General features: G+C 44.6%; 3 protein-coding genes across 3 annotated transcripts; all 3 read left to right on the plus strand.

Moving 5' to 3' along the window:
• Nucleotides 1–30,473: 30,473 nt before the first annotated feature.
• LOC120840204 lies at nucleotides 30,474–146,876 on the plus strand. The gene is made up of 13 exons (XM_040210611.1): nucleotides 30,474–30,534; nucleotides 47,275–47,345; nucleotides 54,506–54,586; nucleotides 64,424–64,496; nucleotides 66,520–66,575; nucleotides 73,595–73,681; nucleotides 88,316–88,394; nucleotides 91,162–91,211; nucleotides 92,455–92,532; nucleotides 94,065–94,164; nucleotides 123,967–124,037; nucleotides 143,761–143,838; nucleotides 146,772–146,876. Exons 1-13 carry the CDS (start codon nucleotides 30,474–30,476, stop codon nucleotides 146,874–146,876), a joined length of 990 nt encoding a protein of 329 aa, XP_040066545.1.
• A 6,726-nt stretch (nucleotides 146,877–153,602) lies between these two features.
• LOC115314350 lies at nucleotides 153,603–242,817 on the plus strand. Its single transcript, XM_029973397.3, has 13 exons — nucleotides 153,603–153,663; nucleotides 170,691–170,761; nucleotides 186,824–186,904; nucleotides 190,336–190,408; nucleotides 192,611–192,666; nucleotides 195,424–195,510; nucleotides 209,747–209,825; nucleotides 219,002–219,051; nucleotides 220,918–220,995; nucleotides 223,522–223,621; nucleotides 233,929–233,999; nucleotides 238,978–239,055; nucleotides 242,713–242,817. The coding sequence occupies exons 1-13, from the start codon at nucleotides 153,603–153,605 to the stop codon at nucleotides 242,815–242,817; spliced, it is 990 nt and encodes a 329-aa protein (XP_029829257.2).
• Nucleotides 242,818–275,669: 32,852 nt separating this feature from the next.
• Nucleotides 275,670–276,543, plus strand: LOC8035807 (glutathione S-transferase Mu 1). The gene has a single exon (XM_040210612.3). It carries the CDS (start codon nucleotides 275,684–275,686, stop codon nucleotides 276,386–276,388), a length of 705 nt encoding a protein of 234 aa, XP_040066546.1. The 5' UTR covers nucleotides 275,670–275,683; the 3' UTR covers nucleotides 276,389–276,543.
• Nucleotides 276,544–288,358: the final 11,815 nt, after the last annotated feature.

The raw sequence follows: 288,358 nt of genomic DNA on the forward strand, positions 1-288,358 counted from the left end.
CAGAGGGGTCAAGTCAAAGGAAGGTCGAGAGTTTCAAAATGTCTAAACTGATGCAGCCGTTCAAAGTAGGCGAGGACATTGGCCTCTTTTTGGTGAATATTGAGCGTACCTGCGAAAAACTGGGTTTCAGACGCGAAACTTGGTCACAGAGACTGCTGACGCTCCTCCCGTGTGAAGCCGCGGACGTTGTCGCGCGTCTGAGCAAGGAGGACGCTGAAGTGTATGAGAAGGCGAAGGCGAGTCTGCTCCGAAAGTACCGCCTGACCACAGAGGCCTTTCGTCAGCGATTCCGTAGCACGCGTAAGAAGCCCGAACAAGGATACCCGGAGCTCGCGTACGACCTGCGGGCAAACTTAATCGAGTGGCTAAAAAGCGCCGACGTGTACGGAGAGCACGATAAGGTAGTGGAATGCGTGGCCCTTGAGCAGTTCTACCGTTGCCTCCCTGACGCGGTGAGGTTCTGGCTTCAAGACAAGCCTGACGTGAACACCGTCGAGAGAGCGGGGGAGCTGGCCGAGGAATACGCTTCACGTAGAAAAGCTGGAGAGGAGCGTCCGCTCGAGAGGGAAGCCAGAGGGGAACCTAAGAAGCCCGACGGAACCGGCAAATGGCCTGCGGCAAAGGCCGGTAAACGTAATGGGGAAGGTAGGCAACCTGAACAAAAGCTTCCGAGCGAAGACGTCTCAAAAGAGTCGAGATCCAGTGAGAAGGGGAAACCCGAAAGAGAGAAGTCGTTTGAAAAGCGCAAACCGCCGGTGTGCTATAACTGCCAGGAGAGCGGGCACATCGCGGCGGGATGTCGGAAGCCAAAAGTGGTGTTTCACTACGTCGATGACGAGGAGAACCGGAGGCTTCTAGAGCCTTATGTACACGACTTAAGAGTCAATGGTAGCCCGTGCCGAGTTCTTCGCGACTGCGCAGCAACCATCGATGTCATGCACCCGTCTCTGGTTAGGCCAGATGACTACACGGGGGAATGTGAATGGATTAAGCAGGCAGTCGAAGATCAAAAGGTCTGCCTCCCTATTGCTCGCGTTAGTGTAGAAGGTCCCTTTGGGAAGCTGGAGACCGAGGCCGCGGTTTCCCGCAATCTGCCGCTCAGCTGCCCCTGTTTGTTTTCAAACAAATCCGATCAGATGCTGCGAAAAAGGGGCCTAGTGTTTAGCGAAAGGAAGGTGCAGGCGCTAACGAGAGCCAGGGCGCGCCAAATAGCCGCGGAAATGGTGTGTCGGAGTGAGGATGAAGTTCCACCGAGCTGTCAGTCAACTTCGGACGGGCCCTCTTCCTCCGACAATGCGGAGACCACTTCTACGGACAAAATGGGGTCAACGCGACACGGGAGCGCCGCCGGGGAAACCGGGAAACTCGCGAGAAGCGATACCGCGGCGGAGATAGAAGAGGGAAAGATTGTGCCTGGCTGCGAAACGGGGGACGAGGGGGGACTCGTACTCTCCCCTTCGTCGCGTAGCTTTCATGCCTTGCTACAGGTTGACCGAGAGCTTCTCATTGAGCAACAACAGAGTGATCCGAGCCTTACAGTACTGCATGATACCGCCAAAGATGGCATAAGCAGACGGAACGTCTCGTATCAGATCAAGGCAGGGGTACTCTACCGCCATTACAAAGATCGTAAGGGCAGGGTTCTCGACCAACTGGTCGTGCCCCAGAAGTACCGCTCGGACCTCTTAGAGTTGTCTCATGGGAGCTCTTGGTCAGGTCACCTCGGCATTAAGAAAACGAAGGACCGGCTGTTACAAGAGTACTACTGGCCAGGCTGCTTCCGCGACGCGGAAAACTTTGTACGGTCGTGCGACGCGTGTCAGCGTGTGGAGAAGCCGCACGAGAAGAACAAAGCACCGCTGAGACTAGTGCCGCTGATCACAGAGCCTTTTCGCCGCCTGGTCATAGATACGGTAGGTCCACTGCCAGTGAGCAAGTCAGGGTACAAGTATGTATTGACGCTACTTTGTCCCGCGACGAAGTTCCCAGAGGCATGTCCTCTGAAAGAGTTGAGTTCAGCCGAGATCGTGGACGCGCTGCTGTCTGTGTTTGCGAGGATTGGATTTCCCGCTGAAATCCAATCAGACCAGGGTAGTGTTTTCACTAGCGCCCTCACGAACACATTTTTGGAGAAATGTGGCATTCGTGTTGTGCATAGCTCCGTGTACCACCCTCAATCAAACGCCGTAGAGAAATGGCATTCAGTTTTCAAACGAGTTCTGCGCGCGCTGTGCTTCGAGCAGAAAGTAGATTGGGAGGCGTGTCTTCCGGCAACCATGTTCGCATTGCGCACAGTGCCACATGAAGCCACGGGTTTCAGCCCGGCCGAGCTTGTGTATGGGCGTTCGCTGCGCTCGCCACTACGCATGTTGCGTGAGTCGTGGGAAGGCCAAGGGGAAGACCCGACTGTGGTGGAGTACGTGTTGAAGCTCTTAGATCGCATGCATAAGACACAGGAAGTAGTTGAGGCGAACACGCAGCGGGCGCAGGCGAAGGCGAAACTCTACTATGACAGGGGAGCCAGGGAGCGTAAGTTTGAAGTGGGAGACCAAGTGATGCTGCTGAGGGTTTCCCAGAAAAACAAGTTAGAGGTGCAGTGGGAAGGTCCAGCCAAAGTGCTGCAAAAGCTCTCTGAGACGAACTACGCTGTGGAGTCGGGGGGAAACGAAAGAAAGTACGGATATATCACTGTAACCTGTTGAAACCTTATGTGGGGAGGAAAGAGATAGTTAGCCTTGCTTGGAACACCCCAGAGGAAGTCCCCACGGAGATTCCTACTCGGGAGGGGAAGAGGGGAGAGTATGATGTAGACACCGTCATAGCCAAGGCAGTAAAGACCGACGTTCTTACTGAAGATCAGCTGAGCGATCTGCGCAAAGTGATCAGTAAGTTTGAGGGGTTGTTTTCCGATCGACCTGGCCGTACTAATCTCGTGTGCCACGATATTGAGCTCACCGAGAGTACTCCAGTGCGATCGAAGGCGTACAGGGTCTCTCCAAGACGGAGAGACATACTAGCTGAAGAGATCGAACGCATGCTCCGGCTCGGGGTTATCGAGGCCGCCGAGAGCGACTACACCTCTCCACTCATACTGGTGGAGGTGCCGGGCAAAGACCCCCGCCCTTGCATAGACTATCGTAGACTCAACACGATCACCCGAGATCAAACGTACCCTATCCCTAACATAGAGGAGAGGGTAGAACGAGTCAGTGCCGCTAGGTACATTTCCACGCTGGATTTGATTCGTGGATATTGGCAAGTGCCCCTGACAGAGCGGGCAAGCAGGTATGCGGCGTTCATTTCCCCACTTGGAACGTTCCGCCCATTGATGCTCAGCTTCGGGCTCAAGAACGCCCCGTTTTGCTTTTCAAAGCTCATGGACAGCGTTCTTCGGGGAACTAACACGTTCGCACTGCCATATCTGGACGATATCGCGATATTTTCAGCAACGTGGCAAGAACACGTTTCGCACCTGCGGGAAGTGTTTCGCAGGCTACGCGAAGCAGGCCTTACAGTAAAGGCAGAAAAATGCCAACTGGGGCAAGCGGAGGTGACCTACCTGGGGCATGTAATCGGACAGGGCTGTCGGCGACCCTCAGAGATTAAAGTAGCAGCCGTTGGGAGCTTCCCTAGACCCGAAACAAAGACGCAGATTCGTTCGTTTCTGGGCTTGACTGGCTATTACCAGCGATATGTCGCGAACTATTCTCAGGTAGCCAGTCCCCTCACTGATGCTCTCAGGAAGAACGAGCCCAACAAAGTCGGGTCGGACGAGAAGAAGGAGCAGGCTTTCCAGAGCCTAAAGAAGGCGCTCACCGAGCGGCCGGTGCTAAGAGCACCTGATTATGATCAGCCATTCTTTGTGCAGTGCGATGCAAGTGACCGGGGCATGGGGGTTGTTCTGTGCCAAAAAGAAGGGGACGAAGAGCATCCCATTCTCTACGCGAGCCGCAAGCTGACAACACGGGAGGAAGCGTATAGCGCCTCCGAAAAGGAGTGTGCTTGTCTAGTCTGGGCCGCACAAAAGTTGTCTTGTTACCTGGCGGGAGCTCCATTCACCTTTGAGACGGACCACTGTCCCCTGACCTGGCTGCAGCAAATGTCGCCAAAAAACGGACGGCTGCTAAGGTGGAGCTTAGCACTTCAGGAGTTTAACTTCCGAGTAACATACAAGCGGGGGTAGCTGAACTCGAATGCAGACACTCTCAGTCGCATGTATTGAAAGGGGGTTGTACAGACGCTATAAAGCCTTGAGAGATTTCTAGCCATTCTAGTGTTTTAGTGCTTTCTCGATGTCTTGTTTGGTGGGTCAGCCGCGCTCGGACGGCAGAATTTGATGACAGTGAGATTAATTAGGGTGATCTTTACTTGGCGAATTTCCGGGCGGGGTGAATGCTTGCTGATTTCTGTTGTGTGATGTTTTGTGATTCCATGATTCATGCGCTGCTTGCATGTTTGAGAGGTGAAAAAGTAGCAGCGCCGATTCTGGGGCCTGGAAGACAGCAGCGAGCCATCGGCTTTCAGCAGAGCGGTTGCAGACCCCTCAACCTCAAGACCGTTTACCCGTCGGCGGAGGAGCTGTTGTATCCCTGCGGGCGTCCGGCTTCATCACCAAGTATCGGCGATCGGCGAGATGGACCGGTCACACCTGGCGCCCTCGTTTTCCCGAGGCATGAAAGAAAGGAACTGCCTCGGCTGCCCCGACAGAACTGGCAGCGCCGGGAAGTCTACTCATCTGGCGTAGTTTTGAACGTCCCGGACAAAGGACGCTCCTACAGCCTCGAGCTACCTGGGGGTAGCACGACAACGAGAAAGAAAACGGTCTGGTGCAAGAGCGCGCGCAAGAGCGTGGTGTTTTTTTATCTTTTGCTGGAACTCGCAACCTCGATGAACGCTGCTGACGATCAGCCGCCTAACCTGTACATAGGATGTAATTAAATCTGTACATACTGTACAGTTCGTTACCGCTGATCGGCTCCCAGTCTCCTGCCCCACTCCCGCTCCCGTGCCTGGCATGAGTCGACACACCACCAACCAGGGTCAAACGCTCGGTCCCAACATCGGGGTCCCCACACACTGTGCACTTCGGGCTGTCAACTCTGCCGGCTCGTCCGTCGGTAACTTCAGCGCACTGCTGCGCTCCTCACGCGCTCAAGGTCCTTCTAAAAATTACTGATATATGGGTTTTGGACGACACTCAGCAAGGTTCTAATTGGAACCACATGTCTGTTTTCACTACTTAAAAAGTTAATGAGTGAATTTTAATTAATTAGCCGACTTATTGCAAAGATTAGCCAGCCACATAATGTCCCCCTGGGCGTTTAGCTCACTTGCACAACCGCATAAGTGTAGCTTTCATGTTTTTTTTTGTTTTTTTTTAACAAATCTGTAAGAATAAAACAAGAACACCCGGTATATATACACATTGTAGCGTCCGGTGCTACCGCTCACCCGAGAGAAAAACCAACGAGGCAAATTTCAGAACACACACTTTTGCTTTGCTGCCGGCGAACGAGGGGGGATCGGTGGCCAAGTGGGCTCGCGCTGCAGAACCCAGCATACTGGATTCAATCCCCGCCCCTGCCCGTCTCGATCTGGATTAGCATCGTACCGGCGTGCGGTCGTGTATCACTACTGCGTGATGCATGTTAAAAACCCCAGACTGGCGGTTGTACTGCACTGGCTAAATTGCTCATCTACAGCTGGGAGACCCATCGTTCTTGGAGGCAGAGCAAGTTCTAGGCTGTATGAACATACACACAAGCCAATTTTTTGCCGGCGAACGACTGACTGCCCGAGCGTGGCTCGCGCGCACGTTGCGCGCCAAACACCGGGCGCAATGTTTTTTTTTTTTTTTTTTTTTTGTCAGCGACGGGTTTTAAAGCCCACAACACCCCCCCCCCCCCTTTCCTTTCCCCTCTTCTCTGTCCTCTGGCTCTGTGGCTGTCCTTTTGTTCGGCCTTTTTTTTTTTTTTTTTTTAGTGATGGGGGAGACGATAGGACGTTGACCCGGAGCCGAAAGGCGACGGCCATGGCGTTTCCAGGATGGTGGTGGTGGGGGAGTCGGGGATCGTCCCCGGTTGTAGTATCGAGCATCTTGGGGAGGGTAGATTGATTGATTGAAAAACGCATTTATTTAACGACCAAAGAGCGTAGAAAAAAGTGACCTACGAGTTGTCTTCTGCAAGGGTTTCTTCAACGAGAAAGCGTTGGTCGCGGCAACATACACTTTGAATTTGCGAGCACACTATCCGCGTCTATCTAACAGATTCACGCGCAAATACAGTGGGGAAAGTATTAGTTTTTGCCCAAGTCTATTGCAACGCTCATCTTCTTAAATCTCCGTCTCGGTCACCAACATCAGTAAGAGCCTTCGCAGAATTATGCTTGTTTTAGGTATTACCCGGATCGGCATCACTCTACACCTGCGGGAAAAGTTCCGCATCCGATTCATTATACCGTGTGAGGTTCATGACATAAACAGGTCCAGCGAGTCGTCCAGTCTCACAGTGGATTAGCGTGTATGTGAGGCGTGAGGCCCTGTCGCGCACTCGATACGGACCATCCTACCTGTTCGCCAGGGAAGCTGTGAAAACTCTGGAGGCGGCACTAAGTGTGTGTGTTCATCGGAGTACACGGTCTCCAACTTCAAATTACACGTACCGGTGGCCACGATTGACTTCTCAGCCTGCTGTAGCCGTGCGACGTCAAGCTCTCCCGGCCATCACGAACGATGTCCCTGAGTCTGCATCGCAGACTTCCTGCATACTGACCGTACACTCTCAGAAAAAAGGTGTATTATTACACCCCTTGTCCCATATAATACACCCCAAAACTTCAATTCGACGTACAGCGCCCCATAATCGAACAGGCGGCCCCAAAGTTTACGAGAGGCTTGATATCCGTGTGGTACAGCTTATTAAAATAGCTGATCTACGTATTACTGACTACAAAAAAGATTATCGAAGATTTCTTGGCCGTACTCCAAAAACTCCGTGTTTTCTTTCTTTGGTCTTTGATACGTACTTTAGCAATTTAATAAGTTATATCGCACCGTTATCAAGCCCCTGGTAAACTTTGGGGCCGTCTGTTCGACTATAGGGCGCTGTACATCGAAATGAAGTTTTGGGGTGTATTATATGGGACAAAAGGGTGTAAGGTGATACCCGAGCAGCGCCAATACCGGCGCTGCTCGTTCTAGAGCGAGCAGCGCTAGGATTGTTAATCGTGCAAGTGTTTTCAAGCAGGAAAGTCAGCTTCTTTTTGAAATTAAAGCAAGCTGGCGTAAAACCAGTAAACCGGTTAACGGTTGTGAGTATTACGAACGCGACTTCTGGGAGCTATGCGTCCCAGTCGTGGTGACGTTCGGTGTGAGCTATAAAAATCGATTTCAGGTTTCGGTTCACCCGCTCTGTAATGTTAACTTGTGGGTGATATGTAGACGTAGATATGCAGGTGGGGCCGGAATCTTGAGCGGCTCAGTTGCAGTACCCGAGCAACTCTGTCCGACTCCGACGTCGTTGGGCATGGCCTGTCAAGAGCTCCTGCATCACCCGTACATACTCGACGAGGGTCTCGTCCCGGTGCTGGGTCCGGCGCTCCAGTTCTCGCTGGACTCAAGGCGTGGAAGTAATTAATCTTGAAACTCCCGGCGAAAGTCTTCCCAGGTGAGGAAAGAGGCCACGATGCGCCACCAACATGTGGCGCTCGCCTGGAACACCACGGGCAGAACCCGCGCAAGGATGTATTTTCTTGAGGCTCCCGTGGCGAGCTTATAAGCCGCCAGCCCGGCCAGGAAGTCGGCCCCGGACTTCTGGTCGCCGTAACCCGTGTACAACAGGACCGGCACCTGGGTCGTGACCCTTGCTTTTGGGGTCCGTGGTCAGCCACGACCAGGTGTTGCGCGACCATGTCGCAGAGCTTGGCCGCCCGAGCCATCACGACCATGGACGTCGGGTCAGGCGCTTCTCCCGTCCCGCCCTTTTCTGCGGCTGGTCTATGGCGGGTCTGCATCGCACAAGTCACCGTACAAAAACGGCAAAATAAAAAAAAGAACAAAACAGAACGAAAAAAAAAAACAGAGGAAGAACACGTAATACAATATGGACAATATACACGTCGGCCAAGCTGCGATGGCAAAGATGGCATCCGGTGGTTGAAGCTATAGTCGAACGACCACGTAGGTTTGTCGGGGCACGACCGGACCCTATTGAAAATTCTCATTTGTATGAGAAATTTCTGTGTCCAATAAACACATATGAATCATACAAGGTATATAAGAACATATAAGAACCGTATAAGAACCATGTAAGAGCTATATAAGAACTATATAAGATATATGAGAACATACAAACACCATATAAGAAACTAGTGGGAAGTTTCTTATATGTTTCTTATGGGGTTCTTATATATCTTATATAATTCTTATATGGTTCTTATATGCTCTTATATATTCTTATATATCTTGTATGATTCATATGTGTTTATTGGACACAAGAAAATTCTCATACAAATGATTTTTTTTACTAGGGGACTGAAAGCGCGCGCTCTCTTTCTCTTCTTATGGCCTTTGCAATCGCCCGGGAGTCAATGGCATTTTTTCTCCGTATGTAGTTCACTTGCTTGCCGCCAGGGGCGCAACCATCTCACCCCACTTCACCACACTCGAAGAGCCCCTTCGAGCTGCTTTGCGCTGGTGTTCGAGCTTCGTGGGTTTTTGTTTTGGCAACGGTTTATTGAACTTCGCTCCGATTTAAGTCACTCCACCGGCAGGCAGTGTCGTCAGCATACTGCGTTCCCCTGTGACATGGACGGGATTTCTGTACGTGTCTGACCCCTCGCACGCCGTTGTTCGGAAAGCACGGTCATGGTCAAAGAAAAGGCCCCTTCTAAGCAAATAAAGATGTCAGACACTGATTCTAAGCAGTTGGCAGTGACTGTGCCCGACTCGGTTACCACTGACCTGAATATCGGAAAGCGCCTTGCGCGCTACCTCCATCCATGGCATACTCTGGTCTGGTGTACGGCGGTTGCTATCTGGTGAAACTCATTAGTGAGTTTCGGTGCGACGCCTGTGTTATGCTGTTGACTACGAGTAAGAAAGGTGGTCCTCTGTTCGTCTCATTGCAAGGCCAGGATAAAAGCGGACTTCATTATCCAAATCCTAGGTTCCTCTTACTTCTGGACAATATTGTTGCCTTTTTTTTAAAGGCTGTTAAGGACCTTCCGCGTAGAAATGTGCACGAAGTTTTGCAACTACTCATTGCACCCTATCTTAAAGGCACACCAATCCTACGTTGCCCAGAGGGAATTGACAACAGTCACTCAAAGCGCTTGGCTGGTTTAATTTGCAACAAGTTTCTCAGAATACTATCCCGCACGACCATCTCTTTTCGGGGGTTAGAAAATGCATAGAACGGAACGGTGAGGTGTCTTTTGCCAATTCGAGTGGCATCAGTGCGGAGAGTTTTTTGGAACTGTTGTCGTTTTATCTCTCGCACACGTTTGTTTCCTTTCAAGGTGATATGTACGTCCAAAAGAAGGGCATCTGTATCGGGTCGTGTGTCGCGCCGGTGCTATCCGATATTTTTTTAAGCAAATGTGACAACACCATAGCCGAGAATCTGGGGCACGACAACAGCATAAAGATTTATAGGTACGTTGATGATTACCTTGTGTTCAGCGAATTTGCAGAGCGATCGCTGGATGGCGTTGTAACCCAGATGCTCGATGTGTTTTCCTCGTGTTCTGGAGGTCTGCGGTTTACGCACGAGAAGCCGGTAGAAGGGACACTACAGTTCCTTGACCTAAAACTACGCTTTCTGGAGAGCCACATATGTTGGGCGTACGAGCCAAGATCTAAGAAACGCATCCTGCCGTACGAGTCTGCCCTTTCAAAATTAGTAAAAAGGGGCATTGCTAGCACGTGTTTGGAGATGGCCCTAAAACGATCTTGTGAACATTCTGTGCAAGACAGCTTTAATCTACAGATTTCACGCCTGCAGAAGGCAGGTTTCCCACAAGGATGCCTGACTGAGGTTGCGGAAGGATTGTTAAAAAAATTCAAAGGGACAACTAATTGGGCAAAAGAGAAGCCAAAAACGAGACTGGTAATTATGGTAATAAAACCCGAGACTCAGGAAAACAGAAGGGGACAAACACAACGCAACGTTGCGTTGTGTTCGTCCCCTTCTGTGTTCCTGAGTTTCGGCTTTTATTACCATGAATCATCACCAGCTCGCTTGTTTTTTAAGTACTATTTCAGTTATACCGGTAATTATTCCGTACTTGCATTCCATGTTCCATAATTTAAAGAAAGTTGCACAGCGGTTTAGAGTGCCCGTAGTATTTTCAGCTCCGGAAAAGATGGCACGCTTGTGCCGTAGAATCAATAATCCCCAGACAGACATGGAGCAGTGCGGCACAAAACACAAAACCAAATATGCTGAGTGTGCCGTTGGAGTGGTTTACGAAATTCCGCTGACTTGCGGCTCCGTGTACATCGGCCAGACTGGTAGATGTGTCAATGATCGTGCACGGGAACATGCGGCAGCTATGAGAGCAAGCCCAACTGGTAATCTAGCTATTCATTGTAGTCGCTGCCCGTGCTCACCAGTTTTGCATGATGTGAAGGTTCTGGCGAAATATAAAGATAAAATATGCCGAGAAGTGCACGAGGCGTTTGAGATTAGAGCAAAGGGAGATGAATGCGTCAGCGAGCCTTCCCTTGCCCTCTCAGGGAAAGAGTTTGATTTTATCAAGAGGTCTTTTGGATTGATGGGATGAATAGGCGTTTTTAAAGGCCTATATATTATGTGTTTTTTCCTAAATAAACTTTAGTTGCGAGTGCGCCTCGTCCTGTTTAATCTCCTCTTTGTCTTGTCGTTTTTTGGCGCTGTATATAGACCAGTGTCTGCTCTGTTCCATGGGCGCCGCCATTTTCGTTTATGCTGACGTCATGACACAGAAGGGGGGCTGCGTTTTTTGAAAGGCTCAGTTTTTTTAGAAACCTTTGCCCATATCGTATACTTCGTTTCAGCCTAGGCCCGAGCGCGGCCGATGTTATGAGCCGAAGGGCCAATCAAACAGCGAAAAAGGCTCAACGTCATGGTGTGCCCTCTGCAGTTGATAGGAATAGTCGGTATTCGCTGTCCCTCTTTGCGTGCTCCTCTGCCGGCTAGTCCTATCAAGCCCAGGGGGCACGCCATGACGTTGCGCTTTTTGCGCTGTTTGATTGGCCCTTCGGCTCATAACATCGTCCGCGCTCGGACATAAGGTGAAACGAAGTATGGTGCAAGAAGGTAAGAAATGCACAGTCACGAAGCTCCAAGAACCGCACCGACGCCAAGAGCGTTGTAAAAAGCAAAAATATTGTTTTATGAGCAACCCCCCCTCTTTACAAGAGCCTGCGTTTGAGATTATTATTTCCCATTTTTATTGCTGGGGGCTAGGATATCGGACACTGGTCTATACTGATCATGAACCAACTAGCCCAAATTTCTACTTTGCCACACCTTTACTTCGCTGCCGGCGAGCGACTGATTGTTGGCGAGCCCGAGCCCGAGTGTGGCTGCTGCGCGTCAGGCACCGGGCGAAAGTTTCTTTTTTCTTTTTTTCCTTTTTTCTGACCGTGCCGGGCCGCAAATCCCATAATATATATATTGCGCAAACTGAAAATTAAGTCAAACGTAATTAATACTCAACACCATCTTATTTCCTGGCCACTTCCTATACTAATATCAAATTAGTAAACGTATACTCAAAACAATACTTTATTTCAACGATATACATTGAAATATTTTGTTCTAAGTTTTGTTCTAAGAGAAGAAAGGTTATTTCCATTGCACCGACAAATAAATTAGAACAGTTTTCTTGTTATTTTGTGTTGAGGGGTGCGCTTCAAATTCAATATCTTTACTATGAGTAGTAGTAGTAGTAGTTTATTGCAAAATGAAAAGGGGGTAGAAGCAAGGCGAAAGGTTAGACTCCCAGTGGAGGGGCCAGCTTTCTCGCCTATTGCTATGGGGGTAGGCGGAACCAAGAGTGGCTGTAGGAGGAGTGGCACAAAAACACTATGATACATTATAATACACTATGAAACACTATTTACCCAATGTGATACAATATTATACAAATTGCGTGGTTAATTTTGGTGTTGGTCTTTTCCTCGCGTATTACAGGCTGCTATAGCTTGCGGATTTTAAATTGTCAAGCAGTGCTCTTAAAGCTTTTGTTCTCGAATGCCGCGAACCTGCCGGGAACAGGAGTGACTTGGTGTTGCCAGCTGTAATATTAAGCAGTTTGAGGGTGGTCACAAGTGTTTCTCGGTGGTTGCTCACCGCTCTGCAATGCCAGAGAATGTGTTCGATGTCCTCCGTGGCACCACAGGCACTGCAGGCGGGGGTATCAGGCGTTTTATGTGATGCAGTCCAGTGGCAGTTCGGGCGCAGCCTACCCTTATCCGATGAAGTAAAGCTTGTTCGAGCCTGCTGAAGCTCTTCTTGAGGATTGTGTACGGTGGTGTTCCAGCCGCTGTTTCAGGGTCAGGGTGAAGTTTCTTAATGGCTTTTTTGAATAAGGCTGTTTGACGAATTATATGGATGTACGGAGATTTTTGGTGTCACATCCTCATGAGCAGCACGTGCGAGAGCATCCGCAGTCTCATTTCCTTGAATGGCAACGTGGGAAGTGATCCACTGAAACTGGATGAATCCACCTTCCACAGCTGCCTTCTGCACAAGGTGGGCTATAGTGCGAGCTAGCGGAGATGCTCTTTCCAGGTTCGTGAGTTGCCTCAGAGCTGCTTGGGAGTCGGAGAAGATGACAAAGTGGTGTAGCTCCGCGTGCTTCAGAGTTTCTTGTACGGCAAGCCAGATGGCAGCAAGCTCGGCACATGCGGTGTTCAGGTAGATGTCTAAGCGATCTTTTGTGTGAACTCTGAGTTGGGGAATGCAGTAGGCAGCTGTTTCGGAATTTCCACGTATGATACCATCTGTATATATATATGTGTTTTTCCTGCGTAGTTTGTGGTTATCTACTTTTCAGTAATAGACCGTGCTACGCAATTTGCGACCCCACCTCGCCGAGGCAGGTCAGGAATACTTGCCAAGAATTTGCAGATTCTCTTCGTCACAGCGAGGCGAAAGTGTCTCTGGAACGTTAGAAGGATAGCCGATTGTTGAACGAAATGCTTCACCCATTCTTACTAAAAAAGAATTATGCCTTGTTATGATGCCTTCGATGAGTTGGGTTGTATTATGTGCACTATGGAGCCTAGCGAAATGTCAAAGCACTCGTTCTTGTGCTTGATTCCGTAGTGGGGAGTCGCGGGCTTCTACGAGTGTGGGCACATTCTGTGATGAGCAGGGCAGTGCGAGACAGAACCTTAGCGCCGTTCGGTGGAAAGTTTCAAGAGTGTTCTATTGTGGTCTTGCTATGTCGAGTATGGGAAGTGCGTAGAGCACTCTGCTTACAGTAAGACCCCGATGGGGCGTCAACAGTAATGACTGGAATAGAACCCAGTTTTGACTCGCGATGCCGGGAAGAGCACCAACAAAAACACGCTTTGGTAGTTTTTTTATTTTTTTGTTTTGTTTTAAAAAGTATAAAGAAATAAAATATCAAACTTTGAGTTAACGTCTGCAGTTATTTCTAACGGGGGTCAATATTGCAGTGATTAGTAAGACAACGAAGCAGAAGCAGCTGCCCTGAGTTTGCGGCAAGGATTGCAAGAGTTTTATGTCATTGCAGAAAAGCAACATACACACTATATTTAAACTATATGTAATCGTGTAGCAGGCAGATATTGAATTTTTTTTTGCGATTGCTATTCATGAGAGGTGTAGTGAATATGCTCTTTTATGTACGAAGAAATATCTTAAGAATATTTTAAGTTTATAAGTAGCGTTTTAATATAGAGGGTGTCTTTTTAGACTTAACAGATTAGTTTAAAAAAGCTGCGAAAGCTACACTAATGTGGTCTATGAATGTGAGTTACACTGGAAAAGAACTTAATAAAAGGAGCTAATTTTCAAGATAAGTTTAATACTTTATTGTAATATCTTAATTTTAATTTTAATTTGCGAAAATAAACCTATGGTTCAAATTAGAAACTTGCTGAGTGTCACTGAGAACCACAATATCAGTAATTAAAAAAAAAAAAAAAAAACTCTTAGTTCGTGGAAAGGCTGCAGTGCATTAAAATTACCACTCGTGCTGTCGGTGAAAAAACGCATTTCACCTTATTGTATTTTTACGTTGTGTACCATAGATGTTTGATATAATAATACGATTTAAGTCTCATTCTCGGCAGCTATGGGTTGCTCATCTATACTAGTTTCTTAGAGTGGTTGTATAGTTGACGAGATAATCTGGATATTTTTAGGCTTGGATTTTGTCACTGTGGGGTTTTCGAGCATTGATGCGACCACGTTGTTGTGACAAGCAGTTTAGACCTACCCAAGAAAATCGAGACTCACATGGAGACTTGTTAGCGCCGAGCTGAAGTGTTTTAATGAAGAATATTTCTATAAGCAGAGTGTGAAATACCGATTTGAAGTTAGTTACCTGATAATTTTATACCGTGTACTGAGTCAAAATGTTGCGTACTGTAAATAAATAGTAACATATGCATATGTGAAGCACAAGTAGAATCGGTTAAAATCCTTGAACCTCTTCTAGGCGTGAGTATACGGAGCATCGATCCATGCCCCACTTCGCAGAAAGGTCATGTAATAAAAGCAGACAAAACATGCTGATAGTATTTTTGGGAGCTAAAAGCAGTATATCGTGTGTCAAATTAAAGCTAAGAAAAATCGTTCGCGTTGCGTTCAGCTAAAGGTCAGGAACTAAGTGGAATTTCGCACCACCTCTTTCTACTCTTGCAGAGCGAACGCTGTAGACGAGATACCATAAGGTAGTAGCACAAAAGCACTCAGAAGAAAGCAGAGGCAATGAAAACTTATTATTAGAAAATACTCGTCACTCACACACTCCACTCCCGAAGAAATTTAAACTTATCGTGATCGTTCTGATAAACCGAGGGAGCACATAGATATGTGGTGTGCGCAACGCATCCGAGACCGGCACAAGTTACCCGTAACCATGCATAACAAATCAACGAACGCACATTGCACGCTGGACACATTGGTTGCACCCCATGTTTATCAAAATATTCAAAACAAATTAAACGTTTTTTTACGTCACATTTCATTTAAAATTACAGAATATAACAATTGTCTTAATCGCCGATGATTAGGGTATTGAACCGAAATTTTCGGCGGTTTGGCTTAGGTTCGGGTTGATTATCGGCGGTGTAATTTCGATTCTGTCATTGGAGGTCAAAATAATTATTCTTTTCACCAATAAAAAAGACAAAGAAGACTGGTTCGGACCGTTTCCTGGCATTCCTGCGGCCTTGTCCTGATTGTACTGGAATGAAACTGGTCTTATCTCTTGTCTTCTTTTGATTTCACCAGCGGTTTGAGAACTCTACTCGCATCTGTAAGTAGGGTTCTGCTCAATTTCTGGCCCTTTTTCACCTTTTATGAGCCTTTTGTTGAACCTCTCGCGCTAAGCCCAGAGCAGTAAGGAATAGGGCACGGTGACGGTAGCGACGCCGGTCCATCGCACCCACGACGCAGTTTTAACTGCCGGACATGACGACGCCTCTGATTGCGCCACCACGGCTGCAGTCGCTGCAGGCTTCTCAAGATCATGGCACTGTCACTTCTTAGGAAACGTCCCCCCCCCCCCCCCCCCCCCCCCTTCGCAAGAGATGGACGAGGACGCGGAGGACTTCGGCCCGTCCAATAATGCCAAACATTTTCGTTCGTCCGACGATAGTCTTAAAGACGGAGACGCGAGTTTCCACGTTTCATGGGCTTCGCGCGAGCCAGACGCAGATGACTTAGAGGGACTTCGGGAAAAGGCTACAACGAGAACCCAGCGGCGTGCGCAGCTTAAGGCATCAGGCCAACCCCTACACTTTAAGAAAAAATGGACGAAAAGGTAGCAACGATGCGTCTTCCTCCCTTCTACTGACGCGACCCCAAGCGGACACGAGAGACAGGGAGGAACGAAACGTTTTTCTCCTTCTCCAGGCAGACGCGAGGAAGCATTCGCCCTCCCGACTCATCTTTCGGTTTCGTTTTTAGAGCACGTCGCGCACGTTGTTTTATAAATAGCTGTCGAGTTGATTGAGCTTCAGCCGCAGCGAAGGCCGCCTGTAATTCTGTCCTCTGGTCTAAACGTGCAGAACATTTCGGTTGCATTGACGTTTTTATCAGTGATTTTATCAAACGAGCAAAAGAAACCGCTAGAAACACCGAAGTTCCGGAGTAGTGCCAGGAGCGCTACGTACACCGGTAAGATGGACGCTTCCGGATTGCGCAGGGCGGATTGTGGGACCCACGCGGAACTACAGTAGCGGAACCACGCGGAACTGCGTTGACGTTTTCGACGTTATGGAAATCGCAGGAACTGCGTCCAAGACAGGCAGGGTTTGCTGCCGGCTGCCTGGGTGCCTCTTGTGCTGAGTTCGGTTCTGTTTTCCGATGCCGGGAGGGCCAACCGGCTTTCAACGTGGTTCTGTATTTCTGCGTGTCAGCAACATAGCAGCAACATAGCAGCAACATAGCAGCAACATCGTGATGGCAGTGTTCTGGCTTGTGAACAGAAGACTGGAATTATCGCCGATGTGGCCGTGTGTTCCCGTATCAGTGGTGTAACAACAAGATGAGATGACGTAAACTCTCGGGCATTGATGCCGCCGGTCGGGCCGTGATCGGAGGGGAGCGGGGTGTCGCAGGTTGACATTCTGTTTTAGTTTAAGACCACTTGAGGGTTTAGATGCAATCGATGAACGGGCGGATAGTCATGTTGGAACGCTGGTCTGAACAGTAAGCTCCTATCGTACAGTAACCAATGTGACTGTCGGTTTTCTCCCCCTCGAGAGCGATTGCGCTCTGGTGAAAGGACTGATCAGTACGAAATAATGACGGAAAGTACGTATATTTACAGTGTGGAATTTTTGCATTAAAAAGAATAGGTAAAATTGAAAAATAAGCTGCCCTTTATTTTGCTGTTTAAGCTGTTTAAATATACGACGGTTCCTAGAGAAACTGCCCTCCAAGTGGCGCGCTGGGATGAGCGCTAGAAGTTTTCGAGCTCGGCACGGCGTAGCTCCTTACACTTCACACATGCCGCAAGTCGCGGCTTTGACTGCATTCAAGTTGGTCGAAAAGAAATTTCTCAGCCCGTGAAGCATCACTTCCAGCTGAGTGAATATCCGCTCTACAGAGGTTTATTCAAGACGGCAATTCCAGCCGTGCGCGAACAGCAGAAATAGAAAAACAAACACTACAATAGAAATACAGGCTACGACGTGCCGTGCGGAGAAACAAACTCATGGCTTCGAACCCCATTGGAGCGGTTTGATTTATTGGCTTTCAAGTAATTTCGGCATGATGGAGCGTTCACTTTTAGAGCGCAGCTCTTAGGGGCCCGTTCCCGGCTTGAGCGGCGTCGGCGTAACCAAGGTCACCCCAAGGTCACGCCAAGGTCACGTGACCCCCAGAGGTCACGTGACCCCTCCCCCAGGGTCACGTGACCCCCAAGGTCACGTGACACCCAAAGTCACGTGACCCCCGAGGTCACGTGACCCCCCCCCCCGAAGTCACGTGACACCCCCCGAAATCACGTGACACCCCCAGGGTCACGTGACCCCCGCCGAGGTCACGTGACCTCCCCGATGACATCGTCACTGATGACGTCACCGGCACCCGCATCGTCATCGTCATCATCACTGATGACGTCATCAGTGACGTCACTGATGACGGCACCGGCATCCGCATCGTCATCGTCATCATCACGGATGACGTCATCAGTGACGTCACTGATGACGTCACCGACATCCGCATCGTCATCGTCATCATTGCTGATGACGCCATCGGAGTCCGCATCGTCATCGTCACTGATGACATCATCGGCATCGTCTCGTGACCCCCGAAGGTCACGTGACCCCCCAGGTCACTTCACCCTCCCCCAGTACCCTACCCTCCTCCTCCTCCTCAAGAGCTGCGCTCTAATTCGGTGTTACAGAGAGTTGTAAACGGCTTCCACTTTTTTTAAACCAAATTCAATATATAAAACGAAACGAAATTCGCATGTTTTTTTTAATAAGAAATTCATCTCCTGAACCATTCAAAATACTCTCAGGGGTATGCCATTGCTGGAAAAAGATTAACATGCTGGGAATATTTTTTATTGCTTACGCAGTCATCAAGAAATTCCATACGTTCAAAACAACCAGTATAAAAGACGGAAACACAGAGCTCGGGTGTTGTGTTCGGGTTAGTGTGCGGTTGTATTGATGTTAGTATGTGCCATGTATGTGTATGCGCTCAATGTATGCTTGTAGTATGCGTAATGTGTCTACATGCATTTCTCTATAGTAGAGGTTCCCGAAGATCCCGAAGCGCAATGCTGGCCTAAGAAAATTATTATTATTTTTTTTTGTGTGTGTGGAACATGAATTGGGTGGTACCAAGCGCCAACTTGCAATTACTCTGCTTGACCCAGCCATCTGGTGACAAGCGATTTAACCTTCTTTCACGCTACGCGAAAAACAGCGGCCTAGAGTTTGTTCTTTTGAGAGCGGCTTTTGGTTTCGCGGATTGGTTTGCCATTCCTCCGCGATGAGCGGTTGACGAAGGGATTGGGACTCGAGGAACAGCAAAGGTAAAACGTAAAGAACGCGAAGTAACTGGGTATCGGTTGTCTCCGTTTAATATCGCAATGCTGACGACGAGAAGACTGAGCAACTGCATTTGAAACGCAAGTTTCTGTACCTGCGGGGGGAATCTGGCTTCGGAAATAAACACAGTTCGAGGAAAGCTCGTGTTACGCTTTTATTCACTGCTCCTCTCGTCCCGTACAAGAGACGTAGCATCCTCGTTAAGCCTTATTGAACTCGATTTGCTCGATTCGGGGCCGCCAAAATGAGATGCAGGCGACGGAGGAACTATTTGCTCCCCCGCTTCTGGGACAAAAGTTTCTCCCTTTCTAAAGGAACATAGGTTACAAAACTGTCCCTCCCCTTAGGGAGGACTATCGATATCCTTTTCTCTAAGAGTGTAGTGCGTTTGCGCAAAAAGACAGGACAGGCATGTAGATATGCCAAACGCATGGCTCGCTCAAGATTGCTTGACAACTGCGCGACGTTTGACGAACGAACTGGCACCCGCAAGCTATGGCGCGCCCACAGAGCCTTGACTGGCAAGACCAAGGCGCCCAACACTCTTCGCAACATTCAGCTAGCCACCGACCGAACTTCGGAGAAGTTCAAGAAGCAGCCGCCAAGGCTTTTTCCCCACAACCTGCTAACTATCCGGACCTGTGCCTCTACGAACTGCAACTGCTGAGCAATAAAGGACATGACGCCCCGTTCACGATTCAAGAATGACACTGACTTTAGACTCTTTCGACGAGCGCAGCGCCCCGGACAAGGATGGCATCACGTTTCGCATGCTGCGCCACCTGGACGAGCCGTAGAAACGAAAGCTCTTGAAAGAACTTGCGAGGTTTGGGCATCAGGAGTACTACCGGCCGATTGCAAACATTCAGGGGTGTACCCTATCCCGAAGCCGGGAAAGAGGCCGGATCAAATCCAGAACCTCTGACCAATCTCACTTACGTCTACGCTATGCAAGCTACTCGAGCGGATGGTCCTTACGCGAATTATTTATGTCTTGGAAAAAGCCAGGGACGACCCTCACTACGACGCTGCGCAGACTGGTTTTCATCCCGGACTGTGCACCCACCGCAACCTACACCTCCTTCGAATCTTCGTGGGTAACAGGCGCCGAGGAACCAACAAGGTACCTGGACTCCTTGTGGCAGTGGATATCCGGAAAGCTTTTGACACCGTTGAGCATTCGGCGGTGATCGAGGCGTTGGAAGGGAGCGGCATGAACACCCGCATAATGAATTCTGTGAAAAGTTTCATGAACTCGTGCCTTTGAGATCAGCTCCGGCGCCCAGCAACCCCGCATGTTCCAGAAGTTCCGTGTAGCACCTCAAGGACTCATCTTTTTGCCGACCCTTTTTAACTTGGTCATGAGAAAAATAACAAGATTGTTGCGCCGTCCCACACCTTCAGCACACAACTTATGCGGACGACATCACCCTTTGGGTGGAGGCCTGTAACGCAAAGTTGGACACTAAAGAAGCGGTCGTCACCATGCAGGCGGCCCTAGATGCCTTTGACCAGTGCCTGCAAACTACGGTTATGCAACCTTCCTTAGAGACGACAGCCTTCGTCATCGTCAGCGGTCTTGAGAACAACAGAGCTAAAATGCACCTGACCCTGGCCGGGCAGTCTATTCAGCGTCCCCCCCCCCTCCCCCCCTCCCCCTCTCCCGAACGTTGGATTCGCATATTAGGAGTCCCACTGCACGAACAAGGAGGCGCGCAAGAATGGATCACACAACTCAAACCCAAGTGGCGACAACAGATTGAACACATTAAGAGAATCGGCAACTACCTCGGTGGCGCGGGCGCGCACCATCCGCTTGCTCACTCAGGCAGTCCTGACCTCGAAAGCCTGCTATGGAGCCTCATGTTTCATCCTGACCAAAGCGCAGCACAGGCAGCTGGAAATATTGCGTCGTGAATGTCTGCGTGCAGTCACGGGTCTCCCAAGATTCACTAGGACGGAGGAGATGTATCAGTACTCGAACCTTCCGACTCTACAAGCCATCATTGAGACCCGCGTTGCCGGCAATCAGCGGCGCCGGACATCCACTAGAGCCGGTCAACGTCTCCTGGAATTAAAGGGTTGGCGGCCTCCGAAGAGCATACCACCATGGGAGGACTTTATGGTCAGAAACCCCAAGCCGCTCACTCGCAAACAACACTGCGAAGAACGTTCGGAAGAAAGAGCTGCACTCGCTGCGCGGGCAGACCTCGAGGAGCACACAGTCTTCACAGACGCCGCGTGGTGGCAAGAGGCGAGGTGGGCCACACTCGCCTACGCTACCAGCCAGGACCGATATGCTGAGACTCTTCAATATGACAGCGAACCTAGCACGAACCGCCCCGAACTCGATGCAGTACACCTGGCAGGATATCGAATAAGAGAGACACTCGACCAAGTGGACGTACCTACCCGTGCAACCATCTTCACAGATTGCAGAGAAGCCTTTGCCCGTCTACGGAAAACTCCTCGCGAAGAGACGCTTTGCCAGCGATTCAAGAGTCTGTTCTCGCATTTGAAAAACACCAGAGGTATTGAGGTGAGAGTGGAGTGGGTCCCGAGACACGCGGGCGGCATCGGTAACGAGGCCGCCCGCGGACAAGTGAGGCCGCCCATGGACAAGTGAGCACAGGGAAGACCGCTCCAACGCAGGGATCTTCGTCCCCTTCGTGCCGCCCGACCCAGACAGCCTAGAGAAGAATTCTGCGGCCCGACAAGAGGATCAGCGTCGGCTGCGAGACCAAACACCGTACAACCCGGCACCGTTACTTAAGGGTTTACCCAGAGGGGCACAAGTGTGAATACACAATACCCGCACCGGAGCTGAGCTCATCGAGGACATACTCGCTCGGTGGCGTAGCTACAGACCACAGAGGGGCCGCCCGCCTGACAAAGCGCCATCGGAAGGGTCCGAGCCCGCTGCTCTTGTCGTCTGCACTACGTGCACCGCCGGCGTAAGCCCGACGATCCGACACCTCCTTTGGAATTGTGCCGGCTTGCGAGACCAAAGAGCCGAACACTTGGGGCCTCACATCCACACTTTAAAGGCCTGGATCACACCGGTTAACCAGGCACGGGCCTGCGAGACGTCACTCTCCCTATGGGAGTTCGCGCGCTCATCAGGAGTGCACCGCCGAATGTAAATTTTTCCTACCTATGTTCCCCTTCCCCCAATGAGGCCATGGCACCACCCTTTTGAAAATAAAGTGAATCATCATCATCTTTTCACCAATAAATTTGAGATAAACGTTTAGCAAGCCGATCTCACCAGCCAGTTTGGTTACGTTACCTCCGCCGCAATGCATCGAGGGAATTGGGGTCTTTCAGTACGTGCGACAACGTGGATGGAGATTTGAAAGTGCGGAACACGAGACGGTATGAGCCGTCTCGTTCATTGCCGCCTGCCTCCTGTGAACTAAAGTGTAGCGGGTTCACGCATGCGCCGAACGTTCGTTTTGAACGGTCAATTTCGCACTTTAAGGTTATAGGTACTCCACCCGGAATAAAACGAGTGGCTAGTATATTGGTTTTATATTTGCACTATTCATTTCTTCATGTAGAAACAACAAAATGTTTTTTTACCATTACATTATGGCAATGAGAAAAAGTATTTATTAAACAAGAGGCCTCGCTTATTTTATATTTTTATTGTGTTTCACTGAATCAAATTGTTTCGTTTATATTACGTTATTTGCTCACTCAACTCTTTCATTTGAGTCAAAGTGTTGACATAAAGTAGGTTTTTGGAAGATGAGTTGCACTATTCTTTTTATTGAAACTAACAATCTAACAGAAGCGCGCAAATTGCCCCGTAGTCATAAATTTAACTGAAACGCTGTTTATTACCAATACGTTGTAAGGTACATTAGGGCGTTATTTCAGCGACGTATGACGCACAATAAAGGTAATAGAAATAAAGTGAGTACGAAAGTAAACTAATACTCGTTTTTCGAGTGTCCCTGCATAGGGCCGTTTGAAGCACTTCTAATGATACTTTCTTTTATGTTAAACAAGTATTGAATGCAGTCTTTTTTACTCTTCAAGGGTGATCGTGTTCTTCACTGGTATCATTTTTTGACTAAGCGTGTCCCACATTTTCTGACCCTCCTTCTGCGGTGGATTGCTTCTTACAGATTACATAAGGATCTTTAAAATTCAATCACAAACTACAAAGAGGGGCCTCGAAAGATAGCTGTAATTCATATCTTAGCGATATAAGTATTGTTTTCAATAAATTTATTTGTGATTAAATATAATATACAAGCATTAAATCAAAACAAAATGCTGAATTACGAAATTTAGAGATTGTGGCCATGCCCAACTACAATTGTGTCGGTTTTTAATATTAACTTTTTTTTCAATAAATATGGCACCCCACAACTCCAGGAGTCTATATTTAGTAAGAGCAAAGCACACGTGGTAATTGTCCGTGTACGTCGCTAAAACAACCTGCGCTAAAGCAGTTGTGTGTAGTTGGTAACCGCTTTGCATCTTATGGAACGAGACGGTGCACGCTTGTTTTTTAACGTTTATTATGTCACGCTCGCACTAGGTTCGTCAAGACGTTTGAAATATCGAAATATTCGAGGTACCTATAAATATTCCACGCCAGACTACGAGTGCAAGTACCATTTACGCTAAAAGGCATTTTCCACAACGTAGTTCGTACAACTGCCTCGGCTCTTCGTATTTGTTTCGTTTCTGCTGTGCGTGAGCTGAAGATGACCCCTTGAAAATGTATTTATTTAAGAAAGCTTACTGGCATATTGGTCTGCGATATGCTTGGGGATGGGGACGATGCAGAACATCAGCATGGGCGCAATCTGTTGGGAAAACCAGAGATACAAGGTGGATGACAGCTGGAAATTGAACTCTTGAAATTCACACTTTCTTTAAGGCGCGGTGCAGCAGACATTCACTGCAAGAACAAATAGACTTTCAGCGACTACGCCTGTCTTCTGGAACGTCAATAAATGTTATAACTAGTATTAAGAAGTACATTTCATTACACAGATTCTGATGTTAAATCAACGTCGTTTTGTTTGCCTGCCCCCCCCCCCCCCCCCCCCCCCAATGCATGCATAATCACCATAAATGGCTGCGACTGAAGTCTGATTCACGTAGAGCGAATTGTCTTTCGATACCGCTTTCGATGCGAGATGGGCATTGCAGCTTCCACTGCGCTTTTGCTGCCACACAAGCGACTTTCAATCGTGAAATCCTAAGTGAAATCGCGGAATGTGAATGAAGTGTTATAACACGCGTATGCGATGCGAAAGTTGGCATTTCTTATTACCCGCAGCACAGCAGGCCTTCTCTAAGCAATCCGCCTTTCTGCCGCTCCGCGTGTACTCCTGAACCCCCATAGAAATTATACTTCTTGTGAATAACTAAGTTCCATTACACTCATTTTGGTTTCACGGCAACTTTGTTTTTCCACCAACTTATGCGTAGCCATTATATATTCGCGCAACATATAACACATGAATGACAGTTGAAAGCAAAACGTGCGACCAACAGAAATTGGAGGGTTACGAATCTCAAAGAATTTTGGCATATATATATATATATATATATATATATATATATATATATAGGGCTTGAATGTACACTGGTTATGGACATTGCGGCCGGTTCTTATAGTTTAAGAATGAAACAGGGTATTTGGAATGTTCACTTAATAGTTGATCTAATAGATGAAGCATATTGGGAGGTAATGTGTCCAGGTGTGTCACCGCCGCCATGTGTCGCAGCTTCGGCCCATGATTTCGCATTGCTGGGGGCGTTTTGGGACGACGGTCTCGGCATTTAGACTTAAATAACAGCGTCCTTGTTTGCGTGCGGACTTCCTAACTGAAAAAGGTTGCAGCAGCTTCATGTGGCAACCTTTGGAGGGTCAATTTCCTCAGCACGAATGTGTTCTTATAAAGTTCAATGTAAAGTTCAAATACAGCGTCGTCAATTTGTGTTGAAATATCAATTTCTTGTTATTGCGATTTCAGAGTCGCGAGTGTTTCAAAACACCAGATTATCAGGATATAAACCGTATCATTCTCACAAAGGATATAAGCTCAGCAGAGGTTTACTCGGCGTACGGAAGGATCTCACATTTGTTCAACATAACATCCCGTCACACCGTACAAATGAGTATATTGCAGCAACTATTAGAAAAGTAGAAGTTTCTCTCACGGTTATGGCTGGCTACATGTCCCCTCGAGCACCTTTCGACGTTCAAAGGCTCGATACCACTCTACAGCAAACCCTATCCCCTCATATTGTTGAGACTATTGTTTTGTCCTAACATTTCGTTTTTATCCTGTTTAAAATTTTACTACTAATTGACTCATTGAAATGTGCGCAACTAAGTAGGCGTTAGGCTGTTGGTGGGTCACTCAATATAATATAAATAAATAAATAAATAAATATTCTGACGGGTGATTTCAACAGTCACCACGCATTATGGGGAAGTAAAAATAATAATACTCGATGACACGCGTTATTTCACTTCACGCTAAAACATGATCTTGTAATACCCAATGACGGAAGTCCGATGTATTTTAGAGGCGCATCTATGAGTAGTCCTTTAGATGTTTCGTTCGCATCTTCAACCCTCTCTGGTGAAACAACGTGGTTTGTTGACATTGAAACACACGGTAGCGATCATGTTTCTACATACTCCATGCAATGCAAGGGTTGCACTGCACGGAGCGGCGTACAACAATCTGTTTTACTGACTGGGATCTCCGAAAAACTAAAATGGAATCCGCATGTCTCGCGGTAACCGAGCCAAAAGGTTTTGCTGAGGCTATGACCACTTCAACTTCTCATGCGACTGAAAATGTCAACATGACAAAACCTCCGACTGCAATCGATGGTGAATATAAGCAACTTCGTGCCATTCGTTGACGAGCAGAACGCCGGGCAAGAAAGACTAAAAATGTTGAGGACGTTCGGGCTTCTAGGCGAGCGCAAAAACGTGTTCAACGCCACTTAGACAAACGTTAAAAAAGACGCTGAATGTCACTTAGTTCCAACCTTCACCTGAGAAAATCACTCAATCGAATATGTCAGGTAATGCAAAGCCTACGTGCAAGGCCACAGCAAGTTCAACCGTTCTGCGCAATCAGTCTGAGTCGCCAAGTATCAGAAACAGTCGTAGCCGAAATGTTCTATATCAAGGTCCATTCCAGCTCTTCAATACCCCATGACAAAGTCAGTGCCCAGGAGGGACATGTATCCGTAGATGTATGCAAGGCTATTGATGCATATTTTACCTTAAAGGAACTTGATATGGCGCTCGAGACGTCTAAAGTCAGGTCATTCCCAGGCGCAGATGGTGTACGGTATTCAGCCTTAATTACGCGACTTAGGGAGGGGGCGAGGACCGCACTGCTACAAATATTTAACTTCTCTTGGGAAAAGGGTTCTGTATTAAAGGAATGGATAATTGCGCGTGTGTTACCAACCTTGAAACCTGAAAATCTCTTTTAGACACTAATTCCTTCACTCCGATAGCATCAACAAGTTGAATAGGCAACATAATGGAGCGAACGCTGCTTACCCGTATGGAGTGGAATCTAGAAAATAGTGATCTATATCCTTCGTCCATGAATGGATCTCGACGGGAAAGAAGCAGCATTGACAACGTTATTGACTTAGTAACTAGCATTGAACAAATTAATGTAGTAAATAAAGAAAAAAAAACAGCTGTATTTGTAAACATAAAGTCGGCATTCGACTGTGTAGAACACAACGCTATTCTTCAAAATAGGAAGGCCATTGGTTTTGGAGGACGTGTATACAAATGGATAAACAATTACCTAAAAGAAAGAGAAGTCTACATATCGACACAGGACGGCACCGGTCTTCACCCTATTACAAAAAGAGCATACACCTTACTTCTTCGACCCCAGCTGGAGTACGCCTCACCGGTTTGGAATCCCCATCAGTTTTTTTATAGAAGGGATTTTAGAGGCAGTTGAGGAAAACCTAGCGGTACGGTTTATTCACAGAAATTATAATTTCACGGCTAGCGTCAGTGCTCTTAAAACTCAACTTGGCCTCCCCTCTCTTAAAACACGTAGGACGATATCCGTCTTAACCATTCTAGATACAATTTACTACCATCATCGTTAGCAGAGATCTTTATACTACATACCTGCACCTCACACCTCCCCTCGCTTAGATAAATTCTGCAAGCTTCTTTTATCCATTCCTAGGAAAATACACTTAAATTTTTTCCTTTCCAGCTTTCTAGAAATAATTGGAATAAATTACCAGACTCAATAGTAACAATATCGGATATCTCAAAGTTTAGAGAATCAGAAATATATATATATATATATATATATATATATATATATATATATATATATATATATATATATCTTTCTTCGATTGTTTAGCACGGGATACCGCAAAATCTAAATACCTCATGAGAAAAGGACGAGGAGGATGAGGAAAGGAGGGGAGGAGGAGGAGGGGAGGAGCACTGGAAGAGAATAGGAGGAAAGGCGCGGATGAGGAGGAGGGGCATAAACTCCTCCCCGTTCCCTCCTCCCCCTTTAATTCAGTTCTAATTCGGCGTTACAGGGAGTTGTAAACATATTTAATTTTTTTTTATTTGTATCTCAGCTTCTGAACGAAAACGCCGAAGCAAAAAAGCTGCATGCTTATAGATCAACATGTCAAATATAGTCTGGGTCACGGGGAGAGAATTGCAAGTGAGATAGTCCAAGCACAGGGGCAAAGTAAAGACAGAAGCACAGACATATACCATGTATTTATTTACACATACTTACATTGCTCGCTTTTGACCCTTGCTGGATTCAAATAGTATTTTAATGGACTCCACTGGTCGTAGCTGCGGATTTGTTTATAATATCCCTCAAGTAATCCACAACAAACGTGAAGGTATCTAGCCCGTTATGAACCTCTTCTCGATCATTTACGTTTGACATCCTCTAAAAATGAAATTTTGGCTAAATCCTATTGGTTTAAAGCTGCTTGCTGCTTGCTCGGCCGACTCAACGGGGACGCTCGGCAGCATCTCCGGCACCAGGGATGGCCCAACAATGTTCACAGGATACAAGAAGCTTTTCTGATGCAATCTTTCACCCTCCACAGGTTCCACATTTTCTGCTACTAGTGCAGAATCTTCCACTGGACAACCGTTCGAATGTTCGCTGTTACTCCGTTTTTTTTGTTTTTTTTTTTTTGTTAGTAGAGAGCGCAGCTGTAGGGAGTTTGGAGGCGAGGAAGCTTTGGGGGACCTGAAGCAGCGTCTCTCTTTCCTGGAAAGGACAATTCAAACTAAACGGTCTATTATCTGAATACATAAGGCTGGAATAATGATTAAAAATTGAATATAAAAAAAAGTGCGAACATTTGAAGTTATGGTACTATAATTCTGTGCATATTTTGGACAGTTCAATGCATGCCATGCAGGCAACTGGGAGCGATTCGGCCGTCTTTCCTGCTATCGTACAAACAGAGTTTCAGTAATTGTGTGTGTTCTAAAAATAAAGCACGCCTGTATGCGTGTACGAACTATATCATTTCATTAATTTGTGAAGAAGCTACATTTATGTCGAACGACTTGGTATCACAACCATTTCAAAGGCCTTCAGACACAGGGCAATCAAAACATCTGCTAGCCAGCGCATGCAGAGTGCACGCGCAGTCGGGATCGCAAGCGCCGATCACCCAAAGGCCTTTGATATTAATGTTATTTGAAATGCGTTAAGCGGGGTGTAATATTCTCCTAACTCATTTACATGCAAAGAACAAAATTTCAGCGTCTGAAACACTTACGCCGCCGCTTCACCGACCCCTCGCACGATCACTTAGGTCGTGCAAACGGAATGGGGGGACGGCAGGGGGAGGGGGGTGGTTCATCGGCGGAATTGCGTCCGCCGATGGCATTCGGTACTTTTAACCTAATTTTAAAAGTAAAAGTGACAAACACGTTTACAAACGGTACGGAAGCACGTCGGTATCACTCTTACCCGGCGTCCTGTATACCGGGCCAACGGAAGTCCCACTCCCGAGGTTCTTGCGGCACACAACGACCGACGTTGACGGTGCCTTTCCCACCCTTAAGTTAGATTGTCCATGCTTTCTTTAACCTTGACGCATTCGAGTGGTGAAAGCTGATACCGACTTATTTTGGGGATTTGCATTATGGTTCTCAACAGTAGGTCAACATGATCGCAAACCAGGAAACGGCGGCAAAGAAGGGAGCGGGACGCGAGATCGCGAAGCGGAGTCCTTTCCCTGACGTCATGAAACATCTCACACAACCAGGGCGCGGCGACCGCAGCGACACTTGAGTTCGCTGTCGGCGCGATGTGGAGGTTTTAGTAGATTGGGGGGGGGGGGGGGGGGGTTCCGATACCTCCGACACCCCCGATAACGATACGATGTAGGCCAACGCCTCCTAGGTACGAAAGCCGAATAACTGAATGAGAAGACGTCATAAGCGAAGGCCAACGCTGGGCACAGATTGGACACGATGCTAGCGTAAACGTCCTGCTCAAACTTGGCTTCTGGGCGCTGTCGTGTACGCGCAGATGCGGCGGCGGAGTATCCGGTATCGTTATCGGAGCCATCGGAACGATCTACCAAAACTCTCTAATCTCCGCGGCTCTTTGTGTTTGATTTGTGAGTTTTGCTTGGCATGGAAAACAGGGTAATTCTATTTAATAATTCGCTTTCAGTTCTACAGACAAGAATCCCTCTTGTAAATTTGTGGAGAACATGCTGTGTGTAGTGATAATGGTTTTGTAAACTTCTGAAAGCGATCGAAACAATTAATTCTTTTTACATACATAGTTACCTACATGCGCAGCATTTATTTACTCAAGAAAACCATTTAAGGCCTAAATGAAAGTAAACAGGTTCGTACCGGTAACAGTTTCGCCATACCAGGATGAACCTGATACTAAACAGACTGTTACTACCTACATCTTCGTAGTGTTTTCACTTCTATGCCGCTAAATCAACAACGCTTCATGAGATGAGAAAAAGTAACTAAGTCTAATATACAGATAAAAAACGCTTAAACCACACGCCATCTGTAGAGCTATATAAATTTTCCTGTGAAGAACAGCAGCTCGAAATATGTAGAGATTGAGAAAATCGATACCCCTGAAACTGCTAAAATATTAAAGATCATCTAGGTTATAATTTAATTCTGCTATTTTTAGTTAACCCCGACTTAAACAGGGTTCAAAGCAAAACAAAAATCATAACAGGGATTAAAAAAAAATATAGCTACCCGCTTCAAATTACCTAGGGTACGGTGTCTACTAAATAATTTCCATACAACCACAAAAAAAATATACAGTGGTACTCGCCAAAGACAACAAAAGGTCATCTGGCTTTTATATAGAAACATACGAGGAATCGCTTGAGCAAAACAATATATTGTGACGCAAGTGATTTAAAATTTTTGGCTTCCCAGTTTTTTGTTTGTTTGTTTGTTTTTGTTTTTAGAGTTAACAAAGGAAAGTTTGTCGACTGAAAGTTCATCCGATATCCGGGTAAACAAAAAAGCAAAACAATAAAATGAAACACAATGAAAGTGTTTTTTCTTTAGCTTTTTTTATACACCGTCAAAACCTACCTCACACTTCAGAGCCATATGTTGCATAGGCTTTCAAGAAAGACTTCACGTGTCCTTGCTAACTTCTGAAAACAGAACCTATCCTGCTGAAATATGCGTCTGGCGCTACTCCTCGTCGTCCAACTGTGCACCATCGTACATGGAAGCACAACTCGTGAGTGTTCATTCGTTCGAGACATACAATTTTTATTATCATTATCTTGTTGAAAATATTTCAATATGGTTTCTTTTTGAATGTCTGTCGTCCTATGTTCAAAACCTAAAAAATCATGCACAACCGGGACCCACCAAGTGTGCAGTACTCTTAATAAAACAAGTAAAATACCTGATGGGCATTATTTATAGCACGGGTATTCAATTCTAGTTCCAGCCCCTCCGGAAACGGCATGCCGAATATCTTTTTTTTACAGAAGTAAACGAGAGTGCACAGAGCGGCCGCACCGACTGGTACTGAGCCTGGTAGAGCCCACTAGAGGTAACGCGGTAGGCGGCAGTAACGCGATGGAAGAGAAAAATGAAAGCGTAATTTTCAATATTCAAATTGTAATATTAACGTCACCACAATATAAACATCACTGAGCAGCTTTCAGGCATTCTGCTCCGAATGTAAGCTGGCGACATTTGTAGTGTCAAGTGAAAGTAACGAACCTCGCAGACACACGGGGATTGATCATGAAGTATAGCGCTTCCTTAGTCTTCTAGGTTTTCTTAATGAAGACCCCAACAAAATGACTAGCATATGGACGTTTTACACAAGTTTCAGATCGCAGCCCCCATCGCCGACCTTCTCTGGTCTTACCGAGATACCGAGTTACCGAAACGGCGTTGACGAGCCTCGAGAAAGGCCAATGCCTTCTGGAAAACAGAGTAGAAACCAAAATGGGAACAATCTGGCCTTCTATGGTGATGACTAAGTAAAGAGAACAAGGGAAAAAACAACAACTGAAGGTCGGTTATGGCAGCGCCGATGCACAACTGCTGCAAAGTGTCGTGGCTTGAACGTTGCGTCAGAGTCACCATGCTGGTGGTCATTCCTGCTTGTTCTTGGTGAGAATAACAAAATCGGTAATGCGAAATGTGTGCTGCACAAGCTACACACTCGACAGCAAGGCAATTACCGCTCAGGAGGCGTGAGTTCAAGTTATATAGTATATGCATTTCAAAAGGTGTCAGGAATCGAAGAGCTCGCTATGAAATGACGCGTAGAAAATCGGAACATGAACGTAACGAGTTAACGGACGAAAGTTGGCCAGGGACTACGGCCGCAACTGTGTGAAGGCGCGCATACAGGATAACCAACAGCGGATCTACCGCGCAAGACGTCGACAGTCCACGGCGGAACGGAGTCTACGACAGACGCTAGCATACAATGACCTACGGAATGTGTTCTTGGCAAGGAAGGAGGCCGAGGAGATGGAAAGGAACAGATGCACTGAGGCGCATAACAACAAGCTCACCCGGCTACTGCCTCCGAGATCGCCATCCAGGACTGAGAAATGTACGGTCTTCAACATGTCATCCAAGCCCCTTCTGCCCCGACACGTGAGTCTGCTATCCAAAGGGCTGGACTTTGCCCTTGCTCCACGGTACGTTCCAAAACGTGACTTCATAATCGAAATTGAAGAGAAACTCAGACATGTGCACGATGTCACAGGGGTAAATCTCGCGAGAAGTCGCGTTGTCAGTGTTTTGAACAATGCGAAACCGGCCGGGTCGAATTTAGGTCAACAAGAACGCGTTGCTCTTAATGAGTTGAAGTCAGACAGCTCCATCATGATTTTAAAGGCCGACAAAGGAAAAGGAACCGTTGTGCTTGATAGGGATGACTACATGAAGAAAATGTATGAAGTTATAAACGACAGTCACTATTTCGTGAGGCTATCAAAAGATCCCGCTGCTAAGTCCGAAAGAGACTTAGTTGACCACCTTCGAGAACTGAAAAAGAAAGGACGCATCAGTGACGACCTATACCGTCGTCTCTTCTCCTCTGACGCCGCGACACCCAAGATGTATGGACTCCCCAAAATTCACAAACCGGGTTGCCCCCTACGCCCGATTGTATCTTTTATTGGTTCATCTACTTACAGCCTTTCCAAATATCTGGTTGAGATTCTGAGCCCTCTTACGGGAAACAATGAGTTTAGCGTCCGGAATTCCCATGAGTTTGTCGAACTTATACGCGCTCAGACCCTGCTACCGCACGAGGCTATGGTATCCTTTGATGTGATTTCTTTATTTACGAATGTCCCCAACACCCTGGCGGTTGAGGTTGCCCGTGACCGGTTGTTGGCAGACCAGTCGTTGTCCACTCGTACAACCCTCCTTGTTGATGACGTTATACTTCTTTTGCGTTTTTGTCTCAACCAGTGCAATTTTAGTTTTAATGGGGACATATATCATCAGGTCAGCGGATGCCCTATGGGGAGTCCAGTTTCAGTAACCGTCTCGAATCTCGTCATGGAATATGTTGAGGAAAAGGTAATGTCTGGCATTGATTTCCCCGTTAAGTTCTACCGTCGTTATGTCGATGACACGTTTGTAATAGTTAACAAAGAGAACGTAACCGATTTTTACCGCAATTTGAATAGTGTCCACCCCTCAATTCAGTTCACCTGCGAACATGAAACCGACAGTACCTTACCGTTTTTAGATGTACGTGTCCATAGAACTAGTGAACCTTTCTTTAAGATGGAGACATCCGTATATCGTAAACCATGTGACACACAAAACTTTCTTGACTACCACTCTCATCACCCTACTCAACACAAAAGCTCAGTTGTAAGATCGTTACTTCATCGTTCAGAAACAGTCCCATCTAACTCAACACTTAGCAATCAAGAACTCAGCCATGTGCGGGAGGCTTTGAAGAAACGTAACTACCCCGAGCGATTTATCAATCGCGTTAAGAAACAAATGTCCCGTCGGCGCCCGGATCGAGCCGAACGAACACGTGACGTCGTGTGCATCCCGTACGTTAAGGGGATTTCGGAGGCATTGGGACGCGCCCTTAGGCCGTTAGGGGTACGAACTGTATACAAACCCTACAGAACAATTGCCAATGTTATCTCCAAGCCAAAAGACCCGACCCCGCCAGAGGCAGAAAGGGGCGTGATCTACCAGGTGCAGTGCAAGGAATGTGACGCTTCCTACATTGGAGAAACGGGACGAAAAAGAAAAACAAGACTAAAAGAACACGCACGGGATGCCGCCAATTCCACGAACGCCACCCGCTTCAAGTCCGAACTCGTCGACCACACATGGACGTCAGGACATCAATTTGACTTTGACAAGGCATCGACCTTGGCGAGGGATCAAAGGTGGGGACCGAGGAAGCTGCTGGAATCTTGGTTTATCCAGAAGGACAAACGCGGAAGTGATTCATCGCTGGTAAACAGGAACCGTGGCCCCCTGCCGGAGGTGTACGCAAACTTTATGCCTAAATAGCCGAACTTTTGTGTGCGACTCTCACTCGCTCTGTGCTCTACTGAAGATGCCTCCCGCATGGGAGGCGAAACGTTTAATTAAATTGTTATTTTTGTTATGTCAAGCCGTTTTCGTTATTACACTTATCGAGTTAAAACTTCCGCGGAAAGTTGGTTTTACTGGTGGATTTCACCAGATCAATGTACACGTTACCCTGAAAAGTAACTAAATACTGTTACTCGTTACTCGCCCAAAAAATAACTAAATAAGTTACTTTTAGAGCGCAGCTCTTAGGCGCCCTTTTCCGGCTTGAGCGGCGCCCCGTCGCCATCACCGTCGGCGTAACCGCGCGTTGCATTATGGGACGTTTTCCATAATGACGTCACACAGGACGTCGCACGTGACGTCACGTGTGACGTCACAAAGGTCCCTAGGGTCACGAGTGGCGTCATGAGTGACGTCACGAAGGTCACTCGTAACGGTCATGACCTTTCGAGGCCTCGAGTTACGTCACTAGGCCACATGTGACGTCATTAGGAAGAAGAGAGGGGGAGGGATGAAGGGGGAGGGGTGAAGGAGGAGAGAGAGGAGGAGAGGAGGGAAAGGGAAGAGGATGGGCATACCCTCCTAACCGTACCATTCCCTCCGTACCCCCAAAAAAAAAATAACTGAATGCGTTACTTCTACCACTACTCAAAAGGAACGCGTCACTCTAGTGTAAAAGTAACTATTTATTTTTCTCGTTTTTTCGACGACCAAACACACAGCAGTTTTTGTTTTATGGTTTATTGTTTTCGTTTCAGTAATCGTTGCACTTAAGAAGTAGCTACTTCTCCACTTTTCATGACTTGTTTCCCCGCTTCCTTGAGAATACATCTCTGGCGACGATGAAGAGTCGTTCTACTGACGCGCTCGAAGCAACGGCAGTGATGAGCCTCAGGAGCTGGTGAATCTGGGATTCCCCTCTCTCGTTTGTTCTCTCTGCTTCTAAAGTTCCAAGTTGACAAAGGGGTCTGTGCCTTTCCGTGTTGGCAACCTCCGGGTTTACATTAAATCTGTACACGATTCCAGAAGGTTCAACCAACGAACCTTATTGTGTTCGCCAAGCGAAGAACATTCTGAGTTGTAGAGATAGACTGACGTGTTAAGCGATAAACGTTGCTATACCGTCATGCTCCATAGTTGTTTTTCAGGTTGTCCATTTGCCTTTGTCGCAATGGACGCATACTCAGGTAAAAATTTAAACGAGCCTGTTTACGCTGTGTTGTACTCGTTACTCCTCAAAAGTAACGTTATACCGTTACTCCTTACTTGAATCTAAAAGTGACAAAGTACGTTACTTGTTCCCTTTCTAATAAGTAACTAAATGAGTTACTCGTTACCGAGAAAATGAACTAGAAAGAAGTAACTCCTTACAAGTAACGCGTTATGTACATACCTTGATTTCACATTGTGAAATTTCTAGATGTAGATTTTGATACGGTGAATTATTAGGGTAACGACAAGGACGCTTTTAATGGCGACATCTAACCCATGCGACCCCGGGAGTCGTGCTCGTGAAACCATCACCCAATTAGCGAAGTAATGAGTTGATGAAGGGGTCTGGTTTCGATCGCGTATACCTGATGTGCGCTGCGTTTCAATATTACATGGTTATTGTTCTAACTTTTACAGAAAGGTCTGCGGCTTGAAACTTCACTAGGTGAAACCCACCGCTAAAGTACAGTCTTCATAAAATTTTCAGGGCGTAAATTTCCATCTCTAATTCTGCCGGTAAATTCTAGAGGAAGCTCCTCGGTACCGGACACTACGAATTTCATTTGAAAAAGAAAACGTTTTAGGTATACTATTAATTTTACAATAAAATTTAATCTTAGCCGCAATTTAGTTGCGACAAAATAAGGGTAAATGAATTTAACCAAGGATTGCATTTCCTACCGCGAAAGGCGGTCTAGATCACCTGCGACACGGGGCATTGAGGCTATAAGTTGTCACGAGACCCTCGGAAGCCTCAAACCGCGCTCCCAGCCAAAAACATCCGAAGCACGGATGGAGCATATCTTTGGCAACACATCTGACGGATGGCCGTAGCGAAGCGTTAGTGACAAAGCGGAAATACACTGCTATGTTTCTTGGGGTGTTTTAGAGCGTTGTACGAGCAGCTTGTCCCAAATAGCGCCCAGGTTCTTTAAATCGACCGCAAAATTCGGTTTTTTAACCTAACGCGATACAATTTTGTGCAGCCTTGCCCACAGATGGTCCATTTTTCGTAAAATTTGCAAAGAGCGAACTTACCTGTGGAAAAGGTAAAAAACAAAACAAAAAGGCTTAACTCCTATAAAAATGCAGCGAAGCTACTGGTCTTCAAGCCATGGGGCGCCGTTTGGAAGGAGAGACAAGAGATGGCGCAAGCGGTCGCGACGTCAACTGCCGCCCACGAAGGAGCATACAGCTCCGAGAGCCGGCGTCATTAGCAGACAATCTTTTCGACTTCGAACACGACGTATTTGCACCTTTTCGCCTGGTCTTTTTTTTCTTTTTCATATTTTGCGAGCTTTTTTTTAGGGTAATTAAAAGAAGCTTGCAAAGCGTATCATCTGGCAAACACCTTAATTGAACGTTTTAAGACCCGTGCTAAGAAAATACAATCCGGAGGGCAAGTTTTGGCACAGGGGTTCCGGTGACATGAGAACGACGCTAATTTCTGATTGGCTTTGATTGTAGGACAGTGGGTAGACATCGAAGCAAACTGCCTTGAGGTCTACAGACTATCCTTCATTCAGAACCAATCAGAGCTCGCCGTTCGGACGTCACCATAACCCTTGCAAAAGAAGCAGATGACCTTGCGCTCCGGATTGGTTTCACTGCCGCACAGTGCTTCGTTTTTGTTTTGTCTTTTATGTTTGGTGCAAGTCATCTGAAAGGAAGACGTAAACCCGTCAAAAAATGCGACGATATGAAAAGCCGTATGAAGGCCAGCCATGAAAGGCTCATGGATTCTGATCAGTACTCGTGTGACGTCAACTTAGAAATTAAGGGTGTCGGGAAACCCGACCGTGGCGCACTTCCAGATTTTATGGAGAGGACTGGGGGGGGGGGGGGGGAGGTTAGATGAACCAATCGCTCGAGCTGGTACTGCTGCTTCTCATTGCGAGCCAACCTGGTATGCAGAAAAAGCTATGTTGTGCAGTTTGTGAGCCGCGGGAAGCCTGACGCTCTTTTTCATCAGGCAAAAAAGAAGCAGTGAAGAAGCGTCTCTAAAATTTCAACTTTGGTCTTGTCATGTATGCGCCCATTTTTCGTTAATGAACATCTCTGCCCCATTCTGAAGCGTGTTCTTGGTGAAACAATTGAAAAAAAAGCTTGTCTGTAACTAGATATGTTTGGGCGCGAAACGGCAGGATTTTCGATCGTCACGCCGAGAATGCGCCGCTTGTTCCTTTTAGCAATGAGACAGACGTTGAAATGATTCCCTTATATTTGTAGTTTTACTGCTCCCCCTTTTTTCAATGAAACTCATAGTACTTGTTTTGTGCAAAAGCTCAGTCATTGTTTGTCTTCAAAAGATTGTTCTCAGTTCGGCAGCAAATAAACGTGACTCCATAATATAACTTCTTGATCAGTGTAAAGTTTACTTTGACCTTATAATGCTTACGGAAACGCGGTGACAGCAGAAGGTTGATATGCTTATTATTCAGGATTACAAACATTTCTATTTCTTTTTAAACCGCGTCGTGGTGTCGCTATACACGTGTAAAGTTCTATAAAATGTGAGTTGATAGAGATCTGTTCTCAAGTTACAATTGATTATGAAATATTAAGTCTAAAATATGGAAACACTATTGTTATCTTTTTGTAATGACCACCTTAAAAATTTTCAAAATGTTTTTTTTTCTTGAAGGGTTCTTGGATTACGTTTCAGTAAATAGCAATTGCTTGTTGCTGGGGATGATTTTAATATAAATATATAGAGATTCCCATTGAAAGAAGAACGATGACTTCTACGGTACACTTTAACGGGTTTCAAAACGTTATCACATCCGCTATTAGAGTCACATTATCCATATAAAATGCAATTGATATTTTGATTACCAATACATCTACCGAAGTCAAACTCAAGGGAACCAGAAGCTGCGATATCAGGAATCTTATTTTTGTTTTCCTTATATAATTACGAACCGCAAAAAGAAAGTTCGAATTCTATACCGCCTTTTTTTAGAAAATGACAGATGCTTGCCTACTAGCAATTAGGGACGCGGTCTTAAACTGTGATCGAACCCCTATTTACTCAATATATGCGGATGAATCTTGTAACGAATATTTACACATTTTCAAAGCACTTTATTACTCACATTATCCGTTCAAAACAGTAACTGTAAACAGCAAAATAAGAAAATTATAGAAAAACACACGTATATATTGCGTTTGAAACGTAAAGAAATCAAGACAAGATATTACGTTTTAAGAAACTTAGAAAAGGATTAACGTCCAAACTAAGAAAATTATAATCGTTGTACTATAAGCAAACATTTTATGACGGCACAAAAACTGGGCCCTGAGGTTGTTTGGAAAGTTAGAAATTAAGTTCTTAGTCGCAATGAGCTGTATTCTTGTAACAGAAGAATTAGCCATGGAATGCCGCAATATGTCGGGAGCGTGACTGGTGGAATGTTTTAACGCCCACTTTACAACTACAGAGACTACTGCCTACGACGACTGAGCCAGTTGTTATGTCAGGCATGTCGATGACACGTTTTTTTGAAGCCCAGTGTGAAGAAAGAAGCCCTTAACATAGTGCTCAAGAACATTAAGAGTAGTGATATTGACAAGCTAGAAATCAAGCCAGTTAAATTTGCAGTGGATATTATTGCACCATACTCCTGCCGCAAGCATAAAGTTGGCTGAAGTTGGAGTCATATAAAAAGATGGTGATAAAAACATGGTAAAAAGCTATACACCTATAATCGTACTACGTGTTTTTTTTAAGCACTCGAGAAAAATGTTTTTACACGTATCAATTGCTCTTTAAAAAAAACATTCTGTGTTAACCAACAATCAGTTCGGTTTCCGAAATGGTAAATCAACTGAAGCTGCGCTGTTATTTCGAAAGAAAATTATATTACAGAACATAGAAACGAGGCTTATACGGTAGGTGTGTTCATCAATTTTAGCACAGCATTTTATGTTCTAAATCACCCAATTTTGCTTGCGAAATTCAGTCGTTATGGCATCGCGGTGTGCAATTGCTTTTCTGAAATCGTATTTACAACATCGGAACGGGTGTGTTGTTCGTGATCGACATCGCTCTTCTCTGGTGAATATGGAGCAATATACTGAAGGGAGTATATTAGGACCTCTTTTGTTTAATGTGTGCATCAATGCACTCATTGTGCATTGATGCACACATTCATATTATAATGGAGTGCAACCTGCACTCCATTATAATGTGAACATTTATAATGGAGTGCAGGTTATTATCTGTGCAGAAAATATAGGCCTGTTTCTCTCTGCTGATGATGCTATTATAGTAATATGCAAAGCAAATTATGTTCAACAAAAGTTTTCTATATGGTCTGACGTAATTCCGCTCAACGTAAACGCAGCGAAATCCAACGTTGCTTTATTGAGGGCTGCTATTGAACCAATCACGGTGAATCATAAAGCGAACTTGGCACTTCGGATATTGAATTAGTGAGGAAACATAAACCTTTAGGTGTATTGTTTTCGGAGCACTTGACGTTGAAATTCCATGTCAACTATCGAGATGGTAAACTTTTTAGAGTTGTCGGTACTGTCGTCGCTTGTTGCCGGAGTGTTTTACCCCCGACTTTGAGCTATTACTACTGAAAAAAAAAAAAAAGAAAAAACGAATGTCACGCTTTTTTGCGGATAATTTGTATACAGAGCACAAAGAACCTTGGTTTACAAAACTTCAAATATTTCCTGTTGTTACTTCCTGTAAATACTTCATGTGCAATCAAGATACATTGAAATACGAAAAACCGAGCACGTGGCTTTCTGTACACGCTTCGCAGCCTGGCGACGGGCAAGGGAAGGTTGCGCATACACAATAAGGCCTGAGGTACAACAATTCGCGTTCTACTAAGATATGCCTTGACAATTGCTCGGTGTGGCAGCGCTTCGGCTGGGCGTGCGAGCGCTTTGTTACGGCGCGCCGCAGCTGCACGACGCAGCCGGAAGACGGGATAACGGCGGCGCAAACGGGCTCCTAGCACTGCGTCGCGCCAAGTCAAGCTCTAGCACACCGAACGATAGCCCAAGACCACAGCAAGGCATGGACACGAACCCTCGCACTTGTGGCCTTAATGCGCGTGCGCAACCTTCCCTAGCCCGTCGTCAGGCTGCGCAGTATGTATAGAAAGCCACGCGCTCTGTTGTTAATAGTTCAATGTATCACGACTGTGCGAATACCGTTTGTTTTATGCGATTTGTTCCTCATCTGAGGCACTTGTAGATATTTTGTACATTCTTTCAACTCATAATGAACGAAAGTAATGTGAACACACGTCGTACGGAGACATATATGCTACCTCAATCTCGCACAAACAATAATTTCAGTCACTACATTTATTGCACCATCCTCATTAAACGAGTGTATCACAAGCAACATAAAGATTTGCAGGTTAAATAAGAGAGACCTCCGCTTGTACTGTGTGAAGTTTCGTATGGAAGGAATTCGAATAACGTGTTTTCGGTTGAGATTATTTATAGATCACGCGTTTTCTGTTGAGATTATTTATAAATCACGTGTTTTCTGTTGAGATTATTTATAAATGCTAACTTGTGCTTTTGAGGGTGTCAAAGCTGCTGCTAATGAAAATGTAAATAGATCCTAGACGCAGTCGAGCTGTTTTTAATAGCTCATTTTCTGGTAATCCCTCCAGTTTCCTGAAAAATGAAGCTTTGATTTGATCTATATGTATACATGTATACATTTTGCCTTGTTTACATGACAAAAGAATTCAGCTTAATTGGCGGACTACCGTGCCTCTTGTGTAACAGAACAATACGCCTTTTTTAAGCTGTATTTGATAAGTTAACATAGAAACTTTTGATTCGCTAATTGTGAACTTTCTCGTTCTTTTTGTGTAACTTGAAAAACACGGGCCACTTTACCTGATCATGTGACGTGTACTGCACTCAGGAGCACTATGCCTGCCTTTACCCTCCGCCTGTTCTTAGATTCGAAATGGAATTACTGCCTGAATTTTAGAAACTAGCTAAATATGACTTCAGCTTCAAAAACCGGGAAAGTAATCTGTGCATCTCAAAACATTCCACCCAGTAATCCTGAAAAGAGGCAACACATTTGAGAAGATAATGCACGTTCGTCGAAACGGGGTATTGAGACGATTGTAATATTTCAAGAAATAGCAAACTATCGTCTAATAAAATGGAGAGCGGAATGTATTTGCAGAGTATTAATGATAAGGTTTGTGAGAATCGACCTTACTGTACTCCACAATGTCCGTCGCATTTTCGATGCCGTTAGACACGCTCATATTCTCGAGAGACTCATCTCTCTTATGGTACAAAAACAAGTTCTACTTTATGATTAAAAAAAAATCTGAGCTACTTAATATCTCTAGCAACCGCGAGCACTGATAACGACATGCACCATTAGAGGCGTATATCACAATGTTGTCTTATCGAGCCCACATTACTTAACGGTAATCACCGAATTGCCATGTCCCCTCCGAGCACCCGTACCCATATCCGCATATGGAGATGATAGTATGTGTATCCGGTTCAAAGCATGTCACTTGGAAGCACCAGATGCAAGAGACTTGAAATAAACCTTCCAATTTTTAAGAGAAAAGAGGTATGAAGCATTCTCTAGGAAAGTCAGCATGTAAATATCTCTGAAAAACACCCCATTTTCAATTACCTATCAACGAACAAACACACAGCTTTCGTGGAATACTATGATCTCTATCACTGACGTTGTATTAACACAATGATATATTCGAGGGTAAAATAAATAAAGAACGTTGGGAACGTTTTACGTTGCTTAGACGTGGCCAAATAGGGTATTAATTCGAATTGAATAATTTTATTTCACATGTCACTAGCCGATAAGCACTTGCATATTGTCACGGGTGGTGACCAAAAACAATAAATAAACAAGAAGAAATAAACGTTTAATGTGGCGAACTTGTGCCAAAAATAAAAAGGGTACAAAAGGTAATAACAGAGCGTCGCGGGCGTCGAAGTCGGCGTGACAGCAGAGTTGAACGCTGGGGCGAGACTGAATGCAGATCGCCACGCGGAGCCCCTTATGTACACGTGTGGGCTTCTGGAATAATCAGCGTAGAAGGTTCGGCGTGTAGAACATTCCGACCCAGAACAAGCAACACGGTTCTCGAATTTACCAGACCATTACTTTACAGAGTCAACAAAAAATGTGCCTCCGCAGCCAGGAATTGAACCCTGGCTTTCAGCGTGGAAAGCAAGCGCGATAACCGTTAGGCCACGCGCGCGCTGCCTACTTGGCCAGCTGCGCGCGCGGCAATATTTCATACCGATTTTGCATGAGCTTTCAAAATCTTCTTAATTCCGCCTTGTTTATATGGTAGCTAAAAGTATGAAAATATTCCAAAGCAAGATTAAATGTTTCATTTTGCTTTAGTTAATTAACTACACTCTCAATGTTACCCGAATAAAAATATGTAATAATGTTTGTCCTATACATATAAAAGTGCTTATTTTATTTTGACATATTATCATAGCGAAAATTTCAAATTTTTTGAATAAATGAGTGATATTTTTTTTGTTTTTATAAAGGCATCAACAAACTATTTGGATCGGACACATTCGGAACCCATTATCCTTGTTTCCGTTACTGGATACAAAAACTCCCAGTTTTTTGCCACGTACTGCGAACGTACTCTGCCGACAGCTGAGATGCTGCAGAATGCTGTATATAGTCATACTGTCGTGTTTAACTTTAGCTTACTTACGTCCTGCTAAATATAGGGGACGGTTTTCATGTGAAACTAAAAGCTCGCGTGACGCCATAACGGCACATACCATTAAATTACTGCTATATACCAACTCAACTCTCCTAGTTCAGGCCGCGGTGGTGGCATTTCAGGCGCCCTTGCGATCTGGGGTGCGGGGGAAGGCGCCACGCTGTCGGGACATTCCTGCGTTGTTTTCGAGAACAACAGACTGAAACCTGCCTTCTCCTCAAAACTCCACTACTGGGGCCGTACTAAAAAAGCCAGAAAATGTATCAAAAGCAGTTTTCACCTGTTTTTTCTGCCTGCCCGGTTAGCCCGAAAACACAGAAATGCCATGAAAAGGGAAATCTAGACGCCGCCGGGCCACAATTGCTTGTGCGGGAAACGACTTCTGTTAAATTCACGGAGACATGTGGTCATCCGATTATTTCGTTCTGTTCCAACATAACATGAAAAACCCTACAAGTAGTCCGGACTACCCTGGTCCAGTGCGCCTTTACACTCAAACGGCCGTCTGACATTTGAAGCTGTCGTCTGCTCGTACAAACTCGTCTGCTTGTTCAAATTGTCGCCGTGCCCCTTCCAAATGACACGGCCCGTAGGTCACACGGTAACGTGCTTAACTTCTTATAGCGAAGAAGCTAGTGCAGGCCTTAAAATACTTTTTAATATGAAGGATGTTTGGTGTAAGTAGGCTTGCTGTAATTGGTAGATAATGGGGTTGTTCATCATTGTTATCGGTGGCCATCACCGACTTGTTACGTCTGATTCACACGGTCCGATTCTGCTTGCGATTTCAAGTATTGAAGTCAAGCATGGCAGCAACTGTCCACGCTTTTTTTTTGTCAGCTTGAGCGACGTTGCGATTAAAAATAGCGAGCAGAGTTTTATTATGTGGATCAGGCTTTAACGTCCATCTACGGCGTCTTCGCGGAATAAATCGTCACACGTGAGATTATTAGAGAGTTTAGTCGTTTTCCAAGGCCCGCTACCGCTGCTCGCGTGCGCTGCAGAGCATGCATTGAAGGGGCAAAGCGTGTCCTGAAAACGCGATCTACTAAAACTCCCTAAAATTCACGCAAAGTTTTACGTTGTAACGAACCTTGCCAATAGTGGCTTTTAGTAGACCGTACTCGAGAGCTACGCTTTGATAGCAGGAGCTCGTGCACGCCGTCACTTAGAAGCATAGATTGAGCACGCGCCTACTGGACCCGCTCTCTGCGTCGTACAATCTACTAAGACTCTCTAATATTTCCCAGGCCACTAATGTAGTCAGACATAGCTAGGAAGATGTAGAATCAACAATTTCAACGTGAGAAAGAACCCGGAGACTCGCTCCAATAACATCGCACTTTCAACGTTCGTTGTCAGGGGACGGCGCGCTTCTTGACAACACCCCAACGCGCACGCGGAGCGCCGATAACATGCCGCTAGGGGCGATCCAGCTTCTTTGGTAACATAAGTTGATGTATATATATTCCAGAAAAATTCCCAGGAAATATGACAGACCGCAACGTACGTAAAATAAATACGTGTAAGCGTCCGCTGCGAAACTTCATGAAAACGGTTATTGTCGTAAAATCAATGTTTAAGTGATACCAAAAAAAAAAGTTTGGATCATCTTTTCTTGCAAGACATTTAAGATTTATACCCCAGGACTAAGAATATAAAAATACATTTCAGTGTACACCGATTATTCAACTACCTTTAATGAATCAACATGGGCTTTCCTGATATGCAGCCTAGATAATGAATAATTGTTGCAACGCTCTCACACCACGTATTCTATTAAACCCGGATTCCAAATTAGCGACAGGCCTGAATACAACTCGCGCATTTGCGAGAAATGTATGGGTCATCTGTACAGATTCGAGGGTAGTATCACAATATATGAAACGTATGAATACGCCCAAAGCAAATGCTTCATTGATGTAGATGTGTACAGATGTACAGGGCTAGCACGTTTGGCGCGCCCTGAACAATTTGAATTCTAAACGCTCATACCTGAAATTGGGCACACAAATGTAGTTTTACAACACGTTTTATGACTAATTTTCTTAAGATCTCAAGTAAGAAGTGGTAAAATATTAAAAATTGAGCAGAACCAACGGTCGTGCATTCCCAATGTTTTATACCGCATGTTCTTCGTCTGTACACTGGTTCTTGGGCTTGTTCCTAGGTGGTCATTGTTCATATATGCCGTTAGAAGTATTAGTTATCGCGGTTATCTTGCTCATCACCAGCCTCTACTTTATTGTTCTAGAGTTTCTGTGTAGAGCAAGCCACCCCGGAGCAGGCTCATAAACCAATTCGCAGACAAAAACCAGGCTTGTAAAAGAAATATAAAAAAAAAACACGCAACCTCCGATTTTTCTTTATTTTTAATGTTTCACTACCTCAGAATTCAGCTGTAAAAAAAGAAATAGACATGAAACTTCTGAGAAAGTACGTTCGCATGCCCAATTTCGGGTATGTACGTTTGGAATTTGAATATTTTTAAGGCGTGCAAAATGTGTTAGTCCTTTCGGCCCCAACCTGTACTATACGGACAGAGAGCTTGTTGGGAAAACAAATTATGAGCATGTGATTATCTTTTAATTAAACCATATTAACCTATTGCTCAAAGAAATTTCCCTATTTATTCTTTAAAAAATCAAATATTAAAGTTTTTGTTCATTTTAAGCAATAACCTGATGCGACCCTAGTGCCGAGGAAAGCTTTTGTACCCGTCAAGTCAACTTGTATGTATGCTATACGCCTTAAAAAAGTAGGCTGAGCTGATTCGGAACAAGAGGCGAGTTCTTACAGAAACCACTGCCGGAAGCCGTCGAGAACGCTGTTTGTGTACTGGCGAACTTTAAAGTTTTAATTTGCGATTCCACCGATGTCTACCGACAATTACTGCAGCATTCCTGCTCTGTCTCACAGACCTGTTTTCGCTAACTACACATTTCATGCGATGGACGAGTATGACCTGGCTAATGTGTTCTCGAGGTCTTTAGCTCAAAGTTACAAAAGAGAAGCCCGGAATGTGTGTTTTGATGCAACTTTACTGAGAGAGATTCTATGATATTTTTTGCATGAATAAATATTTCTCCCCAGTGCACGTTGACTGCAACAAGTAGCAAATTATGTGTTTTAAAGTGTATAAAAAAAAAGACAGAAGTGCAGCTGAGAATAGATGTAGTTACTTGACAAGGAAGCGCTGGGCGAATCTCAGTACCGCAGCCAAACTTTAGCGAAAACGCTTCCGTCATCACATTTTCCGAGGCTCTGTTTATCTTTCGTTCAATTATTAAGTAAATACAGTGCACCCACCATCCTCCAGATAATATAGGATGCAACCATCAAACTAGCTTTATTCTTTGACCGTGCTTCCCCCAAACCTTATTATTTTTCCATTCGTGGAAGGAGTAACCTGGTGGGACCTATCGCTGGTTCCAGTGGAAATGTATACCAAAGCGTTTTCCAAGTAGGTATTGAGAACTGCATTAGCTGACATTGTCTCAAACAGCACACACAAATGATCGTCACCGCAACGCGTCTCTGCTCCGGGACTGAAAATCGTTGGCGAGTTACAATCGCTCAGATCAGGGAGAGAATAGGCGCAGTACAAAGCGAACTGAGCATTTCATAGTGTTAATCTATGTCGGCGTCTGCTCCACCTACTCAGCCCAGATTGATGAGACGGTCCACCTGAAACCATGGGAAGCGGTTGCAATTTAATGGCGGAAGCCTCCGGCGGAGATTAGTCTCAAGGGCTCATGCGTGGCGAGGAGGAACGACCGCGTGACCCCAATGGACCTGTTGGAAACTCTCTGTAATACAGGCTTTCTAGCTCCACCGAGGGTCGCTAGTGCCCGTAGCCCGTAGCTCCGAACTAGCCCCGACCTCACCAAACAATACTGTGCCGCATATTTCATTAGATATCTCTGTATAGAAGACCATGCTTTGGGTGGTGTTGACATTGCCTGCAGCTGCTTATTCGAAGTTTTATTAAATGAAATGTTCACTTATTACAATTTTAAACTGCGGAAATCTTAATTTGTTTTCAAGTTAAAAGGCTTGTAAAAATAAACAAACTAAGGAGACAATAAAGGGTCAAAAAGTTCCAAATAAAAGAGAACATCGTTTAATGAAGCGTCGAAGTGCCAAGAAGTTCCAGTTTTTTGTCGGGATTTATTTTGTCCATAAAAATATTTTATCCGGAAAGGGAAGAAGGAGGCCACGAGAGTAATGTTTTAACAAACATTCATGATATCTGTTGCGATCCAAGTTGTCTGTTTAACGCAATCAATAATTTAATGAAAAATAAGTTTTTACGAACAAATTACATTCCCCTGAAGCGTTCATGAAAATAAAAAAAAAGATTAAAAAAGTGGGCCGGAACCAATTCATAGCAATCTTGCAAAATTTCGCTTCAAAGCTAAGATAAACTTTCACATTGTGTGAATCTTGTTAATTTCTATGGTTAATATTGGTTACAGGCGATGATTTCAAAACAACAGTGCCAATAAATGCAACTTGCAATACCTCTATGCTAAAGGTCACAAAAGATGTGAGTAGTCCTTCCTTGTCTTTACAGACTAAGATTGTATCATCCACAGAGCGTACATTGGTCGCAGAGAAATGCAAGGTGTTAAGTAAGCATAAAATCACGCGCATTTATAACATAAATTTTGAGTTGTGTCTTTTCATGGCTTTTAGTACTCTTTTTGGGAGCTTTTTCTTTATTGCCTACAAGTACATTCTTTGTAAACTTTTATGAAATGTTGTTCACAGGCGTCTCAGGAATTGAACCGATTAGACCATCCCGATCACTGGTTTCGGCGGACTTAAGCTTTGACCAGCTCTCTGCGTGTACTGTTAGTTGCGAATTCGCTTAACTGGGTAGACGACCGCCGTTGCTGGTCGGTTAAGGCATCACCCCGGACAGGCGAAGGTTGCGGGTTCAATCCCCGCTTTTGGCGCAATTTTCGGCAGCTCGCTTTCGCTTTTCCTAACTTTAATGCAATAAATATGATAATCAGTTTCTCCCCTCTTTGTTCACAATATTATTACGGCTGCAGCTTGTCAATCTTCATTCATTGTCATTAAATATACGGTGCAGCCTATCCCTACGGGGAGGAGTGATTCCCTAGATATCTTAGAAGATGGCCCTTTCAGGCATTTGCAACCAACCTCTGCTGCGCTGTCTTCGCGCAACGCAGCAGAGGCTGGTTTTACTATTTCTTGACGGGGTGTGTTATCGTCACTGCCGAAAAGCGCTCCAACTACAAACAGAAACTTAACAACTCGTCGAACTTGTACGGTTTTTAAAAAGCTATAAAATACGGTACGTGCCTTCTATCGTTCTGTTTTTTGTTGATTTATTCTTTTTCGATGATGCTGAGCAAGGTTTTTATTGAAACCAATTCCTTAAATTAATTATGAGAAAATAATTAACAACTCAATTATCCCGATCTTTAATAATTTTCCTAAATAGGCCCCACACCTTGGACCGAAACGACAAGAGCCTTTCTTGGTGCGATGCGTAACTTTCGCAATACCGAATTTGTCCACCTTTTGTGAAACACCCTGTATACATACACATATATACAGGCTGTTCTTTTTTAACTTACAGATTTGTTTTAAAAAAGTCGAGAAAGTTCCACTAGAGTGGTTTGTGCAGGAGAGTTATGCGGCCAGTGGGACGCAGTATAGGGTGCTAATCGTAACAACCAGTCGGCTAATTAATCAAAATTCGTTCATTAACTTTTCAATGAATGCAAATAGACATATGGTTTCAATTAGACACTTGCTCAGCGTTATCAAAAACAACTAAATCAACTCTTTTCAGAAGGATATAACGCAGGAGCAGTATATTACGGCGTTCCATAAAAACGCTTAATTTGGACCCGTTTCTAGGTTTTGGTTTCTTATAGGAGCGCCTCTCTGCGCCCGCGGTTCCTCTTCTTCTTCCTCCCCTCTTCCTCTTCCTCTCCCTCCTCCCTCTCCCTCATATTTCATCCCTTCCTCGCACTCCTCATCCCCCCTCCTCACCCTCCCTCCCTCATGACGCTCCGGACGTCACTATTGAAGGCCTCGTGAAGGTCGTCACCTTCACGTGACCTTCACTGTGAAGGTCGTGACCTATGTTGCGACCTCCACAAGTTACCTTGTGGAGTTCGCAAGTGTCACAGTGAAGGTCACATAGGTCACGACCTTCACTGTGAAGGTCGTGACCTATGTTGCGACCTTCACAAGTTACCTTGTGGAGGTCGCAAAACGTCCCATAATGCAACGCGCGGTTACGAGGGACATCACTTGTGGCCGTAGTGACCATCGTGACGTCACTCGTGACCCATGCGACGCTGCACGTGACATGTGACATCGTTATGGGAAACGTTTCTAAATGCAACGCGCGGTTACGCCGACGGCGACGGCGACGACGCTCAAGCCGAAAACGGGCACCTAATAGCTGTGCTGTAGAAAGGACACTAAGTGGCGGTGTAGTACGAGGAAGGTTGGGTCTTTCACTGACATTAAAAAGGCGCTCCTTGAACCACCTACCCTAGACCATTTTTTTTTTGGAAACCGATCCACCGCTTATCCAAACGCACGCAAGTGGTGAGAGACTCTGTGCTGTTCTTCTCAAAAGGATCATTCTGGGGTGGAACGTCCCGTCACCTACGCCAGCCATAAGCTTTGTCAACCTGAAAGACCATATCACTTCTCAGAACTTGAATGTCTCGTTGTTGTTTGGGCACTTGAGAAGTTCCATCTGTACATATACAGAAATTGTTTTACAGTGGTAACGGACAATGCGGCTCTGTATTGGATTAAATCCAAAAGCGACCACACACCAAAACTAACACAATGGTTCATGAAACTGCAGAAATACAATTTCTTCATTTTCTATGGAAGCGGAAAGCAGCATCAAGATGATGATTTTCTTTCTAGAAACACAACGAAGGACGCCCCGCCTCTCTAGTTCTTGCACTGCTGGACCTGCAAACAGCCCAATCAGATGATATCGAAACATTTTAGTTACGTACTCACATAAAAAGCCAATGGGTCGCCATCACTTCCTAAAAGGCTCATGCGCCGCTTACGAGCGCACAACAAGATGATATATGGCTTGCTTTGCCATCTCTACCATCTCTTCCGGTTGCCCCTGAGTAGGAACAACATGGGATTCTGGAAATGTGTCATGAAGCGCCCTCTGCAGGTCGTCTGGGTCAGCACAGGACGTTAGTCCAGGTTCCAGAAAGATTATGGCGGCCACGACTCAGAGGTGATGTTCGAAACTACTTAGCGTCATGCACCATGTGCCAACTTAGGAGAACTCCATGAAATCCAGTGAAGCCAGAACTTCAACAAATACCTTTATCCCGCTCCGCATTTGAACTGGCAGTAGTCCACTTTGGTCCATTTCCATTATCACAGGACGGTAACTATTATATCATCGTAGCGACGGGCAACCTTACGAAATGGGTAGAAGTGGGCGACGTTCTGGACACCTCATCAACACACCTAGTTGCCTTTTTGAACCGCCACCTTGTGCTGCCACATGGACGTCCACTCCTAGTAATCTCAGGCAGACGAACTTACTTCCCATTAGGATTTTAATGCGAAAGCATTAACTGGTCACATGGATCGAGCCGACGTCATCAGCTTTGAAGCCGTGCCAAACGGCACCTTCCCCTGTGCCAATGGAGCGAAGACTTTCGTCTGTAGCAGAAATCTGGTGGATACGCTCCCGTTGGTTGGCGCGCGTCATCAAAGAACGACACTCTCATCGGCTCTCGCGCGACGTTGTTAAAAAAAAAAAAGCCATCGGAGAAGTTACTTTTTTTTTATGGCGGCGCAGCGCACCCAGCGGCCCGGCCGCTGGTAAGATGTGCGGCGGTGCTGGCCTGGCCGCACAGCCCACTCGGGCAGACTCCGGAGAGGCTGCACGGCCGAGCGCAGCCCGGCGAAGCCACTTCACGAGAGCGCGCTCGGCCGTCGGCCGCTACCTCGGCAGTGGCGAAGCGTGGCCGTCCACGCCACTACGCTGCACACGACTAAGGGGGCGGAAGAACAACATCCATGCTTTCCCATTCATAACTCATAAGAACTGCTCAGGTGACCTCAGACTTCTTTGAGGGCGCTCTACGTGAGTGCGGATTCAACACGTCGCAGATTCATCATACCATCAGCAGACGAAACGGTCTCGTTGAGAGGACCAACCGCACCCTGGGGATATTCTGGCTGTGTTTGTGAGCACGTCACATAAAGACTGGGATCGGTACGTTGGAGCGACGGCCTTCGCATTGAACAGTGCCTTCATGAAACAACGGGTGAATCTCCTTTTGGTGAGCTTTAAGGACAACTTCCAACGCTGCCGGAAGAGTCAGCAATAGACGCGGCGTGGATTCGCCTAGGCCAACAGTATAGCAACAGTCTCTCGAAGGGGTTATGCGAGGCACGGGAAAGAGCTCGGCTCATTATTCTACACAAGTAGTCGAAGCTCGCATAGCGCTTCAATTCATCAGTTCAGCTCCGCTGATTGAACCAGTCGACCTGGTACTTCTCAGGAGATACTCCAAATGTTCCACAGCGGTCATAAAACCTTCTTTCAAGGTACTCCGGGCCTTTTAAAATAAGTAGGCAGCTTGGCCCTGTTACACAACGCCTCGAAGAACACTTTAGACTTCTACCACGAGGAAGACACCCAACGTTCTCACAGTTCATCGCAGTCAGGTAAAATTTCCGCGACGCGTCATGAGTACCTAGACTTTGTCCTGGACGTACACTCTACCGGAGGGGAGGGGGGGCGAGTGTAACGGGCAGTAAGAAAGAAGACGACTTGACAGAAATAAGAGAGTAAAAAGACGAGAAGGGACTGAGAAATGCTTGAACAAGGACTAAAATAGGACGACTTTTTTCGTCATCAGATTATATTTTGACTTTATCATCAAACGGCTGCTCTGTCTGCGCACCTTACTTTTGCCTATATATATATAATCACATCTCATTGAAAACCCTTTCAATTCGTAAAACAAAAGGGAAAAGACAAAGCAAATTTTGTTTGTGTGCAACATTAAAACTACAAATTATTGGCTGGCATATTTTCATGGGCTGTATAATCACGCTGGATCTGTTTCCTGCGTCATAGGCGAGCAAGGCTTTTAGGCACGCACAGCGGAGTCTAAAAAGTAGATGTGTCTATCTAAAATGGGCGCCATGCTGGCGGTGCAAAAAACGTAGATAAGAGACGGAATACCGACGGCGGGCGCGTCTTCGCACCGCTGGCACTTGACTGCTGCACGAGTTGTACCTTTACCGCACAGCCGCACTTCCCACACGCCCCAAATCTTTCAAAAGTTACTTATTGAATGTTCTTCCATGACGTTCAGACAGTTTTTACGTTAAACCATATTTTTGTTAACAATAATTAAGAAAGTCATGTAGCACTCTTTCTGTTAATTAACCGACATATTGTGACTTTTATCCACGTATATTATGTCTTCCAGGTTGTATAACTCACCCGGCCCGACAACGTCATGTAACCGACAACATTATGTAACATAACAACATTATGTAACTTAAAAAAAAAATATTCCGTGAAGCACAAAAATACTTTGTATGAAATATAGTGACGCGATATGTGTTAATAAACACCTTACTTTACAAAGATAATGTATTAGATAAGAAAAATACTCGAGGTACACCTAAGCACTTCTTACGAGTTGTGAATGCGAAGGCATGCTTTTCGTCGTCCCGCTCCCATAGTTCGTCTACGTTGTACTTGCGTGGACGGGCAGGTGCCAAAGTGGTGTACGCCAACGATGTGGATGCTGGAGGCGGCGGCATGTTCGTCGGCGACGAGACGAGCAGAAGCTCATCTCGTCACCGTAATTGCATTCGCCGTAATTGCGCGGATATGAGTGGGCCAGGAAAGGTCCGCAGCAAAACAAACTCCGAGGTATTTGTAGTGGGGTGATTGTGTCAAGAGTCCATTGTTCAATGAGTGTGGGAATGAGGATACGATCCGTTTACGAGTGAAAGGGACTGTTTTACGTTTGGAGACGTTGAGGACCATGAGCCACTCTCTACACCAAACGTCAATAGTATGCAGGTCCTGTTGCAGAACAAGGTGGTCGTCGTGTGGCTTGATTTGTCTGTATATTACGCAATCGTCTGCAAATAAATTAATCTGTGATTTGACACGGTTAGGAAGATCATTGATATATATCAAGAAGAGAAGTGGTCCCAGTACGCTGCCCTGTGGAACACCCGACCCCACATCAATTACAGATGATCTAGAATTACCGTTAACAGTAACAAAACCCGCGAATCCGGGAGAGGACCTGAGAATCAAGATTTAAGGACACAAGTTTTGTCAAAAGGCGACCGTGCGGGACCCGATCAAAAGCTTTCGAAACGTTCAAGAAGACAGCATCAGCTTGGGTGTGGTTGTTCATATGGGAGTGAATGTCGTGAGTGAATTCGAGTAGTTGCATATCCGTTTCATTTTAAGTGCGCAACACTGTCTAAGCTACTGGCACGAGCGCGAGGCTTCATCTATGGTGTTGTTTGCGTGAGAACGCGTGCAAATGATCAACGAGATCAAGCCCCCATGCTCGCGCCATTAGCTTCGACAGCGTTGCACACTAAGTATGAAACAGAGTATAGGGGATGCTTTGTCCAAATTGTTAGCTACACGGTAACCTGTTTGACCAGCAGAGGGCATATGAAATGGATCATTATCTTATCAGTCTCGATTGAGTGTTGGGCGCATGTTGGACTCGTCTGCCGGGTCCCGGGTTGAATTTGTGCTTCATTAATTGAACACGTGTCCAAACTTCAGCCGAATGGCGCGCCAAAAACGAGGAAGCAATTTATCAAAAAATGGTTCTCCTACTGTTGTCTCTTTCTTCGACTTGAAAGTTTCTCAATTTTCCGCAACAGTCTCAGACGTTAGATTATGATTATTCATCATCGCCTCGGCTGCACATTCACTGTTATTTTGTTAAGCGCTATATGTTTATCGTTCCCACCGCTGAAGTGAAACACTAGCTAAGTCGTGACTGTTTGCTCTTGTGCTCACAAATATGATTGCAACATTACCCCTACAGAGAGTTATGTCCCACTCTGCATAATCGCAGCATCTCCCGTCGCATTTCGGCACTTTTTTACGATAATAAAATCCTCTCCCCACGGCACCAACATTTTTAGGAAGCTTTAGTTCTGAAAGCATCCGGCCCTGTCGTCATTCGTTGCATGTCTTCTAAGTTCACTCCTCGACACGTTTTACCCTATTTTGAGGCCTGCTAAGTTCACGCAACGCGATGTAGCTTTATTATAGAACTTCACAGTGGGTGTCCCATAAATATTTTAATGTCTCAGAGTAACTGTTTTCCAACTTCTAATAGGGCAACAAATACTCACAGAAACTTGTACTCGCATTGCCAATGGCAGGGCATATCAATACAACGGTCATCTGACGTTAAGTGACGTTGTGGGACGTACACGACGTAACGCAACATTACGCAACGCTACGGGACACTGAATGAACGTAATTGAACGTAAAGAAACGTACTATGAGATCACTTAACGTGTCATGGCATCCACTAACGGAACGTTATATGGCACCATTACTAGGCACTGGGATTTCACGTGACGGTAAAATTGTTTAGTCACACGCTCCAGAATGATTGTATTTTTTTTATTATTGCATTTTTTTTTCAGTTTTCAGTGCTCGAATATTGTTTGGTGAAATGTGAGGGGTTTTCCAATTTGAAAGATGCTCCTGACCAAAGACTATGCAACGTGAGTATTTCTTTTTTACATATATCTGGTTTCTATAATCCAGTAGAAACATTAAGATATTTTACTTTTTATATAACTAAACCTGAAAGTGTAGTAAACAAGCACAATCAGGCAAAAAAAAAATCTCGCACACATTAAATAAATATCGAATAAAATAGTTTTACATGCAAGACCCGGCCTGAAATTTACCACAGAGGGGTGGCGAGCAGGTGCATAAAAAAGTTCCCATTAAATTCAGAACTTTTTGAACTATAGGAAATGATATATTATAAAAACAAGGAACGGAAGAGAGAACATGGTTTCGACTTCAGTCCCGTTCCATATTTTGTCTCATCAAATGCCTTGATGATCCAGAAAAGCAGATCTCTTTTCCCTTTCATTTGAACAATATGTTTTTCCTCCAATTCTGGTTCTGCTTATTATGTTCTCAATCAGCTCTTGAGCCTATGAAGGTCCAAGCAAGCCTTTTTTAAAAGTTACTAAAGAAAAAGCAAATATAAATCGATGTTATTGCGAAGAAAGGATGCTGTAAGCGCTTTAATAAAAACGCAAAATCGTCCGGGTAAAAAAAAAGGCTGTGTTCCTACTTCCTACTGTTCTCTACTGCTGACTACATTAAAATACAGAAGCATTTCAACATTGTCAGTATCTATCACATCAGTCTGCAGCATTCGCATTAGTTTCAACGTAGTCTGCAGCTATCCCAGAGCTGTTATAGCATAAAAAATAAAGATAATACTCTTTTGCTAGACGCCTTCCAAACTGTTATCAGTTGCGACCAAGGCACACGACACGACGCTTCGGTTTATCTAGAATGGCGGATTGAGTTACGCCAACAAAGTTCCACGACTTTATGCGAAACTCGAGCTTTGAATAAAAAAAGAAACGTAAAAGAGCGCACGAGACAGGTTAATAATGCCGACGCAGATGTTTTTCGGCATTCAGTTCATGATGGATTGAAACTTGGGTTTGGGCTAGTTGGTTCATTACTGAATAAAGGGTTAAAAAAGCGCGAACAAACGGGGACAATGAATAAATACGGACGACAGAACAAACGGAGACAATGAATAAACACGGATGATATCTAGCTCTTAAAATAATTATTGTGAACCATCTCCGAATAGTTGTACTGCACGGAATAACTATGTCGGTGTCCCGATCTCTTGATGAGGTTGACTTTAAATTATGATGTTCACTTCATTGAATATCGTAATTTCTGAGTAGTTCCTTAGTGTAAAATAAAACTTGGAAAACGCCTAAGCTTCCCCTTAGGAGTGGAAAGCGATAGCGTTATCGGGCCCCTTCGCACGCCTTCTCATTCGCTTCTCATGCTCTTCCTGCCAGTGAGCAGGAAGTGCGGCGGATATGGCCTACTCAGTAGGCTGTCTGGCAAACACCACCTAGAATAATCAAAGCCTACGGATTGCCTCCTCCCTTTCATAAAACATCATCACAGTCGGATCGCGCTGACTCGGCTATATGGGCCGAGTTCGACCTTCGACGCGCTAATACGCCTCGCAAGTGGCCTCATTTTCGTCTTCTGCGCATGAGAAAGGGAGTAGCGGTGACGTCAGAACGCCGAGCCCTGATTGGCTGATCGCGACCCCCTATCTCAGCGTTGTCTGCTCCTTTGCAACGTCGTTTGCTCGCAACGCCGTCTGCGTCCGTCTTACCTAGCCTGCGACCTTCGGAAGTGCAGGTCTTTACGATCGAGCTCGACTTGGCCTTCCAGAGAGGGCAGACGAAATAACTCGCGCGGTCCGTTGTTTTTGTCTGTAACTAGCAGACGCGCATCAAGGAGAGAAGTCAAAGGACTCACTGGCGAGGTGTCCCGAGGCGCCGAGGTTAGTTTGCTAAGAAGCGAGAGTGAGCGTGTTGGTGTCCCGCAAGTTCCCTCCCAAATACTATCTCCCTCCTTTCGTGTGCGGCGAGACCCCTCATTCTTTAACGGCGTCGGCGGGTTGGCGCGGTTAACGTCGTCTGCTTTACGTGCTAGTCAAAACGATGGCTGCTTTACCTTTCCTGCGTCTGTCGGAGATTCACCGCTTTTTCACCGGCGAGAGTCACCGTTGCTTCGGGAAACAAGGAGATAACAAGAGTAAGAAATTGACCTCTTAATCTAAAAATGAGGTCAGCGATCAAAGTATAATACGGGAAGGGTCCACAAGGGTCGCGCGGGCATATTCCATTCAGCACGCCAGCCGGTCGTGGGCAGACGGTCCCCGAGTCGCGGAGTGTCTGCTAGGCCTAACTGCCGAGCTCGCTTGGTCGCGTTCGGTGGACTCGTGGCCGTTAGGGCTTTTCCCGAGTGTTTGTGGATCCAGCGTTCTTGTTCGTGGTGGTCTGTTTCAAGTACTTTTTACTTTTTTCTTGCTGCTTGAAGTCCGGACGCGTGAGAAGCGCACGTAGAAAAATAAACGTCCGTGGGTCGTCGCGACCGCGACGCTGTCGCCCATGCTGATTTGTTTTTAAGTCCGTAGGACAGCTACGGAGCTGTCGTAGGATTTCGTCGTAACCTGCGCAAAACTTACGAAAACTTCGTTTCGTGAATACGAATTTGTTCTTAAGTTTTGTCTTACGCACATTTTTGGCGTAAGGTCGTTTCGTGAATCTGGCCTCTGCACTTCCGAAAGTCGCAGGAAAGGTAAGACAGACGCAGACGACGTTGCGAGCAGACGACGCTGCAAAGGAGCAGACGACGCTCAGATAGGCGGTTGCGATCAGCCAATTAGGGCTGGGCTTTCTGACACCTCCGGTACCACCTGCGCAAGAAGCAGACGAACTTGCCCTCCGCATTGAACACGAGCCCCGGCCGAACACTGATGCAGCACTCGTGCCCAATATCAGGCTTCGATCGATCTGACTGTGATGACGGTGCGGAGGAGTTCTTCCGCTCATCTAGATTGTGTTGGGATTGTGTTGGTCTGGCTTGCAGCCGACGGGTCTTAGGTTCGAATCTCGCCTAGAATGCTTCTTCTTTAAGGCAAATTCATTGCTTTATTAAGCGAAATCATTTGAGACATGCGGCGACCTTTGGTTCACATCACATGGCTTGTTTTTTAACCACTTTCATTATACGCGTGACGTCCCTGTATCGTATCAGCTCAAGGCGGACAAGCTATCTGTATTCTCCATCGTCACGTGCCTTTCGCTTGCCCTCTACTACACTAACCCCTTTCCACCTTCGGATATATAGGTAACAACACGGAATAAACTAAGGCAGTGTTATCCCGACACCCGAGTTGTCTATTCTTAGCAGCCCACACAAGAACGATACATGGTGTCAGAAGTGGGATGAGCCTACCAGCGAGAAAGAAAGGCTTCTGGGTGAACCGAACGTGAAGGTCGACGTCATGGAGCACCTAAGGCTGCCTGAACCATTACAACTGACAGCTGATGTAGGAAGAAACTGGAAACTGTTTCGTCAGAGGTTCGACCTTTTCTTTCAAGCCACAGCAAGCACCGACAAGCCGAGATCGGAGGCGGCAATGACAGCCCTGGTGCTCAGCGTGGCGGGAGAGGAAGCCTTGGACGTGTTCAACAATTTTGTGTTCACCGAGGAAGAAAACAAAGAAGACTACGCCACCGTGACTGCCAAATTCGAAGAATACTGCGTGGAGCAACAAAACGAAATTCACGAAAGATATGTCTTCCGCTCCCGTCTGCAGGGCGAGGCGGAACCGTTCAAGCAGTTTCTACGTATCTTGAAGAGACAAGCGCAGCACTGCAACTTCGGGACCATGGCAGACAAGATGCTACGCGACCAAGTGGTGTTTGGAACCAACTTGCCGAAGCTTCGAGAGAAGATGCTCAGGGACAAATTCCTGACCTTGGAAAAGGTCATCACTTTATGCAAGGCGGCAGAAACATCGGCTCGTTAAAATGAAGTCTGGCGTAAGACAAGTGAATAACTCGACGTTAACGCTATGAAGACCACCAAGAACGCTCCGACAAGCCCCCGGCGCAACCCGAACTGTACGCGCTGCAATCGAAGGCATGCCTTGCGACGCTGCCCGTCATACGGAAAGAACTGCTACTCGTGCAATGGGCGGAACCACTTCGCATATTGTTGCCGCGAGAAAGATGCCGTTTACGAGGTACAGCATGAAAACGACGACTTCGAGGTGCTGGATGTCGCAGTCGGCAGCGCCAACAAAAAACGCGACTGACTGGTGGACGCGTGTTTTCAAGGCAAACACCTAAGTTTCAAAGTTGACACAGGGTCACAAGCTAACGTGTTACCACTATCGGTGCCCCGCAAGTTCAAGACCGTGACGCTGAAACCCAGCGGCGCCTCGCTTAGCTCCTGACATATGGCTTCGGAACACCGAAGCAGTCGTCGAGGAATTCCCGCAGCTTTTCCACGGAACCGGGCGTACCCCGAAGGAATACAAGATGGTGCTATGCAAGGACGCCGTGCCAATCTTTCAGCCAGCTCGAAGGGTTCCCCTGTTGCTGCGAGAGCCTCTTCGTGCAGAACTGGACCGAATGGAACGCGAAGGCATCACTTTGAAGGTCAGCAGCCCGACAGACTGGGTAAGCCCGCTAGTCATTGTACTAAAAAAACGGTAAGTTGCGGGTATGCATGGATCCGAGAAGAATTAATTAAAACCTGAAAAGAGAAGGTAAAAGCGCTAAAAACAACAGACAAGTAAAAGAAACGTACAACGCAGAGCGCTCTGTGTTGTACGTTTCTTTTACTTGTCTGTTGTTTTTAGCGCTTTTACCCTCACAAACATGGATCACCAACTAGCCCAAGTGCATACGCTTCTACTGAAAAGAGAACACTACCAAATGCTTCCTAGAGAAGATACTGAAGCGGACTTGGCAGGCGCGAAGTTTTTCTCGCGCCTAGACGCAAACGTAGGGTTTCACCAAATCCCACTGGACGAGCAATGATCCAAGATATGCACGTTTGCCACGCCGTTCGGCCGTTATCGCTTTCTACGCCTTCCATTCGGCATAGCGTCAGCTAGAGAGGTGTTTCAAAAAGCCCTCAACGAAGTGTTCGAGGGCCTTCCTTGCATACGTATATACGTGGACGATGTGCTGATTTGGGGTGCGACTAGGGTGGAGCACGACCAGAAGCTGCACGATGCACTAAAGGCAGCTGAAGCAGCGGGCCTAACTTTTAATGTATCCAAATGCCAATTCGGCGTTCAAGAAATTTTGTTCCTGGGCGACATCATTAGCCACAAAGGCATTAGCCTCAATCCCGCCCTTGTGGACGGTCTTCTCAAAATGCCAAAGCCACAAGACAAATTGGCAGTACAAAGGTTGCTCGAAGTTGTTAACTATTTTAGCAAGTATCTACCGTCACTTTCCCAGCGCACTTCGACTCTGCGTTCCCTGATCAAACAAGACGTCATTTCTGAATGGACACCTAATCATGAAAACAAATGACAAGCCATATGTCAGGAGCTAAGCGAGGCGCCGCTGCTTGCTATTTTTGACCTACGTTTGGAGACGAAGATAACTTCAGACGGCATCTCAAAGTGGAATTGGCTCCGCGCTCCTACAAGGTCATGGGGACTGCTGGAAACCGGTCGCTTACGCGTCGAGAGCGCTGAGTGAATCGGAACAGAGATATTCGCAAATTGAAAAAGAGGCTTTGGCGTTGGTTTTCGGTTGCGAGAAGTTCAACCATTTTGTGTATGGTCGCCCACTCATACTCGAGAGCGACCACAGCCCGCTGATAAACATATCAAGGAAAGGCATAGCCGATATGCCGCCAAGAGTGCAACGTTTTTTTTCCTACGATTGTTCAAATACGATTACACGTTGATATTTGTTCCTGGCAAGCAGATGGCCCTGGCTGATATGCTTTCTCGGTCTCCTGGTCCTGGGAACAAGGGGGCCGCAGACACGGGCGACGTCGAAATCCACGCCGTCACAGTCGTATCAGCACTCGTAAGTGAAAAAAAACGGCTGCGAAACTTGCACACGAAACCGCTACTGATCCGTATCTTTGCGTAGTACTACGAAAGCTCGGGAGAGGAGACGAAGTGGAAGGCGCGCTGAAATCATTTGCCGACGAACTTTCAGTAGTAGACGGCATACTTTTGAAAATAACGTAAGTAGTAATTCCCACGAGCATGCGCAGAGAGATGTTAAAGAGGATTCACGCAGGCCACCTTGGCACGGTAAAGTGCAAAGCTAGGGCTAGGCAATTTGTCTACTGGCCGAACATAAACTCTGACGTCGAGTCGTTGATCCAAAGCTGTCCGACCTGCAAAACATATGCCTTTACGCAACCATCAGAGCCTCTGATTCTACAACCGACGCCTACTCAACCATGGTACCGTGTCGGTGTCGATCTCTTTCAGTACTCCGGAAGACACTATCTGTGAGTTTACGATTCGATGTTCAATTTGCCAGAGGTGGAGCTGCTACCCGACACAACAGCCAGCTCGGTTATTGACAGACTGGGTGCTATATTTTCGAGATACGGCATCCCAACGGAGGTATGCTCAGATAACGGCCCACAGTTTAGCAGCCCCGATTTCGCGCTGTTTGCAAAGTATTACGATTTAAAACATGTGAAATCCAGCCCGCAATACCCCCAATCTAACGGGCTCGCGGAAAAGGGTGTACAAATAATCAAACGCATCCTAAAGAAAACGAAAGCTGCAAACGAATGCTTTTGGCTTGGCATATTAAATTACAGGGCATGTCCTGTCGAAGATGGTCGGTCTCCATGCGAGCTGCTGCAAGGAAGGTGGCTGCGCACACCCGTGCCGGACTTTGATCCCCTTCCTGCGATACCGGTCAAGAAACACCGACAGACAGGCCACAACGAGCGGGTGCTGCCCCGCCTTAAAAACGACGACGTGGTACGCCTGAATAGAGCGTCGTGGGCGCGGAAAGCCAAGGTGGTTAGATCAGCCGGGCCGCGGTCCTTTTACGTGCGTACGGAGAATAATACCGTTCTTCGGCGCAACCGTCGACACCTTTTAGCGACGAAGGAAGAATGCGAGGTCGACTTGTCAGACGACGAAGATTCGTACGACGACCGGGCCTCGTCACACGGAATGACATCCACAGCGCCAACCACCACGACGGCTCTACAAACGGCAACTACGACGGTTCTACAAACGGAAACTCAGCAGCCAACGGTTCAGCCACCGCGAAGGACAACACGACAGAAGCGGCCTCCGGAGCGATTGGGTTATGACCAGCGCTTCCAGAAAACGAGCCAGAGGTGTTGAGCTCAGCGGTGAACGACCGTTGGGAAGGAGGATGTATCGTATCAGATCAAGGCGGACAAGCTATCTGTATGCTCCATTGCCACGTGCCTTTCCCTTGCCCTCTACTACACTTAGCCCTTTCCACCTTCGGCTATATAAGTAACAACACGGAATAAACTAAGGCAGTGTTATCCTGACACCCGAGATGTCTATTTTTACCAGCCCACACAAGAAAGACACAATCCCGTTTCACGTGAGTGTTGTGGGTTGTTAGAAATTCTCGCGCGAGGTCATGCGGCTGTGACGTCATGACCCTATCAACCAATCACGATTTTTCCGTCACAACGATACCGACGCCGACGCCGGCTTTTCTGCGACACGAGTTCCTTACCGCTATAGCATTAAAAACGAACGCGTATAGAACTTTGCAAAAATCGCCTTTGGCGCGCTGCCATTTTGTCTGCTCGGCTCTGGAACGCCTTCTGAGCATGCGCTCTAGGTCTGCTGCGCGGCATATCAGAGGCTGTGCATGCGTCCATAGCTCGGTGACTCAGCATTTTTCGCCAGGTTTATAAGTGATGCAAAGGTATATAGACCAACACGCAGCTTACAAACAGCTTACAAAAAAGAATCTCGAGAAGTGAAGCTTGTGCGCATACGCCGCACCGACAGCAGCGCCACATCAGCGGCTGACGCCAGAGCCGCGTGTATAAGGAAGTTACATTTACAGGCAAGTAGACACCACGCAATGCGAAGTGCTGCAAGTACTTGAAAACCTTGGTCAATTACACAACAGTTCGATGGGTGGGCATTTTGGTCCACAGCCGAGAACAACGTAAGCTTACGTTATTACCGGTGTAATTGGAGCGATTGCAGCGCTCCAATCTGTCCCGCTCGGGGCTAATAGACCAGTGTCTGCTCTGCTCCATGGGTGCTGTCATGTTCGTTTATGCTGACACCATTACACAGTAAAGGGTTTACGCTTTTTGAAGGCTGCTTTTTTTTAGAAACCTTCTCACATATCGTAATGCATGAACGTCAGAAATGCATTGTTACAGAGCTCTAAGAACAACACCGATTCCTATAGTGTACCGTAAAAATCGGAACTCTTGTTTCACGCGCATCCCCTCTCTTCACAAGCATTTACGTTTTAGATCATTATTATTCATTTTTATCGCTGGAGGCTAGAAGTTCGCACTATGGTCTATTAGCGGCGAGATGTTTCGGTGGCGCCCTTGTTTGGTTACCTTTTGTGACGTCATTACCTTGTGAAGAACAAGTTCAATGGTGTTTCTAATGAGCATGGTGAAAACCTGAAATCATAGCGCTCTCAAAGTAACACTGCCCACACCGCCAAAATTCAAGTTCTTACGTTCCTCTTATTTGCGTCGATTTGATATCCTTTGGTGACGTCATATTCAGCATTCGGCCAATTGTGGTGGGCTGACCAGAGCGACATTTTCGATCGCTCTGTCGCCAATAGGGGAGCTTTAGCGCTAGGAACCCTATCAGCCTGTGCCTGCTCGCCTGCGCGAAGTCGAAAAGAACCGTTTTTGAACGACGCTTTTACGTGGAGCATGTAAACTGAGAGATCTAAAAACATTGCTCCAACAGGCCTCGCCTTCATCTTTTCTGTAACCGCCTACCCACGCTTGAAGCAACATTGATTATTTTTGGTCGCACATGGTCCCCGAGCCGGTTGAGCAAATCTTTAACTGCCTGAATAGGAAAATATAAAAATAGTTTCAAATAATTTCAGCATCTCACAGAAATAATTTCTATTTTTTGCTCTATTGTTTTTATTACATTTGAGTATAATAAGACATTCTGTTAACCTCCCGACTATTGCTTTGATTCCGAGGGTGTCGGGCATTATGCAAGATTCTCAAGCTTAATGCATCTTCGTATTTTTGTTAGCCTCTATAAAGATCTTGCAGATTTCAGCTCTTTCTGTAATGTGTGGGCTACTGCAATCATTATAGAGTGTATACAATTAATTTGTTAAAATATTTTTAGTTTTGATTCGAACAGGTTTTGTTCCTTATTCACCCCTGACTTCAGACAGACAGCCTCAACATTTATACCCCACGCGGTGCCCCTCACAGCAAACTGACCGCCGACTACTGAATGTTAACGTCCTTGGGTTTAACTTGAGTAATAAACCAGGTGCTATCTACGCGAGTTAGAGAAAACCGATACGAGAAATAACTCGGGAGACACGGAGATGTACCACGTTACGTGCAAAGCGGTGCTTACGTCTTGATGTTGCGTTGTTTATGGTGGAAGAGCTAATAATTTGTTTTTCGGTAAGCGGCTATCGTGTTTTGTGCTCTGCTTGACGAACGACTTTCTATTGCCTGACTATTGGCTGACGCTTCGAATAAAGATTTCTCTTCTCTCTCCCCGTTTAACAACAAGCAATAAACAGTGATAAGATATGTACTATATAATTATTCAACAATTATAAATGCAAGGTGACTTCCGAATGAATTAACTAATTTATCTCATTTTCTCAAGTTCATTTGCATATGCTTAGATATTAGTTGGACGCGTTTGAAACCTAATATTTATGATGCTGTGCACATTACACTCCCTTCCGTTTCTTAAACATATTTTCTCGTCACACTTGTTTTACATAATATTTGCTAAGGTTGCTCCATTTGGAACAGAAGAATACGTAAAGTACACTGGAAAGTGTGAGTCTGGAAGTTGCCAACCTCCTGGTGAGTGCTTCGATGGTGGGTTGTACTGCCAGGGGGACAGAGTATAGGGGGCTAATCGTAACGATCAGTAGTCGCTTAATGAAGTAAAATTTGTTAATGAACTTTTTAATTATCGAAAATGGAGATATGGTTCGAATTAGAAGCTTGCTGAGCGTCATCGAAATACACTAAATCAGTATTTTTTAGAAAGACTTCTGAGCGCGTAAGAAGAGCAGTAGTGCTCTAAACTTCCCGCACGTACAGCAGGAGCAAGGCTATCGGTGCGATAAGGCGCCCGCGCAATTTTTCCGTCTCTTATCATAGCCCTAGCGTCGTACCTTTTGCACGAGTGGTAGATTTAGCGCAATACTACGCTCCCCACGCGCCCAAAGTTTTTATAAAAATATTACTAATTTAGCGGTTTTTGATTACGCTCAGCAAGTTTCTAATTGGAACCAACTGTCAATTTTCACAAATTAAAAACTTAATTAACAAATTTGAGTTAATTATTCGACTGATCACGACGATTACCCTCTATATTTCGTCCCCTTGGCAGTAGAATTTTCCTTCAGAAAACAGCATTAGTGTTGATATCAGGACTTTTTCTAAACTAATATGTTAAGCTTAAAAAGAAGACATCCTGTATAGCACTATTAGCTACTAAACTAATCACGCAGTGTGAAATCGCCGCGATGCTGTGTTTTTTGTGAGTTTGATTAGTTCAGTTGGTTATAGCAAACCCACAAAGACAACTTGGGCCGCGACTGTGCACTTTTTGCACCGCTTTTTAACTTCATCAGAATGTAGCATCAGCTGGGTCGCACCTAAAGTAAAAAGTTGTGTGGACTGCTAATTTGGCTATCTCTATCTAGTGTTAAGTTTTGTTTTAAAGTTAAATAGCTTAATTACTTAAAAATAAATATTTGGTAGGCCCAAGTCTCTGAGCAAATTCATGGAAATATTCTGTGGAATTCAAAGATGTTCACGAAGTTTAATAAGGCCAGCGCGCTTACAGCCCAAACGAGCAATTTATGTGAAATGCAAACTTAATAGAGGACGGGAATATATGTATGTCTCAATTTGGATCTCTTAGATTTTATAGAAGGTATATATGTAAAGAAACGATACTCAGTGAATATTATGAATCGAAATGCAGTTCCCCACATCGGTAATCATAATTTTACCAAAATGATTTAACTTGCGCGAACACGTTCGCACTCGATTTTGAAAACGATGATGTTGACTACACAGAGGAGGGTCTCTATTCATTATTCGAACCCTCTTCTTATTTCTTTTTATCAAGAAAAGTTGCTACACTTATTTCCAGGCATTTTCCTTCATCTTTTCGCTGAGCTGGTTGCTTTATATAGGGTGGCCGCAGAGGTTCCTACGTTGTAAGACGAACCTGAAATATTGCCGCCTGCACATGGGAGAGTCGAAGTTTCACGGAATGTGCTGTTGGGTGATGAATTTTTCCTTGGGAAATTTCAAGGCGTAGTTCTCTTTTTTAAAGAATGAGACAACCTTGCAAAAGTCAAAGGCGGTTGTTTTCTCAGACAACCGAACTAGCAATAAATGCATGTTGGGGCGCCATTTCCCGAGCTGCTGCAGGCAACAGAATAAGTCGTCGCCAAAAGTTACACTCATCGCTAACTCACTCTACCTTACACACGTACGCCATAGTGTTTGGCAAAATATATCTCAATTCAATCAGCGGAATATGACCCCCATAAAAGAATCTCAATCAAAACACCGCAGCAACACAACACTCAATTTAGTGTAAGATAACTACGCCATGAAATTTCCTCAGTACAATATTGCACCCACCTAAATGCCCGTTTGGTAAAAGCATAAGCTTGATTTGTGCAGCCGCCGAATTTCGCGTTTGTTTTACAGCGTAGAAAAAACTGTTTTCCCTAGTTTCCTTTTGTAATCACGCATTTCTCTGTTGTAAAATAAATTAGAGACAGCCTCACCAAAATTGTATAAACCATGTTCAAAGGTATGTTTCGAATTTTAATTTCATATATCGTCGCGACAAAAGACAACGAAGAATATCCTGCGTGCTCCGGTTACAGAACAATGGATATCCAAGGCGAGGTATGATAACTGGCTTTTAACACGCTGGACACTGTACGTACGCACGCTATACTGGTAAACACTCCCACCGGTACCGATTTTGCTACGTTGACGCAACTGATATGTTTATAGATTTGGTGGAAATTATAATCTCGATTCTTGCTATGCATTAATTTACTTTAAGGCATATTCTTACACGGGATGTGTTATACCAGGATGTGTTATATAAGTCACAGGACGTGTAAATCACAGGAAGCGTTATATAAATCACAAACTGCTCAAAATAGTGATACCTCAGTATCTTGACTTGTTTGTGATTTCGTCCAGGTCAATAAATAATTGCATTAATATTTAGCTGTGCTAATATCATTTAATATGCATCTACGCGCAAGCAAATTTCTTTCCACTTGCAATATTGCATCAAGCGAAACAAACGGATGTTGTCACAGAATAATGTTTACAGGATACAATATGTATTGGTGCAATGAAACATATAACATTCGTGGGATAGAAAATTGGGCTAGTTGGTACGAATTCAATGTAGGAAGACAGCACGAATAGGTACGATGGACGACTTCATTGTGGAAAGCAGAGCCCGGTACCGCCAGTCTTTTCACATTGTCATCCAACACCGCGGCAACCTCCTATCGGGTTGGGGTGCCATTTTACAATAACGAACGTTATCGTGTTTAAAGAAATACATTTGAAATAATATTCCAGTTTCTTCAGGTAGCTCATCCCAAGTTCTCATCTCTATTAGCGGCCTCATATCCGAAGACACACCCACTCCCTCAAATACCGGAACGTTATTTGAAACATCGACATCAGTATATTTATAGTGGTGTTTTGGTATGTCAGTATAGTTATACTGACACACCAAAAAAAGTGGAAAATTCCCGGTGGTTCAAGCTGATATGTCGGAAGCATGCGCTATGAGCGGGATGCAAACGTTTATACAGTTAAGGACAGCTTAAGAAACGCAGATAATCCTCTTTTAAGACCAGGCTTTGTCTTCATGATTCTTTTGTTGGCATTCTAATCAACTCATCATCATCATCATCATCATCATCATCATCATTTATTAAACCTTGAAGGCCAATGCTGGCATTACACAAGGTGGGAGTAACTGCTGAAGAAACATTATATAAATGAACAAACAAAAAAGTGGGTTACATGCTGGAAAACTTTGTTATATAAAGCAGCCAAAACAGGAAAAAAAAAACACTTAAAACATTTTTAGGGAAAAACAGCTGATGTAACAAAAAATACCCAAATAAAACATTTCTATAAACACGAGTTGACTTTGCTATTAGTGCAAATGCAGATGGATGGTCAGTTGGGATATGAATGTATTATAATCTGTCTGGGTCACGATACTGTTAGGCAGGCTATTCCAGTCCGTTATTGTGAATGGCAAGGTGGAGTTAAGAAACGAAACTGACGAGGCGAAAATTGTACGAACTTTACAGACGTTATCAATGCGAGGAAATATGCGAGTGGCTGGAGATAATAGTGAAGTTCTGATGTCATGGTTATGATAGTAAATCTTGTGAAAAAGAGACAGGCGTGATAATTTCCTTCTGGTTGAGAGGAGATCAAGGTTAGCTTTCATTCGTAAAGAAGTGATGCTGGTGTCTCGTGAGTAATCTGAAAAAAATGAATCTGATTGCGCGTTTTTGAAGTGCCTCTATGTTTGCTATCAATGAATGTTGCCAAGGGGACCAGATGGATGACGCGTATTCAAGTTGCGATCTTACGAGTGTAGTGTAGGCTAGTTGTTTAACCGATGATGGTGCTAGTTTCAGATTTCGTCGAAGATAACCAAGAGAGTGGTTAGCATTAGACAGGACGTGTGTTATATGCGTGTTCCATGAGAGATCGTCAGATAAGTGAACACCCAGATATTTGTAAGATGGACACTTGGTAATGACCTGGCTGCACATGGTGTAAGTGAAAGAAAGAGGACTATGAGCACGCGTGAAGGAAACGAGATGTGTTTTAGAAAAGTTAATTGTCATTTTCCACTGTTTACACCAGTCGGCTATTAGGTTAAGGTCAGCTTGTAGGGTTATGTTATCGTTCAGGTTTGATACAGATCGGTAAATTACGCAGTCATCAGCAAAAAGTCGAATACAGGATGTTATGCGATCTTGTAGGTCATTTACGAATGTTAAAAAAAGCAGAGGTCCGAGACACTGCCCTGGGGGACTCCGGATGATACAGGAGAATAAGCTGACGACTGGTTGTTAATAACAGTATGCTGAGTACGATTGGTTAAGAATTGTCCTATCCATGATGTTACGAGTGGAGGAATGTGAAGTTGGTTTATCTTGAGCATGAGTAAACCGTGGGATACCTTATCGAATGCTTTAGACAAATCAATGAATATGGCGTCTGTCTGTATGTTATTATCGATGTTATTGTGTATCTCATGAACAAGTTGTACAAGTTGCGTTTCGCAAGAATATGATTGTCTGAACCCGTGTTGGTTTGGAAAGAGGATGAGGTTATTTTCGAAATGCTTCATAACATTTGAATATATTATGTGCTCAAGTAGCTTGCAGGGGACACTGGTTAGAGATATAGGACGATAATTTGGTGGTGAAGTTTGATCCCCCGATTTGTGTATGGGGACCACTCTGCCAATTTTCCAATCTGTAGGAAGCTCGCCGGAAGACAAAGATTGTTGGAAGATAATTAACAAAAAACGAGCTGAGTGTAATTTAGTGTTTTTCAGTAATTTGGAATTAATTTTGTCGTCCCCAGAACTCGACGACAACTGTAACATTTCTATAGAGCTTATGATACCTGCATACGTTATTTCAATGGCAGCCATGGGACTGTGATATGCGTTGTTAAGATGAGGCATCTTACTGTGGTCATCTGTGGTGAAGACTGAGGCGAAGTAGTCGCTAACACAGTGTGCGCTTTCTTCATCCGATAATGGCAACCGATCATCGCTCATTAGTTGTACAGGTCTAGACGTTTTTGGATTAATTACCTCCCAGAACTTTTTAGGTTTATTGCGAAGAATGCTTACTAAGTCATTGCTAAAGAATTTTGCCTTCGCCTCTGTAATAGATTTCTTATAAATTTTAGCAATATCATTGTACTGCTTCCAAGCGAGATCGGTAGTCAGTTGTTTGGTACGGCTAAATAGTCTTTTCTTTTTTCTGTTTAGTCGGTTCAGCGTTTTTGTGAACCAGAGATTTGATTTGTCACAAGTTATGTTTATTGATGGGATGTAAGTGTGGGCAAGGTGTGCAAGTTTATTTCTGAAGAGAATCCAGTTTTCATCGACTGTCCTGCTCATACAGTCATGCTCAAAACTATCGAAAAATATTTCAAGCTCATTGTTAATTGCGGAGTAATTACCTTTATTATAGTCTTTAATGGTTTTAAAATATGGTGATTTCCGCTGAGTTTCAAGTTCAATGTTGAAATGAATTACGTCATGGTCACTAATGGGTGGGTGGTATGTTATATTTTTAACAAGTGTAGTGTCAGTAGTGAGGCATAGATCGAAAATATGACTTGTTCTTTGGGTTGATCTGGTAGGTTGAGTAATCAGCTGCGATAGATTAAATGTAAGACATGTGTCTATGAGTTCTCCTGAAATATGAGTCGAGAACGAAAGAGTATCCCAAATGATGTAAGGACAATTGAAGTCGCCTGAGAGAATGCATGATGCGTTTCGGGATTGGTTGAAGATGAAAGAGAGCGCGTCATGAAGCTTATCAAAAAAACCATTAACAAAGTCGGGCGGTCTATAGCACACACCAAGAAAGATACACGCGGAGGGAGAATGCAGTTGTAGCCATACCATTTCAAGGCAAGTAGGAACTTGAACTAAAGAAACTACAATATGATTCCGTACAGCAATTAGTACTCCACCCCCACGTCGGAACTCTCTATCACACCTATAAATATTGTAATTAAAATTCGTGGGAAACACTTCAGGGTCTTTTATGTCAGGTCTTAGCCATGTTTCCGTTAGGAAAACAAAGTCGGCAGCACAAGAGTCAGTTAATAAATGAAGGTCTTCAAGCTTTGGCAGTATACTTCTTATGTTAGTGTAAAGTACAAAAAAAGAACTTTTTTTTTTTTTTTTAATCTGGGGGCACCGAGGTGAGTCTCGATCACACAGATGTTATGAATCCTGTCTTCCACAACCCTCTTGCTTTCAGGGTCATAAACAAAATCTGCGTTCCTATCGAAAGTTTATTCAATTTTAGTTTAAACGATTTATTTTGGGGCCTGGCAAACTGTAGGAGTTCTCGACGAGCTTCACGCACGGCAGGGGAAAAGTCTTCGCCTACAGAAAACGTGGTACCCTTGAACTTGTAAGCTTTCCCTAGTATTAAGTCCTTTTGCTTTGTTGCGCAAAACTTTACAATGATAGGGCGGCTTTTAATCGGGCCGAAACGACCGATCCTGTGGGCGCGTTCAATGATGCCAGGTTCTAATGGTAAACCAAGTTGCGCAGAGCAGATATCGAGAACAAGGTTTTCTGACTCAGCCCAGGTCTCCCCCTCTTTGCCTGATGATCCATAAAATTGCAATAATCTCATTGACTGCGGAACAATTATAAGATGGTCGGAACTCCCCACACCCTACCTTCCTTAAGCTATTAGTAACCAGACCACAAATATTCTGGGGCTTCCAGCCAAATATTATCTTAACAAAAAAAAAAAAGTGCAAGGCACGTTGTGATATCTTTCTTAGTATACGGATTTTACGAATGAGAAAATAGAGCTCTTTTAAGCTATTAACTATATCTCAAATCCTTAAACCTCATGAAACAGTGTTTTCCACCTATTCAGACAGCCTCTGGTATAAACAACCTAAAAGGTGCATTTTGTAAATCATCTTTCTTTTTAATGAGAGCCAAAAGCTTTTTACAGCGGAGCTTTTAAGGGCTAGTTTCCCCAGTGTCGTGTCCGGCAGCAAATAAATGATGCCACAAAACTATGGACAGCTACCGCCATCTATCAGTGACGCTCATTGATGGCGTCAGCCTTTCCACCTTTTCCACTCTGGCTTGCCGACTCGAGGCCGGCCATTACTTCATTCCCACCATAGTGCTGCTTCGCTGGTCTTCCTTCTCCACCAGAGTGGAAAAGCTGAAAGTTTTTTTTCGTCAATTAGGCCTCTCATATCATCCCGAAATTCTTCACGCGTGACAATTCTCAGATGCCATACGACAGCATTTTAAAGCATAGCTCTTAGGCGCAGGTTACGGGCTTGAGCGGTGTCACCGTCGCCGTCGGCGTAACCGCACGTTGCATTATGGGACGTTTCCCATAATCATGTTACACGTGACGTCACGTGCAACATCACGAGGGTCACGAGTGACGTCGCGAGGGTCACTAGGGTCACGAGTGATGTCACGAGTAACGTCCCGAAGGTCACTCGTGAAGGTCACGACAAGAGTAACGACCTTCACAGTGAAGGTCACGTAAAATGTCACGACCTTCACGAGCAACGTCACGAGTGTCACGAGGGAGGGTGGGGGAAGAGGGGGATGAGGAGAATGAGAGGAGGATGCAGGAGGGGGAGAGAGAGGAGGAGGGGGAGGACGGGAGGAGGAGTACGGAGGAGAGGTAGGGCCATACCCTCCTCGCCGTACCCTCCCTTCCTCTTCCTCATGAGCTGAGCTCTAATCCGGCGTTACAGGGAATTGTGAACGTCTTTTATTTTAGAGCGCAGCTCTTAGGGGCCCGTTCCCGGCTTGAGCGGCGTCGCCGTCGGCGTCGGCGTCGCCGTCGCCGTCGGCGTCGGCGTAACCAAGGTCATCCCAAGGTCACGTGACCCCCAAGGTCATCTCAAGGTCACGTGACCCCATGTGACCCCCTGAAGGTCACGTGACCCCTCGAGGTCACGTGACCCCTTCCAAGGTCATCTCAAGGTCACGTGACCCCAAGATGACCCCACGTGACCCTTTGAAGGTCACGTGACCCCCAAGTCACGTGACCCCTCTGAGGTCACGTGACCCCCGAGGTCACGTGACCCCCAAGGTCACGTGACCCCCGAGGTCACGTGACCCCCAAGGTCGCGTGACCCCTTCCAAGGTCATCTCAAGGTCACGTGACCCCACGTGACCCCCAGGTCACGTGACCCCTCTGAGGTCACGTGACCCCTCTGAGGTCACGTGACCCCTCCAGGTCACGTGACCCCAAGGTCACGTGGGGGTCACCTTTGGGGTCACGTGGCCTTGAGGTCACCCCCAGGTCACGCCTCCCCGAGGTCACGTGACCCCCTCCCCGAAGTCACGTGACACCCCCCCCCCCCCGGAGCATATTAAAGAATGAGGGGAGGAGGAGGAGAAGGGGGAGGGGTCTACCCTCCCCTCAGTACCCTTCACTCCTCCTCCTCAGGAGCTGCGCTCCAATTCGGCGTTACAGGGATTTGTAAACGGCTTTCACTTTTTTTATCGCCATTTTCCATATTTCTTGCCATTAAACATTTAAGCTATGAACCGTCCGAACCATGATAGGATTCCACCATTCAAATCCTTCGCTGCAGAAAAAGTCCTTTATTAAATGTTTAAACATTTCATAAAAGTATCTCTAGAAAATAACTCGTCAAAATTGCAAGTCACTAGAAATGGTACCTAAACTGAAAATATAGACACCAAAAGAATTAAAGTACAAACATTTTTTTTAACTAGAGGTATAAGAACAATATATAGTTGGCGATTATACATGATATTTAACCTTAGGTACCTTAGGACCTTGCTACGTGAGCTTTTGCCTTGTGTGAACTAATGTAATGCCTGTTTTCTGCGACTAATTTATAAAGAAAAAAAGTGAAATGTAATCAGAATAAAAGGAGTAAAAATATATATGAATATACGTGGTATTCAAACAGCCGGAAATAATAAACACGAAAACGGGACGAAAACTGTTTATTATTTTAGGTTGTTTAAGTATATTTACCAACACGCCCGTTTTTAATGTTAATACGTGGCATATCTTTGTTTTATTTCTTCACGATTACACTGCATCATATGTTGATTTTCATTTTAACACATTTTCTAGGAAATAGCAACGGAGTGCCGTCAAGCTTGCTCTAGTTCGGAATATGAAATTAGCGATACGAATCTACCGAACGGACAGAAATGTGTGGTGAGTACTTCGGTTCAACATAACTACGTCAAACATCAAGGTGTTTCGCCTGGCCGCTAAGTTTTTACATTGATTATAATTATCGTTTTGTAACACATGTCCAGTGGCGGACACAGGTTAAGCTCTGAGACAGTTTTAATGGGACCTACGCTTAAAAAAATAACCTGTCTTTCTCCGGTGCTTCGTTACACGCTTTGTCTAAATGAAAAGGCATTGCGAGGTGTATATGAAGACTATATTCCGCTGAATAAGTCCCGACGAACGCTATAGCGAATGACTAAGCATAAAAAGTTCATATATCTTCATTCAATACAAACCGTCATCCTCAGCCCGTCGCGGCTTCTGTTTCGCTAACTCCTCTTTAGCCCGTCCCTTCGTTCTGCGAGGCATTGTGAAGACTGTGGCACCTCTAGTGAACGCCTCCTCGCGCAACCTGCGTGGGTCGCAGAATAAAGAGAAGAGAACGGCACGTAACAGCTATCGCGTCACAAGCCTCCACTAAGGCAGAGTGGGGGAGTGTTAGTCTCACACTTTCTTTGGAATCCGAGATTTCAATGTACTTCTTTATTTTACTCCTATGCGCGCACATGTGCTTAGTGTTACATATAACATTTTAAAGGGGGAATCTGCTATAAAAATGCTTTCGTTTCTTAAATTCAGGCGTCCCGTTATAAATATATCTTATGACAGAAGTAGAGTTAAGCTGCTTGGTTTCCCGCATATTTTCAAGTGGTTCTCGAATTATAGTCACTGACAAAATGAGAACGCAACACATTTCTTTTGAACGCCCGGGCTCCAGCGTACGCTCCGTGCCCTCCGCCATGCTTGGCTGCACGCGGGAGCTCGAGAGTAAAAAGCTCGCGCTGACGGCGGGACAACTGAAGTGCTTCGCTTACATTCTCACCTTGTCAGTAATACCTTTGTCAGACGGGCCAGTTTAGTGTCACTACAAGCGAGTGCACTTCAACCCGTCGAAACACACTCCAAGTGTAATGGTGCTACACGGGAAAGCTTAGTGTCACTCCAAAATGATGGCAATGACGATGGGTAAGTAATAAGCACGCAAATTATTACAGTGCATACGCATTTTTTCATAAATAACATCGTCGACTTATTAGAAACACGTTACCACACATTGTTGCGCTAAGTCACGAGCTTCAATCCAAATTTAAATCCAATTTGACAATTACGATTAGCCATTACAAGCCAGTGATACACGTCCGAACGCCGGTACAATGCTCATTCAGATGGAAACGAGCGAAACGAGCAGAAGTAGGGATTGAACCCAGGATTCCTGGGTTCTGCAGCGCGAGCTTTCGCTCCGCGTGCTCCGAGCTAGTGTGCGCGAGCCCACTCGGCCACTCGCCACTCGCCACAACGAAAGATCATGAGTGTGTGGAGGACGAGCGGGAGGGCGATATCCGCGATGTTGAACAGTGGACGAGCGTGGTTGGGGCACTTCTCTCCGTGAGAGCGCGACGCCTTTCAGATGAGAGGCAGCTGGACCTGAATGCCGACGCACAGGCAAGAATTTCAAATGACATCGATGAGCAACTGCAGGTTAATGCCTTCAACATAGCCACCCGCTCTCATGACCGACAACCTACCGGTGATCAGACAAGAACGGTGGACTTTCCAGAGGAACGAACTGTGGTTTGAAGACACCTTGCCCTATTTGGGCGAGTACCATTTTAAGAAAGTCTTTCGCGTCTCTTCTGCCACCTTGAGATTCCTGGTGGAGTCTTGCAGGTGCCTCCTGGCCGTCGCTGGCCGTCGCGCAGGGGCCAAGGCTGGAAACTAAATTAGCGGCTTATTTTTCTACAATGAACAACTTTCCTGCCAATCAAAAACAAGTGCGTATCTAATATTACTCCTATCAAAATAATATTAATTTTACGCAGCGTTAATTTCTTCTATTATTTTTACTCCTTGAACACTGCTATCGAGATTACACACTTGGTCTACCGGAGCGAGCGTAGTGTGCTCCCCGAACTCACTTCATTGGATGTGTGTTCTTCGGGCAGGGCTGGGGATTGAGCTCAGGATCACTGGGTTCTCCAGCGTGAGCTTTCTCTCCACGTACTCCGATCTGGTGTGCGCTAGCCCACTTGGCCACCGATACCCCTTAATAAAGACACGTTAAAAAAATTAGACGTTTAAAATTCTCTGTAGTGCCGAATTGGAGCACAGCTCTTGAGGAGGAGGGGGGAAGGGTACGAAGGGGAGGGTATGCCAGCTGCTCCCCCTCCGTACCCTCCCATCCTCCTCTCCTGTTCCCATCCCACTTAGCGTAAAACTTTGGCTAAATTTCCCGCCAAATTAAGCCAGGAAATTTTCCCGCTGAATTGACGTGTGACGTCATATGACACGACACCTGAAATTGTAAGTGTGACGTCACGCGACGTCACACGGGTGAAATTTTCCCCATAATTTTAGCAGAAAAATTTTCCACCAAGCTTAGCAAAACCTTTTACCGCGAAATTTAGCGAGAAAATTTTGCCCTCGTGACGTCACACGTGGCGTGGTTTTGGGAAACAGTACTTAATGCAACACGCGGTTACGCCGACGCCGCTCAACTCTGAAACGAGCTCCTAGGAGCTGTGCTATAAAACAACGTTACATTAATAAACGATTTTTATGCCAATTGGATGATTCTCATCGATCATCGCAAGCCAAAATAAAGAACGAAGCATATCCAACTTTGGCGTTCTGCTTCGTTCCATGGAAGTCTACGAGGAGGTCCTGAAACTGCCTAATTACATCATAATTATCCTTTTGTCTCGAATAGTTACATGCTGAAACAAATGTAGGCTTTATCATTCTCTGCTAACCAAGACAGCCGTTGAATTACTGACTTTGTCTTCGTCTTTTATCAATTCACGCTGCGCTAATCTTGGTTCAGATCAGCCTTAACTCCAAGTCCACCCCACCATTTTTTGCAATGCCACTCTTCTGCATGTCCTCTCTTTCATATAAAATAATGCTTACGCCACCCTTTTGGTTTCTGAGTTGTTATGTTTTACTGTTGAAACACACATATTGAAGCCCCGCACTCCATCGAGCGAAGTGAGTTCGTCAAACTCACTCCAAGCCAAGTGTGTTCCTCAGGAAGATGCCGTGTGGCACACTACAGAAATGACACTAAGGGCGAAGCGCACTCGCTTGTAGTGACACCAAACTAGCCCGTCTGACAGGGGTGTAGACGCTTTGCAGCAGCTGTGCATGGGCACCGCCATAACTGACCTTCAGTTTTTGTTTCCCCTTATTACGTTTACTTCACTTCATTATTACCATAGCAGGCCAGGTTATTGCCATCTTAGATTTTATTCTGTCTTTCTCCCCAGCATTGGCTTTTGTGGAGGCTCGTCCACACCAATTTCAGTGGCTCGGTATCTTGGTAAAACAAGAGAAGGTCAGCAATGGCGGCTGTATTCTGGCGCGTGTGTAAAGCGTCTATAGTTGTGCGCCGAAAAAGTGGGGGAAAGGAGGAGACTCGAGCGCGCTGTTATGGTGGCTTTAAAGGGGTACGGAAACTAAATGTTTTGCCCTTATTTCTTTGTTTCGATGTGGTTTATATTGGGCCGGCAGCCCAGAAAAACTAACCTAGAATAGGGTTTCTGGGCTGGAAACAGAGGATTCAATAAAACAAATTTCAAACCAAATGAACATATTTCATAATTGTGTTGTGGTTATCTCTCAAGTTCGGTTGGAATGACGCGACGTCATAAGTTCCCGAAGCGCAGCGCCAGTTCGCGGCAGTCTGGCTCGCTTGTGGAGTTACTTAGTCCTGAATATGAAATAGCGGAGAACGCTCACTCATTTGTACCACGTCCACCGATAAGCTGAGATTACAATCAAGACTACAATAGTGAGCTAGCCCCTGCTCCTGGCTTTGAGACATGCCTTTCTAGCGCGAGCGCTCTTCTGCGGAAGAACGCTTCAAAGCAGCGACCTCGAGCTCTCGCCCTCGGATATTACTACAGTGATGTCTCGTTATTATAGACTATTCTTTTCCCGTGAAAAATCGTCCATAATATGAGTTGTTAATAATAACGAGACAAAAATCCCTGTATTTCCTCAGTTTGTCCCCGCAAGCGGTGTCCATATAGCGGGGAATCCATATAAACGGGGTCCATACTAACGAGACATGACGTGCAGGCGAGATTGCCACGCATTGAGGCCATTAAGCATAAATATTTGAAGATACAGTACCCTTGACCGTTCATGCACTACTGACGGCACGAGCTCGATACGTATTGCGCTTCTCGCTGGCCGTCTTTGAAGCGAAAGGAAGAGAGCTCGCGCTCACGTCATTTCGCCCTATTTAAGGGGAGGTGTGCCGAACAGAAAATCGAATGCATGGCACTTAAACCACTTGTTCATGACTGATTGCACCGGCACCGTGCGGTGCCATCACGTGGTGCACGACGGCACTACGCGTAGAAGTGCGTCCTGCGTGGTTGGCCAAACTCTATTGAGATGGGGTTTGTGTCGTTGAGTCTCGTGGTCGGATCCAGGGCCCAGCAGGCTTGAGCCACCCGCCTAGCTCATCGAGCAGTACGAGCTGCGGATCGGGATGTGAGGCGGGCATAGCGGCTTCCCAAGAAGATTGAGATGGATTGGGAATGAGTCGGGATCCCCACTCCGACCGGAGTGGGGTAGGCCAAGGTGCAATGGTAAAGAGTGGGTTCGGGGGAGTGAAAGCCCGGGCATTCGCACCGGTATCTGTCGGGAAAAATGTAGTGGCATGGGGAAGAGCTTGAGAAAAGAGAGTGTCTGAAGTTTTCTCCAACCTGTCTCGTCTAGTCGGGTAAGGAATTTGTGGGGGGGGGGGGGGGGGGGCACGATCTGAGCAATATGCGGTAATAATCAGTGACCCAGGTGTACGTATCAATGGGGGGATTAGGTGGGTCGCGAGTCGAGTCCCTCGCTTGGTCGTCTCCAGGCACTGCCTCCTGGAGACGAAAGCATTGTCAAGAAAAACCTTGGCGTAGCCCAACGCGGGGTGCGTTGCACTGAAGTAGTACACCATCACGAGGTCGTCAGTCATCCCGAGGGCGGCCTGTATCGTGTCCCGGAAGAGATCGTCGAACACGCTTCGCGGTCGGCTCGGAGAACTATATACGCTTAGTAGAAAGAGGCCTCTAGCGATGAACTGTGTGAAGATACCGCGTTTGCGGCGATACCCCCGGCAGCTCCACGGCCACACTCGCGTTGCATTTTCGTTGTTTCTGGTTCGTGTTTACGAGGAGCTAATGTTGGGTGAACTGTTCATCGTGTTGATTGGAATTTTGGGTTGGTTGTAGGGGGGGTATGATTGGACGTGTGATTGGAGTGTCGCTACTTCTGTGGGAGGGAGTGCGAGAGACTCAAATAGCGACGGTCTGTGTTTTATTAGTTCTTGCCCGCCTTCATGGTGATGTTGGTTTTGAGGGGTGTTGACTTGCGTGATGGGAGGCGGAGGCGGGTGTGGGTTCAAGGACGGGATGGTGGTACTGGTGCACTCATCTTGTTTCGCGGTGGTCGCGTTCATTGTATGAGTCGATTTGTAGGGGGGGGGGGGGTTTGCTTTCGTTGGAGGGAATCGCGTCGGGTGTCGCTGATAGCAGCTCACACTAGTTGGGGGGCTACTGCACAATTTGTTGCCTTATTTGTTGTTGTATACTTCCTTATATCTTGCCGTAGATCTTGCCGTTCCTCTGTTATGAGAGCATGTAGCTCGTCGCGTGGTTGTCTTTGGAGAGTTTCGGGGCCTAGCTCTTCTCCGAGCCGCTGGGCCTCAGCTCTAAGTTCTTGTCTGCAGCGTTCAGTTTTCCTTTATGTCCATTTTAATTTCCTTCCTCAATTCCTGCAGGGGTTGGGCGTATCGCTGCTGTGTATTTGCGGGGTTGTTTTGTTTGGAACCTTCGGTTGCTGGTGTGTCGATTCCGTGGGCGTTTTTTTTTTTTTTTTTTTTTTTAGGGGAGGGGGAGGTAGGTGGTGTTTTCTCTTCACAGTAGTAGTGTGAGTGTATTGCAAGGGAGGGAGGCACACGGGACAGGGGGAGTGAGAAGGGTTTGGAGGCCGCGCTGCCCAACTCATCTTTGCGCCCTTGTATCCAGTCTCCGGTGTTTTGGATCTATGGTTGCTTTTGCTGGTCCGCCCGTCGTTGCCATTCATGATGTCTCTGTTGGTTCCGCGATCTGGTCAGGGCCTGGGTCTTGGCCTTGTTGGCACTGTCGCTTGTGCTGCGTCTGTCGTCGTTCCTTTCTGGGGCAGCATTCGTTTTGGTGTGTCTTGGGTGTCCCGGGGGAGAACCTGAGCTGCTGCGATCATATTCCTACTCTTCCACGTTAGTGGGGATGGTGCAGTCGGGGTTCTCGCGTTTGTAGATTGGCAGTTCCGGCCAGTGGTGACTCGCCAAAGTAGTGTACGGTGGCGGTGGGGCCGGAGGTGGTGGAGTTCGTTGTTGCTGTTCTTTCTTCCGCTGTTAACGCGCGACGTGCCCCTTATTGTAGGGGGCCCTTTGCCGAGCCGGTCAGCGAGGGTCGGTTGCCGGGTGTTCGCACGTAGTACGCCGCACGTAGTACAGCAGCTCTGCTCTGGTCGTGGGCAGACGTCGGTGCGGTGTCCTAAGCACGCATCGCACATTTGCTGCCTCGGCTGGTACAGTCGGCAGGGGTATTCCCCGCCCAATAGATACACGTAGCGCGGTACCTCGATGCCTTCGAGGGTGATGATAGCGGTGTTGGTTTCTCCCATAATCTGGGCATAGAGAATGTTGACCCCGGAGGCGCGTAGGTTTTCAGTCCGTTCCTCGGCCGTAGGCCACGTTTCGACACCAGAGATGATGCCCCTGCATGAGTTAACGGGGACTGCCCGGTACGCCGTAACTTCGCATTGCTTGGTGTCAAATGGGAGCGCTGAAATCTGTTGCACACGGGTAGAGGATTTTATGTCCGGGGTACTCGCGACGACCAGATTTTGATCTCGGCGGTTCCTTATGGCGACTTGGGCCGCCTTGGCGGTGGAAAGTCGGGCAGTCGCGATGATGACTTGCGTGATCTTATTCGTTGTCCAGGCTCTAAAAATGAGTCCATCTCTTGCCCGGATGACCACTTTGTAGTCGTCAGCTAGGTGTGGTGCCAGCCTCTTCTGGCAGAGGGCTTGTATTTGCTTCAACGGCTTCTGTTTTCTTGGTTATATGAAAGTGGAGCCTCCCGTTCCTTCATGAAGATACCCGGTAGGCACGATGGTTCCCGTCGGGTGATTCCCAGGTATATCGTCATCTTGTGGGCTACGGTGTTGTAGCTAATTTCAGCTGCTGTTTCTTTTTCTCCCTCTGCTCGTCGGTTAACTGCATCCGTCCAGGAAAATTTGTCTTTCTTTACCTGTTGATGACCAGGGGCATTGATTCTGGGAGGTGTGGCGTCGTCGCTCAGGCTGAGGCTTCCACCAGGTTCGGTCGCGCCTGCTTTATCGGTTTCGCCAGTCCCCAGTCAATAAAGACGTTGTTCTACGGACCCACAGCGTAACTTTGTTTATATATGTGGTACCCCCAAAAGAGAAAACCCACAAAGTCTATTTGAAGTATATATATGCAATACATATTTTTGTTATAGTAAAGGTTTGAACTAATGTTGTTTTTTTTTATTTACAAAATACACCTGAAATGAATTTAGAATACATTATGTTTGTATTTAAGCCTTTTTTCGTATTTAAATTGCATTTATAGTGCACTTTTACAAAGCGTGGTTCAGCTTTAAAGTTAGTGCTTGTTCTAGAGGAGCGTGGAGCAGAACTGCGAAAAATAACAAACGGAAATCAGCGTAAATTCGAAGTTGGATGCATCTTTGGAACTCAACAACTAGGCATGCACTACTAGTATTGACTGACATAGTGCTGCTCATTAATTGCCATCAATGCTTATGAATAGAATTACCTGTTTCTTTGTATAATAAAATATATACCCTTGCATTTTTGATGAACAGCCATATTATTCCAAACTCAATGCATCAAAATAAATAAACCCCCTAATGAGGACCAATACGATACGTATCTTGTTTCTGTGCCGTGCGTAGTTTTTTTCATTTACACTTTGAGCGATGTTTAACAAAACACCCGATAGCGGCTTTATTATCGTTAAAAATGGTGCATTTTGCTTGCACGCCATTTGGAAACGCAGGAAAAATCTCATTTACTCGGCAGCTTTGATGCTGTTGCGTTCACAGAGGGGAGTCGACACCGTACAACGGATAGTTAAACATTTAATCGCTAAAGCAAAGGTAAATTACACTGAAAGAAAAGGAATGCGCTCACAAGGTGACGATGCCATCGTTCTGTCTCTTCGTGCACGTTTCAGCCGAGCGCCTTCTTCCTCTTTTCTCCTGATCTCGGCGTGCATACTTTTTTTTCTTCTCCCTATATGGGTGCTTGGTAATATTGTCCCTTTTGCACTTTATGGTTTCAACACACTGCTCCCCTAAATGACAGTGTCATTTCATTGCGTTATTTCCAAGGGGTATAGAAGTTGAATTGGTCGTTTGACAATGTTTCCTCCAGGAAGCTTTAACTTGCAGGATCTTGCATTGCCGTCACGTCCTGGGAACACTTGCATAACTCTTCCCATCTTCCATAGTTGGCGTGGAATCATGGTTTCGCGCAAGAGCACGATGTCTCCTTCTTTAATCGTTTTGCACTCAGACGCTCTGGTGCTCGACGTCGAGTGAAGGTCGTTGAGATATTCCCTTGTCCATCTACGCCAGAACATGTACAGTGCCCGTTGCTTGTCCTTCCAAAGAATTCTTGAAATTTTCACAAGAGATGTCTCTTATCTCTTGCTGTCGCAAGCTTGGCAGAGAAGTCATTCGATTTCCGGTCAAGAAGAAAGCAAGACAAAGTGCTTCCGGCTCTCCAGACTCGACGTAGACGTGGGTCAAGGGTCGAGAGTTCAAGACTGCTTCGATTTCAGTTAGCGTTGTTGTCAATTCTTCGGCATTGAGACGGCTGGAGTCAAGGGTCTTTTTCAATGCTTGTTTTGTCGAACCAACTAATCTTTCGTAAAATCCTCCCCACCAAGGAGCTCGTTCTACAACAAACTTCCATTCGATTCTTGCATTTGCAAAAAAGTTCCGCACTTCTTCCGTTCTAATGACAGCCCAGATGCATGTCAGATCTCGATTAGCTTTCTTAAATGAAAGTGCGTTGTCACTATAGATAATGTGTGGTATGCCTCTTCGCGATATGAATCGACGAAAGGCTATACTTCGTTTCAGCTTCGGTCCGAGCGCGGCCGATGTTATGCGCCGAAGGGCCAATCAAACTGCGAAAGAGGCACAACGTCATGGCATGCTCTCTGCAGTTGATAGGACCAGCCGGTATTCACCGTCTCTCTGTGCGTGCTGCTCAACCGGCTAGTCTTATCAAGCGCAGAGAGCACGCTATGACGCTGCGCTTTTTGCGGTGTTTGATTGGCCCTTCGGATCATAACATCGGCCGCGCTCGGACCGAAGGTGAAACAAAGTATAGTAAGAAGGTTTTCGTGGACATGTCGCTAACCATCTCTAGATGTACACCTCTTGTGACAGCACAAGTAAATAGTGCAATGTAGGATTTCTTGTCTGATCCTAAACTCTTCACGAAGAGGGGGCCGGCGAAGTCCACTCCGGTGATGGCAAAGGGTGGAGCTCGTGTCACCCGATCAGGTGGAAGGGGCGCTGTCACTTGTTGGGCTGGGCGTGTGTTGAAGCGCTGGCAAGTCAAACACTTTCGGATCGTTTGTTTTACCAACTGCCGTCGCCCGACAACCCAGTACCTTTCCTTTAGTTGGACTAACGTGTCCCTCACTCCACCATGAAGCACACGAAGGTGTGATTGTATTGCTAACAAACTGGAAAGTTGTGCTTTTGGGAGGACTATCGGATGACGTTCCCCGTAGGGTTTCAAGCTGTGTTGTAGCCGTCCCTTCACTCATAGAAGGCCGTCACTATCGATAAAAAGCGATAGTTCTCGAAGAGGAGAATCTCGTGGAAGTCTCGTGTTCTCCTGGGTAGATCTAATCTCTCTTGAGAAGTGTTCTCGTTGTTCTTCACGAAAAAAGTAGAGTTCCGCCTCATTAATTTCTTGTGTTCTGAGTGGGCCACTTGTCTTTTCCGTCCGTCGCAAGTTATTTACGTAGCGAAGAATCCAAGCTGTCACTCTGAATGCTCTGTCGGCAGAACTGAAGCGGTTTATGTCTACTACTGGAAGTGCTGTTGCTGGAAGTGTAGTTGTTTGTGTAACTTCAGTTGTCCGTCTTTCCTTCGCGTCTTGTTCTGTTAAGTCCGGAGATGTAGCCAACTTAGGCCAGTAGTCTTCAAGGCTATTGATCCACTCGGGTCCGGACCACCAGAGTTGCTCATTTACTAGTCGACTGGCTTTTATGCTGCGTGTCATTAGGTCTGCTGGATTCTCCTTTCCAGGACAATGTCTCCGACGTATTCTGTTGTTATGACTCTGTATTTCTGTGACGCGGTTCTGGACAAACGGTTTCCAGCGGGTGGCGTCACTGTTTATGCAGTGACACGTAATAGTGGAGTCAGTCCACAAGTATGTTTTCGTTGGTACGTCATGTAAACTTTCCGTCAGGTATTTGTATAATCTGGCGGCGAGAAGGCAAGCCATCAGTTCCAGTCTTGCCAAAGTTAGTGGTTTCACCGGTGCTATTCTTGATTTACTCATCACAATAGTTGATACGCTGTTACCTTCAACGTCGGCACTGCAGACGTACGCAACCGTACCGTAGGCTACGGTGCTTGCATCAGCAAAGATATGCAACGCAACATTCTCTGAACGGTCCTTCGATAGAAACCCGTAAAAACGTGGTACTTGAATCTTGTTAAGTTCGTCTAGTTCGGCACACCACTGGAACCATTCTTCTTTCATATCATCGGGAATGCTATCATCCCAATCGACCTTCCTTTTCCACAGTTGCTGAAACAGCGACTTCGCTCTCACAGTGAAGGGGGATATCCATCCCAGGGGGTCGTAGAGCCTTGCAGTCGTTCTCACGACGCTTCGTTTAGTTTCTTTCTCTTGTTGTTCTAATCTGAAGCTCGTCGTAAACGTCAACCTATCGGAGTCTGGATCCCAGGTGAGTCCCAGTACCTTCAGTACCCCTGGAAGGTACCCGAGGTGAGTCGTGTGGTTTGGATAGTCTTGCTCGAAAAGCTCCTTCAAACGCTTGTTGTTTGAGACCCACTTGTGCAGCGTCATGGAAGCAGAGCTAAATATGGTCTTGGCTTCCGTGTAAATCTTCACGGCTGCTGCTTCTTCATCTACTCCAGTTAGCAAGTCATCGACATAAAACGATTCCTTAAGAGTTTTCACAGTCTCAGGATACTTATGTTCCACACTTTTCGAATGATGTTGAATAGTTGCAGAAAGCAGGAAAGGGCTTGACGTGGTTCCAAATGGAACTCGTTTCATGCGCCAGCATTCCATGGGTGGTAAAGATCCAGAAACCGGCGGAGTCGTTTCAAACCATAAGAAACGAAGCGCATCTCTGTCTGTTTCGACAATTTCAATTTGTAAAAACGCTTCCTCTATATCCGCCACTAGGGCTATTTTGTGTGTTCTGAAGTTAAGCAGCAAGCTCAGGAGGTCCGCGGTTAAATTAGGTCCACTCTCGAGGTTTTGATTCAGTGATTTTGCTTCGTATGCATGTGACGAAGCATCAAAAACCACCCGGAGCTTTGTAGTGTTGCTTGATTCCCGAACCACAGCTTGGTGTGGCATGTAATAGGTCAGTAGTTCGTTCTCGTTGTCACTCGGAACTATGCGTTCTGCCATGTCCTTCACCATGTACTCTCTTATGACGTTATCGTACGCCTGTAGGTTCCCAGGTGTCTTTCGTAGCTTACTGATTAGCTGGTGCAGGCGTTTTATAGCGACCCCCTTGTTGTCCCCAAGGTCCACCCTGTTTTTCCAGGGAAGGGCAACTTTGTACCGTCCATTTACTTGTGTCACAGTTTCTTCAAAATTATTCATCATGGGATCGTTCCCCAGATCGTTCTTTTCGAAATCATTGACACCGATGGTCTCCAGTGTCCAGAATTTCTTCAGAATCTCTGTCGTAGACTCGGTCACTTCAGCATTGAGAGCTGTGATCCGGTAACAAGGAAGCTCCTCTGTGGCTACCTCGACTGGTCCTTGAACGCTCCATCCAAAGACAGATTCAACTGCCCTGAGCCTTCCTTCCAGCTTACGCGACCGTCTAGTGGTCAGCTCCCAGAAATGTTCAGATCCGATCAGAAGATCGATGGTTGTCGGACCCTCATCGTTGGAGAGGTCCCCGATGGAGCAGTTTAGCTCTTTGAGTTTGTCGTTAAGGTGTTTCGATGGAACTGGAATTCGTTGGTTGCATATCAGTTCGGTCTCCAACACCTCGAGTTGATGTATCTTTCCGGTCTGTGTTGTCAAAAACACCAATACACGCTGGAATTCCTTCTCTGTGACGCTGCCACCGAAGACACCGACTGTCAAACGCTCATGACCTAATAGCTTACAACCAAGTTTTCTGGATGCTTTTTCTGTAATGAAAGTGCGTTGACTTCCCCCGTCAAAAAGTGCTCGGAGTTGAAACTTTTCTTTGCCGCCAGTACACCAAATTGTGGCGGTTAGCATAAAGACTATCGGTTTTTCCTGGTTCTTCGTCGTCGCTTCCAAGTTGACGGGGACGCTTGTTGTGACGGTATCATTATTTGTCCGTTTTCCCAGAGAGTAATGTGGATCACACATTGATGTTGCGTGTCTTCCTCCGCACTTCTGGCATCTTATGTTGCTCCGACACTCCTTTGCTTGATGGTTCTTCTTGGTACATCTAAGCATCGCCTCTCTTTTCGGAGCAGGTCTTTTTTCTCTCGTAAAGATGTACCGGCGTCGCAGTTGTCAGCGGTATGTCGAGTCAACTTACACATAAAACATCGATCGCCCCTTGAGGACGGATTCAGTAGAGCCGCCGAAGTTTGACTCTTCCGTGCTTTCTCGTTGTCTTCATTTTTCTTGTGATCTGCTTCTTTTTTCCGCGGCTCGCCATAAGTATCCATAGCTTGCAAAGCAGCGAGGTTTTCTCGACTTAGTACTTCAAGTCTTAAAAAGTGAACTAACTTGGAAAGCGAATCTTCCGTCCTCCGTTGTGGAGATGTTCTTTCTTGATCGCTGGGATGCGAAGACTCTCTTGGTTGCGTTGTCGTCGCCGTTAGTGTGTTTCGTGGAACTATTAAGTCCTGCGGCTGCTCCATCACTAATTTCCTGTTGAAGTCTAGGAGTAGTTCTTTTGGGAGGGCACGTTGAACGATGGGAAATAACATAAAACTGAAGGTTTCCTGCTGTCTTCCCAACGTTTCCAGACCTCTGATGTTTGAGATCACTGTGTCGTAAAGACAACGAAGGCCACGAACGTCCAAGGCAGAACGCACTGGCTTGACATCGATCAGTCTTTTTAGGTGGGTCTGGACGAGCAGGTCTTGGTTTCCTAAGCGACTCTTCAACAATGTGACCGTGTCTTCGTAGCATCGTGCGGTCGACGGAAGTCCGGCAATCGCTGCTGCAGCATCTCCAGTCATTGCTGTCTTCAGATAGTTGAACTTGTCAACCTCTGTTAGTTCGTTGTTATAATGTACAACTTGGTTGAATTGTTCCCAAAATTCTTGCCACTGGCTGACGGAGCCGTTGAACTTCATCAGCTCGAGCTTCGGTAGCCTCACTCGAATTCTCGTTGTCGCACCAGTGGGGTTGTCGTTTCTATCGTTTATCGGTCGGCTTTGCTGATTCGGAAAGCCAGTCCTACCTCGATGTGCTAGTCTTGAAAGACAGGCTGTGATTCTATCGTTTTATTCAAAGACGTGAGTAAACTCAGTCTCGCTGTCTTGATCAGGGACTAAAGGTTCGATCTCGTTGTTCACGTCATTTAGCTCTACCTTAAGTCCCGTCAGTCGGTCGTGTAAAACGTTCGCATCTTCTGGCGTCAACTGTTGATTGAGTCGTTCGTTGCACTCATTCATGAGGCGTGTCACTTGAGTGCGAAGTACCTTACGTTTCTTGGTGTAGCGATCCATCGTTTGACTGTCTCGCTGCGGATGTCGCGTTCTTGGGAGACTCGTTCAGGGGTTTTCTCCCGGGTTTCGGCACCAATAAAATGTTGCGTTCACAGAGGGGAGTCGACACCGTACAACGGATAGTTAAACATTTAATCGCTAAAGCAAAGGTAAATTACACTAAAAGAAAAGGAATGCGCTCACAAGGTGACGACACCATCGTTCTGTCTCTTCGTGCACGTTTCAGCCGAGCGCCTTCTTCCTCTTTTCTCCTGATCTCGGCGAGCATACTTTTTTTTCTTCTCCCTATATGGGTGCTTGGTAATACTGTCCCTTTTGCACTTTATGGTTTCAACAGATGCTATTAACATTCGTTGAATACAAGGCACCACAGCCGATATTGAAACCTGCAAACCGCGGTTTCGAAGAAAGAGACTTAGACTGTGTTTCACTGCCACCTTGGCAGCGGATAAGTTATGCGCATATTTTTAACTTATTTAAAACTTATTTAAAAATATGAACGTCTATTACATCTGTTCAGTGTTTTCAATGCGGTCAAATCTTTTATAACATTTTACAGATACCGAGATCTTTTTTTCGGTCAATATTTAAAGGCCCTGAAGTCGGGATGTGCGAAAACGGAACATGCACAGAAACCCGTGAGTACATACTTCTATGGCGTGAGTAATGAGCAGAAAAGCTGAGGGAGAGGAGGAGATGAAAGCGTGCATGTCAGAACGCTAAGCTCTGGTTTGAATGATTAATGGAGAGACCTAAAGGCGACCTGTGTTTTTCTCCACGGCACTCGTCGAACGCGAATTAAACAAAACGGAGCGGTTAGTTTACAGAAGGCTTGTGGTGGTGGTGGCGGGGGGGGGGGGGGGGGGGGGGGGGGGCTGGATATTTTCGGTGAGATTTTAAATTTGTATTTGGAGTCCACCCTGCTTTGTTTGAAGTGAATTATTACGTGCAGGGGGAAGGTATCTGTATTGGCTCCAGCGTTGCCTCTATCCTTCGTGACATTTACTTAGCCAAGTGCGACCGAGCCATTCGTTTGGATATTGACGTGTTTCCTGTGTTTAAGGTTTTAGGTAATGGACAAATATTTAAAAGGTTAAACCGGCGCAAACGACAACGGACAGGGTAAAGAAGGACACAGACAGTGCGCAGTGCTCTGTGTCCTTGTTTACCCTGTCCGTTGTCTTTTGCGCTGTTTTAACCTTTTAAGTATGTCACACCAACTCGCCCAGGCTTCAACCTTAGGGACAACTATTATTGATTTCAAATACCACTGTTAATGGGGCTGTTGGTGAGGTCGTGCAGGATGTTTTGAATTTGTTTAAGAACTGTGACGGTCTGAATTTCACGCATGAGCGTCAAAATGTTCAGTTCCTGCGTGATAATGTGGATGCTTGGGCCAGTTGGTAACCATCCGCGCTGTTCCATCCAAGCAGTTCCTGCAATTTTAAATTTTCGTTTACAATTCAGAAAGTGTGATATGTACTGGTCCTACAGACCTCGGACTAAAAAGGTATTATTGCCTTACGACTCCGCTCACTCAAATCTAGTGAGGAAGAGAAACGAGTCTTCTTCCCTACGTGCAGCTCTTGAGAAGTAGTGTCGTCACGTGATTAATGACACCTTCATTGGACAAGTGCAGTTACTTGTGACCGCGGACTTCCTCAGTTCGGTTTTGCTTAGTGTTGCAGACAAGTTGTTAAAAATTCTTAAGAGTGGGTGTAATCTCGAGAAGAATAACAAATACTATGTGATATTTCAATGTTTATGGCAAAGTCGAACAATCTAATTTGGAACTGAGGAAACAGCAGGAATGTTGAAACCTTCCTCTGGTTACCTTTTAAAAACTATGAACCAACTAGTCCACCTAACCACTTTGCTTTAGGAATTTGCCTTCCTAATTTTGCGTGGCAGGTTTCTTTCGGTCCCATGAGCTATATGCTGTCAGTCAAATTCTGTCTAAAATCGTTTCATGGTTCATTTAAAGCATGACACGTGTCTTTAAAATAGGTAAAGAATGCTCAAAGAGAGCACCCTGGAAATTAGAAACTAAACAGGACAAGTAATTTTTAATGAACTTTAACCAACTCGTTTCCGCTTTGATTTTTTATATATGGCGTCTGATTAAACCTGTTTCTTCTTATAGACCTACAGTTGAGTCGAAAATATTACTGCATGTCCGCGTCCTTTTGTTTCGATCAATGTGTGGCAATTATTTATTTTAAACTAAGGCAGCTTTTCTTTGCTCTTACCTTAGTTTCAACGTAATATTTGTGTTATTTTGAAGTGACTGCTAGAAGAAATACGGATGCTAATTAATATATTCAGCAGAAAGCGTTACTAAACCTGCGAAAAAAACGTTGATTAGATTTAATTGAAGTTTGGGCATTTAGGACCTTCACTCTACCAGAGAAGATTCAGACCTATCCAACAAACTCCCAAGTTTTTCAATATCAAAAACTGAAGGTTTATTTTATTTCCCCTTTACGCGTACGGTTATCAGAGTTATTGGCGAGAACTACAAACAACTGAAAGCCAGCTATATTAGCAGTCGAATCTCGCATTTAAGGCTTTCAGTGAACAAAACGGATGACAATGCTCCGCCACAGTTTCAAATAATTTTGTTTGTTTTAATGTGAATTTCAGCAAGCATGTTTTGGGATAGCCGCTAATGGTGGAAATAGGTTCACCTCAAAGCGATTTAATAGAAGTTTATTTTTTTAGTTGCTCGCATAATTCTTGTCTCTTGACTTTGACTTCTGCTTTTTAGTCGCACTATTGGAATTTGTTTCCCAATCACCCACCAAATTGTACTAGTCGAAGTTATAATCCGGGACCCATAATGTTTGGCAACTATATAGCTAAAAGGCTATAGACGTCATATTAATAGGTTCGAAAAAATAAAAGAAGGAATTACACATCTCTTTTGTAATTAAGGCTCGTATAGAAACTACGTGGAGATATATTCCTAACTATAGATGCAAGAAAAATTCACAGTTTATTTCTCCTTGTATTATACAGATTATACTTTGTACAAAAACTGCATGGGGAAATGTTTGTAACTTTTTAGGTAAAATCATACTGAACTTAAGTGTCATCTAGGTGAAAAGCCAACCATAATATGTCAAAATTAGGTAAACTGAATTTTAAACCGAAGTGAGTTTAAACAAAGCGAAACAAAAACGAGCTCCGCGTTTAGGTGTAATAAGGTTTACTACCAATGTAGGAGAAGGAATAGTGCAAGTGTCATAAGAACTGCTCAACTACAAAAGTTTTCTTGTACTTCAAGGTTGTGTTCATGAAAAATAAAAAGTGACGACCGATTTTGTGTTTTCAAGGGCTACTTTATTAATCAATGAATAAGAACGTTGTGCAGGCACCAAGAAAAAAATATTAATCTTCTTCCAGATCCAACCGAAGATACATGTGGAAGGAAGGTACTCACAGTCAGTTCCGAAGTGAGTTTGTTGAACAGTGCATTTTATTTTGAGCTGAAGATGCTCGTTGATGAAATCTCTATCGCACACCGTGGAGGGCTAAAATGACCTCCTCAGCATTCTTTTTGTGCCAGAACTCCTGACAAGATATATTAATTAAAAATACATTGATGCTTTTCGCAATAAAACATGAGCAAACAGGACAAGCTTCCTTATAGATTGGTGGGAAATCACGTGTTTAAATTATCAGTAGGATGTCAGTATCACAGGATGACACGACAATGTCATTGGGTTTATAGATTTCTAGATTCTGTCGCTTGTCTGATGAGTAGCACCGTATTGGTACGATTGACTATTAATGTTTTTTTTGTAATATAACTGACGGCTGCTTAAAATGTTCCTCAAATTTTTGCAGCTTTATAGCTGATCCAACTTTAAAATAAGAAATAAACTTACTGTGATTTTGTTTTATAAGCGCAAAGTACAAAGACGTCAAGTTCCCGGTGTCTTGTCCATATCAAGAGGGAGCACACACTACATTAAATACTTAGTGAAATCGGAAGCAACATGGGCTGAACTCCAAGGAACAATTATGCGACGAATAACTTACGAACATCGCCGACGGCACGCTCGCTTTGCAGGCGACGTAGCAGCCACTGCGCTGATACCACGTGCAGAGCAAAAGCAGCCAAGCAAAATTCGTCGATATTTCGCAGCATATTCGCTCCATGGAGCCCATCTAGTCTTTACAAAATCATGTCCCGTGAGTTTTTGCATGGACATATCCCAAATGTCAGGTACACTTGAAGAATGCGTCAGGAGCTCCTCCCACGCCCCTTCACCGCTAATTCCTCCGCTATGCGCATATAGTCCACTACGGCGGTGCATATCGCGCTGACGTCTAAGGAGCATTGGTGAATGCTGTCCAACCGCAATGATAAGAGATCCTGAAGAGACATCTTTTTTAACCAAACAAGCACATAAATTCAGTGTTCCTCCATTGGGCACCTTGAGTTGCGCCAATGTCCGTGGTGGTGTCCATTTGGCACATCCTTAACCTAAAACTCACTATAAAAAAAAAACTATTAAAACAACATTTCCGAATAACAAATCTCAAATAAATTCGTTTATATTTTAGTGTCCAATGACAAAGACTAAAGTTCTTCAGCATATCGATGTATGAATTTCTAGTGCGTCGGAGCAATATTAATTAATTCCTTTATTCGTGGGTACCTTATAATACTTTTTTTAATGTTCTATGCAGGTCAATATTGATACAAGTTGTACACTTAAATGTAAAAATGGCACTACAGAAATGCTAAAGAATGGAACACAGTGCGTGGTAAGAAAATTTGTTTGATTTTTTTTTTGCGATAGCTAATATTGGCTTGAAAAAAATGCTAAGTAATTCACACGCCGCGTTATACATTTCTGTGTTGGCTTTTACATGTGTTTAGGTCACGAGATATTCTTGTGTTGAACCAGTGTTTTCAGTTTTTTTTATCTTCTTAAAAATCAGTAAGGGGGATTGGTGGCCAAGTACGTTTGCGCAGTGCTGCTTGGTGAGAGCACAAGGAGGTAAAACTCGCACTTGCGAACCTAGGGATCCTCTGTTCAAACCCCGCCCCTGAGCGTTCCAACTTGAATGAGTATCGTACCGGCGCGCAGTCGTGTATCGCTACTGCAGAATGCATGTTAAAATCCCCAGGCTAGTAGTCGTATACTACATTGGCTAAAGCTCTAATCCACAGCGTAAACCAGCGTCGTCATACCTCAAACGCGGACCGACCTCACAGTGTCTAAACACGAACTTCTAATAATGTCGTTCCACGCGTGGCGCGTGGAATGACGGCAGTCGTGGTGAGTGGGGGATTGCTGCTCGGGTGCAAGCAGCGTCTATGAGGAGTTTCGTAACTGAGCTAATCTAACAACGTTGGGTGATACCAAGACGTCCCGTGACGTCAGGTTATGTGTCGTTAATTTCCCTGCAATCTCTAGTAGATAAATAATTTAACAATATATTTTTCACTTCCCAAAACCAATTTTGAATGTATTCTAAACAAATTTATACGATGCTTTGAGCTTCATAACCCCCTCATGGATTTCATATTATAGATATAAAGTGCATGCATTATAGGATTTTGAAGACAAAAGTGGCTCATACTTCTGTTTTTATAAGTGTCAAATGAATAATTAAGAACTTCAGAGACAGTGCCAATATTTCGAAACACTGTAAAAATATGTTTAGCGTTACTTCCAAACTGTAATTTTGATACTTAAATTAGATGAACTAGTATGACCAATAATTCCAGGTCTTCGAAATGCGTTTGTACTCCACCTTAACTCAAAACAATGCGTGAGCTTGCTCAATGATTGTATTTATTTATTCTTTCCGTGTGTACTGACGACAAACACTACACTGCCTTTTTTTGTATTTTTCATTACGTTATCCGATGTTTTAGCCGCTTCCGCAATCAAAGATATCATTATGCTCGAGCAGAGGCCATAATTTCAACGCAAATAATAAATTATAGATGTCAAAGGTGACAGACATATTTATCATACATAAAACTGACAAGTTACGATAAAATAAGGCAGCTATGGACATTAATAATAACATCTTTCTTACTTGTTTTCACTGTGCATAAAAGAAGAATTTGGGCTTAGAACTGACACACGTAAAATATATATCGAACTTTTGAAATAACCTCAATGACCATTGCTTTTTGTAAAATTTTTTTTATCAGTGTCTATTTTCTACAAAACTATTTTATAACATGCCCAAATAATTTAAAAAAATTGTTACGTGTAGTTACACAGCCAATGACAGTTGTAGAAACTTCATATTTTTCCGAATTCTGATTATCTTTATAGTTTCGATCTACAGCAAAACGTACGTGGCCCTGGTTTTGGCGCAAGAATATACTGGTCAATGAAATCGGCATTTGTTCCAATGGACAGTGTGTTCAACGAGGTAAGAATGAGGGCTCATCACCGTGAATATGTGCGAACATTCTTCCAAGTGATACTAATTATTATCAAGGAACCATGTTTTTATGTTCTGAATGCGATTTGGTTTTACTTGATATTTGCACCATGACTATTAGATAATTCATTTTTCTTTACATGATATTTTTGAGGATGGCAACTAAGTAACCACTCGTTCCCGAAGTGTCAAAGAAAGCAAAATATTATCTTACAAGAGTATAATGAGCTACATTTTATAGCCACCACACCTGTGTTATTTCCAAAATATCAGTTTGGGGCTTAAAAACATGGACTCACTGAAAATTATTCAGTTTCTAGAGAAAATGCTACACGTCTACAAAATTGCACGGTCCTTGGTCACAGGAAACCAACGAAGTTGTCAATCAGCTTTGAACTTAAAACTAGCCTTTACTTTTTTCTATATATCAATTCATTAAAATAATTAAGAAAACAAAGCATCATGCACCAACTGAATATTATGTTGGCGCTTCGTATCATTCTGTATAGCCATCAACCCTCTAACAGTCCGAAATCGGGTTAAGTGTATTAATAACTAAAATAAAATAAGAAATATAAAAGACTAAAGAATAATATGCTTTTTGAAGCCTAGGTTACTACCAAGAATACATAGTTTTCTTTACTTATCCCGCAATTTCAGTTGATATATTATGACTAATTTGCAACGAATCGCTTCCACTCCCTGTGCCCTACAGTATCACGTGTTCTACACTCTGCCTTCAGCTATGACGCGCCGCGGACGAGCGGGCGCGTTGCTTGTAGAAATGCGGTGGCTGCGTGTAGAAATGTGTCCTCCTGTGATTTTTTTTCTCCTTCTTCTTCTTTTCTTTTTTTTTGTTCCGTTTGCCACATTTTGTGCCACTAAAGTTGGTGACAGGTCAAGAACGAAGTGGAAGCTCCCCCCCACCCCGTTCCACTTTAGTAGTCCGAACGCTGTAGGGGAGGCGACCTCCTCTCCACCGTTCGCTCCGCTGAAGCGGAAAGTGGTGGGAGGAGCTTCCACTTTCTTCTTGACCTGTCACTGACTATAGTCGCCAAGCCTTAGCCATGTTGACAATGCGGCGCAGGCATTTCTAGTATCCCGTGATGGCACACAAAAATTAATTTTATCTGCCGCACGTTTCTGTGCAAATCGTGCTGCGACCAAAATATCTATCTTAGGCTGATCTTGGTTGGTTTCATGTGCATTAACTGTACGTGCAAAACGCACATGCCGCATTGTAACCTTTGCACCTGATACGGGGTCTGGTGAAAGACTGAGGCAAATTGATGCGATTTTTCATTTGTCGAAAAGTCGGTCCACTTAGCACCGTCACAAATTCCGATGCACATCACAGGCTGCGCGAGAGCTTCCGCTTACGACCGTTGAGTGGCGCGAAGAGGGCGATAAACTGTCATTTCGTCATTCGCGTTTTCTTTTTTCTTTTCTTTTTTTTTTGGGGGGGGGGGGGATTTTACGTTTTAAGAAAAGCTTTCACTAAAATTCAAAAGAAGTATTTGCGTCGCGAGACACATTTTGAGTTTAGGGAACTTCAAAACACGCTTCCATTTGATCTGTTTACCGCAAAACTCAAGCTTGATTCGGACTAGCTTCGAAATACACTGAGTGCCCAAACACATTGCTTTGCGCAATTGGGAAGGACACGTACGCCAAAAGTAACCTTTTCTCGCAAAAACAATACAAAAAATAATTAGCGTAAATGTTGCGTCGCGAGATTCATTTTAAGCCAGGTGCGACTGAAAGAGATGTTTTTATTGCGAGACGTAAGCCAGAAGTACGAGGGGCTGTTTTTTTTTTTGTTTTTTTTACTTTCGACAAACTAGGTAAAAAAAGGAGGGTATAAAATATTACTATACACTGACTGTACATCTGCTTCTCCATATAATCGCTGGAATGAGTAAGGCTCTCTGCCGCATGAATTTTGAATCCTTCCGATGAAGCAGAAGTAAAAAAAAAAAAAAGTGGGAATATCATTTGTCAATATGCACTTAATGTATATACGCATTGTAGCTACTTTTTACATATTCAACGCGCGTATTTAAACAGTTATTATGACGTGGTACTAGCTCCTTCTATCCCCTTCCTAAAGAAGGTACAGCTTTGGCTCTCCAACATTCCACCACTACTTCCGCAGGACCTTCAGTCGCCACGGATGTTTTTCGCTAATCCCACACGTCAAGGGCGCCTGCCCGTCTTTTTTGACACTTAATGCAGTATCCTGCGTTGATATTACATGTTTGTGGTGACTGACGGCTTTGTTGATGCATAATGAGATAACTGAGAGCCCACGTCGCAACCTTTTTTTAGGAGTGCTTTCAGAAGTTTGTGCATCCTCATAATACGTCCCTAAATCTGTGCGGTGATTTTGTGGAGAAGTAACCGGATTATGCATCTGCATCTGGTGTCTATTAAATACAATCTGATCACTCTTTTAACTTGTTCTTACCCAGTTCAACGGTCTCTAAAAAAACAAGCACAGTATTTATAAAAACATGTTTTAGATCGCTCAAACGAGTCCCGGAACGTAAATATTGCGCTAAAATATATTTTTTTGTGTATTGAAAGTTTGTTTTAGTGACATTCATTTTATATTCAGGCCCTCAGAAGTGACGTTTTAGTAGTTCAGCATCCTTATTAGTTAGGTTCAAACGCGTGAGTTGTCGAGTGGGCTGTGTTTCTGGTACTGCAAACGTAAAAGAAGAAAAAACAAAAACTGTTGCTTCAATTGACGCTATGAAGGTGGTTGGACAGCGAAGCTGTAAACGACACCCACAACGATTACCCATTGTGGCGTCAGTTTAAAATTCACACACGTTGCTCTACAAAGATTGAAACCAGAGGCGAATGAAATGTACACATCCTCATTTTTATTACTTCACAGCGACATTCATGGCTACTTTATGATCAGTGTGATGCATACTGAGATTTTTAGTTCTTACTGTAGAGACATTTTTTCTAAGGTTAAATCAATGCATGATTCATGAAGGGTGGTTGGTTCAGTTGCATTGGTAAAGCACATGTTATATATGAAAGCGTATTGACGTCCCTACGTGATTTCTATGCTGTTGTGTACTTTTCCACTAGGAGTAGCTTACGCAACCGTAATCTTTACCGAGAAACACACGCGGAGAGGAGGAACGTGCTTCGCATTGTTCGCAGGCGCCGTAATCATCCATTATGCAGTTTGCACTTCACACGACGGCTTCGAATGACGTCAACTTCTTTCGAAGCAGCAGCAAACCTAATCTTTTCCGGAACTCTTGAGAGGGTGTACCTATTGCTCACACGCGTCTTATCATCCATCATGTGGTTTTGATGCTTGTTTTGTGGTTTTCTTTATTAAAACCGATACTGAGCTGGTATGATGTGCGCCTTATTGCATGCCTTATTTCAAAAGAGATATGCTGTTTTGCCTTCAATTGTTCGCCGGGAGTTTTTCGTTTATAACGCTAACGACACGAACACTTTCTTGGCTGGTAGGGGTATACAGCTTCGCTGTGAAAACCCCTTGACTACGACCGGAAGCATCTGACAAAAGCGCAAACAACACGCAACAAACAGGGATAAAGTCGAAATCACACAGGCCAAGCGCTGATTCTCAACTGGACTTTAATCAAAACAAAAGCAGCTACACAGAACATATCACGGGATGGCCAATCAACGCGTATCTCAAAAGGCAATAAATTCGCTGTGTACACGCAGCGTCGTTTGGCTCACGCATTTTGTACCCCCTTTTTCGATCGCAAAGAATTCTTATATTTCCCTAGTGATTCGGTGTTTGCCCTTGCCAACAATCTCTGCTTTCATAAATATGGGTCGACATTCACGACTAGCCTTTCCCCCCTCCTACTACTTAGGATCGTAACGACAGATCATGCTCCCCAAATTTGTGGTTAACACAGATCATGATCCCCCAATTTGTGGTTAGCAGATATCATGACCTCCCCCCTTTGTGGTTAACACATCTTTATTCGTCGTTTGGCTCACGCATTTTGTACCCCCTTTTTCGATCGCAAAGAATTCTTATATTTCCCCAGTGATTCGGTGTTTGCCCTTGCCAACAATCTCTGCTTTCATAAATATGGGTTGACATCCACGACTAGCCTTTCCCCCCTCCTACTACTTAGGATCGTAACGACAGATCGTGCTCCCCAAATTTGTGGTTAACACAGATCATGATCCCCCAATTTGTGGTTAGCAGATATCATGATCTCCCCCCTTTGTGGTTAACACATCTTTATTCGTCGTTTGGCTCACGCATTTTGTACCCCCTTTTTCGATCGCAAAGAATTCTTATATTTCCCTAGTGATTCGGTGTTTGCCCTTGCCAACAATCTCTGCTTTCTTAAATATGGGTCGACATCCACGACTAGCCTTTCCCCCCTCCTACTACTTAGGATCGTAACGACAGATCGTGCTCCCCAAATTTGTGGTTAACACAGATCATGATCCCCCAATTTGTGGTTAACACATCTTTATTCGTCGTTTGGCTCACGCATTTTGTACCCCCTTTTTCGATCGCAAAGAATTCTTATATTTCCCTAGTGATTCGGTGTTTGCCCTTGCCAACAATCTCTGCTTTCATAAATATGGGTCGACATCCACGACTAGCCTTTCCCCCCTCCTACTACTTAGGATCGTAACGACAGATCGTGCTCCCCAAATTTGTGGTTAACACAGATCATGATCCCCCAATTTGTGGTTAGCAGATATCATGATCTCCCCCCTTTGTGGTTAACACATCTTTATTCGTCGTTTGGCTCACGCATTTTGTACCCCCTTTTTCGATCGAAAAGAATTCTTATATTTCCCTAGTGATTCGGTGTTTGCCCTTGCCAACAATCTCTGCTTTCATAAATATGGGTCGACATCCACGACTAGCCTTTCCCCCCTCCTACTACTTAGGATCGTAACGACAGATCGTGCTCCCCAAATTTGTGGTTAACACAGATCATGATCCCCCAATTTGTGGTTAACACATCTTTATTCGTCGTTTGGCTCACGCATTTTGTACCCCCTTTTTCGATCGCAAAGAATTCTTATATTTCCCTAGTGATTCGGTGTTTGCCCTTGCCAACAATCTCTGCTTTCTTAAATATGGGTCGACATCCACGACTAGCCTTTCCCCCCTCCTACTACTTAGGATCGTAACGACAGATCATGCTCCCCAAATTTGTGGTTAACACAGATCATGATCCCCCAATTTGTGGTTAGCAGATATCATGACCTCCCCCCTTTGTGGTTAACACATCTTTATTCGTCGTTTGGCTCACGCATTTTGTACCCCCTTTTTCGATCGCAAAGAATTCTTATATTTCCCCAGTGATTCGGTGTTTGCCCTTGCCAACAATCTCTGCTTTCATAAATATGGGTTGACATCCACGACTAGCCTTTCCCCCCTCCTACTACTTAGGATCGTAACGACAGATCGTGCTCCCCAAATTTGTGGTTAACACAGATCATGATCCCCCAATTTGTGGTTAGCAGATATCATGATCTCCCCCCTTTGTGGTTAACACATCTTTATTCGTCGTTTGGCTCACGCATTTTGTACCCCCTTTTTCGATCGCAAAGAATTCTTATATTTCCCTAGTGATTCGGTGTTTGCCCTTGCCAACAATCTCTGCTTTCATAAATATGGGTTGACATCCACGACTAGCCTTTCCCCCCTCCTACTACTTAGGATCGTAACGACAGATCGTGCTCCCCAAATTTGTGGTTAACACAGATCATGATCCCCCAATTTGTGGTTAACACATCTTTATTCGTCGTTTGGCTCACGCATTTTGTACCCACTTTTTCGATCGAAAAGAATTCTTATATTTCCCTAGTGATTCGGTGTTTGCCCTTGCCAACAATCTCTGCTTTCTTAAATATGGGTCGACATCCACGACTAGCCTTTCCCCCCTCCTACTACATAGGATCGTAACGACAGATCATGCTCCCCAAATTTGTGGTTAACACAGATCATGATCCCCCAATTTGTTGTTAGCAGATATCATGACCTCCCCCCTTTGTGGTTAACACATCTTTATTCGTCGTTTGGCTCACGCATTTTGTACCCCCTTTTTCGATCGCAAAGAATTCTTATATTTCCCCAGTGATTCGGTGTTTGCCCTTGCCAACAATCTCTGCTTTCATAAATATGAGTTGACATCCACGACTAGCCTTTCCCCCCTCCTACTACTTAGGATCGTAACGACAGATCGTGCTCCCCAAATTTGTGGTTAACACAGATCATGATCCCCCAATTTGTGGTTAGCAGATATCATGATCTCCCCCCTTTGTGGTTAACACATCTTTATTCGTCGTTTGGCTCACGCATTTTGTACCCCCTTTTTCGATCGCAAAGAATTCTTATATTTCCCTAGTGATTCGGTGTTTGCCCTTGCCAACAATCTCTGCTTTCATAAATATGGGTCGACATCCACGACTAGCCTTTCCCCCCTCCTACTACTTAGGATCGTAACGACAGATCGTGCTCCCCAAATTTGTGGTTAACACAGATCATGATCCCCCAATTTGTGGTTAACACATCTTTATTCGTCGTTTGGCTCACGCATTTTGTACCCCCTTTTTCGATCGAAAAGAATTCTTATATTTCCCTAGTGATTCGGTGTTTGCCCTTGCCAACAATCTCTGCTTTCATAAATATGGGTCGACATCCACGACTAGCCTTTCCCCCCTCCTACTACTTAGGATCGTAACGACAGATCGTGCTCCCCAAATTTGTGGTTAACACAGATCATGATCCCCCAATTTGTGGTTAACACATCTTTATTCGTCGTTTGGCTCACGCATTTTGTACCCCCTTTTTCGATCGCAAAGAATTCTTATATTTCCCTAGTGATTCGGTGTTTGCCCTTGCCAACAATCTCTGCTTTCTTAAATATGGGTCGACATCCACGACTAGCCTTTCCCCCCTCCTACTACTTAGGATCGTAACGACAGATCATGCTCCCCAAATTTGTGGTTAACACAGATCATGATCCCCCAATTTGTGGTTAGCAGATATCATGACCTCCCCCTTTGTGGTTAACACATCTTTATTCGTCGTTTGGCTCACGCATTTTGTACCCCCTTTTTCGATCGCAAAGAATTCTTATATTTCCCCAGTGATTCGGTGTTTGCCCTTGCCAACAATCTCTGCTTTCATAAATATGGGTTGACATCCACGACTAGCCTTTCCCCCCTCCTACTACTTAGGATCGTAACGACAGATCGTGCTCCCCAAATTTGTGGTTAACACAGATCATGATCCCCCAATTTGTGGTTAGCAGATATCATGATCTCCCCCCTTTGTGGTTAACACATCTTTATTCGTCGTTTGGCTCACGCATTTTGTACCCCCTTTTTCGATCGCAAAGAATTCTTATATTTCCCTAGTGATTCGGTGTTTGCCCTTGCCAACAATCTCTGCTTTCTTAAATATGGGTCGACATCCACGACTAGCCTTTCCCCCCTCCTACTAAGGATCGTAACGACAGATCGTGCTCCCCAAATTTGTGGTTAACACAGATCATGATCCCCCAATTTGTGGTTAACACATCTTTATTCGTCGTTTGGCTCACGCATTTTGTACCCCCTTTTTCGATCGCAAAGAATTCTTATATTTCCCTAGTGATTCGGTGTTTGCCCTTGCCAACAATCTCTGCTTTCATAAATATGAGTCGACATCCACGACTAGCCTTTCCCCCCTCCTACTACTTAGGATCGTAACGACAGATCGTGCTCCCCAAATTTGTGGTTAACACAGATCATGATCCCCCAATTTGTGGTTAGCAGATATCATGATCTCCCCCCTTTGTGGTTAACACATCTTTATTCGTCGTTTGGGTCACGCATTTTGTACCCCCTTTTTCGATCGAAAAGAATTCTTATATTTCCCTAGTGATTCGGTGTTTGCCCTTGCCAACAATCTCTGCTTTCATAAATATGGGTCGACATCCACGACTAGCCTTTCCCCCCTCCTACTACTTAGGATCGTAACGACAGATCGTGCTCCCCAAATTTGTGGTTAACACAGATCATGATCCCCCAATTTGTGGTTAACACATCTTTATTCGTCGCTTGGCTCACGCATTTTGTACCCCCTTTTTCGATCGCAAAGAATTCTTATATTTCCCTAGTGATTCGGTGTTTGCCCTTGCCAACAATCTCTGCTTTCTTAAATATGGGTCGACATCCACGACTAGCCTTTCCCCCCTCCTACTACTTAGGATCGTAACGACAGATCGTGCTCCCCAAATTTGTGGTTAACACAGATCATGATCCCCCAATTTGTGGTTAGCAGATATCATGATCTCCCCCCTTTGTGGTTAACACATCTTTATTCGTCGTTTGGCTCACGCATTTTGTACCCCCTTTTTCGATCGCAAAGAATTCTTATATTTCCCTAGTGATTCGGTGTTTGCCCTTGCCAACAATCTCTGCTTTCATAAATATGGGTCGACATCCACGACTAGCCTTTCCCCCCTCCTACTACTTAGGATCGTAACGACAGATCGTGCTCCCCAAATTTGTGGTTAACACAGATCATGATCCCCCAATTTGTGGTTAGCAGATATCATGATCTCCCTCCTTTGTGGTTAACACATCTTTATTCGTCGTTTGGCTCACGCATTTTGTACCCCCTTTTTCGATCGAAAAGAATTCTTATATTTCCCTAGTGATTCGGTGTTTGCCCTTGCCAACAATCTCTGCTTTCTTAAATATGGGTCGACATCCACGACTAGCCTTTCCCCCCTCCTACTACTTAGGATCGTAACGACAGATCGTGCTCCCCAAATTTGTGGTTAACACAGATCATGATCCCCCAATTTGTGGTTAGCAGATATCATGATCTCCCCCCTTTGTGGTTAACACATCTTTATTCGTCGTTTGGCTCACGCATTTTGTACCCCCTTTTTCGATCGCAAAGAATTCTTATATTTCCCTAGTGATTCGGTGTTTGCCCTTGCCAACAATCTCTGCTTTCATAAATATGGGTCGACATCCACGACTAGCCTTTCCCACCTCCTACTACTTAGGATCGTAACGACAGATCGTGCTCCCCAAATTTGTGGTTAACACAGATCATGATCCCCCAATTTGTGGTTAGCAGATATCATGATCTCCCCCCTTTGTGGTTAACACTACTTTATTCGTCGTTTGGCTCACGCATTTTGTACCCCCTTTTTCGATCGCAAAGAATTCTTATATTTCCCTAGTGATTCGGTGTTTGCCCTTGCCAACAATCTCTGCTTTCATAAATATGGGTCGACATCCACGACTAGCCTTTCCCCCCTCCTACTACTTAGGATCGTAACGACAGATCGTGCTCCCCAAATTTGTGGTTAACACAGATCATGATCCCCCAATTTGTGGTTAGCAGATATCATGATCTCCCCCCTTTGTGGTTAACACATCTTTATTCGTCGTTTGGCTCACGCATTTTGTACCCCCTTTTTCGATCGCAAAGAATTCTTATATTTCCCTAGTGATTCGGTGTTTGCCCTTGCCAACAATCTCTGCTTTCATAAATATGGGTCGACATCCACGACTAGCCTTTCCCCCCTCCTACTACTTAGGATCGTAACGACAGATCGTGCTCCCCAAATTTGTGGTTAACACAGATCATGATCCCCCAATTTGTGGTTAACACATCTTTATTCGTCGTTTGGCTCACGCATTTTGTACCCCCTTTTTCGATCGCAAAGAATTCTTATATTTCCCTAGTGATTCGGTGTTTGCCCTTGCCAACAATCTCTGCTTTCATAAATATGGGTCGACATCCACGACTAGCCTTTCCCCCCTCCTACTACTTAGGATCGTAACGACAGATCATGCTCTCCAAATTTGTGGTTAACACAGATCATGATCCCCCAATTTGTGGTTAACAGATATCATGATCTCCCCCCTTTGTGGTTAACACATCTTTATTCGTCGTTTGGCTCACGCATTTTGTGCCCCCTTTTTCGATCGCAAAGAATTCTTATATTTCCCTAGTGATTCGGTGTTTGCCCTTGCCAACAATCTCTGCTTTCATAAATATGGGTCGACATCCACGACTAGCCTTTCCCCCCTCCTACTACTTAGGATCGTAACGACAGATCATGCTCCCCAAATTTGTGGTTAACACAGATCATGATCCCCCAATTTGTGGTTAACAGATATCATGATCTCCCCCCTTTGTGGTTAACACATCTTTATTCGTCGTTTGGCTCACGCATTTTGTGCCCCCTTTTTTGATCGCAAAGAATTCTTATATTTCCCTAGTGATTCGGTGTTTGCCCTTGCCAACAATCTCTGCTTTCATAAATATGGGTCGACATCCACGACTAGCCTTTCCCCCCTCCTACTACTTAGGATCGTAACGACAGATCGTGCTCCCCAAATTTGTGGTTAACACAGATCATGATCCCCCAATTTGTGGTTAACACATCTTTATTCGTCGTTTGGCTCACGCATTTTGTACCCCCTTTTTCGATCGCAAAGAATTCTTATATTTCCCTAGTGATTCGGTGTTTGCCCTTGCCAACAATCTCTGCTTTCATAAATATGGGTCGACATCCACGACTAGCCTTTCCCCCCTCCTACTACTTAGGATCGTAACGACAGATCGTGCTCCCCAAATTTGTGGTTAACACAGATCATGATCCCCCAATTTGTGGTTAACACATCTTTATTCGTCGTTTGGCTCACGCATTTTGTACCCCCTTTTTCGATCGCAAAGAATTCTTATATTTCCCTAGTGATTCGGTGTTTGCCCTTGCCAACAATCTCTGCTTTCATAAATATGGGTCGACATCCACGACTAGCCTTTCCCCCCTCCTACTACTTAGGATCGTAACGACAGATCATGCTCTCCAAATTTGTGGTTAACACAGATCATGATCCCCCAATTTGTGGTTAACAGATATCATGATCTCCCCCCTTTGTGGTTAACACATCTTTATTCGTCGTTTGGCTCACGCATTTTGTGCCCCCTTTTTCGATCGCAAAGAATTCTTATATTTCCCTAGTGATTCGGTGTTTGCCCTTGCCAACAATCTCTGCTTTCATAAATATGGGTCGACATCCACGACTAGCCTTTCCCCCCTCCTACTACTTAGGATCGTAACGACAGATCATGCTCTCCAAATTTGTGGTTAACACAGATCATGATCCCCCAATTTGTGGTTAACAGATATCATGATCTCCCCCCTTTGTGGTTAACACATCTTTATTCGTCGTTTGGCTCACGCATTTTGTGCCCCCTTTTTCGATCGCAAAGAATTCTTATATTTCCCTAGTGATTCGGTGTTTGCCCTTGCCAACAATCTCTGCTTTCATAAATATGGGTCGACATCCACGACTAGCCTTTCCCCCCTCCTACTACTTAGGATCGTAACGACAGATCATGCTCTCCAAATTTGTGGTTAACACAGATCATGATCCCCCAATTTGTGGTTAACAGATATCATGATCTCCCCCCTTTGTGGTTAACACATCTTTATTCGTCGTTTGGCTCACGCATTTTGTGCCCCCTTTTTCGATCGCAAAGAATTCTTATATTTCCCTAGTGATTCGGTGTTTGCCCTTGCCAACAATCTCTGCTTTCATAAATATGGGTCGACATCCACGACTAGCCTTTCCCCCCTCCTACTACTTAGGATCGTAACGACAGATCGTGCTCCCCAAATTTGTGGTTAACACAGATCATGATCCCCCAATTTGTGGTTAACAGATATCATGATCTCCCCCCTTTGTGGTTAACACATCTTTATTCGTCGTTTGGCTCACGCATTTTGTGCCCCCTTTTTTGATCGCAAAGAATTCTTATATTTCCCTAGTGATTCGGTGTTTGCCCTTGCCAACAATCTCTGCTTTCATAAATATGGGTCGACATCCACGACTAGCCTTTCCCCCCTCCTACTACTTAGGATCGTAACGACAGATCGTGCTCCCCAAATTTGTGGTTAACACAGATCATGATCCCCCAATTTGTGGTTAGCAGATATCATGATCTCCCCCCTTTGTGGTTAACACATCTTTATTCGTCGTTGGGCTCACGCATTTTGTGCCCCCTTTTTCGATCGCAAAGAATTCTTATATTTCCCTAGTGATTCGGTGTTTGCCCTTGCCAACAATCTCTGCTTTCATAAATATGGGTCGACATCCACGACTAGCCTTTCCCCCCTCCTACTACTTAGGATCGTAACGACAGATCATGCTCTTCAAATTTGTGGTTAACACAGATCATGATCCCCCAATTTGTGGTTAACACATCTTTATTCGTCGTTTGGCTCACGCATTTTGTACCCCCTTTTTCGATCGCAAAGAATTCTTATATTTCCCTAGTGATTCGGTGTTTGCCCTTGCCAACAATCTCTGCTTTCATAAATATGGGTCGACATCCACGACTAGCCTTTCCCCCCTCCTACTACTTAGGATCGTAACGACAGATCGTGCTCCCCAAATTTGTGGTTAACACAGATCATGATCCCCCAAATTGTGGTTAACACATCTTTATTCGTCGTTTGGCTCACGCATTTTGTACCCCCTTTTTCGATCGCAAAGAATTCTTATATTTCCCTAGTGATTCGGTGTTTGCCCTTGCCAACAATCTCTGCTTTCATAAATATGGGTCGACATCCACGACTAGCCTTTCCCCCCTCCTACTACTTAGGATCGTAACGACAGATCGTGCTCCCCAAATTTGTGGTTAACACAGATCATGATCCCCCAAATTGTGGTTAACACATCTTTATTCGTCGTTTGGCTCACGCATTTTGTACCCCCTTTTTCGATCGCAAAGAATTCTTATATTTCCCTAGTGATTCTGTGTTTGCCCTTGCCAACAATCTCTGCTTTCATAAATATGGGTCGACATCCACGACTAGCCTTTCCCCCCTCCTACTACTTAGGATCGTAACGACAGATCGTGCTCCCCAAATTTGTGGTTAACACAGATCATGATCCCCCAATTTGTGGTTAACAGATATCATGATCTCCCCCCTTTGTGGTTAACACATCTTTATTCGTCGTTTGGCTCACGCATTTTGTGCCCCCTTTTTCGATCGCAAAGAATTCTTATATTTCCCTAGTGATTCGGTGTTTGCCCTTGCCAACAATCTCTGCTTTCATAAATATGGGTCGACATCCACGACTAGCCTTTCCCCCCTCCTACTACTTAGGATCGTAACGACAGATCATGCTCTCCAAATTTGTGGTTAACACAGATCATGATCCCCCAATTTGTGGTTAACAGATATCATGATCTCCCCCCTTTGTGGTTAACACATCTTTATTCGTCGTTTGGCTCACGCATTTTGTGCCCCCTTTTTCGATCGCAAAGAATTCTTATATTTCCCTAGTGATTCGGTGTTTGCCCTTGCCAACAATCTCTGCTTTCATAAATATGGGTCGACATCCACGACTAGCCTTTCCCCCCTCCTACTACTTAGGATCGTAACGACAGATCGTGCTCCCCAAATTTGTGGTTAACACAGATCATGATCCCCCAATTTGTGGTTAGCAGATATCATGATCTCCCCCCTTTGTGGTTAACACATCTTTATTCGTCGTTGGGCTCACGCATTTTGTGCCCCCTTTTTCGATCGCAAAGAATTCTTATATTTCCCTAGTGATTCGGTGTTTGCCCTTGCCAACAATCTCTGCTTTCATAAATATGGGTCGACATCCACGACTAGCCTTTCCCCCCTCCTACTACTTAGGATCGTAACGACAGATCATGCTCCCCAAATTTGTGGTTAACACAGATCATGATCCCCCAATTTGTGGTTAGCAGATATCATGATCTCCCCCCTTTGTGGTTAACACATCTTTATTCGTCGTTTGGCTCACGCATTTTGTACCCCCTTTTTCGATCGCAAAGAATTCTTATATTTCCCCAGTGATTCGGTGTTTGCCCTTGCCAACAATCTCTGCTTTCATAAATATGGGTCGACATCCACGACTAGCCTTTCCCCCCTCCTACTACTTAGGATCGTAACGACAGATCATGCTCCCCAAATTTGTGGTTAACACAGATCATGATCCCCCAATTTGTGGTTAGCAGATATCATGATCTCCCCCCTTTGTGGTTAACACATCTTTATTCGTCGTTGGGCTCACGCATTTTGTGCCCCCTTTTTCGATCGCAAAGAATTCTTATATTTCCCTAGTGATTCGGTGTTTGCCCTTGCCAACAATCTCTGCTTTCATAAATATGGGTCGACATCCACGACTAGCCTTTCCCCCCTCCTACTACTTAGGATCGTAACGACAGATCATGCTCCCCAAATTTGTGGTTAACACAGATCATGATCCCCCAATTTGTGGTTAGCAGATATCATGATCTCCCCCCTTTGTGGTTAACACATCTTTATTCGTCGTTTGGCTCACGCATTTTGTACCCCCTTTTTCGATCGCAAAGAATTCTTATATTTCCCTAGTGATTCGGTGTTTGCCCTTGCCAACAATCTCTGCTTTCTTAAATATGGGTCGACATCCACGACTAGCCTTTCCCCCCTCCTACTACTTAGGATCGTAACGACAGATCGTGCTCCCCAAATTTGTGGTTAACACAGATCATGATCCCCCAATTTGTGGTTAACACATCTTTATTCGTCGTTTGGCTCACGCATTTTGTACCCCCTTTTTCGATCGCAAAGAATTCTTATATTTCCCTAGTGATTCGGTGTTTGCCCTTGCCAACAATCTCTGCTTTCATAAATATGGGTCGACATCCACGACTAGCCTTTCCCCCCTCCTACTACTTAGGATCGTAACGACAGATCGTGCTCCCCAAATTTGTGGTTAACACAGATCATGATCCCCCAATTTGTGGTTAGCAGATATCATGATCTCCCCCCTTTGTGGTTAACACATCTTTATTCGTCGTTTGGCTCACGCATTTTGTACCCCCTTTTTCGATCGCAAAGAATTCTTATATTTCCCTAGTGATTCGGTGTTTGCCCTTGCCAACAATCTCTGCTTTCATAAATATGGGTCGACATCCACGACTAGCCTTTCCCCCCTCCTACTACTTAGGATCGTAACGACAGATCGTGCTCCCCAAATTTGTGGTTAACACAGATCATGATCCCCCAATTTGTGGTTAACACATCTTTATTCGTCGTTTGGCTCACGCATTTTGTACCCCCTTTTTCGATCGCAAAGAATTCTTATATTTCCCTAGTGATTCGGTGTTTGCCCTTGCCAACAATCTCTGCTTTCATAAATATGGGTCGACATCCACGACTAGCCTTTCCCCCCTCCTACTACTTAGGATCGCAACGACAGATCATGATCCCCGAATTTGTGGTTAACAGATGTCATGATCTCCCCCCTTTGTGGTTAACACATCTTTATTCGTCGTTTGGCTCACGCATTTTGTACCCCCTTTTTCGATCGCAAAGAATTCTTATATTTCCCTAGTGATTCGGTGTTTGCCCTTGCCAACAATCTCTGCTTTCATAAATATGGGTCGACATCCACGACTAGCCTTTCCCCCCTCCTACTACTTAGGATCGTAACGACAGATCGTGCTCCCCAAATTTGTGGTTAACACAGATCATGATCCCCCAATTTGTGGTTAACACATCTTTATTCGTCGTTTGGCTCACGCATTTTGTACCCCCTTTTTCGATCGCAAAGAATTCTTATATTTCCCTAGTGATTCGGTGTTTGCCCTTGCCAACAATCTCTGCTTTCATAAATATGGGTCGACATCCACGACTAGCCTTTCCCCCCTCCTACTACTTAGGATCGTAACGACAGATCATGATCCCCCAATTTGTGGTTAACAGATGTCATGATCTCCCCCCTTTGTGGTTAACACATCTTTATTCGTCGTTTGGCTCACGCATTTTGTACCCCCTTTTTCGATCGCAAAGAATTCTTATATTTCCCTAGTGATTCGGTGTTTGCCCTTGCCAACAATCTCTGCTTTCATAAATATGGGTCGACATCCACGACTAGCCTTTCCCCCCTCCTACTACTTAGGATCGTAACGACAGATCGTGCTCCCCAAATTTGTGGTTAACACAGATCATGATCCCCCAATTTGTGGTTAACACATCTTTATTCGTCGTTTGGCTCACGCATTTTGTACCCCCTTTTTCGATCGCAAAGAATTCTTATATTTCCCTAGTGATTCGGTGTTTGCCCTTGCCAACAATCTCTGCTTTCATAAATATGGGTCGACATCCACGACTAGCCTTTCCCCCCTCCTACTACTTAGGATCGTAACGACAGATCGTGCTCCCCAAATTTGTGGTTAACACAGATCATGATCCCCCAATTTGTGGTTAGCAGATATCATGATCTCCCCCCTTTGTGGTTAACACATCTTTATTCGTCGTTTGGCTCACGCATTTTGTACCCCCTTTTTCGATCGCAAAGAATTCTTATATTTCCCTAGTGATTCGGTGTTTGCCTTTGCCAACAATCTCTGCTTTCTTAAATATGGGTCGACATCCACCACTAGCCTTTCCCCCCTCCTACTACTTAGGATCGTAACGACAGATCGTGCTCCCCAAATTTGTGGTTAACACAAATCATGATCCCCGAATTTGTGGTTAACAGATATCATGATCTCCCCCCTTTGTGGTTAACACATCTTTATTCGTCGTTTGGCTCACGCATTTTGTACCCCCTTTTTCGATCGCAAAGAATTCTTATATTTCCCTAGTGATTCGGTGTTTGCCCTTGCCAACAATCTCTGCTTTCTTAAATATGGGTCGACATCCACGACTAGCCTTTCCCCCCTCCTACTACTTAGGATCGTAACGACAGATCGTGCTCCCCAAATTTGTGGTTAACACAGATCATGATCCCCGAATTTGTGGTTAACAGATATCATGATCTCCCCCCTTTGTGGTTAACACATCTTTATTCGTCGTTTGGCTCACGCATTTTGTACCCCCTTTTTCGATCGCAAAGAATTCTTATATTTCCCTAGTGATTCGGTGTTTGCCCTTGCCAACAATCTCTGCTTTCATAAATATGGGTCGACATCCACGACTAGCCTTTCCCCCCTCCTACTACTTAGGATCGTAACGACAGATCGTGCTCCCCAAATTTGTGGTTAACACAGATCATGATCCCCGAATTTGTGGTTAACAGATATCATGATCTCCCCCCTTTGTGGTTAACACATCTTTATTCGTCGTTTGGCTCACGCATTTTGTACCCCCTTTTTCGATCGCAAAGAATTCTTATATTTCCCTAGTGATTCGGTGTTTGCCCTTGCCAACAATCTCTGCTTTCATAAATATGGGTCGACATCCACGACTAGCCTTTCCCCCCTCCTACTACTTAGGATCGTAACGACAGATCGTGCTCCCCAAATTTGTGGTTAACACAGATCATGATCCCCGAATTTGTGGTTAACAGATATCATGATCTCCCCCCTTTGTGGTTAACACATCTTTATTCGTCGTTTGGCTCACGCATTTTGTACCCCCTTTTTCGATCGCAAAGAATTCTTATATTTCCCTAGTGATTCGGTGTTTGCCCTTGCCAACAATCTCTGCTTTCTTAAATATGGGTCGACATCCACGACTAGCCTTTCCCTCCTCCTACTACTTAGGATCGTAAGACAGATCGTGCTCCCCAAATTTGTGGTTAACACAGATCATGATCCCCGAATTTGTGGTTAACAGATATCATGATCTCCCCCCTTTGTGGTTAACACATCTTTATTCGTCGTTTGGCTCACGCATTTTGTACCCCCTTTTTCGATCGCAAAGAATTCTTATATTTCCCTAGTGATTCGGTGTTTGCCCTTGCCAACAATCTCTGCTTTCATAAATATGGGTCGACATCCACGACTAGCCTTTCCCCCCTCCTACTACTTAGGATCGTAACGACAGATCGTGCTCCCCAAATTTGTGGTTAACACAGATCATGATCCCCGAATTTGTGGTTAACAGATATCATGATCTCCCCCCTTTGTGGTTAACACATCTTTATTCGTCGTTTGGCTCACGCATTTTGTACCCCCTTTTTCGATCGCAAAGAATTCTTATATTTCCCTAGTGATTCGGTGTTTGCCCTTGCCAACAATCTCTGATTTCATAAATATGGGTCGACATCCACGACTAGCCTTTCCCCCCTCCTACTACTTAGGATCGTAACAACAGATCATGATCCCCCAATTTGTGGTTAGCAGATATCATGATCTCCCCCCTTTGTGGTTAACACATCTTTATTCGTCGTTTGGCTCACGCATTTTGTGCCCCCTTTTTCGATCGCAAAGAATTCTTATATTTCCCTAGTGATTCGGTGTTTGCCCTTGCCAACAATCTCTGCTTTCATAAATATGGGTCGACATCCACGACTAGCCTTTCCCCCCTCCTACTATTTAGGATCGTAACGACAGATCGTGCTCCCCAAAATTTGTGGTAAACACAGATCATGATCCCCAATTTGTGGTTAACACATCTTTATTCGTCGTTTGGCTCACGCATTTTGTACCTCCTTTTTCGATCGCAAAGAATTCTTATATTTCCCTAGTGATTCGGTGTTTGCCCTTGCCAACAATCTCTGCTTTCATAAATATGGGTCGACATCCACGACTAGCCTTTCCCCCCTCCTACTACTTAGGATCGTAACGACAGATCGTGCTCCCCAAATTTGTGGTTAACACAGATCATGATCCCCCAATTTGTGGTTAGCAGATATCATGATCTCCCCCCTTTGTGGTTAACACATCTTTATTCGTCGTTTGGCTCACGCATTTTGTACCCCCTTTTTCGATCGCAAAGAATTCTTATATTTCCCTAGTGATTCGGTGTTTGCCCTTGCCAACAATCTCTGCTTTCATAAATATGGGTCGACATCCACGACTAGCCTTTCCCCCCTCCTACTACTTAGGATCGTAACGACAGATCGTGCTCCCCAAATTTGTGGTTAACACAGATCATGATCCCCCAATTTGTGGTTAGCAGATATCATGATCTCCCCCCTTTGTGGTTAACACATCTTTATTCGTCGTTTGGCTCACGCATTTTGTACCCCCTTTTTCGATCGCAAAGAATTCTTATATTTCCCTAGTGATTCGGTGTTTGCCCTTGCCAACAATCTCTGCTTTCATAAATATGGGTCGACATCCACGACTAGCCTTTCCCCCCTCCTACTACTTAGGATCGTAACGACAGATCGTGCTCCCCAAATTTGTGGTTAACACAGATCATGATCCCCCAATTTGTGGTTAGCAGATATCATGATCTCCCCCCTTTGTGGTTAACACATCTTTATTCGTCGTTTGGCTCACGCATTTTGTACCCCCTTTTTCGATCGCAAAGAATTCTTATATTTCCCTAGTGATTCGGTGTTTGCCCTTGCCAACAATCTCTGCTTTCATAAATATGGGTCGACATCCACGACTAGCCTTTCCCCCCTCCTACTACTTAGGATCGTAACGACAGATCGTGCTCCCCAAATTTGTGGTTAACACAGATCATGATCCCCCAATTTGTGGTTAACACATCTTTATTCGTCGTTTGGCTCACGCATTTTGTACCCCCTTTTTCGATCGCAAAGAATTCTTATATTTCCCTAGTGATTCGGTGTTTGCCCTTGCCAACAATCTCTGCTTTCATAAATATGGGTCGACATCCACGACTAGCCTTTCCCCCCTCCTACTACTTAGGATCGTAACGACAGATCGTGCTCCCCAAATTTGTGGTTAACACAGATCATGATCCCCCAATTTGTGGTTAGCAGATATCATGATCTCTCCCAATTTGTGGTTAACACATCTTTATTCGTCGTTTGGCTCACGCATTTTGTACCCCCTTTTTCGATCGCAAAGAATTCTTATATTTCCCTAGTGATTCGGTGTTTGCCCTTGCCAACAATCTCTGCTTTCATAAATATGGGTCGACATCCACGACTAGCCTTTCCCCCTCCTACTACTTAGGATCGTAACGACAGATCGTGCTCCCCAAATTTGTGGTTAACACAGATCATGATCCCCCAATTTGTGGTTAACACATCTTTATTCGTCGTTTGGCTCACGCATTTTGTACCCCCTTTTTCGATCGCAAAGAATTCTTATATTTCCCTAGTGATTCGGTGTTTGCCCTTGCCAACAATCTCTGCTTTCATAAATATGGGTCGACATCCACGACTAGCCTTTCCCCCCTCCTACTACTTAGGATCGTAACGACAGATCGTGCTCCCCAAATTTGTGGTTAACACAGATCATGATCCCCCAATTTGTGGTTAACACATCTTTATTCGTCGTTTGGCTCACGCATTTTGTACCCCCTTTTTCGATCGCAAAGAATTCTTATATTTCCCTAGTGATTCGGTGTTTGCCCTTGCCAACAATCTCTGCTTTCATAAATATGGGTCGACATCCACGACTAGCCTTTCCCCCCTCCTACTACTTAGGATCGTAACGACAGATCGTGCTCCCCAAATTTGTGGTTAACACAGATCATGATCCCCCAATTTGTGGTTAACAGATATCATGATCTCCCCCCTTTGTGGTTAACACATCTTTATTCGTCGTTTGGCTCACGCATTTTGTACCCCCTTTTTCGATCGCAAAGAATTCTTATATTTCCCTAGTGATTCGGTGTTTGCCCTTGCCAACAATCTCTGCTTTCATAAATATGGGTCGACATCCACGACTAGCCTTTCCCCCCTCCTACTACTTAGGATCGTAACGACAGATCATGCTCTCCAAATTTGTGGTTAACACAGATCATGATCCCCCAATTTGTGGTTAACAGATATCATGATCTCCCCCCTTTGTGGTTAACACATCTTTATTCGTCGTTTGGCTCACGCATTTTGTGCCCCCCTTTTCGATCGCAAAGAATTCTTATATTTCCCTAGTGATTCGGTGTTTGCCCTTGCCAACAATCTCTGCTTTCATAAATATGGGTCGACATCCACGACTAGCCTTTCCCCCCTCCTACTACTTAGGATCGTAACGACAGATCATGCTCCCCAAATTTGTGGTTAACACAGATCATGATCCCCCAATTTGTGGTTAACAGATATCATGATCTCCCCCCTTTGTGGTTAACACATCTTTATTCGTCGTTTGGCTCACGCATTTTGTACCCCCTTTTTCGATCGAAAAGAATTCTTATATTTCCCTAGTGATTCGGTGTTTGCCCTTGCCAACAATCTCTGCTTTCATAAATATGGGTCGACATCCACGACTAGCCTTTCCCCCCTCCTACTACTTAGGATCGTAACGACAGATCATGCTCCCCAAATTTGTGGTTAACACAGATCATGATCCCCCAATTTGTGGTTAACAGATATCATGATCCCCCCCCTTTGTGGTTAACACATCTTTAATATTGGCCCGTCTGGCTAATAACTACCCCACGTCGCCACCCTAATTCAGCTAAGTCGTTCTATGGTGGGTGTTTTTGCGTGTACCAACAGCACCAACGACAAGGCCATCACTTCTGTCAGCCTCATCGCCAAGACGACATGCTCTGCAAGATATCTGTCGATTTGCATGAAGACGGGAAAATTTCATCCTGTGATTAAGGGTCATTTCGGGTTCCTATTTCTGTCCGATCGCCATGGGCATTCCAAGCGCATCTGCAAGACACTAAGGTCATAGAGCTGGATTAATAAATGCTTTCTACACGACTACCTAAAAATGTTGTGTTTCCTTGGCTGTTCTACCTCTATTGGATACCGATACCATCCAGAGCATCTGCAGCTTTGACCCCAAGGAGACAAAATGTTTGTCGCAACGCATTAAAACTGGGATTCCCAGGAACTCTCGTGCAACTCGGAATAGGTGGAGTAACTTGACGGTTTTAGGAGACGCTCAAGTTTCTGAACATGTGACTCGAATTGAGGAAAGGGGGCCGAAGTACAGTGTTGAGTCTAGCGCGAAGCCGCATCAACTGCTGGCTGTTGTACGCCGGTATTGGTAAAGGATGTTTCCGAGGATAAGAACCACTGTGTTTTGTACGGGGTGAACTGCCAGCTGAAGTGTGCTATAAAGCACCCTTGAGCTCATGTCGTGGGCTTATCATAAAAAGTAGTTTCCCTTAAAGAAACGCTTTCAGTTAGTTACGGGCATATAAAGAGGGCTGATTAAATTGATTCCTGGTAACTTCCTGAATATTAAGTATGACACTTCAATTTAAAGGAACTTTGGGATTACCGGAGAAAAGGAAGTGCTCAAAGCAAAAAGCTCGATTTTTTGCTCCTTCTCTAACGAAACGTTTGAGGTCAGTTAATTCAACTTTCACCTCGAACGGAAACCATCTATCATCAGCAATTCTGCTCGACGACAGCCCGCCGACCACAAATGGAGGGTCAACCTCTTCTGTGAATAACAGAAAGCATTTGACACTCAATCTGCCCCAAGATGGACGCCATAAGCGAACACAGCAATCCCAATGGCCAACCAAAGGATGAACGCCCACCTGCTCCCCCCTTCTCAATTTCTTCTTCAAGAAATACGTGGATCAGTATCGGACAAGGACAACCCACCCAAGCAAATTCGTTGCCTCGATGCCGAGAAGGACCAAGGCAAATATAACACCTCATTATATTCACTGAGGGACATACCCAATGCGTCCGACAATGACGTACCGTGTACTGTCGTCCCATACCGAAAACTACCGGGCAACAGGAATTCTTGTAGTCTTCAACCATACAACAGAAACACGTCCTTCAGGCATGTAAACCCTGATGTGCTTGCCAATGAGATTGTAACAGTCACACAAGAAAATATTGCCTCCCACAAGATTAACGCATATGGCAATCTCTCCTTAAATTCTGCTTCCCTGGACTCAGCAAACATTAATTTAGCAGTCACCTTTCTCGGAGAGATCCAGGTAACTGCTCATATCCCGGAGGCATACTCCAGGAACTACGAAAAACTAAAATATGTTTCACTTGAATACAGCAACGACGAGCTTTTGAAGTATTTAAAAGACTTTGGAGTGGTGTCCGCTCAACGTCAGGCGGCCTACCGACGCCAGGGCGAAAGAATTGTGAAACAAGGCGCTTCAACTACAGTCGTTGTCACATTTCGAGTGGACGGAGCCATGACTCAGCGTGTCTACTTCCGATTCAGAAGCCATCCTGTTGAAGAATATTTTGGATAGGCAGCTCAATGCTTCAACTGCCAAAGGTACGTACATATTGCCAGGAACTGCAGAGGAGAGTGTAGTTGCAAGGAATGTGCAGGACCGCACTGGCACAAGGAGTGTAGCTCCAGGAAAAAATCCAAAGGCGCCAACAGCATCGGCAACAGTTCATCCACATATTCTGTACGTCCGCGACAAAAAGCCGCGACTGCTGCAAAACCACTTTCAATTATTAAATAAGTCAAACAAAGCGCCGAGCTCCGTCACCAAATCCATAACCAGAGCATCCCAACGCAGCACCTACAAAGAAAACTTACAGTGAGATCCTGAAACGTCCTCGGAAGGTTCAAAAAGACAAAATAAATATACGAGAGAACGACTTCCCTCCATTGGAGGAGCGTCCAGTACGGTCGACGATGCTAACAACCTTACCAGCGCCTCGTAGATCCCGGAACACTCAAGCGCCTCTCGAAGGAACGCCAGCAACATACCTAATGTGGAGTCAGCCAGAGCAGCCACGAAAACAAAATAATCTTGCACAGGTACTCCTACCCATTTATTTGAGGCGTTAAAAACTATCTTTCAAGAATATCTGGAACTAACAACCTTCCAGAAGTAGAGGCTCTGCTTTCTATATAGCGATTGGTAATTCCCATAAGTGATCGCCGCTATCACAGATAGCGTACGTCAGCATAATGGATGAATATTATAAAAAAACGCCTCTATTCTACAATAAGGCGCAACAGGTTTACGATTGTGACTTTCTGATTTCAAACAGCTCGTTTTTAAATATAGCTTCCCCATTATTGTAATCTGTGAATCAAACTTATCGAAAGACATTGAGTTGTCGCGGTATAAAAATTGGTTACTCAGCATGCACCAATAGTGCAAGTCGTGTAACGATGTTCATTCGACGAGACCTTGCATTTACCGTACACTTACTTAAAACCCCTACGCGACCAAGGAATATGTTTGCGCTACGGTTTCGAATAGAAAAGCCAAGTTCACAATAATCGCAGCATGCGTACCACTGAAGTTCCTATTCGACAAGCACCATTTGGAGCCTATTAGATGCAATGACACTGACATATATTCTCTCAGGTCACTTTAATGCCCATACAATATGGGGAAGCATGCGAGCAAGCATGCGGGGAAAGCGCTTGGCAGAATTCGCTGACGATTACTGTCTATCTACCATCAATGACGGAACCCCGACATATTTCAACGGAACAGAAGGCAGCACTAACATTGCAAACCTAATGGTTTGGAGATATTGAAACTCGTGGGAGTGTCCACGTACCCACGTACACAACAATGAATGGGTTCACCAATGTACGAAAAACAAACTTCCCACAACAAACCAACTGGCATAAACTGGCATACGTTCGAAGAAGCACTGACGAACGAATACAAGAATGCTACTGAACTATCGTACTTTAGAAAGATCATTGCATTGTGTGCAGAATAAAACACACTTGAATTTATTCTTTCTCTCCACGCAAAAAATAATCGATTCGACGCAGAATATGAGCGCCTCCGCGCTAGACGTCGGAAGGTTGAACGACGATCCAAGAGAACTAAATACATAAAAAATCTCCACGAATTGCACAGAGTTCTAAAAAAATTGTCGATATTCTAAGAAGCTCGGCCGACACTACTGGAGGACGCTCTGCGAAAATATAGATCCAAAAAAGCCATTACGTAAAAATATCGAAATCTCACCAGGTGTTAAATCTTCTCCTGCGCAGTTCGATCCATATAGCTAGCTGGCGTTGTCAACAAATTGTTACGAAAAAAAAAAGTGGCAAACAAGTAATCTATTTTGTTGACAACATACACAACTATTTCGAGCCAATCTTTATCTCGCACCACAGTCCAGTCAGTATTTTGTGAGAAAGTTATGGATGATATTTTCACAGTGAGCGCACTGGATGCTGCACTGTCTGTGAAGCATCACACCTCACCGGGACCTGACGGCATGTAGTAAAGTTATTTGATACATATAGGGAAGGACGCGCCGAAACCTTCTTTTGAATATTAATCAAAAAGTATGTCCAAGATTCGTGTAAAATGGCAGGGATTGTGCCTCTTTTCAAACCTCTCAAATCGCCACTTCAATTAACGTCGTACCATCTGGTCAAGCTCGCGAGTTACGTAGGAAAAATCATGGAAAAAATAACTTTCTGCCGTCTAGATAGGTATTTTTAAGAGCAAGCGCAATATCCAGAAATCATGCAAGGCTTCTGTCACGAAAGGAGCTCAACTGATGGGGTCATTCATCTCGTAACTTACGTGCAACAAGAGCAAGCACATCGTAAAATTTCAATAGCTTCTTATCAAAGAATCATTTGATAAGGTCACTCATGAAAAAATATTTCACGCTCTCCACGAAATTGCCATCAGGGGACAGTTATACAGGTGGATAATAGGCTACCTCACAAGAAGATACATGTTTATGTCTAAAAAAGAGGGAAACACGCTTTCTTACCCGGTGACCTGTGGAGTAACTCAGGGGGGCGTGCTCAGTCCTATATAATTTATTATCGCTCTCACCTGTCTCACCAAAGTACTGCCCCAACCATCCAGGCACCTTTCTGCGCCTATATTTGTATATAGGTCTCTGAATCTATACGACATCAAGTACAGACAAGGGATCAGTCTGCACTAAAGAAAATGACAAATTATCTTCATACTCGTGGCCCCAAAATTCAAGTTACAGATCATCAGGTATTGCGTTTTTTATTCTAAAAATTAACAAATATCCACTTACGACAGGTAAACAAGCGATACCATACATTAAATGCCACACATTTCTTAGAATCACCATCCACAAGATTCTGACCTGATCACCTCATATTTTGTACTTGCGCAAAAAGCTCGGAAGTGTCAGTGTTCTCGTCGCTTCTTCAGTGAAACCACGTGGGGCGCGACAGTAAAATCCCTATTAGAAATATATATGGCGTTACTTGTCTACTTATTTCGATATAGCGCTCCCATTCTATATGAGACGTGCCAAACCAACATCAAATGTCTCAGAGAAGTTCAAGCACGAAACCTCTCTGTCAGTTTGGGCCTGCCACTTGTCCCTCGACTCAGGGAACAGTTACCGAGGCACGCGCCGCACCTGTAGAGGTTCTAATAGCGCAAGAAACATTGCGAGTTCATTTAAGACATAGTACCAATCACAGTCTGATCTTACAATTGCTGAGCTTACAATTAAATGACCATAGAGTATTCAAAGGCATTGTCAGAAATGAAGCAATACACCCCTGATGATATAGGCTTGTGTGATCTTCCAACGATCCAACGTTTGATCTTCCATGAAGACTCCATTTCCCCGTTGTGAAACTGGACATCAAAGGTATCAAAAAGGAATCAAATACCCAATTACTAGTGCTTAAGCAATTCACTTTATCTACCATTGCCTGTATTTCAGCGTCAAAAACATATATACGGACGAATCCTGTGTAATATATATAATACGTTTCCAAATTTCTGTAATTCGAAATAGAAGCGCAGCTCTTGAGGAGGAGCAGGGGAGGGTACGGAGGGGAGGTTTCCACTATTTTTGGATCTGAAATTGAAATTCACGTATAGACACGCCTGCTGGTCTTAATTCGGACGTTCGAAAAGGGATCTCGTCTCATTTTATTCGCCTCACTCCAAAGGAGTAAAAGGACGTCCAGCTTATTTTCGCCTGGAGGCCGCCCTCGAGAGGTCGTATCACCATGTGGTTAACGTAGTTTTGGCCGGCAGGAAAAACGGGCTGGCCGCTGCGAGTTTCCCAATATCGGTCTTATTAAGCGTTGCGGAGGCCTTGTTAAGGAAACTGAAGGAAAAACCTCGCCCCCAGAGAGAAAGGCCGAGCAGACGACCGCTTTTCATTCCGTACCCGCACGAAATTTTACACAACTGGAAAAACGTTGCGCTGCGGTACGATTTGCCCTAATTGTTTTCTGCCCCCAGCAAGTTGGCACAACTTTGCCGTGGAGTTGCGAATAAGAAAGGTAATGGCCCACTTGCTCGGTAAAGCGGTAAAATCAATATATTGACTACAAGGTGGGAGTTGTTTGCAATATTCCGCTTACGTATAAAAAGACTTAGATTGGCCAGACGGGCAGATGTGTTAACTACAGTTATTGGCAAGGGCAGAGACCCAATGGCTCGGGTAGATTTAGAACCCTATGCTATTAATATATAGGAGTACGAAATGCGTCAGCCAGACGTTGCGGCATTTACACCGAATGAGGTTGCCCTTTTCGATACAGGTTGATTGACCATCCCGTGATATGTTCGGTGTTGCTGGTTTGTATTTTATTAAAGTTCAGTTAAGGGTCAGCGCTTCTCCTGTGTGTACTTGTTCTAGTTTGTCCCTGTTTTTTTGCGCGCTGGTCCTTCTTTTGTCAGCATGAAACAGATGCCCCACACTGCCACCTTAATTCAGAAGCATCTATTTCTAATGCTACATTAGATTCAACGGCCAAGCAACTGGTCTAAAACCTACCAATAAAACACACCAAGCGCTAATATAATATCAGAGCTTATTTAGTAGACACCAGCTGAACAACCCAAGGACACAAATGTAAGAAGGACGAGAGAGACGCATTCAACCGCTGGACTACCAACTGAAATTTAATGAAACACTTCATCTTCATCGACAGGCTAGGATCAATCATACCTAGCTTGCTTCACTTCTTCCTCTTTTTCTTATTTTTAAAATAAGGCGTCCTCCTCGTCTGTCTACTTGTGGGCGGTGCTTCCCCTCGCAAGAACGTTCTCTCTTCTCTGGTTAAGGTCACAGATGGTGAACTAGCACACATGTCCCCTTTCTCTTGTATGTTTGAAGCTTCTAAAACCTCGCGTGCAAACCGGTTTCGATGGTGCCCCATGACGGTAACTTTGTCCAGGTTCGCCTTGCACTTGCAGTCGCGGCAATGTAGGGCTAAGTGACCTGCTGCCGTCAAGGTCTTCAAGCTATTGGCATGTTCCCGAGTCCTGTCATTTATACACCGCCCGGTCTGGCCGATGTAACAGCGGCCGCATGTCAGGGGTATGTGGTATATACCCTCCTTGTCGCACTGGGCATAAACCGTCCTGTGATTGGTGCCACAAACCTTGCTGTTGCTGGTTTGCCCCTGATTAAGCTTGCGGCACAACGAATAGGCCTTATTGGGCGCCAAACACAGCACTTGTACCTCATGTCGATTGGCCATCTTTTTTAACCTATGCGTAATCCCATGAATATATGGAACAACCACAAACGTTCTACTTTTCTTCCTTTGCTGTGTGGAAGGGTCGTTGCGTCCGCAAGTCGTCTTGATGGTGCGGCAAATTTTTTTGTATACGGAGGCAATTACATGTCGCGGGTAGCCCGCGTGTTCGAGTCTGGATATTTGCACCTCAAAGCTTCAAGAGAGCTGATGCTCACAAGATTTCTTCAGGCTAGAAAACTGGGATGTGAAAGCTACCGCCTGGTTAACAGTTTTTGAATGCTGCGACGAAAAGGGGAGAAACCCTTTGCCTGAACGGGCTTGGTATCTCCAGCAAACATGTTCTGCTCTCAACTCCAAGACCAAATCCAGAAACTTGATGATTTTCCTCTCTGGAAGCTCATGCGTGAAAGTGAGCCCCATACATGAGTGCTGAAAACTCCTCAGGATGTTGTTGAGGCACCCGTCGATATGATCGTCAACTTCTGTAGTGCATAAAATGAGGAAATCATCGACATACTTAAATATCGCCGCGATTCTTGGATCTTTAATGCTTTCTTGGATGGCACGCCCGCACGCTCCGAGAAAAACTTCACACAGATGTGGGGCCACTTGGGATCCTATGCATACGCCGCTTCTCTGCACGTAGTGGCGATCTTGGTAGGCCACCACCGTGGCTGATAGGTAATAGCCCAAAGGTTCTAAGAAGGTATCCACTTCCATCCCTGCCGCTTTCTGGAATGACGTGAGGCCTTGATCTTCTATGTTTGACCGAAGAACTTGTAGTAGACGTGCATGCGGGATGGAGTAGTACATATCTTGAACGTCCATGGAAAACCCAGAAACGATGATGTTCCCTTTTTCTTTAAGAAAAGAAATCACATTTTCAGAATTGGAAATCCGGAAAGGGTCTTGCATCGAAACAAGGTTGTTTCGATGCATAAGCAAAATATCAGAGCTCTCTGATATTTTGCTTATGGATGTTTAAGCCGAGCACCACGTTTTATTGTTATGGTGGTACAGTACAGGAGAGTATGCCACAGCTCTGAAAAATTTAACCACAACCTTTCAGCGGCTAAAACACGAATCACCAATCGCATGACGGAAATAATCCCCGGTGAAGGGGAAACAGGGGGACAGAGGACTGTCGACTTGTTCCCCTTCTCCATGGATTATTTTCCTCTTTCTTGCGCAGCTTGCTTACACCTTTGCATTAATTACACTAGCACCAATCCCATGTTTGTACATATGCGGCCCTCGACTTGTAATGGATAGCAAGCAAACAAGATCCCCGACGCAGTGGCTCTTTGAGATGGTTAAAACCTCCCTGCTTGAGCCGCTGATGCCGAGCCGACACTAGATCGTTTGGCTTACAGTTCTAGTGAACTTATTCGATGCTCATGTTGGAACAGGTTCATGCTGTACTGTCGTTACCGAATTATGTAAATAATCGATTTACATACCAAACTACCAAACATTTATGTTTTTTTTTTTGTACTTTTCAGAACCCTACAAGCCTCCCGAACGGAAGTATCCGGAAGGGTGCAAGGCAACAAATATTTTGATTCATGCGAATGTAATACATCGCTATTTGTTTCTTCTTTTTACCTTGTTAATCGTGATTTATTTCTACTATAGTACTTCTATGCTATGCGCCCAGAGACCGAGGGAGAGGAGGAGGTGAGAGCGCGTGGAGACGTCAGAAGTCATCGAACGCGTTAGAAGGCGGAACGCCGGCGTTCGGTGTTTGTCTTTCGTATTCCAGCTAGTTCGACAAGTGCAGTGGAGACAAAGGAAACCGTTGTCTCCACTGCGGTTGTCGAACGCGCTAGAACGCGAAACACCGGCGTCCGGATTCCGGCTCTCTCATGGGATGGGTTCGACGAATGGAGTGGAAATAAAGGCAGCGAGGTTTAAACCCACCCGCTAATACCACGAATCAAAGCTTGGTGTTCTGAAGTTCGCGCGCCGCTCTCGTCTCCTCCCCTTCTCTCAGACCTTTCATGAAAAAGTCAACACAGCAACGATTTAAAAAAAAAAAAGAAAATACCGTAGTTGTCACTTTGAAGGTGCCTATTTATTCAAGCAGCATATGATGTCTACACTCGTTTTCACCTAAAAAGGAAAATGATATTATTTGCATTGTTTCTATACCACGCGAAGTAGTCCTTACAGGATTTGATTGTCGGAGGAAGGAGCGATGATTTTGGCGTTTGAAGTATCTACGTCTTGATAAAATGGCATATATTTAATCTGTAATGCACATATATATCTCTTACTTTTCTGCTTAAAGGGGGAAATTAGTGATGCTCCGAGAGAAGTGGGACATTTTTTTACAGCGGCTCTTGAGGTAAAAACGAGCATAAGATAACTATGTTTTGGGGGATTTTCAAGACCAACGTTTCTTCCAATATAAAATAAACATATATGAAAGTCCCCCACATTAGAACTTTAGTTAGTTTTTTCACTTATTCTGGTCGTGTCATTTGCAATTCATTACATTACGGACAATATACGGGTAGGAATGTCAGAGAAAAGAAAAGGTTACATGTGGCAAATTTGTGTTCGGGTCACTGGCGTCGATATGTCAGCGCATACAGATATTGAATAGGGTAGTCAGGAAAAAAGATTAAAAAATATTAAATTAACCCTGTCTGCTCCTGCTTTAGCACTGTAGACTTAAAGCCAACCTAATATAAATGACTGACGTACTATAGCAGCTAAAGAGTAATGTTTTCTGAAGTGTAATTTAAAGATAAAAATATATCTAGTTAGCACTTAGCTACAAAACAGGCCTGGTCAGCGGTTACTGTTAAGTTAATTAAATTTACTCCCTCCTTGCCTTGCCTATTTTTTTCTCCTTTTGTTTTGAGCTTGGCTTTGAACTCGGTTTCTTCTTGCTTGAAATTGAGATTTTAGGATTTCGAGCTGTTCTGGATTGAAAAAAGAAAAGTTATTTAAAGAGTGAGTTCCGCCCCCTTCCTTCGCCTAGAGCAGTAATTATTTTAGTTTAAATATATACCCAGTGTTTCAGCGAAGGCTTTCAATACAAAAAAAGAAAAAAGAAACTCCTTCCGGGAACGTACTACCAGCTGCGTCAGGCGCAGTCAAGGATTGCAAAAACATACTAATTAGCTGCATCAATAACTAAAGCTTTCTAGCTGGTGTTAGAATAACGTACACAGTTTGAGTGCACGCTAACGATAAATTTAGCCTTGCATTAGAGCACCCTACACACTTAGAAATAGGGTGTATAGGGGTACACCCCTTGTCCCATATGTAACACATCAAAACTACATTTCAGCGTTTGTTGTACATTTGTAACACATCGAAACTACATTTGAACGTTCAGTCTACTGACGTCAAGCTGGCGATGACAACTTTTACGATCGGCTTGATAGCTGTGGGATATAACGTACTAAATAGCTGGTGTGCGTATCAAAGAATAGAAAAAAAAATTTTGGCAGCAGAGCAAAAAAAAAATAAAAATATCTTGATTATCTTACTGTAGCCTTTAATGCGTACATTAGCTATTTTAATCAGTTGTATCGGTCGACTATCAAGCCGCTCCTGAAAGTTGGTATCGTTGGTTCGACGTCTGTGGACTATTCGCTAAATCGTTGTTTTGGGGTGTTCCATATGGGACAAGGAGAATACCCCTATACACCCCCTATTAGAGTGTATGGAAGAGAGTTTCAGAATAGCGCCTCTCCGCCGCTACACGAAACCCAAGCATCTCGGGCTTCCAACGCCACCGAAATACAGTCAACATTTTTATTTCGAACAAAAAAAAGCGGTAACATAAAAAAAAAAGGTTTTTGATCGAGAGTAACTTTTTAGATTTGTTTAAATATGAGAATGCGACGAGAGAGGTCCACCGGTCATGTCCGCTTGCGTCGCCTGGCCAAAGGTGCTCTCGTGCAGCGCCTTCGCCGAGACATGTTCGCGCGTCGCAAGCAGCAAGTACAGAGTCCTTGCCCACCTCGCTGGGTGTTTCAAACTGTTTGTGACGTGCACCTCCCGTAAGGGTGTAAAGTCGGCCTGTATTAAAAATTGCATTCGGAAGGATGCAGCCGACTTCTCGCACACGACGACCGCAAAACTGGCCGCATCCGCAGTCCCGAAAGTAGCCATTTTCTAACCCTGCTCGTCTTGACTGTAGCCAACTTCCCGCGCCTCACGTATCCTCCTCGGAGGAACCCAAAGTTTATTTTCGTAAGCCCGCAATTTCCGGAAAGATTGAGTGCGCCAAAAAAAGTGCACGCAAGACGCAAAACGCAGCTAGCGTTCGACGCATGCGCAGTACAACGGTGCAATTTTTTTTTTTTTTTTTTGCGTACGCAAATTAATTGCGCACGCCATCTTAAAACTTCCCACAAAGTAACTGTTTTGATTAGTAAATTAAACAAATGGTTCAAATGGAAAACTTGCTAAGCATCTTTGGAGACTATAAAATCCACTCGTTTTAGAAAGACATTGGACAGGGAGAGCATTTTACGGCGTTCCGAAAAGAAAAAAAAACGCTCAACTTAGACGCCGTTTTTAAGTTTCGCTTTCTTATCGTAGCGCATCTGCGAGCCACTGGTCCTGCTCCCCGGTGTCCGATGGGCAAGCCACCGCCTCGCCTCCCTCATAGGATGTGCGTTTTAACCATTTTTAGGAGCAGGAGCGGTGGCGCAAAGATGCTCTCCGATAGAAAACCAGAACGCATTCAATTTCGACGTCTTTTTTTTTAAATATGAAAACAATAACTGCCCCATGGATTTGGAGCGGAACCGGCGGCGTCTGTAACCGGGAAAAATGGAACCCAGAACCCGTAACCGCGAAAAACGGCACCTAAATACTTGTAACAGCGAAAAACGGCTCCTAAATAGACTGCGACGCGACATATAATATGCTTTGTCAGGAAAGCCGGCGCGGCCGCTCGAGGTCAAAGCGGACGCGCCTCAGAAATAAAACACAAAGAAAAGCACTTCAACGCACACTGTAAAAAATTTTCACCCCATTTTACGGGCAAAAGTTGCCGGTTCAATATTGCCGGTATGGTTTGCCGTAATCTAGAAACGGGACTGTCTGTAAAACCAAGGCATATAATTCCGTAAAATGACGAAACGTCCGTAGTTCACTTTACAGACAGTTATCCGTTTTCCATTTTACGGGTAAAAGTTGCCGGTTCAATATTGCCGGTATGGTTTGCCGTAATCTAGAAACGGGACCGTCCGTAAAAACAAGGCATATAATTTCGTAGAATGACGGAACGTCTGTAGCCCACATTACGGACAGCTATCCGTAGGAAATGTGAAAGCTGTCCGCACTAAATACCGAAGCACTATACCTTTCCGAATTATATAAGGCCAAAGCCTCGAGCCATCCGTACCACCTGCACCTCCGATACATCAGGCGACTCACCTGGCAGAGCTCTAGATCTGCCAGGGGTGTCACCTGACTTATCAGAGGTGCAGGACTGGTGCGGATGACTCGTAGCTTTGGCCTTATATAATTCGGAAAGGTATAGTCCTTCGGTATTTAGTGCGGACAGCATTCACATTTCCTACGGATAGCTGTCCGTAATGTGGGCTACAGAAATTTCGCCATTCTACAAAATTATATGCCTTGTTTTTACGGAGAGTCCAGTTCAAAAAGACGTAAATGTCAAGTGTTTCATTATTTAGTGCAAAAAGCTTCCATATTCAAGCAAGCCTAAGTCACATGAAGCTTTTGGGGTAGATTGGTATGGAGAGTTCATAGCTCCGTCATTGTAGATATGGACTTGAATAATCTTTCATCCTCAGCCAAAAAGTTCATGTTTTGCAAAAGAGAAAGAGCACACAACCGGTACTTCTCACTGCCAGGATTTTGTTTGTGAGAGCTCAGCTGTTCCTATAGATGACAGCTCAACAAACGAACCAATTAAGAAGTTTCGCCACAATACCTTTATTGGAAGAAGGCATGCCTTGCTTTAACTTTGGAGAAAATTTACATTATAGTTGTCCTTGTGCTGGCCATTTAGATGCCCCTCCATGCTTGTGCTTGAAGTTGTCATTCAATTGAAGACCTCCTCGGTATCTTCATGGTGCATGTAAGGGCAGCTTGAAATAAAGAGCAGAAGAGGATTTGAAATCAATACACAATCGCAACAAATTGTATATGACATGCATGGTTAAGGTAAGTGAGCAACGTGCTTACCAACTAGCCTAGCTCCCACTAAACATGACATATAAAATAAACCCCCCATAAATTGAACCAAAGTAAAAATTTGCATTAATTTGAATACCGAACATATCAAGTGCTTGAGAAATAAAACTAGCCAATTAAAATTGCACAACTATTCAGTGATGTTAAGCATATTGGATTGAGCCAGATCTCCTTTAGTATATACAGTAGGCTCGCAATAATTCAAACTCGGATATTTAATACTTCTGGTTAAGTCAAACAAATTTCAAAACTTTGGTTGACCCGCAACGTTTTCAATGTATTTATAAGCCGCTTAACTCGAACGATGTTTTCGTGTAATTCATACTTTTTGTTCTCGCAGCACCATTGAGCGCACTTCTTTCGGAGCACCGGTGCACTGCGGAGAAGCAACACCCGTGGAGCTTGCTTCCGCTGGTGTTGCTTTTCCGCAGTGCACCGGTGCTTGGTAAGAAATTTGTTTAACGGGATTAAAGCAGAGCAGAACCGTGTATAAACTGTTTTACTAAAAGAGTGCGAAAGATAAAAGGGGAAAGGGCTATCGGCGCTTTCCCCCTTGCTGGAGCGTTAAAGACAGTGAAAGCCCCAGATGAGAGGCTTTGCCAGTGTTCGGTGTAAGCATTGCCCGAACTTCGTTCGTGTTTTGTTCTCTGTTTTAAACTCGCAAACTTAATTAGAGCCACGGGCTTGGATGGCAACAGTCCCCCGGTCATCAAGACACCATTACTCAGTTATACGGTGCACGAATAACGACAGAAAGCGTTGAATACTGTCCGAGAGCCTGTGTAGCTTGCACGAAATCCGGCAAGGCGAGTGCGACTGCAGTGTCTTTAAGCTCCATCGCTTTCCACATGACCCCGATTTCCGGCAGTAGTGGCTTGCGTCCCTAAATCGAAAAGACTTTTCCCGAACGCCATCCTCTCGAATGTGCTCGGAACATTTTGTGAATGGAGTGGGCATGACATTTAACGCTGCACCGTCGATGAACACGGGGTGCGCTCGCAAGGTGTGTGCAAGTTTTCTCCTGATATTTGCTTTCAGCTTGTAACATTTTGGAACTGAATTTATTTTAATATAGATATTTCGAAGTGGTGACATTGACTCAATTTTATTATCTACAGCACTTAGTTGAAGGCTGATTTTCGTCGCCAGGTGTGGCTGGCGATTGTCAAAAAGTTAGTTATATTGCTTTGCCTGAATCCCAATCTCCTGCGCAATACCAGAGAGCCATGAGCCCATGCTGACCGTCACAATGCGACTAGATTCTTCTTATTTTCAAAATTAGTACATAATGTAGCGGGAAAGAAACCTTCAATTTCTGTTGCTTAAAGTTGAAACATGCTCATGCATCACTGTTTATAAACATAGAAACATGCTCATGCATCGGTGTTTATAAACGTTTTATTTGAGGATCCCGTGCCAACGAGTGTGTCTTTTGTCGAGAACTGAAAACAGCAAAGTCGAGATGGGCCTTTTGCCGGAGCGAGTCGGTCAGTGATTCAACGATTCGAAATTGATGCATGAGCATATTTCAACTTTCAGCAACAGAAACTGAAGGCTTCTTCCCGGCTACATTATGTACTAATTTTTAAAATAAGTATCTAGTCGCATTGTGACGGTCAACATAGGTTCATGGCTCTCTGGTATTGCTCAGGTGATCGTGATTCAGGAAGACCAATAGAACAAGCTTTTCGACAATTTTCAGCCACACCCGGCGGCAGAAATGAGTCTTCAACTCAGCGTTGTTGATAAAATTGAGTCATTGTCAACACTTTGAAATATCAATATTAAGATAAATTCAGTTAGAAAATGTTACAACCTGAAACAGCCATTATCTCGAGAAAACTTGCACGCACCTTGCGAGCGTACCCCATGTTCATCGACGGTACAGCGTTAAGTTCGGTGTGCACTCCATTCACAAAATGTTACGAGCACGGTCGAGAGGATAGCGTTGGAGAAAAGTTTTTTCAGTTTACAGAAGCAAACCACTGCCACCGGAAGTTGGGGTCATGTAGAAACAGCCGCACACACCTTGTTGGATTCCGTGCAAGATACATAGGTCCTCAGACTGTATTCAACGCTTTCTGTCGTTATTCGTGTACCCTAAAACCGAGAAATGGTGTCCCGATGACCGAGGGACTGTCGCCATCGATGCTTGTTGCTTGAATTAAGTTTGGGAGTTTAGAACAGAGAAGAAAGCGCAAACGCAGTTAGGGCAACGCAGATGCCTAACACCGGGACGCAAATAGAGGGCTTGACAAGATCTCTTGGCCAACCAGAAGCCGAAAAGAATCTCCTAGCCATGGTTTGGGATTGGAGGGCAATGTTAAAGAGCACCTCATGTTTAAGAGAAAAAAAAAGCCGCTCACCTGATGTGCATTTCTGGAAACAGGCTTTGACTAGCAATGAATTACTGCCCCAGGACTGAAGTGCTGCTTCAGTAATGGTTCCTGCACAAACAATTCAAGTGTAAGAACACAAGTCCCAAAATTTTCTTGCCATCCTCCTCCGTCTACTTTTTTGTGCATCATATTAATTTCATCCCTTGGCAAATCCTAAAGATTTCGAAGTGCTTATCCTACGTCTTTCTCTTAGAGCCTAGTTCATGTTGCAGAAACTTGGCTGAGTGGATAAGCTGGAGCGTTCATTGAGACACTTTTTCTTTCACCCCATCCTGTTCTTGAAAGCAGAAAATCCTCTCCCTTGACCACGGTCATTAACGACTTTTTACAGATCATACACAGGAGGTTGGCATTGCCAAGACAAACTCATGTCTTTACTTTGAGCATGGCATAAATGTATGTCTGATCTACGGAACGTTCCTGTTATACCAAGGCTCGTACTATTCCGTCGTCAAAGGAGCAGGCATTGTTCATAAAAACTTCGCTTCATTACATTGTTCCAGAGAACAATTGTTCTTTTTTTAATAGGGATCAATTAATCATATTAGGACAATTGTCAAATAATGGCAGATTCACGCGATGGATTCAATCGCAATTTTCATCCGTGGACCGTTTGTCACGTTACCATCATGTCGGCTATTCCTCCGATTTGCACCTTGTCAGCAGACGCCCAGACTTAAGGGCAAAGTGCCCTTCCATGCCCAGATTTTTAGCGGGTGAGTAAAGGCCCGTTCACACTCTTGCGACCGAGTTAGACCGAGAGAGACCAGACCGGTTTTTAAGCCTCTGCGACTTCTTAGGTCCAACTCCGCTGCATCGCATCCGGTCCTAAGAAGTCGCAAAAGGCTTCAAAACCGGTCTGGTCTCTCTCGGTCGAAGTCAGTCGCAAGAGTGTGAACGGGCCTTAACAGTAAAAGCGTTTACGGTAGAGCACCAAGAGCAGAGCAATATTTTTGGTTCTCGAATGAGCCAAACAAAGATAGTGCACTGTACTTTGTCCATTCGCTGTTTCATTTTGTCGAACCATTCTTATTTTCCACTCGTGAAAGAAGCTGCAAGAACTTTGCCCAGCCGACAAGCCACAAGTTCTGGTACTCCTCCGGGTTGGTGTCAAGAAGCTTCAGTGAAAACTTGCCTAGCAAGCTGCAAGCTTCCCTGCATGTCCACCCAGTTTTCAACCCAGCCAAGACCTTTCTTACGGCTTTAGTGTGCTGAAGAGTGGTGCACAAGCAAGCAGTGCGTGAAGGTATTTCCAAATGCCCCTCCGCAACACCAGGACTTCATCACTTAGACGCTGAAGCCTCCTGGAGCAGGACGATACTTGTGTCATATGGTTAGTAAAGCTAGTAGCGCTTCACGCTAAGCCTGTCATGATGCTTTGTCTCGCTCGGTATATAACAGCAGCACACAATACTTTTTCATAATAGCACAGTGATCGTAGTCGCAAACATCACTTCTGACCTTGGAAAACTGTCCCACAGTGCGATGTTGGCATTTTGCGGAAATGCAGGGCCGGGAATAGGTTCAGTTTGTCCTCGCTGTCATCTGCTCGTCTCCTCCGTATGGATGTGCTTGGAGGACTGATGTTCCGTGGACGTCTTGTCACTTGATCAATTTATCTGCGGATAAGTTCATGTGAATCGGCAATAAGTGGACAGCGGAGTCTGCGGTGACTTAAAGGGGTTATAACACGAAAATTAAACGGATCTATTATTCTTGAAATGGATTGCTCATAGACTACGTAGTATATACACCAAGTTACGCAATTTTAGAGCTCTGGTAATTGCACTATTCAATTTACGAATTTGTATCATTTTCATCTGGCGACCAGGCAACACTGCCCAAGTTAGTCACATCATGGTGCCCATAAAGCATGTGACCATGAACGCTCTTTCATTCTAGGGGCCCCCATGATCGCCCAAGCTCTCCTCGCCGCGGTACGATCAAAACCGCTCGCGTAACTCGGTAACCCAAATGCTTTTCTCGCTCTCGCCGCCGGCCCGTTGACCTTCAACTCTGAATGCGCCTGCGAGATATTCCCGGGCGACAGTGACCACAACGAGTTCGTCCGTAACTCGCCGTCACTGGAGTTTGTCGCCAGCGGGTCGCAGTCAAAATGAACAGCTTTCAACATCTCTTGATAGCAATCATACTCATCGCTGCTGCAATCAATGTCGAACACTCTGACAAGGCGAGCGATGTCGTAGAAGTAATCATCGCAAACCGCATGCTCGAAACGTGGAAGGTAAACGAGAAAACTGAAGCTCGAGACGCCAAAATAGCCAAATCTGTCAGTGCGTGCAAGGAGACATCGCGCTGGAGGCTGGCTACAAAGCCAGCCTCCAGTTCTGCTTGGATCCGCCCCTCCGAGGGATTTAAGTGGATTTATCCACGAAACTATTGCGCCATTCTCAAAACAAATCTAGCAGGGTTACAGGAACATACAATGGGTCCTAGCAGTATAGCTATCTTATATTGTATTTTTGGCGTGTCATTTCACGCCAAACATTTTCGTTGACGTTGCCTGCACGTCATAAAAGTGTGTCTCGTATCCAATTAGACATTGTCGAAGGAATGAGGAAACTGCATAATAATGTCGCACACTGTTTACCTTAACCGTTTCTTTTTTCTTCAGTTTTTGATCCTAAGTTGTTTTTTCTATATTTATTGCACGTACAGCCCAAGCTGCACATGTCTCCACAATCAGTCGCCATCCTTAAAAATGTGTACAATAAAAAAAATACATGCTGCCATCTCTGAGCAGCACCGCAAACTATGCTCGGAACAAGCCTGGGATGTCCAAAAAGAGCCAAGGGGCGAGGTATAGTGCGCGGATGAGTTACACCCATCCTAAACGGTTTAGGAACAACCCTAGGTGGACGAGCGAGGCTCGTCCAAAATGGGTTAAGGTGCACCAACACCTTCCACGTTGTTGAATCTTATGTAGTAGTATATGATCCTAAATTACCAGACTAGGTTACAGAAAGTAAAGAGTAAGAGGAGGACGGGACGTCATACCTTTTCATGTTCTCATTTTTTTCGCCAGTCCTGTATTAAAAGGTTTTCATAGTAAAAGTGACGGTTGTATTTTATCTACCCTTTTGTTTCTCGCAATCTCCTGCCTACCAACTCAACCAGCAAAGTAATGCCCCCCCCCCCCCCCCCCCCCAACACACATCCAACCCACAATAGATATTTTTGGATACAAGATGCCATGAATGTGCTGTGCATGTGAACCAAGCTGAAGGCAAATTTGCGGTCTGAGGGAATAGAGTTACAAAACTGACAAACATGGCAGTAGCATACTTTTCACTTTTGCACATGTACAAGAACCGCTAATTTCTATTAGAAAAGCGGAAAAGCCCAAGGCTATCAGGTTACTCACCGACAGCAACTACCAGGAAGAGAAAGGGGGGGGGGGGGGTCATGATTGTGAGGGCATTTCGTCTGTAATGCTTGTGCTTTCCTGAAAGTTGCAAGTAAGACTTTTAAAGAAAAATGACCCAAACTATTGCAACAAAATATTCTTTCATTTCATTTCTCATACCAAAAAGGTTGGCATGAGGAACTTTGCCCAACTAACACGACGCAGAATCTGGTACTCATCTGCGTCGAAAAGCTTCTGTAAAGACGCGTCTACCACGCCGCAATCACTTTGAATCTCCAATCAATTTTTCACCCAGCAAGACCTTTCTTGTGGCTCTGGTGTACTGAAGGCACAAGTGCAAAGTGAGTGGAGGCATCTCCAAATGCCACTTAGCGGGCCCAGAACTTCACCGCCTCCACGCCAAAGTCTCCTCGAGCAGGACCATGCTTGTGTCTCTGCCATGGTTTGGTTTAGTAAGGCTAGTGGCAATTCGCACTAAGCCTATCATGGTGTTATGTCTCACTCCGCACGTAACAGTGGCGCACAGTTCTTGTTCAAAGCAGCAAATGTCGATTTCGATCTTGGACAACAGTGCCACAGTGTGGTCACAAACATGTTCGGCTCGTCCTGGCTGTCATTTGCGTGTCTGCTCCTTCGTGTGGATGCGCTTGGGAGACGGACGAACCGCGGACATGATCAATCCGTCTGTGGATCAGTTCGTCGTGTGAATCAGCCATCAATGAAGAGTGCTGTTCATTTTGAACTTGATATAAATAGCCCTTTTGCAAAATCCCCCAAGCACGAAGATTTGTGCGAGACTGTCCCTCGCCTAGCCGCTCTGCCTTGAGATTGCATTGCCTTGTCGCTTGCCTCCTTTTAATCCTCTGTTTTTCGATTCCAGTACCTGTCCTTATCTATTCCAATGTATATTTTATTGCTTCTAAGCATAGGCGTAGACTTCGGGGGGGCATCGAGGCTCGTGCCCCCCCTGCTGAGATCCGCGGGGGGGAGAGGGGGGCAGGGCAGGGCCTTACCCTCGGGCCCTGCCCTGCCCCCCTAAGATACAGCGGTGTGCTGTATCTTACTTAAGTAAGCGGCAGTCGAAGGCATACGCTTCAGTGCGAGTAAATGGAGCGAGCGTGGGTGGCCAAATCACAGCGCGCTCGGCTCTCGCATCACGATAGTTGATTCAGAGCTGTGCCTATCCCTATGACATGTGCGCGGCTGTTCATAAACGGCTCCTCTCGACTGTACGCGGGTCTAATTGAACCAACACAAACAGCTAACAGTGCGATAGGAATCTGTAGCAATAACTCATACCGGGAAACGACGCGCGAAGCGGCGTGTCGTCCGTCGGCACTTCCATCGAAAAAGGCAAAATAAAGACACAAATACTATATATATACAAGAAATATTGTGCACAGAAGAGAATAGAAACCCTTAGAAGCAATAAAAAATACACTGGAATAGATAAAAATATGTAATGGAAGCGAAAAACAGGAGTAAGAGAAGGCAAGCGACAAGGCAATGCGATCTCAAGGCAGAGCGGCCAAGCGAGGACAATCTCTCCCACAATTCCTCGCGGGCGGGCCGGGGCGCTCGGGAAAATAGTGAATCGTCTATTAACTAAGCAGCACCTTTCTGTAGGATGGCTAACCCAACCTAAAACCCCTGGATATGTTTGTGTTAGTTTCTTAAGTGGTGTCAAAGTGCCAGTGCACGAGGCCTGTGCAGCACTTGGACGCAAATGGCAGTGTAGCCCTGAAATGAAAGGCATTTGGAAGCGAGTTGCATGTGTCTCTCGCGTTCATACAATTCAAGCTGAACCGTATGTACCCGATTAAACGAGCGACGACAATGAGCGACGGAGAGCTCTCATTGCTCGGTTTTTGGATCTCCAGAAAGCTTTGCTCATCGCCTCGGTCGCTTGCTCCCGTCGCTTTCATGTGGCTTGCCTCGTCGTGCAGCTGATTGAGCGATAGCAAAAAGGGTCGCCATCACTTTTCTTGTTGCTCGCTAAATTGCTTACATGCGTTTTATACTTTATAGTTGTTGGCACTTGCCAAAATGTGAAGCATGCATTTTATTCAGGGCTTTGCCCTTGCTGACTCTCAGACTGCTGGGATAACTTTGGGTTCCAGTGAAATACGACCACGTGATTTCTCCCTTTGCTTATGAGCTGAGGAGGAAGTAGTTTAAAACACTTTTTTTTCTGTTTCTTTTGACACTATCCAATGCGCGTTTTTTTTCCTCTCCTAACCTTTACAGTGAAGTACTGCCAGAGGGTTAGTAAATAAGTGCACCATACACAGAATTTTTTTTATAAGACGTCAGTGCCCCAGTCGAGACAGAACTCGTTTATACTCTTCGCAAGCAACATCATCAATACAGACCTTACTTCTAAAGGCGCACGTCACGCAATGTTTCGAGTAGTTTCCGAGGACGAAAATCGAACTTGAATCTAACCTCGCACAGTGGAAGCGAATACAAGCGCCATCACACTAACGGGTACCTTTAGCAGTCATGGGTTCCGCAAAACACACCGCCTAGCTGTCTGGTACCAAGCCGCCACCCGATTTGCAGAAATCAAGCTCCCTGATACACTCACCAAGTGTCTCGCTTGGCCCCCCTTGCCTCCGGTGGGACCTTTGCCTTTGGTTGCGTTCCCGCAATCTGAGTGCCCGTGCAGTGACAGGTCGGTTCCGTGGCTTCCTTGGCAAAAGCTCGAGGGTCATCCAATGCGGAAAGCACCTGTGCGACAAGGAACCGCACACGTTCGCTTTCACGCCGACTGCACACGAAAGGATCACGTTATAAACGCTCCGAACAGAAAGGACTCAAAAAGTAAAACGAGTGAGCGAGCACTCACCAATTAGACTCATATCCACAGCTGGTTTTATGGGCACGCCGGCACCTAGGACACTTCCTTTTTCCAAGAACGTTCTTCGATGTTTGTTCCTAAAGTCTGAAAGCGCCCGAAAGTTGCGAAAGTTTTGAAACTCGCTTCGTTTTTGAAAGTTTTTGCGTTTTGTTACGATGGCGATGGCGATGCGGCGATGCTCGTTGGTTCCGAGTTCCGACCAAGTTTATTTGACGCAACGTGAATTTGCTTGTTTTATTCGACTTAAATTAAAACTTTAAGATATAAAAAAATTGTTTTAAGATTTATAAAATTATTTGTAATAAAGCATGTCGAAGCGCAATGTGTACTAAACTGGAGCTTGGCTTCGTCAGCTTCGTTTCAATTTGACATGGCGGCGACCACTATTGTACCGTGTATCGTGCTCGACCTATTTGCTGTGCATTGGTTGTCCTGTTATCCACCTCTTGCGATCCTCATCAGCCCCAAGCATGCTGCCTAAGTATTGTGTCCTCGCCGGAAAGAATATCCAGTCTTCTTGGAAGCGTTGCTCGAATGTCGTCGGCAGCCACGAACCGACTCGGCAAGCCTCACGTCGTTGCTTGGTTCCTCCGCGTTTCCGGCGATGGATCCCCCAGCCCTGGCCTCAGCCCTACAGGACGTAGCCGGTGAAAAACAATCTGCGACAACGCGGTGTCTTATGGAATGCGATTGCTACGATCAGTGGCTCTTAAAACCTCAGTAGCCCCCCTTCAATAGTGAACTCTGCGATGTGAGCGCCCTTACCTTCAGTGTCCGGAGACTGCTGCAAACCTCCGACGAGAGCGGACGTCTTCTCCGGGCTCCGCAAAGCCCAAAGAACTGTACGCGACTGTACGTGATCCTGGTATAGACATCGCCGCGCTTGTCGGCCCGCCGTAGCACGTCCGCCGCAGCACGTCCGCCGCAGCACGTCCGCCGAGAGATCGGTTCGCTCGAGTCTCGTTCTGCGAGCGGCACGCCTGTTTCTGCTTCGAATATGGCTACAGCCGACATCGCCGCTTTGCAACTCACCAATATCTCTGCGTCCATCCTGAGACAGGACATGAAAATCTCTCTAGAGCGAGACGACCAAGGTGGGAAATGGATCACCCCTGGAAAGCCCCGCAAATCTCGTCTTCCGGCCGACTTTGACCCCGAACTTCACGTAGTTATAGTGCATCTCCCAGTCCGTCCTGCTGGCGCAGCTGCGCTGCCTCTTGACAGTTTGCCGGCGTTCTTGCAAGCCGCACAGCTCCTTGCTCATACATGTACCGACGTGTCGCTCCACCTCCGGCAAAATAACCATCCTCCGCACCCATCACGAAGCGATCGTCAACTGGCTACTTCGCATCACCAATATCACCTTACAAAACATTTCCCCTCCCGTCCACTCCTATCTACCCCCGACGAGATCATCAATGATCTGGAGTCTTATCAAGGTGACATCCTTCAAGCAAGGCGAGTAGGCACAACAGGTTCAGCCATCATCACCTTCATCGGAACCCATGTCCCTTACACAGTGTACTACCGCCGCCTTGAATTTCGCTGCCGTCCCCACAATCCTCGAGCCCATCATTGCAACAGCTGTGTCGAGTACGGACACCGCACTCTGGCCTGCCCGGGCAACCAGCGACGCTGCCCCCCGTGTTCCACCACCCTGGCCCGCCCAGACGAACCCCATCCCTGTACTCCCTGGTTTGCGTTGCCTCAACTCGCAGTGTGGTTCTCAAGCAGGGCACTTGGTCCCGAATAAGCTGCTGCACCTTCACTCACTCCATGAGACGCATCCCTGAACAGTTCTAGCGGCATGTAAAGTGTGGATGCAGGATTCGGTTTATGGCAGTCACCTTGACAATTGCTACAGTGGAGCACACTGCTTACAGAAAGGATCGTGCTAAGAACTGTAGGGGTGTGCTGGTCGTGGTACCTTTTCTACTACCCTTTTGGCAACGCCACGACCTGGAGCTGGAACCTCTCACAAGCATGGCAAGGGGCTGCTATACTGTGCATGCTACCTGGCTTCCGTGAAAGCTGAGTCCTATGACCTGCCCAGCGAGCCACTGGTGCTCATTAACACGATTTAATTAAATGTGTACATACTAGACGTCTTCAAGTTGAGTCGCTCGGAGTGCAGTGTATACCATGGAACCATTTCCAGTGGCCCCAAATACTCGACAGTTCGACGGTACAGTGTGCTCAGTCCACTTGTTCTCAACATGTTTATTAATCGTGATCCCTGCAATCAACTCCACTGCTGTTACGGACGACCTGATACTGGTGCCGCTTATCAGGTGGCCCAAGAAACCACCAGGGTTTGCAGAACAACATCGACAAGGTCTACTATAAACAGCCAGCTATGCTTCTTCGCACAGCCTGACGACAGTTTTGTTCAAAACGTGCGGAACACTGGGTTTTGAACTTAGCGTGTCCAGTAGACCAGGCCATAACAGACTTACGTGCCTTTCACCAGTGGCGTACCAACTTGGTTTTGAGTGGGGGGGGGGGGGGGGGGCAAACTAAACCCCCTTCCCCTCCCCTCCTCCCCCCCCCCGGGACCGAGGAGCGGTGCCCTTGGTATCCCTTGGGCGCTGCCAGCCGGTGTTTGCCCTGCCCAGTGGTGGCTGTTTTAGGGGGGGGGGGGGGGGCAAAACACATGACTTGCCCCCCCCCCCCCCCACACTCTAAGAACTGGGGGACAAGCGCCCCCCTTGACCACCCAATTGGTACGCCCATGCCTTTCACAGCCCTGGTCCTGCCACACCTAAAGTATTGCAGCTCCATATGAGACTCCTGTGAGGTTGATCTTGTAAGATCAGTTGAAAGTGTTCATCGAAGGGCAACTATACACTATTCTTCGGCAGCCAAGCTCACTCCGGATCACTCACTGCTTTGACATTGGCTAGAATTCTGACCCTTCAATGGACGACCAGAGTTGATCTCAAGTGTGGCCCTCCAGCGGGTTGTCTTATTATGCCTCCTAAACAGCGTTGTGGAACTGCAAGTTCATGAGACAGCACTGAAGGGAGTTGTTTGCAAGAATTGGGCTGGTGCCTTTCAACCGTTTCGTACTGTAGAGCAACAGCCTTCCTTCTTGGTGTGGTCTTCACTGTTCTGGCAATCCCTTTATTTGCACTCACGCAGAACCCCCCTAACAATCATCACAAGCTCGAAAACATCTGTAGACAGGAAACTCGCTACCTTCACTCCCACTGAGGTAGAGCAGTGTCTATGTGCTTTAACGTGAATTGCAGACTTTTACTTGATTTCTATTTTGTGTTTCCCCCCACTTTTATTTGTTCCTTTTGCAGGGTACTGCGGGTTTCTTGGTACAGTCTTTGGCCTCTTTACTATAACGAATTGCTCTTAGCAGGATTAGACGATAAAAGCACTTCTAACGCTTTTATCCTCTACTATGGTACTCTTTGGCACACAACTGTACTATTTTATTCAACCTAACGAAAAACGGGTTTTATGTCCGTTAAGTAAGAAACGGACACACTGTCCGTCAGAATTACGACAAATTGTTTGTAAAATCACGGGAATTTTTTACAGTGCAGTGCTTGGTCACAGAAGCCGTCGTGAAGCCGGCAAGGTTCGACGCGCCTGCGCAGTGGGGGGAGCGTGATTTCACCGCCGGAGCGCCGTGTGTGATAGGAAGACCTGGCATGCTGCTTGTAGAAATGCGCTGCGTGTAGGAATGCGAGAGCATTCCTACACGTAAACGGTCTCAAGTGTCCCTGCCGAATTAATTTTGTTTTTGTAACGCCGTTCAATGCTGCCTGCCTTGTATTAGTTGATTTAGTGGCTTTCGATGATGAGCAAGTTTCTCATTGAAATCTTGCATTTATGTTCATTAATAAACTGGTTATTGAGTAAGTTTTAGTTAATTATTTAGCTAATTAGGGTAAGGAGGCAATTGAGATATAAGGCAAAAAACGATACGTTGAGTTTAACGCCATCAGTATGCGAAGTCTTCAATGGGGCTAATTTATTACTTTGCCAATATGTACCGGTACTTCTCCGTTTTACTTCATAGAAAGTCTGTAACAATAAGTAAAAACACGCTGGCGCAAAAAAAAAAAAAAAATATAGCGTGTAGTTATTGTTCGTGGGTCAACGAGCCGCTAACATTAGTGGTATTTTGCGCTTGCCTTTTTCTTGGGACCTGCAGCTAAGCTTGGAAAAGGTGTCGTACCAATATGAACTTTTATTTTATTTGTTTTTTCAATGGCTACTCGTGGAGAAACTTTTATCGCGATAGGTGATAAATTTCATGACGATAAAATTGTTTAAATAAGAGAAGTATTTGATAAGAGTATCGACAAAGGGCAAAACGCGACACTATTGCCCTCAAGCGTAAACTTTGTTTCTAGCATGTTCAGTGTTTGTTCTTGAGCTATACTAGTTTTACTTATAGTCAAGGATGGTCCGGCCGTACAAAAAACAACCAGTTCTTCATGGTGAAAAAATTACACTACTGACGCCACTGATGCCCACTTGGAAGCGAGCATCAGTAGTGTCAGTTTATTGGCACCGCAGCTAAAGCCTTCGGGATACCTAACGATCCACTCCAAAGGGGTGCAAGGAAACTTAAAGAAATCTAAAGAACAAGTGCTTATTGGCGGTTAGTCAGGATCCAGCGACGAGTTCGTTCCGACCAGCAAGATAATTACAGCTTACAGAGTATATTGTGTGTACGGATAACTCTTTTTTTTTTTAAGGGGGGGGGGGGGGGGAGCTCACGCACATTTGATGTACAAATGATATCTTTGACAATTTGACAATGAAACCGGAAAGAAAAAAAAAACTAATCAGGGTGAAGGAAATAGTCTGGAGACTCTTCGTTCCTTGAATAAACCGATAGAGGGAGAGGTTTTTGAAAACCGAATGACTCGCACCAAATATGACAGGCAGTACAATGTCTGCCAGAAAACTAATGCAAAACAGCGCCCTGTTGTGTATGAATCCAGTGCATGGCCTGCAAATAATGGGCTTACAAATATGTAGGATACCACAGAGTTCTTCAAATATTCCGAGCGCAATAATTGAGCTGTCTTTTTCTTTTTTGACAATGTTTCATTTTTCCCGACTAGCTCTCCCGCTTTGCCCCGGCAGCGGTGAAAAATGTGACATCCGGGACTTTATTATCAATAAAAGAAATGATGAAATTATAGAAATTATAAATGTTATATAAAATGAATAAATGAATAAATAAATGATTATATTGTAGTTTTACTCTGCAGCCTCTTCATTTTTGCTGGTTGCAAAAAGTATTTTCACAGCCTTTTTTGTTTCTGGATTGGCAGTGAAACAAAAAGAGAAACAACATCGATTTGCAAATATTTTGTTTCATTTTGCCCGGTCTTACCCTAGTGTGCGTTTTGATATCCTTGACGCCCAGCGCGTGACTAAAAACTTGCCCCAGGAAGTCTCTTTTTTTTTCAGCCACCCTATTTTAGGGATTTTTGAAAGCCTTTGATGAAATATCCCAGTAAACACATACATTATATGTATACATATGTGTATACGTACATGGAGGTATTTATATAGGTGTATATTTTATACGCATATATATAATATATATATATATATATATAAAGAAGATATAGCTTAAAATGCCGAAGAGCATAAAGTAAAGAAGTCACACTCCGAGAAGGTTCGTGTATAAAATTTGGGGAGTACCGACAACGCTATCTTCAAAAATGTATAAAGAATATGCAAAACGTATTCAGGTATGTGACTGCGAAATGGTATGCAGTAGCATCCCAGGGTGAAATGCAAACCCGAAGCATCTCTCGTAATCTAGTAGGAAATTAGACACATACTAAAATGCGAGTTATATTTATAAAGACGTTTCTAGGATAATATGGAATCCAAGTCCTCACCTCTATAGCACATAATATATACAGCAAACCTAAGTAAATATATTCGGCTTTTTCGAGCGGGATTGTTTCTCATTTGTGTGTGCAACAAACGCCAGTTCTTGTTTAAATCCTCAGAAGTCATCAACTTCTAAAATAATTTATCCTCATGAAGTGTTAAAAGTAAATTGTTAGACCCAAATGCCCTTCAACGTACAATAAAAATATTTTTGACGAACGTTGTATGAACATTAATGCAAGAGAGTGCATATCTATTAGACGAACCTACTACAGCAAGCTATATTGATGAACCGGAAGTGAGCGATTGTTGCATACTTTAAAATTTTCGATTCGAAGTCATTGTTCAAAATTATATTTGGTTCTCATAAGTAGATGCCGTTTGGTGTCAAAGCTACTTTTGTTTATTCTTAGGCAATGAGCAAGAATCGCTTAAAGTAAACCACCAATTGTACCGCAAAATAATAATAAAAAAAGCTTAATCAGCACTACTACTCCCGAGATCAAAGTGCATTCCGTTGAACATTCATATAATTACTTTTTTTATTGTCGCGTACTTATAAATGTTTTAATTCCAGCTGACGGTGGCGTCACATTGCCGAGCGGATTGCAGTGACGGAACTTTCGAGAATCGACCCGACAATATATTTTGCCTCGTGAGTATATTTGACTCTATGGTCTAAGGGACGATTATAAAAAGGGTTGGCATCTATCATAAAAAAACGGCTAAAACCTCAACCGAGTGCCTTCCCCAAAAACTGCCTCACCCGGAAAAAAAAATCAGACTTCCGTCTTGTTATATCGCGCTCCTTCTCTTATTTGTTGGGGTGAATTATTTAAGAAAGGCTCCACTTGGGTGTTAAAAAGGCGACCAAGCGCTCTAAAACGTGCCCTCGGCGCATCAGAACGCGACGAGAAGCGCGCCAATCAAAGGGCACCTCAGAGAACACGTAGGGAACGAAGCGATGACGAGGCACCGAAAAGCGTGCTGTAATTGGGTGAGGTCGGCTAAAAGCAAAAAGACGAGGTCGCGTTTGGGGAGTAAACAAACGCACGATGTGCGCAGGGAGGCAGGCGAAATTGCACGACGTATAGCGTGATCCGACTCCTTGATCTAAGACAAATTTACTCGTTTGCTAGCAATCTAGCTGGTTAGTAAGATTGTGTTTTGATAAAGTAAAGCATACTTATTTTGTAAGCGTCGCTTCCGGCTCATCGCTCGTATACAAAACCATACACTAGAGCAATGCTTTTACTTTTCGTCAAAGTCAAAGGAAAACACTAACACGATTGATGTATGGCGACTTATTATTGTGGTATAATATATTATTGGCATCTACATGTAGAAAAATAGTGAAACGTGTACTAGCAAATAAAAACAGAACATCGTGGCAGGATCGAAGACAATGCAGCAATTTTGCTTGCCAGATGTTCTATGTATTTCGACACTCTCTCACTGCTATGATTAGGTGACTGCGGAAATTATCAGCTATTCGATTGCTCATTTAGTAGAAACGTGAAATAGCTACCGAATGGGTCATGTAGTCAATTAGGGTTTCGGCGTAGCACCCATGCACTTTCGTGCGGGGAAGTGCGCAATACGTGTAAATTGACGGCACGCAAAATTAATGTGTTGTCCCCGGTTCAGTCACGATTTTGGCTTTGAGCAAAAGGCCTCCTCTGCCAACCTCTGCTCAGGCTGTTTCATTGAGCTCTACATCATGGGGCGCTTCTTCAGCTGCCGCCAGGGTAGTTCTCCCTTGATATAAGACGCTGTTGACGCTTTCAGTACACGTTTCGTGAGCACTGCAAACGTGTCAAAACTTTCTTGACAGCCCTTTAGGGTTTTGAGATGGAACACTGGAAGTCGTTTGACGTGATTTAATAAGCGTAGATTATTGGGGTGCGGCGTTGCTTGAATCCCGTGTACGTGAAAAAACAATGAATAGTTTCCCTTTTTTTATTAATAAACCTGATTTAAAAGTGTCACTCTATCATGTCCGTCATTCTTCTATTTGCCTGCTGCTTTTAGCTTTTTTATTCTCTCCCAAGAAAATATTTAGTATAATATAATAATAAATGCGTGATTCATTTTTTAATATCACACTAATCATTTATTAATTTCCATTTGTGTATGCGTCAAACGCTCACGGGCGACAGAAGAGATACAAAGGCTTACTTTAAATCAATTGCTCCGTTAAAAAAGAAAGAAAACTTAGTGGCCCATTAATGCATTTATATATTAATCGGTAGGTTGATTTACTTCACGGTCCTAATCTAGACGTCTCGGGTTTAGGACCACGGTATTTGGGCGGGTCGTTTAGCTGCATGTTATCTTCATACTTTGTTGTGTCTGTACGCTGTATTTTCGGTACACGGTCATTTCGGCCCCAGGTGCCAGTGAGCATTTGTTTGAAGAACCCTTCATCTAGCCGTCTATGTTTACATAGTGTTTAATCTAAAACAAATTCCTTTTCTCAGCATAACAGTCCGCGACATCTCCCATTTTCGCTTTCAAATGTTGGATCCGGTGTTCTCACTAGGGTAAAGAAAAAAAATATCAAGATGATTTTAATCGTGATTTAAATGGTAATTTAAGTCCGACTGGTTTTACTATATGATTATTTAAAGGATACCTTTTCCGCAAAAACTAATTTAAAAGGTGTGTGTTTTATTTTCTGTTTTTTTTATCATTTGATGTTCACTACGCGCGTTTGTTTTGTACTTAAATCAAGAAATCAACATAAAAAAGTTTGTATCAAATCGAACACAAGGACGAAGCATTGTGGAGTGGGCATCTGAGCCAATCGGAACGTTGAGTTTTCTCTCTACAATTCAACTCGCCCTTCACCTACGTAACATCCTCTTGCAGGTAAAAAAGAAATACCCGAAAGAAAAAAACTAAGACTGTAAAAGTAATAACCTTTTGCGAGAAAATCAGAATGCAAAAGGAAAATAGAAAAAAAGCTTTTTCACTAACTCAAACAAATCAAGCTGCTTTTCTCTACTGCGGCGTGGTTTACTCAATAAAAAAGTTGTTAATTAAACTATACTTTAAATTTTTATTACTTCTTTCTTACATATTGTTTTCAGCGATGGAACGTATTGATGACCAATCAATCTTTCATGTTTAAAAACACATACAGTGATTAAAAAGCACGATTTCATAGCTGCAGTAGCTGAAATCGAGTTAAACTGATTTAAATCAAGTAAACCTGATAGAACTAGAAAAAAATATTTAATTCATTTTTAAAGTAATTCTGATTTTTGTACTCTTGTTGTAAAAGAGCTTGTCTCTCTAGGGTGTAATATTATTGCGTCTTTCCTTTTTTGTTTTGTTTTTCTTGTGCAATGTCTTTTAAAAAATCATCCAGGCCTTAGTCTGTACGATGCGTCCTTATTTCGGTCTTAAATTGTTGGACTTTTTTTGTCACTTTTACCGATGATAAATTTTACTTTTGTTCTCGTTTTACTAATAACTAAATTTTTATTCCCTTATTACTTTGCGTAACATATCGGCATCATTGAATGTTCCTTTTAGTGCATAACGACAAACTAAGATTGACGCTTTGATTTCTTTCAATTCCAGTGGCAGTATGTTCGAGAGAAGAATCATGATTTTTTCAATATTGGATATTGCCTTTCTGGGATCTGCGAGCAACAAGAAAATTACACTGTTGTGGTCCAGCGTTAAAACTATCCCAAAGCGAGTTTTTCGACTGACTGGGGACGGCGGGCGTGGTGCTGGGATACATATGAATTAGTGGCGATTAAATCCGCGATAAAAAAAAAATAAAGCGTTCTTTGAAATATCCCATGTTTGGAAAATTTATTTCTCAGCTTTATACATGAAAAGGTTGCGCATATATTTAATATACACTAATAAATCAGTCAATCTATCAATCAATCATCCTATTTTAGTAAATGAAGATATTATATATATATATATATATATATATATATATATATATATATATATATATAAACACTGTTTTTTTATGTGTAACAGATTCCAACCTTGGCCCTTCAATCGAACATGTCAGATAATGCGAAGCCTACGTGCAAGGCCACAGTTAATTCACCCGTTCTCCGCCATCAGTCTGAGCCGCCAAGTATCAGAAACAGTCGTAGCCGAAGAGTTCTATCTCAAGATCCCTTCCTGCTCTTCAATACCCCATGACAAAGTCAGTGCACAGGAGGGACAAGTATCCGGAAGTGTATGCAAGGCTATTGATGCATATGTTATCTTAAAGGAACTTGATACGGCGCTCGAGACGTCTAACGTCAGGTCATCCCCAGGCACGGATGGTGTACGGTATTCAGCCTTTACTACGCCACTTAGGGGAGGGGGCGAGGAGCGCACTGCTACAAATATTTAACTTTTCGTGGAAAACGGGTTCTGTACCGAAGGAATGGATAATATTGCGTGTGTTACCAATCTCGAAACCTGTAAATCTCCTTTAGACATTAACTCCTTCAGTCCGATAGCATCAACAAGCTGAATAGCTTGTTGCTTACCCGTATGGAATGGAATCTAGAAAATAGGGAACTATACCCTTGGTCCATGTATGAATCTTGGCGCGAAAGAAGCAGCATTGATAACGTCATTGACTTAGTAACTAGCATTCAACAAATGAATGTAGTAAATAAAATTTAAAAAAAAACAGTTGTATTTGTGGACATAAAGTCGGCATTCGGCTGTGTAGAACACAACGCTATTCTTCAAGATAGGAAGGCCATTGGTTTTGGAGGACGTGTATACAAATGGATAAACAATTACCTAAAAGAAAGAGAAGTCTACATATCGACACAGGACGGAAGCACCGGTCTTCACCATATTACAAGGGGACCATACACCTCACTTCTTCAACCCCAGCTGGAGTACGCCTCATCTGTTTGGAATCCCCATCAGTATTTTTTTCTAGAAGAGATGTTAGAGGCAGTTTAAAACCTAGCGGTACGGTTTATTCAAAGAAATTATAATTTCACGGCTAGCGTCAGTGCTCTTAAACTCAGCTTGGCCTCCAATCTCTTAAAAGACGAAGGACGATATCCGTCTTAACCATTCTACATAGAATTGACTACCATCTTCGTTAGCAGAGATCTTTATACTACATACCTGCACCTCACACCTCCCCTCGCTTAGATAAATCCTGCAAGCTTCTTTTATCCTTTCCTAAGACAAACATATTTAATTTTCTCCTCTCCAGCTTTCTATTAATAATTTAAATAAATGACCAAACTCAATAGTAACGATATCGGATATCTCAAAATTTAGAGAATCACTTGCCACCTTTTACTGCCTCTAGTTCACTTGTGTTTTATCCTTTGTTTGTTATTCCTGTTTGTACTATGTACCTGAATCGTACAAAAACTGCCTGCCCTTATGTAAAGCCCCTCGTGGGCATTTCAGAGATCAATAAATGAAGTGAAATGAAACAGGCAGGGGGTAGAAATCTAACCCCGGAGGTTCTGCAGCTCAAGCTTCCGCTCCACACTCCGACCAGAGACGCGTTAGCCCACTCGGCAACTGATCCCTTTTTTAAACCTGCCCACCTGGGTGGAGGGAAACCCGTGACCGCTCTCCATAGAACAGAAATGTTTAGACGAAAATTTGTCACGTGACTGGCGGTGATGCGCTGATGGGTTTACTCGGGCCGTAGTCATCGCCGTTTGCCAAGTTATGGTGATGGGTAGGGGGCCACGTAGGCCTGTTTTCGCAAACGTGCACTTCAGTATTCTGCTGCTTTTTGTGCGTTGCAGTTGCAGCCGGGGCTTTTCGTCGTGAACGGCCGGAATACATGCATGGCGAGTTTTCGGTAGCGGCAGTTTTCTTCATTTGAGTCCATGTAATTATTGTGCCGTGTTTGTTAGACGCGCTTCGATAAAGAACTGTTGATCGGCTACAGCGAGACGTCCGTTGAGTATGGAAGACCTTCTTTCTCGACTCTGTGCTTGCGTGCTTGCGGATTATCCATCATTCACAGACTACATGATGTCGCTGTTTTATTCGTAAGTACACTGCAAGAATATGCCTCTGATAGCGGTCCCGACTCCGTCTGAATTAGCCCCGAAACGTTTGCATGGCACCTCCTTACGGCGAACCGGAGTGACGTCACGTCGACGGCTGATTTTTCTTTTTTTTTTATTCGCCGCGTTCGCGTTGTGGAGGCTGTGATGACATTAGCTGTGAGCACGCTCAGTTCTATTTACATTTCTGCGCTCATTTTTTGTAGGAAGTGTAAATTATTATGTAGGTCTATTAAGGTATGACCCGTAGCTACAGGCGAAGCTTCAACCAACATTTCAGGCATGGTTAACAGGGCAGCAGCGCATGAATCACAGTGTGGCCATACTAGCAGGAGCATCACAATATTCCCATCTTGCACAATCACTGCTACTGATGGTTTCAATAAATTGACAAGTTGTGTATACTATTTTGTTTTAGAGCGCAGCTCTTAGGCGCCCGTTTCCGGCTTGAGCGGTGTCGCCTTCGTCGACGGCGTAACCGCGCGTTGCATTATGAGACGTGCACTCGCTGTTCTGCTGTGCCATGTCGGGGGAGGACGCTCAAGACTAATGCTGAGGAAATCAAAAACGCCGAGCAGCCTTCAACAGAGCCGAGAGAAAGTAGGAGGAGATCGAGAGTATCACGTGCTTCGTCAAAGTGTTGACTCTAACGCTGTCTCGTTCTCCCGCCTTGCTCCTGCTGCCCTGTTTTCTGGCACCGCCGGAATTTAGAGTGGAGCTTTATATATATATATATATATATATATATATATATATATATATATATATATATATATATATATATATATATATATATATATATATATATATATATATATATATATATAAAAATATATATTTCTCCGATTGTTTAGCACGGGATACCGCAAAATCGAAATACCTCATGAGAGGAGGCGGAAGAGGAAAGGGGGGAGGATTAGGGGAGGAGCACTGGAAGAGAAGAGGAGGAGAGAGTGCGAATGAGGAGGAGGGGCATACCCTCCTCTCCGTTCCCTCATTTCCTCCCCTTCTAATTCGGCGTTACAGGGAGTTGTAAACGTCTTTCTTTTCTTTTTTTTATTTGTATCTCTGCTTCTGAACGAAAACGCCGAAGCAGAAAAGCTGCATGCTGATAGAGTAACATGTCAAATATAGTCTGGGCAATGGGGAGAGAATCGCAAGTGACACAGTTTAAGTACAGGGGCAAATTAAAAAAAAGAAGAAGCACATACACATACCATGTGTTTATACATATTTACATTGCTCATTTTTGACCCTTGCTGGATTCGGATAGCATTTCAATGGATTCCACTGGTGGTAGCTGCGGATTTGTTTATGATATCCCTCAAGTAATCCACAACAAACGTGAGTGAAGGTGTCGTGCCCGTTATGAATCTCTTCTCGACAATTTAATTTTGACACCCTCTAATATTGAAAATTTAGCTAAATCCTATTGTTTTAAAGGTTGAAATACGAGAAGCTTTTCTCATTCAAACTGTCACCCTCCACAGGCTCCACATATTCTGCTACTAGTGCAGAATCTTCCACTGGACAACCGTTCGAATGCTCGCTGTTCCTCCTGTTTCTAACCGTTGGTAGAAACAGGAGTTTTGAGCTGTAGGGAGTTTTGAGGCGAGGAAGCTTTGGGGGACCTGAAGCAGCGTCTCTCTTTCCTGGAAAGGAAAATCAAAAATAAACGGTGTATGATTTGAATACATAATATTGGAATAATAAAATAAAAATTTAATGTCAGAAAAAAATGCAAATATTTCAAACTATGGTACTAAAATTCTGTGCATATTTTGGACAGTTCAATGCATCTCATGCAGGCAACTGGGAGCGATTCGGCCGTCTTTCCTGCTATCGTACAGAGTTTCAGTAATTGTGCGTGTTCTAAAAATAAAACATGTCTGCATGCGTGTACGAACTTTATCATTAATTCATAAAGAAACTACATTTATGTAGATCAACTTGGTTTCACGACCATTTCAAGGGCCGTCAGACACAGGGCAAACAATGCATCTGCGAGCCAGCGCATGCAGAGTGCACGCGCAGAGTCGGGATCGCAAGCGCCGATCACCCAAAAGCCTTTCATATAGGGAGTATTCACTGGATGCCATATTTGTGGGTGCTGTTTAGAGCGCATGCTCAGAACGAGCTCACTTTAATAGGCTGCTAAGACCGGCTCTCTTGGTGGTGTGGAATGCACATTGCAAGAGAACTGTGGAAGCTTGCCATCAGCACGCGCTCAGCAATCGCGCACACAGCTATGGCCGCCAGTGAATACTCCCTATAAATGTAATTTGAAATGCGCCATGTGGGATGTAATATTCTCCTAGCTCATGAACATGCAAGGAACAAATTTTCAGCGTCTGAAACACTTACGCTGCACTTACACGACACAAGGAACACTTACACACAAACACTTACACGACACAAGGTGACCCCTCGCGCGGTCACCTTGTGTCGTGTAAACGGAATGGGGGAACGGGAGGGGAAGGGGGGTGATTCATCGGCGGAGTCGCCTCCGCCGATGGCATTCGGTACTTTTAACGTAATTATAAAGGTAAAAGTGACAAACACGTTTACAAACGGTACGGAAGCACGCCGGTATCGCTCTTACCTGGCGTTCTGTAGACCGGGTAAACGAAAATCCCACTCCCGAAGAGCTTGCGGCACACAACGACCGACGTTGACTGTGCCTTTCCCACCATTAGTTAGATTGTCCATGCTTTCTTTAACCTTGACGTCTTCAAGTGGTGAAAGGTGATACCGACTTATTTTTTGAGATTTGCATTATGGTTCTCAACAGTAGGTCAACGTGATCGCAAACCACGAAACAGCGGCAGGGAAGGGAGCGGGACGCGAGATCGCGAAGCTGAGTCCTTTCCCTGACGACATGGTACATCTCACCCAATCAGGGCGCGGCGACCGCAGCGACAATTGTTTTCGCTTTCGGCGCGATGTGAAAGTTTTTGTAAATCGCTCCGATACCTCCGACAGCCCCGATAACGATACGATGTAGGCCAACACCTCCTATATAATAAAGCCGTAGTGCTGAATCGGATGACGTCATCACAAAAGCCCACGCTGGGCAGTGATTGGGCACGATGATAGCGTCAACGTTCTGCTCAAACTTGACTCGAAGTCGAGCGTTTACCCAGCACTCGTTTCCAATCTGCGTCCAGCGTTGGCCTTTACTGGTGACGCACAAATGTCAGCACTGTGGCCTTATCTTATGGGTGGTGTCGTGTATGCGCAGATGCGGCGGCGGAGTGTCCGGTATCGTTATCGGAGCCATCGGAACGATCTACCAAAACTCTCTAATCTCCGCGGCTCTTTGTGTTTAATTTGTGAGTTTTGCTTGGGATGAAAACAGGGTAATTCTATTTAATAATTCTCTTTCCGTTCCGCAGACAAGAATCTTTTTTTTTTCATAAATGTGTGGAGAACATGGTGTGTGTAGTGATAATGTTTTAATGAACTTCTGAAAGCGATCAAAACGATTAATTCTTTTTTGCATACATAGTTACCTACATTCGCAGCATTTTCCTACTGAAGGAAATCATTTGACGGCTATATGAAAGTAAACAGGTTCGTACCGGTAACAGTTTAGCCATACCAGTATGAACCTGATACCTAACAGACTGCTACTACCTACATCTTCGTAGTGTTTTCACTGCTATGCCGCTAAATCAACAACGCTTCATAAAATGAGAAAAAGTAACTAAGTCTAATATATAGATAAAAAAGCGCTTAAACCACACGCCATCTGTAGGGCGTTATAAATTTTCCTGTGAAGTTCAGCAGCTCAAAATATGCAAAAAACGGAGAAAATTGATACCCCTGAAACTGCTTAAAGATTAAGGATAATTTAGGTTAGAATTTAATTCTCTTATTTTTAATTAACCAAAACATAAACAGGGTTAGAAGAACAAAAATTATAACGGATTAAAAAAATATAGCTGCCCGCTTGAAATTACCTAGGTTACGGTGTCGACTAAATAACTTCCGTACAACCACACAAAAAATATGCAGTGGTACTCGCCAAAGACAACGAAAGGTCATCTGGGTTTTATATAGAAACATACGAGGAATCGCTTGAGCGAAACAATATATTGTGACGCAAGTAATTTAAAATTTTTGGCTTCCCAGTTGTTGTTTTTTGTTTGTTTGTTTTTGTTTTTAGAGTTAACAAAGGAAAGTTAGTCGACTGAAAAGGTCATCCGATATCCGGGTAAACAAAAAAGCAAAACAATAAAATGAAACACAATGAAAGCGTGTTTTCTTTATCTTTTTATACAACGTCAAAACCTACCTCACACTTCAGAGCCATATGTTGCATAGGCTTTCGAGGAAGACTTCACGTGTCCTTGCTAACTTCTGAAAACAGAACCTATCCGGCTGAAATATGCGTCTGGCGCTACTTCTCGTCGCCCAACTGTGCACCACCGTACATGGAAGTAAAACTCGTGAGTGTTCATTCGTTCGAGACATAGAATTTTGATTATCATTGTCTTGTTGAAAATATTTCAATATGGTTCCTTTTTGAATGTCTGTCACCCTTTGTTCAAAACCTCAAAAATCATGCACAACCGGGACCCACCAAGTGTGCATTACTCTTAATAAAACAAATAAAATATCTGATGGGCATTATTTATAGCACGGGTATTCGATTCTAGTTCCAGCCCCGCCGGAAACGGCATGCCGAATGTCTTTTTTTACAGAAGTAAACAAGAGTGCACAGAGCGGCCGCAGCGACTGCTGCTGAGCCTGGTAGAGCCCACTAGAGGTAACGCGGTAGGCGGCAGTAACGCGATGGAAGAGAAAAACAAAAGCGTATTTTTAATATCCAAATTGTGGCATTAACGTCACCACATGATCAACATCATTGAGCAGCTTTCAAGCATTCTGCTAAGAATATAAGCTGGCTGACATTTGTAGTGTCAAGTGAAAGTAACGAACCTCGCCGATACACGGGAATTGATCATGGAGTATAGCGCTTTCTTAGTCTCCTAGGTTTTGTTAATGAAGACCCCCACAAAATGACTAGCATATGGGCGTTTTACACAAGTTTCAGATCGCAGCCCCCGTTGCCGACCTTCTCTAGTCTTACCGAGATACCGAGCTATCGAAACGTTGTTGACGAGCCTCGAGAAAGGCCAATGCCTTCTGGAAAACAGAGTAGAAACCAAAATGGCAACAATCTGGCCTTCTATGGTGATGACTAAGTAAAGAGAACAAGGGAAAAAACAACAACTGAAGGTCGGTTATGGCAGCGCCGATGAACAACTGCTGCAAAGTGTCGTGGCTTGAACGTTGCGTCAGAGTCACCATGCTGGTGGTCATTCCTGCTTGTTCTTGATGAGAATAACAAAATCGGTAATGCGAAATTTGTGCTGCAGAAGCTACACACTCGGCAGCAAGGCAATTACCGCTCAGGAGGCGTGAGTTCAAGTTATATACTATATGCATTTCAAGAGGTGTCAGGAATCGAAGAGCACGCCTTGAAATGACGCGTAGAAAATCGGAACATGAAAGTAACGAGTTAAAACTTCCATGAAAAGTTAGTTTTACTGGTGGATTTCACCAGACACGTTACCCTAAAAAGTAACTAAATTCTGTGACTCGTTACTCGCTCGAAAAGTAACTAAATATGTTACTTTTAGAGCGCAGCTCTTAGGCGCCCATTTCCGGCTTGAGCGGCGTCGCCATCGCCGTCACTGTCGGTGTAACCGCTCGTTGCATTATATGACGTTCTCCATAATGACGTCACGCATGACGTCGCAGGTGACGTCAAGTGCTACGTCACGAAGGTCTCTAGGGTCACGAGTGGCGTCATGAGTGACGTCACGAAGGTCACTCGTAACGGTCACGACCCTCCCGAGGCCTTCTCGAGTTACGTGACTAGGGTCACGTGTGACGTCATGAGGGAGAAGAGAGGGGGAGGGAAGGAGGGGGAGGGGTTGAAGGAGTAGAGAGAGGAGAAGGAGAGGAGAGGAAAGGGGAGGAGGATGGGCATGCCCTCCTCTCCGTACCCTTCCCTCCGTACCCTCCCCAAAAAATAACTGATTGCCTTACTTTTACCACTACTCAAAAGGAACGCGTTACCTTACTGTAAAAGCAACTATTTATTTTTCTCGTTATTTGGAAGACCAAAGACACAGCAGCTTTTGTTTCATGGTTTATTGTTTTCGTTTCAATAATCGTTGCACCTAGGAAGTAGCTGCTTCTCCAATTTTCATGACTTGTTTCCCCACTTCCTTGAGAATACATCTCTGGCGACGATGAAGAGTCGTTCTACTGACGCGCTCCAAGGAACGGCAGTGTTGAGCCCCAGGAGCTGGTGAATCTGGGATTCCCCTCTCTCGTTTGTTCTCTCTGCTTCTAAAGTTCCAAGTTGACAAAGGGGTCTGTGCCTTTCCGTGTTGGAAACCTCCGGGTTTAGATTCGATCTGTACACGATTCCAGAAGGTTCAACCAACGAAACTTATTGTGTTCGCCAGGTGAAGAACATTCTCAGTTGTAGAGATAGACTGACCTGTTCAGCGATAAACGTTGCTATACCGTCATGGTGCTTAGTTGTTTTTCAGGTTGTCCATTTGCCTTTGTCGCAATGGACGCAGACTCAGGTAAGAATTGAAACGATCCTGTTTAAGCTGTGTTGTACACGTTACTCCTCGAAAGTAAGGAAATACCGTTACTCCTTACTTGGACTTAAAAGTAACTAAGTACGTTACTCGTTCCTTCTCTAAAAGGTAACTAAATAAGTTACTCGTTACCGAGAAACGTAGCTAGGTAGAAGTAACTTCTTACTAGTAACGCGTTACATACATACCTTGATTTCACATTGTGAAATTTCTAGGTGTAGATTTTGATACGGTCAATTATTAGGGTAACGACAAGGACACTTTTAATGGCGACATCTAACGCATGCGACCGCGGGAGTTTTGCTGGTGAAACCATCACCAAACAGGCGAAGGAATGAGTTGATGAAGGGGTCTGGTTTCAATCGCGTATACTTGATGTGCGCTGCGTTTCAATATTACACGGGTATTGTTCTAACTTTTACAGAAAGGTCTGTGGCTTGAAACTTCACTAGGTGAAACCCACCGCTAAAGTACAGTCTTGATAAAATTTTCAGGGCGTAAATTGCCGTTTCTAATTCTGCTGGTAAATTGTAGAGGAAGCTCCTCGGTACCGGACACTACGAATTTCGTTTGAAAAAGAAAATGTTTTAGGTATACTATTATTTTACAATAAAATTTAATTTTAGCCGCACTTTAGTTGCGACAAAATAAGGGTAAATGAATTTAACCAATGATTGCATTTCCTAACGCGAAACGCGGTCTAGATCACCTGTGACGCGGGGCATTGAGGCTATATGTTGTCACGAGACCCTCGGAAGCCTCAAACCGCGCTTCCAGCCAAAAACATCCGAAGCACGGATCTTTAGCAACACATCTGCCGGATGGTCCTAGTGAAGCGTTAGTGACAAAGCGGAAATACACTGCTATGTTCCCTGGGGTGTTTTAGAGCGTTGTACAGCTTGTCCCAAATAGCGGCCAGGCTCTTTAACCTATCACGATACAATTTTGTGCAGCGTTGCCCACGGATGGTCCATTTTTCGTAAAACTTCTAAAGAGCAAACTTACGTGAGGAAAAGGTAAAAAACAAAACAAAAAGGCTTGACTCCTATGGAAACGCAGCGAAGCCACTGGTCTTCAAACCATTGGGCGCCGTTTGGCACGAGAGACAAGAGATGGTGCAAGCGGTCGCGACGTCAACTGCCGCCAACGAAGGCGGATACGGCTCCGAGAGCAGGCGTAATTAGAAGACAATCATTTCGGCTTCAAACACAATTTATTTGCATGTTGTCACCTGGTCTTTTTTTATATGTTGCGAGCTTTTTTTAGGGTAATTAAAAGAAGGTCGCAAAGCGTGTCATCTAGCAAACACCCTAATTGAATGTTTCTCAATGCCTCTACGACTTTCAAGCTCGCACCTCGGCTCTTAAGCGAAAAATGAAGAAGTTAGCTATTTAGTCTCCAATAAAAAAAATAGTCAGATTAAAAAAAATCAGTGCACTTTCCTAAGGCCCGTGCTAAGAAAATACAATCTGGAGAGCAAGTTTTTGCATAGGGGTTCCGGTGACATGAGAACGGCGCCAATTTCTGATTGGCTTTGATTGAAGGATATTGGGTAGACCTCGAAGCAAACTGCCTTGAGGTCTACACACTATCCTTCATTCAAAACCAATCAGAGCTCGCCGTTCGGACGCCACCATAACCCTTGCAAAAGAAACAGAAAACCTTGCGCTCCGAATTGGTTTCACTCATGCACAGTGCTTCGTTTTTTGTATGTTTGGTGCAAATCATCTGGAAGGAAGACGTAAACCCGTCAAAAAATTCGACGAAATGAAAAGCCGTAAAAAGGCCAGCCTTGAAAGGCTCATGGATTCTGATCAGTACTCGCGTGACGTCAACTTAGAAATGAAGGGTGTCCTTCCAGATTTTATCAAGAAGACGGGGGGGGGGGGGGGGGTTTAGATGAACCAATCGCTTGAGCTGGTACTGCTGCTTGTCATCGCGAGCCAACCTTGTGTCAGCCACGGGAAGCGTGACGCTGTTTTTCATAAGGCAAAAAAGAAGCGTCTCTCAAATTTCAACTTTGGTCTTGTCACGTATGCGCCCATTTTTCGTTAATGAACACCTCTGCCCAACTCTGAAGCGTGTTCTTGGCAAAACAATTGAAAAAAAAAGCGTGACTGTAACTGTAGATATGTTTGGGCGCGAAACGGCAGGATTTTCGATCGTCAAGCCGAGAATGCGCCGCTTGTTCCTTTTAGCAGTGAGACAGACGTTGAAATGATTCCCTTATATTTGTAGTTTTACTGCTCCTCCTTTTTTCAATGAAACTCATAGTACTTGTTTTGTGGAAAAGCTCAATCATTGTTTGGCTTCAAAAGATTGTTCTCACATCCTTCACTTAAACGCTCGTTCAGCAGCAAATAAACGTGACTCCATAATATAACTTCTAGATCAGTGTGGAGTTTACTTTGACCTTATAATGCTTACGGAAACGCGGTGACAGCAGGAGGTTGATATGCTTATTATACAGGATTACAAACATTTCTTTTTAAACCGCGTGGTGGTGTTGCTATTCACTTGAAAAGTTCTATAAAATGTAAGTTGATAGAGATCTGTTGTCAAGTTACAAGTGACTATGAAATATTAAGTCTAAAATATGGAAACTGTTGTGACCTTTTTGTAATGACCACCTTAAAAAATTTCAAAATGTTTTTTTTTTTCTTGAAGCGTTCTTGGATTACGTTTCAGTAAAAAGCAATCACTTGTTGCTGGGGATGATTTTAATATAAATATATAAAGAATCCCATTTAAAGAGGAACGATGACTTCTACGCTACACTTTAACGGGTTTCAAAAAACGTTATCACATCCGCGACTAGTCACATTATCCATATAAAATGCAATCGATATTTTTTATTACCAATACATCTACCAAAGTCAAAGTCAGGAAAGCAGAAGCTGCGATATCAGGAATGATATTTTTGTGTTCCTTATATAATTACGAACCGCAAGAATAAAGTTCGAATTCTATACCGCCACCTTTTAGAAAATGACAGATGTTTGCGTACTAGCAATTAGGGAAGCGGTCTTAAACTGTGATCGAACCCCTATTTAATCGATAGATGCGGATGAATCTTGTAATGAATATTTACACATTTTCAAAGCACTTTATTACTCACATTTTCCTTTCAAAACAGTAACTGTAACCAGGAAAATAAGAAAGGAAAAAAAACACTTATACATTGCGTTTGAAACGGAAAGAAATCAAGACAAGCTATTACGTTTTAAGAAACCTAGAAAAGGGATTAACGCCCTAACTAATTAAATTATAATCGTTGTACTATAAACGAAAATTCTATGACGGCACAAAAACTGGGCTCTGAGGTTGTTTGGAAAGTTAGAAATTGAGTTCTTAGTCGCAATAAGCTATATTCTTGTAGAAGGAGAATTAGCCCTAGAATGGCGCAATATGTCGGGAGCGTGACTGGTGGAATGTTTTACAAATATAGAAACTACTGCCTACGACGACTGAGCCAGTTGTTATTTCAGGCATGTCGATGACATGTTTTTCTGAAGCCCACTGTGAAGGAAGAAACCCTTAACATAGGGCTCAAGAACAGTAAGAGTAGTGATATTGACAAGCTAGAAATCAAGCCAGTTAATTTTGCAATGGATATTATTGCACCATACTCCTGCCGCAAAGCATAAATTTGGCTGAAGTTGGGGGTCATATAAAAATATGGTGATAAAAACATGGTAGAAAGCTATACAACAGTAATCGTACTGCGTGTTTTTTTTTTAAAGCACTGGAGAAAATCGTTCTTACACGCCTCAATAACTCTTTTTTTAAAAACATTCTGTTTTAAAAGACAATCAGTTTGGTTACAAAAGAAAATTATAATACAGAACATAGAAAAGAGGCTTATACGGTAGGTGTATTCATCAATTTTAGCAAAGCATTTTATGTTCTAAATCACCCAATTTTGCTTGCGAAATTAAGTCGTTATGGCATCGTGGTGTGCAATCGCGTTTCTGAAATCGTATTTGCAACATAGGAAAGGGTGTGTTGTTCGTGATCGACATTGCTCTTCTGTGGTGAATATAGGGCAATATACTCAAGGGAGTATATTAGGAACTCTTTTGTTTAATGTGTGCATCAATGATATTGTGAACATTTATAATGGAGCGCAGGTTATTATCTATATATGCAGAAAACAAATGCCTGTTTCTCTCTGCTGATGATGCTATTATAGTAATATGCAAAGAAAACTATGTTCAACAAAAGTTTTCTATGTGGTCTGACGTAATTCCGCTCAACGTAAACGCAGCGAAATCCAACGCTGCGTTATTGAGGGCTGCTAATGAACCAATCACGGTAAATCATAAAGGAAACTTGGTACTTCGGACATTGAATAAGTAAGAAAACACAAACCTTTAGGGGTATTTTTTTCGGAGCACTTGACGTTGGAATTTCATGTCAACTATCCAGGTGGTAAACTTCCTAGAGTTGTCGGTACTGTCGTCGCTTGTTGCCGGGGTGTATTACCCCCGACTTTGAGCTATTACTACTGAAAAAAACGAATGTCACGCTTTATTGCGGATAACTTGTATACAGACCACAAAGAACCTTGGTTCACAAAACTTCAAATATTTCCTGTAGTTATTTCCTGTAAATACTTCATGTGCAATCAAGATACACTGAAATACGAACAACGGAGCGCCTGGCTTTCTGTACACGCTGCGCAGCCCGGCGACGGGCAAGGGAAGGTTGCGCATACACAATAAGGCCCGAGATACAACAATTCACGTTCTACTAAGATATGCCTTGACAATCGCTCGGTGTGGCAGCGCTTCGGCGGTGCGCGTGAGCGCTTTGTCACGGCGCGCCGCAGCTGCACGACGCAGCCGGAAGACGGGGGGATAACGGCGGCGCGAACGGGCGCCTAGCAACGCGTCACGCCAAGTCAAGCTCTAGCACACCGCACGATAGCCCAAGACCACGGCAAGGCATATTATAGTTGGACGCGAACACTCGCACTTGTGGCATTACTGCGCGTGCGCAACCTTCCCTGGCTCGTCGTCAGGCTGCGCAGTATGTATAGAAAGCCACGCGTTCTGTTGTTATTAGTTCAATGTATCACGACTGTACGAATACCGTTTGTTTTATGCGATTTGTTCCTCATCTGAGGCACTTGTAGATATTTTGCAGATTCTTTCAAGACTCACAATGAACGAAAGTAATGTGAACACACGTCGTACGGAGACATATATGCTACCTCAATCTCGCACAAACAATAATTTCAGTCACTACATTTATTGCACCATCCTCATTAAACGAGTGTATCACAAACAACATAAAGATTTGCAGGTTAAATAAAAGAGACCTCCGCTTGTACTGTGTGAAGCTTCGCATAGTAGGAATTCGAATAACGTGTTTTCGGTTGAGATTATTTATATATCACGTGTTTTCTGTTGAGATTATTTATAAATCACGTGTTTTCTGTTGAGATTATTTATAAATGGTAACTTGTGCTTTTGAGGGTGTCAAAGCTGCTGCTAATGTAAATGTAAATGGATCCTAAACGCAGTCGAGCTGTTTTTAACAGCTCTTTTTCTGGTAATCCCTCCAATTTCCTGAAAAATGAAGCTTTGATTTGATCTATATTTATACATGTATACATTTTGCCTTGTTTATGTGACAAAAGAATTCAGCTTAAATGGCGGACTACCGTGCCTCCTGTGTAACAGAACAATATGCACTTTCTAAGCTGCGTTTGATAAGATAAAATAGAAACTTTTGATTCGTTAATTGTGAACTTTCTTGTTCTTTTTGTGTAATTTGAAAAAGCACGGGCCACTTTACTAGATCATTTGATGTATACTGCATTCAGGAACACTATGCCTGCCTTTACCCTCCGCCCTTTCTTAGATGGTGAAATGGAATTGCTGCCTGAAATTTAGAAACTAGCTAAATATGTTTCAGCTTCAAAAACCGGGAAAGTACCGGGTGAAACAAGGAGACGGTAGGCTCTTTAAATCGACCGGAAAATTCGGTTTCTTAACCTATCGCGCTACGACTTTGTGCAGCGTTGCCCACAAATGGTGCATTTTTTTCGTAAAATTTGCAAAGAGCGAACTTACCTGAGGAAAAAGTAAAGAAAGAAAAAGGCTTAGCTCCTATGGAAACGCAGCGACGCCACCGGTCTGAAATCAACACTGCGCCGTTTCGCACGGTAGACAAGAGATGGCGCAAGCGGTCGCGACGCCAACTGCTGCCAACGAACGAGCAGACGACGCCGAGAACCGGCGTTTTTAGCAGACAAGGAACTGCAGTTGCTTGTTGTTACCGCGCCTGTTTTTGTTTCTGCAACTGTCGCCGTTTGCGGAACGCGCGCCGCTTTTGATTCGAAAAGATCGTCTGCTAAAAACGCTGGCTCTCGGCGCCGTATGCTCATTCGTTGGCGGCGTTCGTTGCGCCATCTCTTGTCTACCGTGCAAAACGGCGCCGTGTTGATTGCAGACCGGTGGCGTCGCTGGGTTTCCATAGGAGCTAAGCCTTTTTCTTTCTTTACTTTTTCCTCAGGTAAGTTCGCTCTTTGCAAATTTTACAAAAAAAATGCACCATCTGTGGGCGACGCTGCACAAAGTCGTAGCGCGATAGGTTAAGAAACCGAATTTTCCGGTCGATTTAAAGAGCCTACCGTCTCCTTGTTTCACCCGGTAATCTGTGCATCTCAAAACGTTCCGTCCAGTAATCCTGAAAAGAGGCAAAACGTTTGAGAAGATGATGCACGTTCCACGAAACGGGGTATTGAGGCGAGTGTAATATTTCAAAAAGAAATAGAAAACTATCGTCCAATAAAATGCCGAACGGAATGTATTTGCACAATATTAATGATATGGGTTGTGAGAATCAACCTTACTGTTTTCCTCAATGTCCGTCGCTATTTCGATGCCGTTAGACACGCTCATATTCTCGAGAGACTCATCTCTCTTATGGTAGAAAAACAAGTTCTACTTTTTGATTAAAAAAGAAATAGCTACCTAAGATCTCTAGCACCCGCGAGCACTGATAACGACATGCACCATTAGAGGCGTATCACAATGTTGTCTTATCGATCCCACATTACTTAACGCTAATCACCGAATTGCCATGTCCCCTCCGAGCGCCCGTACCCATATACGAATATGAAGATGATGTCACTTGGAAGCACCAGATGCAAGGGACTTGAGATAAACATTGCAATTTTTAAGAGAAAAGAGGTATAAAGCATTTTCCAGGAAAGTCAGCAAGTAATTATCTCTGAAAATCACCCCATTTTCAATTACCTATCAACGAACAAACACACAGCTGTCGTGGAATTCAACGATCTCAATCACTGACGTTGTCTTAACACAATGATATATTCGAGGAAAAATAAATAAATAACGTTGGGAACATTTTACGTTGCTTAGATGTGGTTAAATAGGGTATTAATTTGAATTGAATAATTTTATTTCACATGTCACTAGCCGATAAGCACTTGCATATTTCATACCGGTTTTCCATGAGCCTTCAAAATCTTCTTAATTTCGCCTTGTTTATAGGGTGGCTAAAATATGAAAATATTCCAATGCAACATTGAATGTGTTTCATTTTTCTGTAGTTAATTAACTACACTCTCAATGTTACCTGAATAAAAATATGTAATAATGTTTGTCCTATACATATAAAAGTGCTTATTTTATTTTGACATATTATCATAGCGAAAATTTTTATTTTTTGGCATAAATGAGTGATATTTTTTTTTTTATAAAGGCACCACCAAACTATTTGGACCGGACAGATTCGCAACCTATTATCCTTGTTTCCGTTACTGGATTCTCCCGGTTTCTTGCCATGTACGTGTAAAAACTCCCGGTTTCTTGCCATGTACTGCGAATGTACTCTGCAGACAGCTGAGATGCTGCAAAATGCTGTATATAGTCATACTGTCGTGTTTAACTTTAGCCTACTTACGTCCTGCTAAATATAGGGGACGGTGTTCATGTGAAACTAAAAGCTCGCGTGACGCCGTAACGGCACATACCATTAAATTACTGCTATATATCAACTCAACTCTCCTAGTTCAGGCCGCGGTGGTGGCATTTCAGGCGCATTCCTGCGTTGTTTTCGGGAACAACAGACTGAAACCTGCCTTCTCCTCAAAACTCCACTACTGGGGCCGTACTAAAAAAGCCAGAAAATGTATCAAAAGCAGTTTTCACCTGTTCTTTTCTGCCTGCCCGGTTCGCCCGAAAACATAGAAAGATGCCATGAAAAGGAAAACCTAGACGCCGTTGGGCAAAAATTGCTTGTGCGGAAAGCAACTTCTGTTGAATTCACGGAGACATGTGGTCATCAGGTTATTTCGTTCTGTTCAAACATAACGTGAAAAACCCTACAACTAGTCCGGACTTTTCTGGTCCAATGCGCCTTTACACTCACACGGCGGTCTGATATTTCAAGCTGTCGTCTGCTCGTACAAACTCGTCTGCTTGTTCAAATTGTCGCCGTGCCCATTCAAACGACAACGGCCCGTAGGTCACACAATGACGTGCTTAACTGCTTATAGCGAAAAAGTGAGTGCAGGCCTTAAAATATTTTTTAATATGAAGGGTGTTTGGTGTAAGTAGGCTTGCTGTAAATGGTAGATAATGGGGATGTTGATCATCGTTATCGGTGGCCATCGTCGACTTCTTATGTCTGATTCACACGGTCCGATTCTGCTCGCGATTTCAAGTATTGAGGTCAAGCACCGCAGCAACTTTCTACGCCTTTTTTTTCAGCTTGAGCGACGTTGCGATTGAAAATAGCGAGCAGAGTTTTATCATGTGGATCAAGCTTTAACGTCCATCTACGGCGTCTTCGCGGAATAAATCGCCACACGTGAGATTATTAGAGAGTTTAGTAGATCGTTTTCCAAGGCCCGCTACCGCTACTCGCGCGCGCTGCAGAGCATGCATTGAAGGGGCAGCGCGATCTCCCGCTACAAAAAGCGTGTCCTGAAAACGCGATCTACTAGAACTTACTAAAATTCACGCAAAGTTTTACGTTGTAACAAACCTTGTTAATAGTGGCTTTTAGTCGACCGTATTCGAGAGCTACGCTCTGATAGCGGGAGCTCGTGCACGCCGTCACTTAAAAGCGTGGATCACGCACCTGCCGGACCCGCTCTCTGCGTCGTACAATCTACTAAGACTGTCTAATATTTCTCAGGCCACTAATGTAGTCAGACATAGCTAAGAAGATGTAGAATCAACAATTTTAACGCGAGAAAGAACATGGGGACTCACTCCAACAACATCGCATTTTAAACGTTCGGTGTCAGGGGACGGCGCTCTTCTTGCCAACACCCCAAAGCGCATGCGGAGCGCCGGTGACGTGCCGCTAGGGGCGATCCAGCTTCTTTGATAACATAAGTTGATATGCATATATGCCAGAAAATTTCCCAGGATATATGACGGACCGCAACGTACGTAAAATAAATACGTGTAAACGTCCGCTGCGAAACTTCATGAAAACGGTTATTGTCGTAAAATGAATGTTTAAGTGATACCAAAAAAAGTGAAAGCCGTTTACAACTCCATGTAACGCCGAATTGGAGCGCAGCTCTTGAGGAGGAGGAGGGAAGGGTACTGAGGGGAGTGTAGACCCCTCCTCCTCCCCTCATTCTTTAATATGCTCCGGGGGGGTCACCTGACCTCGGGGGGAGGGGGGTCACGTGACCTCGGGGAGGGGGGCCACGTTACCTGGGGGGTCACGTGACCTTGGGGGGTCACTTGTCCTTGGGGTCACGTGACCTCGGTTACGCCGACGGCGACGCCGCTCAAGCCGGAAACGGGCGCCTAAGAGCTGCGCTCTAAAAAAAAAAGTTGGCTCATCTTTTCTCGCAAGACATTTAAGATATATATCCCAGGACTAAGAATATAAAAATACATGTCAGTGTACACCGATTATTCAACTACCTTTAATGAATCAACACAGGCTTTCCTGATATCCCTACTGAAAAAAACCATTTGAAATTCAAAAGGGGTGGCAAACTGGTAAATCAAACGGGTGCAAACTTGTCGACCCGTTTGGATCAAACGTGATTATGGGATACAGGTAGCCGTTTGAAACGGTACCCGCTCCAAACGGTACACATTTGACACAGGTGCCCGTTTGATACGGGTGCCCGTTTGATACAGGTGCCCATTCGACCTTGCACGTGACCACACGTTCGAACGTGCCATTCGAATAGGGAAATTGTGCGCTAGCCCTAAACGGGGATCGTCTGGTAGGTTGGTTATCTTAAACTTATTTAAGACGTTCCGAAACTCATCAACCTCTTTATAACATGGAGGAAACACGTAGAACAAATGTGCTCACGAAGGTGCTTGCCAATGGACAGGAAAACAGACACAAAAGACTGTTTTCAATTCTCCTCAAAATTTATTACGTCTTCTGTAGACAAGTACAAATGTGCAAGCGATCTGTGAAATGTGAGAGGCACTCTAAGCTTTTATACAACTGAGAAGATAGCAAACCAAACAAGAGCCGAGGTAATTCTAGACTATGAAGGTAGACTTTCGGGAAATTATTCGCCCGGCTACCGCGAGAATAGCGGCTGCATAATTATATAAATAATCTGGAAGAGTACGAGTAGAAGAACGGTCAATCGTTGCCAAGAAGTAGGTTGCAGTGCACTTACCATAACAATAGCGGACTTGAAAGATGTAATCCGTGATAGTCGTCGACACGGTCAAAGCAGGACAACCACACAAACACAAATGAGAGGGAACGGCTTCTTGGAAGTTTCAACACGATGTGGCACACAAGTGTCAGTTGCCGAACCCAACCAAACCGCAAGAATTCCTGACTTCTTCGAAGTATCGCTTGTTGCCGATATAGATCGTAGGACTTTTCGAACACTGATAGCTTTGGTGCACATCCAATACGTTGTCGAGAGACATCCTAATAAGACCGCAGGGTTAGGCGACAGATCAAAGCAGGTGGACGCGCTAAGTTCGAGCTGGAACTGACAACAAGCAGACAAAGAAAAAAGCGGCTGCTAGGCGCACCCATCCGGATCTCGGTGCTTATCAGCGTGTAGCTCGCGCGCGGGTGCGGGCCACGTGACGGGTGACAAGAGAGGAGGGTGGGGGCGACGACCACAGGGACAGCCCCTCTCCCTCTCCCCAGGCATTCCAGAAAGATTTGTTTTTGTAACCTCAAATCAAAAAAAAAAAAAAAAAAAAAAGCACGCGCGCGCATTTTTGCACGCTTGAACCTTGGAAATGGCGGCGGGGCGGCCAGAAGCTCGGCTTGCGCCCGAGCGAAGAAAGTACTCAGCGCGAGCTCGTAGTTTGACTGCTGCAACGGCGGGCGTGCTCTCGCAATGCTCGATGTTCTTGCAGCCGCGTGTACGCGTGCTACCTTCGCTGCGTCTTGAATTAGAGTGAAACGGAGCCTAGACGTACATTCTTTCACGCGGTCGCGTCGTCTGCGAGAGAGATTCGAGCTGAATAAGTAAATTGAGGCAACAAAGATGAACAAAGTTTTAAAGTTCTTTCAAAAATATCGGCTTACCAACGTCGCGCGTTTACGTAAAACAACAAAAAAAAAGTTGTTAGTTTTAGTTGCAGTATAAGCGAACATCAGCGCAATTGAAATATAAATATAATTACTTGCATTACGCGGAAGATCTGAAATCGATGAACCGGCGCTCCCAGCCTTCCGGAAACATTGGCTAGGCGTGCCCACGCCGCCGATCTGTACGTTCAGTATCAAACGGGCTCCGGAGAGCCGTTTGATTAAACCGGTGCAGTTTGCAACATGGTCACCGGTTTGGGCAAACGTGCGACAACTTTGCCCAAACGAGTCACCCATTTGCCCAAACGAGCGACCCATCTGCCCAGACGAGCGACCCGTTTGCCAAAGGAGTGACCTGTTTGTCCAAATAGGTGACCGTTATGGCTCATACCGGTGACCCCTTTGAGCCATACGGACGACCCCTTTGACAAACTGGTGACCGGTATGGTTAAACTGTAACCGGTATGAACCCGTTTATTTTCATATAGGCACCAAATGGTTTTTTTCAGTAGGGATGCACCCTAGATAATGAATAATTGTTGTAACGCTCTCACACCACGTATGCAATTAATCCCAGATAGCACTCTAGATTAGCGAAAGGCCTGAATACAACGCGTGCATTTTGGAGAAGTGTAATGGTCATCTGTACAGATTCGTGGGTAGTATCACAATATATGAAACGTATGAATACGCCCACAGCAAATGCTTCATTGATGTCCAGGTGTACAGATGTGCAGGACTAGCACGTTTGGCACGCTTTGAAAAATTCAAATTCTAAACGCACATACAGAAATTGGGAACATAAATGTAGTTTTACAACAAGTTTTTTTGCTAATTTTCTTAAGAGCTCAAGTCAGAGGCGGTAAAATATTAAAAATAGGGCAGAACCGACGATAGTGCATTCTCTATGCCCCATAGAATGTTGTTCGTCTGCAGATTGGTTTGTGATCTTGCTCCTAGGTGATCATTGTCCATATATGCTGTCAAACGTATTAGTTATCGCGATTATCTTGCTCATCACCAACCTCTGCTTTGCGCTTTTAGCGTTTTTGCCTACAGCAAGCCACCCCGGAGCAGGCTCATAAAGCAGTGCGCAGACGAAAGTCAGGCCGGTGAAAGAAATAAAAAAAAAAGAAACACGCAGATTCCAATCTTTCCTTATTTTGTAATATTTCACTGCCTCAGAATTGAGCTGAAGAAAATAGACATATAACTTCTGACGTAGTACGTTCGCATGCCCTATTTCGGGTTTGTACGTTCGGAATTTTAATGTTTTCAAGGCGTGCACAATGCATGTGTTATTTCTTATGGCCGCGATTTATACAGTACGTACATAGAGCTTGATGGGAAAATAAATTATGAACATATGATTCACTTTCAATTAAACCAGATCAAACTTTGATGGTAAATTTTCGTACAAAATTGACCTTTGCACGAAACATCTCCCTATTTATTTCTTAAAAAATAAATTTTACAGCTTTTGTTAATTTTTGAGCAACAACCTGATGCTGAGGAAAGCTTCTGTACTCGTCAAGTGAAGTTGTATGTTTGTTATACACCTTAAAAAGTAGGTTGAGGTGATCTGAACAAAAGGCGAGTTCTGACAGAAACCACTGCCGGAAGCTGTCGAGAACGCTGTTTGTGTACTGGTGAACTTTAGATTTTTTTATGTGTAATTGCACCGATGACTACATACAACTGATGAAGAATTCCTGCTTTGTCTCACAAACTTGTGTTCGCTAACTATACCTTCTATATGGCGGACGGGTATGACCTGGAGAAGGTGTTCTCGAGATCTTCAGCTCGAAGTTACAAAAGAGAAGCCCGGTATGTCGGTTATGATGCAACTTTCATGAGAAAGAATCTATGATATTTTTTGCACGAATAAAGATTTCTCCCGAGTGAATTTTGACTGCGACAAGTGCAAAATTATTTTTTTTTTACAGTGTATAAAAAAACAAAAGTGCAGCTGGGGATGGGTGTAGTTACTTGACAGGGAAGCGATGGACGAGCCTCAGTACCGCAGCCTGCATTGAGCGAAGACACTTCCGTCAGCAAATTTTCTGAGACTCTGTTTATCTTTCGCTCAATTATTAAGGAAATACAGTGCACCCACCATCCTCCAGATAATATAAGATGCAACCATCACGCTAGCTTTACGCTTTGACCGTGCTTCACCCGAGCCTTATTATTTTTCCATTCGTGAAGGAGTAACATAATGGGACCTATCTCTCGTTCCAGTGGAACTTTATACCAAAGCGTTTTCCAAGTAGTTATTGAGAACTGCCATAGCTGACATTGTCGCAGACAGCACGCACAAGTGATCGTTACCGCAACGCGTCTGTGCTCCCGGACTAAAAATCTTTGGCGAGTTACAAGATCAGGGAGAGATAGGCGCAGTACAAAGCTAATTATACATTTTATAACCTTAATCTATGTTTGCGTCTGCTCCACCTACTGAGCCCAGATTGATCTATCTCAAACCATGAGAAGCGTTTGCAATTTAATGACGGACGCCTTCGGCGGAGGTGGGTCTCAAGGGCGCAAGCGCTGCGTTCTCCCGTGGCGAGGAAGAACGACCGCGTGACTCCGATCGACCTGTTGGAAACTCTGTAATACAGGCTTTCTAGCTCCACCAAGCGCCGCTTGCGCCCCGCAGCTGCACGTCCTCGAACTAACCCCGACCTCACCAAACAATGCTTTGCTGCATATTTCATCAGACACCTCTGTATAGAAGACCAGGCTTCGGTGGGTGTTGACGCTGTCTGCATGCTGCTTATTTGAAATTTTATTAAATGAAATGTTCACGTATTACGATTTTGAACTACAGAAACCTCAATAATCTTTTTTTCAAGCAAAAAAAAAAATTCCGGAAATAGAAAAAAAAAAACAAAAAAAAAAAAAAACGAACTAGGAGACAATGATGTTACAAACACGGCCCAAATGAGAGAGAACATCGTTTAATTAAGCGTCGAAGTGCCAAAAAGCTCCATCAATTTTTTTTTTTCGGGATTTGTTTCGTCCACAAAAAAGATTTTATTCTGAAAAGGAAGCAGGACGCCGCGAGATGAACGTTTTAATAAAAATGCATGATATAAGTGACTGGCCCAAGTTGTCTGTTTAACACAATCAATAATTTAATGAAAAGAAAGTTCTTACGAACGAATTGCATTTTCGAAACGTCCATGAAACTAAAAAAAAAAAAGTCCAAAACGCAGAACTCATTCGCAACATCTCGCAATATTTAGCTACAACGCTGAGATAAATTTCCACCTTGTTTGAATCTTGTTAACTTCTATGGTTAATATTTTTTACAGGCAATGATTTCAAAACAACAGTGCCAATAAATGGAACTTGCAATGCCACTATGCTAAAGGTCACGGAAAATGTGAGTAGTTTCATTCCTTGTCTTTACAGAGTAAGATTTTATTATCCCCAGAACGGATATTCGTCGCAGAGGAATGCAGGATTATAAGCGTGCATAAAATCACGCGGATTTAAAACAAAAATTGTAAGTCGCGTTCTTTCATGGCTTTATGTACTTTTTATGGTGGTTTTTCTGTATTGCATTCAAGTATTTTCTTTACAAACTCTTATGCAATGTTGTTCAAAGGCTTTTAAGGAATCGAACAAAAGTATATATACATATATATATATATATATATATATATATATATATATACATATACCGTGAACGCCTTAGTTTTCGCGGGCTCAAATTTTCGCGAATTGGGCCAAAGCAGAACATTTGAAATCATTCGCGGGTTCTAATCTTCGCGAATCGAGTGTAGCTTCCGTAGCGTTCCCATATTGCCCGAATTGTTCGCCGGACGTATTTTTAGGTCCCCGCAAAAATTTAGTCGTTTACAGTATATATATATATATATATATATATATATACAGAGAGATAGAGAGAGAGAGAAAGAGAGAAACGTAGCGCAGGATGACGAAAAGTATATACGGCAGAGAACGCACTTGAGACGGTTGTTGGAGTTTTTAAAACATATTATTCGTAAAGTTCGTCGACGTTTCGGTCTCAGCCCGAAACGTCGGCGAACTTAACGAATAATATGTTTTAAAACTTCAACAACCGCCTCAAGTGCGTTTTCGGCCGTGAATGCCGCACTTGAAACGAAGTTGAAATATATTAAATATGAACATTCCTTTTCTATTCATTCTGTATTATTTTGTCCACATTCGAAATGCGCTCGTAAGGTATTCTAAATATACAATAAATATCAATCAGAAAAGATTTTAGATATAACAAAACTATAATTCCTTCCCCCTCAAGACGCCATTTGTGTATTAAAAACAGGCTACACAATTTTTTAAATTTTCTTTTCTTTAATTTTCGATCTTGTAGCAAACGGTGTCCCTGCGGTACTTGAAGGCTCTGCGAAATACATCCTACACCTACAGGTTATAGATGAACACCAACACAGACACCATGGCGCACTGAACACCTAGAGCCTTATATAGACTACATATTGAAAGTAATCATTTGGCGAATGACCACCTCTACACGTATTAAGGTTCCAAGTATTCGATCTTCTCCTCGGGAGTCTGTCAAATCTGAAGCAGTGTTTGGAAGATCGTGGACGATATTTCTTACTCAAAACCATTGGTACGAATAATGCAACGAATAATAATACGGCGCCGTCGCTAAAACAATATCCACAAAAACGGCTCCTAGAAGAAATGTTGCTTCTCTGCATAGCACCACTCAGGACGAAGCGAGTCAAGGCGTTTTTTCACTTTGAAATAGTTATTTTGCTTTTCTTTACTAGTTGACTATTTAATGTGGTAATTAACGTCACTATATTGAAGTCACTACTCACATTACGTTTAATAGTGAGTATACACATTCAGTGAACAAACATTCTGCTAACACAACCACGCCAAACATATCTGCTCACAGTACTTGCTGAAGCTTTCCAGCATCATCAAGTGTTGCGGTTGTAGGGGCCCGAACCCCGTTTGTGATTGGTGTGCAAGAAACTCATCACGTGTTCTTGATAGAAAAAAAGGAAACAATCACATAAACTGGGCTGATTTATCAGTGCGATTCTGAACAACTCAATTGACAAACTAATCAAATGTTGTATTTAGGCACTTCAGTGTACTCCACATCTGCTTGAAGTGAACTTCTGATAAGCGAGCTTTACAATACTTTAATAGTTTAAGTCAAACTACCAAAGTATCGCAGTCGAAAGATACTTAGAGTAAAACACAGCAGTATTTACGATTTTCGTGATTGTTAAAAATATTTTGCACAACTTTTTAATCGCTGCATTTTTATTAGGGTTGGAGTATATTTTGCATGAAATAAACAAATATTAAAAAAAAAACTTTATGTGAAAGGTATTTTGGGCCTACTGATTTAGTGCTTACATATTTCAGGACGCATGAAGGGGACTTCAAATGTAGTTTAAAAAGTGGTATTTTAAAAAGATTTTCAGAAATATATTTTAGTACTAGGTACAAAAAAAAAAGCGTATATTTTCGGTCCATTTTTTGTGTACTTACAATTATGAACTGTCTTCAAATACACTCAAATTAGATTGTGGTATATTTCAAAGGGCTTCGTTATCGCTAAGGGATATATATATATGTATATATATATATATATATATATAGGTAAAGTAAGGTAAATATAGAGCAATGGACCGGGAAAAGTTAATAAGTCGAAGATGCATACTGACGGAGTTACCGATACGACGTTTATTAGGACGTTTCGAACATGGACCGCTCTTCATGAGGTGATGAAGAGCGGTCCCGCTCAAAATGTATGTACGTATATATATATATATATATCAGTGTGTCGAACCGAAAAAAATACGGGTTCGGTTACGGTTCAGGTTCAGGTAAATTTATTTTGTTCCGGTTCAGTTCCAGTTCGATTAATTCGATCCACGAACCGGTTCGGGGCGCTGAACCGGTTCGCGAACCGGTTCGGAAATTATAAATGACAAATTGTAACATCAAAATAAATTACAAATAAAACATCTGAAATCAGCACATTCGAAACGGGAAACATCGTAGTGTAAGACTCAGGGATTTCTACCAGGAATGGTTTCTTTATGTGCACTCAAAGGTTACCTCACCGACGTTTACGCATTCGGACTTCATCTAATTGGGTCCGACGCAGTAGCTGTAAAATCCGCGACCTCCCTACAAACCCACTTACAAGTAGAACTCGCTAACTATCCCGCCACCTCGGCGTGTAAGCAATTGAAGGAACAGTGGGGAGAAAATACAGCTTTCTTTATTTAAACTAGCCTTCGGTCACTCAAACTAGACCCTTAAAGAAGTTTTCATTGAACAAGATACGGAATATGAAAAACACTTACCGAACGCAACGCCAGAAGGACGTAATAGGATAAATATTAAAATAGAAGAGTTCGCTGTCTCACAAATATTTTAGCTTCTAAGTGCCTATACGAAACCGGATGCATTTTTATCAAACTCCACAGCCTTTGCTTTTCTCATTCCGATGGAAGCAAGCTTCAAGAACTCGCGCGTTCGAGAAACGTGTTATGAAATGAGCACACAGCAGCATTTAGGATTTACGAGATTGTAGAAAAATAAAATCCCGTGACGCGATTTTTTTTTTTGCACAGTTTTCCAATTCTTTTTCTTCCGTGCAAGCCGCGACCAGCGCAATACTGGTTCCTATGTCAAGATTCATGGATGCAGCGTTTGCCAAGATTCATGGATGCAGCTTTTATATTTCTAAGACTGAGTGGAGAAGAAAAATATGTAAGCGAGGTGTGTGTCAGTTGACGGCACTTAAAAAACAAATGGCATTGATAGCACATTCATTGTCAACAGCGCGTGGCCGAACCGTTTTGACATGAGCCGGTAACCGTTATTTTTTTCCGGTTCAGTTCCGGTTCGGGTTCATCGCGATAAAAATATAATGGTTCGGGTTCGGGTTCAGTTCCGGAAAAAATACCGGTTCGGTTCCGGTTTTCGGTTCGGTTCGGTTCCGGTTCGGCACCCTGATATATATATACAACGGATATGGTGGCGGGAGGCCGAAGGCGTGGGTATATAACTGAGAAGAAAACCCTTAGTGGAAACAGCAACAACGGACGATTTAATCTTCGACGTTTCGGCCGGAGCCCGCCTTCGTCAGGAAAGCCGGACTCCGGCCGAAACGTCGAAGATTAAATCGTCCGTTGTTGCTGCTTTCACTAAGGGTGTTTTCTTCTCAGTTGTGTATATATATATATATATATATATATATATATATATATATATATATATATATATATATATATATATATATATATATATTAACGCACAGTCAGAAAGAAAGCGACGTGACAGAAATAAGGGAGGAAAAAGACGAGGAGGAACGGAGGAATGCTCTGAATAGAAGGACGAAACTATCACAACCTGTGTTTACCGCTACATTTGATGGAAGCGTTGGGATCAGCACCCGATACTTTTTGGGAAGGTTTTCCTGCATTGCATTCAAGTATTTTCTTTACAAACACTTATGCAATGTTGTTCAAAGGCTTTTAAGACATTGAACAAAAGTATATATATACATATATACAGAGAGAGAGATAGAGAGAGAGGGAGAGAGGGAGAGGGAGAGAAACGTAGCGCAGGACGAGGAAAAATATATGACAGAAAACGCAGTTGACACGGTTGTTGGAGTTTTTAAAACATATTATTCGTAATGTTCGTCGACGTCTCGGCCTGAGACTGAAACGTTAACGAACTTTACGAATAATATGTTTTAAAAACTCCAACAACCGTTTCAAGTGCGTTTTCTGCCGTATAAATATATAGGGTGGTCCAAGTCACCAGGCTAGATCTAAAATGGATCGTAAAAATCGACGCCTGGACGTAGCAATCTAAGCTTTTCGTCAAAGGTGTATTTCACATGTCGGTCCTTTCTCGTAAAATTACAAAACGTAGCTCTCTTTCTGTAAAAAATAGGGCCAAGAAACTTGCCAGGGTCTACGGCGGGCGGCGACGCAGACGACCAAGTCCAGTAGCGGGGTGTGTTTGGCGTTTGTATTCATAAATTGCGTCGGGAGCAGCGTCCGAAGGTGCAGCTGACCAGCGAAAGAAAACAGACGACACGCAGATGAAATCCGTTTGCAGCAAAAGCGCCATCGTTATGCAGACACGTTATTTTGCTTTAAGTTTTGCTTTTATTGTCCGCATTTATTTTTTAACCGAGGGTACATTTAAAAAACATTATGTTCGTTTTAATAAACCTCATGGACGCGAGCCGTCGCTATAAGGAGGTAGCGTCATCTAGCCATACGAACGCCAAACACACCCCGCTACTGGACCCCATTCATCTGCGTCGCTGCCCGCCGTAGACCCTGGCAAGATTATTGGCCTTGTTTTTGGATTATATATATTATATATATATATAGTAACGGGCAGTAAGAAAGAAAGCGGCGTGACAGAAATAAGGGAGGAAAAAGACGAGTAGGTACGAATAAATGCTCGGAATAAAATAACTATCACGACCTGTGTTTACCGCTACATTTGATGGAAGCGTTGGGATCAGAGCTTGTGGGTACAGGATCGCAAGCGGCTGCCACAAAGGCAAGTGGGGATGCAAAGGCTTATGCATTTAGAAAGATCGCAGAGGGGTTGAACCATCGACTAATTGAAAGCAATGCAGCTGATTTGGAATCCTTCGATGGTCGCCTGGTCAGCCGTTTTGCTCAAGCGGAAACCGTAATGGAGCAGCAAGGCACCACCGTTAGTCAACGAGTGGATCACACTCTTCTATCAATGAATTCCAGAGTGCGATGCCTGGAGCTGCATGCTTCCCTAGAGACGCCTAGAGAAGGGTTGAGCAACAACGAATGTAACGTCCGACCCGCCCAAGCTTCAGTTGGGGACAGGAGGCCGCTTGCTCCGGCAGCGTCTTAAATACAGCGGCTAGTGCCACCCACTTTCAATGAACTCGGAGCGCGGCGCGCGTTCCCGGTGCAGTTTAAAACCGTGGCAGCGCATAACGACTGGGATGGCATTGCAAACGCTAGCGCACTGGTGGCCTAGTTGCGGGGTGTGGCTGAAAACCTTCTTGAAAGCCTATTGGAAACGAGCCGGTCATCATATCAGCTGCTGATTCCAACACTCGAGGCGCGCTTTGGGGACGCGAATCTCAGGCAATATCATCTGACGGCACTGAAGCATCGTCGCCAAGGATCAAGCACGCTCCAGGAGCTAACCTATGTTGTCGAGCGGTTCGCAAAGAAAGCTTTCGTTGGGTGCCCGGAGACAGTATTACACCAATTGTTAACGTCTGCGTTCATTGATGAGATTAGCAAGGCCGAAATACAGCATTCTATAAGACTTCCACGTCCATCCACGATTCTATGTGTGTTGGCCCATGCACTTGACGTGGCCTCCACTAACCGGGCAATCAAATCTGCACATCTTTCCGACGCTCGAGGCATAGTTCCCCCTGGTCCAAAGATTTCATCATCCGGAAGAACCCAACGCAGGTGCTTCAGATGTAACCATGTGAAACACCTTGCCAGGGCATGTCCTCTTACCACACATCGCCAGTAGGGAAACCACTAAACAGGGCCGTAGGGGCAGGATCACGCGTTGTTCATCGAGTCCCCCTTTTGTCGACATTGTCGATATGTTCGATGGCACCACAACTCTGCGATCACCTTCAAGGAGTAGGACAAAGCATCACTGCCATCGTGGATACGGGTGAAGGAGAGAGTGTCATCGACACCAACTTGCTAAAATCTCATGCGGCTCTCAAGGTCTATCATGACATCTTCTGTCTGTTTGCTGCCGACAGGTCAGTCATTTTACAAGAGGTACGAACTAATCTGACAGTGCGAAACATGGGAACGATTGTTGGTCTTCCATTTATCGTCGTCCGTAACCTATACTGGCCTCTGATTCTAGGTTGTGATTGGTGCTCTGCTGTCAGCTTGTCTTTCTTGTTTCGCCGGGATGAACATGGTTGCGCTCTTTCGCCGGTAATATCCCTACCAAAGCCGCGCCATATGTCGTCAGTGACGACACCCTTGAAATGCAACAACCAAATCGAAGTACGTAAAAAATGAACTTCTTTGTTTTGACACTTCCTTATGTTATTCACCGTGGTATGCTCATGGCTGGAAAAAATGGGAAAGACAGCTGCGGGCTCCGTACGGGCGACTGCTGAAGTCAGCCGGGTGTTCATCCACTCCTTGCTTACCTCGTCAAAATGTTGTCAACCCGAGAGCGCATATGTTACCTTGATTGCTGATGTTGCCGTGGCGAAATTGTCAGCGGTGTGAATACCGGCGGTAATCCAAGGCACTAAATAAACTGGGGACGTCATAATCGAAGCCTCTCTTGAATCGATTCCTGGCAGACAGCTAACAATAGCACCTAGTCTTGTGTCGTGCAAGGAAGGTATTGCAATGGTTCCCTTTTTGAGCCTTGAAGACAATGACCTTTCTCTCAAATCCGGAGAGAGGTTTGGTACAGTAACACACGTTATGCCCCATTCCACGCTTGCGGTCATTCGCACATTACTTGCATCACCGACATCAAACTACAAGGAATTCAACGTCGTTAACCCACCATGACGCGTTTAATTTTGACAAAATCTGACGGAGAAACAAAAAAAAGGCGATGCAAGTCTTACTATTGCAACTACATCCGACGAACTTGGATGCACACCTCTGGTGCGTGTCAAGTAGATGATATGATGCAAAGATGTATTATCAAACACTCACGGAGCCTTTGGTCGTCACCAGTTGCCATGGTTAAGAGGAAGGATGATTCCACTAGGCTTCGCAAAGATTATCGCAAACTGAATAGATTCACTAAGCTTGACGTTTACCCGCTGCCAAGTCTAGACGATGCTCTTGACGGCTTCTATGGTTGAAGCTACTTCACGACCTTGGACTTAATGACGGGATACTGGCAAGTGAAGCTGAACCCGAAGGATTCCGAAAAAGTTGCATTTATTAGACCCGATACCTTATTTCAATTCAACTGATTACCGTTCGGATTATGCAATGCAGCGGCTACTTTTTAACGCCTTATAGATAGCTTTTTTGGCCACTTAAAGAGGACCATGCCTTTATTTTACCTGGACGATGTAATCGTTTAGACTGAGAGCTTTAAAGGGATGGTGAACAGAAATTTGGATTTCAAGAAACAATGCAGGAGCTGTTTGGCCGGGACTCTACAATTCCTACAACACAACTCGTAAGGTGATATCCCGAATCGGAGGCCGTATTTTAGGGAAAGAAAAGGTCGAGATTGAACGAGGCCGACGAAGCGCGTGACTTCAGGGTGTCTCGTTTCCTCCTCTCCTCGTTTCGCCCCCTCTACGGCGGCTAGACGGAGAAGACGCGAGGCTGTTCCCTCTCCTTCTCGTAGAAACAAGACGTGAACATATAAGTCAAATGCGCCTCCTTTTTCAGAAAAATACGGTCATCCGTTCGATATATCGCTATATGAGTAATGCTTTGATGTTTGTAGTATCCCGTCGCACACTTTTGTCGCCGTGCTTTTTGAAATCCAGATTTCGGTTCAGCATCCTTTTAAGGAACACCAACTTCGATTATGGCTTGTGCTCACTAGCCTGCCTAAATCTCAGTTACGCGGAAGTTCCACAAAATGTTTCTTCGGCTGCCACGAAATTACACCACTTCCTGAACAGCAGAGGAATTAGGCCGGACCCAGAGATTTTGGCAGAATCGCCAACATTCCAAGGCCTACCACTGCAAAACAACTGAAACTCTTTTTTGGTATTGCTTCATACTTGCGTCAATTTATACGAGACTTTTCTGAAAGACCTGGTCCAACGAACGCCCTTTTAAGAAAGCACACTAAGTGACGGTGTAGTGCGAGAAAAATCGGGTCTTTCGTTGACGTAAAGGGGCGCCTCTCGAACCACCTAGCCTTGCCCATTTTTCGGAAACAGCTCCAACATTCATCCAAACGGATGCAAGTGGTGAAGGACTCGGCGCTGTTCTTCTTCAGAAGGATCAATCTGGGGTGGAACGTCCCGTCACTTATGCCAGCCGTAAGCCTTGTTAACCTGAAAGTCGATGTCACTTCTCGGAACCTGAATGCCTCGTTTTTGATCGGGCACTTGAGAAGTTCCGTCCGTACATGTACGGAAAGTCTGTCACTGTGGTAACGGACAATTCGGCTCTCTATTGGATTCGATTCAGAAGCGACCTCATACCAAAACTAGACGATGGCCCATGAAACCGCAGGAATACACCTCCCCCTTAATCCATAGAAGCGGAACGCAGCATCAAGACCTTGATTTTCTATCGAGAAATCCAGCGAAGGACGCCCACGCCTCTCTACTTCTTGCACTGCTGAACCTGCAACCTGCCCAATCAGATCAACTTGAAACATCTCAATTATCCTGCTTACTCACGGAAAACATCAATGGGTCACCATCACTTCCTGAGAGGCGCATGCACTGCTTACGAGCGCACGATAAGATGATAGATGGCTTGCTTTGCCATCGATACCGCCCTTCAAATCATTGACTTCCGGTTGCTCCTGAGAAGGTACAACATGGGATTTTAGAGATGTGTCATGAAGCGCCTTCTGCAGGTCATCTGGGTCAGCACAGGACGTTAGTCAAGGTTTCAGAAAGACTACGGTGGCCACGACTGATGATGACCGGAAGTACGTCGCGTTGTGCACCATGAACAAACCTTGAAAAACTTCATGAAATCCAATGAAGACAGAACTTCAACAAATACCTTCAGCCCGCTCTGCATCTTAACTGGTAAGAGGGATCAATTTCCCCAATCACCGAACGGTAACAAGTATATCATCGTAGCGACCGGCTGCCTTACGAAATGGGTAGAAGTGGGGGTTGTTCCGGACACCTCATCAACACACCTGATCTCCTTTTTGAACCACCACCTTTGCTGCGACATGGACCTCCACTCCTAGTAATCTCAGGCAGAGGAGTTTCCTTCACATCAGGATCTTTAATGCGAAAGCATTAGCTGTCCCATGGAGCGAACCGACGGCATCAGCTTTGATGCCGCGCCAAACGGCACCATCCCCTGTCCCAATGAAGTGAAGCTTGTTGACTGCAGCATAAATCTGATGGATAGGCTCCCATTGGCTGACGCGCGCCATCGAGGTACGAAGCTCTCATTGGCTCTCGCGCGGCGTAGTTTAAACAAATGCCACCAGAGAAGCCCTCTCCATGGCGGCGCATAGCACGCAGCGGCCCGGCCGCCGGTAAGAGGTGCGGCGGTGCTGGCCTGGCCGCACAACCCACTGGGGCAAAATCCGGAGGTTGCACGGCCGAGCTCAGCGCGGCGCAGCCACTTTACGAGAGCGCGCGCTCGGCCGTCGGCCACTTCACGAGAGCGCGCGCTCGGCCGTCGGCCTCTTCACGAGAGCGCGCGCTCGGCCGTCGGCCGCTACCTCGGCAGTTGCGAGACGTGGCCGTCCACGACACTAGACAGTTTTAGTGGACCGTGCGCTATAGCTTTGCGTACGCAAGGAAATTGCGGGTCGTGAGTGCGCATGCTCAGAACGCAGTAGGAGGACTAGCGTATTGCGTACGCACGCAACGCTGGGGATGTTGCATTGCGGGCTAGCGGGCCTTGCGGGAAGCTCTCGAGAGATCTCGGGCCCAACGAGAGCGCCAGTTTCAAGATGGCGGTTACCTTGACTGGCGCAGCAAGGGCGTCGTGGTGTTCTCTACGTTCTGTGTTACGCGAACGGTGAAATACCGTGGTGTTCAGCGCGGCACTTCTTTCCGGGACATACCGCGGTCGAATCAGATCGCCGTGCAGCTGAAAGAGTGCACAGTGAAAGTGCTCACCGCTCGAATTGTGCGTCAACGCTGCGATCTGCTTGACGCTAGGCCTATAGGGAGTATTCACTGGCGGCCATAGCCGTGTGCGCAACTGCTGACCGCGAGCGGATGACAAACTTCCACAGTTCTTTTGTAACTTGCATTCCGCACCGTCAAGATAGCCGGTCTTAGCAGCCTATTGATGTGAGCTCGTTCTGAGCATGCGCTCTCAACAGCACCCTCAAATATGGCGTCCAGGGAATGCCCCCTATTCGCTCAGTTCATCGTCGACGAACGAACGGCTCTTCGAGAAATCGCCGAAGTTCTCACTATGCACTGGACCTCAGTAGGTCATGGATTTCATTCCGCGATAGCATTGATGAAAGGTGGCATTTCCACGGGACTAGTGACGGAGGCTCCGTGATCGAATTTGGCTACGCACCCGTACTCGTAGCCTCTGTACCCGCAGAAAAGAGCGCTGGACGAGGCAGCTGCTGCTTGGTTTGACTTTGAATAAAATGATTGGACACGTTTTCATTTGCCATATTCATTTTCAGGAGCATGGTGGCGCTATAAGCACGCGGAATTCTGCGACTCTGGCAAATTTAACCAATATTATGCGAGGTGTTCACTCAGAAACGTAACGCACAACTAAAATCGGTCCGAGCGGGTCGTTTTTAGCGTACGCTATACTATTGCGTATTGCGTACGTAAGAGCCAGCAACGCTATACTAAAACGGTCTACTAAGTCGCAGTCAAACTAGGGAGCGAAAGAACGACATTTATGCTGTCGCATTCACAACTTATAAGAAGTGCTTGTGTCCTCGGACTTATTTGAGGGCGCTCTACGTGAGTACGGGATCCAACACGCCGCACCGTCATGATACCATTCCCAGACGAAACGGTCTCATAGAGAGTACCAACCGGACCCTGGGGATATTCTTGCTCCGCGCGTTACCTAAAGACTGGAATCAGTACGTCGGAACGACGGCCTTCGCATTGAACACGTCCTGTCAAGAAACACCGGATGAATCCCCTTTTGGTGTGGCTTAAGGACGACTTCCAACGCTGCCAGAAGAGTCAGGAATAGACGCGGCGTGGACTTGCCTAGGCCTAGAGTATAGCAACAATCTCTCGGAGCGATTATGAGAGGCAGGGGAACGAGCCCGGCTCACTATTCTACACATGTAGTCGAAGATCGCATAGCGCTTCAATTCGAGCCGTTCAGCTCCGCTGATTGAACCAGGTGACCCGGTACTTCTCAGGAGACAGTTCACATGTCCACAGCGGTCATAAAAGGTTCTTTCAAGGTACTTCGGGCCTTTCAAAAGAAGTACGCAGCTTGGCCCTGTTACACACCGCCTCGAGGAACTCTCCAGGCTTCGACGACGAGGAAGACACAGCGTTCTTACTGCTCATCGTAGTCAGATATAATTTACGTGACGCGCATGAGTACCTAGACTCTGTCCTAGTCGTACACTCTACCAGATGGGAGGGGTGCGAGTGTAGCGAGCAGTAAGGAAGGGGACGACGACAGAAATATGAGAGTAAGAAGACGAGAAGGGACTAAGAAATGATTGGAGTAGACGGACTAAAATAGGACAACTTTTTTCTCGACCAAATTAGAGTTTGATTTGTATCATCCTACAGCTGCTGTCTCTGCGCACCTTACTTTAGCATTTATATATATATATATATATATATATATATATATATATATATATATGTGTGTGTGTGTGTGTGTAACGAAAGTGGACGTAAAACTTTCGTTTTACGTCCAACCGGCCCGTTGAACCTTTTTATCGTGTATATATATATATATATATATATATATATATATATATATATATATATATATATATATAATCATATCTTGTTAAAAACCCTTTCAATCCGTAAAACGGCAGGGAAAAAACAAAACAAATTTTGTTTGTATTTAATATTAAGAGTACAAGTCTTTGGCATGCATATTCTCATATGCCCTATAATTACGCTGGATCTGTCTGTCGCGTGATAAGCCAGCAAGGTTTTTTGGCACGCCTAAGGGAGTGTAAAGACTATAGATGTGTCTATCTAAAACGGGCGCCATGCTGGTGGTGCAAAAAACGTAGATAAGAGACGGAATACCCACGCGGGCGTGTTTTCGCATGCTGGCAGTCGCCTGCTGCACGAGTGACGTAACTTATCGCACAGCCGCACTTTCCACACACCCCAAATCTTTAAAAATTTTACTTATTTCGAGGTTTTCCATGACGTTGAGACAGTTTCTACATGAAACCATATCTTTGTTACCAATAATTAAAAGTAATGTAGTATTCTTTTTGTTAATTAACGAACTTATCGTTACGATTATCCACCTATGATATGTCCCTCCAGGTTGTATAACTTACCTGCGCCGACCGCATTATGTAACTCTCATGTCGGAAGCGTCAAGGGCGCGCCAGAGCCGTTTATCGGGAGAGTTTGGCCATACATTGGTTTGAATAGGCAAGCATCTCGAGGCCAACCACAGGCCTCGATATAGCCCCTAGCGGTGGTCGTCAGCTCTAAATATGCGACACAACTAACTCAAGCCGTTTTAGCGTCGCTAGAGCGAAAAGGTATAACTCTCGGTGACTGAAACCTTGGCGCATGTGAGGTTTTCGTCACGTCCCTATACAACGGCAGAATGAACGAACGTGGGCTCCAACCCAGGGCCGACTTGCTAGAAACAGCGTCTCAGCTGAGACTGGGCGAAAGAAAGCACTACCGAAGCCAGCGGACGAGCTGAGCGGGAATCAATCCACGTCTTGAGACGCTCGCGCGCTCCAGCCTTTGCACTGTTCTCGTTCAGCTAGTCTCAGCTGAGTCGCTGTTCTACCAAGCCAGCCCACAGAAAAGTGTCACCGAGACGCCGAGATTGAACGCTTCTATTTCATGCTTTAAATGTCGTTTGCAATATTGTAACGTCGCGGCCTGCTGATTGGTCGACGCTGTGTCACCCTTTTAGTTTACGCTCTAACCGCGAGAGCAGTATTCGGCGCTGGTGGCAGCCTTTGCTCCACCCATTGGCCAAACTCTCCCAATAAACGGCTCTGGGGCGCGCCGGCGCCGTGCTTACCAGGCGATCTCCCGAAAGTTTTGACTACGCTTTCTTCTGCACGCCACGAATATCTCTGATATATATAATTTGCAATGTGAGATATATTTTTAGAATAGGCTAAATACGAAAAAAGGTGTTCAAATCCCTCAGGCCCCCATTTCTTCTACAGAAATGGTCGCTGAAGGCGCCGCATCTTCTCGTGCCTCATATGGCGCCATCTGTCGGCGGCCTATACAAGTAGACTGCCCCGTATGGCTTCGTCTGCGTAATGGTGCCATAGATTACCCGAACCAGGTTCATTAGTTTATATTTTGACCCCATACTTCAATCAGCTAGTCGCACCTCTGTAGTAAATCTCAGCGAGCTACGATGAGAAACCGATAAAGAAACCGATATATAACTGGCGGTATAGTTGAAGTCAAAGTACAGCCTGACAGAGCTGATAGGCAAATCAAGCAACAGTACAGACGCAACGCCACAGCTTTCGTGATTATTTTCTTCGTATGCTCTTATTTACTAAATCAATAAAGCGCAATACGTACTCGATGACCATGCAAGGTTTAGTATATGCTCGTCCGTGTGTGTTTGAGCTTTTGGCAGAGCTCTAACTTGGGGTGCTATATTATAGACAACACCTGCGAGCCAATTTCTGTCCGTAAATCTTTCTTCGTATCGTGTCATAATATGTAAATATAACGAGATGTTTTTACAAAATGCCGAGATAGGCTTTTGTAATATTAACCAAGCGACTGATAAGTGAACAAAAAAATTACAGTGGTCATTTTTATCTAAAAAATGAACTATGCATCGCCGAACGCTCATTTTCCGCCCTAATGTAGGGCTAGCAGTTCGAACCAAAAGCCAAAGTGTTAAAATTAACCGTTAGTGTTTATCCAAAAATCTCAATGGGAGGATGGCGGCTGACGCAGCTCTCGAATGCACGGAGGTGACGGCGTCAGTTACCGAAGACCGGCGAATACGAGCGATAGTGCACCCATTGCGATTAAAAAAAAAACCTATTATAACTTTTGACTTGTAACTTTGAGAAATGTTTCTTTCTGAAACTTAGGCATATTGTTCAGACCACTATCGCTACATTTGAGCTGAAAATAGCCGTTCGACGATGCGTAGTTAATTTTTTCGCGCTGAAAAGACCAAAACAAAAAACACTAAATACGTGGGAGGACACGCTGTATATTCCAAAGGCCCAAATATGCAGATCAATAACGCGTACTGACCAAATGGAATGGTGATTACAAAGCTTAATCTAAATCTGCTATAACCGCCCATCGCCGCTGACAGATTTTATGTGCTAATGGGTATTAGGGAGTTTTCGTGGACCGCGTTTTTCTCTCCGCTAAGCCCTCCGCAACGAAGAAGCTCCTACTGCGCCTGTGCGCCGATGGCCTTGACTCTAGAGTTCCGGGTATCGTAGCGGGTTGCGGAGGGCCTTGCGGGACGGCAAAAACGATCTACGAAAACTATACCTATTAAACTCTAAGAGAGGCTTTGTCCAGATTGTTAGGTATACACGGCCACCTGTTTGACCAGCAGAGGGCTTGTGAACTGGATCAGTGTCTCATATGACTCGATTGAGTGTGGGCCGCATGTTGGACACGACTGCCTGGTCTCGGGCTGAATTGGTGCTCCATTAATTTAACATGTGTCCAAACGCTGACGTAGTGTTCGGCCACTTCCGCCGAATGCCGCGCCAAAAACGAGCAAGCAATTTATCATAAATTGTTCTCCTACTGTTGTCTTTTTCTTTGACTTGAAAGTTTCTCAATTTTACGCAACAGCATCAGATGGTACATTATGATTAGTCAGAATCACCTCGCCTGCACACTCACCTTTATTTTTGTTAAGCATTATGTTTACTGCTACCACAGCTGAAGTGAAATACCAGCTAAGTCGTGACTGTTTGCTCACCTGCTCAATAATGGGATTGTAGCATCAACCAGGGAGTACGTACAGTCTCCCTAACGCATAAAAGCGGCAGCCCCCGTTGCGTTTTGGCGCTTTTGGTGCAATAATAAAGTCATCTCCCCACGGCCCCAACACTATCAGGAACCTTTTGTTCTGAAAGCACTAAGCCATGTCGTCGTTCGTTACATGTCATGTAAGGTCACTCCTCGACACGTTTTACCCTGTATGGAAGCATGCTAAGTTCACGCAACGCGGTGTAGCTTTATAATAAAACTTCACAGGGGGAGTCGCATAAATAGTTTAATGTGTCAGAGTAACTGTTTTCCAACTACTAGTTGGGCAACAGTTACTAACAGAAACTTATACTCGCATTGCCAATGGCAGGGCATGTCAGTACAACCGTCATCTGACGTTAAGTGACGTTGTCGGATGTAACACGACGTGACGCGACGTTATGCAACGTTACGGGACACTGAATTCGCGTAATCTCACGCAATGTAACGTATTATGATATCATTTAACGTATCATGACATCTCCTAACGTAACGTCATATGGCACTATGACTAGGCTCTGCGATTTCACGAGACGGTAAAATTACTCAATCACACTCTCTAGAATAATGTCATTTTTTGATTATTGTATTTCCGTTCAGTTCGCAGTGCTCGAATATTGTTTGATGGATTGTGAGGGGTCTTCCGATTGGGAATATGCTCCTGACCAAAGACTATGCAACGTGAGTGTTTCTTTTTTACATATTTATGATTTCTATAATACACTTGCAACGCAACAAGGGAAAAATAAATCTCGAACAGATTAAACAAGCGCTGACTAATATAGGTTTACATGCAAGACCCGGCTGGAAATTTACCACAAATAGGTTGAAGCAGGTGCATAAAAATAAAGGCTCCCATTTCAATTCAAATCTTTTCAACTTTAGGACATCATAATTCACGAAAACAATGAAGGGAAGAGATAACATAATTTCGACTTCGGTCCCGTTCCATCTTTTGTCTTATCAAATGTTCCGATGATCCAGAAAAGCAATCTCTTTTCCTTCATATTTGAACAATACGTTTATCCTCCAATTTCTGTTCTGCTTATTATGCCCACAAAGAGCTCTCGACCCTATGAAGGTTCAAGCAAGCCTCTTTTAAATCTTACTAAAGAACAAAGCAAATATAAATAGATGTTATCGCGAAAAAGAGAAGCTGTATAAGCGCGTCAATGAAGACGCAACATCGTCCTAACACAAAAAAGGGCTGTGTTTCTACTGTGCTCTGCCGCGGACTACGCCAAAATGCAGCAGTATTTCAACATAGTCAGAATCTACCACATCACCCTGTAGCTTTAGCATTAGTTTTAACGTAGTCTGCAGCTATCGCAGATATCTTATAGCATAAAAAATAAAGATAATACTCTTTTGTAAGACGCCTTCCAAACTGTCATCAGTTGCATCGATGGCACGCAACACGACGCTGATCTTTATCTAGAATGGAGGACCGAGTTACTCCAACAAAGTTCAACACCTTTATGCGAAACTCAAGTTTTGAATAAAGAAAAACAAGTGCACGATACGGGTTCATAATGCCGACATAATAACAAATGTTTCCCGGCATTCAGTTCATGATATTTAGCTCTTAAAATAAATATTGAGAACCATATCGGAATAGTCGTACTGCAAGGAATAACTATGTCGGTCTCCCGATCGCTTGATAAGGTTTACTCTAAAATCTTAATATTTACCTCGTCATTAAATATCGTAATTGTTGCCTATTGAGTTGTTTAAAATAAAACGCAGGGGACGCTTAAGCTTCCTTAAGAGTGAAACGGGATAGCATAATCGGGCTGTCCGCGTCGCCTTCTCGTCCGCTTCTCATGCTCTTCCTGCCAGTGAGCAGGAAGTGCGGCGGACATAGCCTAGTCCGTAGCCTGTCTGGCCAACACCACCTAGAATAATCAGCCTCCGAATCGCCTCCTCTTCCTTCATAAATTTTCATCAAAGTCGGATCGCGCAAACTCGACTATTGGACCCGAGTCCGACCTACGACGCGCTGATTGAACACGAGCCCCGGCCGAACACTGATGCAGCACTCTTGCCCAATCTCAGGCCTCCATCGATCTGACAGTGATGACGGTGCGGAGGCCTTCTGCTTATATAAATGGTGTTTGTATGGCTCGCAGGTGACAGGTCTGAAGTTCAAATTCCCCCTAAAAAACTTCAAGAAATTTCTTTAAGACAAATTAATTACTTTATAAAGTGAAATCTTTTTAGACATGTGGCGACCTTTAATCTGCATTACATGCAATGTTTTTAGCACTTTCATTCCACGCGTGACGTCACGCTTCACGGGAGCGTTGGTTTGTTATAAATTTCCGCGCGAGGTCATGCGGCTGTGACGTCATGCCCCTATCGACCAATCGGGATTTTCCCGTCACAATACCACCGACACCGACGCCGGCGTTTCTGCGACACGAGCTCCTTAACGCTATATCATTAAAAATGAGAGTGAGAGTGTATAGGACCTTTGCAAAGATCGCCTTGTGCGCGCTGCCATCTTTGTCTGCTAGGCTGTAGAACGCCTTCTGGACATGCGCTGTAGGTCCACTGCGCGGCATATAAGAGGCTGTGCATGCTTCCATAGCTTAGTGACTCAGCATTTTTCGCCAGGCTTATAAGTGATCCAAAGGTCTATAGACCAACACGCAGCTTACAAACAGCTTACAAAAAAAGAATCTCGAGAAGTGAAGCGCGTGCGCACACGCCGCGCAGACAGCAGCGCCACCCCAGCGGCTGACGCCAGAGCCGCGTGTTATACATTTACATTACAAGTTACATTAACAGGCAAGTAGACACCACGCAAAGCGAAGTGCTGCAAGTACTTGCAAACCTTGGTCAATTACACAGCATTTCGATGAGCATTTACGTTTTAGATTATTATTTTCCATTTTCATCGCTGGAGGCTAGGATTTCGGACACTTATTCTATAGGGGAGCTTTAGCACTAGGAGACCTAGCCGCCTGTGCCTGCTCGCCTAGCTGCGCGAAGCAGAAAATAACCGTTTTTGAACGACGCTTTTACGTGGAGCCTGTCAACTGATAGATCTAAAAACATTGCTCCAACAGGCCTCTCCTCCATCTTTTCTGTAACCACCTACCCACGTTTGAAGCAGCATCTGTTATTTTCGGTCGCATATGGTCCCCGAGCCGGTTGAGCAATTATTTAACTGCCCGAATAGGCAAATATAAGAATAGTTTCAAATATTTTCAGCACCTCACAGAAATAATTTCTATCTTTTTGTTTTTTAATTTTATAACGTTTGAGTAGAACGAGACATTCTGTTAACCTCCAGACTCTCGCATTGCTTCCGAGGATGTCGGGCATTATGCATGCTTTAGAGATTCTCAAGCTTAATACATCTTCCTATTTTTGTTAGCCTGTCGTGATCTTGCAGATTTCAGCTCTTTCTGTAATGTGTGGACTACTGCAATCATATGGAGTGTATGCAATTATTCGTTAACAATTATTTTAGTCTTGATATGAACAGGTTTTATTCCTTATTCCCCCCTGACTTGAGACAGACAGCCTCAACATTTATACCCCACGCGGTGCCCTTCACAGCAAACTGACCGCCGACTACTGAATGTTAACATTCTTGTGTTTAACTTGAGTAATAAACCAGCTGCTATCTACGCGAGTTAGAGTAAACCGATACGAGAAATAACTGGGGAGACACGGAGATGTACCACGTTACGTGTAAAGCGGTGCTTACGTCTTCATGTTGCGTTGTTTATGATGGAACAGCTAATAATTTGTTTTTTCGGTAAGCGGCTATTGTGTTTTGTGCTCCGCTGGACGAACGACTTTCTATTGCCTGACTATTGGCTGACGCTTCGAATAAAGATTTCTCTTCTCCCTCCCCGTTTAACACCAAGCAATAAACAGCGATAAGATATGTACTATATAATTATTCAACAATTATAAATGCAAGGTGACTTCTAAATGAATTAACTAATTCATCTCATTTCCTCAAGTTCATTTGCATGCTTAGATATTTGTTAGACGCTTTTAAAACCTAATATTTATGATGCTGTGCACTATTACACTCCCTTCCTTTTCCTAAACCTATATTCTTGTCACACTTGTTTTACATAATATTTGCTAAGGTTGCTGAATTTGGAACAGAAGAAAACGTAAAGTTTACTGGAAAGTGTGTGACTGGAAGTTGCGAATCTCCCGGTGAGTGCTTCGATGTGCCATTTATTTACAAATTAAAAATAAATAATACCAATCCTTCGCTGCTCATCAAACAGTTTTTTTTTAAATTAACATATTTGTTAGAAAAAAGCTGTGAAAGCTGCAATATGGGGCATGTGAAGGTGGGTTGTACGGCCTGGGGGACAGGGTATAGGGGCCTAATCATAACGATCAGTAGTTGTTTAATGAAGTAAAATTTGTTAATGAACTTTTTAATTATTGAAAATAGAGATATGGTTCCAATTAGAATCTTGCTGAGCGTCATCAAAATACACTAAATTAAAATTTTTTAGAAAGACTTCTGAGCGCGTAAGAAGCGCCTTAGCGCTCTAAATTTCCCGCACGTTCAGCAGGAGCAAGGCTACGGGTGCGATAAGGCGCCCCCGCAATTTTTCCGTCTCTTATCATAGCCCTAGCGTCGTACCTTTTGCACGGGTGGTAGATTTAGCGCACTACTACGCTTCCCACGCGCTGAAAGCATTTATAAAAAAATTACTGATTTAGGGGTATTTGATTACGCTCAGAAAGTTTCTAATTGGAACCATCTGTCAATTTTCACAAATTAAAAACTTAATTAACAAATTTTATTCGACTGATCGCAACGATTACCTTCTATATTTCGTCCTTTTTGGCAGTATAATTTACCTTCACAAAACAACATTAGTGTTGATATCAGGACTTCTTCTAAGCTAATATGTTAAACTTAAAAAGAAGACACCCTGTATAGCACTATTACCTCCTAAACTAATCATGCAGTGTGAAAACGCAGCGATGCTGTTTTTTTTTTTTCAGCGTGATTAGTTTAGTTGGTTATAGCAAACCCACAAAGACAACCTGAGCCGCGACTGTGCACTTTTGGAGCCGCTTTATTAACTTCATCTGAATGTAGCATCACCTGCAGGTCGCACCTAAAGTAAAAAAAGTTGTGTGGACTTCCAATTTGGAAATCTCTATCTAGGTTTAAGCTTTGTTCTGAAGTTAATTAGCTTAATTATTTAGAAATACGTATTTGATAGGCTTAAGTCTCTGAACAAACTCGTGGAAATATTGTGAATTATTCAAAGATGTTCACGAAGTTTAATAGGGCCAGCCCGCTTACTTACTGGCCATGTACGTGGACAGCCCAAACGAGCAATTTATGTGGAATGCAAAGTTAATACAAGACGGCGATATATGTATGCCCCACTTTTGATCTGTTAGATTTTATATAAGATATATATGTATAGGAACGATATTTAGTAAATATTATGAATTGAAATGCAGTTTCTCACATCGGTAATCGTAATTTTAGCGAATTGATTTAACTTGCGCGAACACGTTTGCACTCGATTTTGAAAACGATGTTGTTACGTACACATAAGATGTTCTCTATTCATTATTTTAACCCTCTAACTATTTTTTTTAACTAGAAAGTGTGCTACACTTATTTTCAGGCATTTTCCTTCATCTATTCGCTGATCTTGTTGCTTTATATAGGGTGGCCAGAGTGTTTTCTACGTTGTAAAACGAACAGGAAATATCGGCGCCTGCACATGGGAGAGTCGAAGTTTCACGGAATGTTCTGTTAGGTGATGAATTTTATCTTTGGAAATTTCAAGGCGTAGTTCTCTTCTTTAAAGAATGAGACAACCTCGCGAAAGTCAAAGGCGGTTGTTTTCTCAGACAACCGAACTAGCAATAAATGCAATTTGTGGAGCCGTTTCTCGAGCTGCTACAGACAACAAAATAAGTCGTCGCCACAAGTTAAACTCATCGCTAACTCACTCTCCCTTAAACACGTACGCCATAGTGTTTGGCAAGTTTGTTGATCTCACCTTCAAAAACGACAGCTTTAAAAAAATATCTCAGTTCAATCAGCGGAATATGACCTCCATAAAAGAACCTCAATCAAAGCACCGCAGAAACACAAAGCTCAATTTGGTGTACGATAACTATGCCAAGAAATTTCCTACAGTACAATGTTGCACCCAAATGTATATTTGGTAAAAGCATAAGCTTGATATGTGCAGCCGCCGAATTTTCCGTTTGGTTTACGGCGTAGAAAAAAATGTTTTCACTAGTTTCCTTTTGTAATCACGCATTTCTTTGTTGTTAAAAAAAATTCGAGACAGCCTGATGAAAGTTTTATAAACCATGTTCAAAGGATGTTTCCAATTATAATTTCATATATCGTCGCGACGAAAGACAAGCAAGAATATCCTGCGTGTTCCGGTTACAGAACAATGGATATCCAAGGCGAGGTATGATAACTGACTTTTAACACGCTGGACACTGTACGCACGCACGCTACATTGTTAAACACACCCACCGGTACCGATTTTGCTACGTTGACGCGACTCATATTTTTATAGGTTTTGTGGAAATTATACTCTCGACTTTTGCTATGCATTATTTTACTTTAAGGCATTTTTACACGGGATGTGTTATACCAGGACGTGTTATATAAGTCACAGGACGTGTAAATCACTAGAAGTGTCATATAAATCAGAAACTGTTCAAGATACTGATACCTCAGTATCTTGACTTGTTTGTCATTTCGTCCAAGTCAAGAAATAAATGAATTAATATTTGGCTGTGTTAATATGATTTAATGTTCATCTACGCGCAAGCAAATTTATTTTTACTTCCAATATTCCATCAAGCGAAACAAACAGATGTTGTCGCAGAATAATGTGCACAGGATACAATATGTATTGGAGGAATGAAACATATCGTATTCGTGGGATAGAAAATCGGGCTCGTTGGTACGAATTCAATGTAGGAAGACAGCTAGAATAGATACGGTGGACGAATGTATCGTGGAAAGCAGAGCTTGGTACCGCCAGCCTTTTCACATTGTCACCCAACACCGCGGCAACCTCCTATCGTGTTGGGGTGCTGTTTTACAATAACCAACGTTATCGTGTTTAAAGAAATAAATTTGAAATATTATCGCAGTTTCTTCAGGTAGTTCATCCCAAGTGCTCATCTCTATTAGCGGCCTCATAGCCGAAGACAAACCCGCTTCCCTCAACTACCGGAACGTTATTTGAAACATCAACGTATCAGTATAGTTATACTGATGTTTTGGTGTGTCATTATAGTTATACTGACACACCAAAAATAGAAAATTCCCGGTGCTTCAAGCTGATATGTCGGAAGCATACGCTATGAGCGGGATGCAAGCGTTTATACAGTTAATGACATCTTAAGAAACCCAGGTCGTCCTCTTTTATGACCATGGCTTTGTCTTCGTGATTCTTTTGTTGGCATTCTAATCAACTTATGCAATAATCTAATTGGCTGCGGAACAATTATAAGATGGTCGGAACTCCCCACACCCTGTCATCCTGAGGCCATCAGTAACGAGAGCACAAATATTGTGGGGCTTCCAGCCAAATAATTTTTTAACAAAAAAAAAGTGCAAGGCACATTGTGATATCTTTCTTAGTATACGAATTTTACGAATGACAAAATATAGTTCTCATTAAACTATTAATTTTATCTCAAATCATTAGACCTCGTGAAACAGTGTTTTGCACCTATTTAGACGGCCTCTGGTATAAACAACCTGAAAGGTGCATTTTGTAAACCATCTTTTTTTTTTAATGGCAGCCAAAATCTTTTTACAGCGGAGCTGTTAAGGGCTAGTTTCCCCAGTATCCTGTCCGGCAGCAAATAAATGATACCACAAAACTATGGACAGCTACCGCCATCTATCAGTGACGCTCATTGATTGCGTCAACCTTTCCACCTTTTCCACTCTTTTTTGCCGACTTGCGGCCGGCCATTACTTCATTCCCACCATAGTACAGCTTCGTTGGTCTTCCTTCTTCACCAGAGTGGAAAGGCTTAAAGTTTTTTTTTTCGTCAATTAGGGCTCTCATATCATCCCTAAATTCTTTACGCATGACAATTCTCAGATGCCATACGACGGCATTTTAAAGCGTAGCTCCTAGGCACCCGTTACGGGCTTGAGCGGTGTTGCCGTCGCCGTCGGCGTAACCGCTCGTTGCATTATGGGACGTTTCCCATAATGACGCTACACGTGACGTCACGTGCAACATCACGACGGTCACGAGTGACGTCGCGATGGTCAATAGGGTCACGAGTGATGTCACGAGTAACGTCCCGAAGGTCACTCGTGAAGGCCACAAAAGTAACGACCTTCACAGTGAAGGTCACGTGAAGGTCACTACCTTCACGAGCGACGTCACGAGTGTCACGAGGGAGGGAGGGGGATGAGGGGGGATGAGGAGAATGAGAGGGGGATGGAGGAGGAGGGGAGAAGGAGGAGGGGTACGGAGGAGTGGTAGGGCCATACCCTCCTCTCCGTACCCTCCCCTCCTCTTCCTCAAGAGCTGCACTCTAATCCGGTATTACAGGGAATTGTAAACGTTTTTATTTTCATCGTCATTTTCCATATTTCCTGCCATTAAACATTTAAGCTATGAACCGTCCGAGCCTTGATAAGATTTCACCATTCAAAACCTTTGCTGCAGAAAAAGTCCTTCATAAAATTGTTAAACATATAATAAAAGTATCTCTAGAAAATGACTCGTCAAAATTGCAAGTCACTCAAAATGGTGCCTAAACTGGAAATACAGACACCGAAAAAATTAAAGTACGAACAGTTTTTTTTTTAACTTGAGGTATAAGAACAATATATAGTTCACGATTATACATGATACTTAATCTTAGGCACCTTAGAACCTTGCTGCGTGAGATTTTGCCTTGTTTAAACTTATGTAATGCCTGTTTTCGGCGATTACTTTATAAAAAAACACGAGAAATGTAATCAGAATAAATGGAGTAAGTATATAAATAAATATACGTGGTATTTAAACAACAGGAAATAATAAACACGAAAACGGGACGAATCTGTTTAATATTTTCGGTTGTTTAAGTATATTTACCAACGCGCTCGCCTTTAATCTTGATAACGTGGTATATTTTGATTTATTTCTTCACAATTACACTGCATCATACGTTGATTTTCATTTTACCACATTTTCTAGGAAATAGCAACGGTGTGCCGTGAAGTTTGCTTTAGTTCTGAGGATGAAGTAAGCGATACGAATCTACCAAACGGACAGAAATGTGTGGTGAGTACTTCGGTTCAACATAACTACGTCAAACATAAAGGTGTATCGCCTGGCCGCTAAGTTTTTAAATTGTTTACGATTATCCTTTTGTAACACGCGTCCAGTAGCGGACACAGGTTGAGTTCTGAGCCAGTTTTAATGGGATCTACGCTTTAAAAAAAATAAACCTGTCTCTCTGCGCTGCTTCGTTATACGCTTCTTCTATATGTAAAGGCATTGGTTGTTCTGTATGAAGACTATATTCCGATGAATAGGTCCCGACGAACGCTGTAGCGGATGACTAAGCTTAAAATGTTCATATAGATTCATTCAGCACAAACCGTCATACTCAGCCCGTCGCCGCTTCTGTTTTGTTATCTCCTCTTCAGCCCGCCCCTTCGCTCTGCAAAGCATTGTGAAGACTGTGGCACCTCTAGTGAACGCCTCCCCGCGCAACCTGTCTGGGTCACGGAATAAGGATACGAGAACGGCGCGTAATAGTTATCGCTTGACAAGTCTCCGCTCCAGCACAGTGGTAGAGTGTTAGTCTCAAACTTTCTTTGGAATTCCATATTTGAATGTTACACTCTCACGCGTGGAACATGTGGTTCGTGTTACAAATAACATCTTAAAGGGGGAAGTTGCTCTAAAAATACTTTCGTTTCTTAAATTCAGGCGTCCCGTTATAAATTATAAATAATATCTTATCACACTGGTATGTTAAGCTGCTTTGTTTCCCGCATATTTTCAAGTGGTTCATGGTTTTTAGTCACTGACAAAATGAGAACGCACCACATTTCGTTTGAACGCCCGGGCTCCAGCGTACGCTCCGTGCCCTCCGCCATGCTTGGCTGCACGCGGGAGCTCGAGAGTAAAAAGGTCGCGCTGACGGCGGGAAAACTGAGGTGCTTCCCTTCCAGTTTAACCTCGTCAGTAATGGACCTTTCTCACCAGCTGGTTTGACTACGCCGCCGCTGCCACAATGCATCGAGGGAACTTTAGTCTTTCTGCATGAGCGACAACCTCGCTCGAGATCCGCGCGTGAGGAGCACGAGACATCACGAACTCTCTCGTGCACTGCCGTCTGCCTCCTGTTTGTACTCCTGTGAACTAAAGTTATGGCGGCGTCACGCATGCGCCAAATGCTTGGTGAGATCGGTCTATTGTGCGCCGAGAAACTGGAGGAAAGGAGGAGAAGCGAGAGCGCTCGTATGGTGGCTTTAAAAAGGTACGGAAACGAAATGTTTTCCATTTCTTTCTTTCTTTAGATGTGGTTTATGTTGGGCCGGCAGCCCGGAAGCACTAGCCTAGACTACTGTTTCTGGGCTTAAGCCAGGGAATTCAAGAAACTAATCTTAAAACGAATGAAAATATTTTAAAATTGCGTCTGGAGGCTATCTGTGAAGCTCCGATGAAATGCCGCGACGTCATGAGCTCCCCAGAATTCTGGGGAGCTCATGACGTCGCGGCATTTCTGCTGCGAACTGGCGCTGCTTAAGCAGCGCCAGTTCGCAGCAGTATGGCTTGCTCGTGCAGTTACTTAGTCCTGAATGTGACATGGCCGAGGACGCTAACGGGCTTATACTGCATTCAGCGATAAGCTGAGATTACAGCTAAAGCTACAAGCGCGAGCTAGCCCGTGCTCCTGGCTTTGAGACATGCGTTTCTAGCGCGAGCGCTCGTTTTGCGGAATAACGCTTCAAGGCAACGACCTCGAGCTCTCGCCCTCGATTACTGCTACGAGAGCCGTGTATACAGAAACTTTGGTCAATGGGAGGCGCGGGGAGAGCCAGGGAGTGCACCAGACGCAGAAAGTGGGCTTGACATGCTCCCTTGACCAACCAGAAGCCTAAAAGAGTCCCCTAGCGGTGGTAGCGAGAAACTGTTGTGGTCAAAGGTGTATGTTAGTATATGGTTTTAATAAGCGCGTAAGAGTGAAGTGTAGTAACCCTTTATGATTGAAAATAGGGTGCACGTGATGTTTTGATCATGATCATGCAGAAAGATGTAAGAAACGAATGCGCCGCTCAACTCTGTTTTGCTCGGAAAGAGTGTGACCGCTCGGACAGCAGATTCCCGGCCCTCGGCGCTTGGTGAACGGATTATGTCGGTCGTTTCGCTAGTCACGCTCTTACACCGTGATTTTGGATGACCACGATTGAAACATCACGTGCACCATATTTTCAGTCACCGAGAGTTACTCCGACGGACTTATCAAGTTTGTTTCTCGCGACCACCACCAGGGTATTATTTCCGGCTTCTGGTTGGCCACATTCGACTTTGTGAAGACGCCCTGGAACACGCCCAGCCCGCTTTCGGCCAATGGCGCCTCCTCATTTGTCTCCTATACTTCCCAACGAATGGCCAAACTCTCTATAGGGAGTATTCACTGGCGGCCATATCCGTGTGCGCGACTGCTGAGCGCGTGCTGATGGCGGGCTTCCACAGTTCTTTTGCAACGTGCATTCCACACCATCAAGATTGCCGGTCTTAGCAACCTCTTAATGTGAGTTCGTTCTGAGCATGCGCTCTAAACGGCACCCACAAATATGGCGTCCAGTCAATACTCCTTATATATACGGCTCTGATTACTACTAAGCGAGATTGCCACGCGTTGAGGCCATTAAGCAGCAAGGCTCGAAACCACAGTACATTTGACCGTGCATGAACTATTGACGTCACGAGCTGGATACGGATTGCGCTTCTCGCTGCACGACTTTATAGCGAGGGGCGGAGAGCTTGCGCTGACGTCATTTCGTTTCCGTATTCCTTTTAAGTAAAGGTGATGAGCAAAAAATAAGATGCATGCCACTTAGGACTTGTTCATGACGCTGATTGCACCGGTACCGTGCGGTGCCATCGCGTGGTGCACGACAGCACTACGTGGAGAAGTGCGTCTTTCATGGTTGGTCAAACTTTATTGAGATAGGGTCTGTGTGGTTGAGCCTCGTGGTCGGGTCCCCTAGTTCAGGTCCCCGCAGGCTTGAGCCACCCACCTAGCTTGATCGAGCAGCGCGAGCTGCGGATCGGGCTGTGAGGCGAGCATTGCGGCATCTCAAGAGGATTGAGATGAATTAGGAATCGGTCAGAGTGGGGATCTGACCGATTCCTAATTCATCTCAATCCTCTTGAGATGCCGCAATGCTCGCCTCACAGCCCGATCCGCAGCTCGCGCTGGAGTGGGTAGGCCCAGGTGAAATGGTAAAGAGTGGGTTCGGGGGAGTGACAGGCCCGGGCATTCGCACCGGAATCTGTCGGGGAAGAAGTGGTGGAGAGGGAGGAAGTTAGGAAATGAGAGTGGAGTTTCCTCCAGCCAGTCGCGTCTTGTCTGGTAAGGGATTTGTGGGGAGAGGGGTGTGGTGGTATTTAGAAGAAAAACGGGTTACAGAAATCAGCCCGGTTGGAACACGGCGGCATGCTGTCGCTTGTGTAGTCAGTCAGTCAAGCACTTCACTTGATAATCTCGCGCGCACGCTGCACGTCAAGGCACGAGCACTGCGACACATATAACATTTCCCCCGGCGTAATTGAAGAAACCAAAGGAAAAAGCACACTGCACACAATGCCGAAAACGTTATGCGTCGTGTCGTATCTGTCCGTAGGACGACGATGTCTTGTGGGGTAGCGCTGTTGCACAGCGGGATTGTCGGTTGCCTTCGGTGGGGTGGTTGCAAACTCAATGACCACAGGCTCGTCGACGCAGTTCTCTGGATTCCTCAGGTCGGGCAGCAATCCGTCCGATGTGCCTTGCATCGAGTTTTCATGATGATGTAGCATCTGCTCTTGGTGACGGCGCCAGATTTATGTGCCCCGAGCAGTCGTGATTCGAACCTGGAACGACACTGGGCCAGATTGCTTCAGAATTGTGCCGGGAATCCCATCCTCGTCGCCAATAAATGTGGTGTATTTACAAAAAAAAACGGGTTACAGAAATCAGCCCGGTTGGAACACGGCTGCATGCTGTCGCTCGGGTAGTCAGTCAGTCAAGCACTTCACGCGATAGTCTCGCGCGCACGCTGCACGTCAAGGCACGAGCACTGTGACACATATAACAGGGGGTACGTTCTGAGCAATATGTTATAATACTCCGTGACGTGGGTGTACGTATTTATGGCTGGATTAGGTGGGTCACAAGTTCAGTCCCTCGCTCAGTCGTAAAGAGACCCGTCATGCCGTCCCTCCCGAGGCAATGCCCGAAGAGTCGCGTCTCGGGCTAACGCGTCTGACGCCTCGTTGCCTGGAAGGGAAGAATGGCCATGGTTCCATACAATGCGGACCAGCTGTCGTTTGCTCTGGTCTAATAGGGAGAAATTGTTCTTGCTCCAGGGGGAAAGCAGACTTCCAGCCTGGGCTCTGCACGCGGCTGTGAGTCGGTCAGGATGGTGAGCGTGGTCGTGTCAGGATCAAAGTTTGGGTTTGTCGTGTGTGGTCGATATCGCCAGTGCTATCGCAGCTCCCTCACCTCCGCGCAGGGGGGGAGCCACGCAGTGAAATTGCGGTTCCGTTGCAGCCGTCCGAGTCACACACTGCGACGAAGCGACAGCCTGAGCGAGAGTTGCACGACGCCGTGTCCGTGTACAGTGCGTCCGGGTCGTGGTGGTAGCGCTTGCGGAGATAGCGGACGCGCGCGAGTCGCCCACCTACGTGCGCTTGCGGGTGCATGTCCTTTGGGAATGGGCATCATAATAGCTTGACAAGTGCTGATTGTTGGGCAAGTGCCGATTTTTAGCACTCTGTGGTGTCTGTTCTTCCTATGTCCCTGTCTTCAAGCGCAATTATCTTTTCTCACGTATCATGATAGCCTCCTATATACTGACAAAGCCTGGCAGATTGCCACGAGAAGCGGCCGCAAAATGAAAAAGGTGGAGCGGCAGACAACGGATGAGAGGAGAGCCATTTGACTGGTGCCGCGCTGTGGCGAAATGCCGAAACAACTTCTCCCGAGCGAACAAGTATGTTTCGGGTCGTCGGCGCTGCAAAAGCTGTGCGCTGACGTCCAAGTTTCCGACAAATGGCCCTTTGATTCACTGTGTTTCCAGGTACTCGCGCTGGAAATCTACGACCGGGAACTCTACTGCTCCGTCGTTGAACCGCCAGGCTTTGTGAGTAGGTTAGATGGGCGAGTATAGAGGAGACTATGGCAACACCCGTACCTTCGCGGCGATAGTCGGTGGCGCGGGCTTCTGCCATCCGTCTTCAAGTAGGGTGGTCGGGACTCGGTATCTAAGACGCCGGAGGAGGGCCCTGCCGTTCGTCGTGCGACCGAGCAGTGTCCTCTGCTCCCGAGCAGAGGACCGTTGACGCGTCAACGAGTTCCATTGTGTTGTGAAGGCCTAGTTGGAGGTGTTCTGTAGACGCGTGTTGCGGGAAGCCGGTTGCTCTCTTGACAGCTGTGCGGAGCGTGGCGTCCAGCGCTTCCACCTCGCGGAGGTGGAATTTGTGGAAGGGGGCGTGATAAGCAACGCGGCTTATGAGGTGTGCCTGGAGTATCCTGACGGTGTCTCTTTCCTTGAGACCCCTGCCCTTGTTGCTGACTCGGCGGATCAAGTGAGCTATCTGTCGGCACTGTCTACGCAGTACCTGGATGGTGTACGTTGCCCTCCCGTCCCGGTGTAGATGGAGGATTCTGAGGCCATCCCCCAACTGTGGATTCTGAGACGAAAATGAATCGCCCCAGAACCCCCTGTCGTCCCGACAGCGGATTAATTCTGATGCGATCCACTGTCGCGACGAGCAGGCCTTCGATAGAGACCTAAATCTTCTCGTTGACCTTGGTCCGGGCTGCACCATTCAATAGAAGCTCTGACTTGTCTACCTAGCACGACAGGCCGGCCGCTCGGGCGTACAGTTGGGTAGCCTCCGCCGCCTCCCGCAGCGCGTCCTGGACCTCGCCATCTGAGCCGTTCTCAATCCAGACGTTGACGTCGTCGGCGTAGAGCACGTTGCGTTGCTATGTTCAATTGCGTTGCTATGTTGAACAAGGTGGGCGAGTGGGCGGAGCCCTGAGTAATGCCTCTACCGGTGAGCAGAATGAGGTCAGATCGCTAGTCTCCAGGGCCGAGGGTGGCGGTTCAGTCCGTGAGGAACGAACCCACGTAATCGTACGTCCGCCTCTCGCACCGTGCGCGGGACAATCCGTCAAGGATTTCGTTGTGCGACACGTTGTCAAAAGCGCCCTTGACGTCAAGAGCCCGCACCACCCGTGTCTGGGCCGCACCGGGGTATCGAGGGCATCCTCTGTAAGCTGTAGGCGGACGTCCCGGGAGGAGAGGCCCGGTCGGAAGTCGAATATGGAATCTGCGAAAAAGCCCGTCGACTCTAGGTGCGGCTGAAGCCGGCGTTGCAACACGTTCTTCATGAGTTTACAGATCCACGAGGTAAGGGAGATGGGGGCGGAGGTTTTGGAGCGGCAGAGGTTCGCCAATTACGAGAAGGCGCGTGATGTCTTCTCACTTCCGCGACGCGGGCGGTTACCCGGTCGTTTTGACCCGGTTGAAATATTGTGTGAGTTCCGTGATGGAGCCATCGTCAAGGTTTTTTAGGAGCTTGTACGTGACGGCGTACTTTGTCCGGGGCGGTGCTGCGCGAGATGTTTTGCAGCGCGTTCTGCACTTCCTGCTGGCTGAGGTCCGAGTCGAGTGGGTGGGATGTGTTGCCCTGTCATGTGGGTACGGCGCGTATGCGGGGCGAGGCCCGACCGCGACGTAGCGGCCTCTCAGCGTCATCCAGAGCTGGTCGCCAGTCGCATTTTTCGGGAGAAAGTGGAGCAGTTTAGTGATGGCCTTGCTCGACTCGATCCGAGATGTAGAAGGGTCAAGCAAGGTACGCAGCAAGCTTCAAGTTTTCTTCGCGCCCACAGTGCTGTGCAGCTGGTCACATAGTGTGCGCCAATCGGCTTGGATTAGCTCTTCGGCGTATTGTTCGGCCTCCTCTGCGAGGCGAGTTACACGCGCGGAGTTTCCGGTTGTGTTTTTTTTAGGGATGTCGCGAACCACCCTAGGTTCGATTTCGAAAGGTTTCGATATTTGCGAAGCGAACTGAGGTTCGATTTCGAAAAATTTCGATATTTTCGTATCGACCGAGGTTCGATTTCGAAAAATTCGCAACTTTTGACCAGAGCGGAGTTTCGAAATCGAAAATTTCGAAGCTTTCACGGTTTCTAAAATTTCGAATTCGAATTTTTCGAATATTTTTTTACTTCAGGTTCGATAAATTCGAAGATTTCGAAATTCTTTGTAAAAAAAATTCGAAAACTTCGAACGCTTCGAATTTTTATAGACATGAAGTTCGAAGAAATCGAAGATTTCGAATTTCTTTCTGCATAAAGTTCGAAAAGTTCGAAGGTTTCGATTCTCTTTTAACGCTAAATTAAAAAAAAAAAAAAAAAAAACTTCGAAGATTTTGAATTTTTTTCTAATCCAAGTTTTGAAAGTTCGAAGTACGATTTTCAAGTTTTTCCATAGTTTCAGTTTCAAATAACGTTTTCACGACTCACTTGTTTTCACAAAATCAAGTTTAGAAAAGTTAAGGTGTGATATCTAGATTCTGCGAAGTTGGTCAGGCAATTAAATGAGACAACGAGTGTCCCGGACGTGCTAGAATATTTGCCAGTGAAGAATTGTGACCGCCAGCCCCGGGGGGGGGGGGGGGGGGGGGGGGTCTTTAACCTGCATCACGCAGTAGTGCTCACACGAACACACTGTTTTACGAGACTCATCCAGTTCGAAACGGTCAGGGGCGAGCAGGAGGTTGAGGCTCAGAAAAACCTTGAAGCGACCTGGCAAACTACCTCGCCACCCCTTGCACGCTGATCCGACCCGGTGAAGTTTATAATTGTCCTGGAGGTTTATTTTCTGGGACGGAGGAATCGCCTCGCAAAAAGCACAAAAGCCGACACAACTCGAGGTCGAGGAGCGTTCTGCCATAAAAGTGGCGTCGGAAGATGAAAAACGGGGGGAAAGAGGGTAGCGGGAGGTGTGTGTGTGTGTGTGTGTGGGGGGGGGGGGGGGGGGGGCTTTAGTTTCTTTCTTTCCCTTGCAGGTATTTCGGACTGTGAAAGAAAACAATACGGGGAAAGAACCGTGGTCGAGCTTATTTTAATCTGAAATTATTTATGCATATGTATAGCTACTGTCGCTCTTCACTGCATAAAAGGTTGCGTAGATGGTCATTTTTAGAAACTCGTTGTCAGAAGGCACTGCTCGTCACATGCTTAGTGGTTCGGAAGTTCAAAGCTGTCTTTTCGACCTAAACACCTGTGCCGATAATAACAAAAAAAAAAAAAAAAAAGAATAAAGGCGGGAAAAAAAAGCAGGAGAAAAAAAAAAAAACTATCAAGAATTCGTCGGAAGTGTTATATTGTTGCATATTCAGACACTCAGAACTTCGAAACAAGTTTCTTTTACCAAAATGTGTACAGGCTAAAAGAAACACGTCCCAGGAACGTGAAGCGAAAAAAAAAAAAAGTTTTCTTTTAATGACGTGCTGAACTTGAACACTATTAGAAATCTTCTCCCATGAGTTAATTTATTCCTTAACGTGAAAAAACAATAAATATATTATTTTGTATTCTGCAGATGGCAATGATATGTACTGTCTGTGGTGTTAATTTAAATACGATACCTCAAACAACTTAGACGAAAATAAATATCAAGTTTAGGTCATAATTGCATGCAGATACATGTTTGGACATTTCTTCGAAGCTCACGTTGAATAACAATAATCACATCTTAAGACGGCACTTACCTAGGCTATACATAGATCATTCTTAAAAAAAGTATAACATATCTACCATAAATAGCTCCGGCTGCAGCGTGCTTCAAATCTGGCACAAACGATAATCGTCAAAAACCCGTCGTCCTTCCCGCCCCTTCGGGGATTTATTTCTTTAAACCTAAGCATGCCAGAACATTGAAATAAACGACATTGTCTTTCGTAAGGAACGCAGCACCGCGTGTAAAAGTTCGAGAAAACAAAATTACGAATGTACCCCACTACTTGAGATCAAATGAAACCGTCCGCCGGTCTTTCGAAGTTCGACGAACGTCGAACTTTTACCCTAAAAGTTCGAAGTTCGACGAACTTCTGACTTTTCAGAATTCGAAAGTTCGAAACTTTTCGATTTCTCTTGATAAACAAGTTCGAAAGTTCGAAATTGATCGAATTTTTTGGTCCGTCAAGTTCGAAAGTTCGACAAGCATCGAACCTTGCAGCGCAATAAGTTCGAAAGTTCGAAAAAGATCGAATTTTTTAGCGTAATAAGTTCGACGGTTCGAAAAGCGTCGAACTTCTTAGCTTAAAAAGTTCGAAAATTCGACCTACGTCGAATTTTACGATATAAAAAATTCGAAAAATCGAAATCTTTCGAACCTTTCGAACCTCTTGATTCGATCATCGAAACTTCGATTCGAAAAAAGTTCGCGGCATCCCGAGTTTTTTTCTTTCTCTACCCCCTCGTGAGAGCGCGGCGTGCCTCCCAGAAATGAAGAAGGTGGGGGGTCTATGATGGGCACCTTTTCGGTCGCGTAGGTCTTCTTGGTAGCCCGCCGACGTCTGTCTGTAGCCGTTGGACCCACTGATTGAGCGCGTCGTCTTCGTTGATCGTATGGTCTGCGGTTGGTGTAGTCGTGCGGTTCTGTCGGAACCCGTCCCAGTTCACAAACCATTGCGGCCGACCACGCTTACGGTTAAGCACGACGGGTACCTTGGTCATGAGAATGAGGTGATGTTACCCCAGGCTCTCCCCGAGGTTCGTCCAAGTGCACTCGTCGCGCGTTCTAGCGAACATGAGGTCCGGACAGGTGTCGCGGCTGGCAAAGTTATCCATCCGAGTCGGTTGGTCGGGCATGTTTAGGAGAGTCAGCCGGGGGACATTAATGGCGCCCATCAGCCGTCTCCCCTTTATTGTGGCCTTGGCGTAGCCGAGCGCGGGGTGCGTTGCATTGAAGTCGCACACCATTACGAGGTCGTGAGTCATCCCGCGGGCGGTGCGTATCGTGTCCCGGAAGAGATCGTCGAACACGTGTTGCGGTCCGCTCAGTGGGCTATGTACGTTTAGTAGAAAGAGGCCTCTATCGTCTCTCCCCCGTGGCAGGAGTTCTAGGAAGACATGTGGCACTCAGCTGCTGAGTGTCTACAATTATCGGGATCTGTTTTGCTACGAGTGTGCAGACGCGAGGTTTGTCCTCCGCGTCCGCCAGTTCCTGGCTAACGCAATGCAGCCCGACAAGGACGGTACGTGATCCACTTCCTGTGGTGCCACGACATCTTGTCTGTGTTCCTGTGTGGCGATGAACCGCGTGATGCTGCCGCGCTTGCGGCGATACCCCCGGCAGCTCCACTGCAACACTCGCGTTGCATTTTCGTTGTTTGTGGTTCGTGTTTGCGAGGAGCTACTGTTCGGTGAACTGTTCATCATGTTGATTGGAATTTTGGATTGGGTTGCTGTGCGGGGTGTGATTGGTGGTGTGATTAGATTGTTGTTTTTTCTGTGGGAGGGTGTGCGAGGGACTCATATAGCGTCGGTTTGTGTGTTGTTGGTTATTGCCCGTTTTTATAATAGTGGTGGTTTTGAGGGATGTTGATTTCCGTGGTGCAAGACGAGTCGAGGGTGGATTCAGGGACTGGACGGTGGTACTGGTGCATTCGTCTTGTTTCGCGTTGGCCGTGTTCACAGTGTGTGTCAATTTGTAGGAAAGGGTTTGCTTTGTTTAGGGGAATTGCTCCGGGGGTCGCTGATAGCGGTCGAGACTAGCTGGGGGAGCTGCTGCACAATGTTTTGCCTTATTTGCTGTTGTACCTCCCTTATCTCCTGCCGTAGATTTTGTCGTACCTCTCTTATGAGAGCATGTAGCTCGTCACGTGGTTGTATTAAGAGCGTTTTGCCTAGCTCTGCTCTGGGCCGCTTGGCCTCAGCTCTAAGCTCTTGTCTGAAGAGTTCTGTCTTTCTTAATGTCCATTTCATTTCCTTACTGAATTCCAAGCTGGGATTGGGCGTATCGCTGTTGTGTATTCGCGGGGATGTTTTGTTCGGTCCCTTCGGTTGCTGGCTTGTCGGTTGCGTGAGCGTTTTTTTTTTTATTTTAGGGGAGGGGGAGGTTGGTGGTGTTTTCTCTCCACAGTAGTAGTGTTAGTGTATCGCAATGGAGGGAGGCACGCGGGACAGGGGGAATGAGAACGGTTTGGAGGCCGCGCTGCCCAACTCACTTTTGCGCCCTTGTGTCCAGTCTCCGTGGTGTCGATATCTGGTTGCTTTTGCTGGTCTGCCCATTGCTGCCATTCATGATGTCTCTGTTGGTTCCGCGATCTGGTCAGGGTGTGGGTCTTGGCCTTGTTGGCATTGTCGCTTGGGCTGCGTCTGTCGCCGTTCCTTTTTGGTGCAGCGTTCGTTTTGGTGTGTCTCGGGTGTCCCAGGGGAGGACGTGAGCTGCTGCAATCATATTCCTTCTCTTCCACGTTAGTGGGCATTGTGGAGTCGAGGTTCTCGCGGTTGTAGCTTGGCAGTTCCGGCCAGTTGTGGCTCGCCGAAGTAGTGTATGGTGGCGGTAGGGGCGATGATGGTAGAGTTCGTTGTTTCTGTTCTTTCTTCCGCTGATAACGCGCGACGTGTCCCTTGTTGTAGGGGGCCCTTTGACGAGCCGGTCAGCGAGGGTCGGTTGCCGGGTGTTCGCGTCCGCAGTTAACGCAGTGCATTCGTCGTCTTTCATGGCGCCAGGTGCGCCGCGCGTATACACTCTAAAAAAGGGTATATTATCACACCCCTTGTCACATATATGAAGCCCCAAAACTTCAGTTGGACGTACAGCGCACTGGCGTTGTACCGACGCAACAAAATTTCACGAGAGGCTTGATAGCCAAGTCGTACAACTTATTAAAATAGCTAATATAAGTGTGACTGACTGAAAAAAAAAAGTTATTGGGGCTTTCTTTGCTCAACCGCAAAAAACTTTGCGGTTTATTTTTTGACCTGTAGACTTTGATACGTACTTTAGCTGTCTAATATGTTATATCGCACCGTCATCAACCCTCTAACAAAAGTTAGAGCAGTCAGTTCGACGTCAGCGCGCTGTACATCCAACTGAAGTTTTGAGGTGCCGTAAATGTGACAATGGGGGTGTAAGAATATACCCTTTTTTTAGGGTGTAGAACAGCCGCTCTGTTCTGGTTGTTGGCAGACGTCGGTGCGGTGTCAAGCACACATCGCACACTTGCTGCCTCGGCTGGTACGGTCGGCAGGGGTATTCCTCGCCCGATAGATACACGTAGCGCGGTGCCGTGATGCCTTCGAAGGTGATCATAGCGGTGTTGGTTTGTCCCATAATCTGGGCATGGGGAATGTTGACCCACGAGGCGCGTATGGTTTCAGTCCGTTTGTCGGCCGTGGGCCGCGTTTCGACACCAGAGATGATGCCCCTGCACGAGTTGTCGGGGACTGACAGGAACGCCGTAATTTCGTATTGCTTGGTGTCAAATGTGAGCGCTGAAATCTGTTGCACACGGGTAGAGAATTCCAAGTTCGACCAGAATTTTATCTCGGCGGATCCTTATGTTGACTTGGGCCGCCTCGGCGTCGGAAAGTCGTCCCGTTGCGATGATGGCTTGCGGGATCTTATCCGTTGTCCAAGCTCTACAAATGAGTCCATCTCTTGGCCGGATGACCACTTTGTAGTCCTCAAGTGGGAGTCGTGCCAGCCTCCTCTGGCGCAGGGGCCTGTATCTGCTTCAGCGGCTTCTGTTTTCTTGATTATAGATGAAAGTGGAGCTTCCCGTTCCTTGACGGGGATACCTGGTAGGCACCATGTTTCCCGACGGGTGATTCCCAGCTACCGTCATCATGTGGGCTACGGTGTAGTTTTGCTAATCTCAGCTGGTGTTTCCTTTTCTGTCTCTCTAGTTGAAGTTGTTGCCTTCACGCTCGTCTGCTGACCACATCCGCCCAGGAAAATTTCTTTTTCTCCTCCTGTTGATGACAGGACATCGATTCTGGGAGGTGTGGCGTCGTTGCTCAGGTCGAGGTTTCCTCCGGAAACCGGTCGCAACTGCTTCATCAGTTTCGCCAGTCCCCAGCCAATAAACGCGTTGGTCCACGGACCCACAGACTAACTTCGTTTATATATGTGATACCCTCAAAAAGAAAAACCACAGTCTACTTGAAGTATATATATGCAAATCATACATTATTTATAGTAATGGTTTGAACAAATGTTTTTTATTTACAAAATACGTATGAAATATATTTAGAATATATTATGTTTGCATTTAAGCATTTCGGCGTATTTAAACTGCATTTATAGTGCACGTTCATTAACAGTATTCTAGATTTAGTTACAAAGTCATATTTTTTGAATATTAGGTAAAATACCAGTGAATATATTTAGCATATTTTTGTGTATCTACAGATATGACGTGTTTTCGAAATGCACTTGAATAACATTTGGGCATATTTCAGATGTATTAATTTTTGCAGGGGTTGTTTTTATTTAGTCACTCAGCGGCCCCCCCCCCCCCCCCCACCCCCCCCAAAGTAAACCACCATATAAAAAAATTAGATGAATTCAAAGCACCTACAAAGCGTGGTTGTGCGTTAAAGTTAGCGCTTCTTCTACAGGAGCGTGGAGCGGAACTGCGAAAAATAACAAACGGAAATCCGGGTAGCATTCGAAGTTGGATGCATCCTCGGAACTCAACAACTAAGCACGCACTACTAGTATTGGCTGACATTGTGGTGTTCATTAATTGACATCACTATTTACAACTAGAATTGCCTGTTCCTTTTGTATTGCAAAATATATAACAGTGCATTTTTGATGAACAGCCATATTATCCTAAGCTAAATACATCAAAATAAATAGATCCCTTAATGAGGACCAATACGATACCTATATTGTTTCTGTGCAGTGCGTAGTCTTTTTCGCAAACATTTTGACCAATGTCTAGCGAAATGCTTCCTAGTCGCCTTATTTGCGTTAAAAATGGCGCATTTTGTTGACACGCCTTTTAGAAGCGCAGCCAAAATTTCATTTATTCGGTAGCTTTCTTGCTATTAACATTCGTTAAATAGTAGGAACCACAGCCGATATTGAAACCTGCAGACTCCGGTTTCGTAGAGAGAGACTCACACTGAGGTTCACTGCCACCTTGGCAGCGAATAAATTATGCGCATATTTTTAACATATTTAAAACATATGTAAAAATATGGATATCTAATACATAATTTTAGTGTTTTCATTGCTGTTAAATACTTTATAACGTTTTACAGGTACCAAGATCTTTCTTTTTGTCAATATTTAAAGGCCCTACAGTCGGGATGTGCGAAAACGGAACATGCATAGAAAAGCGTGAGTACAGACTTCTATGGCGACAGTGATGAGCAGAAAAACCGAGGGAGAGGAGAACATGAGAGCGCGCGGGGATGTGAAAGAGCTAAGCTCTGGTTCGAATGATTAATGGGCAGACCTCAAGTTATCTGTCTTTGTCTCCACCGCACTTGTCGAACGCGAATTAAACAAAACGAAGTGGCTAGTTTACAGAAGGTTTGTGGTGTGGAAGATGTCCTGTTCCCGTCCTCGTCCCCTCTGTTTTATACTTTCAAGTTTCGTATCTATTAACCAACACGCTCTTTTTCAATTGTGGTGTGGGGTGGATGCTATTATGGAGATCTTAGATTTTTATTTGCAGTCCACCTCTGTTTTGTTTGAAGGGAATTATTACGTGCAGAAGGAAGGTATCTGTATTGACTCCAGCGCTGCCTCTGTTCTTTGTGACATATACTTTGCCAAGTGTGACCAAGCCATTCTTTTGAATATTGACGTGTTGCCCGTGTTTAAGGTTTTTGGATAATGGACGACTATTATTGATTTCGAGTAGCACTGTTGGTGTGACTGTAGGTGAGTTCGCACAGACTGTTTTGAATTTGTTTAAGAGGAACTGTTACGGCCTGAAGTTCCCTCCTGAGCGTCAAGATGGCCACTTTCTGTAATTTTTAGATCTACGTTTGCAATACAGAATGTGTCACATTCGTCGGTCCTCAAAGCGCGTACTCAAAAGCTGCTATTGGTTTACGATTCCGCTCACTCAAAGCTAGTGAAGAAGAGAAACGCGACGTCTTGCCTACGTGCAGCTCTTGAGAAGTAGCGTCGTCATGTGATGCATAACAGCTTCAGTGGACAAGTGCAGAGACTTGTAACCGCGGGCTTCCCCTGTTCGGTTGTGCTTAGTGGTGCAGAGACGTTGTTGAAAATGCTTAAAGGTCAGTAGGGTACCCTGTGTTCTTATTGGTGTCAGTGGTCGAAACTAAAGTCCCTCGATATGCTTGCGCTTGTCTTGCAAGTAGCGTCAAATGCGCAAGTGCACGAGGCCGATGCCTCGAGCGGCCCTTGGAAACAAATGGCGGCGCAGCACTGAAATGAGTGGGCCTTGGAAGCGAATGGCGGCGGAGCACCGGCTCATGGCACGTGTCTCGCGCGCTTCCACAACAATGGTTGGCGGTACTTGTAAAAAACGCTTTTATCAAGGGACTTTAGTCGAAACTCTTCTTAAAGAAATGAAGCAAGAGAACTGTGTCAAACAAACACACGGAGACAGGGAAGTCAGCAGGGTACCCTGTGTTCTTATTGGTGTCAGTGGTCGAAACTCTTCTTAAAGAAATGAAGCAAGATAACAGTGTCAAACAAACACACAGAGACAGGGAAGTCAGCGGGTACCTTGTGTTCTTATTGGTGTCAGTGGTCGAAACTCTTCTTAAAGAAATTAAGCAAGAGAACTGTGTCAAACAAACATACAGAGACAGTAAAGTCAGCAGGGTACCCTGTGTTCTTATTGGTGTCAGTGGTCGAAACTCTTGTTAAAGAAATGAAGCAAGAGAACTGTGTCAAACAAACACATAGAGACAGGACACGAAGACCAGTCATCGTCCCTTACCGCTCATTCACACTGGAAGCGGATCCGCGTTCGCAAAGCGGTTGCGAACGCGGTTGTATAAAGATCCAGTGCAATTGCACGCGCACTCGATGACATCATGTGCGCGTGCAATTGCACTGGATCTTTATACAACCGCGTTCGCAACCGCTTTGCGAACGCGGATCCGCTTCCAGTGTGAATGAGCGGTTACATCCACAATTTTTGCCACGGCCTCAAGAAAACAGCGAACAGAGTCAATGTTGACATCGTGTTTTCAGCACCCTCCAAACTGTCCAGCCTTTGCAAAAATGTCACCACACCCTCAAATCCCGCAATCTGCTGCTCCAAGAAGCATAGGACCAACTTTGTGCCTTGCGTTGAGGGGGTTGTCTATTCATTCTCCCTTTCCTGTGGAAGACAATACTTTGGACAAACTGGGCGATGTTTAAATGACCGCCTTCGAGAACACTCAAACAACGTTGTAAACGCTAACTCTGGCCACTTGGGCATACACTCTAGGGATTGTGGGTGTGTCGCGCACTTCAACAACAGCACCGTGTTGGGCAAAAGTGTAAACCAATTAACAAGGGAAACCATCGAAGCCGACAATATCATACGACTAGAGGACAAATGTGTTAGTACGCCGTCGATAACATTATCACGAAAAGAGATTAATTATTTAGCCGCAAATTAGCCTAAGCGTTAGACAGTAATTTTTACTCCTATGTCGTCTTTTTCTATTTGCAAATCGTCTAAAATCTGAAGAAGTAGAAGCCGAAGTAAAAGACGAAATGCAAAGTTGTTAGTGAGCGCTGTGTGAAAGGAGTGTTCTTTGGGTGTGTGAATGCCTGAATGACTGTTTTTCGAGTGCGCTAAACGTCGACAAACTTAAAGGTGGGTCTAATCCCGAGAAGAATAAAATATTTGTGATAGTTCAATGCTTATGCATGACAATGGCCACAAGTGACTATAATTGGCTATGATCATATATTTAAGTAGATAGGTTTCAAACGATTGCATATAACTTTAGATGATAATTATTGAAAAATATATGCTATTTGTCTGTTTAGAATTGGGACGGACTTTAACGGGCTATTTTTGGCTATTAGCACCTAAGTTCTGCCATATTGGGTGGAAATGGCTAGCAATGGCTATTAGTAGGCATTGGTAGCCAGGAGTGATAATGATAGCCTCTAAGAGTCATTCTGGAATATTTTAAGCCACTTTTCTTTATAATAGATGCTAAAGCCAACAATTGCCACTTGAAGCCAGTGTCTGCCATAAGTATGGAATAGCAGAACATTGCAAATAGGTGCCTATGGCCAACCATAGCGAGTCGAAGTCACTCAAATCTGCAAACAAACCAACTTCAAAACGTGTCAATAATAGTCACAATTAAGCACTTACAGCTATTTCAAGCCGATCTCGCAAGGAGCAGTGACCAAAGGTAAAGAATAGCCACTTCAATTATTCAAAAATATTAAAAAGTGCATCATTATTCATATCAGTCAATAATAGCCAGTTTGAAGAAATCTAAGCCAAATTCGTTAAAAATAGCTGCAAAGACCCAACATTCTTTAAGCCAAAATAGCCACGTGAAGCCATAATCATTCCTAAACACCGAAAGAGCGCAGTATTGTAAACTATACTCACAAATAGTCATCGGTAGCAATTTACAGCGAACCGGGTATAAAATTTATGCTACTAGCTAACTATATCCACTGGAAGCCATTCCAGTTCGTAACCATAGAAACAGGCCATAATCATAATTACTAGTTTCAGTATTTACATGTAGCCATTTCAAGCCAATCAAATAACAAATAAATGCTTATAGCGAATAATAGTCAGTTGAAGCCGTTTTCATCCAAAAGAGTGAAACAGCATACAATAGACCGATTTCACCCGCCAGTTTGACCACGCCACCCCTGCCGCAATAAATCAAGGGACCTTTAGCCTTTCAGCAGGTGCGGCAACCTCGCTGGAGCTCTGAGCGTGTAGGGCACGCGACGTCACGAGCGCCCTCGTGCCCTGCGGTCTGCCGTCAGTGACCTAAAGTTCTTACGGTGCCACGCATGCGCCGAGCACTTAGTGAGATAGGTCTATTGTCAACTATATTCGCGAATAGCCATATATAGCCATTCAAATCCGGTCTGATAGAAAATACATGCTCATAGCCAAAAATAGCCACATGAGGCCATTTATGCTTAAAGACACAGAAATAGCTAATAATTATCTATACTCGTCACTTATAGCCATTTTTAGCCAATTCCAACCAATCAGGTCAGGAATATATGCTTATATTCAATATTATAACCAATTCAAGTCAACCAAGTCAATAGTAGGGGCTATAGACAAAAATAGCCAGTTGAAGTCATTCCAATGTATACACGCTCCAATTGCATGAATTGTCAATAATAGTTGCTGATAGCCATGCATAGCCATTTCAAGCCAATCTAATAAAAATCGATGCCAGGGCTCTAAAAGTTACTTAAAAATGTACCTATGATAGAGTTACATATAGTCATATGCAAAGTTACCTAAGTACAGGCATAGCCACTCACTTAAAATGTACCTAGATACAGGTACAGTTATTTCAAAGATACTTTATTTATTTTCCCCAAATTCGTCGGAATATATTGGAAGTAAGGCTTTTTATACTAAGGATACACAGAAACGTGTTCGATAAATGTTTATTGGTGTCAATGCGAGAAATAAGGAAAACCGCATTCACATGACCATTCCAGGACGCGTTATCTTTTTCAGTATGCTTGGGAGAAGAGCGTGTTGGCTTAAGTCATGGACGAAGAAACAATAAAACAATTAAAACAGGGACAACACAACCACATCTTTCAGAAATCTTTTATGCTTTATGAAAGATGTGGTTGTGTTGTCCCTGTTTTAATTGTTTTATTCTTTCTTCATCCATGACATATATCTTTTTCACATAAGTGCTCTATCAGGACCTCCTCGAAGTGTTTATCTGACATCTTCGATCGCAGTTTAGTAGCAGTTGTTTCTCCTGCGCTAAAAACGCGCTCCAGCACCACACTCCTTGGAAGCTCAGTGTTGAATTTTAAGAACACGCTTTTCAGCAACGGCGTGTGCTGGAGTTATTCCAGACTTCTTGCTGGAGCAAGTTCTGTATACTGTACAAATTCCTGCTCCCATGAAGCAGATGCGGATAATGTTTCGAAGTTAAGAAGTGCTCGCAGTCTTCGTCGTCACCACTTTGTTCGCCTGACGACGCTTTGGCCAGTTTTTGGGGAGGGAGATGTGGTGGGGCTGCGGACTGATCATATACATGAAATCTTCGGTGCCTTCGCTGCTTTACCAGCGTTACCTTCATTACACACACTCTATAAAAAAAAAAAAGACTTCCACATCATTTACTGTATCTGAACATTTCCATCCTTTACTTCGGAGTAAACAAACCACTTCTGGAACACGAGTTCTGACATCATCGAGTGAGCGCGAGTAAGTTTTGAAACGACACGGTACGAAACCTTTACTCTGGAGTCGGATCGAGTAAATTTTGGAACAGACCCATAGAAGTGTCATGCCGTCGCCAGTCGCGATCCTGGAGGCGTCCCAATAGCTGTTGTGTATGTGCAGACGCCTGTTCTGTTGCAGGTCGCTCTTTAGTGTGGCAGTCCACGAATCTTCGGCAGTCAGACGCCGTGACGAAAGCGACACTCTCGTTCGCTTGTGCCACTCGCAGCTTTTCGCCAGCATTTCAACGACCAACCGCCAGGATCGCGACAAGCAACAGCATGACACTTCGGCTTTTGTGACATCATCTGCTGCCACTTCTCGACCACTTTTGATGTATGGGCAGCATAGGACGCTAAACTGACACCAGTCGAATACGCGCTCCAGGCACCATACATATATATGGTTTTAGTAACGTTGCTAGAAACTCTCTCGTGCTCTCGTTGACGCTGCGGCTTATGCAACCGGATATTAAACTCGGTCATTTCCCTTGATGGTATTCATCAACAATTTCATCGTTTGCGAGCACAGTTCCGGTGACACACTACTCGTATTCAATATGGGAGCTAATTTCAACTGAAGTGCTCGGAAAAAAGAGGAAACAAAAAAGACTGACACTGTGGATATTGCCGTAACGGTGCTAGGTGGCGCAAGCTGCCGCCGATTACAGAAAGTTTTGCCATAACTAATTTATTAATCCAACCATTCACACACTCAGCTTCTTTGCGAGCATTGGAGGAAGAGAGTGTAAGATATAGTCCACTTTTATTTTCCAACATGTCATGCCAAAAATTAGGATTTAGCCTTTAGAAACTGATAACGCCGAACACACAAGCATGGACAAGTAAGTGAACGAACACGAGGGGCACTGGCAACTGTTTTTTATTCGAAAAAAACAAACAAAAAAAAAGCATGAATAATATTTGCGGAGAGAAGTTTGCGTGGCGCCGCTTGGTGGAATTTTTTAACAACCCAGAGTGAGGATACTTCAACTTCCTCTGCTAGTGCGAGCACGTGCAATGCCAAGCTTCTGTGCACTATAAAAATTAAAACAACCGCGTGGGTAGCGCGTGCACTATCCAGATTGAAGAAAACAGAAGCGCCCCTAGCGAGCTTCTCACCGGGAATAGGCCCACAACAACGTGTCATTAGAGAGTTTTAGTAGATCGTTCCGATACCTCCGATAGCCCCGATAACGATACTATGCATGCACAAGGGAGGCGGTGGCGGAGTATCGGGTATCGTTATCGGAGTCATGGGAACGATCTACTAAAACTCTCTATTAATCACCGTGTCGCTGGATTGCGTGTCCCTAATATATTCAAACTCTTTCTTCAATAGGGAAAGTGACGCTTCACTTTTACAATCTGCTCCTTTATCCCTGATTCCAAACACTTCATGCAGCTCTTTGCTAGTTCTATCATAGTACCGATAAAAAATCTTAATGTCATGTAGAACAGGGGTACATGGCACTCTGTTGCAATGAATGGCAAGATGACCAGACGGGCTGGTTTGCGTTGCTGCGTCATGCTCGCGGGCGCGGCCATTTACGCATCTGCCCACCTGGCCAATATACTCAACGCCGCATTACAGAGGTATTTTATAGAGAACTGCTGAGGCACACGCAGCAAATTTAGTTCTGTGCTTTTTGCTGCAGAGATCAGACTGTTGCCTGGTGCTGTTGATTTTGTGGCAAAGTCGAACCATCTGACTTGGAACTGAAAAACTTACAGGAACGTTGGAACTTTCCTGTGGTTACTCTTTAAAGACTATGAACCAACTAGCCTACCTAATCACTTTGCTTTAAAATGTATCCTTCCTGATCTCGCGTTCTTGTTTTCCTTTGGTCCCATGACCTATATGCAGTCGTTAAATTTCTGTCTAAAATCGTTTAAAGGGTAACTCCGCTCGATTCCAAAAAAATTAGGCTTACATGTGATTCAAATTCACAAAGCGCTACTAAACAACTCTACGTCTTCGGATTCGCGAAATGTGGAATATTATTTGTGTAATCCTAATTTAAACATCAGCAGATACCGAAACCGAAACTTCGGTTGCGTCAGGCAACATTGGTCTCGGGTCGTCAGAATCATGGCACGTCACGTCGAACCACGTGGTCTTGTTCTTGTGACGTTCGGGAGGGAGCGAGAAACAGGACACGCGACGCTCGGGCAGGTCTTTTTTTTTTCTTTTTTTTGTTGGACGCGGGCAGGTCGCTTCGCATGGCGTGGACGGTGATGGACCGGGGGAGAGGGGGAAGGGGAGAATACGAAAGAGGAGAAGGGTAGTGGAGACACAGACCGATAAGCGCGCAGGGCAACGCAAACTAGCGCATCCGTGTTACGGTCATCACGTGAACGCCCGGTCAGCCAGCACCGGGAGGAGAAACTCATGACGTCATCGTTCAATTTCGCTCTGAGAAGTAAAAACAAAGAAAACGTGAGGATGACGTACACATGCCTCTGACGTAGTGGCTCAATGTCGGCTGCTCCAACTCCGTGGCATTGACTGCGCTGATGATTGCGCCTCGCGCCGCACGCTAGAGTTGGCAGATTTCGGCGACTTGGCTCGCTTGAAGGTTTGCTGGCCAGTTTATTAAATATATAAACGGAATTAGATCGTAATATTTGGCATGGGGTCTTCCTATATGATACTGAAGAGGGCCACATAGTTTTCTAAATATCAAAAATGAAGCGGAGTTGCCCTTTAATGGTTTTTTTAATGCATGACACGTGCCTTTAAGATGGATAAACAATGCTGAAAGAGCGAACAATGAAAATTAAAAACTATACAGAACTAGTTCTATTTAATGTATGTTAACCGACTCGCTTCCGCTTTGATTTCTTATATACTGCGTCTAATTAAACCTGTTTCTTCTTATACACCCACAGTTGGGTCGATGACATTACTGCATGTCTGGGTCCTTTTATTGCGATCAATGTGTTGCAACTATTTATTATAAACTAGGGCACCTTCCTTGTCATTAGCTTAATTTCAACGGTCTATTTATGTGATTTTGAAGTTACTGCAAGAGTAAATAAGGCTACTAATTAAAATGGTGACCAGGAAGCGTTACTAAACCAGCGAACGAAAAAAGTTAATTAGATTTAATTGAAGTTTGGGGATTTAGCACCTTCACTGTACCACAAAAGATCCAGACCTATCCACCAAACTCCAGGTTTTTCAATAACTAAAACTGAGGATTTACATTATTTCCCCTTTACGCGCACGGTTATCAAAATGATTGGCGAGAACTATAAATAACTGAAAGCCAGCTATACAGCAGTCGAATCTAGCATTTGAGGCATTCAGTGAAGGAAACGAATGACAATGTTCCGCATCAGTTTCAGATAACTTTTTTTTTTTAATGTCAATTCGAGCAAGCGTACTCTGGGTGGTGGAAATAGGTTCACCTCAAAGCGACTAAATGGAAGTTTCTCTTTTTAGTTGCTCTCTTAATCCTTGTCTCTTTACTTTGACCTCTGCTTTTTAGGCGTACTATTGTAATTTGTTTTTCCAATCAACCAACAAATTGTACTAGTCGAAAAGTGTAATCCGGGACCCGTAATGTTCCGCATCTATATAGCAAAAAGGCTAAAGGTGTCATAAGAATAGTTAAAAAAATCAAAAATAATTACACATCTCTTTTGTAATTAAGGCTCTTATAGGAATTACGTGGAGACATAGTCCTAATTATAAATGCAAGTAGAACAATTCACAGCTCATTTGTTGTTGTATTATATAGATCATACATTTTACAATCTGCATGGGAAAATATGTGGAAAATTTTCAGTAAAACCATATTTTACTAAAGTGCCATCTGGGTGAAAAGCGAACCATATTTCAAAATTGGTTTAGCCTGAATTTTAAAGCAAAGTGAGTTCTAAACGAAGTGAAACAAAAACGAGGTCCACGTTTAGGTGCCATAAGGTTTGCTAGCAATGTATGAGAAGGATTATGGCAAGTGTAATAACAATTGCTCAACTACCAAAGGTGTCTTGTACTTCAAGATTGTGTTGATAAATTAAAGTGAAAACGGATTTTGTGTTTGGAAGGGCCCCTTCATTAAACAATGTATAATAACGTTGTGGAGGCACTCAGAAAAAAAATATTAATCTTCTTCCAGATCCAACCGAAGATGCATGTGGAAGGAAGGTACTCACAGTCAATTCAGGAGTGAGTTCGTTGAACATTGCATTTTATTTCGAGCTGAAGATGCTCGTTCGTAAAATTTATATCGCACACCGTGGAAGGCGAAAATGACCTCGTCAGCATTCTTACTGTGCCAGCACTCCTGACAAGATAAATTAATAATAAAATACGGTGACGCTTTTCGCTATAAAACATGAGCGAACAGGACAAGGTTCCTTAAAGATTGGTGGGAAATCACGCGTTTAAATTGGGTGTCAGTATCAGAGGGTGTCAGTATCAGAGGATGACACGACAATCTTATTGGATTTCTAGATTTCTAGATTCGGTCGCTTGTCTGATGAGTAGCACCGTATTGGTATGATTGACTATTAATGTTTTTTTTGTAATATAACTGACGACTGCTTAAAATATTGCTCCAATTTTGGCAGCTTTATAGTTGATCCGACTTTAAAATAAGAAATAAATTTACTGCGATTATGTTCGAAAAGCGTAAAATACAAAGACGCCAAGTTCCCGGCGTCTTATCCATATCAAGAGGGAGCACACACTGCATTAAATACGTAGCTAAATCGGAAGCAACATAGGCTGAACTCCAAGGAGCAAATTATGCGGCAAATAACTGACGAACATCGCCGACGGCACGTTCGCTTTGCACGCGACGTAGCAGCCACTGTGCTGATACCACGTGCATAGCAAAAGCTGCCGGGCAAAATTCGTCGATATATTGCAGCATATTCGCTCCATGGAGTCCATCCAGCCTTTACAAAATCATGTCCCGTGAGTTTTGGCATGGACAAATCCCAAATGTGAGATACACCTGAAGAATGCGTCAGGAGCTCCTTCTACGCCTCTTCACCGCTAATTCCTCAGCTATGCGCAAATAGTCCCCTATGGCAGCGCATATCACGCTGACGTCTAAGGAGCATCGGTGAATGCTGTCCAACCGCAACGATAAGAGATCCCGAAGAGACATCCTTGTTTTATACCCTATTCACACGAGCATAAAGGTCCCTTAAAGGGGTATTCACACGAGGGAGAAATCCCGGGGATTTCTCCCCGGCACGCGCATTCCACGACGAAAACGTCAGGCTTTGCGATGTGCAAAAGCCTCGCGTTTTCATCTCGTGATGCGCGCGTGCCGGGGAGAAATCCCCGGGATTTCTCCCTCGTGTGAATACCCCTTTAGCTAAGGGACCTTTATGGCGAAAGGCGAATCGGTTCGCGATCCTCCGCGCGTGGCATATGCTCGCGATCTACTAGCACGGGCTGATTCGCTGGCTGCAAAGGGACCTATGTTAAAGGTACCTTTATGCTGGTCGTGTGAATAAGGTATTAGAGCGCAGCTCTTAGGGGCCCGTTTCCAGCCTGAGCGGCGTCGCCGTCGGCGTCGGTGTAACCGAGGGGGGGGGGGGGGGGTCACGTGACCCCCCCCCCCGAGGTCACGTGATCCCCCGAGGTCACGTGACCCCCCTCCCCCGAGATCATGCGACCCCCCCGGGGTCACGTGACTACCCGCAGGTGACGTCACCCCCCTCAGTACCCTTCCCTACTCCTCCTCAAGAGCTGCGCTCCAATTCGGCGTTAAAGGGATCTGTAAACGGCTTTCATTTTTAACCAAACAAGCACAGCAATCCACCTCGTGCTGCGCTAGTGTCCGCGGTGGTGTCTATTTGGCCCCAGTCTTAAACTAAAATTCAGTACTAAAAAAAAAACGATTAAAACAACATTTCACAATAACAAATCTCAAATCGATTCCTTAACATTTTGGTGTCCAATGACAAAGACGACCGTTCTTAAGCATATTGATGTATGCATTTCTGGTGCGTTGGATTAATAGTAAGGAATTCCTTTATTCGTGGGTACCAAACCATTTTTTTATGTTCTGTGCAGGTCAATATTGATACAAGTTGTACACTTACGTGTAAAAATGGCACAACAAAAATTGTAGAAAATGGAACACAGTGCGTGGTAAGAAAATTGGTTTTAAGTTTCTTGTATTAGCTAATGTATACTTGAAAAAGAAATAATAAGTGATTCCCACACCACGTTATAAATTTCCGTGTTGTCCTTTACATGTGTTTAGCTCATGAAATATTCTTGTGTTGAAGCAGTGTTTTCAGTATTTTTTTATCTTCTTAAAAATTAGTGGGGGGGATCGGTGGCCAAGTGCGTTTGAGCATCGATGCTTGGTGGAAGCACGTGGAGGTAAAGCACACATTTCAGAACCTAGGGACCCTGTGTTCAACCCCGCGCCCTGCCCGTTCTGATCTGAATGAGCATTGTACCGGCGCGCAGCCGTGTATCGCTACTGCACGATGCACGTTAAAAAACTCAGGCTAGCAGTCGTACTGCACTGGCTAAAGTTCTCAATTGCAGCGTAAACTAGCGTCGCCATACATCAAACGCGGACCGACCTAACAGTGTCTAAACACGAACTTCTAATAATGTTTGGGTAAAAATTATTTGCTAGAACTAAAGGACATTTATTTTAACACTAGAGAGTATTTGTGTAATTTAATTATTTAGGCGAGTATTTAGACATATCTGTTTCAGTTCCCCAGTATCATTTCTTCGCGAAGCAAACCAAGAGCTTGAAAATGGAGCCATCATGATCTGAACGAGGATTTGCGTAGGTCACAGGACGTGAACTGTCCGACTCCACTTAGCGGGAAACTTGGTGCCTCGAAATGCGAGAAAGTTCAAGTGTAATTGTTTTTCTTTATTTTGAAAAGATGTAAGAAGTAACGTAACTACGTAAATCCACTCTCGAAATAAGTAATGCAATTATTTGTTAATGTTCTGAAAAATGTAACCAGTCCTCTACGACGTTACAAAAATGTAACGCGTTACCGACACGTTTCTGCCAACACTGCGTGCACTGCACATCTAAATTTAGCAGGGAAGTAGATGTCAGGCGACGACCATGGTGTCACTTCTCACCACAACTTTAATACTCCTCTAAATTTAGTACGATCTTTCATGTTACGCGACGTCATGGCTTCACGCGACATTACGATTTGGAACCGTAGTAGGCAGTTTGCGGCTACATTTGGTTGAAAAATTGACATCACGTGACCTGGCGCCACATGGTATGGTCACGTGACGAGGAGCCATAAAATCTCCTGACCAGACCGTTTGACTCCGTGACGTAACGTGACGTAAGGTCACGTAACACCTCGGCGTTACGTCACCTGCCCAAGCCGTGAGAAGTATGCTTATGGGACCCGACGTCACGGCGTCGTTGTGGTGTCAGGTGATACCAATGTTACTAGATTCCTTCAGTTGTGGAACTCCCACTGAAGGGGGTACCCCCCTCAATTACTTCAGTCCGCCTCCTGTCGTTTGATGTGCCACCTGGATTTTCTTTTCATAACTGTGTGTCTCAAAGAGTAGGGTGGAACGCCATCTAGACGCTGCGCTTCGAAATGTACGTATTGCATAGAATACACTGTAGTTACCACAGCAGCCGCGTGGCGCGTCAAGCGACGGGAGGCGAGTCGTGGTGAGTGAGGGGGGTTAGGGGGGGGGGGGGGGGGGGGGGGTTACTGCTCGTGCAAGCAGCGTCTATGAGCAGTTACGTAAATCAGTTAATCGGATAACATTGATTGATACAAAGACGTCACGTGACGTCAGGTTATATGTCGTCAATTTCCCTGCAATCTTTAGTAGGTAAATTATTAAACAATATGTTTTTCACTTCCCAAGACCAATTTAATTTCTTCTAAAAACATTCATACGATGCTCTGAGCTTCATAGCCACCTCATGGATTTCATATTGTAGATATAAATTATATGCATTACAGAATCTTGAAGGTAAAGGTAGCTCATATTTTTTTTATGCGCCGACATTCTGAAACACTGCAAAAATATTTCCAACGTTATTTATAAAATTAATTGTGAATACTTAAATTAAATAGTATGACCGATATTTCCAGCTCTTCAAGAAGCGTTTGTACTCCGCCTTTACTCAAAAATAATGTGTCAGCTCGCTCAATACCTGTATTTATTTATTTTGTCCTCGTGTACTGACGACAAACACTACTAACTGGTTTTTATTTGTCATTACGTTACCCGATGTTATAGGCGCTTCCGCAATCAAAGATATCATTGTGATCGAGCAGAGGCCGTAATTTTAACGCAAATAATAAATTATAGACGTCATACGTGACAAAAATATTTATCTTAGATAAAACTGACAACCTAGGATAAATAAGGCAGCTATGGACATTAATGATAATCTATCTTACTTGTCTTCACTGTGCGTAAAATGGAGGCAACTTGGCATAGAACTAACACACGTAAGACATTTCTTGAACTTTTAAATAACCTCTAAGATCATCGCTTTTTGTAAAATTGTTTTTAGCAGTTTCTCTTTTCTGCAAAACTAGTTTATCATATGCCCAAATAATTAAAAACAAATTGTTACCGGTACTTACACGGCCGATGACAGTTGTTGACACTCCATATTTTTTGGAACTCTGATTATCTTTGCAGTTTCAATCCAGAGGAAAACGTCTGTGGCCCCGTTTTTGGCGTTCGACTGTATTGGTCAAGGAAATTGGTGTTTGTTTTAATGGACAGTGTGTTCAACGAGGTGAGTATGAGGGCCTATTCTCGTGGATATGAGCGAATATTGTTTCAAGTGATACTAATTGCTATCAAGGCACCAACTTGGTTTTACTTGACATTTGCACCATGACAATCCGATAAATTATTTTTCTTTCCATCATATTTCTAAAAATGGCAACTAGGTAACCAGAAGCTCCTTAGGTGCCAAAAAAAAGCTAAATAATACCCTACCAGAATAGTATAAGCTAAACTTCATAGCCACCGCACCTGTGTAATTTCAAAAATAACAATTCCGTGCTTAAAAACAAGGACTCACTGAAAATAATTTAGTTTCTAGAGAAAATGCTAGACGTCTAGAAATGTGCACGTTCCTCAATCACAGGAAACCAACAAAGATGTCAATCCGCTTTGAACTTAAAACTAGCCTCTACTTTTTTCTATATATCAATTCATAAAAAGAATTAAGAAAACAAAGCATCACGCACCGAATTAATATTATGTCGGCGCTTCGTATAATTCTGTACAGCCATCAATCCTCTAACAACGCGAAGTCCGGTTATCGGTATTAAAAAATAAAGTAAAATAAGAAATATAAAATATTCTAAATATGTGCATGTTGATGCCCACGTTACTACTTAGCCTACATAGTTTTCTTGACTTATCCCGCACTTTCTCTTGATATATTATAACTCATTCACAAAGCTTTTTTTTCTTGCTTTTTTTTTAAGCAGCTTCAAAGTTTTGATTGTATTAAAAAAGAACAAGTAAAAAATCGCACTGTTTAAATATTTCAAAGAACGTTCCTGAAGGCCCTGAAGTGGAGCCAACAATTTGCTCTCTTCTTTATTAAAAAAAAATAAAGTTTGTACGATTATATACTGGTTTATACAGGTTCATACCGGTCACCCCTATCATATACCGGTTTTCGCTTCATGGATACGGGTCACCCAATATCGGACGGCGTCCGCCAACACGGGTGTCTGGTCGTCATTAGAGGGATACAGATAACACCGGTACGACGCTACTGTCGAAACATGGTATAAGCAAGCGGACGGTATCCTCATACCGGTACCGGTATCTTAATAATGGTGACCAGTATTGTGTTCTAGTGGTCTGTACCTGCGGGTTAATGGGCTGTACCAGAAGGCCAATGGCCTGTACGGCCAGGCCCGTATGTCTTACGGGTATACCAAAACAGCATTTCGAAATTTCACTTGGAATTCTCTCTGCAGATATCTCACATTCAGTGTCCATTTTCATTAGCCTTTAAGAATGTCGAATTAGCTTTCGCACACGGTGTCCAAGCAAAGCGTTGGCCGCCACTCTAAAACTCCCGGGAGTCTTTTTTTTTTTTTTTTTTCAAATCCTCCCAGTCAACCTTTATTACATTTATGCAATGCATCGTTTTGTTCTTAAAATATGCTACCAACACACGGGTGAGCGTTATTTGTGAAAGAGCAGATAAAAGTTCCAGATGTGTACACTGCACGATAAATTGTGTCACCACTTATGCAATGAAAAGGTTAACCGGAAATGCCCCCACGCTTTGTAGAAGAGTCAAAGGGACCCTGGACTTAGAAAGTAAAGAACAAGAAGAAACATATTATAAATGCTTACGTAGGGCGAGTACAATCCCAAATGAAAAAAAAAAAAAAAAAAAAAAAAAAAAACGAACGACGGAGCGACAGCTTCTTGCGCTCCTCGCTCCAGTCAACAGTGTTCACCGAGAGTTCTCGTGGAGCTCCTGTGCTCTAAGAAAATATAGAGCAAAAAGGTATCAACGGCGCGTCTTATCCCCTTCTACTGACGCGTCCCCAAGCGGACAAAAGAAGAAGGGAGGAACGAGACTTTTTTCTCCTTCTCCAGGCAGACAGGGGAAAGCTTTTGCCATCCCGACTAAACTTCTTTCGGTTCGGTTTTTTAAGCACGTTGCGCACATTGCTTAAAAAATGTTGAGTTGATCGAGCTTCAGTGGCAGCGAAGGCCGCCTGTAATTGCGTCTTCTAGTCCAAACGTGCAGAACATTTCGGTTGTATCGACGTTTTTTACCACTAATTTATCAAACGAGCAAACGAAGCCGCTAAAAACAGCGAAGTTCCGGAGCATTGCCAGCAGCGCTACGTACACTGGGTAAGATGGCCGTCTCTGGATTGCGGGACCTACACGGAACTAAACTCTCTAGGCCACTGTAGCGGAACCACGCGGAACTGTGTCGACGATTTCGGCGTTGTGGAAATCGCAGGAACTGCGTCCAAGACAGGCAGGTTTTGCTGCCAGCTGCCTTCCGTGCTGAGTTCGGTAGTGTTTTCCGATGCCAAGTGCCAACCGGCATTCAACGTGGCTCTGTATTTCTGCGCGTCAGCAACATAGCAGCAGCATCGTGATGGCAGTGTTGTGCGTTGTGAGCGAAAGACTGGAATCATCATAGATGTGACCGTGTGCTCGCATATCAGTGGTGTAACAACAAGATGAGATGACGTAAACTGGTCGGGCATTGATGCGGCTGGTTGGGCCGTGATCGGAGGGGGCAGGCTGTCGCTGGTTGACATTCCGCTTTACATTAAAGAGTTTAAGACCACTTGAGGGATTATGTCCAATCAATCGACGTGCGGATAGCCATGTTGGAGAGCTGGTCTGAACCGTAAGCTCCTATCGTACAGTGGCCAATGTGACTCTCAGTTGTTTCCTCCCCGAGAGCGGTTGTGCTATGGGGAAAGGACTGAACAGCACGAAATTATAACGGAAAGTACGTATATTTACAGTGTGAAATTTTAGCATTAAAAAAGAATAATAGGTAAAATCGAAAAAAGCTATCCTTTATTTTGCTGCTTAAAGGGCTACTCCACCGATTTTTTCATTGTCTCCGATTTGCTTGAAATTTTGCTAAACTAACCAACAAACATCGCGAAAATAGTATCCCAAATATTAGGTCAAAATATTGTTTTTTCGCGAAGTTATTGAATTTACAGTTTTGGTCCTCACCGTGTTTTTCAAGCTCGAAGTCTCTACTGGCAACAATGAAAAAGTGACGTCAGTGGAAGGCAGGGGTTCACTCTTTGGGCTGTAGATTTTGTTTTAAACTGATTCGAAGCAGTTTCATGGTGTCAAATGAATGCTTGGGAAGCTCGCTGCAGTACCCGCGCTCCAGCACGGAACGAATGATTGGCATATTCTATTTTTTGGCTGCTTGCTCGACTGGCAAGCCTGCCTGCCACTGACGTCACGGCCCCGAAAAGCGCGCGTATATTTGAATGTTGGTTTTTGCATCATTTTCATTTGCCGATTTCGCAATAACTAATATGAATTTCGCGATTCTAAATAGCATACCGGAGAGAGTAAAGGCCGGGGAGTCAGAAAATATAGTTAGTTGAGGTAGCTCAAAAAATCGGTGGAGTACCCCTTTAAAGGGCAACTCCACTCAAAAAGTCGACCCTATCGAAATTACTGATATCACTTTAGGAGGTCAAAATACGGTCATACCCAAAATATCACGTCAAACCGACGCCGCATTACTGATTAAAACCAATATTAAAAATGGTTTCCTGGCTCGGTTAGCGGCACGAAAGCGGGTGAGCAACCCTGGAACCGGGTGAGCTAGTGAAGCAACACTGGGCAATGACGTAGGTTTAGTCCTACGCTCTCGTACGGACACCGCGAACGCTTCATTTTCCGTGGCATTCTGCGTTCTGCTGACGGCAAGAGGTTCTTACCACGTTGTCCTGTGTTCTCCTATTTTTATTAGCGTCCGGGCAGTTCGTTTAACTACAGCATTGCTTCCGCGACAGCGCGGGAGATAGCGAAGCGGTGCTGCTCGCTCACACGCGTGTCGTGGAGCCGGAGAGACTCGCCGGACTCGCGTTGGGCAATGTCGAGCACGACTTGTAGTGCTGTGGGTTGCACCAACAATCCGGTGCGCAACCCGGCGGTTCCACAAGTTCCCAAAAGACCGGAAGAGGCACAAGGTGTGGGTGGGTGCCGTTTGCCGGATAGACTTCGGAAGACCGTTGACTCCGAGCTCCAACGTGAAGCTCTGCTCCCAGCACTTTACGACAGACGCCTACACACAGGATCTGCGGCTGCTGACTTTTGCGGGTTTCTCCACGATACACGCGTCTTTGAAGAACGATGCGGCACCGTCGCTGTTCGCGTACCGTCCACCGTCTGTTCCAGCACGATCGGCCGGACGCAGCAGGTCGCGGCTGATCTAACTAGCGTGCACATAAAGGCACCTTAGTTTTAACAACTTAGACCGCTTATCTGTCCATCCATCTCCCATTATTTATTTTGCTCTCGGTACGCGAGCAAGAAACAAATACAGTTACGCTGCGCCGGCACTGACCGCGTCATATTTATAGGAGTCGGATTCGCTTTTCGGCCGGCATATTTATAAATACGCACTAAACCAACTACATTTGCTGCATATTAACAAAGTGAAGCGGTAAAAAAGAAAATGTGCAAATTACCTTCTGTTTTGAAACTTCACGTGCGACTGAGCCGACACTGTGGGTGCATCGGCTCAGGAGCTCGGCACTAGAACTAGGTCATGCCGACGACACGCCATAATATTAGTGTTGCCAAGCTGCGTCAGCCGGTAGTTTCGATTTCGCCGTGCCGCCGGAACGATACTTGGATTCGCGATATCTACAAAGCTATACACACTACCGAAAAACAAATTATATATCGTGATTCAGGCTCGCCGACTTCGACTAAACAGATCATGACCCAAAAATTGTAAAAGTGGAGTGGAGTTGCCCTTTAAATATACTACGGTTCCTGGAGGAACTGCCCTTCAAGTGGCGCGCTGGGATGAGCGCTAGAAGTTTTCAAGCTCGCCACAGCGTAGATGTGTACACTTAACATCTGCCGCCAGTCGCGGCTTTGACTGCATTCAAGTTGATCGAAAAGCGATTTTTCTGCCCGTGAAGCATCACTTCCAGCTGAGTGAATATCCGCTCTACAGAAATTAATTCAAGACGGCCATTGTAGCCGTGCGCGAACGGCACAAATAGAAAAAAAACAATCACTACAGTAGGAGTACTGGCTACGACGTGCTGTGCGGATAAACAGAGTCATGGCTTGGAGCCGCATTGAAGCGGCATGATCGAGCGTTTTCTTTTTGTTAAGAGATTCATCTCGTGAGCTATTCAAAATACTCTCAGAGGTATGACACTTCTGGAAAAAAATCAACATGCTCGGAATATTTTTTATTGCTTAGGCAGTCACCGAGAAATTTCGTGTGTTCAAAACGACCATTATGAAAGACGGAAACGCCGAGCTCGGGAGTAGTGATCGGGTTAGTGTGCTGTTGTATTGATGTTTGTATGTGCCATGTATGTGTATCCGCTGAACGTGCGTTCAGCTGATGCTTGTAGTGTGCGTAATGAGTCTACATGTGTGTATAATTGAGGTTCCCAAAGATCCTGAAGCGCAATGGTAACGTGAGGAGATAAAATATTTTTTTTTTTGTGGAACATAAATCGGGCGGTACATGGCGCCGCCTACCTGGCCTAGCTTCTTGTAATTAGTCTGCTTGACCCTGCCATCTGGTGGCAAGTGATTTAGCCTTCTTTCACGCTACGCGATAAACAGTGGCTTCGAGTTTGTTCTTTTGAGAGCGGCTTTTGGTTTCGAGGATTGGTTTCCCATTCCTCCCTGATGTGCGGTTGACGAAGGAATTATGACTTGAGGAACAGCAAAGGTAAGAAGTAAAGTGCGCGAAGTAACTGGGTATCGGTTGCCTCCGTTTAACATCGCAGTGCTGACGACGAGAAGACTGAGTAACTGCATTTGAAACGCAAGTTTCTACCTGCGGGAATCTGGCTTTGTAAATAAACACAGTTCGCTGAACGCTCGTGTTACGCTTTAATTTGCTGCTCCTCTCGTCCCGTACAAGAGACGTAGCGTCCTCGTTAACCCTTATTGAGCTCGATTTGCTTGATTCGGGGCCGCCATAATGACATCGCAAACAACATGGTTTGCAAATATTGAAACTCGTAGGAGTGAGAACGTACCCACGCACACAACAATTAAGAGGTTTACCAATATACGAAAAACACTTCCTATAACGAACTAAATGGTATACGTTTGAAGAAACAATGACGAACGAATGCAAGAATGCTACTGAATTATCTCACTTAGAAAGGTCATTGAGTTTTGTGCAGTATAAAACACACTTGAATTTAACGTTCCGTCTACGCAAAAAATAATCGACGCAAAACATGAGCGCCACCGCGCTAGACGTCGGAAGGCTGAACGACGATCCAAGACAACTAAATACATACAAAATCTCCACGAATTGCGCAGAGTGCTAAAACAAATTTGTCGTTATTCTAAAAAGCTCGGTCGACGTTACTAGAGGACGCTCTGCGAAAATATAGATCCAAAAAAGCCATTATGTGAAATATGAAAGATATGACGAGGACTTAAATCTTTCTAGCAACTCCCGGTCCATTTCGCTGGTTGGCGTTTTCAAGAAATTGTTCAGAGAAAGATGTGGCAAACAAGTATCCTATTTTGTTGCCAACATACACAACCCTTTGAAGCCATTCCACAGCTCGCACCACAGTCGAGTCGGTATTTTGTGAGAAAGCTATGGATGACCTTTCCACAATGAGCGCACTGGATGCTGCACTTCCTCCTGTTACAACTCACATCTCACCGAGACCTGACGGCATGTACGTAGTAGTTATTTGATACATATAGGGAAGAACGCGCGAAAGCTTTTTTTTTTGGTATATATGCAACCTTTTGTTGATCAATAAAAATGCTCCAGACTCGTGTAAAATGGAAAGGAGTTTGCCTCTTCTCAAACCTGGCAAATCACCACTTCAATTAACGTCGTGCCGTCCGGTCAAGCTCACGAGCTGCGTAGGAAAAATAATGGAAAAAATAATCCGCCGCCGTCTAGATCGGTATCTTTAACAGAAAGGGTTATATCCAGAAATCATGTAAGGCTTTCGACGAGGGACCATCGATCTCGTAACTTACGTACAACAAGAACAAGCACATCGTTAAATTACAATAGCTTCTTATCAAAGGATCAGTTGATAGCGTCACTCATAAAAAAATATTTGAAGCTCTCCGGGAAATTGGCATTGGGGGACACTTATACTGGTGGATAGTAAGCTACCTCACAGGAAGATAAATTTGTGTGTCTAAAAAGAAGGAAACACGCTTTCTTACCCGTTGACCTGTGGTGTAACTCAGGGGGGCGTCCCGAGTCCTATACAATTTGTTATCGCTCTCACCCGTCTCACCAAAATACTGCCCCCAACCATCCAGGCATCGTTCTACGCCGATGATATCTGTATATGGGCCTCTGAATCTACACGAGTTCAAGCAAAGGCAAGGGTTCAGTCTGCACTAAACAAAATAAAAAATTATCTTGCAGTCGTGGCCTCAAAGTTTTCAGTTACAAATAAGCAGCTATGGCGTTTACCATCCTAAACATTTCCAAATACCCACTTAAGATAGGCGAACAAGCAACACCATACGTTAAATGCCACACATTTCTTAGAATCATTATCGACAAGGGCCTAACCTGTATCCATAATAACCCTGAGACGAAGGAAAAATAAAAAAAAAACGGACAGTACAACTGTCCGTTTTTTTTTATTTTTCCTTCGTCTCAGGGTTATTATGGATACCATTCACAAGCTCGCCTGTGTTTTTTACCTTTCTTGCCTAACCTGTCACGTCATATTTTGTACTTGCGCAAAACGCTCGCCAGTGTCAATGTTCTTGACGCTTCATCGGTAGAGCCACGTGGGGCGCGACAGTAAGATCCCTAATACAAATATGTATGGCCTTATTTGTCTGCTTATTTCGATATAGCGTCCCAAACCAACATCTAAGGCCTCAGAGCAATTCAAGCACGAAACCTCCGTGGCTGTTTGGGCCTGCTACTCGTGTCTCGACTCTGGGCACAGTTGCTGAGGCACGCGCCACACCTGTAGACGTACTAATAATGCAAGAAACATTGCGAGTTCATCTAGGACATGGTACTAATTATAGTAAATACTTACTTGCTAAACTTGCAAAAAAATGACCTTTCTCAGAGTATTCAAAGGCATTGTCAGAAATGGGGCAATACATCCCTGATGATATAGGCTCATTTGGACTTACAATGATACCTCCATGAAGACTCCCTGTCCCCGTTGTGAAACTTGACATTAAAGGCATCAAAAAGGAATGAAATACCCAATTACTAGTGCTTAAGCAACTCACTTTATCCACCATTGCCTGTATTTACGCGTCGAAAATTCACATATATACGGACGAATCTTGTGTAAAAAATGTAAGTCGTTAACAAATTTCTGTAATTCGAAATAAGAGCGCAGCTCTCGAAGAGGAAGAGGAAACGGTACAGAAGGGAGGGTTTCCACTTTTTTTAGAGCTGAAATTAAAATTCACGGCTAGACACGCCTGCTGGTGTTAATTCCCACGTTCGAAGAAGGATCTCGTTCCGTTTGATTTGCCGCACTCTAAATGAGTAAAAAGAAGTACAGCTTATTCTTGCCTATAGGACACCCTCGAGAAGTCGTGTTTGGCCGGCAGGAAAAACGGGTGGCCGCTGCGGGTTTCCCAATATCAGTCTTATTGAGCGTTGCGGAGGTCTTGTTAAAGGGATACTGAACCGAAATTTGGATTTCGCAAAGTAAGGCTGCAGAAGTGTTGAACGGGACGCTACGAACTCCAAAACATCACTCGTACATCGGTATCTCAAACGGATCGCCGTACTTTTGGAAACGAAGGGCGCGATCAAGCGAGCTCTTTGACGTAACAGTCCTCCGGGAGAATTTGAGAGAGAGGGGAGGCGCCCTTGCTTCTCTCCTCCTCGCTTCGGTTCACCAGCTTGACGGGACGTAGAGATGAGGAGAGAGAATGGGAATCGTGACGTGCCTTGTCTCGTCGGCCTCGAGGGCCGGATTCAATCGCGCACTTCTTTTTCAAAAAATACAGCGATCCGCTAGATAAATCGCCGTATGAGGGATATTTTTTGGTTTTGCAGCTTCCCACCTATCCGCCCAGCCTTGTTTAGTGAGCTCGAAATTTCGGTTCAGTATCCCTTTAATAAGGAAACTAAAGGGAAAAAGCTCACCCCAGAGAGAAAAGCCGAGCAGAAGACCGCTTGTCATTCAGTACCTGCACGATATTTCACACAACTGGAAAAAAGTTTCGCTGCGGTACGATCTGTCCTTATTGTCTTCTGTCCCCTGTAAGTTTGGACAACTTTGACCTGGAGTTGCGAATGGGAAAGGTAATGGCCCCACTTGCTCGGTAAAGCGCTAAAATCTATATATTGACAACAAGGTGGGAGTTGTTTACAATATTCCGCTTACGTGTAAAAAGCCCTACTTTGACCAGACGGGAAGATGTGTCAACTACAGTTATTGGCAAAGACAGAGGCCGAATGACTCAGAAAATTTTATAACCTTATGCGATTAACATAGGGGGTACGAAATGCGTCAGCCAGACGTCGCGGCAATAACACGGCAAAGAGGTTGCGTTTTTTGATACATGTCGATTGACCAAACCGTGATGTGTTCGGTGTTGATGTTTTTGTTTTGATTAAAGTTCAGCTGAAAATCAGCGCTTGTCCTGTGCGCACTTCTAGTTTCCCCCTGTTGTTTTGCGCGCTGGTCTACCTTTTGTCAGTACGAACAAAATACCCCACATTGGCACCCTAATTCGGAAGCATCTGTTTCTAATGCTACATTACATACAACGGCCAAACATCTGGTCAAAAAACTACAAATAAAACACAGCAAGCGCGAATATAACATCAGAGCTCTCTGATATTTTGCTTATGGATGGTTAAGTTGAGCACCACAATTTATTACGATGTTGGTGCAGAATAGGCGAGTACACCACAGCTCTGAAAAATATTAATCACAATCTTTGAGCAGCTGAAAGAAAAATCACTAATCCCTTGACGAAAATAATTCCCTGGTGAAGTGGAAAGAGGGGGACGGAAGACTGTCCACTGTTCCCCTTTTCCAGGGATTATTTTTGTCATTCTTGTCCAGCTTGCTTGCATTTTTGCATTAATTGCATTGCCACCAATTCCATGTTTGTACATATGTGGGGATTGACTTCTGATGGATCGCAAGCAAACAAGACCTCCAACGCAGTGGCTGTTTGAGATGGTTTACACGTCCCTGCTTGAGCCGCTGTTGCCGAGGCGTGACTAGAACGTTTGGTTTATAGTTCTATGGAACTTATTTGATGCTCATGTTGGAACAAGTTCATGCTGTACTATCATTACCGAATTATGACTCCATTTACATAGCAAACTATGAAACATTTATGCTTTCTTTTTGTACTTTTCAGAACCCTACAAGCCTCCCGAACAGATGCACACGAAAGGATGCAAGGCAACAGATATTTTGATTCATCCGAATGTAATACATCCCTATCTATTTATTTTCTTACCTTGTTAATCATGATTTATATCTACTATAATATTTCTATACTATGCGTCGAAAAACCGAGGGAGAGGAGGAGATGAAAGCGCGTGGAGACGTCAGAACTCCGATCTCTGCCGTTCTAACATCAGAACTTGTCGAACGCGGAACGCCGGCGTTCGGCATTTGGCTTTCGCATTCGAGCCAGTTCGACGAATGCCGTAAAGTCAAATGGAGCCTTGAGTTGAGAAAACATCTTTATTTAATGCCATAGATAGCTGCTCTTGCTTTAAAGCATCCGCACCGGCATAAAAAATGATTATATATATATATATATATATTCGCACAGCCGCGCTAGAGGGCGGCCGACGGACATTTCACTATGGAGCGCTGCAAAATGTCGCCAAACGCTCCAAACCGCGACCGTGCAATGGGATTATTGAAGGGAGTTTGCAGTCACCGATGGCCATCGGGGGAAAAGCTCCGCTAATCCGCCGTCCGCGTAGAACAGGGGTCTCAGACACGCGGCCCGCGACTTGCTGGGACGCGGCCCACGAGCAACCGCCTACGAGTCCCGGTGCCCATGCGCTAGAAATGGCATGCGCCATAGTGATCTCATCTCGCCGATTAATTTTCGCTAAAATTAGCTCTGCCCTTTTAACGTATTCACATAGCTTATACTTATCTGTGTTCATTCGCCCTTTGTTTCGCTTTATTTTTTGCTTCCCAGCCTTTTGCGATGTACACATCGCGACACTGTTAGCGCGAACACGACATCGGCGCATTTTCGCATTTTCCTTCTAAATGGTATTAGCGAGCACGAAATTTCTTCACTTACATCATAGAACTAAGTGAGCTCCTTCCGAAGCAGTGATAACTTGGATGACATCCCTTGGTTTCAAAGAGAAAAGTGGAAAAACTGGCGATCGCTTGTTCGCGCTAACAGCGTCGCACTCTGTACAACAATTCCTCTACTGCTGCAATCACGAAGATCTCGGCTGCACTAAATCTCGATCACCAGGAGTAGCTGCCAAAGATAAAGCTACGAGCTCAGGATTAGAGCCTTCAAAGTATTTTTTTCAGTGTTGTAATAAAAATCGTCAGGAAAGCAAGAACCGCCAAATTAACTGATTAATTTTGTTAGAGACATGTGGAGCTTGGTTAATTCCTCAGTGAATCGTGCAACAAAAAAGACAGTGACCTTTCTCTGTTGTACGATTAAAAATGGCAGCATGTTGGCGAGGCGCTGTCATTTCAATTCTTGTTATCACATGACGTCAGGTTCAAAAGTAGTCTTATAACCAAATCAAAAATAAACATCTCATTGGCAGAACTGTGAGTTACAAAAAGCATAGAGGTCTCTTCTCTTTACAATCGTCTGTCAATTCCCCCCCCCCCCCCCCGCCCCCTTAAGGTGATGCGTTGGCCCGACCTTTCCGGTATGGGCTTCCTGGCCCCCAGACTCAAATGTTTTTGAAACCACTGGCGTAGAAGCTGCAGAGCTGGTTCCACAGAAGCGCCCAATGTACGCGGCGGCTTGTCTTGTGGGATCACCCAGTCCTCAAAGGTGTTAAATTGGTCTGCTACCGGGATGTCAGCCAAGGCCTCGAAGCGAGCCGCAGCATGCTCGGGGCACTCCCAGATAAGGTGCTGCATCGTCGCAAGGGTGTTGCATGCTGAACAGTAGCCCTGCTGCGGGTCATCTTGAAATATGCGGTTGCGCAGGGACGGCAGCATAAGGGTGTTCGTGTCGATACGGCGGACGAGAGTCTGGGCTTTGCGGCTCACTCCCGCGGGCATAGGCGGTATCCTTCTGTCGTGCCTGTTGAGAAGGGAGGCCGCAGTCCTCAGGTTGCGGGTTTGTCTTCCGTGTAGTTGTCGAACGCGTCAGAACGCTATACACCGGCGTCCGGACCTTGGCTCCCTTTCGAACACGTTCAACGAATGCAGTAAAAATGAAGGTAGCTAGCTTTAAAGCTACCTACTAATCACCCGAAGCAGAGCTTGGCATCCTGACGTCTCCGCCCGCTCTCGTCTTCTCCTCTCCTTTCAAACGTTTCATATGAAAGCCAACACAGTAGATTTAGAAAAAAAAATAAAAAATAAACGAACCGCAGTCGTCACGGTGAAGGTGCTTATTTATTCTGGTAGCATATATCTACTCCACGCTCGTTTTCACATAAAAAAAAAAAAAAACTATATAATTTTTTTTTGCGTTGTTCCTATGACACGCGGAGTAGTTTTACAGTATTTAATTGCCGGAGAAAGGAGCGATGATTTTGGCGTTTGAAGCGTCTACGTCTTGATGATATAACATATATGTAATCTACAATGCACTTATATATATCTTAATGTTTTACATAAAGGGGGAAGATAGTAATGCTCCGAGAGAGGTCGGACTTTTTTTACGGCGGTTCTTAAAGGGGCCCTGCAATGACTTTTTGACTGGTTTTTAATTTGCACTGAACCTGAGCGTACTGAACGTAGTAACTTAATCCAACTTGTCTTTTCTCAAATTTCACTCTATATTAAAAGTTATAGGCAAATTAGAATTACAAAAACAAGCAAGAAATAACCTCCTTCATGACGTCGTAGGTCCTGCCTTGAGTGGCCTTGAACTAGAGGAGGAGGAGTGAGCTCATCGAGCTCACACGGCTGACGCACTCCGTGTCGACGGCTCGAGAGGGCGCCACTAAAGCACGTGTTGGATAGGCTGTATGAAGCGGGCGGCCAGGGCAGCTCGTATTGCATTTGCAGCGCGACTAAACACTAATTCGGCCTAACATTTCATTGGCCACAAACGACAGCAAACACGGGGTAAAGATCAGTTCAGAACGGGAGCCACTTCGCGCTGACGCACCGCCAAATGGCCGAATCGCCAACAGGGCCCGCGCCGAAGGCCTTCGGAACGCTCGGAACCGGTCGGACTCTTGAGCCGGTATACGACCACAGCGCCGCCGCGTACATCCGGGACCTTTCTACGCTCCTCGTTTGTCGTAGCCTCATCCCACTAGCCTTTTCTATTATGCGCCGTTTTTTTTCCGCCGCTTGGTGGCGGGTATGTCGACGGGTCACTTCTCGTTTCCGTACTTTCTAAACTGCATTTGTTTCTTTTCTGATCTAAAATAGTGAACAAAAACTACTTTCATACATAATTGAAACGGTTTGCGACACTTATATTTTGTATCTCGACTAAAAAAAAGCTCTTAGAGGCTCTGACCAGTGACAAGCCCAGGACCAAAGACGTCACATTTCGCGCGTTTTCGGTATCGCGGGTCGCCCTCGTCGGTGGAGGAGGTTTCCGCGTCGTCCGGTTAAAATATGACGCACTGATATTTAGTTACTCCCTCCGTGCCCGCTGGCTTGCCCTAACCCCAAGAGACGTGGAAACCGCAAAAAAGGTAGACGCTTAAATATGATTGCAGGGCCCCTTTAAAGGGAAAACGGGCATAACTATGTTTTGGAGGATTTTCGTGGACTTCTCTTCCAAATAAAATAAACATATATACAAGTTCCCCACCTTTAGTTGTGTTTGTTTTTTTCAGTTATTCTGGTCGCGTCGTCTGCAATTCATTACATTCTGGAAAATATACGGGTAGGAATATCAAAGAAAACAAGAGGTTCCTTGTGGGAAAATTGTATTGCAATACAAATTGCTGTGCTTTTCTTTGTGTTTTATTTCCAAGGCGCATCCGTTTTGACCTCGAGCGGCCGCGGCGGCTTCCGTGACAAAGCACCTGATATGTCGCGTCGCAGTCAATTTAGGTGCCGCTTTTCGTTGTTACGGGTTTTTACGTGCCGTGTTTCGCGGTTACGGGTTTTAGGTTCCGCTTTTCGTGGTTACAGACGCCGCCGGCCCCGCTTCATGGGACAGTTAATGCTTTTGCATTTAAAAAAAGCCGAATTTGGATGCGCTCTGGTTTTCTATCGGAGCGCTTCGTTGCGCCACCGGCCCTGCTCCTAGAACTGGCCAAGACGCACATCGTGCAAGGGAGGCGAGGCTGTGGTTTGCACCTCGGCCACCGGGGAGCAGGATCACTGGCTCAACGACGCGCTTCGAGAAGAAACCGAAACTTAGAAACGGCGTCCAAGTTACATCTTGTAAACCCTGAGTTGGGGAACGATAAAAAAACGGACGAACACAACAAAATCTCATCGTTCCCCATCTCAGAGTTTACAAGATGTCGATTGATTACCAGCTCGCCTGCACTCTCTCACTGCTTACAGTCCAAGTTAAGCGTTTTTTTTTTTCGGAACGCTGTAAAATGCTGTCGCTGCTTAATGTCTTTCTAAAACGAGTGAATTTAACTGTTTCCGAAGGTGCTTAGCGACGTAGGAAATTAGACGAATACTAAAACGCGCGTTATATCTATAGAGATGTTTCTAGACAATATGGAATCCGAGTCGTTACCTCTATAGCACATAATATATAACAGAAGTAGGTCAATATATTTGGCCTTTTCGAGCACGATCTGTTTCTCATCCTCTGTGTGCGACAAATGCCAGTTCTTGTTTAAAGCCTCAGATTTCATCGACTTCTAAGACAACGTGTCCTTATGAAGTGTTAAAATTAAACTGCTACCCCCAAATGCACTTCAACGTGCAATAGAACTATTTGTGACAAACATTATAGGAACATTAGTGCAGAGAGTGCATATCTATAAAACAAACCTACTGCACCAAGCTATACTGATGAACCGGACGTGATTGATTGTTACATATTTTCAAAATTTCGATTCGAAATCATCGTTCAGAATTATATTTTGTTCTCGTAGAGGGATGTAGTTTGGTAACATAGTTACTTTTGTTTATTCTTAGGCAATTAGCAAGAATTGCCTAAAGAAAGTCAACAACTGTTGCGCAAAGTAAAAAAATTCTGGATCGGCACTGCTATTCTAAAGATCAAAGTGTATTTAGTGTAATATTCAAATAATTATTGTTTATTGGTGCATAAATATAAATGTCGTAATTCCAGCTGACAGTCGCGTCAAATTGCCGAGCAGAGTGCAGTGGTGGAACTTTCGAGAATCGAACCGACTCTATATATTGCCTCGTGAGTATATTTGACTTTGTGGCCTAAGGGACGATTATGGGAAGGGTTAGCATCTATGATAAAAAAAAAAAAAAAAACGGCCAAAACGTCGCCCGAGTGCGCTCCCCAAAAAATTCTCCACCCGGAAAAATATCAGACTTCTCTCTTTTTATATCGCACTCTTTCTCTGCTTTGTTGGGGTGAATGATTTGATGACATTCCAGTTGGTGTTAGTACGGCGAGCAAGTGCTCTAAAATGCGTCTTTGGCGTATCGGAACGCAACCAGGAGCGCGCCAATCAAAGGGCACCACAGAAAACACGCAGGGAACGAAGCGATGACGAGGCTCCCAAGAGCGTGACGTCATTGGGTGAGGTCGAGAAAAATCAAAATAACGTGGTCGTGTTTAGGGGGTAAACAAACGCACGGTGTGCGCAAGGATCAGACGAAATTGCACGACGTATAGTGTGATCCAACTCCTTGACCTAAGAAAAATGCACTCGTTTGTTACAATCTAGGTGGTTAGTGAGAGTGTGTTTTGATACAGTAAGAGATGTTTATTGTGTAAGTGCCGCTTCCGGCGCATCGCTCGTATACAGAGCCATAAACTACAGCAATGTTCGTCAAACTCAAAGGAAATCCTTAAGACGATTGATGTATGCCGACTTCTTTTTATGGTATGATATATTCTTTACATCTGAATGTAGAAAACGAGTAAAACCTGTACTAGCGTATAAACACAGAAAATCGTGGCTAGATAGGAGATAACGCAGCAGTTTTGCCTGCCAGATGTTTTATGTTTTTCGACACTTTCGAACAGCTATGAATAGGTGACTGCGGAAATTATCGGCTATTCGATTGCTCATTCAGTAGAAACGTGAAATACCCACCGAATGGGCCATGCGATCACTAAGGGTTTCGACGTCAAACCTATGCACCTTCGCGAAGCAAAGTGCGCGATACGTGTAAACTGACGGCATGCGAAATTAATGAATTGTCCTCGGTTCAGTCGCGATTTCGGCTTTGAGCGAAAGGCCTCCTCTGCCAACCTCTGCTCGGGCTGTTTCATTGAGCTCAACGCCATTAGGCACTTCTTCGGGTGCCGCCAGGGTAGTGCTCACGTGATGTAAAACGCAGTTGATGTTTTGCGTATAGGTTTGGTGAGCACTGTACAGAGGTCACAACTCTCTTGACAACCCTCTCTGGTTTTGAGATGGAGCACGTGAAATCGTTTGAAGTGAATTAATAAGCGTAGCTTATTGTGGTGTGGAGTTGCTTGAATCGCGTGTGTGTGAAAAAAAAAACAGTGGATAATCTCCTTTCTTTTATTAAAAAAACGTGATTCAAAAGTGTCACTCTGTTGTGTCCGCTATTCTTCTACTAATCTGCTGTTTTTAGCTCTTTTATTTTCTCCAAACAAGGTACTTAGTAAAAATATTGTACTAAATTTATGATTAGTTTTGTTTTAAATATCACACTAATCATTGAATGATTTCCTTCTGTGCATTCGCCAAACAATCACGGACGACGGAAAAGATAAAAGGTTTACTTTGAATCAATTACTTCATTAAAAAAAAAAAAGATGAAAGACGTTTACAATTCCCTATAACGCCGAATTAGAACGCTGCTCTTGAGGAGGATGGGGGAGGGAACGGAAAGGAGGGTATCCTCTCCTCCTCCTCTCCTTCTCCTCAATCATCCTCCTCCTCAACCCTCCTCTCCTCCTCCTTCCCCTCTTCCGAACCCCTCCCTTCCTCCCCCTCCCTCCTTCGTGACGTCACGCATGATCCTTGTCACATCACTGATGACCGTAGTGACCCTCGTCGATGCCTTCACGAGTGGCATTCGTGACGGCACTTGTGACCCTAGTGACCCTCGTGACGTCACTTGTGACCCACGTGACGTAACACGTGACGTCACGTGTGACGTCATTATGGGAAACGTCCCATAATGCCAAGCGCGGTTACGCCGACGGCAACGGCGTCGCCGCTCAAGCCGGAAACGGGCGCCTAGGAGCTGCGCTCTAAACCTTAGTGGCCGATTAATGCATTTAGATATTAATTGGTAAGTTGATTTATTTCACGGTCCTTATCTAGATGTCTCGGCAATAGACGCCTCAGGACCAGGGTATTCGGTGGGCGTTTAGGTGCGTGTTAGCTTTATACTTTGTTAATTCTGTAAGCGGTCTTTTCGGTACACAGTCGTTTTGGTACCAGGCACCAGTAATAATTTGTTTGAAGATGGCTTCTTGTAGCCGTTTATGTGTACCTAGTGTTTCATATAAAACGAATTCACTTTCCCAGGAATAACAGTCCGCGACTAGTCCTATTTTCGCTTTCAGATATTGAATCCGGTTTTGTCACCAGGGTTGAGAAAAAATATAAAGATGATTTAACTCGCGATTTAAGTCGTAATTCAAATCTAAGCGCTTTTACTAATGATAATTTATAACAAACATCCTCAAAAATCATTTTAAAATTTGTGTTCTATTTAGTGTTTTTTTATCATTTGATGTTCTCTATGCGCGTTCATTTTGTGTTTAAATCAAGAAATAAAAAAAAAATGTTTCGCCAGGTTGAATATAAGCACAAAAGGTTGAGGTGTGGTCATCTGTGACCGAAAGCAACAAGCAAAGACTATAAAATGACCGAAAGCAACAAGCAAATACTATAGAAGTAATGACCTATCGCAAAAAAGTCGGAACGAAAAAGGACAATAAAAAAAAAAAGCTTTTTCATTGACCTAAAAAAATCAAGCTGTTTTTTTTTTCTGCTGTGGCTCGGCTTACTCAATGAAAAAGTTATGAATTAAACTGTACTTTAAAATTATCGTAATTCTTCGTTCTGTTTTGTTTTCAGTGATGGGACGTATTGACCAATCAATCTATCATGTTTAAAAATACATCTAGCCAATAAAAAGCACTATTTTATAGCTACAGTAGCTCAAATAAAAGTAATCTGATTTAAATCAATTAAGCCCGATTGAAAAAAAATTAATTCATTTTTTTAGTAATTTTGTATTTTGTACTTTGTTGTCACTGAGCGTGTCTCTAAGGTGTAAAATTATTGCGTCTATAATTTTTTTTCTTTTGCACTAGCTTTTCTAGCCGGTACAATGTGTCCTCATTTCGGTTATAAGCTGTTGGACTTTTTTTTGTCCCTTTTAATGATGCTAAATTTTACTTTTGTTCTCGTTTTACTCATAACTTGTAGGCGGTTCTTTAGCGCCGCTTCCTCGGGTGGACACGACACACGCTCTAGGTTAACTGTTCATTAACCGAACAATTTTCGAGGGGCACCGTCATCCAGGGGCTCCGGCAAGGTCACCGGCTTGCGGCGGCAATCCAAGCCCCGCGCTCAAGAAGCCAGGCAGCTGTTCTCGTTCGTCCCGCGCAGCCGAGAGCCGTAACCGTCGTCTCGTCTTTCCTTCCCTCTTGTAGCTTGTCATCCTCGGGCAGCGCCGCTGTGGCCACGAGATTGTCCACTTCGGCAACGCCCCTTTAGTGTTATCGCCACATGGCGTCAGCAGCGCACGATGCGGTGGGAAGGAACACGATAGGTTCCCACAAACTAAATTTTTATTCTCTTATTACTTTGTGTAACATATCGGCATTATTTAATGCTCCCTTTCATGAATAACGACAAACTAAGATTAGCCCTTTGATTTCTTTCACTTCCAGTGGGAGTATATTCGAAGAACGCATCATGATTTCTTCAGTATTGGATCTTGCCTTTCTGGGATCTGCGAGGAACAAGAAAATTACGCTGTTGTGGTCCAGCGTTAAAACTATCCCAAAGCCATTTCTTCAACTCAGCGGAGATAGTGGGCATGGCGCTGGGATACATGGGAAGGAATGTTGATTACTTTCGTGAGAAACAAATAAAGTGTTCTTCTAAATATCACATGTTTGGAAAGTTTATTTATCGGCTTTATATATAAAAAAGAAGCGCATATTTAATATACACTAATAAATCAGTCAATCTATCAATCAATGGCCCTATTTCAGTAAATGAAGATTTTTTTAGCTTTACAGATTTGTTTAAAATAAGTCGTGGAAGTTACACTTAAGCGGTTTGTGCAGGTGACTTATATGGGCAGGGGGACAATATGTGGGTGCGAAATCTTTACGATAAGTCGGGTAATTAATTAAAATTCGTTAATAAACTTCTTAATTAGTAAAAATAGACATATGGTTCCAATCAAAAACTTGCTGAGCGTAATTGAAAACCATTTAATTAACTCTGTTAGAACGACTTGAAGCTCGTGGGAAACTCGGGGGCCCGCCCAAGTTACCACACGCGAGTCAGGCGCAAAAAGCTAGCAGTGGCGGAACGCGATGATAATCTTATCATCCGCGTCTTATGCGTTCAATTTCTTGTTCATCTTGCGCAGTGTTGCAGGCCTTACCGAAAAGAAAAAGAATTGACGACATACGTTATTCCTTATTTACAAAATAAAGGAACGCGTTACCGGCCTACGCTACCTCAAAAACCAGAGTTTGGATTTAAATCCAAACTTTTCCAAAAATCGTCCTTAAAATATATTTTTATTTACCCTTTTTTATAATTTCATGCTCCCTGTATGCATTTTTTTTAATCTAAAACAAAGAATTACCATACAAGAAAGGTTTATTAGGCTGAACACGAGCAAAAAGCAGTGGTATTTCAGCAAATCGGAATATTGAGCTTCCTTTTTGCCATCTACTTCGCTTTTCAGTTACGTAACTTCCAATTGTAAGAAAATGAGAATGCAAAAGGAAAGCAAAGAAAGCCTTTTCACGAACTAAAATGTCAAGCCGATTTCCTTCTACTATGGCGAGGTTTATTCAATCAGTAAGAAGTCGTTAATTAAAGTGCATTTCAAATTTACAGTGCATCTTTCTTCCGCATTGCTTTTAGTATTCGATGGATTGATATCAATGTCATATTTACACATACGTATACGAATTAAAAACTGCTATTTATAGCTAATTGAAGTAAATAAAATTAATTATAGTTTAATCAAATAAATACGATTGCATCAAATAAATATAAAATAAATCCGATTTATTTCATTTTAATTTGAAATGTTTAAGGGGTAGATTTTTAGATGAAGTGAAGCCTCAAAATGTATAATCGCGAACTTCAGTACTAAATTCAGCGGGAAAAATGACGTCACATGACTTCATATCACGTAACCTAAGCATAAGTATACCAAAACTCCAAATCTAACTATAAATCAGGGTGTCGAACCGGAACCGAACCGAACCGAAACCCGGAACCGAACCGGTATTTTTTCCGGAACTTAACCCGAACCCGAACCGTTATATTGTTATCGCGATGAACCCGAACCGGAACTGAACCGGAAAAAAAATAACGGTTACCGGCTCATGTCAAAACGGTTCGGTCACGCGCTGTTGACAATGAATGTGCTATCAATGCCATTTGTTTTTTAAGTGCCGTCAACTGACACACACCCTCGCTTACATATTTTTCTTCTCCACTCAGTCTTAGGAATATAAACGCTGCATCCATGAATCTTGACAAACGCTGCATCCATGAATCTTGACATAGGAACCAGTATTGCGCTGGTCGCGGCTTGCACGGAAGAAAGAGAATTGAAAGGCTGTGCAAAAAAACAAAAAAAATCGCGTTACGGGATTTCATTTTCCTACAATCTCGTAAATCCTAAATGCTGCTGTGTGCTCATTTCATAACACGTTTCTAAAATGCGCGAGTGTTTGAAGCTTGCTTCCATCGGAATGAGAAAAGAAAAGGCTGTGGAGTTTGATAATAATGCCTCCGGTTTCGTATAGGCACTTAGAAGCTAACATATTTGTGAGACAGCGAACTCTTCCATTTTAATATTTATCCTATTACGTCCTTCTGGCGTTGCGTTCGGTGAAGTGTTTTTCATATTCCGTATCTTGTTTAATGAAAACTTCTTTAAGGGTCTCATTTGAGTTACCGAAGGCTAGTTCAAATAGAGAAGGCTGTATTTTCTCCCCACTGTTCCTTCAATTGCTTACACGCCGAGGTGGCGGGATAGTTAGCGAGTTCTACTTGTAAGTGGGTTTGTAAGGAGGTCGCAGATTTTACAGCTACTGCGTCGGACCCAATTAGATGAAGTCCGAATGCGTAAACGTCGGTGAGGTAACCTTTGAGTGCACATAAAGAAACCATTCCTGGTAGAAATCCCTGAGCCTTACACTACAATGTATCCCGTTTCGTATGTGCTGATTTCAGATGTTTTATTTGTCATTTATTTTGATGTTGCAATTTGTCATTTATAATTTCAGAACCGGTTCGCGAACCGGTTCAGCGCCCCGAACCGGTTCGCGAACCGGTTCGGATCGAATTAATCGAACTGGAACTGAACCGGAACAAACTAAATTTACCTGAACCGTAACCGAACCCGTATTTTTTTCGGTTCGACACACTGCTATAAATAACTTTAAAACTAACAACTCTGACTAACTTTAACTCTAACTCTAACATAACTCTGACTAACACTAAGTCTAACGCTAACTAACCGCTAACTCCACTAAACACTTGATTTAACGTAGTGCTTTAGCACAACCTGTGCCAAACCAAGAACGCTTCAGGTAGCAGCACAACTGCAAGGCAATTTGCAACATATTAAAAAAATATTTTTTTTTGGTGCTAACACATGCAGCCAGCAAATGCGCAAAAAAAAAAAAAAAAAAACAACAACCTAGAAACGATAACACAACGCACCTTGTTTTGTAGTCGTCTTTACTCTGACCCTATCTTTTGGCGCTTTTAGTGCGTAATACAAACAGGCATGGTTGTTCCAACCTAACTATTGCATCTTTCCATAAATACGAATTCTTTTCTTTTCTTATGAGTCACATTTCACAATTAATTATCACCAATAATGACACTTACTGTTATACTTGTTTTATTAAAAAAAATATTGAAATAGAATTGGTTGGTATGGAAGCTTACTGATTGAATCCCTAATGCACCAGATGTGATTATTCTATCTCTGCCTGTTCTACCCATTTCGCTGATCAAAAATTGCGAAGAAAAGTTTAAAAAAGAAATCAGTAAAGCTATAAAAAAAACTAGCCACCTCCCCCTTTTCCCTCAAAAAAAGAAAAAAAAAGAAGAATATCGTTACAGGAACCTTGTGGGCAACGACAGTTGCATGCCTTGGAGGCAACTAACTTAATTGTGTGACTATGCACTCTTGTTGCATATATAAAGAATATAACTGCGCCGGCCTCACCCCAAAACTGGCCCCCAAAGTACACAATTTCGCAGTTACGAACCAGCTATGATTATAGTACCGAAGCTTTCCCTCGAGACCGTGCCAGGTTTCAGGCTGGACACAATAAGCAAAATATTAACACATTCAACCCTCAAATTAAAAAAAGAATAGCTTGGTTTTCCCATCAGTTCGTTTTACAGGGAATGCTTATTTGTGTCAAAAATTTCCGATCTGCAGAAGAAAGTGAACTCTTAGAATTGAGACATGCACCGCTGCGACAAGCGTACTCGTATTCGTTTCGGTTCTCGCAGGATGTTTTTCTGTCCAACATTTTGCCCCACAATTGCTATAGCGGTCGTCGCATTTCTGATTATAAAGAAAGAAAAATTGTAGGAAGGCACCTGTTGTCTGTGCCGTCGTCGAGGCATTCACTGGAAGATTCTTCAAGGACTCTGTGAAATGAATGGAAGATTATATGTTTAGTTTTCTCAGATACGTCTGCCCACTAACCTCGCAGCAAAGTTCAAATAAAACACGATGTAGTCGAAGCTCCAAAGAAGAGCTCGAAGAATTTTCTAGGAGTAGATATGTTTAGTAGACCGTGCACTAGACCTCCGCTTTGCTAGCGGGAGCTCGGGCCGTCGCCTCAAAGTATGGATTGATCACGCGCCCGCTATTCCCGCACTCCGCAGCGTACGGTATACGAAATATTTCTATATTATATCTCACGAGTTGTGTGCAGCGAAGGTAAAAACATACGCGCGGGTGCATGGCTTTCAGATTCGCTTCCATTTCGCTAATACTCGGTAAAGGGAGCAAATCTAAAAGCCTCGCGCTCGCGCCTGTGCTTTTGATTCTGGTGCATGCTGGTCATGAGATAAAGTATTGCGTCCGAGTGACTGCTGACAGCTCGCTAACACCCTTCATCCACTGTGCATTTGGCGTGTCCCTGAACAGGCTAAGACTCTCAGCCAAACATCGCCTAACCCTCGGAATTTGGATTGTTTAATTTTACCATCTATTACGCACCTTTTGCTAACCCGCAAATTATTGATCAGCAGCCTAGGTGCTTATTTTGAAGCAGCCTTTGTCGTGGAGGAGGAGCACTCCACGTGACACAGATTACGGTTTCATGTAAAAAGATCCCTAGGTGAGCTAAACGAGCTTTGTCTTCTACTGGGGCGTGACAACGCCGAATAAATTGGGCTCTTCGGATGTAGAGAGCCTAGATTGTAGAGAGAGTAATATTCAAACCATGGGGAGCATCTGCGGTTTAATAGCGGATGTTTCCATCAGAGATTGGTCGCAAGTGCGCATACGCTACGCTATCGCCTAACTAGGAGGAAAGCAGGCCGAGAGGTGGAGACGCTCGAGGACGACCAACGCGTTCGCCACCTGTAGCTCGTGTTGCAAACGCGGCCCATAAACCACGTGATTCCGATCGTGCAGTTGGAAATTCTCAGTAAAACAGGCTCTCTGATTGTTCGCTGCCACCTAGCGGTTGTCGCAGCCTACTCGTCGGGTCGCAAATGGGACGAATGGCGTGGGCCTAGTCTGTCCGTAATTATTACGACGGGATTTAAGGTTCTCAGAAATTCCGCAAGCTTTCTTCGTGGCGCAAAACTTGAGCGAACATAATCCGATTGGCGCAGCTAAAAAGAGCCTACTGGTGCTTCTAAATAAGCTACGCATCCAAGTAACGAAACTTACCAATTTTGTGACTTAAAATCATGGTTGCCAGTTATCTAAAGCTTTGTATGAAATCACAGAAAACGCTTTTCCGTTCTCCAGAAATGTGTAAACAGTTCGCGACAGAGCAAAGTAATGGGCTTCGTAACATCAAATCTAATGCCGAGAAAGTCGCACTTTTAAATCATGGCGATCGGCAGTTTCGTCTGCGCTGCACAAGCACCGAGATGGCGGCGCCCAGAACAATATCGGGGAACAGAGTGCCGATACTTTAAAGGGACAATCAAGACGATTTTATTTATATTTTTTTAAATTGTGTTTTTAGGCTTCTTGGGAACCTAGCATGCTGCCCAATTTTTCGTAGACATTTATGACGCGTATTTCTGCGCATCCGAAATAACTGAAGGAACCGAAACTGAACTATCCCCATTCTCATTTCTGGGCCTCCAAAAACGGATGTGACGCAGGGAGAGACGTCAAGTGTCAATAGTCGGTATCTGAAGTTTTTAGGAGATCGAGACTCTGGTTACCGCGGTGGGTTATAGGAGTTCGGTGGCGCGGTCGTTTCGTCGAATCTGTCAACATGGACGACAACGCCGCTCTCGCGAGCGAGTTCGGGGCTTCCGTTCAGTGACCTAACACCAGCGGAACGGAAATACGTGTGTCGCGGCCTCCATCACCAGACGGGGACCGCCCAGCCGGCAACGAGCGGCCCGCAGGCCCCGAGCAGGAAAGCAGTGAGCACCATTCGACCGGGCGAGGCAAGAGCCGCGAGTTGCCGAAGGACAGGGACGCGGGGGAGATGCCGAGGGGAAAGCGGGAGCGACCAAGCCGTTCCGGGAACCGGTTCCTCCGCGGGGGACGCTTCCCAAGAAGGAAAAAATAAAAACCACCGTTTTTGGTTTTCACCAAAGTCGGACGTCCTCTCCTTTCGTCGTCAAAGAACGCGAACAGCAACCCGCACTTGAAAAATAGCGTAGCCCGAACGAATAATGGTCTTCAGTTGACCGTTAGAACAGCCATCTACAGCGCACACATTTGGCATGAATACCTTTTTGCAGAATCCTTCGAGTACCGTGTTCCCAAAGTAAACACGACACCGACATCTGAAACCAAAACCAAGTGACTCCCGTGTGTTCTTTTTTTATTATTTTATTTTGTTTGCCCATAGTTGCTCGTCTCCAGTTTTTCGTCCAGCGTAGCAAAGAGGAAAACAATTATGCTGTTTTATTTAGGGTTTAGTAATCATTTCCGGTCCGATTTATACTTTTCATGGCTATTCAAGCGGAAATTAGAACAGTATTCATAAAAATCGCGAACCAAAACGGGACCGAGGGCACATCTTTCGTTTCGACCAATCGCTGACGCGTTTCTTAACGTCGTCCTTCTCTCCTGGCTTCTCCCGCAACTCTCGGGGCGTCGGCGCAGTCGATCCCGGTACGATTATTACCGCGACTGTTTAATTGATTTGCGCGGCACACAAGCATTGGTTTTGGCTGAAATTTGGGCAACGTGGTCTGAGACGTGCCTGGAACTCAGTTCAATCGCCAGAAAAATATCCGGAATTGCCTTCATTGACCCTTTAAGCGGAGCTCATTTAGTGGCTCTGGGGCCTACCGAAGAAAATGATATGTTTGCCGGTAGGGGCGTCCTCGTCGAGGCTTGAGTTATGTCTAGCTCATTTTCCGTACTGGCTAGAGTTGTGTCTAACGGCGGTTTCTGGCCGCAAACTACGGTGAGGTTAACTGAGGTTAAGGCTGCCCGTGTAACTAAAGCATAATACTTGTGCAGAAAGCCAAGCTGATTTAGTTTATAATTTCATGTCAGTGGCGAGCATAATACCGGTTCTCCCCACTCTGGGGCAGTTTTTCATTGCATATCAGAAGAAATAGAGGGCACGCGCATAGACTTGATCGATGCGCTGGTTGCGCGAGCTTAAGTACGTCGATAGCTTTGACTCCATTGCCGAAAAATGCTGTTCCTGAGTATCAGGAACCAGTTTATTTCGATCCTCAGTTTTATCATGAATCTACCTTATTGGGCCACTGTTTTTAGAAATCTATTTATTGCCGTCAACTTTTGTCACCAGGGAATGCTCCAGTCGAGCTCCGGCACCACGGTACGAGGCCACAGTATGGTAAAATCAAAGTTTGCTTGATTTCAACGGTACGTGGTAGCGCATACGCAGTCGGGCCCACGGTAACGGTAGTACGGTAACGGTTGTAAGTTCACGGTTTGTTAAAAGTCTCTATTGAAAAGTTACATGTTGCAGGCAGCCAGAATGTTGTTTCAGCGCGCCTAATAAATGATCACCCCGCCTCTCAGAAGGCTGAAATAAAAGTTAGCAGTTGGTTCGTTCATGTAAGATTTTTGGAGCTTGATCGACGTCATTTGTCAGGACGACGAAGACGACCTCATGAAAAACCAAGAGCGCATGGCTTCTGCAAAATAATCCGTGCAGAAAAATATGACATAACAAATGCTTCTACTAAAAAAAAAAAAAAAAACTGCGCATGTTAGGAGGAAGCGTGAACTTCGATATTAAAATCCGCGCCTCTTTGCTTGAAATTATCAAAATGACGTGATTTTCAACCGAGTATGAACGCCATCCAGATGTTAGGTACAGCTCACTCGGAGGAGCAGACGACGCAAAGGGTGAGAGGGGAGGATATTTTTTTCTCTCTCTGCTCTTCCTGGTAGAACGGTCTATACTCTATACCATATACAGCAATGGCAAATCAACATTCCTTGAAAAAATATTTTATTTCAGCTATGAATTTGTTCACTGTTTAATGATAATTCGTTTTGCAGGAATGAGGAAAGTTCCATATTTTTTTAGTCATCTGATTTTGTTTACCCTGTTTATTCACCCACAAAGTTTGGGATGTGGGAATAACAGAAGCTCTTTTTTCTTACAGACGACGGGACGTTTTGTAAAGTGTTTATTTAAAGAAGAACGACGCTTTTTAGTGTAGTACAACTCTGTGTTTTTTTACCGAAAATACAAATATCCTTAGGGTGTTTATTTCTCAAATGTTTGTGTTCTGGACGAATATCAAAGGCCTTGTTTTTTAACCGTTATGATTGTCTGTATTTTAGTTTAAAAGTACCATCTCCTTATTGTGCCCGAAATTTGCAGGATATTTCCTGTTATATTACAAACATTTTTACATTGTAGGAGGATCCGGGATTTCCTCTAGTTCTAGAATCACCACATGTTTCTCGCTTCTTAACTTTTAAATCGGGTTCTCGATTCTACGCTGCTAATTTGAACTTAATGCAATGTATGATGAGGCCGGTGCACGTCCTGCTACTGTAAAAAAAAAAAAAAAAGGGCGTTTCCCGCAATTGAGGCTGAGCTGTAAGTTAGCAGAAAAGCAATGATTTACAAGAGTAGAAAACTAGTCAAGCGGGATTCGAACACCGTTCCTACATGTAGCAGCCACGTGCGTGCCAGCTTTGCCACACACAGCAGTCACACTGTTTGTTGCCGATAGCTCTCCCCACAATCGCCACGCTGTCGAAAAGTGTAAATATTGCTGTTTCGTTCATAATTTTTTTTTGTGAACTTGGCGAACAAATTTAGTAACAATATATTCTGTAGAAATACCATCTTATCAATGATGTTTCCTTCGCACTTAAATCCAGTGTGTAGCCTGAAATAAAACACAATTAGATAGAGGCGTGTGTTATTCATTGGACATTGTTCTGAGTAATTTATTTAATATACTTTTACGTTTGATCGTTTCAATATTATTTAAATATCTCACGCTCATTTTAACAGGTATCTCACAAAAAAGGTCACCATAAAGCAAATCGAACACAGAAGTTGTTATGTCAGTTAGCAAACCCAGCATATTGTCATGAATTAGTACGAAGTATGTTTGTGACTGCGGACGTGTGTAACAACCTTTTCAGAATCAGAGGAGGTGTGTTCGCCAACGGGTAATACTCCGCAATATAACACACCTCTCGCATATTATTATATCTTTTCTGACAATATTAGCGATATTGTCAGAAATGCTTCTGTTAGGAGCCGCGGTGTGGCTCGTAACAGAAGAATTTCACATAGAAATCGTCTGTAGTAGACGACCGTAGTTCTCAATCGGTGTCTCGGCCTACCTAAGCACAGCTCCATACAAAACGTGCTGGGTCACAGTGGGCGCTACTTTGGTTTACACAAGGTATGGAAATCGAGAACACAGATCCCCATCATGCGCTAATGAAAACAGGAGCAAAACACTCGTCTCACATATTATTATCAATCTCTGACACTTGTGGACGTCGTTCTGAAGTGGTTTCCAGATCGCCCAACACACAAGCGTTTTGTAACAGCATGACGGACAAACGGAAAACACGGCGGTTTGCTGCCGCCGTCGCCGCTTTCAACTGCGGGAACACGATTGAGTCTAAACTGTGAGCCACTCCTGCAGGTCAAATAATGTGAAAACACAGGAAGAGCAACACTCGACGAGGGTAGATTTTCGAAGGTCAAGATGTGTAACCTTTATGCCGGAGCGATACCGAGAAACACGGCTGCGAGAATGTGCGGCTGTGGTTAAGACGCAGCAGGTGCATTCGCAGATCTAGTAGGGGGCGTGCAGCGCGAGACAATACCGCGTAACACGCACTCTGTTGATTGTGGAGCTGTCAAATAAGGGACAAAAAAATCTTCCGCTATTTTTTCTCAAGAAATATAAAGAAGCGTTAGCTGCCAAGACGGAGCGGTGCGTACCCTTTAGGTGTTGAACTTTCTCAATACTGACCTGTTTACACCGCACAGAGGCGATGTGTGTTTGCTCGCGCTGCAGTATCCAGGGATCCCGGGATTTGAATGAGCATCGTACTGGCGTGCTGTCGCTTATCACTACTGCGTGATTCACCTTAAATGGATACTGAACTAGAATTTGGAGCTCATATAAAAAGGCAGAAGCAATAGGCGGGACGTTTCGATTGTCGAATCGAACGGTTGTTCGATTCGTTACCTACAGCAATGGATTCAGTGACCATAAACTTTTGCACATCTCGCTGTCCCTTCCCATTTTGGTGAAGATGCCTGTCAAAAAGGTGATACGGGACTACGGTAGAGCAGATTTCGTGTCAATGAACAGAAATTTGACCACTTTCTTGCAGTCGTACCAAATCCATTTTAATCTAAGGAGTGTGAATGAGAACTGGATTTTATATAAAAATAAATTGAATGACCTTATTCAGGCATTTGTACCTACTCTGCGGATCCGAAGTGATGGTTGCCAGCCCTGGTATAACAAAAGACTTAAATCACTCGGCAATAAGAAAAAACGCCTCTTTCGCAAAGCAAGACTGACCAGCTGTTCAAATATTTGGGAGAAGTATTATAATTGCCTTAAGGATTATGTTCATCTAATAAAAGCTTCAAAGAGAAAATATTTCAATCAGGACCTTCCAACTATCCTTCAGGACAACCCCAAAAAGTTTTGGAATATAATCACGTCAAAAAACAACAATGATATCATTCAACTTGTCGATGAGGGTGGCAACCCAGTTGAGGAAAAAATGTGCTCAGAGGTAATGAATACCTTTTTCGCATCCATCTTCACGGACGAGTGTCCTTTAAATGTGCTGAGCTACCCGCTGTTCACTACGAGCCCATGGCCCCTATCAACGTTTCATCGGCCGGTATTGCCACTCTTATCGATGGGCTCAAGCTTTCATCATCCTCAGGGTCAGATAACATATCATCGAAGATTCTGAAAAATACTAAGATTGTGTCTAGTGATATTTTGCAACTGATATTTAATCAGTCACTATCCGAAGGTTGCCTCCCATCCGATTGGAAAGTAGGTAGGATTGCTCCAGTCCACAAAAGTGATGATCGTTCCTTGCCTTCTAACTATCGTCCCATTTCACTAACTTCCGTTCCATCTAAACTTCTTGAACATATCATTTATTCGCATATAATGTCACATTTAGATTACAATGACTTCTTCTACCATCACCAACATGGCTTTCGCAAAGGTTACTCTTGTGAGACGCAACTCTTTGAATTTACACATGACCTTCATTGCAGCCTTCAATCCCGCAACGAAACAGACGCAATATTTTTAGACTTCTCCAAGGCATTTGATCGTGTCCCACATATTCGTTTAATCTCTAAACTTTCTCGCCTTCATTTAGACCCCCACGTCTTAATGTGGATACGTAATTTTCTTGACTCGCGAATGCAGTACACAGTCTTAAATGGGTACGAATCTGATTTAATTAGTGTCACATCTGGCGTGCCCCAGGGCACAGTCCTTGGGCCTCTTCTTTTTCTAATATTTATTAATGACCTTCCAAATTCTATTTCTTCTCACATACGTATTTTTGCAGACGACTGTGTTCTATATCGCGAGATCACTTCACCTAATGACCGCAAACTCATCCAAAAGGACCTAGATAATATATCTCAGTGGTGTAACACCTGGTTGATGCCACTAAATAAATCTAAATGCAAATTAATCCACTTTTCTCGTAAAAGAGTTCCTTCCTCCTTCCAGTATGTGCTGGGCGACGAGATCATTGAAGAAGTCGATAGGTATAAATATCTCGGTGTCGTACTAACTTCCGATATGACATGGATTAATCACATTAACACAATTTCTTCGGACACAGCAAGGACCCTTGGTTACATCCGGCGTTGCTTGAATGCTGCTCCTCCAAAGCTTAGGAAACTTGCATACGAAACCTTCATTCGACCAAAATTGGAATATGCATCTACAATATGGAATCCGCACCAAAATTACTTAATCACCCAACTGGAAGCAATTCAAAACCGAGCAACCCGCTACATTTTATCAAACTATGACTATAAAAACAGTGTCTCTGCCATGAAAACGAGCCTAAATTTACTAACTCTGGAGGTACGCCGCAAGGTTGCACGTCTTTGCTTACTCCATAAACTTTACCACTACCATCCCACTGTTCAAAGCTCATTCCTGCGCACTCCCGCACGGTCATCTCGTCGGCTCAATAACTCTTACAATTTTCAACGTATATCGGGTTCCAGTAATGCCTTTAACAAATCATTTCTCCCACTAACAATTGTGGACTGGAACAGTCTTCCAGAATCACTCATTACAATAACTGACCCTGTGGTTTTCAAAAGCTCCATCATGTCGAATTTTTCCACACCAAGTTAAGTTTTTTAGCTACGTTGCATGAGAGTGCGTTGTTATGCAATTTTAGCTACGTTGCATGAGTGTGCGTTGTTATGTAATTTTTATGTTGTTGTTTTTTTCATTTCTTGTATAATTTCTTGTGTTGCCCCCTCCTTATGTAATGTCCTCGACAGAGGACCCTTAAGGATTAATAAATGAAATGGAAATGAAATGAAATGAGTTATCTACAACGCAAGCCATTGTCGCCGCACCTTAAAGGCAGACCTTATGCTGTATTGGCCCCGAGCGGGACCGATTGGAGCGCTGCGATCGCTCCAAGGTAGGGCCGTTACACTTGTCACGTAACGACGCCAGGTATTTTCTCCACTTTGCTCTGCTTTGGTTGTGTGCTTTAGCGCGTAGCATCTGTTTTTGCTGTCACGCAAAATGTGCATAGGACGAAACCTAAAAACAAATTTGAATACGCCAAGCGAAACGATCGGAAGTTTTCTGTAAGGATGGAATCCTACGATAGCTTCATGGCCGCCAACCCCGCCCGTATACCTCCGCCGTGAAAACCAACAACCAAACTTCTACATTTACGTGCTCTTCGCACGCTTCACGACCGCAAGCAACAAACGAAAGGAAACGCTCGATTCACGGGTTCTGGAAGCAACGACAACAATCCGAACGACTTCAGCGGCAGCTCAAGTCGGTGGGAAGGCCAAGCAAGGTGGGCTGATGGCCTAGCAAGGCGCTCGTCATTCGCTGCCTGCGACCAGTGGCATTGTTTAATGGAAAAGTTCGCGCGATTTTAAGTGGAACCATTCTGTATGAATAGTTTAAACTTTGACCTAGATCTTGCTTTAGAAAGTTATTCTTATCTCTCCGTCGTCCACTTGTCATTTTCGGAGTGTTGTGAGGTAGTGGGGAATGCTCTCGTTGCAGTGACACACTCGTGAATTAAATTTGTTTTTTTTTATGTAAAGCTCAAATAAACATGCTATGGATTATCCTCGCACCACCTGCTACGTAAACTTTATTTTTGTGTGTGTGTGTCTTTCTAAACCTGCGCGACCAAACTGCGAAAAAAAAAAACGGCGGTCAAAATCTTAAGTTTAACGCCTGCTCAGCCTTCGTCGCGATTGGTTACTATTTTCCCTGCCAGCCTTTTTCCAACAGGCAGGAAAAATATCGCTTAGTAAATTGTGCTGTCATATAATCTACCTGTCTGGTCACTTGACAAGCCTTCGAAGCAACGACGACAACCGATGTTGTCGTGGTCAGTGTGATAACAGGAAACTGGTACACTGGGTCCTGCTCCGCAGGTCGCGACGCCACTGTGGTCGCGCTGCTTGAGCTTAATTTTGACGAGAAGTACAACGAAAGAATTAGGTCACACGCAACCCCAAACCAATCAAACATGAATTGTAAACGATACACCTCAACCTACAGGCTACCAACGAAGCGAGGAAGCGTTCACGTGATACTTGGTACTACGTCACGCCCAAAGAGCCGCCAGGTGGCGCCACTTCGTCTTTTTGGTGCTAATAGTCGTGAACGTCTATATCGAATTGATTCTTTCGTTGGAAACAAGAAACTCGGCCAGACAGACATAAAGTTATAGGATATAAAACATACAATAACTGGCAGCTACTGTAATGTTCACTACAAGCGTGGTACACGCTGACGCTATAGTGGTTTCGAGTAGCAATAATAATCATATAGTGTCGGTAACCGCCACCTGTAGCGCTGAAAATCTGGCCTTTTTTGTATACTGAGTAAACATTCAAGGATTTCACTTTGGTTTCTCGCCTTCCAGAAGTCGCTATACCTTAAGCTAAAATATGTTTAAAAAAAATCTTAATTGAAATTATTTAACAACTTTTTCACGAGAGATCTGCATTTTTCAAAATCCGAGCAAGATCGATCGAGCTACCCGACCGGCGTCGAGCGTATTGCGGAAGTTATGCACAGAGCAAGTTCGTCTGCTTTTTTGCAGGGGTTGCGATAATGTGAGAACGCCGAGCTCTTATTCGTTGATTGAAAACAAATAGTGGGTGGACATCAAGGCATCGAGCCTTGAAGTCTACCCACTATCCTTTCAATCAAAGCCAATCATAGCTCGGTGTCGTTTTGACGTCACAGCAACTCCTGTGCTAGAAGCCAGACGACTTTCTCTCCGCATTTCGTAGACTCGTTGGCACCAAGAAATAATTATTGTTTTTATTTTTTTGCGAAATTTTATGGAAACACTTTTTTCTATGCCCTGCTATTTAAACACACGAATACTTGCTCGGGGGTAATCCGATGGACTTCAAATAGCCCTCTGTATTTGCTCAAGCCACTTTTTTATAAGCTTACTGTCTTAACAAACAGGGCTAAAAACACGCTGCTTTATTAAGTGCAGCGCGCGTGCGACCTCGGACGTCTAAGAGCATCAAAGACCTGTTATTGCTCTTTCTCGTCCGGCTAAGAGCCGCTTGTCCCTCTAAGAAGGGTGCAAGGTGCAGAGAACCACGCACCTATTTAATAGGCAGGGGTCTCGTTCGCTATCGGAATTTACCAGACAAATCACTCCACCAATGAAGAACAGGTACGCACCACCATTCACCGAATCAAGAAAGAGCTTTCAAACTGCCAATCCTCCCAGAAATTTAAAATGCGACGCACAGTCGTGAATGGCCCACCACATCCGAAGACGCAGCACGTTTTCATTTCCCCTGGTAACACTGCCCCTTGGACAGCGCGTGAGCGCAGCCGACCTCTAAATCACACAGGATTGAAGCGGAACGTTCTTTTCTCTTTTTCTTTTAATCAGCAACCACGCGAAAGACTCACATTCTAGTTCACTGTTTCACGGCTACAGCGACGGCTGTATACAGTACGTCCGTCATTGCCGACGCCGAGATGTTTATATCGGCGAACCACCCCCCCCCCCCCTCCCCCGAGGAGTCGGAGCTTAGTATAACCTCCTCTCCCACCTTCACACCTCCTTTCCCATGCGCAGAAGACCTAAATGCGCCCACTTGCAAGGCGCATGGCGCGGCAGAGGGCTGCGGCAACAGTGCACCAAACTGCGAGACGCCGACCGAACGATGAGAAATTCCGAAGCGTGTGGATCCGTCGCGACCGTCCGTCCTCTCTCGGGCGCCGGTGGAAACCGATCTTCGGTGTGGTGACAATTTTCCCAATGAGGACAATGAAAGGCAACCAACTGCTCTCAGAGATCTGGGTCTTCCTACCAAGAATATTTGGTTTCTACCAGGGGTTGTGCCAACTACCTTTTTTCCAAGAAAATAAATCCAGGAGAGCTCCGCTCGAAAAACAAAGCAAACTGGTAAGCGAGCACGCCGTTAATAAAACACCCAATAGCGTATTCGCGACTCCAGCGACTTATAGGGACCGCCACAACCAATCAAACATGGCGGTTGGGAACAGGTCGCGTCGGCTCGGCCGGGCCGCCTGAACCGGTGGCGCATTCAATTTAACAGACTTTCATTTGTTTAATTTTCTATTTTATAGGTATTTGAACTTCGACAGTTAAGTGTCGCCGGTGCACATAAACTTGCAGAGCATAGTTTTGTTTTCCCGGTGCTTTTTGTACTTTTCATGTCAAATTTTGTTTTTTTGGAGATTTCGTTCAAAACCGAAACTATCGGCTCCAGAGAGACGGTAATAGACTCTAATCAGTTTTGATCAGCTAAGGAAAGCGGCCATGACTGCAGAATTGTTCCTTTAAGAGTAATTTTTAGCTAACTCGTATGCCTTGACCATGCGACTTATCTGTCCGCTAAATCGAGCTTTTGTGCGTATCCGCGTTTAAGAAACAGCTCCAGTCGTCTGCTCGGTCAACAACACAGGCTGTAGGAAAATTACGAAAATTAAACAAGCGCTTCTTGAACCAAGGAGCATGCTAACCCGCTGGCGCCCCACTAAGCAGCTGATACTTGTATTTCAATTCAGGTTTTAGTAGCAATCTAGAAGTCATTTTGACGAATGTGTGGGTTATGTATTGCATTACGTACTACGTCGCACTAAAGCGATGTTAGTGTATTCTTCGGGTTGAAATATGACCTTAGTTCACTAGGTGAACTGCTGAATAAAAGTATATTAGGCAGACAGAGATATACTTAAATTCAGCCAAATGGTTCTAGCCGGCAGCAAGGAGACGAATGCGGAGAAATTGAAGAAAGTTTTCATCGGAGATTCACGCAGAACCTCTCTGCATTGAACTTGACTGACCTCAAATCCTGAACGGAGGAATTGAGCATTTTTTCTGGCCGAACAACCGGGGCAATGTAGACGTATATTGCTGCTGGCTTCGACGGGGGTATAATATAAATATTGGAGGCGCTATAGATCATAATGTTGTGACAGCTCTTAACTTTGCGAGACGCCCCCCCCCCCCCCCCCCCCTCCCACAGACACACACACCTTTCGAAAGCAGGCAGTTTCCCTCATTAATCGTATGCAGGGAGCAGGTTTTCCGGAATGATCTAATTCCGATTTCAGGCCAACTCATCCGGTGTGGTTCAGAGGTTTTTTCGAGAAAAAGCAGCCAATATGAATAGCCAACGCACCGACCGGCGTGTGTGGTTCAATCTTGAAGCTAATTAGACACCGCAAAAACTCAAGAAAAACAGCTATCGAACCTTCCCATTCACTTGACTGCACCATTGCTGTTCCCTCCAGTGAAACACCTCGTCTGTCGTCCTCGGTCCACTGTTCTATATCCTTATCTATATCCATATAAAGAGAAAAGATTATCAGTTACCAAGTACAGTCGTCACTTTGAATGTAATTCGAGACAGACAAGAAATCAAAACGTTTTTCCGTGATTCCTCCCCATCCAAGAAATCGAAAGCACGCGACCGTGGGCTGTGTAGTAAACGGGCTTTCAAACACGTGATGGAAGGAAAAAATTGACTGAGGCTTTACCACACTAATGAGCACTCAGGCAAACTTAAGAGATATTCGGGACCTTTGTCAAATTACATTCTTCGCCACCGCGCCGACAGCACGTGTCCGCGAAAGCCGCCAGGCGCGCAAAGAGGTGCAACGCGACCTGCTCCGGCTGGTTCCCGGTTTTCCTGTTTGGTGGGGTCCGTTTTGCTGGAGTCGCGAATACCTCCAAGTTGGCCAATCATTTTTAAACGCGATGCATTTCTTGGCAACTCCCACCCCCTTCAGATTTTGACGGGCGGACGGTCGGTCTGTCGGATGGTTCTCACGGCTCTAACCCGAATCGCCTCTCCGTCACCGCGAGCGAGACTGACTACTTGTCCTCACTGACATCTTAGAGTCTCCTTGGTAGTCAAAATCCTCGTCCTCACGAGTTCATAGATCATTGCGGAACGCACCGCGGACAACAAAGGACCGATACGAATATGTGACGACGGTCGTCGTGCGGCTGTGCTGTCCCCCGCCACTCCGAAACGCCAGAATGTAACACGCAAAAGCTACCGCCCGTAGCGAGACTCATAATCACGCCAGCCTTTTGCTGTGCTGAGAAGCCTGACGTCACGATTACGACGGAATTCCCATGACGCATCGCACGCCTTGATGGCCGATCTCGAAGCGCTCGCTAGAATCGGACGCTTAAAGCGAAAAACATAGCATCCGCTAGAAATACGAACGTGCGATTGTCATTTACGGATATCATAGGTAATATTTTACCCAGTTCGGAAAGGCTTCCGTATATTTTGATTGTCGTTTCTGTACCCCTTTAAGACCTCAGATATTTGGCCGGTTCAATATTTTTTCAATACGTTACTCTAGAAGTACGTATATTAATTCAAAGCAGACTCACAATTAAGAACTTAAATTTTATTTGGTTGCTAAACAAGGTAGGAGGACATTGAATCGTGGACAAAACTAACTGTCCTAGATTGACTCAATATAGCGTTTCCACAAACCAAAAATTCAAGGATTAAATAAAGTGTTAATTAAGCAGTGTTTGATAAAGTACATCTAAAAAGTACTTAAAAGGAAGTACAAAGTGAATAAGAGGTTATGTGCTTCAAGTACTAAGCACATGCACCGAACGCAATGTGCTTGAAGTAAAATGTTATAAATGCAATGCGCTTTCAAAGTAAAGTACAAGTACTTTGTTTAACGTAGTCTTTCAGTGTGCACTCGAATTATTTTCTTTTTAGCTGGTATGCATTGATTCAGGGGTAATCCGGAGTGCATCAATTATTTTTCGAAGTGGAGGCGAATAATAAATAATGTTAAATGTTCTCAGAGTAGTTGTTTTAATCTCACTGGCGAACTATGTCATACAATAAGCTTATAAGGCACTTGTTTGTATCGTTCTTAGAGCCACCAATACACCAATACTTACCTCAGAGAAATCACCAGATGAGCGATGCGTGGTCTTCTCCCGTTTTCGAAGAGAGTAGAATGATCCCTCCCAGTATTTATTCAAGGTTGACAAAGCATCATTTTGTGATACAAATTTGACAAGACCAAATTTGGAGAATGTAATTTGGAGCCGCGAGTTGTAGGTTCCACGGAAAGTACAAGAAGAATACTTTAACTAGAGTACAAGTAGATAATCAGAGAATGAGCTTGAAGTACAAGTTTTCTAAACCTACTTCAAGCAGCACTTAAAATAGTACTTTAAGCACATGTAATAAAAGTACTTCCCATCACTGTAACTAAGACCCAAACGTGGACGACTTCGTGCTTCGTTATAGGAGGCGCCAAAGGACAAGAACGCAACAGGGAGGGACAGACACAAAAGACAAACAAGGGCGCTGGCTTTCAACTCTGGTATTTCAATCATCTATAGTTTCGCGAAAAGTAGTGCCATGAAAATAAACAACACCCGCAAAATCTTCACACTCGTCACGTAGAACCTTCCGTTTTTCAAAAAAAAAAAAAAATATATATATTTATTTATTTATTTATTTATTTATTTATCGAGGGGGTAAAAGCTACGAATGCAAAGATTTCATGGGTGTTTTTTAGTTGCGTGTCATCTCTCCTTGCGTGGTAGTTGAACAAGAGTATTTCTTAGTGGTAGAGCTGCGCCCTTGTGTGTATTGTATGTGAATCCCTCCCTCTCGTAATTTTCTTTGCACTGCTCCTTCTTATAATGGTCATATATATTGCGACAAAATGCATTTATCCGCTACTGAGACGTTTTTCTTTCGACCTTGTTTGCTTGCTGGCTAAATCAAAGTAGAGACGGTAACTGATAAGAGAGTAGAATAACGTAACAAATGAACGGACAGGATAGTACTATCGGATTGTTTTGAAAGAAGCATTGAAGCAATGGTTATTCTGTGGTGGATAGCTTGGTACAGGAGACGCAGCGAAAGCACTCTAGGGACACCCCATGGAAAATACGTCTATCTACGGTTAGCAGCAACTGTGTTCGACGCACAGCAGTTATCTACACACTCAAAGAGACAATTGACCGTTATCAGATAGCTCCTAGTGTCCGGCATACTCGGAGGCATTTGCACAGGTCAGAGCATGGTTATGTTTTGTGACACCTTATCTGTGCAATTTGCAAAACTTGTATGTTCTTCTGTACGAAGTCGGCCCTTAAAAATAAACAAAGATGAGGCTTAAACGTACACGATCCCTCCTACGTCTTTCTGCACTCTAATGACAGCGTACCAGCTAGGTAGTTCTACTATACGCATAATGAAGCCGTAGTGCAGTCTTCCTACAGCCATATACCACTTTTACAACTATATTCATATCTAAAACAGAACTTCATAATATCACAGGTGTCTGGGGTTTTATTTAGTTTGCTTCATTTTCATTACTTGAACAAGACGTTTTCCTGAAGTTTTGTGTTTCCAACATGTCTTTTGCGAGCTTTCTTTTTACAAGTTGCAGGTTTCAATTTTACTCTCCAATTCTATTAAGTTGTGAAGGCAGCTCCATGCTCTTTTGCTTAGCTTTTACAATTGTTTTTATTAGGCCTGTCATCAATGTTCTCAAATATGTTTTTTGTCGCAAGTTAACAACTGATATCATGCCCCAAACAGTTTGTTACTGACGTTCCCGATTTCGATTTCTGATCTTTTTCCCATAGCCTCTAATGTACATCGGGACTATTAACTTGAACGTAATATATTTTGAAGATACTGTGAAGAAATTACTTTCCTTAAACACCTGAAAAAACCTGTTGCCCTTCAGTTGTATATGCGTTGAGGTTTGGTAGATCCTCTCTTAGTCATTTACACGCTATTTTCTATCAAATAAATAAATTCTTGACAAATTGATAAATAAATTATTTGGTGCAACTTTGTACGAAGTTATAAACAGTGAGATCAAAAGCTAGAAAGTTAAGTTCGTCTTTATTGTTGCTGTAAATACACCAAAATACAGCACAGATTGAAACAATTAAATTTGTAAGGAGAGAGGCTGTTTTAGTTATGCTACTGCTCTAATTACTTCTTGTGTCTCGACTATCTAAAAAATATTGGGGTATGCCGCTTCACCCCAGTCGGCTTCAAGAAGGTGAACAGAAACGAATGGTGAGTAACGACAAACGTTTGCTGGTTTACTGGAAACAAAGAACGTTTTTGTACTTATGCTTGAAATTGACAATTCATCAAATCTTGTTTGACATGTTGAACTGACCTGGCTACAAGTCGATCAAATTTGTGTATTTACTTCGAGACGGTTAAGACATACGTCATTTCTTTCATTCTTGATAACATGTAATCATATGTCGATGCACTATAAGTAAGCTGTCTTTTTAAACCTGAATTTTTATAATCACGACTCGGGTGTCTTTAAGAAGCGCAAAAGAATAAATGAAATTATAAAAATAGTCTATACTTGCATTATCCACATTAACGTCATTTCTATGTTTTAAACTGCCACAAAGAATTTGCGACTCTGAGGTACTCCAAAGAATATGTGCAGTTTTCCTAATTTTTGTATTGTCACAGTAAAATAAAAAAAGTAGAATAATGCGATCTGCCCTGGATGTTAATAAACGCGAGTTGTCCCGAAAACCGCAATTTTGAGTAATAAACTCGTATTATTCATAATGAATGTGTGCATCGGATTTGAGTTACTAGCGCCGTGTCATGCAAATTAAAAGATCATGAAAACTTTAAAATTGCACTCTTCCAATTCATGTACCCGCGTCTGGGCAACCAAACGCACTTGTAAATAAGACTGCGCTGTTAGAGGTATTGCTGCTAAAATATTTGAAACCAAGTATATTTTCGCTGTTTTATGGATTGGGTTGTAATAGGAAGTATTCACTGGACGCCATATTTGTGGGTGCTGTTTAAAGCGCATGCTCAGAACGAGCTCACTTCAATAAGCTGCTAAGACTGGCACTCTTGATGGTGCGGAATGCACATTGCAAAAGAACTGTGAAAGCTCGCCATCAGCGCGCGCTCAGAATTCGCGCACACAGCTATGGCCGCCAGTGAATACTCCCTATAGATAGAGTGAGTGACCAATTTGACCAGCTGTACATAGGCCAGTGAGTAAAAGAACAATAAGGAAAAACGTGACGCTCAAGTTTACTTCGATGGAATATTTTTTGTTTGTTTCAGTTCGACTCAATGCAGCTCGGGTATCCAAAATATATGTCGTTTGCAACTCAGTGGAACTCAGTGATATTTTTTGCTTGAAAAAGCACCTAATATTTTGAGAAAAATATACTAAAGGATCTGCGTCAGTCACCCCATGCAAAGGTATATACCAGGGGTGGCCGGGATGACACAGCCCAAGAGCCAGAGACAGAACCACTAAACTTCCAAGAGCCGCGGGGGGGGGGGGGGGGGGCAAACTTCTGTCCAGAGCAATGAACGAGGCTCGAGTCAAAAGCAATCCAACTGTACGTGAGAGCATGAGGGCGCTGCCGAGCACAATGAGCTTAAACACGAAATCGTAAAATTATGGTTGTGCTACCCTAAAAAAGAACGTGGACCGGAAGGAGTACACGACGTTTCGAGCGGACGCCCTTGAAGAAGGGCGTCTCCCGACACATTGTGTATTCCTTCCTGTCCGCGTTCTTTTTTAGAGTAGCACAACCATAAATTTGCGATTTCGTGTTCAAACTGTACGTAGGGTAGCAGTAGGACAAGACTCCCAAACCGCAACCTGTCTTTCGATTTAAAACGCATTCCATTTCTGTTTCTGGGGAAGTGCTCGTGTGGCCGGGAGGGAGGGAGGGAGGCGGGGGGGGGGGGGGGGGGAGAAGAGGAGCCGCGAGTCGGACTTTAAAACGCGAAGAGCCGCATGCGGCTCGCGAAGGGAGGAAGTGGCCGAGTGGGCTAACGTGTCTCAGCTCGGAGCGTGGAGCGAAAGCTTGCGCTGGGAACCTCCCCACCGCCCCCGCCCATTTCGATCTGGATGAGTTTCGTACCGGCACGCGTTCGCCTTATCACTACTGCGTGATGCACGTTAAAAATCCCAGGTTAGCGGTTGTACCGCACTGGCTAAATTTCTCATCTACAGCTAAGAGACCGATTACCCGTCGTGGCGTATCTCCATCAAGGCTGTATAAACATACAGAGCAAATCAATTTTATTGCGGCTCGCGAGCCGCAGCTTGGCCACACCTGGTATATACAGTACAAGGTTAACAAATAAAAGAATTCTCCAGGTTAGGGATGCGGCATTAATTATACATTTAAAGAATTAAAAAAGTTAAGTAGACCAATGTAGGAGTTTAAACAATATCAATTAAGTGACTCATGTCTGGATATTTTTAGCTTCGGCCTACACTATTAGGGGAGCGTGAGCACTGACTAATTCTCCTCTGCATACTTCAGTGCCGCTGGCACTGCTCGTAAATGTTTCACCCCATTGTTCCAGAAAGGAACAAAACATTTAATGTAAATATGTAGAAAACACCCTTGTACTTTAGTCTGAGAGTAGATTGTACTTACCTTATTTTGGTCGAGGTTTAAAGCATCCAGCATACATACACTACTCTACTCGTAGCAAAAGCTCGTAGGTAGTTACTAATTTACTTGTTTTACAGAAGTTTAAAGCTACAAGTACTTACTAAGTAGGATTTAATTTGCTCCTCAGTTGTGTTCGTGTACTTTATTGATGTACATTACAAATTACTGCCTATGAGAGTAAACACTGCGGTATTTCAAGTAGGTCAAGAAAACTAATCAAACCCCGATAAGGAAGAGATTACGTTTTGTAATCGGTATCTTTTTATTGTCAGTCTTCTCTTTTAATAAACACTGTTTAGGAACAAGACATCTACAATGTCTCAGAAATTTACTTGTGGTGACGAAAAATCCACGTAGCTGTGAATTACTGAAAACGTTTTGTTACGGTTGAACATAACACAAAAGTTAGAATACATAGAGGTCACTATGATCCTCGGGAGTAGCAGGAGAACTACGTAAAAAGACCTCCTTATTGAAGGTTTACTCTCCGAAACACTCACGTCATTCAGAACTGTTTACTGAATGTGCTTCCTGGTTAAAGGAATTTGTCTATGATCTCGATGAAAAAAGCGGAGGCACGAAACAAAATGAACGGAATGACTAGAAAGCTTTTCTTCTAGAAACGAAATTTATAGAATGACAGTTAAGGTAGCAAACGCTAACAAAATGGGAAGCACTCCTGAATTTGAGCTACTACTTCCTTTATGGAATCCAAACTATGGAATGTTTCAGTGATTGAAAATCGAAATTGTTGAATCAAAAGTTTATTTAGAAAAAAAAAAAAAGAAAGCCTATGAAGTACAATACAGGAGAACTGTCACTTAGTATGTTTCTCATGGTCGGAAGCCTTTGTACCAAGAAAAAGCTTCGAGGTAAAAAAGTAGATCTGTGCTTGGCAGGCGCGTTCTCGGAGAACGCTGGCGACGACCAGCCATCTCTTTTCTCTTCATTTCATGTCTGTCCCGTGTGCTACATTCTTGAGTGGGTACACCATCCGACGACGCAGTAGTTGCAGTTAGGTTTTTTTCACTGATGTTGTCAAGTTTAAAAGTCTCTTTTTTGACTTCTGGTCCTTTGTACGATCGCGTATTTATAGTCCATTTCCCCTTTGATTCTTCCATCGGCTTGTTCACGCAAAGTTTATTATCTTTCTTCGAAGACTTCCGAACTGCAGGAGATCGTGAGCTCTTAGTACTTTGACATGCATGGCAGCAACGAGCGCACTTGCAGTCGCTTCCGTTGTCGCAGAATGTTTTCCTGTTCAAGACGTTGCCCCAATGTAATTGAAGTGGTCGTTGCAGTTCTGACGACGCAGAAAGAGAAAGTTGCGCGAAGGTATCTGTTATCTGCGCTGTCGTCGGGGCATACATTGCAAGATTCTTCAAGGACCCTGTGGAATTAATAAAGTTTTGATACTTAGTTTTTTTGTGTAAGTTTACGTAAAGTCGATCTATGCTGAAAGTAGCACCAAGTGCTCCTCCCCTCGATAATCTCTCACTCTTTCCTCCTTTCCGCGAATTAGAACGACGCTGGCGCCTCCTATGCTGCCCTTCCGCCGAGCGCCGCGACAGGTGACAGTTGGCAAACTCTTGCTAAATCGGGGTTTCCTGCGCGATTTCGATTCGCAGTTTTGGCGTTTCGCTAGGGTATGAGTTGCCGGTGTCCTTGAAGTCCTTGCTACAGGGTATGTCTTTCCGTTGCTGCACGAAAGAGCAGGCACGCGAGTTTTGTCGAGGCTTCGGATGTGTGTTTTCTCGGAACATTCAGTTCAAGATCAGGCGCAATCTTCCGCTTTATAAACACCTATATAATAAAATTTAACTGTGAGACAGATCGCCCTAATCTTATTTTCTCCTCAGCTGCCAGGAGAGCCAAGGGAATAAGCACGAAATACAGACGTTTCTGTTATGGAATGCGAACCCGTGATCTTACGCAGCGAACGCAGCAAACCACACCGCATATTTCGGTGTCGCCGACTCGCTCGTTTCGAAAACAGTCGACAGCAAATATCATCACTGCTTGCGGCTTTTCATTTCTGCCTTTAAACTCCGAAGTAATGACGAGATTTAAAAGAAAAGAAACACGAATGAGCGTTTTTTAATAAGGCGCAAGTGATTAAGTAACGCCACGTTATAGCGACAGTTTAGTCACGTTAATAAAAGCAAAGCACGCCGACATACGCCGTACCGATAAAAAAAGCTTCAACGGGCGGCCGGCAACGCAGTGTGTTCGCATATGCATGCCGCCGGAGAATGCGAGGCCGCGAAACGGAAGAGAATAAATGGCGGATGGCTGTGAGGAGCAGCAACCGGACGGACGCTCGAACAATCAGCGGTAGTGACACGCGAGTTTTGTTGTGTAGAGGAGGAGATGGGGGATTTTTCTAGAAAATGAGATTGCGTTGGAGAATCAATCAAAGGCACAACTTTCAGTATAGAAGGGTTTTTTGTTTCACTACTAGTCTCCGAGCGTAATTAAAACAGAAAATACGAGAGTACTTAAAACAGCTAGAAATAAGAAAAAAAAACGGAAAAGAAACTATAGCAGCCTCAGAGTGGCAGCCCAAATTTTTGCTAGCACCCTTCATCACACGCGGCAATCGGCATGCAACCGAACAACCCAGGTTGTCAGCCAAATGTCGCTTGCCCCTCAGACTTCCGGAAACTTTTCTTGCAAGCTCCTATTTAGTTATTCTTTGACAGTTCAAGTACCCTAGGTGGTCCTTTTGACGCATGTTTTGGTGTGGGGCTCTACGTTATACAGATTTGGTTTTAAGTGAGAATCTCCCATGTATATATATATATATATATATATATATATATATATATATATATATATATATATAGATATATATATATATATATATATATATATATATATATATATTCCCACTCCTTTGCTGGAGTCTACTAAATGCCCTCCAATTGTTTAGCACGTAAACTGAAAAAAGTGTGTTTTTATTAACAGTTTATCAGAATATATACGAATAATATATGACGGGCATAATATCCGAAGTATTAGTGGACGATAGCAGCTCTTAGCCTGCGATTACTCGAAATATTGATTTACCTGTTTCTTCAATTTCTTGCTTACACGACTCAAAGTCCAGCTTTCAATGTCAAGTATGGTGAAGAAAAAAAAACTTCTAAGCTATGCGGACTTAGTAATGTATCATGTTTTGAGTACTAGTACGTATGAATCAATCGCGAAGTAAAGCCCATTTAAGCTAACCGCATGGAATATATGCTCGACCTTTTTCTCGCCTTCCACTACAAAAAATAATTATGTGCGATCAAATGACCCTTTAGCTTCTTGGGCCGTAATCGTACTTGATAAATGTATAATTTCTTAGTTATAAGAAACATGGAATATATAAAATGCTCTATCTTTCAGTCGCCAACATAACAATTGACAACACACAAAAATCTACTTAAATTGAATATTCTGTTTGGCCTTAATAAATGTTAACCATGAACAGATTATAAGTACAATATTTGTTTACTCTCCGTTCGGCTAGGCGGTTTATATATAGGTTCTAAACAACGTTATTATTGAACCAACTATACATCGGTAAATATACATAGATTAAGAGAATCCGCTTCAATGCTCGTGCGAGGAAAAGCACACAAAACTATTCTTTGTTTCAGCCTAAGTACACACGCAGCCGACGCTACGATGTAAGGGGATCGATCCAGCAGCGCTAGAAGCCCCAGACACTGTTATTTTATTATTAATTCAGCAATGATATAACGCGTCAACAAACATGACGAAGACCAAGATAGAGGGCTTATGACGAAGTTTGGTTGGTGCCATCAGGTCATAGGCGTCGGCTGCGTCTTCACTTAAGGCGAGACGAAGTATAGCACACCCTTTTTTTTTTTTCAAAATAAAACCTTCGCATTGTGTGCTCAGACAAATTTTAAGTCAAAGATATTTGCTAATATTAAGTCTAATAAGGAATAAAAATGAACTGTGGCGTTCAACAACTTGCCTGATACCTCTGCGACTGCCTTCAAGCGCTGATGTGTTCCAGTCGAAGGATGCTAGTTAGTGTCTTATGAGTTATACCTGTGAACTAGGAACAGAATGCTGCTTTATAATCATAAAACGTTGTCATGTGCTACCATTAACACTTTCAGCGCTCACTCTTTCGCATCGAAGACAAAGTGCCTCACAGTTGCATGCAGCTGAGTGTTGTTCCCAGCTCACGATAGAACGCTCTCCAAGTGGTCACCCAAATTTGTTTTTTATTATCTTGCATGAAGAGTCAAAGGGCGGAGATTGGTCGTTGTCTAATCAAGAAAGCTAAGATAAAGTAGCAACGACGATATCTAATATTTTCTTGGCTTCCTACAAAAAGGTTTTGTTGCGTTCGATGCCGCAGCAGAAACAGATGCGATGAACCGACAATAACCCGACAAAGTTATGAGGAACCCAAAATAAGCGTGCTGTTTCGCGATTTTCCAGGATTGGAAGTATTTCTAACCTACTTCGGAGACGCGGTTGAATTGAAAATGTAGTATTACACTAAAACCAAGGTGTTGGAGGGGCGAACCTTTAAATTCGCGTCTATTTCAGTTGCATCCTCAGAAGTTTACGTTTGATATAAAAGTCGGGTGTTGGCGCGGTCGAACCCTTCTGTTTCTGTTCGTTTCACTTGAATCCTTATATCGTTTGTGTTTAGAATATAAGGAGGGTCTTGGAGTGGGGGAACCTTTCTATTTGTGATCGTTCATTTCAGTTGCATCCACAAATCGTTCGTGTTTAATATTGGTCTTTTCAGTAAACTGCCGACCGGCACAGCTTAGCAGGCTCCTAGAGGTCCTCTAGTTCTAAGATCTCAGGGTGTTTGTCGCGTCTCATTTGCTGATTGTTTGTTCCGTGGCAAATATAGACTAAAACGATTGGTAGTGACCTTTAGTTTCCAAGCGCTGTAATGTATGAAATTGACTGTCTGAGGAGCGAGGATTTCAATTTGTTCAGAGGACATTCAACCGCTGTTTCGGGAGTAAAGAGGAACCTACAATTTTATCAATTACTCCGCTAAATTTAGCGAGGAAGCTACATTGGTGTATAGATTATGTGACGTCAATGTTTTTGGTAAATTTATTGGATGCAATGAATTAATATGTAGGTCCAGTGACTTATAAATTTTCCTGAAAATAGTAGAGGGGGGAAATTAATTAGTCCCTCGTCCACATGACGTTCATTTTCCCGCTAAATGTAGCGGAGTAATACACAGACAGGTGGACGGTCATTTTTTGTGGCATTTGAGGCTTCCGATGGCATTTGTTGCTTTCCAATAGTAATTGGGCTTCCGCCCCAATGCACATTTTAAGCTGCTACTTTTAAATCAGAGACCGTATTACGAAAGGAAGAAATTACCGGCGGACGTTCTGCCGCTGCGCAAGGAAAAAGAGCTCCGCGTGATTTTTATTGACCTGGAACCAACGTTACTAGAGCTATTGAACTGGGCAACTGCTATAGAGCCTGCTCGGGAAACGTGGCACCTATAGCCCGTTTCAGCGTACGTCCGAGCGCAGCGGATGCTACGAGCCATCAGAGCCAATACAAGGCCGTGTGTGGGTCACATGACCTTAGAGAGGGGGCACAGCGACGCGCGGAAAGCGTATCACGAACTACATCCACAGAGCGGAATCGGCTCGGATTGCTCCTATCGTCCGCCGCGTTCGGACGTAAGGTGAAACGGACTATGGTGCCACTAAATAAGCTATACGCTTCAGAGTAACGGTATACTTGCCTGTACTGTGGCTTAAAGTCATGGTGGCCAGTTACCTGAAGCTTTTTCTGAAATCACAGGAAACGCTTTTACGCCCTCCACAGATGTTTAAACAGTTCCCGACAGAGCAAAGCAATATTACCGGAGCTTCCTAACACCGAATCTAATTCTGAGGAAGTCCAACTTTTGAATCTTGACGATTAGCCGCTGCGTCTGCTCGGCTCAAGCACCAAAATGGCGGCGCCCACAACAATGTCGTGGAACAGAGTGCCGATACTTTCAACGCAGCTAATTAAGTGGCTCTAGTGACATCAATCCACACTCAAGGACCGAATTAATGGCGATCGTAACGCCGCCTTTTCCCCCGCAGCGGCCACGCGGCAAACTGCACGGCTGCTTGTATCGGTTCGGGAATATTGCATTGGATAGCGTCCGTTGCGACCGTCCTATTTCGGCTTTAATGAGCCATTTTAGCGCGGAAACATAAACGGTGGAAGGGGTTTCAGGGATGCACCCCCCAAATGGACGCGCTGCGAATTGACACCGTAAGTGACTACGCCACAACATGGCGTCTGGGTCGAAACGAACCGTTGCTAGGGACGTTGCTATGGACTAATGCATGGAGACTCCACATGAGGCTAGATTTTTGCTTACAAGTAAATGATTTTTTGTAAGCAACCTAACTTCTTGATATCGAAATATGAACATGTTCTTGTCGTGTCAGTATCATATTGCAACAGTGAAAGCCATTTCCGAAGCACTACACTCCGCTTTGCTTTGGTAGCAGACGACACGATAGATTTGCTGGCCCCTGTTGCAGCGGGCGTCTTCATTGAATTGCGTCGGTAAACGAGCGAAAAAAAACAACAAGTACATCACCATGGCTGTAGAAACCTCCGCAATGTGCGTTTTTTTTCTTCATTATTCTGTGAAGAACCCAGCTTGTTCAGAGGGGTGAAAAAGCCGTAAAATCAAACCACGTCATGCAGATCAGTTATGTCGACAACCTGAAGTGCTAACCTGCACTACGCCACAACCGGCGTAGTGCAGGTTAGCATGAGAAACAAATCGTACGCCGTCGAGGTAAGTCATTTATTATTATTATTATTATTGAGCTTGTCACGTAAATAAAGAATTGCATGTCTATCGCGATTTCGCAGTATTTTGCTTTTTCTTTCTTGGTTCTCGGTTGGTTTTCTCTCGGTTGCTTTGGCCCTTTTTTTACATGGAGGCAACTGTCCGCCATTGCTACGTGCACTCACCTTATGTTTTTTATCCAGTTCTTTCGCGCTTTGTGGTCTAGAGGAAATCTAAAGAAACTGCAAGAATCTTTCTCCGCGCGATGGTTACAACTAGGTTCGAAACACCTTTTCATAACGCAAGTCTGCAAAAAAAAAAAAAAAAAAAAAATTTGGATTTTAACCGATCGCCTGAAAATGCTTTTCTCACGGGTGCAATGCGATCTTGTAGCACGTGGTCATCTCGATCGACGCTCGGGCTTTCGGTATACCATATTTTGCATCGCATCACACTATGAATTCTTATAAGTCTCTGAAACTCATTATATTTCAAACAAATGCAATATAAGAATATCGTCTCTATTCACACGATTCAAACGACTGCGCCGGCTTGGCCGGCGAGCGTATGGCAGACAGCGTACTTGCATTCGTCGTCTGCTGCAGGCATATTGAGGACCGGAAGTTGCAGTCATAAATATTTCAGAAAGAAGCAATTACCGGCACACTTCTTTCGAAATATACATGACATTCAAGCTTTCTATATCTGTGATGTCTCCACGAGCGTTCTGAAAGCTCATAGTGACAAGAGTAAAATAAAAAAAAAATAAAAAAATTAGCCGCCATCTTGGCACCTCGGTCCTGGGAATTTCGGTACTCTGAGAACATTCAGTGACTCTAGCAATTGCCATATAAAGCAACTTTCATGTTTCAACTCGTCGCTAAAGGATGGCGCTGTTATTTTGCTCAGTCTCGGTGGACGCCAGCGGCCCAGGTTTCAGGGGTGAGTTTCCCGAAAGAGAGTTTTAGTAACGTTGGACGGAACTTACCAGGATAGCAAAGTAGAAAACGGGCCAAGCGGGATTAGAACCCCATCTCTCTGTGTGGCATACTCGCGCGTGATGAACTCCGTTGCGCACGCGGAAATATTACGGGTTTTGCTGGTTACCAATAATTTTCTCCACAATTGTTATGTTATCGGTTAAAGTAAATATTTATGACCCTTTAACTAAATTTGTCAGTGAAAATGCCGAACGAACATAAATCAGTCGGAATACTACCAATTATCATCAATATTTCATTCGTTTTTCAATACGGCATGTGACCTAAAACAACTAGAAAAATACCCTACTTACATGAGGACATCGTTTTCGGTCGGTCATTTTAGTTGTTTTTTTTTTCTTACGGATAATACATATATATATATATATATATATATATAGGTGAAGTAAGGTAAATATAAAAACATTGGACCGGGAAAAGTTAATCAGTCAAAGATGCGTACAGTCGGAGTTACTAATTCGAAGTTTATTACGACGTATACATATATCAGCCCTTTGTGTACTGTCAGTTTAGAATTCGCTTAACTAAGTAGACGACTTATATATATATATATATATACATATATATATTTTATATATATATATACAACTCGTCTACCCAGTTCAGCGAATTCGAAACTAACAGTACACAAAGAGCTGGTCAAGAATGGAGTCCGCCGAAACCGGTGACCGGGATGGTCTAATATGTTAAGGCGTCGCCCCGGACAGGCGAAGGTTGCGGGTTCAATCCCCGCTCCTGGCCCGATAGAGGGATTTTGAATAAGGATATGTTGACTTCAATGTGATATTGCGCTTTAGGTGACCTATTTTAACACGTATCTTACAAAATAGGTTACCTGAAATGAAATTTCGCATTCAAGTCCTTATAACACTATTCAAAATCACTCTATCGTCGTGAATTATTGTCTGATTGTGCTTGGTTACCAATAGCAGAGAATGTTTCAAAGCCAGGGGATAACTAACATATGTCCGACATATATCTCGAAGTTTGAAAATGCTATTCGGAAAATAATAGTGAAATGGGCATAAAAACAACACAATGAGTTAAGACTAAACTGTAGGGAAAATTATTACTGACGCTGAGAAAAGGAGGACCAAGGGCTCATGCAGGTGCGGCAGTGTTAAGACAATTCAATAAATAAGGTGTTTTTTAAAAACGTGTTTTTCTAGTCTAGATGTATGTTATTAATGTAACAACCCTGAACTAAAAGCAGAAGTTTGAAAAAAATTGCAATGCAAATTTATGATCTTGATGGACCAAGATATACGCGCAAAACGCCATCCAATGTGACACATTATCACGTCACGCTGTTTGTTATTCCTAACTCGAAGTTATGCAGACCACTGTCTGTTTTGTGAAAAGAGAAAGGCAATCATTTCTTAATTGTCATTACAAACAATCTTTGTTACCCGCCGTTTTTGTACCTCTTTATCTCGTAACCTTGTCGTAAAATTTCCAGGGACTGTTATCTAGACTGTCGACTCAGTGTTTCATTAATGCGTTAGCACTAGCTCCCACATGACAGGGTAAGCACTTCTGGCAAGATGTGGAGTCAGAGAGCAGGCAATAGGAAAGAAGAACAACTAGGCTCGTGGGAAAGCGCGTGAACCAGGGTCGCTGCACGCAGGAGATAAAGATCGTTCCGATGCTAGCTCAAAGCTCTGGTCTCGGGTCCTTGTCTCTTGCTTTCGGCTCACGACAGTTTCCAACAATCTTTGCTAGCTGGTCTCTTTCTCTGTCTCTTCTATCTCGGAAGCTTTGCTCAAACTTAATTGGTGCCATTATCCAGGGAATTCACTTCTATGTTTATTGCGGTCAGATCATAAATGGTTAACATTGCCTATAAAATGACCGATACAGCGAAAGGTCACAATATCCTCTTTGGCAATAGCAAACCAGTCGTCTGCTTGGCAATGCAGTCAAAGGAGTGGAAACTGCGCTCTGTGTCTAATGAGCCAATTTTCGGCTATTGGAAATCGAGGCGACTTGGGCATCCGATTAGGAATTTGTTAGTCTTCAAAGGTGTCAATTTTCAAGAAAAACTCTATCTCATTCACAGGCCACTGCAATATTTTGACGCCCAGTGGTTATCGGAGAAACCTCACCTTGACCTGAAATTTCCAAACTTGCCTTATTACTTTGAAGGAGACGTCAAATTGACGCAAAGCCTGTGTATCCTGAGGCACCTCGGTAGGAAGCACAACTTGGCAGCTGAAACAGAAGCGGAGACTACTGAGCTTGACGTTCTGGAGCAGCAAGCCACAGATCTTTGCGAGAGTATTCGCGAAGCGGCGTTTTCTCCAGTTGAGCCTCATTCCATGAGACCGTACGAAGACAGGCTGGACGAAGTACTGGGACCTTGGATGGTGCATCTGGAAGGTCGACAGTGGGTTCTTGGAGATCGTCTGACCTACGTGGACTTCCTCCTCTACGAGGGACTGGACTGGCATCGCCTATGGAAGGCTGACGTGTTCAAGAATTACCCGACTCTCGATGCGTATGTGAGAAAATTTGAGGACCTGCCCAACCTCAAGACCTACTTCCAGTCGCAAAGGTACTTCCAGTTTCCCATCTTTGGACCTCGTGCCAAGTGGGGATTCAATGAATGTGACAAATAATTTATTGTGTGTCCTCAAAAAGACATTACCGCAGCTAATTTATATTCAATAGCAAAGATTTAAGGTGGTAAATATAGTTATAAGAAGCTTTTACCCTTTTTTGTTTCAAGAGATCAATCAGAAAGTGTTGACATTGATTAAAATTCAACTCAAATCTTCAATTTGTCAATCCTGGTTTTGTTTCATTTTTGAAGAGAGGCATACTCCTGTGCAAATTACTAGTTTAACGGTTTGCATTAAGCCTAAGACAGTTATATCGTTTTTGTGTTCTCGCTTCAGATATTCAAAATTAAACTTTGTCTTAAAGTGTAAAGATGTCAAATATATTAGTTAATCATGTGTATCATTTCCTACTGTTGTGCTCCTGGTTATGGTATTTGAAGAAGAATGATTGTCGACAACTGGAGAGACATCTGGGGGGGCTAAGTTCGGCACAGAGAGATCAAGGTGAGTTCTCCGCAAAACTTGCCACCTGCCGCGATTAATAAGCGCCGTGCGTGATGACGCGCGCCGTCACTCCCTAGGTCGTGACGTCACAATGGAGAATTTGAGGCGGTCGGAGAGCGGCTTTTTCGAAACTCGCGGCGAAATGCGGTGACGTCACTTTGAGGTGGCAGGAGCCGCCGCGAATGCGCCCAGCGATCTCTGAAAAAGGTCAATTGCGATAGCGAGCCACTACGAAGAAACGCTGAACAGCTTGCAAGAATTTTCAGCTTCGGAGGGAGTGAAGCAGATACGGAAATCGACTATGAACGCAGCGCGAACACGGAACTCTGCTGCGTCACGCTCTGCTCCGGCGCGGGACGCGAAGGAGCGTCGATGCTATCGCTGCGGTTCTGCTCAGCATATGGCCAATTCTACGAGTTGCAAGGCCAGAGATAAACGCTGTTCGAAGTGCAAAAAAGTAGGCCATTTTCAAGCGGTGTCCCGGAGTACGAAAGACAAACAGAGCGTTAAGCAAGTTCGAGATCAGGGAGAGGCGTGCACGACGCTCCTACACGTAGCGACGAGCGACGCGCGCCGCGGCATTTACGTCAAAGTTCAAGTCGAAGGCGTGGAAGTTCAGTTTTTGGTAGATACAGGATCGTCGGTATCTATTATCACGGAAGATATCTACATGATGCACTACCAAACGACTATGCCGTTGACCGCGCAGTCTGTAACCCTACTCGACCACTCTAGCGGCGAGATTTCAGTGAAGGGTTGTTTCCTCGCGAACTTCCTGCATCAGCAGAGGTCCACATGCGTGCTTTTCTACGTTGTCCGACAAGGAACCGCAATGCTTGGACTGGACGCATTTCGAAACCTGGACTTGTGCATTCAGGGGTCTACACTGTTAACAAAAATAACACGCCCAGACGTGTAAACCGTTGTCCCATAGCGGACACGTCGAAACGTGTTCGTTTTACACGGAGCCATCTGTGTTTTTCGTCTACACATGAGGTGCTGTGTAAAGTTAACACGCTACACCGTGTTTGCCTTCCGAGAAGCACGGTTCAACGTGTTCCTTATGAAACATGGCGGCCAGCAGCCGAGAACAGGCGAGGGACGAGCCCAGCCAGCCGCGCCTTTCAGCCGAACTGAAAGCATACAGGACGCGTTCGTTCTCGTTCGATGTCTTTTATGCACAGTAAACAGTCTCCGAGCGGCGGACGTAGCTACGTGCAAAGGTACCTAGGTGCATCGTCGGCGGTCGGTGGCGTCGGCAGCTACGACAAAACCGCTAAACAAAAACAAAAACAAAAAAAAAAAAACGAATATTGAACTTACATGGATAAATAGCTCAAGCAAACTCTTGTAATCGGGCGGTAACTTGCGCCACCTAGTGCGATTTCTAGCAACCAATGAAAAAAAATCAGGAGTCGGTTAATACGCTGGGAACTATCACGAGCAGACTGCTTCTCATACATCACAGACAACACGAGCACCACGTAGAACACAGCAGCGACACATACACAAACACAACACCGACACTACGCCCGACACTTCCTACTAACAACGGACTCTCCCCGCGGCGTATGTATGCTTGACATGTACGGGTGAGCTCTTTGGTCGCTGATCGTTACCGATTTATAGAAGAAGACACAAAACACGGCACAATGGACAGCCGTATGTAAGAACTGTTTGCATTTAAAAAGTATGGAGGCAAGATCTGTAAAATTAGTCCTTTGCGAAAAACAACTATGTACTAACAATAAATCTTAAACCAGCCATGAAAAAGTTCAAATTTTTGTTATTTTCATGCTCGACCAGTGTTATGAGCAGTCCGACTCGCTTGAATCAGATAGAAAAACAAATGATTGGGATTTTATCAGTACGTATTCAATAATCAATGGAAATTATACTTGCGCAAGGCATTTTTTATATATATTATTGTGAAGGACATCCGCCCAACACTTCACTTCCGCTAGTTGTAGTACGCGTACGGGAGCAGACGCCTTCACTTTTGGGGCGTTTTGATGCAGATTGTTGTCGTATGTCGTGTTGGTGTCGAGCGAAGCGGTGAGGCTTGGGAGTTTGTGACCGGTGTTATTCGTGATCGTTAATGTGGCGCTGATGCGTTTTTTTTTTTTTTTTTTTTAATATTTCTATATAGCCACATTGAAAATTCACGAGCCCGTGGCACTGCATTATGCTAAAATCGCGAGCTCCTTCTCTGTTGACGTCGTTTTTCTGGTAGCACTCGTGGATACTGCAAGCGTTTAAACAGTGCACAGTCTCGCCTACATCCGCGGTGACGTAATCGACCTGTTGAAACTTATTGCTTGCGTCATTTTGGAGTACGCAAGGCAATTATCTCGCTGCTCTGGTTTCGGTTATAAAAGCAAGGCAAAACGCTCGTAGTTCCCGCCCTCAGTACACGTTGGACATCTTCCACACTTTGACACTGGATAACTGGATGAACGAGGATTTACATTTACTTCAGAGGTCACACTCGCCGCTTCCTCACCGTCGAGCAGCAGGATCAGCTGGCGACAAGCCGCGTATGAAAGGCTCGAGCATCAACAGCCCAAGTGCACTCGGTGCCGATGCGGGCGATGCGGGTTTCTGTCAACCGCTAGCCCAGCACAGACCGTGACCGTTCCAGCTCTTCGTCATGACGCGGTGTTGCAGAAAGCAGCGTATAATACCACTACACGGACCACCGAAGCGAACGCACTGTTATCGTAAATTTTGGCTTGTGATTGCGCCTAAATTTGTAAATAATCTTATTCTTTTTTCTGGAGACGCAAACGAAGGGCATAACAAAATCGTTTGCATATTCCGCATACCTCGCAAAAGCATCAGTCACCTTGCGAGAAGCGCAAAACACGGTGTCCGCACCGTCCTGACTTCCCAGTCTTTTACCTGCTTTAGAGCAGTTTGTACCTGTTAGTAGGTATGTCTACTGAAACTGCAACTTGAAACTTGGGACAGTGCCAGAGGGAAAAGAGACAAATTCGGGCCTCTTCCCAATGTAAAGAAAAACCACTATGTTCTCTACGTAAAAAATTGGTCTCAGTTCATGCATCTGTGGGCAGGTAGAAAATCTTGCCCTAGTTTATTCACACCGCATGATGAGCGCAACAAACTCACACGAGTCACACGAGATTTACAGGAAAACATCGGTGGTGACTTAAGTTTCCCTGAAATTCTGTATAACCGGTCGTTTGCGGGACCGAATCCTCTACTCGAGCGGTGTGCGTCGCTGTGCGAACACGTCGCTGTGCAAATGCAGTCTAACGACACGAAGCATAGAAACGGCAGATTTAGGGAAACTATCCGAAGTCCCTTGTTCAATTAAAACGACGTAATTTTGTTGAAAACGTCCGCAGCATTTTACTCACGGTATGCGTCGGGAATCTTCCACATTTTGAAACGGAACGAAGGAAGATTTACTTTTAAGAACGCTCGCTGCGTCCTCCCCGACCAGCTGGACCGGATCAGCTGACGACGACGGGGCTAAACCCGTCAAGCGCAACCCCACAACAACCAATATGAGCTCCGCGTTAGTGCGGGTTTCTACCTACAAGCACCGCACCACACACCACGAACGTTTCGGCCCTTTCTCGCATCGCCGTGTTGCCCCAAACAGAACGAGATCGCCGAAGAACGCAGCGCTGTCGTGAGCCTTGGCTTGTGGTTGCGCACTCGTGGACCCTGTGACTCCCCTCGCTTTCAAAGCACACACAACGAATGGTACTTTCCGTCTCCCGGGAACATCACAGGGGCACTTCTCCGGTCACGTCTTCACTATGTGCTCGCAAACTGCGAAGCTCTATGCGAAGCTTCTCGCGTCCCGTCAAACCAAAACAATAGCGGCTGCCAGAAATTTCTCCGGTCAAACAAAAAGAACGAAAGCCAACCGGCTCTTGCTTCCACCGTACATCGACGTTGCGCTTGTGCCATGGCCAGATCGGCCAGATCGCTTGCAGTTGAAGCAGTTGAAGGTTGAAGCAAAAACGAAACCAACATGCAATGTCACGTGTTCACATCGAAGACACGCTTTTTATATCCATTTTAACTGTTTTGAACGAATAATTGGACCCATGACTTTATTTGTGGTGTGCAAGAAACTATTATCAAGAGCCCTAAACTAAATGCAAACATGGGCGACATGAGGGAAGCCGCATTGCCGTCGACCAGAAAATGGCGGCGAGCCACGGTAAGCGCGGGTTTCGCCAACGTCCCGCGACATGGCGTAATTGCTTTTGGTGCATATCTGTTTCCGAGACATGTTTCTTTCCGCGGCATTTGTCTCGACGGTCCTTTCTAAGTGTGTCCCCAAGCATTCCAGTGCTTCGATAGCCGGCAATGCCGTGGTCGTCGCCGGAGGCGATGCGTGTTATCGAGGTCGGCTACACGGTTATGCGTGTATGACCGAACCAAAACACGTTTTTTACAACCTCGCATGATATCTGAACGTATTATCCGTTACTCATCGTGTAAATTTATGGTAATTTGTGTAAATAGCGTGTTTTTCACCCCAAATATTCACCAAATACACGGCACTTGCTAACAGTGTACCCTACAATGCCTGCAGACGTATGTACTCACAAGTACCAGTTTCGCGCGTCTGCCAATGGAATTCCGTGCAGAATTCGGCCATCGGTTCGCGGATGAAGTTGGACTCGTAAAAGGGTTTGCACACCATGTCAAGCACAAGCCTGGCGTGCCTCCCGTCGCAGCGAAATGGACCTCTTCCGCAAATGTTGGGCGCCATCTATCGGCAAGCAGGGGAGGCGTTTTTGATGGCCTTCCTTGCTTCCGGTTCTGCCCTCTCCAAGCTATGTTGGCTGTCTGAACGCGGTCGGGAAATGCGCTCACTGCTCAGTGTTTGTTTTTCCTCTATCCAACACAATCTACGAGCAGATTTGTTTTCAATTAATGTGTTAACTACGGACGACTTCGTCCGTTTGTACATTTTTTCCCCGAATGAATAAACGACTGACTTCGCCGAGGCGCCCGTTGTGACTGACGACACAGTTGAAGCTCCCTTCTGGCCCGTTCACACTTTTGCGACCAAGTAAGACTGAGAGAGACCAGACCGGTTCTTAAGCCTCTTGCAATCTCTTAGGACCAGCTACGCTGCAGCGCATCCAGTCCTAAGAAGTCGCAAAAGGCTTAAAAACCGGTCTGGTCTTACTTGGTCGAAAGAGTGTAAACGGCGCTTCAGACCTATGAGAAAGTACAAACGGTTGCATTAAACTACGATTCATGTCATATGCAGTACCGGCAGTAAATTCAGAAAATATTCGAGACCAAGTTACAGTTAAGAAAAGCCTTTTTTTCTTAACTGCAAGCTATTTGTTTAATTTGCTCGAAAATTTTAATTCGCAAGATGTATTCTCATAAATGTGAAAGCTTACTCTAAACCGTTCAAAAAACACCGGCGCCTTAACGTACCAATGTAATTCTCATCAAAGGTGTATTTTTAGTGGTGGGTTTCACCTTGTGAAATTTTAACGCGTTGCTCCATTTCTATTATAAAATGAGACCAACAAACATGGCCGGGTCAACGGCGGACTTGTTCAGCGACTATACCAAATGTCGTTTGCGAGCGCTGCTGACCCTAGAGTCTGTTGGTCTCGGTTTTTTACTGGAAAAAAGCACCACTTCGAAATATCACAAGGTCAAATTCACCACTCAAATACATATGTTTAATAAATATCATAAATATCTAAGATTAATACGTGCAGCCACCGATTTCTGATCTGAAGTGGGATGTCACCTCACTTCAGGCTACAGCTGTGTGTGACTGTAGGTCCTGAAGAAAAAAAACACAAAATCGGCCACACCTGTTTGCTTTTTTTATTTTTAGTTTAGCGCCTGTAGAAAATATTGCAAAAACTTATTTTTGTTTACTCGATACATACACGAGGACAATACATCAAGATGATTGTTTCCTCTTTCTTATATTTAACCACAAGACCAGCAGATGCGGTCGTGGTAGCGATAGATCTGCTCTCATTTCACTTTCTGGGTGTGCACGTAGCAACAAACTGGGCAGCATAGCCACTTTACCTCAGTGATTTATAAATATTTCAAAACTGTGGGTTTCTCCAGTGTCTACAACAACCAAAAAGCAGACAGGCAGTATGTGTAGCAACGCGAGACCGTTACATTGGTAAACAAAAAGTGTGCCAGTAAAACGCACTATCCTAGAAACGCTAACTCCAAGGCGCTCGCTCTGCGTTGCACATAAGCGACACGACAGCATACCTAACGAATCTGCTGTCTTGTATTCACACACAAACAAAAAATGAACCTTCCTTGAAGTGGCAACTGCAAACGCGGGAGAGTGCTTTGAAGGCTGCTTTTACGAGCCGCTGCCGCTTCGTCGAGTGCAGGCTACTAGAAGGAAACCCAAAAAAAAGCTTAAACCGCGACAACGCTTGCTGTCGTTGCTGCAGCAAACAACGAAACAGCGCTAGAGCCTGTCGGAGAGCTTCGAAACGTGCGACCACCGCTGCCTCCTGCAGCCCCGAGCCGGACGTACCACGCCACCAAAAATGGCGGACTCCTGTCTGCTGCTGCCGCGCATGCGCCGTGGAAACCCCGGAAAAGGTCCATTCCGCCGACTTCCGTTAGCTCTTCGAGAGCAAGTGTCAGCAGAACTACGGCGTCTCGAGCAATGTGGCATCATTGAAAGCGTGGACGCTTCCGAATGGATTTCACCAATTGTTGTTGTTCGCAAGCAAGACGGCCGCGTCCGCCTGTGTGTGGACTTACGTGAAGCCAACAAAGCCTTTATTGTCGATGGCTTCCCTCTACCTCACATGGAGGAACTCCTGCACCAGGTGGCTGGTGTAACACACTTTTCAAAAATGAACTTAGCGTCGGCCTATCACCAGCTGGAGTTGACACCGGAGAGCCGGGACCTCACGACCTTTGTTACTCATGAGGGTCTCTTTCGTTTTCGGCGGGTGTGTTTTGGCCTCGCATCTGCTCCTGCTACGTTCCAGAAGATGATGACAGCGCTACTAAAGGGATGCGAGGGGGTACTCTGCTACATCAATGATGTCATCGTCTACGGTAAGTCAGAGGGAGATCACACCTCGAATCTTCGAGACGTCCTAAGCCGCATCGCTGCTGCAGGACTACGCCTTAACAACAAGTGCGTTTTCAATGTCCGGGAGCTTACATTACTGGAACATGTCGTCAGTCACAGGCGATTGGCACCAGTTGAAGGTCAACGCCATCGTCAATGCACCGCGACCTAACGATGTCACCGAGTTACGTTCAGTACTCGGATTTGGTGGCTATTATGCCAAGTTCCTGCCCCACTATGCGGACATTTTGGAGCCTCTGCGCAAGCTGCTGCGGCAGGGTGTCGGTTTTTCTTGGGATGAAGAGGCGGCGCAGAGCTTTCGACAGGTGAAGCTACTTCTTTCTACCTGCAGAGCCATACATATGTTCGACTCCTCACTTCCCGTGGTAGTGACCACGGATGTCTCCGAGCACGGACTGGGAGCCGTGTTGTAACAGAAATTTCAAGGCGAACTCCACACCGTTGCCTTCGCATCCCAAACGCAAACTCAAGCCGAACGTAATTATTTGGTTGGGGAGAAGGAAGCGCTGGCGTGCGTCTGGGCATGCGAGTACTGGCATGTTTTCCTGTGGGGATTGAAATTTGAGCTTCGTACAGATCACCAGTCCCCGGTCACCCTGCTGTCGTCAAGAGGAACGGGTCGCCGGTCGACACGCACTGCAAGATGGTCAGCTCGCCTGCTTTATTACAACTTCGACGTGCTGTACCATCGGGGGAGTGACAACAAGGTAGCGGACGCACTTTCGCGACTACCATTACCGGGACTTCAAGAAAAGGAAGAACAGACTGTGTCTCTGGTATCCTCTTGTGTGACGAAACAGCAACTGCAGGAAGCGGTCAAGTCAGAACTCCATGCTTTAACTGGTAATGTTCTTCGTCAAAACACAGTGGCCTTTGAAACGCAACCTCAGCTCTGAGCTTCTGCCCTTCTACCATGTCCGGGAAGAACTCGCGGTCATGGATGATCTGCTGCGGGACGAGCGCTTGGTAATTCCAGTCTCACTGACCTCCATGCTACTGGAAGCTGCGCATGAAGGCCATCCCGGCATTGTTCGTACCAAACAGAGACTGCGTAACCAGTATTCGTGGCCGGGACTTGATAAGCTAGTGGAGCAAGCAATCAACTGTTGCAGCATTTGTCAGTCAGCCGACAAATCCGCCAAACCTGCAGTGGCACCCCTGCAGCCAATTCCATGGCCTGAGCATGCTTGCAAAAGTTGGCGTTGGATATCGTCGGGCTTTTCGGAAGGGCCAAGGAGAGTTGTAAGTCTGCAATAAAATTAATAGACTTTTACTCAAAGTGGCCAGAGGTGTGTTTCGTCTCGAACGTGACATCGGAAACGGTGATGAAGTTCCTGACAGCGATCTTCAGCCGTGAAGGATGCAGCGACGAACTTGTGACCGACCATGGACCACAACTGACGTCTACTACGTTCGAAGATTTCCTTCGACAGCGAGGGATTAAGCACTCCTGTTCCTCCATTTACTACCCCCAGAGTAACGGGCAAACAGAGCGCTTCAATAGGGTGCTGAAGGACTTCGTTCAGCTTGCATCATTGAAGCAACGTACCCTAGAAACTGCAGTATTGGAGTACCTTGCTGTTTATCGGAGTACGTCCCAGGCAACCACAGGTATGCCACCAGCTGTACTGCTGCACGGTCGAGCCCCAGGGACCATGCTGGACATCGTTGGGCGGCCTAGTCCAAGATTCTTCGGTGACCCCAGTTCAGAGATGGTCAAACTACGGGAGCGAGTGAAGACTAAGCAGATATACAGCAAGGAGTATATGAACCGAAAGAGAGGTGCGAAGACTCCAAAGTTTCGTCTTGGCGACTCCGTGAGGGTGAAGAAACCCACTATCGCCAAGAAAGGTGACCTGTCCTACAGTAAGCCACCAAAAATCGTGAGACAGAAGGGTACAAGTTCTTTTATTCTTGAAGATCACCACACGTGAAACGCTTCAAAGTTGTCAAGTGTACCGCAGGTGCCTGCAGGTGAAACGCAGAGTCCAGTCAAGCCCATGTCATCTCCCTCGACAAGCGTATCGAGAGATTTTAGTGCTTCCGAAGTTTCAGATGAGGGCGAGGACGTGGAGCAGCTTGAGACACCCCTGGATGGCGGAGGAGAGCCTGTGGAGGAGCAAGTGCTGGGGAAGATCAAAGCCGGCCGCCACCGAGGAAGTCGACTCGAGAGCGGCGACAACCAGCATGGCTTCAAGAGTACGCCAAGAAATAGACATTCTTTCGATTGAAGTTAACATTGCGTAGAAGTTAGATGTTGCATTGAAGTTAACTTTTTGCAAGGGGGGAGAGATGTATCGCGTCGGCAGCTTTGCCAACTCTTGTATGTTTTTTTCTTTTTTTTTTCTGAAACGTTGACGTCATGATGCCAATAAAAGATTGCGCTGCGTGAGTCGAGCAGGCAGAAAACCGCGGAATACGCCTACTGCGTTTTTGCTACCGGATGGCTCGGGTCGCTTGGTCGGCCGCCTTCCTTTGGCCGATACTACACACTGGGAACGCCATTAGAGAGGAGAGGAGGAAACATCCCCTTCTCTCTACCATTCGGCCTGCTTCCTCGTCCCCAGCCTTCCTATCCCTCGCCCCGACATCTTAACCTATATTTTTTTTGTTATAACATTTTTTTACAACACCCGTAGTTGTGTCACGTCACCGGTGACGTCATACGGGTACGGGATGATACGGCTTGGTGTGAACCAGGCTTTAGAGAAGAGCCGATGCCCATCCAAGCGCAATAGGGAACAACAAACCGGTCGAGTCCGTCCTTCTAGCTTAGCGAAATCGCGTTCGAGGAGGAGCGACCGGGCAATGGCGCACCTGCCTCCATTGTGTGCATACGCTGTGAACGCTTCAGCGAAAACATTTTAGAACCAGGGGAAAAATCTCCTTGACGTTAGTTTTCCTAATTACTTCGTCTTGTTTAGGTCGCGCTCTGTATCCTCCATCGTGATTTTATCGGAGAGCAGAACAATTAATAAAACATTGTCCATACTTGTTCTCACTTCTTGTATATTAAACCATGTCTTGTGTATAAAAACAAACAAAAAACTTTTGCTTTAAAAAATATCTATAAAAGTGTTTTTTTAAATTTGTTTTAGGTTCTCAATTTAAGTCACAACATTACCTATATAATTGGGAAAAAAGGTTACGCTTTTTTGGAGAATTACTGAGTTGATCCCAGCCAGTGTTCGTTTGAATTCGGATTATCATCGTACAGAAGTGCGATAAAGGGACCATAAAACTGTTTTCTTATTATCGTTAGATACTTGCAGTTTATAACCTACAAACCACGTATTAGAGTTTTCGCCACGCACGAGTAGTCACAGAAGATGTTGAATAATAGCAAGTTGCTCTTGCCCCTTAAATATAAAACGAATCGACCACGAGTTTAAGACAATATTTTATGTTGTCTGTTTTTCTTTTTGCCCGTCCCATGGTTTACAGGTACAGTATGTTGTTTTCCAACCAGCTCGCCTTCCTTATGTATTTATTACAGATGATGTGCCACCAAGTTTGTTACAGCCACGCGTTGAAGTTGTTAATGAACGCTGCACGCGCTAGACTCTGTACATTGATTGGCTTTTCCCGTCAACGCAGTGATCGAATACGAGCCAACATTTGAATGTCCCGCAGGGAATCGACTGTGGCCGAGCCCAAATACAGTGGTAACGCAGTGTTCGAGTCTAACAGATGAACCACATTGAAATATGTCACCAAAGTTCAGAAGGTATATGCCCGTCGTATCCCTTCATGCAATATGCCTCGGTTTAGAGGCACTGCATGTGAGACTACAATTTTCATACTTCTGTCAGCCTGCTTCTTGAAAGTGCTTAAGGGGATACTACAACGAAATTTCAGCGCATATTTTTTGGTCTATATGTGTTCGAAGGAACAGTATCACATCGAACACACCAAAATCTTGTTAAAAAATTTAAGAAAAGGAATTTTAGAACGAATTAAACGATTAGCAAACAGCACCTGGTGGATGTCGCTAACGACTCGTTTGTAATTCTCGTCTAGGAACCTTGACAGGTAGTGACGATAAGTATCTCGCCTCTGGCCACCACGAGAGACTAGGGGAAGGAGGAACTCCCCTCTTACCGAGAATCCCTTTTGTGTATCCCAGAAGTCGCTATTGTCCCTCTACAAGAATATAGGAAATTAACCCGCCATTCAAAATTCGTACAAAAGCAGCGGCTTCGGTGGCTGGAACGACTAGGCTATCCTTCCGACGTCAGCCTCGCCATAGCTTTGCTCGTCCCGAGACGAACTACGTCACGATTGCGTTGGAAGTCGCGTGCTCTGCACTGGCTGTTCTCCGAGCGTTTGCCAGAGTGGGCAGTTTATAACAAAAAATCCAGCAAGCAGGTTCAAAATACAAACTTGTGATTGGCATTCACGGATATTGAGGATCCTAT

The sequence above is a fragment of the Ixodes scapularis genome, unplaced genomic scaffold (assembly GCF_016920785.2).
Source record: "Ixodes scapularis isolate PalLabHiFi unplaced genomic scaffold, ASM1692078v2 PGA_scaffold1__304_contigs__length_218370807, whole genome shotgun sequence".
In the NCBI taxonomy this organism is placed as follows: Eukaryota; Metazoa; Arthropoda; class Arachnida; order Ixodida; family Ixodidae; genus Ixodes; species Ixodes scapularis.

Excerpts from the sequence above, each read along its gene's own strand:
- LOC120840204 (XM_040210611.1), top strand. The coding sequence starts at position 30,474 with ATGCGTCTGGCGCTACTCCTCGTCGTCCAACTGTGCACCATCGTACAT. Across the intron at positions 66,576-73,594 it reads CAATGGATATCCAAGGCGAG|GAAATAGCAACGGAGTGCCG; the intron begins GTATGATAACTG and ends CACATTTTCTAG. Across the intron at positions 124,038-143,760 it reads ATATTTTGATTCATGCGAAT|CTGACGGTGGCGTCACATTG; the intron begins GTAATACATCGC and ends TTTTAATTCCAG.
- LOC115314350 (XM_029973397.3), top strand. The coding sequence starts at position 153,603 with ATGCGTCTGGCGCTACTTCTCGTCGCCCAACTGTGCACCACCGTACAT. Across the intron at positions 209,826-219,001 it reads CGGAACATGCATAGAAAAGC|ATCCAACCGAAGATGCATGT; the intron begins GTGAGTACAGAC and ends ATCTTCTTCCAG. Across the intron at positions 239,056-242,712 it reads CCGACTCTATATATTGCCTC|TGGGAGTATATTCGAAGAAC; the intron begins GTGAGTATATTT and ends TTTCACTTCCAG.
- LOC8035807 (XM_040210612.3), top strand. The coding sequence starts at position 275,684 with ATGCAGTCAAAGGAGTGGAAACTGCGCTCTGTGTCTAATGAGCCAATT.